The sequence below is a fragment of the Phodopus roborovskii genome, unplaced genomic scaffold (assembly GCF_943737965.1).
Source record: "Phodopus roborovskii unplaced genomic scaffold, PHOROB, whole genome shotgun sequence".
In the NCBI taxonomy this organism is placed as follows: Eukaryota; Metazoa; Chordata; class Mammalia; order Rodentia; family Cricetidae; genus Phodopus; species Phodopus roborovskii.
Window position 1 is genome coordinate 31,500,328 of NW_026126469.1, and position 243,793 is coordinate 31,744,120.

General features: G+C 41.2%; 1 protein-coding gene and 1 pseudogene across 1 annotated transcript; one reads left to right on the forward strand and one right to left on the reverse strand.

Annotated features, from left to right (window-relative positions):
• Nucleotides 1-62,908: 62,908 nt before the first annotated feature.
• On the reverse strand, nt 62,909-63,027 carry LOC127227272 (uncharacterized; annotated as a pseudogene).
• A 22,738-nt stretch (nt 63,028-85,765) lies between these two features.
• On the forward strand, nt 85,766-230,975 carry Morc1 (MORC family CW-type zinc finger 1). The gene is made up of 27 exons (XM_051190942.1): nt 85,766-85,834; nt 91,093-91,146; nt 95,982-96,016; nt 99,807-99,875; nt 102,049-102,139; nt 102,727-102,835; nt 106,989-107,148; nt 111,967-112,072; nt 128,244-128,369; nt 135,936-136,015; nt 137,387-137,457; nt 139,793-139,857; nt 145,693-145,836; nt 149,601-149,755; nt 175,175-175,303; nt 177,159-177,261; nt 179,735-179,873; nt 195,346-195,414; nt 197,925-198,173; nt 201,164-201,265; nt 214,538-214,607; nt 216,838-216,904; nt 220,154-220,303; nt 224,394-224,481; nt 226,233-226,286; nt 228,538-228,732; nt 230,847-230,975. Exons 1-27 carry the CDS (start codon nt 85,773-85,775, stop codon nt 230,973-230,975), a joined length of 2,871 nt encoding a protein of 956 aa, XP_051046899.1. The 5' UTR covers nt 85,766-85,772.
• Nucleotides 230,976-243,793: the final 12,818 nt, after the last annotated feature.

Genomic DNA, 243,793 nt, shown 5'->3' on the forward strand with positions numbered 1-243,793 from the left:
GCCACTCTGTGGTTGCTGAGAATTAAACTCAGGACCTGGGAGAGCAGCCAGTGCGCTTAATCACTGAGCCATCTCTCCAGCCCCTTCAAGTTACTTTTACACTCATGTCATATAATACCCGCCCTCTCGAGATAAAAGCAATTGTTTACCTAGGGCATAACTGAAGAAAGCCCAACCTAGCGTGGTGATAACTTGGAAAAGCTACATCTCTGGAGTACCTTTCACAATGTGCAGGTAGCTTAGCTCTTGGAAATTTCCCCTCCAGAAATGGTTTACACAAGTTTGAAGAGGGGCCCAGTGAACATTTTTTCTTTCTTTCTTTCTTTCTTTGTTTTTTTTTTGTTGTTGTTTTTGTTTTTTGTTTTTTGTTTTTTTTTTCTCAAGACAGGGTTTCTCTGTATTGTTTTGTGCCTGTCCTGGAACTCACTCACCAGGCTGGCCTCGGACTCACAGAGATCTGCCTGCCTCTGCCTCCCGAGTGCTGAGACTGTCCAGCTTCCGGGTGAGCATTTTTACTTCCATTTACTTCCTGAGTCTTTTGGAGCTTCCTTTCAGGAGGGAAGGCTTCAATTTGGATGATTTATCTATACAGTCTATGTGTATTATAAGGCCCTCCATTCTCTTCTTTTTGATGTCTTGTCCATCCACTCTTTCAAAAAATATTTATTGATTATGTGTTAAACAACATTCTTGGAGCTGACATCAAAATAATACCTTGAGAAACATGAGCTCCCTGATTTGTTGTTACATCAAAAGGGAAGGAATAAAATGAGTGCATGGCTCATCCAACCTAGTGTGGGCTGCTGCTGGGAAGCATGGTTCTGGAGCTCAAGAGTGTTCCCTCCATCCCTCCCTCCCTGCCTCCCTCCCTTCCTCCCTGCCTTCCTCCCTCCCTCCCTGCCTCCCTCCTTGCCTCCCTGCCTTCCTCCCTCCCTCTCTGCTTTCCCTCCTTCCCTCTCTCCCTTACTTCTTACCTTTTTTTTTTTTTTTTTTTTTTTTTTTTTGAGCTAGAGCCTTACTATATAGCTCAGGCTGGCTTCAACTTGCCATTATTGCCCCCTGGCCTCCTAAGTTCTGGAATCATGGATCTGTGCTACCATGTCTGGCCTAAACTAACATTTTTGACCTCTAGCCTTTGGCGACTCATACAATGGATGGAGAAATAGATGCTGAAAGTCCCTTGAAAGAAGGTGCTGTTGGGAATGCAATTGGTGGCAGTCTCTCGCTGCCATCTTTTTAGGATTTTGGTGGTGTCACACCTTTGAAGGTGCTTGCTCCCCTGGCTTGCTCCTGCATGATGACTGATAGGAGGAGATAGCTCCAGGAACTGAAAATTGACTCAATATTAATGACTTCACTGACACCATCTATTGGGGAAAAAATTGGAGAAGTCACAGACTCATCCCAGTGAGGTACTGAAAACCTTCAATTATAATACAAACAGGATGTTAGACATGTGATCTGAGTACTAGGTTACTGTCTATGTGAGATCTAGGCTAGATCCCCAGAACTACAAATTAACCAATGAGTAATGTCAGCATTATGTTGAAAGAAAATGTTCTGGGAAAGCCTCATTATTGTCAAGGAAAAACAAGAATGTACACAGACACTATTATTTTTAATTTAACACTTGTATTCTCTGACAGTTTCATATTCTCTATAATACATCTTGATATCTATTACCTCACTCTCTCTCTTCCGTCCCTCTTACCTCTGTCAGCTTCAAGTCCCTGAAATTGCTTTCCTACATTCATGTCTTACTGTTTTGTTTTGTGAACTGCTGATTTTAACCAGGACCAACCACACAGCAGTGGGTGAGGAGCTATCCATTGGAGGCTTGTACACTCTCCAGTGGGCACACAACAGTAGATAATGGCACTCTTCCTTCAGCATCCATCAGTAATTCCCCAGCTGACAGTTGACTTGCTCAGTCTTATGCAGGTAAAGTGAAGACAATCACAGGTCCTGTGAGTTCATGATGTTAATGGCTACATCTTGCCCAGGAAAAAAATAGCATTTTGTAGCCCTTCTTTCTATCATCCACCTCTTACATTCTTTCTGTCTCTCCTTTCACAATGCTCCCTGAGCCTTATAGGAAGTAGAATAAATATCCTGTTTAGGGCTAAGCACCCCGGTAGTCACTTTTTCTCAATACCTTGAGCAGCTGTGAATCTGCACTTAGGGTCATTCACTGCAAAAGGAGTCTTCTCTGATCGAGGCTGAAAGTATCATTTGTTATGAGTTTGAATACAATATCCTGAAGGAAGTTTGATTCCGTGTCAGTTCAGCACAACAACAGTAGTAAGTTCCCCACTAGGGCCTGTGGTGTTCCCAGGCATGGACTTTTGAACAGGTTTATAGAATCGGGTATGAACTCCCTCAAGTGAAGCAAGCCTAAAATCCCATCACAGAGCAGCTGGTTACACCCACACTGGCCATGCCACTATTGCACTAGTAAACATGTCTTGCCTGGCACACTGGCGTTGGAGTTCACAATGTTCATAGATTTATAAGCCCGCTGATGACTTTTCTTTCCTTACAGTCTGCAAGGCATAACTTGGCCCTGTGTATTCTTGATAGCAACAAGGAAGTTGCCAGTTCAGTTTTAGCTTCATTTTTGTTTGTTTGTTTGCATGCTTGCTTGTTTGTTTTTGTTTTGCTTTTTTTTTTCTTCTGGAAACAAGGGTACATAGCTAGGTGATGGAGTTGTGCCCTCTAGTTCTGGTGGGCCACCAAGATCAGTGGCAAGAGTTTTCACCTGCTGAGCCACCAGGCCCTAGTCCATAAATTTGCATTTGAATTTCTGTACTCTGTATCTCCCCCCCACCCCCATTTTGTACCAGGGCTTGTTCTCATACTCACAATCCTCATCTTAGCCTTCTCAGTGTCGGAATTACAGGTGTGTGGCTCCATCCCTGGGTTCCTTTGACCTTATCTTGTGGTTGTATTACATATGTATAACGCTCACTGTCACAGTAAGCACATCATTTAGTTCAGCTTTTCTCTCCCAGAGTTGCCATTTAATAAAGATATTTCAGTATAGAAGCTTACGAAGAAGGTGAGCGATGCCCAAGAGCTCCTTTGAGAGTTACAGGAAGCAAAACATACCCAAGGGGGGGCGCTACAGACTCCTCAAGGGAGAGTCCTTTCAGGGGTTTTCTTGATGCAGGAGATGCCATCTGACAAAGCTCTTTTGTCACAAAATGGTAAGAATTTGCTGATGGCTGTTTTCATTATTGGCAATGAAGCTATTCTGAAGCAAAGAACACATGCCTGAATGTCGTGGGACTCTGGTGACATGAGCTGTGTTATGCTAGGGATGAAAAATTTGAGAGTAACAAAAGTGTGAGGACAGGAAGTGTGCTGCCTGGGTAGACAAAGTGGCAGTCTTTGGGACATGGAGGCCAATGTTTGCAGCATTCACTCTTTTTATAGAAAGACTTATTTTGGACAAGAAGAGGCATTCCAAGTATCTACTTGGTATTCTGCGGAAGTAAAACATCTTGCCAGAGAGTTAAGCAGACCATGAAGCTCTCTCTAGGGAAGCAAAGTGGCTAAGAAAGCACAGAAATAATTTAATGTTTATAAAGACTGGACTGAAATAACTATAGTATATCAAAAGCAAAGAACTGCTGAGGAAATTGGCATATTTTAATTTGGCTTCCACTATATTTTACATGCTCTGGGCATACTGTAATGTATGGGCTTGTATGTACAGCTTAAATGTATAATTAATATATTTGAAGCCAGCCCTATCCACACGATTAAAATTTATCATGCCATTAGTTCTCAAACAGACACTTAAAAAAAAAAACAAGTTAGAGTCCATGCAGCAAATTAGATCACTGATGAGCTCTGAATAAGGAACCATCATTTATCTCCATAGGATTTTATCAGGGACATTTTAATTGCCATGGCAGGTGAAAGTCTCCATTCAGTATGTTGGCCAAATATCTTTGTTAATAAAATGACTTCTCCCCAGCACTGTTGGTTTAAAGGATAACCTGTTCTATTGAAGATGAACTGAAAGTCTTTATTTTACACTTGCTATCTAGCCTCACCATGAATACCAAGCAAATGCACAAGGAAGTCAAGCAACCATCCTTCTATGAAGGGAAGGACAGCCTCTTCCTCGAAAGTAGAAAGCCAAGGGAAGAAATTCCCTGCCAGTGGTCCATAAGTAAAGCTTCATGGCCTGATCTGGGGGAGGGGGAAAAATGGCTCAGTGGGTGAAGTGCCTGACTTCAGTTGAGATTATGGGAATCTGTATGAAAGCCAGATGCAGAGGGCACATCTTTAATCCCAGCACCCCTAAAGTGAGATGGGAGATGGAGATAGATGAATTCCTCCACGCATTTATAGGCTAGCTTGCCTAGGGTATGTAGTATAATGATAAACAAGATAGACCCTCTGCAGCCCCTCCCACCCCCACACACAAAGACTTAAAAAAGAAGACCTAGGTTCAAACTGCTGATGAATAAGTGAATGTGCCATGCTTACTAGATATTTTATTTTTCTGGTCTTATAAGTAATGTCCATGTCTAAATACTCAAAATTACAGAAATGTACAATGTGAAGCCACCATCCAATAACCCTTTGTCTAGCAGACAACTGCTATTAACAGTTCGGCATAGTATATTATTCCAGAATTTCCCGCAGAAAGTCTCATCCCCACCCCCTTCCTTCTTAGAATTGTGAGTTTGATGCCAACCATGTCTGATTTCATCTTCCTCTGCCTGCTGTATTTTAACAAAATTTCCATCCCTGCCGTTCCAATCACTCACTGTGTTGGAATGACATATTATGCAAATGTAGCCAAAAGTCTCAGATCTGGGGCCTGAGGACAGATTTTGTGCCGATGCATCTGTGCCTGAGAACAGATTTTAGATTTATGCTCAAGGAGGGATGGCATGCCAGCTGGTTCAAGGCTTAGCCAGCTCAGCCCACGTGCAGTGAGGATGCTTCTGGTGGCTTGTGCCCGCCAGCCGGTGCAGGGGCACGTGTTGACTGCAGCCCTGAGTGGCAGGCTGAGTAGCTATCTCACATCTTCACATTGGGTTCAGTGGATTAAGCAAGGGCTCTTACTTAAATTTTGCCCCTGTCAAAATGATTACTGAGCTTATTCCATCTTGGGTTGTATGTCTCCAAGCTTCTAATGAATGAGTTTTATGGCTTAGTGTTTGACCACTAATTCAGTGGACATAAGAGAGAGGCTTTAGGACACATCTTAGAAAGAAATCTTTATTCAATGTGATAGGTCACTCGGAGTAAATATCCAACATGTATCACAAGGCTGAAATTAACAGCCTAGATGCTGTGCTCTATTTAGTGGATTTTAAAATGTCAGATTTACTAATGCCTAATAAAAAATTCCGTAGATATTAAAATAGCAATTCTGAGATGTTCTGGGTTAGGGTGCATAAGAAGCTGTTAAATAACTTATTAAACTGGGTCACAAAAGAAAAGGTAAAAAGAGAACAGGGAGATGTAGCTCAGTGATAGATAGCTTGCCTAGTAGGCATGAGACTCAAGATCACACTCACACACACACTCACTCAAACACACACACATTCACTCACTCTCTCTCTCTCTTCCTGAAATAGCCAGGACCAAACAGTGTTTTATAATACTAGATGACACCTAATAATGACAGTATATGACATTGCTGAGCTGTGTGGCAGACATCATTTTTAGTGTTTTTTTTTTCTGAAAAATAAATTATTATCAGAGGTTTTAATCCTTAGAATTATATGAAAGACTTATTTATTTTAGTTTCATTTTATGTTTAATGGATACACATAATTATACATATTTCTGGGATACAGTGTTATGTTTTAGTATACTCCTGCACTGTGTAACAACCAGTACAATTACCATATGTACCACCTCACACTTCCGGTTTGTATGTGGAGAGAGCATTCAAACCCTTTCTTCTGGGGCCACTGAGGTACAGCGCTTGTTTGTTTGTTTGTTTAAGCACAGATGGTCTTTATTGGGCTCACACCAGGAGTCCGTTGGTCTTGAGGACCTCTGTGAACTTGCTTAGTTTTTTTCTCCACATTCTTTTCTGCTTGTTTCTGCAGCCTCAAGAGCTTCTGATAGTGGAGCTTAGCCTTTTCCTTCCGTTTCTCCTCCAGCTTGGCTGTTACTGCTTGGTATTTCCACCCGATCTCATGAGCCAGACACTCCAGGTAGGAAAACTTTCTGGTAGTCTGAACAACCTTGAGGGTGGCAGGGACCACCACCATCGGTTTTTCCTTGTCGTAGGGCGGAGGGATCACATCCAACGAGGCGTTGCAGGGCAACCTGGCCTTACTGAGTCTGGGGCAGCATGCCTCGCACAATGTGCCAAATAATGTGGCTCAGGGCTCAGAAGTGGTAGGGGCCTCGAAGAGGGGTTGTGGTTCATCCCAGAAGATGGCCTCGGCCATCCAGCACTAGAACCTGTCCCTCTGCCACCTTGGCAGCTGCCTGGGAAAGCGAATCACAGCGTTTGTAACACAGCAGGATGAGCTGGAATGATCCCTGGAACCAGCTGCTGAAGGAGTGAACCGACAACACATGAGCATTGTCCGCTGACCTCCGTTTATCAGCCATGACAAGCATATTCTCACACTCACACCCCTGCACATTATATGCATACCAATAAAAAATTTAAAAACCCAAACTAAGGACTAGAGAGATATTCCCGAAGAGCACATTCTGCCCTTACAGAGGACCAGAGTTCAACTCCCAGGACAGCAGCCCCCAGCCTCTTGTAGCTGCAGCTTCAGGAGAATTTGATGCCTCTGGCCTCTGCAGACACTGCGGTCCATGTGCACATACACAGCCTATACTCACACGATAAACACAATTTAAAAACAATAAAAGAAATATGGGGAAAAACAACTCAAAAACCTTCTCTTCTATTTTTAAAAAATAATTATTTATGCATTATTTTAGGCATGATAGTTCTGTTTGCATGTATGCCTACATGCTAGAAGAGGGCATTATATCCCATTGCAGATGATTGCCAGCCACTGTGTGGTTGCTGGGAATTGAACTCAGGGCCTTTGGAAGAGCAGCCAGTGCTTTCAACCACTGAGTCATCTCTGCAGCCCCCTCTCTTCTGCTTTGAGGTACACAGTACATTACTGTCAGCTGTAGTTATTCACTGTGCTGAATGTGTTCCTTGTGTCTAATGATAAAGTTGTTCCTGTAGATGAAGTTTTCTAACTCCTCCATCCCTCTCCCTTCCTCAACCAGTGCTCTGCTTCATAGATGAGGAAATGGGTCATTGTCCAAAAGTCACATGGCTGTAAAATGGGATTGGAGGTTCAGATTCAGAACCCCGTCCTAATCACTTTGGCAATGTCTGGACTGTCAAACAGTAGGCAAAGCCACTGTATAGCAAGCTGGTGTCTGGCAGCTGAGTTAAGGCAGTTTGACCAGATCTTTAGTTCTTTTTATATGGTTTCCTGCCAATATCTATGATTCCTTAAAGCATGAGGAATGTGTTCCAAGTGTCCCAAGAGGCATGAGTGAAAGTAATGACCTAAATATACATGTTCTGGAATTGCCAGAGTGGATTGGCCATCATGTCCTGAGAACCAGCCCATCCATGTTCCAGAGGAGTGTAGCGAACACCGCCCCCCCCCCATCTCCCAATGGATGAATAGCAAAGAAATGTTGACCATTTTATTTTAGTGAGCTTTTACAATGTTCTAAGTTTGACACATTTCTCATTCTAAATAAATACTTTCTTTCACATCTGACTTGGTGTATCATTTCTCCAATAATGAGCCCCCAGATTATATATGGTTAAAGTCCCTAAAACCCCAGACCTGACCTAATATGGAATGTTGACACTATGTTACATTATAGAGGCAGACTCCGTGGCTTAAGCTCAGAAAATTATTTTCATGTTTTTTAAAATTTGAATAGAATTTGCAAGCTAAGAGATACTCAGCAGTGAAAACCTTTACTGCTAAATGCTGGTCCGAGTAAACAGTTAAATATTAGGGGGCTGGAGAGATGGCTCAGAGGTTAAGAGCACTGTTTGCTCTTCCAGAGGTCCTGAGTTTAATTCCCAGCAACCATACTGTGGCTCACAGTCATCTATAGTGGGATCTGATGCCCTCTTCTGGCATAAAGGTATACGTGCAGATAGAGCACTCTTACATAAGTAAATATATATATATTAAAGAGTTAAATGTTAAAAAATAAAGTAAAAAGCATTGGTGGCAACGCCTTTAGTCCCAACACTTGGGAGGCAGAGGCAGGCAGATCTCTGTGAGTTCGAGGCCAGCCTGGTCTACAAGAGCTGGTTCCAGGATAGCTTCCAACGCCACAGAGAAAACTTGTCTCAAAAAAAAAAAAAAAAAAAAAAAAAAAAAAAAAGTAAAATAAACGCAAATCCAGCTATGTTAGCAATAAGCATACCTTGCATGTTTAAAAGTAATTTTTTTTGGAGAAAGAGAAAGGAAGGAAATGATAAAGAAGAGGAAGAAGAGAGGGAATGGGAGAGGATGATACAGAGAAATTGGGTGAATGGATGTAATTTGCTTTTCTAAGTATAGAGCACCCAAGGGATTTACTAAAACAAATTAGAAATATCTGGACAGTCAAGATTTCTTCACTACTTGGTGAGGAGAAATGATGGAGACTAAAATCTTTTTTTTTTTTTTTTTTTGTTTTTTTGTTTTGTTTTGTTTTGTTTTGTTTTTGAAACAGAGTTTCTCTGTGTAGCCCGGGCCCTGGCTGCCCTAACATTTGCTTTGTAGACTTGGCTGGTCTTGAACCCAGAGATCTATGTACCTCTGCTTCCCAAATGCTGGGATTAAAAGTGTATGGCCCCATGCCTTGCTTAGAAAGGAATCTTTTAGGACAGGGGAAATTTTCTCATTCTGTAAATGAGAACTATATTGTATTCAGGTGACAACAGAGAAAGGGAGCTATACTGTCCAGAAGCATTCTAGATGGGTTGTAATATTGAAGTTGAGTACATACAAGAGAATATTAGAAATCACTTTCTAACCGTGTGGTTCATTGTGGTGTCATAAAAGAAATTTGGTCAACTACATCATGAAGTGTCTAATTTTTTTAAAGAATAATTTTATTATGAATTTTATAATTCATATAATATTTTTAAAATTAAAATATTTCTTCTTACTACTTATTTCTCTATGTGCCTATGTGCATGTATGTGGAGGTGACCAGGGAGAGCAGAATTGGAGTTACGGTGGTTGGTAGCCACCTATGTAGGTGCTGCGTCTTCTGTAAGAGTAGAATGGGCTCTTACCATTGAACCCTCTCCCCAGCCCTCTACAATGTTCTTTGAGCTTATTCACTCTCCAATGCCCTTCTTTGCTTCCCTCATCCCCACTGATTCCCTTCTTCTTCCAAGCCCTTCCTCCTTTCATATCTTCTGCTATTTGTTTCTGTTATTAAGTGAAACCATTAGGCTTACTTAGAGGACCATGAGTGATGGATTATCTGCAGGATGATGGGAAACTTACCAGTGGCTATAATACCGAAGAAAATGTACCCCCTCTCACACTAAAGAAAATGTCTCCTTCCCTCTGCATGTATTAACTACCAATAAATTATTTGGGAAACACAGGCTGTCATGAGCCTCTCTCCCATCCAAGACAGAATGTCATAAACTTGAGTAGTCCACTGGACTCCAATCTGTGAAGTTAACACCAATGAGGACTAACTTCAGGTCGCTGATAGACATTTAGGAGTAGGAATGATTAAACATTTTGGCTAAGGAAGATCAAGAGAAGAAAGCTGATGAGCTCTCTGTGTGAAAAGGTGGCAGGGTAGCAATTTGCAAATCAGCCCACAAGTATTTCCAGGGCTTCTGCCAGTTTTCAGTGTTTAATGGAGAAGGTAATTGGGAGATATAAATTACCTACAGGCATTTATCTATTTAGATAGCATGATCACTTCTGGCACAAAAGCCAGAACATACATAGTCTTAGTTAAGAAGGGAAGGCTGGATACCGTCCTTTGTTGAGTCCAAATGACGACAAACGATGAATTATGACAGCCTAGCAAAGACACAGCAGGAATTGAGCACTACTCCCGAGATTTTACATAGTACTCTGAACATCAAATAAAAAACATACTTTGAGCAGAGGAGACTACAAAAGTATTTTCCAGTTGTTAATTCATTAATAAACTAGCATATGACCTTATCAAGAGGAGACCAAGGCAAGGAAAATACAGGATGCCCAGGCACCAAGTGACTCCTTCCATTTTCAGAGATTGCTGATTGATAGTTTGTGGCCAGGAAGTCAGAGAAAGCCAGTGGGGCCTTCATAGCCCCATGCTCTGTCTCACGACATCTGCAGATTTCAAAGTCAAGGCCACGAACTGTTCTGACCAAAGGGGAAACCTAGCCAGTAGTATTCATCCATTATTGTCTGTTGGATTGCACCTTCAAGTATGGCTACTATGTTAGTGTTTTCTGGTCCTAACATAGATCATTTCTGACATACCTCAGGGCTGTATAAATGGATGGCTTGGAGGCACTGACAATAGTAATACACTGTGTTCATCTTTGGGTCTGAGAGGGTATGCCTCCTGGTGGGTTTTCAACCTAGCTACCATTCTAGTATTTATTATAAAATTTGGCTCAGTATCAAGATGTGTGGAGACAGATCCTCTAAGATCCTCTAAGTGGGACTGTAATAATGTTACTCAGAAAAGGTCAAAGCAGGGTGAGAGGACTTCAAGTATCAGAGGCCCCCCCTTGGCATTTAGTGCTGGTGATACAGTTTTATCATCTTGTTTAAAGCTGAAGAGATGAGGGAAAAAATCCAGGGGTTCCTGCCAATGGGATTTCAGCATATTGCGCTAGCATGGATCAAAGTACTCTTGCATGGAGAGCTGTACAAGGCAATATGCCAAGTGGCATAGTATTCCTTTTTTTCCTTAAAAGTTGTTTGCTATTACGAAGTAGTAAACACATGCTGTACAAAATTAACATAGGCAGGCAAAAAGTAAAACATTTTTTTCTTTTACTATGTGATGCCCCATGGCAATCCTTTCATGTCCATTCTTTCAGAATTTTCTCTGTGCAAGAAGACGCAGGTGTCACAGACATGCTACACATGGTGTATGTAACACGTAGCAATTCATATTTTAATTTCCTTTCATTTCTATATAGAACTAATTTTATACTTACAGAAAAGCTACAAAGAGAAAAAGAGCACAAAATGACACTCATGTGCCCTTTTCCAAGATCTGGTTATCACATTTGCCCCCATATCCATGACCATTTATACTATCCCTCTAGTTAGAATTTTCCTCCCTTGAACTATTTGTAGTTTAAGGCAGCAGGTAAGCTGCATGCGTGGTGGTCTTTCCTTAAGTACTTTTTTAAAAAAATATCTTTTAATTTTTTTTATTTCATATTTTACGTATCGATCCAAGTTCCTTCTCCCTCTCTCCCTCTCTCCCTCCCTCCCATGCCCCCCCAACACTCTCCCATCCCCCCCCACTCCATAGGGAGGGTGATGCCTTCCAGGAGCGATCAACAAAATCTGTCAAGTCATTTGGAATAGGGACTGGACCCTCCCTCCTGCCTCTAGATTAAGGGAGTATCCCTCCATGGGGAATGTGCTCCCAAAGTCCTTTTGTGCACTGGGATATATCCTGGTTCCACTGTCAAAGGTCCCTTAGAGTTCCCAGGCCTTCTAACTGAGACCCATGTTCAAGGGTCTGAGTCAGTCCAATGCTGGATTCCCAGCTATCAATCTGTTCAGGTCAGCTGTCTCTGTGGGTTTCTGTAGCCTGGCCTTGTCCTCCTTCTCTGCATCTGGATTCCAGTTCGGCTCAGTATTTAGCTGTGGGTGTCTGCTTCTGTTTCCATCAGCTACTAGATGAGGGCTCCCTTAAGTACTTTTGAGGACAATGCTTTCTTGGTAGGTGGCTTGGAATCCTGGAAGAGGAAAGGTACTTTAAAAGTTAGACCTAGAAGTACAGGTCTACATACCAAACTACTAGGGAGTTCTAAGGCAGAGAATGGGATGTTCAAGGCCTTTCTGGTCTACAGAGTGAGTTCGAGGCTAGCATGGGAAACTTAGTGAAACCTTGCATCACTGTATCCAGCAGGGGAGTCATGCCCAGGCTGGCTGTGTACCTGGTGACCATTCAAAGCAGGAAGCATCTGAATTAAATGTGCACTAGTTTTGGACCTTACTGTCTATAATCTAATTCAGTCACCTGTTCTTTACTTGCTACCTTACCTGGGACTGGATACTATAAACATGGATGTTTAAAGATCAGGATGTGGATTCGGAGACATGGCTCTGTGGTTAAGAACATTTGCTGCTCTTGCAGAGCACCTGGATTCAGTTACCAAAACCCACACTGGGATTGGCTGTCACTTCAGATCCAGGGTGATCTGACCTTTTCTGGACTTCAAGAGCATCGGGCACACACATAGTACGCACACATGCACGCAGGCACTCAAGCACATAAAATGAAAATAAATAAATCTTTAAGAAGAAAAAAAATTTCAATTTCCCTTCTTAAAAATGGAATAACTTGCTAGGCGTTGGTGGCACATGCCTTTAATTAATCCCAGCACTTGGGAGGCAGAGGCAGGTGGATCTCTGAATTCGAGTCCAGCCTGGTTTATAGTGCAAGTTCCAGGACAGGCTCCAAAGCAATACAGTGAAACTCTGTCTCGAAAAAAAAAAAAAAAATTCCCCCTCCCAAAAGGAATAAATTATCTTCCCAGCTCCAGAATGTTTATCTAGAAAAGCTTCCTTAGTAAGAGGAAAGAGGCAGAGGAGATGACTGAGATGACTCAGAGGTTAAGAGCACTTGTTGCTCTTGCAGACGCCTGGGTTCAGCTCCCAGCATTCCCATGGTAGCTCACAACTGTCTGTGATTGTAGTTACAGGGGATCTGACTCCCTCTTCTGGCCTCCAGAAGAACTGCACTCATGTGGTGCCCACATGTAAATGTAGGCAAGATACACTAAAACTAACTTAGAAATAAAAATAAAAGAAAGAAAGAAGAAGGGTATTATCTTTGGCAGTGAAGGAAAGAATAAAGAGAAGGAAACAAAAAACAAAAGAAGTAGGTTAGAAAATGAGAAGAATATACATTTTTAAGTTTTGCCACATCGCCTTTTATAATCTGACCATACATCTGACCATATTCTGACTTACAAGTTGGTTGCACAAAAATAAGCATTTCTGAAACCAGATGGAAATGGCTTTTGACTGCATGTACTTCTGCCAGCAATCAGAAGTCTCAAAGGAAAGCAAGCTCAGGTTCCTCAGTGTCGGAAAAGAAGGCTGAAGTAAGACAGCCTGTCAATGAAAGCCTCTCAGTAAATCAGAACTAAAGCTAGAAATTACTGTTTCATGTTCCAACTTCCAGTGTTAATTTACACCCTTCTGCTTCTAATGAGTGTTGAGTATTTGGGAAAAAAATATATGCATGCATACACACATATATAACGTGTGTATTATATATGTATTATATAATACATCACATATATATTGTACAACATAATTTATATCATATATATATACTCTGCATATATTACACATGCAATATATATTATACATAACACACATATTACATATGGAGAGGCTCTGCTGGCTCACAGTGCTGGGTGTGCATGACTGTCCTGCCTTCCTGATCTTGCTGGTCAGGTGGAAATGAAGAAGCCCCACCAGATCATATTTTCACTCCCCAGGGACAAGGCCATGTCTGTTCAACCTCAGTGACTCGGGAAATGAAAATTTTCTTTGAGCTGAGAAAAGATTGCAGAGCTCATCAGCAGTGGGAATTAGGCTTAACCCGGTGAAGAGCAAGTCAAGTCAATCAGTTAATTATATGATGTTTTGGGGGTGGGGCATCATTATGCAGTCCAGCTTGGTTTTGAGGTCAGGGGGATCCTTCAGACTCAGCCTCCCAATGATGGGACTTCAAGAGAGAGAGACAGAGGGAGAGAAGTAGAAAAGTGCAAAGTAGAAGCAGGCTGGTCTGGAGAAAGTAGCCTTATCACCATGCTGCCAGCAGCATCTTAGAGATTGTACTCCACCTGTCCAGGCTTATGCCTAGAGTCTGTCACTCCTGGAACCCCCAGCACAGCTTGCTTCTCCAGGAAATCTCAGAGCAGCTTGTTATCTGTATTTTGTTTTGTTCTTTTTTCATAGACAGATTCCAAATAAAGATACAGATTCTTCTTCAAAGCTTGATTTATTTTTATTATTGTTCCTGGATGTGCATCATGTGCACAGGTGGGGGGCAGCATGTGCGTGCCATGGTGTGTGCAAAAGGCTAGATTTTCATCTTCCATCATGTGGGCTACTGTGATAGAACTTGTGTAGTCAGGCATGGTGGCAAGCATGTTTACCACTGAGCCATCTCACCCACATGGGGATAGGGACTCTTTAAAAGTTTGGTAGAGTCTGAGGTTTTCTTCAGTGCAGAGGAAGTTTGGCTCATGTTTGAGCTGCCTTGTGTGACCTCAATCTGGTCGAGCCCTCATAAGCTTTGTAACTTAGAAAAGGTGTTTGATTAGTGCCTCTTCCAGTGCATGGACTCCCTTCTGATTCACTCCTGCTTTCAATCCCTTTGGCTTTATCTCCTGTTCTCCCCTCCTTTCCCCTTCTCTGTTCCAGCTACTTGGACCACTATCCGCTTCTCAGACACGGGGGGGGGGCAACGTTCCCCCCTTACACAGTGCGGCCATGCTTCCTTTGTGTGAGTTTTACTTGAGGTTTCATATGTGATGGCTGTGTCTTTGAGGTCTTTTCTCATCTTTTTGGTAAGGCCTATCTAGCACAAGTCATAGGACATTCTAATATTTCTTTATAATACATCCAACACCTCAGAATACATCCAACACCTCAATCTTGGGTTAATTTTTTCTCCTTGTCACTTAGCACTTTCTAGCCCAGAATATGTATTGTTACTTGGTCGTTTTCTCGTGTCATTAAAGTATGACAATGGGATATTTTCTGTTTTTGTTTTCTGCACTTTTTTTTTCTAGAATATGGATAAGTGGATGACATTCATAGAGATTTATTAAGTCTACAAGGAATGAATGGAGCTGGCCTTTGAGGAGAGAATGTGAGACCCTGTAATTTAAAGAATTCAATAATGTCAGCTCAATAAATTCCTCAGCCCTCATCCATTATAACTGAACAGGATCAGAAAACCCTTGCACAAAAACAAAACAAAACAAAACAAAAAACCAATTAAAGGGACAAGTACTGCTTGATCACACTAGGGCCTAACTTGGGAGACGTACATCAGACAAAAGGAAAAGATCATTTCCTGGAATTGGCAAAAGAAAAAGATAATCTGTAAGAGTCTGAGGGAAAAGACCCATAGGAAATAAAGGGGCCAACAGGGCAGTTCATGTTTAAACAACACAGTGCCCATGCTGATGTGTGACATGGGCCTAAATGGCTGATGCTGGACATGGGAGTGGTCTATGACTCAGCAAAAAATTGCAGACATGATGTCCATGGAACCCCAAATTAAGTAGCAATGTAAGCTGTTGTGTAGCAGGCCACCTGTATGAGTTTTGTAAGAGTATAGCCTTGATGCCAGATGTCTTTACCTTCACCAGTTTGCCCTGGAGTGTCAGTCTGTAGGCATGTGTATCTACATGTCTGTTCATTTACATGAGTGTCTTTGCCTGCCTGTGTGCCCATTTGTGTTGGTGTGTCCCTGGGTACCTTCTGGAATTTTCCAGCCAAGTAGACTTCATCCACAGTAAGCAAAGCACATCCTATCTACTCAGGGAGCTGAACAATCTCTTTAAGCTTTCATCTTCCCTCAGCCCTCAACCTTCCCTGATGTTGTAGCTTGGGTCCCATAAGACCCCTGGATTAGATTCCTATTTCTTCCCTTTCCTAATTAACAGAATGATGAACATGGCGTCAGTTTATTACTATCCCCAAGACCTTCTTGTGTAATAGATATTTGGTCCAGCTGTACTGGCTGAACCTCATGTTCTTTCTTACAAACTTCAGTCTCTGGACCACAGACCAAGCGAGCTTGATGTGTTCACTACATGCTCCTTGAATTACACAGGTTCATTAGCTATTTCCTGAAGCAAAAGGGAAAGTTTAAATAAATGGAGTGGACTCACTCTGAGTGTGTGGAGTGGTTCTTCACATGTCTTGTGGGGGGGCTTGCAGTCTGGCATGTGAAGAAGAATCAATAGTTTACCCTCGAGATGCCACTTCAGAATTGAACTGTTCTGGGAGCTGGTGAGACACATTTTAAAAAGAAAGTGGGGTTTCTGAATTCATCTTCCAAACTTACTCCTGTGACAGGAGTGACTTATGCAGGTCTCAAGGGTCTCAAGATAGCTAATAGCACAGCCGAAGTAGAGTCTGCCTTCTGACTCATTTCTCTTATAGACCCTGCTTGAGCTGGGTGCTGTGACCATCCACTGCAGTTGGAGCCCTGAGCTCCACCTTCCCTATCCATTAGGAGGCCAAGTATGTTCAGTATACCTTAAAACCATCCCCTAACCGTTGACGCCGCTTCAGCCGCACGGGCTCTGTCTTCCAACGATACCTCAGGGTTCACCTGCATCCTAGCAACAGTTTTCCAAATCATTTCCTATTATTTCTCTTTTTTTACAAAAAAGGTTTGTTTCCTTTACTTGTTTTTACTCATGTGTCTCTGTATGTCTGTGTGAATGTGTGCCATGTCATACAAGTAGAGAGGACATCCTTGCAGAACCGACTGTGGACCTAGCAGCATGGAGTATTGCTGGAGAAGCTGAAATGGACAGGCAGGCTGGAAGGCATTAACTTCAGTCTGAAGTCCTGACTAGAAGATTCTCAGGCAGCATTTATGGTACTGTGAGTCACAGGGGCTTTGAAATTCTGTGGGTTCCTGACCCTCAAATGCTGTCCCCTCTAGAAATGGTACCTTATGTGCTGTGATGCTCTCCTTTGATTCTCCTGAAATCCTGAAGGCCTTCCTCAGTTTGTCTCTGGGCACTGAACATTGCAAAATGTGAGGATTGGACTTCCTCACAGCACCTTCCTCTCCAGGCGGCGGACCAATTTCCTTTTCTCCAGATGGCCCTTATAGGCTAGCCAAAGAGGGGACTGGGCTGGCCATCTGTTTCCTGTTACCTTTTCAAGTCGCCCAGCCACTCAGCAAGGCCACATAGCCCAGAGCACCGGCTGACAGTCTTTGCTGTCTCAGGTTGGCCTTACACTTTGTCATAGTAGCCGGATAGGACAGGGGCCACGCTCTGAACAGTTTGACACCCATGAGGATAGATCATTTGTTTCCGACCCATTCTAGCCAGTTTGCCTTATGGCAAATGTAACAGATGTTTCCACACACTTAATGTTCAAAAGTGGGGAGGTAAGAGGCAGGGACTGTGTGAGCCGGCAGGGCAGAATGTAACATAATTCAGAATCACCATATCAGTAAATAATGTGATCATAATTTACAATTTACCCTCCTGTTTTTTGTTCTTTTTGTTCTTTTTTTTTTTTTTTTTTGCTTTCTATTCTTTCTAATTATATGCTTATTTATTTACTGTGACAAAATAACTATATATTTGGCAGAAATGTTGTAACATACAGATGGAAATTTAAGAACACCTACTATTCTGCACACCCTAAAGATATCTACTATTTATTCTGTTCAGTGTCTGCTCACTGCTCTGCACAGATAAATGGCTTGATTACACCCTCTATACTGTTTCCTCTGTGTGTTCTATTCCCCAATATCACAAACCATTGAACATCAATAAATAATTATTAATACAAAAGCACTTTTGAGGGGTAAGTACTATCTTGGTGCATCATGATAGCACAATTTGCCTGACTATTCCTTAACTGCTGGATATTAAAAGTTTTCTAGATTGTTCCTATTTTAGAAAGTCCCATAATGAATATCTGTGTATAAACCCTACTTAAAGTATGTCCCCTTCCTGGACATAGGATGATGATACCAGTTCTAAGGACAAGATACTATACTATTCTGTTGACTCATGAAAAGTATCAGTGGCATAAATTTCACATTATCTTCAGTAGGTTGCCTACCTACCATCTTCCTTCCCTCCCTCCTTTCCTCCCTTCCTCCTCCCCTTCCTTCCTCCTTCTCTCCCGCCCTCTCTCCCTGCCTCCCTCCCTCCTTCCTTCTTTCTTTCCTTCCTTCCTCCCTTTGTGATGTGACTTTTTTCCACCACAAGAACCATCAATGAAGGACAGATGTGTAAGAGAGAAGCTAAGTCCGACACAAAGAGCCAGACCTTTATTTCTGCCGGGTTCCCACCATGGCCTGGAGTGTCATTTGAATCTTACTCAAGAGGAGAAATGGATGATGAGGATGATTCATCCTGTGCCTGAAAGAGATCCACAGAGCTCTGCATCCCAGGAGGTGCTCCCCTCTGAACAATCACCATTTCCATCAGCCAACTCTGTGGGGATCATGGCAGGCTCTGGGTTTTTAATGGCTCTTTTCAGAGGCCAGGTGGTGCCACCTACAGGGAGCAGCCTAAGTGCTCTGCAGGGCAGAGAGGTTGTTAGCTTTGGTGGCTGCCTCTCAGAACAGAAGATTCATCAGTGGTACTGGTGTCCTGCTGGGCATCCGGGCTGCTTCACAGGTGAGGGTCACACACACCAGCCCTCTGTGAACTTAAAGTAGTGATTTCCATTGCCCTAGGGTGGTGCTGTATAATCATGCTAAACCACTGTCACACCACCCCTTAGACCACTGTCACACCACCCCTTAGACCACTGTCACACCACCCCTTAGACCACTGTCACACCACCCTCAGGCCACTGTCACACCACCCTCAGACCACTGTCACACCACCCTCAGACCACTGTCACACCACCCTCAGACCACTGTCACACCACTCTCAGACCACTGTCACACCACCCCTCAGACCACTGTCATACCACCCTCAGGCCACTGTCACACCACCCTCAGGCCACTGTCGTCATGCCACCCTCCTTTAGTTCCATGTTTACTGAGCCTTTTAAGTCCCCAGCTATCAGCAGAGCTTGTCCACCTCCTGCCTGGAATAACCACATCCTGTCTCCTCCTGCCTGACAAACCAGTTCTGGCCAGGCTGGCTCCCATCCTGTTCCTTCAAGTCACATACAGTGGCAATCCTGAGCTGAGTTTATTTCTAATATGTATGTATGTATGTATGTATACATACATACATACATACATATATATATATATTAGGTCTATAACAATTCTTAGTGATGCCAAATGTTTTGTCATTTAATTATCCACACTCCTGTATTTTCTCCCTAACTTCTCTAGACAAGCAAGTCCAGTGGCCTCAACAAGATCACAGTCTTCCCTTTTTAATTTGCTATATAACCTGAATTGAATAGAGTAAAAATAACTGTTTACCCCCAAAACCAATATTTGTTATTAAATTATAACTCAACTCAACTGTACCCCACTGCTTCAGAATCAATAAGGGTTTTCTCTGAAGTCACAGTAACACTTCCAAATGATAAAGACACATGTGTTGAAATTTGGTTGGAAAGCTATTTAAACTTCCAAGTTATTCAATAGAATTACACAAAAGGTAAAATTCAACTCCACCAAAATGTAGTGCTGTTTGTTTGTTTTATCAAAGTCTCAATTGTTTGATTTTACCAATAAAGACTCAAGAGCTAGATGCTGGGGTGAAAGTCTGCTAGCTCAGAGAGGCAGAGAAAGCACCCAGCTGACCTTCCTCCTTTGTTGACTTCCCATATTCCCTTTCTTCCAACATCATCTCAAAAACCTCCTCAAACACAGAAATCCCTCTCGTCTTCCTGTACATCTCTCTGTTTTCCTGACTCCCTCTTGCTCTCCAAATTTTTCTTTCCTATGTTCACTTCCTGTCAACTGGTTGCTCGCTCTGCCTCTTGACCTATGATTGACTTTACGTAATCCGGTTTACAATATTCAAGCAGAAAGCTCTTGGATTAAAGATGTGTGGTAGGGTTGAACCACACCACAACTACAGACAGGTTTTTCAAATAAATAATGAAATCTCGGGTTTTTTATAGTGTGCCCAAATATCCTGCAACAATATGTTGTTCTGGAATCACAAGCACTGAGCAGAACGTGTTAGGTTAGCTGGAGCTGAGACTTAACAATCCAGGTGTCCTTCAGTTAATATTCTGTTAGTTCTTCTTCCTAATCAGAGATCTGCACTTAAGTGGGTAAGTCCTACCACCAGGAACAGGAGCCTTGGTGAGAGTCAAGTGACTGTCTATGAATATCTCATGGCAAGGATAATGCCCTTGACCTTTGGATCTTCTGATGTGTTTTCTGCTTCCAGCATGTCTGCATGACACTCCCCAGAATCACTATGCTCCTTCCCAGGGGTCTATGGCTGCTTAACCTGACTTTCAGTTTCCATGAATACAACCCAGGAGGAACTATGAACCAGCACTCCTCTGCAAGGAGAGATATGTTGCTGTTTGGGCTTTTCTAGTGTCCTGTCTGGCCTTCCCACCTGGGATTTCAAGTCCTGCTGAAGCTCACAGACAAGGCAGAAAAAAATACCAGTCTGATGGAGAGGTGAGCCCACCTCTTCCTTCTTCATCCCACTGTAACTCAGACGCCTAAAGAAGCATCTTTCAAGTGCTATTTCAAGACTTTTTGTTTGTTTTTTGTTTTTTGTTATTTTAAGATAGGGTCTCTCTGTGTAGCTTCGGAGCCTATCCTGGTACTTTCTCTGTAGACCAGGCTGGCCTTGATCTCACAGAGATCCACCTGCCTCTGCCTCTGAAGTGCTGGGATTAAAGGCTTGGGCCACCTCGGCCCGGCTATTTCAAGACTTTTTAACACCTGCTTGAATTCTTCCTGCCTAGCCCTGGTTTAGTGCCTCTTGCTAGATGTTGAACCAGTGTGTGTTAAAAAAAAAAAAAAGAAAAAAAAAAAAAAAAAAAAAAAAAGACACAGTGGAAACAATACATCCCCCCCCCATCCCTAGGATATCTCATAAGGGCTCTTGACACGTAGTATATATTCAATAATACTTTTTCACCTAAGCTTACAATTACTCGTGTTCCATTTTGTATTGTAAGAATAGTACACTAGGCAGCCTGGGGTTTCTAGTTGCAGCAGACAAGAGAACTCCAGCAACAGCTTCACCCCGTGCCATACAGCAGGGGTGAGCAGGACTCAACTGAACAAAGCCCCAGTCCTCAAGAGGACTCCAGCAGCAGTTTAGTGATAACCAGGAGCTCTCCAGGTGCTCTTGGTGCTGGGCGGTCAGGTACCATTATGGTGAGTGAGTCAGGGCAGGGAGGTGGGAGAGAGATGGAGTGGTCCATGGGCTGGGGAGAGAGGCAGGTCTGAAGAGGTGAGGGTTCTGAGGAACAGGCTGACTGGAATGGCTTGCTTGCAACCTGAGTCCAGGTTGATGTCTGGGCCAGAACTATAGCCAAGAGCCAAGTCTTGGTTCAAGGCCCTGAAGCAGTTGAAGGGGCCTGGGATGATGTCTGCATCTCCTGTCAACACTGAGGGCAGTGCAGGAGCCTGGAGTCCAGACTACCACCTGGGGCCACATGGATGTCTGAGGGCCATGTTGCCAGAGGGGCCATGCCGATTCGAGCGGCCAGGCTGCTGCCAAGGTCTGTTGTTGATGCCCAGTGGCCCATGTTGGCACCAAGGGCTATGCTGGTGTCCAAGATTTAGGCACAACCTGTGATCATGTTGGTGTCTGTTTGCCAACAGGCCATGGACACCACTGTCACCTGGGGCCATGGTGACATCTGAGCCCAGTCTGCTTCCTAGGACTGGGTCCACAGTCCTATCACAGTCAGGGTTAAAATTGATGTCCATGGCCTATATTACCACCAAAAGCCAGGGCTGCTGCCTGGGGGCCAGGTCTGGTTCTTCGACCTGGTTGTAGCCAGGATCTGTGTTTGTGTCTGTGGCTCCTGTTACCATCAAAGGTCATCAATGCCATGGGTCACCCCCTGGGGCCATGTTGGTGTCCAAGTGACATGGGGGGCCTTGCCAAACTGGGTGGCCTGCATTGTCACCCAGGGTCAGGGCTGCTATTGAGGACCATGCCTGCCTCTGTGGCCCTACAGCAGCCAGGGTCTAGGATGGTGTCTGTGGTTCCTGTTGCCACCAAGAACTCTGCAGATGCCCAGAGTCTGGTCAGCTACTGGAGACCATGTTGGTATGTGAGGGCCATGTGGCTGCCAAGGCCATACTGATCCGGGTGACCTGAGCTACCACCAGGGCCATGGTGACTTCTGGCCCCAAGCTGCTTCTGAGGGCCATTTCTGGGTCCGCGGTCCTGTTGCAGTTGGGGTCTGTGCTGAAGTCCAGGGCCTGTGTTAGTTACTACAAGGGATCATAGGAACCAGGCTGTTGAGGTGCTGAGCTGGCCATGCCCCTCACTTGCCCTGCCCCTCACTGGAAACTATGGGGAGAGACAGCCCCACCCTTCACCACCGGCTTACACATCAGCTGGGCAGCTGACCCCATTGTCAGGGATGCAGATGAGCCGGCCCTGAGGGCATGAGTGCAGCAGAACTAACCTGCCTGCCCCTTGTTGGCCCTGTGGTGGCATGGATGAGAAGACACCCTCACCTCTTCCCCACCTCTTGTGTCCCACCTGTGGCTGGTGGGACAGAGAGCTGGCCCTGGGATCATGAGAGTAGGAGAGCTAGCCCTGCTCCTATCAGCTGGAGCACACAGGAGAGCAGACCCTGCAACCTGCCAGGGCAGCACACTAGAGCTAACCCTCCTGTGGGGCCCAATGAGCCCGTCCTGAGGGCACGAGAACAAGCGAGCTTACCCTGCCCCTCCTCCTTGTATGCCTGCTACGGTAAGTGGGGGAGAGGACTCTGGGCAAGACAGCAGAGCGGGCCTAGGGGGTGTGAGCGTGAGTGAGACCGTCGGAGAGCACAACTGGTCCTGCTCCTTGCTGCAGGCTGACCAAGTCAATGCTGGAGAGCGATGGGGATGGGAAGGGTTGACAATAGAGGAAAGCTGGCAGGCGGACCAGTCCAGCTGACATCCAGGACCTGGGCTATACCCACCACCCCTATTAAGTGTTAGAGCTGGAGAAGGTCGGTACATACTTACAGATCCCAAACCACAGCATCTCCAGGACAGGAGACAACAGCCGTGGTGAGAAGTCTGGAGTCTGGTGGGGGGGATGGGGGTGGGGGGAGGGGGTGGGGGGTGAGGGGGAGTGAAGGGGGAGCGCTGGTGAGAGCCCATTGTAGATGGTATGACAGGGGACAAAGGCCTGATAACTCATGGCAATGAATACTTGCAAGTCTAAGCACAGCTTCCATGATGAAATTCTCTCTCTTTTCTCTCTTTTTCTTTTTTCCTGTTTTGCTTTGGTTTGGTTTGTTGGTCTGGCTTGGCTTTTGATTTTTTCTTTTAAATCATGTTTTGTTTTGTGGGGAGGTTGCAAGGGTTAAGGGCAGATTTAATGGGGTGGGGTGGGGAGATCAGGATACATGATGTGAAACTTGTAAAGAATAAATAAAAGTTAAGTTTTAAAAAGCAGACTAAATAGTACATTAAAACAGAAAAATGAAACTACAAAGATTTTAGAGTTTAAGAGGCATTTATTAATAGTCGAGTATCTTTTCCTTGGCAATGATGGTATTATCAGATCTAAGAAATAGCCTTTGTCAGGTGCCAGAAAGTGCTGTGATTAAAGATATCCATTCCTCAATATGTTAAACACTGAATTACCTGATGACATTTTAATTCCACTCCTCGGTCCATCTCCAAAAGGGATGAAAACATATGTCCATAATTTTAGGAATCTAAAACTGAAATCATACAAGTGCTTTTCAACCAGTACACAGATATATAAAATGTGGTGTACTCAATGGGATGTTATATAAGAAACGGATTACTGATACATGGCTTATTAATAACAAAGGATCATGTATTATATAGTTCTATTTATTCAAAAAGCCTCAAATAGCTAAATATGTTCAGAGGTGGATTAGTGGTTCCTAGGGTTGGGGAGCTAAAGGAATGGAGAGTAAAGGGAATGGACATGGGGTTTCTTCTAAATGTCAGGACATTAATAGTCACACAACCTCAAAATGGGCTCCCAAAAGTCACCTCATGCACCCACTGCCAGGGTTCCCACAAGCCAACCAGGCTTCACAACCTTTGCCCACATGCCAACGGTCTAGTTCAGTCCCATGCAGGTTTCCCAGCTGTCATTCTAGAGTCAGTGAGTTCCCATGAGAGTCAGCTGTCTCTGTGCGTTTCATGCTTTTGACCCGCCTTGTTCTTATTAGCTCATTTTATATTGATGTATAATAATTGTATGTGCTCAAAGGCTGTGGTTGAAAAATTAATACACATATTTAATGAGTAATGATCAGATCAGGTTAATTACTGTTTCCATAGCCTTAAGGTTTTGTTATTTCTTTGTACGGGAAAACTTTGAATTTCTCTTGACTAGTTGTTTATAAAGTGTATATTAGGTTACTGTGAGCTATAGATACCATAGTGCGACATAGGACATTGGTATGTAACTCTTGCCAGGTGTAATGGGACATGCCTGTAATCGCCCCCCCCCCCCTTCCGAGGCTGAGCTAGAAGGCTCGCAAGTTCAAAGGCAGTCTCTGTTATGGTGAAAGCTTCACCCCAGCCCTTGGCATCCACATATACAAAGAGTCTGGAATGTTATGGTGGAAGTTCCACCCAAGCCCCCCCTCTTTTATCTCCCTTCAAATCCTGATGCATCTCAGAAAGCCCACCAAATGACGATCCCTCTCCTAGAGATGCTCAAGACCACTCCCACAGGGTATTTAAACTGCCTCCCAGAAAATAGACTCCAGGTTTTTCCAGTCTCTCCTGTCTCCTCTTTGGGGGGCTGGAAGACCATCTGGGAGTGTTGTGTCCACTAAATGAGGGCTTTTTCTGATTAGGTTTGATTTGGATTGTTGCATCCAGGTGTAGAAACTCTTCAGTCTGTAACTATATAATGAACTTGAAGTCAGGTTGGGATATATAGTGACACTCTGGTTCAAAATGAAACATGAAAACAAATAGTCTTATTCCTCTTCTATAACTGTATCCGGGTGCCTGTTATCCAGCCTCCTCTATCATACTGTTTCTTTAGAGATCACTCTACAGTTTTATGTACTCAACTTGATTTTAGCTTCTGCACATGAGAAAGCACACACTCTTTGTTCTCTGTGCTGGTCTGTTTCACTTAACATAGTGTCTTTCAGTTTTATCCATGCTGTTACAAAAGATAGTATCCATTGAGGGACACCTTGGATGGTTCTATACCATGACTATCATGAATAGAGCCTCAATAAGCATGAATCTTTTTCTTCCTTTCTCCTTCTCCTCCTTCCTCCCTCTGTTTTGTTTATATAGGCTGGACTGGAGCTCTGTTTGTAGCCAAAGCTAACCTCAAATTCATGACCCTCTTGCCTCAGTCTCCCAAGTGTTAGGAACTTAGGTACATATTACCGTCTTAGCTTGCAGGTGGTATGATTTATTTCTTTTAAATATATAACTATTCGTTCTATAATGACAGTCCTAATTTATTTTTGCATCAGTGGAGTATAACCACTCTTTTTCAGGGCTGGGCATGTAGCTCAGCTGGTAAAGCACTACTTAGCATGAACAAGGCCATGGGTTTGCTCCCTCACACTGCATAAACCAAGCATGGTGGCTCACACTCCTAATGCCAGCACTTAGAAGGTAGGAGTAGGAGGATCAGGAATTGTCAGCCTGGGCTGTATAGGGAGTTTAAGCTCAGCGTGGGCTGGTGACTGTGTTAAAAACCTTCTTCTTCTGCATCTTCATCTGAACTTATTTATTTTTTTAACTTGTGGATTTCACAATGCACCTTGATCCCATTCATCTCCTCCCCCCTTCCTGTCTACTCTCTGCCCTTACAATCTCCCCCACAAAATAAAATAAAATAAAACTTAAAAGGAAAAAAACATCCTGTTGTGGAGACACTGAGTCACATAGTAAACCCTTTAGTCCAGACATCTTTACTTACAAGTGTTCATTGCAATGAGTCATTGGTCTAGTTCAAGCCTCTGACTTCTTCTACACTATCAATACTGGACCCTTACTGGTGTTACTCTTGGATATCCTGTTGTCGCCCTGTGTTGTGGAGATCCTGCAGCTTTGGATCTGTAGGACTGGCCCCTTCATGTGCTCCAGTGGTTCATAGATGGGGTGGATGTTAGGACAGGCCAACTCATAGCCCTGGTTTTGGGCCTGGGTGGTAGCTGGGCTGGTCAGCCAGCCAGCTTTCCCTCATCCTCACCAGCAGGGAGGGTTCTCCAGCGTTACCTTGGCTAGCTCACCCAATGAATGCAGCAAGGGATGTAGCCAGTTCCCCTGCTCCCATGCTTTCCTGCTCTCATCTCAGGCCCTGCTCATCTGCACCCAAACTGTCAGGCTCAGTTCTCCCATGCAGCCCAGGCGAGTTGAAGGGCCTGCTCTCTGAAAATCCCTTCTTTTTCTCCAACAGTCATTCAAGTTATCACCCACTCCTTTTGTTTGCATTTTTCCTGTTTTACATTTTGTCTGGTGGCTTCTTCTGGAACTTGGCACTTGTTCGGTGAAGAGAAAACTCCTACTTTATCATCGGCACCTTTTCCAGCCCTTGCCAGTGGGGGCTGCCCTCTGGCACAGGTATTTTACCCATTAGGATGGTAACTGGCTATGAACCAACCCACTGGATCCATCAGGACCCAGCTCAGTTGCATTCTCAGCCTGAGAGAAAGCACTGGGAGGAGATGGAGGCTAGCTGGGGGCACTAGGCTCTGCTTGCCCTGAATCTTGGGAATACAAATTTCAACAGTATTAACTTTGACCAGTGACAGGCAGGCATGTCCATCTTTTTCCTCCCTGTGCTCCATAAGCACCTTTCACAGGTAATTCTGAGACCCAGAGGGCCTGCACAACTTGGTCCAGTGTGAGCAAGAAGCCACTTGGGTTGAATTACTGATGCCCCAGCTTCACTTTCTCCTTCTCCCTTCTTCTTGATGAACTGTATTTACATGGAGCCGTGGTCTAGGTTCTCATCTCTATGGAAATGTCAGTCCTTTGCGTCTCACAGCAACCCAGTCTCTTAACGACCTATTCTGTGACTGCTGGTTCACTTTCACTATGGTTCCTTCAGGAGTCTCATCACTTGGTTCCATGCTTAGAAAACAGTAAAATAACTGCTAGTTAATTAATAACTTAGAAGAAAATGGAGACAGGGAGCTGTACATGGAAGTTCATTCTGTCCTCGACTCAATTCCTTTGTTTCTAAGACATGAGCTTAATGGTTATAGGATGCCCAGGCCTCCGTGGTGAGGTGGTGAATGGCTTCTATCTAAATAACAATAGACTTGGGCCCAGATTGGTTTACTCTCACCCTGAAGTCAAGGTGATACTAGCAACTATGAAGTGCCTGAAGACAAAATTGTACAGGCAGCTACAGGCTTTAGGATCAAGTGAAGTAATTGCTATTTGCCCTTTATACATGATAATAGAAGTCTTCTGCCATTGTTCCCACCTTTGGTTGAATACATAAGATGGTGTATGAATAAACTGGGGCACATTCAGTATGGACTGAGTCTTCCCTCCTGACAGGTACCCTGTGTCTCTGACTCCTAATTCTCTTAGCTAGCCTTTCCCTCATCCACACACCCCTACTCAGGAGCAGACCCAGGGCTGATAGGTTGGTTCCTGATTGCAGCCCCATAAACACCAGTCAGTGACAACAGAGTCTCACTACATAGTCCTGGCCTGGGACCCTCTACCTAGACCAGGCTCACTTTGAACTCATAGAGATCTACCTGCCTCTTGAGCACTGGGATTAAAAACATGCACCACTACACTAAGAATTAGCAGTTTAAATATAGTTAGTATACAACACACTTATCATTTTCTCTTTAATTCAGAAGACAGAGGATGAAGCTGAGGTCAAGGGAGAGCTGAGAGACTCTCCCAAGCTCATGCATCTCTCGGGGAAGCTGGCTAGAATCTGTGTGTTGGTCTCCTGATCACAAAGCATCATTCTCTGCTTTGGAGATGATTTTGATTTATGGGAGAGGAAAAAGTGCTAGGGCCAAAAGAACAAACCTATGGGAGCTATGTTTCTCCAGGCCCTTTTCTGGAGTTGCCCATCATGACAACAGGAAATAGCACTCCTCTGGCTTTGTCCCCACCATCCACTTCCTTTCTACTTTATTCCTGCGTCCAGGTCCTGTTGAGGTGTGCTAGGAAGGCACAAGGGGAAAGAGGCAGACTGCTTTGTGGTGGAAAGAAACAGCCCTCACCCCAAAGGAATAAAAAGCAGTTTATTCTAAAGCAAACAAGAGTGACCATGGCCCAGGATGATAGCTTGTAGTTCTCCCCCAATATAATGTCCCAGTGTAGAAACACTTCCATGGGGTTTTATAGTAAAAGAAATTAGGAGTGTTATAAATCAAGGCATTTTAGAAGTGCATGGGATCGAGGAGAGTTACAGCATGATGGGGGAATTTCTTCTGTAAGCCTCAGGTGTTCTCTTAAAACATCATTAGCTTTTAGATTGGTGGAATCTAGTGGTCTGCTAAGTCAGCAGATCCCAAAGGTTTTTGTCCTGTAGTCACAGGATAACAGCCCTGACACAGACGTGGGCAAGGAATGGTTATTAAGGGTTAAAACTAACCCAAGATAAGGTGTAATTAGGCTGTGGTCTTGCACCATTCCCATCTCTCTATCCTTACAGTTCTAATCAGCTAATCCTTCTTTGCAAACACAGCTTCCTTCCAGGACTGATTTTCACAAGGCTGATGCAACCAGGAGCTGGGTGAAAACAGGATGTTCCAGGGCCACTCAACAGTGAAGCTCATCCTAAAGTTACTGAAACCAGCACAGCCAACCGAGACAAACCAACTGCTCTTCCCTTCATGGTAATGCATCTCCATGTCACCAGCCTTATAAACCTTCCTGCTCCCATCATGCATCTGATGTTATGTCACTAGCAGAAAGGAAAGCAGAGCCTATTCCACAAAAACTGCCCACCCATTCCTGGAATTCCCTGCCTCTTCCCAACTTACAAGTGATTCATCCACTAAAGTTTGTTCATACAATGAGCTGTCAAAAATCACAGGATCTTTCCCCACCCCCATCTCTTCAACCCATCATTTGAGTGTGCATACTATAATACATTTCTTTCCATTTCTTACTGTGTCTCGTCTCTGGATTTTGTCTTCTATGAAGAATCAGGAAATGCTGGGTAGAACTTCACAACTCTGCCCTCCGTTCCTGGAGTCCTTCCCACTTTACCAGTGTCACAGGTGACTGTGAGCACATTCTGGCCTATGATATCTATCATTGCATTTCTTCCATTTCAGTGTCTAGTGTGCTTTTCCACGCCCCAGGGAATAGCGCACCTGTAGAACCTCAGGCTCCTGCAATAATCAAATTCTCAGGCAGCATTGAGCACAAATATCCATGTAGTGTCCTGTGTTTCTCCTTAGCATTTCCATGGGTGCACTGTTCCGGAGCCAAAGTGTCAGACCCATGCACCCACAGTTACCTGACATGGGGAAAATAGCCTTCATTTCCCCAATTCTAGCATCTCATTCTGGACCACAGATCACAGAATACTGGGACCCCTGAAGTGAAACAGACTTCTCCATCTACTCTGTAATCACAGCTCCATGTCTTGGATCTGAATACTTACAACTGATGAAGAAAGGTCATCCCTGAGGCAAAAGAAAGTGGGGAGGGGACATGGACCAAGTCTCTCCATCCAGTCAAAGCATTCTCCCCAAATTGGTACTTGACCAATGTCCTAGAGAATAGGTTGCTGTGGTTCCTTTAATATACTAAAAGAAGTTTCAAGTATTTAAAGAGTGATGGGGTTGGAGATACAGCTTAGCAGTTAAGAGTGCATACTGCATCCTGCTTTCACAGAGGACAGGAGTTCAGTTCCTAGTTCCCATCTCTACTTGGCTTAGAATCACACACACACACACACACACACACACACACACACACACACACACACACACACATACACTTCCTCTTTGATGCAAATAGCTTTTCTTCTCACCCCAATGTCAATGTGAAACATAAGAAAACATTGGAAATGAGAGAACGATTATTTTCAGCGCATGTTTTATTTTCCTCTGAGATATAAATTGTTGTGCCCTTTTCAGCTGGCTGTTGTCTAGTTCATCGTTGCTAGATAAAGGTTACAAATGCCAGAAACTACTCGGAGGTGCCAGAAAAACAGCATGAGCCTCTCAGTGCTGCTGGTCGTTTGCTCCTTTGAGCTGATCACCACACCTGTTTTCCAGGTATCACTTAAAAATAGCAACAAAGTAATGGCTGGGTTGCTTTGTTTGTTTCAGGGGTTTTTTTTGGTTTGTTTGTTTGTTTTGGTTTTTCAAGACAGGGTTTCTCTGTATTGCTTTGGGAGCTGTCCTGGAACTCACTCTGTAGATCTGCCTGCCTCAGCCTCCCAAGTGCGCCACTGACGCCTGGCCTTTTGGTTTCGTTTTTGTATGTGAAATACCTCTTCTCTTCTCTTCTCTTCTCTTCTCTTCTCTTCTCTTCTCTCCTCTTCTCTTCTCCTCTCCTCTCCTCTCCTCTCCTCTCCTCTCCTCTCCTCTCCTCTTCTCTTCTCTTCTCTTCCTCTCTGTCTCTCTCTGTCTCTGTGTGTGTCTGCCTCTGTCTCCCTCTCTCGGTTTTTCAAGACACGATTTCTCTTCATCCCCGGCACTGGAACCCTCTGCCTCAGACCCATTGTACTTTTCCACTGGAGGACGGTCAACCTACCAGGAGGAGCACATCCTTAGAGAAAACGGGCCCTCTTTCCCTCAGATTTTATAAACTGTCTATAGCTCTCCAGCTAAGGGCAGGGCTTAGGAACAGTGTCTCACTGCATGCTAGATTGCTGATTGGCTTACCTTGTGCAGGTCTTCTTCAGGAAGGCCACACCTGCTATGAACTTATGAGTAAAGTGGTCTTTTCATGTCTCTAGACAGCCCAAATCTCTGGCTCTTACGATTATTTGAGCACTTGAGCTTTGGGGAGGAGGTATTATACAGCTGTATCTTTTTTTGTGACTGAGCATCTCGCTGACATTTATTCTCTATACTTTGACCAGTTGTTAACTTTCTGCATTAACCACCATCTGCTGCACAAAGATACTTCTTCAGTGAGGTCTAAAAGCTGCAATAATCTATGGGAAGAAAGACTCAAATTCAGAAGGCAGTCTGATACTATATTCAGTTAGCAAAATAACAGTAGTATGTTCACCCACGAGGGTCTTTGAGCTCCACAAATGTTGGTATTTGATTAGGGTTATAGCATCAGATAAGCCCTTTTCCCCCCTCTGTACAGTAGGCTATAAATCCCATCATAAAGTACCGGGTTATCCCCATAACATTCAAGCCACTATTACACCCATGGGTACATCTTGTCACTCTGGACATCTTTTGTATTTCACAGGGTTCACAGCTAGGTAGGACTGTTGGTGACTTTCTTCCTGCTAGGAGCCTACACAGCATTTTCTCATACCATGAAAGCTGGCCAGCAGGGAAGAAACTTCCTAGCTAGTGGCAATTGGGTTTCTCCATGCCATGTGACCAATGTGTGTGAAGTCTTCAGCAATAGAGTCATGCTGAAGTTCTGGCACCACGCCAACCACTGTTACTGCTTCTGTGTAGTCTTTCATAAGCCCATTTCCTCTTCCAAGCCTTTGTTCCTTTCCTTGTAAAACATAACAGGAAGGGTTGGAGAGATGGAAGTGGACCCAGGTTTAGTCCCTCGAACCAAAATACAATGGCCTGTAATTGGCTATAGCTCCAGTTTCAGAAGGTTTGACACTCTCTTCTGTACTTCTTGGGCACATGCACACATGTGATGTACATACAGACAAGCAGACTCACACATACACACACATTAAAAAAATCTTTTAAAAAATAACATCAATTTGTTAATTTTTATCTTTAAGAAACAATGAGATAATGTCTATGGAGTACTTTATTATTCTTTGGTGGAAAATATGTTTCAGCCAGGTGTGGTAGCACTTGATTGCAATTCCAGCCTTAGGACTTCATGGCCAACTTGGTTTACACAGTGATTTCCAAGACATCCAGGGTTAAATTGGGAGACTCACTCGAAACAACAACAACAACAGAAACAAAAACAAAAAACAACCAACCAACCAGCCTACTAACCAAAGAAACAAACAAAAGGAGACAAGTTGAAGTATTTTATTTAATGTTTTCATTTTTATGTGTGTGTGTGTGTCTTGCCTGCTTGTTGTGTTCCACATGCATGCAATTCCCACAGAGGCCAGAAGAGGGCATCAGATCCCCAAGACTGTAGTTAGGATTGTGAACCACTATGTAGGTTCTGGGAATTGAACCTGGATCCTCTGTAAGAGCAGCCAGTGCTCCTAGTCATTGACCTATCTTTTCAGCCTCTAATGCAGTATTTTAAACACAAATTTTCTGAAAGAGTATGAGGATTTACCTGAGATGTGGTGGGCCTGCCATCAAGTGCACACTGAGTAGAAAAAAACTTCTAAATGGCAGATGATCATAAACAACCCAACATCTTGCATTGGTTGCCTTTTGGTTTTTCAACTATGAGGCTATTCTTTTTTCAAAATATTTTATTAGCATATATTAATTATATATGGGTTTCATTGTGACATTTTCATACACATGCATAATGTATTTCGATCATATTCTCACGCTCAATCCTGTTTTGTTCTTCTCTCTGTCTCACTGAATCCCCTCTCCATTCCCCTCTCCTTCTGCTTCCATGTTTTGTTTACTTTGGGTATGTGACCCAATGAGTTTCATTAAGGTTGTTTACAAGGACATGGAAAGCATACCAGCGGCTACATCACTCAAAAAAAAAAAAAAAAAAAAAAAAAAAAAAAAAAAAACAAAAACAAAAAAACATGTCTTTTTTTTTTTTTTTTTGGTTTTTCAAGTTTTTCAAGACAGGGTTTCTCTGTGGTTTTGGAGCCTGTCCTGGAACTAGCTCTTGTAAACAAGGTTAGTCTCAAACTCACAGAGATCTGTCTGCCCCTACCTCCTGAGTGCTGAGACTAAAGGCGTGCACCATCACTGCTCGGCAAGAAAACGTCTTTTTTTCCCCCTACATCCATTAGCCCTATGTATATCTCCAGGGAGAGTTGGGGGTCCCATGAGCTCTTCCATGGTGAGACAGGATGTTGATGTTCAAATATTGTGAGGCTAATCACTGCTACTGTAAGTTTAAGAGTGGTATAGCCATGCCATGCCTAGAAATAAGCATTCCATGCTGCCTTCCCACTGTCCTCCAGCTCATACATTCTTTTTACCCCTTCTTCTATGACATTCCCACAGCCTTCATGGAGTTGATATAGAGACTGTGTATGGGTCTATGTGCATGATCTGTGTGTATACCAAATGGATGTGAGCATACATATGTATATCTATGTGTGTTTATGTGAACTTATGGGTGTGCATCTATGGATGTGAGCACATGTATGTGTGTGAGCATCTATGTGCACCTATAAATGTGAGCACACACATTTGTGTGTATCTATGTTTACCTACAGATGTCAGCATACACACGTATGTGTGTATGTGTCTTTGTGTGTATACCTAAGAATGTGAGCACATCTATGTGTGTGTGTGTGTGTGTGTGTGTGTGTGTGTGTGTGTGTATCTATGGATGTAAGCATGTGTACCTATAAATGTGAGTATGTGTGTGTGTACCTATGGATGAGCTCACATATATCATGTTCCACTACAAGGCAGTGAAGGCTTGCCATGCTTTTGGCAAAGTCATATGTCAGGCAGATCACATGACTTGGATTTTCTCCTAGAGAAAAAGAATTTACAAAGTAGTTAGAGTCCCCGAAGAGACACTCTTTGCTGATATCAGAACCATGTGACTTTCCAGTCAAAGCTCACTAATTTTGTCATCACAGAACATTTTGATTGATGAATTAAAACCTAGATCTAATGTCTAGAGAGCATTGCTAGCTTAAAGATGGGGTTGGGGTTCAGGCTTGGGAAGGGTATTCTTATGATCATGCCAGTTCCTCCCATCAATTTTCTCTGAATCCATTGTTCCCTACACGTTGTGATCACAGAGAGTATGAGCTGAAGTACTGCCTGTGAGGGCTGAATTATCTGGAGTTGGCTTGGTGGTTTAGAGCATTTGTTCTTGCAGAAGACTTGGGTTTGATTCTGAGCACTCACAAACCACTCATAACTGCAGTTTCAGAAGATTCAATGGCCTCTTTTCAGGTAACTGGCATGCATGCATACATGAACACAGACAAAAACACTCATACTCATAAATTAAAAGAAATAAACTCTAAAAAAAGAATTGTCAGATTTGTAGCAAGTACAAGATAAATATTCTCACCATAGATCAGGAAAAAAAGCACTCCTAAGTTTTTAGGGGAGTGCATTGACCAGGTCCTTTATTTTCTACCTTCTGAAGGTTTGATATCTGATGTTTTGCTAGTCACAGAGGGGACTCCTGTATTGGACTTTTCTACTTTAAGCTGCTACTCACCTACCCTGGAACACATAAATTTAGAAATGGTTACCAAACACCACGGTACATTCTTCATATCCTGGAGAACTGACTAAAGTCATTCAAACAAGCCAATCCCAAGTCTGCTTACTCAGCCTCACTGGCTCCTTCTCCAGAGCAACCTCGTCAAAGGCTACTGCCTATAGGTTCCCCCCACCTCTGACTCTTGTCTGATTCAGTGTGTTCTCACTTTAGGAAATTATGGTCTATAAACTAGCTTTCCAGTGGCAATCTTCCTTTTGTCTGTTGGCCTTATCATACTTAAATTGAAATAAAGCTGTTAATATGGGAAAGGAAAACATTATGATAACTGGTGAACCACATGAGGTAAGGTTTAACAGAAGCAGAAAATAAGGACAAAGTCTTCCACAAAAGCCATCACTCAGCACAGCTAGATTAATTGTGTTGGGGTAGAGCTGCCATGTAGGGAACACTACCAAAGAAGGATGGAAAAATTCAGATCACACTTGGTTACAACCCATGAACTAATGAATCCGGACATTGATTCATTTGAGCAAGAGAAAGCATTAAAGCAATGCTTTCAAATGAATATTAAGCGATGGTTTGGAAGTCAGGTGTGGCGCTTACCCATAATCACAGACCTCACATGGTAGAGCAGGAGGATCAAGAGTTTAACGTCATCCTTGAATACATATAAAGTTCGAGGACAGCTTGAAGTATATGAGACAAATGGAGAGTGATTTGGAAGGTTGGAAGATGGTTCAGCCCAAGGACTGAACCATTGGTTTGTTTCCCCACAAGCAAAGTGATGTGAATGAGAAGTACTCTCTGTCTTAGTCAGTGTCTTGCTTGTTCTCAGTCTCTGGAGGTATCTTTTTTATTTGATAAGTTTTTTATTTAAATTTGAAACAAGCTTGTTTTACTTGTCAATCCCAGTTCCCACACCCTCCCATCCTCCCCTGTTCCCCCCCCCACCAACCCCCATCCTATTCCCTTTCTGCTCCCCAGGGAGGGTGAGGCCTTCCATGGGGAACTTCAAAGTCTGTCATATCATTTGGAGCAGGGCCCATGCCCTCCCTCATGTGTCTAGGTTGACAGAGTATCCTTCTCTGTGGAATGGGCTCCCAAAGTCCATTTGTATACTAGGGATAAATATTGATCCATTATCAGAGGCCACATAGACTGCCCAGTCCTCCTAACACCCACATTCAGAAAGTCCTACGCTGGTTTCTCAGCTATCAGACTGGGGTGCATGAGCTCCCCCTTGTTCAGGTCAGCTGTCTCTATGGGTTTCTCCAGCCTGGTCTTGACCCCTTTATTCATCACTCTCCCTCTCTGAAACTGATTCCAGGAGTTCGGCTCAGTGTTTAGCTGTGGGTGTCTGCTTCTGCTTCCATCAGCTACTGGATGAAGGCTCTAGGATGGCATATAAGGTAGTCATTGATATCATTATTGGGGAAGGACATTTAAGGTAGCTTCTCCACTATTGCTTAGATTCTTAGTTAGGGTCATCCTTGCAGATCTCTGGACATTTCCCTAGTGCCAGATTTCTCTTTAAACCTATAATGGCTCCCTCTATTATGGTATCTCTCTTCTTGCTCTCCTCTTCTTGACATATCTTGGGACTCTACTTTCTTCTTCCCAGCATCCTCTCTGCCTTAAAAATCCTGCCTAGCTATTGGCCATTTGGTCTTTTAATTATGCTAATCTCAGGGACATATCTTCATACAGTGTAAAGAAATACTCTACAACACAAACCACCACATGCCCTATAGGCTCATGTTTTTAAACATTGTTTCTCAGGTGATGGAGCTGTTTGGGGAGCACCACAATTTAGTGAATAGAAAGAACTGTCAGGGCAAGTACATTACTGGGTATGGGCTTTAAAGCCAGGCCCAACCATTCCCTGTTCACATTCTCAGTCTCTTTCTCATTCCCATTCTCTCTCTCTTCCTTGCCTCCTCCTTTCTCTTCCTCCTTCCCCCTTTCACTCCCTCTTTCCCTCCCTTCTCTGTGCTAATGAAATGGTGAGATGTAGTCTCTTTGCTCCCTGACTGCCAGGCCAGCTTCAGGCTCCCATTGCCATGTTTTCCCACCATGATGGACTCTATCCCTTTTGAACCGTAAACTAAAACAAAGCCTTTCTTTCTGAAGTTGCTTTTGGTTAGTGTTTTATCTGCCAAAGAGACGAAAGCATAACACACTGCACAGTGGAACAGTAGTAGATAGCAAGTATCTAATCTTAGTGTTTCCACAGTAAGATGGGAGGAGGAAACAAGAAGATGGACAGTTGCTCTCAGGGCAGTTTGGCCTCTTGTTCATAGCACTGAGCAGAGAACCTGTCTCAAACTAGTAGAAGGCAAGGACTGACACCCAGGGTTGCACATGATGGCACATGGATTCCTGCAGTCACATGTGAATACACACACACACACACACACACATGTGTTCACACATATTTCATATATATACACCAAGACTGAAAATAATAGTGAGTTGGATGTTTAAAAAGAATTAGAGAGCTGCCTTATGAAGTAGTCAACACCTGTGATTGCAGCATCCAGTACAGGTGGCTGTCATTTGGTTTGAAGTGGCATATTGCAAATAAGCATATAACTCAGAGATTTTTGGTACAACACAGAGTCTGATTTAGCAAGTCTAAGACAAGGCTTGAAGTTCTATATTTCAAACAAGCTGATTATGTTGGTCTCCACCTGCACTGTGACTTGGAAGGAAATGGATGACCTCTAATGCTACTTACAACCTGTCCACTTCTTTGATTGCTATGTTGAAAACCAGCAGGGCGAAATTTTGCATCTAATATGAGTTTGAGCTTTTCTGCTTGTCTTACCTGAGAAAATTCTAGAAGACCATGCCAAACTATGCATAAAGGATTGCGCACAGCCTGTTGCCTTTCAGCTATCTTTCTACACAGTGGATTCGTGGAAGCAAGGAGAAAATAAGAACCAAGTTCTAAAAAGGTTAGAACTAGGCGGAGCTGAGCAGGGCAGGGCGACACCTTTGGGATCTCTAGAAAGATATAAAGGGGAGAACTCCAGGCCTTACTAATGAACTAAGAATATAGCTTGATTTGCTGATAGAACATGAAATTGAATTTCACCACATCATATAATTATTTTTAAAAGACTTTATTAATATTATTGTGTATGTACATATATGGAGGTCAGAGGACAACTTCCAGGAGTCTGTTCTCCTATTCTGTTCTCCTATTGAACTCAGGTCATTAGATTTGCAACTAAGCATTTGTAGCCACCGAAACATCTCACTGGCTCTGCATTGTGTAATTCTTATAAGGTTGCATATAAAATTCCTCAAATCATGCTCTTCTTGGTGGTTCCTTTTGGACCTTGAACATATGATCATATCAAAAACACTTCACCAGAAGCAGAAGCATTAAAAACCATAAACTTCCATTTCAAAAGAGTTTTTGTTATGCCTTTTTATATGCTTTTAAGTCTCTGAATCATGACTTGCAAAATTATGCAAAAATCATTGTTTTAATTTTTATTTAACTACTCATCCTAGAATGTACATGTTGCTTTTATCTATTAGCATAACTTAATTTTACAAACCAATAGGTCTCCTTGTGACATTTGTGAGTTCAAATACCAATGTCTAAGAATGAGACTAGTTTCTGTGATTTGTGTTTACAAAAGGTTCATTTCTCATGGGACAATGAAACCTAAGAATGGAAAATAGACTCTGGAGTCACAAATTCATTACTTTCATTTTGCAAATGAACACCTAGGTGATTTGCTGCTGCTTGGGATATCAATGGCCCACTGAGAAATTCAGTTGTCTCTATTCCAGAGGTTCATGTGAGTCATGGCCTCTTTGGGGAATCAAATGACTCTTTTATAGGTGTAACCAAGGACCACCAGAAAAAACACAGACATTTATATTACAATTCACAACTGTACCAAAATTACACTTATGAAGTAGCAAAGAAAATAACTTTATGATTATGGGGGACGGTCATCACAGCATGAGGAACTGTATTAAAGGGTTGCAGCATTAGGGAAGTTGAGAACCACTGAGTATATTTTGGATAATCAATACTGCCATCACTAAGATTGAATGTTTTCCGAGTTTAGAGAAGAGACATGATTGATATTTTTAGATGTTTAAAAACATTTTATGGAGGAGTAAACTTTGGCTTTGTTTGTTAAAAGTTGGATAGCAAATGGAAAGAATGACTAAGAGGATCAGAGAACCTGTTCTTGCAGAAGACCAGAATTTGATTCCCAGCACCCACATGGTGGCTCATAACCACCCACAACTCCAGTTCCAAGTATTCTGGTATCATCTTCTGGCCTGTGTGGGCATTAGGCATGTATGTGAAACACGCTCGCACGTACACACACACACACACACACACCATGCAAACAACGCACACACAAGCACAAAGGTCGAAGTAGCAGGGTCTGATATTGGTAACTGAAGATGTTGACTAGCTGGGGTTATTGGACAATGAAATGGGTGAGATGTTGGGTGAGCTTTGAGAAAGCCAGGTAGAGACTTGAACTTGATACCATCAAAGGAGTTGGCCAGAACCAGCTGTAGGCTGGAAACCAGCTCAAACCAGGGTTCACTTGGATTTTAGAAACATGATATGGGTAGCTTGAAATTGTCCATCATTAGAGTATTTATTCTATGCAGGCAGAAAACTCTAGGAAGAAACTTTTTTTCCTTCCTGGAGAGCCAATTTTCTGGCATACCCAGGTAAAATGAAACTCTATCTTTCTCAAATAGCTAAACTAGTGCATATTGGAAGAAAAGGGAAAATGGAGAGATAATTGGGGGGCATGAAACTGTAGAGGCATCTTCCTGAAAGCTGGGGGTGGAGTCTTGTCTCCACAGCTTTGGTTATGGAAGCAAGATTTGGCTGTAGGTTCTGCCAGTATAGAATTGTACAATCTTGAGAAAATGTCATAGTCTCTCCTTTCCATTTTCTCCTCTCAACACATAAAAGGAGAGAATTGTCATTATTATGATTTTTGTGAGGCTTTTAAAAAGTGAAGTACAGTATATTGTATTCAAATACAGCCATTAAAGCCAGAAGTGGTGGGACATACTCGTAATTCTAGCACTCGGGAGGCTAGGGCGGGCAGGCTGTCTCAAGATCAAGGTTTACCTGAGAGACAAAACGATTTCCAGGCCCCCAGCAGCTATGTAGCAAATTCTAGACCAAACTGGGTGAGGTGGTTTGGAAGAAAATGGCTCCCAAAAGGGAGTGGTGCTATTAGGAGGTGCAGCCTTGTTGGAGTAGGTGTGGTCTTATGAAACTGGAAGCCACTCCAATGAAATGTTTCCTTTATAGAAGTTGCCTCTGGAGCTGGGCAGTGGTGGAGCATGCCTTTAATCCCAGCATTTGGGAGGCAGAGGCAGGCAGATCTCAGTGAGTTCCAGGACAGCCAGGACCCCAGGACTGTTTCACAGAGAAACTCTGTCTTGAAAAACAAAAGCAAAAACAAAGTTGCCACAGTCATGGTGTCACAGCAATAGGAACCTTAACTAAGACACTGGGTTACAGAGGAAGCTCTTGGGATTTCTTAAATTGCAGGGTGACACCATGTCTCAAATTTGTTGAAAAGATGCTAATTGTCTTTTTCATGGGATACTTTTGAGAACAAAAGGAGGATCAATATTAAGTATACCTGAACAATAGACATCAGTTTGGACATCTTGTCCAAACTGGAGGCATTTTCTGAGAAGTAAATGGATACTGGTACTGCTGTAGTTTTACAGCTCAGAGTAGTGCTTTATAAAATGCTTTCATTCAATAATCAGATGCTATTTTAAAATACTTGTTTTTTTTTTAAACTGGCATAGAGAATAGTAAGCCCGACTATGTTATTTTTGTCTGTTTTGTCTCCCCTCCCCCTTTCTCTCCTATCCTATCCACCCCTTTGTAATGCTCCACCCTCAACCGCTCCCTTGCCACATTAATCACACATGCCGTTACTCACTTCATGTGACATCTCTTTTTGTCTCTTTCCTAGTTTCCCAATCAGTATCCCTATATGCTAACAGCCATTTATAACTGGGCACATGACCTTTATGATTTAGAATTCCTCTATGAAGGAGGAATTCTTCCTCCTTCCTGGGTCCAGGTCACTTCACTTAGTGCTTTCCAGATCCATCCATTTTCATGCAAGTTTCATTTTTCTGCTTGTAGCTTAATAAAATTCCATTACATCTATCACATTTTTTATCATCCATTCATTTGTTGATTGAAATTTAGCGATCACTTCTCTATTGTGACTAGAGCAACAATAAACATGGATGTTTAAGTACTCTGTGGAAAGATATAGTGCTTTGCATATGTCTTAGTTAGGGCTTCTATTGCTGTGAAAAGACACCATGACCATAGCAACGCTTAAAAGGAAAACATTTAATTGGGGTGGCTCCTTTACAGTTTTAGAGGTTTGGTCCATTATCATCATAATAGGGAGAACGCTGGCTTGCAAGTAGACATGGTGCTGTAGTAGCTGAAGGACCTACATCTTGCAGGTAACAGGAAGTTGACTGACTATCACACCAAGGGAAGCTTGGGCAAAAGAGACTCAAAGCCCATCCCCACAATGACACACTTCTTCCAAGAAAGCCACACCTCCTAACAGTGCCACTCTTTTTGGGGTCCATTTTCTTTTAAACCACCACAGCATATATGCCTAGGAGTGAACTCTCTGGGTTATATGGTAGTTTTATTTTTAATATTTTGAGTTTCCACCACTCTGATTTCCTAAATGATTAGATTAGTTCATATTCCCAACAGCAATGAATAAATGTTCCTTTCCCCCCACATCTTTGACAGTATTTGTTGTTATCAATTTTCTTGATGATGGCTATTCTGATTGGAATGAGACAGGATGTCAAAGTGTTTTTTTTTTTTTTAATCTGCATTTCTCTGATGGCTATGTGTGAAACACTGTTTTAGATACTGTGATAGCTAATTTTGATTCTCAACTTCATGACATTTAGAATCACCATGGAAAGAAATCTCTGGGCATGGCTGCAAACTGCATTAGCTTAAGATGGGAAGTCCCTTCTTAACTGTGGGTGGCATCATTTTATGGTTTGAGGTTCTGTAATGAATAAATAAAAAGAATAAAACAAGTTCAACACAAATATTCATCACTCTGCCTTCTATGGACACTAACCATTCACTTTCTCTTCTTGCTTCATATCTTCTGTGTCAAGGTGGACAATGTTCTCTCAAAGTGTTGTTAAAACAAACCCATTCTTCCTTAAGTTCCTTTTCACAGATATTTCTGTTGTTGCTACTGTCAAGTTATTGTTAAGTTTCATTTTCTTTTTTCTGTATGCATCTTTTGTGAGTGTTGTGTGTGTGTGTGTGTGTGTGTGTATCTGTCTGTCTGTCTATCTGTGTGTGTGTGTACACGCGAGGTGTATGAGCATGTTTGTGTATGTATGTGGTTATTTACTGAACCTGGAGCCAGGATGACAATGGACAAACTGCCATGGAAACTCCTGTCTCCACACCCCACAGCAATGGTATTACAAACATGTATCTTATGTCTGACTTTTGAAGTTAGTTTTGTGGATTCAGACTCAGTCCTAATGCTTGTACAGCAAGTGCTCTTATTCACTAAAACATCTTCCCAGCACCCTTGTTGGTTACTTTATTGTGGCAGTGAGACAAGTAGCTAATACAAATATTATGCTCATTCTTGTTCTTCATTTGGGAATTATCCATTTCATTAGTTGTTCATTGATTGGCAATAATTTTGTTTTTCATTTTTCTTTTTTTTTTTTTTATTCTAAATATTCATTCCCTGTCTGAGCACAGCTGGCAATGTGTGTCTCCCATTCTGTAGGCTATCTGTTCACTCTACTGATCATTTCCTTTGCTGTGCAAAAGTTTTGAAATTTCATGCAGCCCCATTTGTTCACTCTTGGGGCTACTTCCTGGGCTATTAAAGTCTGTGCAGAAAGGTCTTGTTCATATCTCTATCTTGAAGTCATTTCTTACATTTTCCTTTAGCACCTTCAGGAGCTAAATTAAATTGAGGCATTTGATCCATATTACATTGATTTCTGTGCAGGGTGAGAAATATGGATCTAATTTCATTGTTTTCTCAGATGTTATCAAGCTTGCCAGCATCACTTGTTGAATAGGCTCACTGTGTTCTACTTTAAGTTTTTGATGCTTTTACAGAAAATTAAGTGACCATAGTTGTGTGTATAGGTTTATTTTGGGGTCTCTATTCTCCTCCATTGATTTACACATCTGTTTTTATGCCAGTACCTTCCTGTCTTTATCAGTTGGGCTTTGTAGTAGTATTCAAAGTCAGATGTTATGATACTTCCAATAGTGGTTTTTTGTTGTTGTTGTTTCTTTTGTATTTTGCCTAGGATTGTTTTGGCTATGTGTGGATTTTTGTGTTTCTATCTCAATGTTGAATAGTTTATGGATTTTATTTTTCATAGTCCTGTGAAGAATGTCATTGGAATTTTGATGGAAGTCTGCGAATCTGAGATTACCATCACATTAGAAACCATTATATGAAAGAGTTCCCTTTCTTAATTTCCAACCCTGGTGTCCCACCTGTTCCCTCTCAGTTCCTAACTCTCTGACATCACAGATCTTGTTAATTTTATGCCTTCTAGAATTGTGCCTAATTTTCTAAAGTGTCATATACTTAGAAATATGACACACATGCTTTTCTACTTTTCCACTGGCTTCTCTAACTTAGCAGGGTGCATCTAACGTTCTTCCATGCTTTTCATGGCCTGAGAGCTCATTTCCTTTTGTTGCTAAATAACATTGCAAAGTGTGAATGGACCATGGTTTGGTTTGTTTGTTTGTTTAGTTATTTTACTCATTGAAGGATATCTTGAATGCTTACAATTCTGGGCAAGGATGAAAGACCTCTATAAACACTCAAACACAGGGTTTTTTGTTGTTGTTGTTGTTGACCTAAGTTTTCAGCACAGTTGGATAAAGACTCAGGAGGGTGGTTGATGCATTTTATGGTAAGTCTGTGCATAAGCTTTGTCAAAACCTTGCAAATTGTCCTTCAAAGTAGCTGTACTATCACCAGCAGCCAATAAGCATTTTTGTTGCTCTGCATCCACGTCAGCCTTTGATATTGGCAGGCTTTGTTTCGTTTAATCTTTTGTCTCTGTTTATACTTCATGTAGGCCTCAGGGTGCAAGCAGACACTTCTCATACTTTGAGTCATTCTGTGCTTGTGTTGTGACTGCTATGTCACTACCTCACTGCTAGTTCCCTAAAGTGCAGCCGTCATGATTAATCAACAGACTGCCTCAGTAAGAAAAAGTGTCCTTATGGGTCTGTACCAGGCCCCCTGCATAAGTGTGGTTCTTTAGCTTGGGGTTTTTGTTGGACTCCTAACAATGGGAGTGGAGGTGTCTCTGATTCTTCTTCCTACTGGTCCTTCCTCATCCAGCTTTGATGTGAGGGTTTATGCCTAGTCTTATTGCATCTGCTTTTTCTTCTGAAGGGAAACAGAGGAGTGGATCTGGGGGACAGGAGAGGTGGGGGAGACCGGGAGGAGGAGAGTGAGAGGCATGAGGGAAGCTACAGTCCGGATGGATTGTATGAGAGAAGAAAAAAACTAATAATAAATTATTCATCAAGGGGAAAAAGGAAGAAAATGTTTCCATAAGATCAGGCTGCAGGCAAGCCTGTAGGGCATTTTCTTAATTAGTGATTGATGAGGAGGGTCCAGCCCAGTATGGGGGGTGCCAACACTGAGATGGTAGTTCTGGGCTCTATGAGAAAGCAGGCTGAGCAAGTCATGGGAAGCAAGCCAGTAAGCATCACTCCACCACGGGCTTCTGCATCAGCTCCTGCCTACAGGTCCCTGCCTCCACCTCTTTGATGATGAGAGGTTAGGTGGAACTGTGAGTTAAGTAAACCTTCTCCTTCCCAAGCTGCTTAGGTCATGCTGTTTCATCATAGCAATAGTAACCCCGACTAAGACAGGTACCAACAATGAGTCAGGCCACTGCAATTGTCTTGGTAAGATGTAGGATTGCATAAAACAGTGTTTTGCATAAACTATTATTTTGAGATATATTTTATTTAAAACTGGAAAATCAATAGAATTTCATGTCTCATTAAAATCTTGTAAAAAATTTCAGGATAGAAATGAAAAAAAAAAAAAAAGAACAGGAGAGGCACATTGTAATTTGTGGAATAGTTTGGTTTTGCTTGTTTAATGCTTTATTTGCATTGTTGCTGCTAAAGTAATACCAGCTAACTGCTTTCCATGCCAAAGTCTTTGATTAGAAGCCAAGTATGGGGGGCTGGAGGATGGTGTGGTGATTTGAATACATTTGGTTCCCATAGATTCATATGTTTGAATGCTTGGTCACTAAGGAGTGGCACTATTTAAAGGGTTTAGGAATATGGCCTTGTTGGAGGAAGGTGTCACTGGGGTGGGCTTTGAGGGTTCAAAATGTCAAGCCAGGTCCGAGTACCTCTCTCTCCCTCCTGCCTGCTTATCTGAATGTAGAACCCTAAGCTACTTCTTCAGGGCTAAGTCTGCCTGTGAGCCACCATGCTGCCAGCCATGTTGATAATGAACTAAACCTCTGAGACAGCAAGCAAGCCCCAATTAAATGCTTTCTTTTGTAAGGATCGCCATGCTAATGTCATCTCTTCACAGCAATAGAACACCCACTAAGAGAGAAGTTGGTAGCAGGGAGCAGGGTATTGCTCTGACAGGCCTGACCATGCTGTTTGATGGCAGAATTGTGAACTTTGGGACTCGGGGTTAAGAAACCAATTGAGCATTTTAAGTAGGAGTGTGGAAGACCGTGGTGCTGAGAGCAATGTAGATTTTGATGGCCTGGCTGAAGAGGTTTCAGAGGAGAAGAATACTTACACAAGAGACCATTCTTGTGATATTTTGGTGAAGAATGAGTCTGCTTTCTGCCTTTGTCCAAAAAAATAAAAATCTGCCTGAAGCTAAATTGAAGACTTTTGGATTACTGATCTTGGCAGAAGAGATTTCAAAACAGCCTAGTATCAGCTCTATCATCTGGCTGTTAGTGGCCACTCTTATGAAGTCTATAATGAAAAGGATCAAGCTGAGCAAAGAAAAAAAATGCAAAATGTACAGTTTGAGGATAAAAGGAAGCATAAAGATGCTAAATCAAGTGCTCAAGGAGATAAAAATTTTTAAAGAAATGCCTGTTGCTAAATGAAATAAAGGAAGTAGTGGCCGCATGGCAAGGCCCCACCCAGCTAAGCATCCAACTTATAACAAAGGAATTAAAACCTTAAGTAAAGAAACTAAAGAAAAATAAGGAAGCTATCAAACACAGAAAGCTGATAAAACATATTTGAACAAGGGGGTCATGTCTCAGCTTCAGGAAGCAGCAGATCTTGGCAACTTGGGCTACATGGTTTTTTGCCTTTAGGATCAAGGATAGACGAAAGGGGTTGTGGAATCGCTCTCCATGTCTGAAAAATCCACTGAGGCCAGGCATGTGTCAGGGGTGTGTCCCTGCATGGGGCTGTGGAGCTGTGAAGCTGTGAGGCTGTGAGGCTGTGAAGCTGTGAAGCTGTGAAGCTGTGAAGCTGTGAAGGTGAAGTCCGGTTCTACTGGAGACCTCAGGATGTTGGAGATGCCAGAGTCATGAGATACATGGCAAGGAAAGCTGCAGACTGGGCGTGGAACCAACCCAAGAGAGGGATGGTGTGTTGCAGTCAACAAAGTTGAATGGAGTTAGGGATCCGAAGAACCACTGACATTAGACACGGACATGTAGAGTTCAGAGTTTGTCCTACTGGTGTTTGGTCTTGACTTGGTGCTGTATTTCCTCACTGTGCTCTCTTTCCTCACTTTTCAAATGGTAATATATATTCTCTACCATTGTGTGTTGGAAGTGTGTGATCTGCTTTTTGATTTTGATTTTGCTGTGTATTACAATAGGTAAAAAGTCTCAGAAGAGACTTTGAACTTTGAAACAATGTTCAAACTATGGGGATCTTTGAAGCTGGACTAAATGCATCTTGTTGCTGTTGTTGCAGTTTGATATGACTACAGGCCTATGGGAGGAAGGCAGTGGAATGTAATGGTTTGCATACGAGTGGATCCCAGAGGTTCATATATTGGAATGTTTAGTCATCAGAGAGTGGCATTATTTAAAAGGGTTAGCAAGTGTGGCCTTGTTGGGGATATGTGTCACCAGCAGTGGGCTCTCAGAGTTTAAAAGCCAAAGCCAGGTTCCAGGATCTTTCTCTTCCTGCTGCTGGCAGATCCAGATGTAGAGCTCCAAGTTACTTCTGCAGCAGCGGTCTGCATGTGTGCTGCCATGCTTCCCGATAATGAGTTAAACATCTAAAATGGTAAGCACGCCCCAATTATTCACTTTCTTTTATAAGAGTTGCCGTGGTCATGGTGTCTCTTCATGGCAATAGAAAACTGATCAAGACAGATAGTTTAGCAGTAATGAGAATTGCAAGTTCAATTCTCACACCCACATTGGGCAGCTCACTACTGGGACTCAGTGTTTCCAGCCTCTGCAGGCACCTACATTCATATACCTATACCCACTCACAGACTCATATGCTCACACTGTTAAAAATGAAAGCAGAATATATAGAAAAAAAAGAAGTCCCAACGCCCTCCTCTCCCCCAGTTTGGCACCTGTTTTTAATTAAAATAATTTTTATTTCATGATTGACATGCAATTTGGAGTCTTCTTAGGATGTTAAATTAAAGATCTTCTTGAGTCCACCTCCACTCCTGGCTTCTCCCCTTCATTCTACAGACAACTACCAACAAGTTTGATGTACATCCTTCCAGCTCACTTTTCACTGAAAATAATGGTGTGAGATACACTGGAGCATGTGCATGTGCACGCACGCATGCAAGCACACGCACACACATCCTTGCCTGCTTCAATTGTCTGAGATATTTAGATCAATCTGAGGGAAATAAGTAGAATGACTAAAATCAAAAAGTGAAAGCAAATACCTCCTATTTAATTTATGTCCAGTAGCTGCCACCCATTCGTTATTCTATTTAAATTATAATGAGTTGGCACAGAGAGATGCATATCTCCTGAAATTGGGTCTGCTATGCATATACAACTGAAGACCAGAAATAAAAAAATACCCCCAAGTTCCTATTCGTGCTTCTTATGGATTCACTGGACTGCATGGTAAAAATTATCACATCTTATTTACTCATCCTGTCAGTAAGAAACAGAAGGACAATAGTAGAATCTTGTAAACATTGCTTCTACCTGGACCCCTCTGCATCAGTATCATCAACTTCTCATCAAATACTCACTCCCCATTGGACACTGTTCTAGATGTTGCTGGAGTTACAAATACAGATTTCAATTAAATCCTAACTTAAGAAACATTATACCTGAGTGTAAAAATATGTGCATGTATACTATAGCAGTATAAATTTGCAAGCACATTGTAAGAATTAAATATATGACACAGAAAGCTTTACTACAGCAATTGCATCTATGACTCTTATGTGTCCTTTAAAACCCCAATGAAGCCTCCTAAGTCCCTTATCTGAGAAATTGTTCCTCTGAACCAAAATTAGCAAGTGAAGCTCACTTGATTTTCACTCAAGCAAGTGTCATGGTTGTCTGTTTTACTGAATTCATGTCTCTCTGGAGAAGGGAAGTCCTCTTGAGATCTTCACCATGCCTGTGTCAGACAAAGATGGTGATACTCTTTGCTAAAGAAGTGAATAAATGAATCAAAAGAATTGTATAGTACAAAGACCATCTTACAGGAGTAGATGAAGCAACAGAAAAAGAAACAGAGTCAGGTGTGATGGTGCTGCCTTTAATCATAGCACTTGGGAGGCAGGGGCAGAAGGATCTCTGAGTTCGAGGCCAACTTGGTCTACAGAGTGAGTCAGCCATGGCTACACAGAGAAACTCTGTCTTGAAAAAGCAAAATAAAAAAGGAAAAGAATCAGAGATCAGTGATGAATAGCAGAAGACAGAATTCCACACCATGAACAAGTGAAAAGAATGCAGATTTTCATGTGAGTTGTGGAAAGCTAGCAGTAATAGTTGAATGCTCAGGTAATGCTTTCCTCAACTGCTTTCCTCAGCGACTTACTTGTGGCATGTCATTTATTTCCAATAATGAGTAAATTAAATTATTTCTGTTTGACTTGACTAACCTGAGGTGCAGAGAGGCAACTGTCCTTGTATGAAATTGTACAGATGGCGGTGGTAAAGCTGTGGTTCAAGCCTAGACAGCCTTAATTATTAGACAGCAATGTGGCAGGCCAGAAGACACCAAAAAAAGCTATATCAACATTAATAGATAAAAGAAACAAATTGGTGGAGAAAGACCAGAAGCCCCTTCGTACCCAGATTCCTTGTAATAAACAGAGCACACACAAGAAAATTCCATAATGTGCAAATAAGAGGGGCAGGTTCTATGCAATACTCTAGAAAGCTCACAAGCCTTGTGAGCTAGGACAGTTGGAATCTTTACCCTTAGTTTTCTAGCTCATCCCAAGTTCCAGAAAGCTTTCTCTTTCTTTCCCTTCCCTCTCTTCCAGCTTCTCCCCTTTCCTTTTCTCTTGTGTCTTCTTTCTTTACTTTTTATTTACATATATGAGTGCTCTGTCTTAGTGCATGCCAGCAGAGGGGCATCACTTTCCACTGTAGATGGGTGTGAGCAACCACAGGGTAGCTGTGAATTGAATTCATAACCTCTAGAAGAGCAGTGTATAGTCTTAACCACTAAGTTACTTCTCCAGCCCCCTTCTTGCCTTCTTAAAATTAAAATGCTCATCTCTTCTTCAAGAATTTCATATATGTATACAATGTATTTTGATCATTATCACCCTCTTACCCCTCCAATTTCTCCAAGACTCCCTACCTCCACTTCCCAAATTTATATCCTCTAGTCTTTTTCTTTATAACCCACTGAGTCTAGTTAAAGCTACCCAAATGAGCATGGGTGTTTGGTCATCCATTGGAGCACCAGCAGCCTATCAAGAGGCCACACCTCTGAAGAAAACTGATGCTCCCTCTCCCAGAAGCCACCACCTGCCAATAGCTCAGCTATGGTGAGGCCTCAAGTGCCCCTTGCCATTAACAGTGGGATATCGGTTGGCTTTATTTTGTATAGGTCTTGTACAGGCAACCACAGCTGCTCCAAGTCCCTGAGCACAGTGATCCTGTCCAGAAGTCATTATTGCAGGCTGATCACCTCTCACCTCTGGCCCTCACACTCTTTCCACCCTGGAAATGAGATGGACCCTGAGTCTTTGGGTGTATGCATGTGATATAGATGTCCCATTTATGACTGAATACTCTGTTGACATCAAGGCTCTGTACTTTGACCAGTTATGAGTTTGTTCATTAACTACCATCCACTGTCTTTATTTCTAACTATGTGCCTGTGGTTTAATTCTCTGTGGGATGTAAGAACCTGGATCCTAGTTAATAATTTCAACATGGAAGGGAGAAGGCCTCAGAGATTCCACTTCTAGATGAGGAACTACTGGTAATTGATGGCTTCGGGAAGGGGAGTCATTTTTCTTCTGGAATGTGCACACTAGACATTTTCCATGTTCATGAAAGTAGCCCTAGCTGGATTCAGTGGGTCATTAAAAATCATAAGACCATAAAGGTGAGAGGGTTACATGTTGGGGGTGTGTATGTAGGGATAGTTGGAGGGAAGTTGAGTGTGGCTATGATCAAGAAACGTTGTACATATATATGAAAAAGAGCCCAGATATTTCTGCAAGAGACCTAAGACTCACATCCATGAATATTATAGCCATACATTGGCTATCTAAGCCTTAAGTTTCGTTTACGAAGCTAGATCATATACATTGATTGGTATAATGTCTAGCAAATCTATATCTTCATAAATACCAATTCTTCACTTTTTGTTTTTTGTTTTTGTTTTTGCTTTTGTTTGTTTGTTTTTTTTTCAAGGCAGAGTTTCTCTGTGTAACAGCCCTGGCTGTCCTGGAACCAGCTCTGTAAACCAGGCTGGCCTCCAACTCAGAGATTCATCCGCCTCTGCCTCCTGAGTGCTGGGATTAAAGGCGTGTGCCACCACCATCCAGCCAGTTTGTCACCTTTCATCAGTCAAAGGCCCTTAAAGGGAACAAGTTTTGAACACATTATGTAATAACTAACGTGGGAACCACGCTTCTCATATGATTAATGGAAGATGTGGAATTGTTCTCTTGGACTTGTGTAACACTGGAACATCCAATCAGTGATAGTGTGACTCAGCCATACAGGAATTTTAGAGGGTGGAAAGTCCAGGACACATTAAGGGTCAACCTGATCATCGACCTATTTGTCTACTTGCCCTATGTGGAGAAACATAGGCAAAATGCTGGGCATCTAATAAAAGGAAGTCTAGTGAGCTTTGAATTAGGACAGAAGGCTCTGGGGACTTTGAATTTAGTGGGGGGCTGTCACACTCAGTCACATCTACTGAAATAGCGGGATTCATGTCTGAGTGACACAATATAATACATCACCATCTCCACCACAGAGAGGTCACAATCAGCAAGTAACAACCAGGTTCTTTTTTTCTTTTTCCCTGAGACAGAGTTTCTCTGTGAAACAGACCCGGCTGTCCTGGAACTCATTCTGTAGACCAGGCTGGCTTGATGCACATAGATATGCCTGCCTCTGCCTCCCTCATACTGGCATTAAAGGCATGTGCCACCACCACCTGGCATGACAATTAGGTTCTTAGTTGCTGGCCCTCTCTGCTTGTCCTCATGCAACTTACTCATAGGATTTATACATTCCTGTCAGAAAACAAACCGAAGGCTCAAAAATATCGCTTATGTCATCTCACACTGTCACCTTGAAAATAATCCGTAAAATTCACTCTGCCAGGTAATGATTCTTCGAGGCACTCAATGGCCTGAGCACTGGGTTCTGAGATGTGCCACCCTAAGTTGCCTTTCACATAGGTCTAGGTGTTTCTCACTTCCTGCCTAAAAATCTGGACACACTTCACTTCCTACTGACATAGTTGTCTGTTAGATTGCTAGGAAAATTATTTTTACTTTGCCTAGGTTGCTTTTATTTGTTTTGCTTATATATTTTCTGTTGCCCTCTAAGTTTCCAAAAAATTTTTTCACAAAATTACATTTGGGTAAGAAGTCTTCTCAGCATGCATGTTTGATAGCGATCTAATTACAGAGTTGTTATGTAAGTTCCAGTCAACTTGGAAGCTAACTCACATTTTCATATTCCTTGGTGACTGCAATTCACTCAACTTTCACCAAACAAAAGGAGTAGCTCAGAGTCCTTTTCTCTTCCTCCACCACCACAGCTGTGTAAGCAAATATCTTGTATGCAGGCTCTAAATAATAGGGTGTAATGGTTAATTTTATGTATTAACTCGAGTGAGTGGCAGTTGCCTAGATATGAGCATGAACCATTTTCTGGATATTTTTGTGAGAGGATCTTGGGATGAAATTACCTTTGAAATCACTCATATTTAACGAATGTAGACTATCCTCTATAATACAATGGACTCCATCCGATCAGAGGTTGTGAATAGGAAGGACTGATCCTCTCTGACCTAAAGGGGGTTCTGCCAGCACATAGTCTTACAAATTGCCCTGCATCCTTGGCTCCTCTCTAATCCCATATTTCCAGCACACCCTGTGCTTTTTGGCCTTGCTAGCCTCCATAATTACAGAAACCAATAAATAAACACAACCATACTCACATACATACTATCAGTTTTGTTTTTCAAGAGAATTTTAATACCCTAGCATTTTATAAGTTTCCATTAAACTTGCCAACGAATAGAAAACTATTAAAACATTGATGACATGCTCATGGGCAATTCCAAATGTATTACTTGTAGTAAAACTAACATTTGGGTTCTTTGCTTAGTCTGTTTGTCCAGCTTTTCTTTTTCTATTTATTTTTCTTTGTGGTGCTGGGGAATGGACACACATGGCTGTGCCTTGCTCACCATAGAAAAGGGTTATACCACACAGCTATGCCTTGAGCCCTGTTCTGTTGTGTGCATTGAAAAGGTACAGCAGTTGCCATAGTAACTTACAAAGCTCACAGAGGATGCCTGCACTCAGGCGCTGGGCAGTTAACAGGCAGGTGTGTGCTACAGTGAGCAGCTTCTAGTGTCCTCCACACCTGGGCAAAGTCTTAGCTTGTAGCTTCTTGGCATCTGGATGTTTTTTTTTCCACTCAGCCACTGCTTAGGGTGGTTGTTAGATCAGAAGACCAACTATAGTTTTCAGAGGATCAGTTGACCTGGAAAGTCCAAAAGAAATTGTTCCAGGAAACAACTGACCTAAGAATACAGAGACAAATTGACTTTTGGTGACAACCATCTTACTTATCTATGATTTTGGGAAGCAATCTCAGCAACTGGCTATAGCATCTACTTTAAGTGAGGCATCCCAGAGATACATTTGAGGTCATAAGAGAAAAAACAGTCCACTTTTCTCTTGAGTCAAATTTTCTGCACCATTGAGAAAGATTAATAATGTTCTCAGCAAGCATGTTAAATTGTTATTTCTTACTAAAACAAACATAAATATGTGTGGGAGCAGAGTACAAAACTTTCACCTTTTCCAAGACTTCCATAAATGAGTGGCTTCTAGTAGGTTCCTAACCACTAATGTCAGTCAGTATTATATTTGCTACTGCCCTCAGCAGGATGCCTTTGATGAAAAAAAGGTTCAAATGCATGAGCAGATGAACGAGTAAAGAAAATATGGTACAAATACACAATGGAATTTCACGTATCTGCAAAAAAAAAAAAATCATGACATTTTCAGGAAAATGGATAGAACTGGAAATCATTATGTTAAATTAAACAAACCAGACTGAAAGACAAAGAATTAGGGTTTTCTTCTATATGTAAAAACTGGATTTAAAATTTTACACGTGTGTGTGTGTGTGTGTGTGTGTGTGTGTGTGTGTGTATGTATGTCACAAAGCTGGAAAGAGGATCAGAAGAGTGTAGGAAGAAATCTTGGATGAGAAATGAAGCAGAGACGATGAGAAAGTGGAAAGGGCAACCCATTAGAGGAAGAAAGAGAACCATCTAGAGGGCAGGAGGTAGTACAAGGGATGGGGACAATGGGAACAAAGTATACGGACACATGTATGGAGATGTTGTGGCTGAAACCTGTTACCTTGTATGCTAAGATAAATAAAAATAGATAGGCTTTAGGAAGTGAAATGTATTAGAAAAAGGGGGGTAGATGCCAGCTCTGTATGACAGGACTATGCTTTGAATTAATAAATAAAAATGAATTAATTCCCTCAAAAAGGAGGCAACAAAACCCAGAGCCATGAGTCCAATGTTTTAATGACAATGTTATTTGATTTTACATCCCATCTCTCAGAAAAGGGTAAATACTTGCACTGTAGTCTTTATGTTCATTCACAAGACTGGGTGTTATGGAGAACTTCCAATTCCAGGTGCCTGTAAGGGTTTTCATAATTGTGTCTTTCAACATTTCCATGAGATAGACAAAATAATGTGTCAAAGGCTACATTGACTCTATCCCCATTTCTCCAAGCCTGTGGTTTGGACACGCTGTTGTGCTAAGTCCTAGCATATATGTTCCTTTCCTTTTAGGGTTCAAGCACAGTTAGTTGGCAGCAGATATATCAAAGGCCAAAGTGGTCCTGTCAAAATAGTGATGTACACTTGCTTTCAATGCAGTCCATACTTCCCAGACCTGCAAAGGAAACACACAAGTCAGCATCTCCGAGCAAGTGGGACATGAGCTACACTGGTTATTCTCATTACCTAACACTTGTACTTATGTGTTTATTCGAATGCTCAGATGCGTTACAGAATTTCTGGGTGACACTGTGAATCAATGTGATGGTCTTGTTGCATTACAGAATCTACTTGTTGATTACAGATCCAGTCTGTGGTTCAAGCAAGAGTGCACTTGAACATTTCCACATGGCAAAAAGAAGGCACGGTCTATCAAGCCTATCTAATCATTTCATTTGCCAAATAAACAATGTCTTGTTTTTAATTGTAAAGGATGTCAGTTGGAGAAAAGCGAGCACAGAACTAGATGTGTTATCTGGTTGGTGACTTCCATCAGCAGCTGCTAAGCAGAAGCAAAGTGATACTGGTAGGCCAGTTAAGACCTGAGACGGACCTTGTCGTGCACATCAAAGCTAGGGTTGGGGCTACATGAAAACCAGGACATTCCACTTTTTAATGTTTTTATAATGCTCTCATACCTGGTGACAGTGACAGCCTGGTACAGAAAGGAAGAAAGGAAGGAAGGAAGGAAGGAAGGAAGGAAGGAAGGAAGGAAGGAAGGAAGGAGGGAAGAAAGGCTAATAACTTGCCATAGACTTGTTTTTTTGTAGTTGTGACATTGTAAAAGGGGAATTGTGGCTAACAGGCACCCTCAGGTAATTTAACAGTTTCACTAGGCTCAGAGATTCATTGTATTCTGTCAGGAAAGTAAACATGAGATCCAGCTGCCTAATGCATGCTGATTCTTATTTATCTTGGAGTGAGAACAAATGAATAGAAAAATGAACAAAAGATAAGCAAAAGAAGGGACATCAAAGGCACAATGATGATCACAGAGAACTAGATACTACAACAACTGAGAGTAGACTAAAATCGATCCATCCATCCACCAATCAATGAGTCAATCTGTCAATCAATCCACTTTTCCACCTACCCAAGTCTTCAATAACACATTAAGACTTGACTGTGTAACAGTCATTGTGCAGATTCAAAGACTAATTACCTGGATGGGTAAGACATGGGCCTTGCTTTGGTAACTGAGTGAGGTTGGGCATATGAAACTAATAATCTGTTCACATATAAACAGCATGCAAAGGGGAAGGAGAAGGAAACACAAAGGTCCCCTTGGAATGAAGAGGATATCGGAGAGGAAAACTCAATCTTTAAGCAAAATGTGGCAGTTATCAATGAAAGCCTCTTTATGGGGGAGGGAGAGAGATCACAGCTCAGAGAAGCTTAAAAGGAAAGTGGGAAGCAAGGCTGGTGGCATCAGGGTGCCAGCCGATGCAATGCCAGTTTAAAAAGATGACAGCAAGGGCCACTTGTATCAAATACCAGTACCTCATCAGCCAGTGCAATTCCCCTCGCGTCTGGGTTGTAATCTGTGTTCCAGAAATCTTGCAAGTGAACTACTTGTCTTTTCAGGTGTAAGAACTGGTTTGCTGGGTCCTCCACCAAAAATGGGGCTCCTAATACCTCTGCAATTAGACCAAGGGCACATCACATGTCTGTGTTTCCCCTAAAACAGGCATGGCTTTGGTGTTTGAGTAACCAGGTTTCTGAGGCGGGCACTCTGGGAAAACTATGCCCTTTGTAATCTCTGTAGTGTTACCGTTATAATCCACAGGTGGATTGAAAAGTTGTGGTACATGTATGGGAACCTCAAAGCCTTGATTAAAATTCTAGCCATACTGCTTTCCTGCAGCATTTACTTAATTATTCTAAGCTCTAGTTTTATGGTAGGTATAGGGCTCTAGTAACAACACAATGGATAGAGGCTCACTGTTTTAAACTAGCCAGTCAATGTTTGTATCCTGTTACATAGAGACTTTGAAGCTAACTGGTCCTATATAAGATCCTGTCTCAAAAACTAAATAACACACACACAATCCTCAAGGAGCTAGAGAGACGGACCAGTGGTTAAGATCACTGGCTGTTCTTCCTACCCATACACATTAAAAAAAAAACAAAAACCAGCCTGTTAGAATCTTTTTTTATTATTTTTTATTGCCTTTCTTTTTGAGACTCTCCTACATATGAGTAGTGTTCACATTATTTTCATTTTCATCTCTCCTTCTGCCCACTGCAACTCCTCCTGTGCCTCCAACTTCCTCTCAAATGCATGACCTCTTCTTTTTCAATTATTATTGTTAGATGTGTACATATGCATACACACATAGTCAACCTCCTGAGCTCATCTAGCATTCCTCATATGCATGTGTTTGTTTTTTTAATTTAGAAACAATCTTATTTTACATATCAATCCCTCCATTCCCTCTCCCTCCCATCCTCCCTTGCTTCCTACTGAACCCCCGTCCCCACCCAGGTATATATGTTTATAATTGACAAGGGATTGGTTAACCTATCTGGGTTTCCTCCCTGGAAAAGATTGATTGTCTCTCAGAAGCCATGATTTGCATATGGTTCTTCATCTAGAGGTGAAGTCCTATGAGATCCCCCATTTTGAAATCTTTATGCTGTTTCAAGTATAACAAAGCTACTCAGAAATGCAACACAATGTAGTCAATGTGGAGAAAAGAATGGAACTAGTCCTTACCTCTGTAGCAACAACATAATCTCTGCCTCATTTTTGATAAAGAAATGTTTCTTACAAAATGCAATCCTAAGGAATGCTATATTAGGAGCTATCCAGTCTCATAATTAACAGGGCTAATGACCAATACTCTGGAGCCAAGTTATGGTGAGATACAGCATTCTTTCCCATAGGCTTGCTGGTTAGTTGGTGTCAAAGGTCAATGATACACAGCAGAATGAGACAGCATGTTGTCCACTTACACTGTTCTTGAAAAGCAGGGCAGAGGGCACAAACAGCTATTTCCATGGTCATTTAGGAAGAAAAGCTTAGTTCAGGAGGATGGCAGAAGAGGTTGGTTGAGATTGGAGGTATGATGTGTGGAAAAAAGAGTTTTAATGAGAATGTACAAAGCTTATGTCGGAAAACAGTGATTAGAAGTAAGTAGAAGAGTCATAACCGTTAATACTTAATTTCAGAATACTGTAGTGACAGGTGGAAGAGTAATGCTGTCATAAATGTAGCTAATCCGATTTCATGCAATCCAACTGGAATATCCATGGGAGTCTCTCCCATGACTTCCATACCCCTCTGCCTCCCCATGCTCATACGTCCTGTACTTTCCCTTCTTTCCATTCACAGGGCTGTCCTGTGTAGCTCAGAATACTGTTAAAATGATGGCATTTGATTCTTCTGTGACTAGTGCATGGCTTCTGCTGCGTTCTTTACTAACTCAATTGCTCTAAGAAAGAGTAGATGTTATGATCTCAAGCATCTCCCCAAGGGAGAGGCTGGCATGCATCGCAAGGAAATAAAGCTTCCCAACATCTGTGCACACAGCCACCAGGGAACCGGAAACTCTAGCTAGGCCTTAAGATGATTAGAACAATCACACACCTGTTTAATGTATTACTATGAAAAACAAAACAAACAAACAAAAGATCCTAGCCAGAACCAAGGCCCTAAGCTGCTCAAAAACTCCTGACCCTGAAATGGGAATAGTAAATGCTTATTGCTTTAAGCTGTTACCATTTGAGGCAATTAGCTACATCGTAGTAGATAACTACTGCAATAGGCACTTGCTAAGGTCGAGAATTATTGCTCACAAGCATGGGTCTATAGTCAAGTAAGGGTGGGGCCTAAGCACGTAACACTCAAAGGAAATATTCTCAGGGGTATGCAAATTTTATGCCCTAAGACCATCACTTCCTCCTTGTTAGTGCCTGTCCTAATAATTGCCATTGCTTGATAAGATAATCAGATGATAACTCTGGTCTGTCACCTCTGCGTGCATGCAAAGACAGGGGATAAGCCACCTGTGCCATGAGGGACTTCATAATCAGAGTTAATGGGTAACTTGGAGGAGACACACTGAGATCAGACCATCTATAGTATGTATCACTACTTACTAGGGATATTTTGTTTTATTTTATTTCACTCAATTTTTAGATGAGGTCTTACTATGTAACTATGGCTAGTCTGGAACTGGCTATATACACAAGCCTGGCCTCAAACTCCTATCAGTCCTTCTATGGCAACCTCCTCTGTATTAGAAATATAGGCATGTGTCATCTCGATCAGTTTCAAGGGTATAATTACTGCTATGGAGGCCTCACAGAAAACCTGGCATTGTCAGAAGATGTATTGGTCTCAATAGCTAGGCAAAGACAGTGGAAAACCAAGAAGTTGAAAGAAGGTGACAGGCAAGGGACTGGATACCAACTAAGACTAGGTTCAGCTCCCCATCCCCACTTTGCCAAAGTGGTGGAAAGGAATAGACATACTTAAACAGTAGACCTACTTTAGCTGTGACTCCCAACTCATCCCCTCCCAGGTTCTGGTAACCATGGTTCTCCTTACTATCTTACTTGAGTAAGTGGGCTCATTCAGGATTCATGCTTTATTTCACTTAGCAAATGTATTCATGGTCCACACGTGCTGTGAAGGGCTGGTATGCCATTCCTTCATAAGGCTGAACAACACTGTATAAACATGTCCTATCTATCTTCCCATTCATGGCTCTGCTTTGTCCGTGATGTGGAGGGTCAGAGGGAAAAAGGAGTCTAAAGACACAAGGTTGAGCCTCTTCTAATTGTCAGGTGAGTGGTAATGACAATGGAGATGGGAAGTCACCACATATTTGAGGAAACTCAGAAGGGCCCTCATTCATTCAGAGTTTGGACAAACCAGAGCTGAAGTTTCTGTTTAGTTAAGAGTTGCTCATGGGAGTGGGGTGCTCCTCAAATTTCTCATTTATTCTTCCTGAAGGAAAGGGGTTAAGTCACGATGTTACATACCCTGGGCCTTATAATCCTGTAGAAAGAGATGGTTTTTGGTTTTTTTGTTTTGTTTTGTTTTTTGTTTTTCTAAACAAGGTGAGTTACAATGCAAAGGGGACCAAATATCACCAGCGAGCAATAACATTGTTAAATAACGGTGCTTAGATGATAATTTCCAGGTAGAAGAAGAAAATGTAGTAGTTGCTCCACATAGTGTTCTTCGGATCACAAAGAAGTAAAGCGGGTATCCTAAAGCACAATTACCCTAGTACAACCTCTGAGAACAAAGGAGCTATTACATAGGCCTCAGCAGAGAAGTGTGATTTAGAATATATGTCATTGCTATTTTAAGGTTTAATAACCCTATCTTTGGAACCCTGCTCTCTTTTTCCTCATGGAAAATGTTTTACTGATACAATCCTCTCTTTCTTCTCAGGGCAAGGCACCCACCTCAGCATAACGGGCCCAACAGGCAGCCAATAAATATTAATTGATGGTGATAATACCATCACCCAGGAGCGAGAGGCAGCAAGTGTTATTTATTATCTGGCATTACAAATGGGAAAATTGACACTGGGGGATGAAATGACTCACTCAAGGTCACATCAGAAGTCAGTGGCCAGGCTGGAAATAAAATCTAAGTAATATAGTGGGGCATGCTATTACCCTCTCTGCTTGAGAAATTTCTCCTCCCATTTTCATTTTGCCTGGTCAACCTTGAAAGTTAGTGAAAGCAAGAACAGGGGCTTGAGTTTGTAGGTCTATTTAATACTGCCAGGCTCTGGAAATTAAGCCCTGAGTTTTATTGCTTTGTTGATTTTCACAAGGGTATTTTGTGTTTTTGTTTTCTGAATGTAGTTAATATCAGGCAAATTAACGCCTTCCTTAAAATCTTCATAAGCCATAAAATAATTATAACTCTTTCTAGTTCATTCTTTCCTCATACCTTATTAGTCAGAATTAGTAAGTTCTGTTGATGCTCTGCCTAAATGTTCTCAAATACCCTCCAAAGAAAATGCTAAGGGCAGAGACTTCAGGCTGAACAGTGCTTCAGTTCCCAGGCACAAGGGACCCACACTTTCCTGTTCCTGCTGGTGACAGCCATGCCTCCTTCCAGTTGTCAAGGGAGGCTGAGTTGCATACTCTCTAAGATATACTGGAACAAAGTAGAAATGGTTCCAAAGAAGTATAAAAGAGAATGAGGTGAAAATGATACACAAATGTATCAATAATGCTAAAAAATTTAAATCTCTTTAAATGTAGGAACAAAGATCAGACATTCTGTTAAGTTTATTATTTCTGTCTCTCATATTTTCCCCCTTTGCCCAAGAAGGTCTCAATTCACTGCTATGTCCCTGCTTCAGCTTTTAGTATTGGTGTTATAGCCATAAGCCACCATGTTTAGCTTTAAGTTCTTTTGTTTCTTTCTTTCTTCATCCTTTTCTCCTCCTTCTTTCTCCTCCTCCTCCTCTTCTTCTTGTTTGTTTGTTTAAGACAGGATCTCTGTGTAGCCCTGGCTATTCCAGAACTCACTCTTAGAGCCGGGTGGCCTCAAACTCAGAGATCCTCCTGCCTCTGCCTCTGCTGAGATTAAAAGTGTGACCACCACTGCCCTGCTAAATTCTTTTCTTAAAGCACAATAAGACCACTTATTTCATTCCCTTCTCACCCTTTAACTTTGGCCACCGATTCAAACATTTGCAGTCAGGGGATGGAAGACTTGTATTTAGTACAAAAATGATCTCAGAAGGGATGAAGGAACATGGCAGAAGTGAGGTGACTTGTGTTATGAAAGAAAAAGTCAAGAAGAGACAAGAAATTACAAAGAAAACAGGGGAAGAAAGCATCCTGACATGGTCACATGTGCCTCTAATCCCAGCACCAAGGCTGGAGCAGGAAGACTAATTTTCAGGTCTGCCTGGGCTAAAGAGTGAATATTTGTGAACAAATTAACAGGAGAGCCTGGCAGCCATGGTGTGTGTGTGTGTGTGTGTGTGTGTGTGTGTGTGTGTGTGTGTGTGTAATTCCAGCACTTGGGAAATGAAATCTGTGTTGGGGAAAGTATGAACTTGAGACACATGAGACCCCCATCTCAAAGGGAAAAAAAAGAATTAAAAAGAGAGAGAGAGAGAGAGAGAGAGAGAGAGAGAGAGAGAGAGAGAGAATGAAAGAATCAAAAGGAATCAAAGAGGCAAAACTGAAGAAAAAGGGAGGCAACAGATGACAGGACATAAAAGGTGGCAAGCCATGGGACAAGGGAATAGGGCCAGCGGGGGAGGACATGAAGGGTAGGAAGAAGAGAGCTGGGAAAACAGAAAGGTAGACTAAATTACAGACTGGGTTTCCAATTCTGATGTGTTAAAATACTGGACGGGATTCTTCACATCTGAACCTTTCACTGAGAAACCAGGTTTCTTGACCTGAGAACTGCTGATGTAGCCCACGATGGTCTCCAATTCACCACCATGTCCCTGCCTCGGCTTACTGAGGGTGGTCCTGTAGCCATATGTGGGCGAATTTTGCAAAGTAGTACTACCCGAGTTTGGCTGAAGTCTCTTCAGATCTCAGCACACATAAAGTGACACTCACGAGCAGGCAGACAGTCAAACTATCTAATGAATCTGGTCTTTAGCAATGACACTTTTTCCTCCAACTGAATTATTTCCGGTCACTGTTTCTTATTGTCACTATGCACATCCTTAAGAGTATTGGTCGATCTTACGTCCAAGGCCACACCTGTACTCCCAGTGTTTGGAAGGCTGAGGCAGGCAGATCTCCTGAGCTTTGTAGGGAATTCCATACCGCCCTGAGCCATATAAAGCAACACCATCTCACTCATTCTTAAACACAATTAAGCAGGTAAAATTATAATAGTAAATAGAGTATAATAGTAAATAGTAAAATAAAAGTTGCATCAGGAAATAATCAACTCTTTTCAGAATGAGAGCCTTCCAAGAGGTTTTGTCAAAGAGGAACTCCTATGGCTAGGAGGAAGGTTGGCAGAGAGGGACTAAAGTTCAGACAAGGACCTGAAAGAAAGTGTGAGCCTAAAGCCCCTTGTCAAAAACAACACAACACAAAACAAAAACCGAAGTGAAAACAGAAAATCTTTCAACACTGATTGTCATGGCTTACTAACTGGAGCGTGAGAACTAAGGGCTGTTTGGCCCAGAGACAAACCGGCTAAAGGTGTTTGATTTTCCTCCCTGTCTACAACCGGCAGACATCCTTGTACTTTATGGACAAATATGATTACAGATCAACAACATGGACCTCCAAGTTGTTTAACACGTGGGTCAACTCCAGTTGCTAAATCAAACCAGAAAGGCGTAAATGCCTAAAGGGAAAGAAATCTGGTCTATATATTTAACAAACAGCAGTGAAAACTATCTTTTAAAAGGCAAACTAGAAACAACTAAAATCATCAACCAAATACTCTTGCAGTGATAGCTTTGTTTCAGAAAGGGTTGCACCATGTAGCCCAGGTTAGCCCCTATTCATGCTCTTCCTGCCTCGGCCTTATGAGTGCTGGGATGGTAGAAAGGCACTGTCCTCCCTGTTCTGTTTAATCCTTCAAAGTCTGTCTTGCCAATTTCATACATTTATTTTCCACCCAGTCCTTTGCAGACCAGGCTGGCCACCAGCCCACTCTGTAGCCAAGGATGAACTTTGAACTTCTTTAGATCTTTTTTGTAAGTGCTGGGATTACAGGCATTACAATATCAGGTTTACATAGTGCTGGAGACTGAACCCAGGGCTCCAGGGCATGCTAGACAAACACTCCACCACTGGAGCTATAGCCCTACTCCCCATATTTTTCCTTTCTGCCTGCAGTACCCAGTATTCCCAGGAGGTCTCCCATCCAAGTACTAACCAGGCCTGCCCCTGCTTAGCTTCTGAGATCAGACAAGATTTGGTGCGTTCAGGGAGGTATGGCCATAGAACCCCCCATATTCATTCTTTATGTTTGATTTTAACAAATGCCCAGTTGAGATAGATACACACTGACTTTAGCACACTTATGAATAGTATTAGAATGAGGAACAGCCTGGAAATCAGCCTGCTGGCTGAGCCCTGTCACCTTATCACATATGGTCACACAGGCTGTTCTGTCGCTGAGGACCCAGCGGTCTAGTTCTTCTCCAGGACAAGGTCTCGACTGTGTGTTCTGATGCCCATCCCAAGCCTCACTGCAGTACTACCATGAATGAGGCATATAGCAGGACGAAGGGCTTGTTTCCACACTGTAGCATGAATAATAAAACCCAGAGACAGATATTGGGGTTCAAGTTGAAGATCAGAAAAGCAAAGCAGCTAAGCCACTAGCTCTTAACTCTACTCAGACCAAAATGAGTGATCCTGTCTCTATGAACCCTCAGAGTGCAATTCTTTCTCTGTCTGGAAACTAAATCTCACATGAGACCCTTTGCCTTTTCCTTATATACCTCCCTAGTGCTGGGATTAAAGGTGTGAGCTCTGTTTCTTTTTTGGACCGACTTACTTTTGTGTAGCCCAGGGTGGTCTTGGACTCACAGACTGGCCTCTATGCCTCATTAATATGGCTGCTGGGATTGAAGGTGTGTATCATCACTGCCTGGTTCTATGGCTGTGGCTAGTTTTGCATTATGATCCCCAGTAGCTTTATTAGATCATAAATAATACAACACCACATCACACACAGGGTGAAATGGCTGCAGTATTCCACCTGGGATTAGCTGTGTGGTTTGCTCACACTCTTCTCAAAGTTCCCAGTGTTCTTTTGACAAAATGGGGGCATGGAACTGATTTTCAGAGTGATCAGGGGCCTTGAACTACAATAATATGGAAAGTCCCTGACACATAAAAGGAACTTAGATGGCAGAGTTATTATTTGCTGACTTTAATTTAGGAGAAGGCAGTTCTTGACCTACATGTTCAAAGAAGGTATAATTATTATTATTTTTTTAATCGAATTATGGCACTCACATTTGCAATTCCCTATCCAGGGAGTGTCTATGTTACTCCTTTGAAAACAGGATCACTAAGATACTTAGGGAACTCTCCTCTTGAGTTTAATGACTTCATGAAAGCCTGCCATCAGTTTTGAAAATGGGTAATGAGGCTGTCTCCCTCCCCACCTTAAATTCCACGGAAGAAGTCATTTGTTGCATAGCTAAACTGTTATAAAGAAGACTGTGTTGATGATAAAAATAAGCTTTCACATAATTATTTATTTATTTCATGATAGGAAGGGCTCCTGGGAAGTACAGGTGTGTAGGCAGAATTTTTCCCTCTAGACTGCCAATCAGCTTGTCCTGCCAGCCACTCCCCAAATAATCACAGAGACTTAATATTAATTATAAATGTTTGGCTAATAGCTTAGACTTGTTTTTTTGCTAGTTCTTATAACTTAGATTAATCCATTTCTATTAATCTATGTACTACTCCAAGGCTCGCGGATTTTACCTTTCCCGTACTTCCTGCTTCCTTTCACTCTGGCCTCCTTCTTCCCAGCATTCTCTGCCCCTGCCCGACATGCCTAGCCAGTGGTCAATCAGCATTTTATTAACAATGAAAGCAGTACATGTTTACAGTGTACAACAATTGTTCCACAGCTCAGGTGAAAAGAAAGTGAGGCAGAAGCAAAGAAAGTTGACTCCTCACCTGCTTCCCAATCCAAAGCCGCCTAATTTAGAAGATGTCAGTCAAGCTACTCGTTTTAGAGCCATGAAAGAGTGTAATTCTAATGAATGGCAGAGTCTACAGCTTTAAAGTAGAACAGGCACCTCCCTGAGGTGGGAAGGGAAAGCCAATGATTCTCTAGTCTTGCTTTCCAGCTCTCAGATCGCTTTTCTCTGGAGCTTTAGTTTTGCAACTTCCTTTTCTTTTCTTTCTTTTTTCTTTCTGTCTTTCTTTTCTTCCTTTCTTTTTTTTTTTGTTAAAGCAAGGTCAGCGAAATCAATTGTCGTGTTTGAGTCTCAGAGCTTATGAATTAATGGTTAAGTATACACATAGATACACATAAAGAATTGCTTCTATCCATGGGAGGAGCTTCATGTAAAAAAATAATTTTTTTGCATATGTCTTTAACTTATGAAAGAAACAAATTTAAGGATCTTTATCAGAAATATTTATAAATTACACAGGCTTAATTTTTAAGTATTTTCAGGTTTGGTTACAAGGAAAACAAATGACCACTCAATTCAATTTTGATGTAAGTCACAAACTTCCTGGGTCAGTTTGGTAGCAAATTGCCTGGACTCTGGTGCCTTCCTTGACCTGTCTCTAAAACAGGGAGCTCAGAGAAGGTGGATGAATTCATGCTTCCAAGGACTTCAAGGTCTCTTTACACTGCTATTGTGTGAGAGGTACAATTTTGAAAACATGTTTTAATCTTTCTTTTGTTCAAGGGCACCAGAATACTTCTTTGGAAGAAACAATTAAACCAGCATGTTAATACATTCATGTATAATTGGAAATAAAGCAATAACACACTCACTACATTAACAGTTTCAAACCCATAGCATGACGTATTTCCTTAGCTTCCTGTAGAGGTCTACAGAGGAGATATCTCCTGTTCCTATCTTTACAAAGTTAAAAGGAGTTATCACCCTGATAGTTGTAAAAGATGTGTCAAATAAGAAAAGCCATCGCTTACCTGTTATTAGCAAGGTGGAACATACAGCTGCTTGAAGCAATTTATAGGCCATGATCCTGTTTTAGAAAGAAAAAGGTGTATTTATTTTAGTCTAGCCCAGATAAAACTTTAGGGTACGCTAGATATTTTTTTTCCAGGTGTATAAAGCATTTACTGTGTACCTGGATGCAGGAAAGACATCAGGGAGGGGCCTTTGCTTGACGTAGCATTTTTATATACCTCCTGCCTTTTTACCTTTGGACTTTTTGAACTGACTTTACAGGCTGTACTTACATGAACCATTTTTTTTTTAATTTACTGATTTAATCATCCACACACACTTATGTAATTATCTAAAAAGATAGGAAACTAGGATTGCTCATTCACTCTTAGTGGAAATATTTTAAAAAGTACAATTATGTTAGAAAAAAAATAGTATGGCAATTCCTTAAAAGCCATAGCACATAGTAAACATTCGACCCAACAATTCCACTACTGGATATGTATCTAGGAGATAAACACTCATGCCTACAACTCTTTACTAGTAAGAAGCAAATCCATGAAACAAATCAGATGCTATTCAATATTGAATGTTAAGTTGTAGTACATACATACCATGGATTTCTACCACCAGTAAAAAGTATCATTTGTAGATACAGCAGTTGAGTGAATTGCAGGGAATTCAGTGGCAGTGAAATGGTTATATCCTTTGTGGTTCATTTGTTTGTTTAATCTTCTGGAAAATGACAAAATTATGGATATTCAGAACAGAGTTCTGTGAGAGATTAGGGATAAAGTGGGAAAAGGAGGCCAAGATGGATTACAGATGGGAAATGTGTTCGTAGGTCTCTTCTGTATCTGGACTATAGTAAGGACATAAACATAAAAATGTGATCAAGTTAAAGGGAACTGACTACTCACCACACACATGAATCCATTCAGAACCAGCAAGGTCTGTGAGATCACAGATTAAACCCTTGTTAACTAACACCCATCTTTGTGTTAGACTGTATTCTACTCTTTCAAGATGCTCCTATGGGGGAAAGCTGGGTAAAGGACACATGGGGCCTCTCCAGCTTATTTCTTAAGAGTGTGTGCAAACCCACACATCTCAAAATAATGCTGAATTAAGAACAAAGTGTCTGGCTGCACTGTAATATTCATTTCCAACAAAAGAATGTAGCAGTAAAACCAGCACCCCACCTTTCATGTCTCCAACAATTGTTTTTTTCCCTAGTGTGATGCACAGTTAGCTGAATGAATTCATCATTGTATACAATTTGTTCTGAATGGCAAATAGTACATTGTTATTGTTACCCAGTCTCACCAAGAGTTGCAATCTGGAAATGTATAAAGATGGGATAGTGGTGAAAACAATTCTTTGATGGCCATTTGAATTGGGGAGGGTATTTAAGTACCTGGAACTCTGGATGGGATTGTGTCGCCATGAAGTTGTGGATAAAAAGCTTGGAAGAACTAGATCTGAAAAGAACCATAGTGACCTTGGAAGCTCATCCCAGGTGTGCATCTTCCCCACACTTCCCAGGTGTGCATCTCCACCACACTTCCCAGGTGTGCGTCTCTCTCTCCCCCACACTTCCCAGGTGTGCATCTCTCTCTCCACCACACTTCCCAGGTGTGCATCTCTCTCTCCCCCACACTTCCCAGGTGTGCATCTGTTGGGAGCCGGCCTTGAGTCACATCCTCTTGCAAAATAACATATACCTTAAAACTCTAATTGAGCCTTATCTTGGTAAAGCAGAAAACTGCTGAAAAAGCAGTCTATTCCATTCAACCCAGGGACTGAGATAAACAGACACTTATGGTCTGATATTTATGTTCCATTTAACCCAAGAACTGAGATAGGCAGACATCTAGGGTCTGATATTTTTTGGCCTGGGAAAATACCAGAGCCCCAGAGTCAGCACAGCTACCCCTCCCCATTTCCTCCCTGCTTTGCTTTAAAAACCCCTCTTTGTGCTTAATAAAGTTAGACCTTGATAAAGATTGCTTGGTCTCGTTCCTTCTTTCTCTCCCATTATTTTCAGGTTCTAGCCCACCTCGACCCACAAATAACTAGGCTCCGCTGGTGGGGGCATGCATCTTCCCCACACTTCCCAGGCGTGCCCCTCCCCCACACTCCCCAGGCATGCCCCTCCCCCACACTCCCCAGGTGTGCATCTCCCACACACTTCCCAGGTATTGTCTCTACCTTCACAGCTCTATTGACCTTCTTTGCTTTGACTGAGGAGAGGTAAGATTCTTAGTTGTGTGTTGTATTCTGGAATCTTGGGAAAATACTTAACATTAAAGTTATAGAATGAAAAGAGAAATTATAAGAACCCTCCAGTCACTTTCATAATTTTTCAGTTTATGAATTAAAAAAAAAAAAGCAAGGGTCATGTAGAAGAGAAATAGGATAGGGCAGGGTAGGGTTGCTCTGCCTCTTTTATTATTCTCACATAACAAATAGGTGGAATGTAGAAAATCGTAAGTACATCATCTTGCTTCAGAAGGGTAAGTTTAGGCTCATAAATGTTTCCTAGCTTATCCAAGGAGTGTCCAGGCATTCTGATGAACCTCCGCAGAGCAGCTCATGCACACAGGCAGGGGTTTGGCAATATGTCAAATCAAGGGTTTGCAGTCCCAATTGCAAATGTGGCCTGGGCAACAAACACAGTTTCATAGAAGTAGCATTGATGTAATACAGAATCCTTCATGTGCCCGTGTGGTGATATCTTATTTGTACTCTAATAAAGCTTGCCTGAAGATCAGAGGGAGGAGCTAGTCATTAGTTAACCATAGAGGTCTGGAGGTCTGTACAGACCGAGAGAGGAATATAAGTTGGGAGGAGACAGGAGCTCAGTCTCTTTTCAGCCTGAGGATTTCATAGAGGTAAGAACTCTAGTGACTGACTGCTCTGCTTCAGCTTTAACCCCCTAATATCTGGTTCCCGGTTTTTATTAAGACCAATTCGAACTCATGCTATAGGCCAGAAAATAGTGTCCTCCCTGTAAGCGATGCCTTCCTTGAGATTCAAGTTTGACAGGGTTCCTCTTTCTAATATCTGCCTCCCCACTGTCCTCAGGCCTAGCTTCCCTGCACATTGATATTCCCAAGGAAATGACAAGCCTTCTGAAGGCTGTTGCTGCATATCTTCATACAATAGCCCTTACTACATACAATAGTCCTTACTAAGCATTACCAAGTTAATGGAATCAATTGATTCAAACTTAATTAAATTGCCTTAAATCCAGTCAGGATTTTCCAGGACAGGTCTGTCAGTCTGCAGCCTTATCCGGCTGGCTGCACAAGATAAGTATCACATAGCAAGCACTTCTGTATTTATGTTGAGGTTTGGGTTTTTAAATACTTTTCTCCAGAGCTTGTCTTCTCTTGTGATCTGTGAATGAAAGAGGCTAGAATCCATGAGAATTGGCAACCTTAATTCTAAAGAAACTAAAATGTTCTTTAAAATGAAATTGAAACATCTATCTTTGGAAAAAAAATAGAAAGATCAAGTAGCATGGATTAATGAAGCCCATCTCTGGACTGGTTAAAACTGAAGTTCCCCACTTGGAAATAGCTGCTTTTATATGATAGGACAGGCCCCTCAGCTCCCAGAGTCTCTTGCATACCAACAACATGTAAATGTGAGACGAGAAGAGGGAGGAATCACATCCAATATCATCAAAATGATCCTTTTTGAAAAAGAAGAAAAACAAAGGCGATAAATGTTTCTTCTACTATGGAAGAAGATGAAATTGGTGAATGTGCTGAGTTATACCACCAATGCCACCAGACTCTACAGACTGCAGAGCCACCAATGCCACCAGATTCCACAGACTGGCGAACACAGTACTCCTTTACAAAGTTCTGGTATGGAGTGAAGCACATGGTCTCAGCATTAGAGAAAGGTGAGAGACAGCCTGTGTTCAAGAAGTTGCAAACCTTACTGAACGTTGTACTGACCTTTGAACTATAGTTGACCTCTAGTAAAGGAGCTGCTGATGGTGCCTGCTTCTTTCTGTGAAGTCAGTTGAGTTTCTCAGAGCAGCTATAGGAGAAGAGTGCTTCCTCACAGCACCTGCTAGGGGGTCGTTTGTAAACCAGCTTGACAGCAGGTTTAGGCTTACCACAATTTATATTCACCCAGGGAGGCTGAAGGACTTTAGCAGGCTGGATCATGACAAACTTTGAGATGGCAGGCCTTGCCTTCCCCCTCCCCTCTTCCTTGTAAACCCTAAAACCAAGGTCTATTCCCTTATTTGGACACTTCTTCCCTGAGGCTGACCACCAAGGCCCAACTATCATATATTGAAGGCCAGCAATCAAGAGCCGCACTTTGGCTACCCTAATTAACATGCCCCATCAAAACACATCAACCAACTCAGCCTAGCACATTCTAACACAGACCTTTGCCTTTGTCCTCTTTAAAATCACACCTGCAAGGTCATTTGTTGCCATTTTCTGCCTGAGTCAGAAATCAACCTCTACTTTTTCTTCCTCAGGTAATAATAAAGGATCTCTCTGTGAAAATAGGTGTCTGGTTGTGGTCTGTGCCTAAACTAGTGTTCTGGAAGAAGCTTCAGGCTGTGTGCAGGTACCCCCACAGGGCATTTCCCTTCACATCTGGAATTACTGGCTGACATTTAGGCAGAGAACAACACAGCAACAAATGAATAGGGGTTTCTGTAAAGCCTTGTTCCAGGCGGAAGGGCTCTTTGATGTTGCTCATCGTCAGATTCAGTCCCACCTGCTTAATGCAAAAACTAGTATTGAATTATCATATAGACTATGCTTTTGTCTTGGAAGGCAGGTGTCTTATCTTATTCACCATCTGAGTTGTGACAAATGGCAGACACTGCTTCTCTTCAGTCTTTCCCACCACGGTTCTCATCACCACACATCCAGCATGATTTCATTGCCGCTCTTACAACACTGGGGCACACCCAACCACATGTTAAAAGTGGAAACAGGATTAATTGGAAGAAAATTAGCTATAATCTTGGAGAGATGCATTTGGACCTTGTATTCATTTTTGATGTGCTTGATACAGACTTAAAAATTTGTTACAGCCTGAGAGGCCTAAGGTTTAATCCACTTGGAAATGACTTTAAAAACTTGCATAATGAACTATCCTTAACAGGTGCAAGTCACTGATTGTCATTGGAATACTGCACTGATCGAGACTGTAGTGGGGATGAGAGAGGAGTGTGTTGTCCAGAATCTTTTTCTTCCTTTCCCCCATCTATGCAGTAACTTTTTTTAAAATTTAATTTTTGGTTTTTTCAGGATATGGTTCCTCTGTGTAGCCCTGATTGTCTTAAAACTTGCTCAAACTCACAGAAATCTCCCTGCCTCTGTCTCCCCAGTCAACAGCACACCCAGTTTTGTGTGCTAACTTGTATGCTCCAAACTGAGTATGAAAAGCACAAAAAGTTTTATGTATGTCAGGCATGATGGCACACTCCTTTAATCACAGGACTCTGAGTTAGAGGGAGGCAGATCTGTATGACTTCAAGGCCAGCTACTTCCAGGAGAGAGAAAAAAAAAAAAAAAAAAAAAAAAAAAGAAAAGAAAAGAAAAAGAAAAAAACCAGGCATTAGTGGCTCATACCTTTAATCCTAGCATTCTGGAGGCAGAGGCAGATGGATCTCTGTGAGTTCAAGGCCAACAAGGTCTACAGAGCTAGTTCCAGGACAGGCTCCAAAGCAATACAGAGAAACCCTGTCTCAAAAACCCCAAAAGAAAAAAGTACAAAAAGTAGGAATCTAATAGTCTGATCATACATTTGTAATTTATTCATTCAACAACTATTTCATATGTATTTCCCATGTTTTATGTAATTTTCAAAATCTATCTATTCTAGAAGTATTTCACATGCATTTGTTTCAAATACTAGAGCTACAAAAGGACAATAAAATTGTCCTCAGGGAAGAAGAAAACACTTTAATGGAAATTTGAGGGACATGTGGTTGGCTGAATTTTCCCTGAGGACAAATTGAGTTGGGTGGATGGCTGGGAGAGGATTTCAGGAAGGAATCCACTACAATGATATTGGATCAGAGGGACTTACATGTGTACCCTACATATTAGCAGTGCATCCTGGGGTATTTATAATAGTATTAGTGATTGATCCGATGGTGTAATTAAAAAAAAAAAACACTCTTGTTACACACATACAAATGAAACAACAACAAAATTCTTGTTAGGTAAGCATGGTTGCCCATGAGTGCCATTCCAGCTTATGGGAGGCTGAGGCAGGAGAATGATAAATTTGAAGCTAGCCAAAACTACCCAGCAAATATGAGGACAGCCTGGGCTACAAAATAAGACATGGTCTAATAACATTTTTGATTAATTAATATTATTATCTGTGAATAAAATTTGTATGTGGAGGCTATGGGTTTTTATGAACCTGTGGAGGTAGAGTACAAACTCAGGAGTTGGTTCTCTTACTATGGATTCTGGGTACAAACTCAGGCTTGTGGCAAGCACTTTAACCCACTGAGCAGCTTGCTAACCTATGGCACTGTCTTGAAGCAATAAAAACAACATAAAAAGTGGGGGAAAGATTTCCCTATTACTGATGTTTAATCACTTGATGACTTCTGTCAATTGTCACTATAAACAAATTAGAGTAATTTAAAGATGCATCATTAATACAAATGCAGTTGAAGGCAAAGTGGCAATCTGTTCTGTGATATGGTGTTGGAATTCTACAGCTTCTCGGTTAAGTTTTGAGGTAATGCTTGTTAAGGCATTTTCCTCATTACACACTGAATAATTGATAGTTGGCAAATGTGACATTTATTGAGCATCAGCAATGTGCTATATAGTTCACAGAGCACAGAACTATCAGGGGTTGCTGTCCATTTGGCTCACTACCAAGAAGCAGCCTATCATTTGCTAAGTCATTCATGCTTCACTAAGCCAAAAGCAAAGAAAACATTGCTGGAGATTCAGAGTAGAAGTGAATAGGACCGGATTTTCTCTGTAGGATCTCCTTGGCCATTAGTATTAGTTCTGTGGGGAGGCAATTTGCTCCTAGGGCTCAGGCAATCTTACAAGATAAACTTGATAATGGTGAATAGAGTTGAAATAAGGGCTACTCGGACACTTTATGATAGTCCTTTTCCTCCTGCAACCTGTTGTTGAGCCTTCAACAGCAATAGCATGACTTAGACTAAAGTAACTACAGAGCATATCTTTTGGCTTCATAAATGTAAGGACAAGGTTTGGATTCTCCAGGGAAAGGCACAGCTTTAAATGATTTAAAGTATTGCTTGAGGGGAGCTCATGGATCCCAATTTGATAGCTGAGACACCAGCATAGGACTGACCCAGATCCCCTAGATGTCGGTGTTAGTTGGGAAGACTGGACAGTCTATGGGGCCTCTGGTAGGTGATAAGTATTTATCCCTAGTATATGAATCGACTTTGGGAGCCCATCCCACATAGAAGGTTACTCTCTCAGCCTAGACACATGGGGGAGGGCCTGGGCCCTGCTCCAAATGATGCAACAGAATTTGAAGATCCCCCATGGAAGGCCTCACTCTCCCTGGGGAGCAGAAAGGGGATGGGATGGGGGTTGGTGGGGAGCAGGACCAGGGGAGGATGGGAGGGTGTGGGGACTGGGATTGATATGTAAACAAGCTTGTTTCATATATATATATATATATATTATTGCTTGAATCTCCCCTTGGAATAGATGGGAGACATAAGGCACAACAGGGGATATGAGAGAGCTGTATCAGAATCAGATGCTGTAGCTGGGGAGAAGGGTTGGAGAAAGCAAACAGATTCCCAACTGGTGGAAAGCTACAGAAAGCTAACCGCATAGAATGAAGAAGTCTTGCTTGGTGACCCATGCTGTAATTCCTGTACTTCTGAGGTTGAGGTAGGAGGACCACTAGTTAGAAGTCCACCTGGGATATGCAGAGAGGCACTATTTCAAAAGGTGTGTGTGGGGGATATAATAAAGGGCAGAATATTAATTTGCCAGGGCTGCCCTAGTGAAATGTGTGGTTTAAAAAACAAGAAATGTATTTCTCACAGTGCCAGGAGATCTAGGAGCATTGTGTCAGCAGGCTTTGTCTTCTCAGATGTTTTATTGGCCACTCTCCTGCTGTTTCTTCATGTGGTGGTTTTCTCTTTGCACAGATGTATGCATCCCAATGTCTGCCTGTGTACTAAGGACCTCTTTCTAAAGGGAATGGGTCCTATTGGAGCAGAGCCCATTCTAACAATCTCATAAAAGAATTGCCTCATTGGAAGCTCTCTCATCAAGTAGAGCTACATTCCAGGTGTTGGAGTTATGATTTAAGATTCAACCCATGACATTTTTTTTTTCTTTTTGAGGTATATCTCACTATGGAACTCTGGCTAGCCTGGACTTATGTTGATCAGGGTATCCTCAAACTTTTATGGGCCTCCTGCCTTGGCTTCTGGGTCCTGGGGTAAAAGTCATGTGCCCCAATGCCCTACTTGAAGAGACACTGCCAATGGGTCAAAGTCAATGTACAATTTTAGTTAGTGTTCCTATGTGGGTTGGCCAATCAGTGGGGATATTCCTTCTGGTAGAATGAAGATAAAATAGGGCAGGTGTAAATGGGCACTGGTGAGCTGGGGATGTAGGCTGACATGCTTTAACCCTTAGGAGTTTGCTCAGGAGCCTCAACTGTGTGTGTGTGTGTGTGACAAATTATTTGGTTCATTCCTGGCCATAGAATAAGGATTAAATGCATCATTATAGTAATTTTTCTTTGTTATCAGTTATAACACACTTCTCAAGCCAATCAAAAACTTATCCTTTGGAGCCAGAAAATAAAATTTAGTCCATGTTACATGTCTCTTTAAATTATGATAATCTCCCGAGAACACCTGCAAGGGACATTTAGCACTGTAACTTTTAATGGATTACTAATGGCTCCAGGCCCTTTTGGTGCCTCAATATCCTTTATGGAAGAGGGGTGCCTTCTGCTACAATGAAAGAGTCTACCAAGAAGCAACAATCATTTGATTATTATAGAGGAGAATTATGATATTATAAATAAAATTTTCAGTGGAGACAGGCATGGAAAGTTAGTTTTGTAAAGGAGAACGAGAAAAATAAATGTCAAACCCAGAGATAAACAACATAAAGCTACTGAGTGGTCTAGTTAGATACAGGCACATAGGCAAGAGTATGATAAAGTTGTGTTTGTTTCATGTACCTAGAAAAGGTAAAAAACAGAAGATGGGTCAGTTATAAGATCAACCTCATGCTATTTGATCATGTACTTAGCACTCTCTCTCTTGCTCTCTCTGTTTTATTTCTATACTGTCTAGATTTGTAGCCTAGGCTAGCCTTCAACTCATAACAACCATCTTCTTGCCTTGGCCTTGTTTCTTTCCTTTTTTCTTTCTTTCTTTCTTTCTTTTTTTTTTTTTTTCTTTTTTCTTTTTTTTTTTTTTTTTTTTTTTTTTTTTTTTTTTTTTTGGTTTTTTAAGACAGGGTTTCTCTGTATTGTTTTGTGTTTTGGAGTCTGTCTTGAAACTCACTCTGTAGACCAGGCTGGTCTTGAACTCACAGAGATGCACCTGCCTCTGCCTCCTGAGTGGCAGATCAAAGGCTTGTGCCACCAAAGGCCGGCTGCCTTGGCCTCTTTTAAGTGTTAAAATTATAGGCAGATATCATATCTAGTTTATCTAGCCAAAAACTTTCTTGCAGAAAGTTTTGAACTAAATGGATAAAGTTTAATAAACAGACATGCTTAATGAGTCCTGTGCAGTAGACTACTTGGTACATATATCATGGCAGACTACTTTCTGGGTCAGGAGGATAAGTACCAGCAGGACTTGAAAATAATCGATATTTATAACCTGTGGTACTTAAGGAGAGTTTTATTTGTATGGATTAAGTATTAGCAATGATGAATGGGGCCTGGGGGGGGATAGCTCAGTAGACAAGGTACTGCTCAGTAGATAAGGTACTGTTCAGTAGACAAGGTACTGCTCAATAGATAAGGTATTGCTTAGTAGACAAGGTACTTGCTGTGCAAGTGTGATGGCGTTTGGGTTCCCAGAACCTACATAGAAAGCTTAGCATCTAGGGGAGGTCACCTGTAACCCCAGCACATATTTGACAGATACAGGGTATCCTTGGAGCAATGTGGTAACTAGAGGGGCTGGAATTCAGATTCTGCCAGAGATCCTGACTCAATTAACAAAGATCAATCAAGAAAGACACCGGATGTCACCTTCAGGCCTCTACGTGCAAGCATACACATGTATATACTTGTATAAACATATGCAAAATGAAAAAGTAAGTAACAAACAAGAAAGGAAATGCTACCTTAAGCATGGTGACACCTACACCCATTATCATTGCTGTGGTGATGAGCTTTGGGAAAGAGTTTTGGTCTGAACAGCAGCTTACCTATTTAGTGCTAACTGATAGAGGGTAAAGGCACTTCTAGGAATGGGGAAGACAAGCAAGGCCTTAAAGAGATAGCCATGAACTCAAGAAAAGAGAGATGAAGCCAGTCTTTGTAAAGACTGGTACACGGGGTGAGCAGACTCACTTCCCAGCCTTAGCCTGCCCTCTCTGCACTAGAGCTGATGATCTGGAGTCTGAAAATTTGGCTCAATGTTTGAAAGTGCTTGCCGCTCCTGCAGAGAACCAGAGTTCACTCTCCAGCACCGACACTGGATGATGCATCATCCAATATTTGCCTGTAGGCCCCAGGGGAGACCCAGCATCTTCTTCTGATCTCTGTGGGCTCCCACTAGCACATGTGTGTAGTGAGAAATTCACTTTGTCCGAATCTGTGACACTGACCATACGAATTGGGGTCGAAGACAGGGGCGGAAGTGACCTGGGGGAACTAGGTCTGAGGAGGAGCGCAGAAGCACTCTCTTGCTGGTGGTACATGGACAGGAGAGTATCCAGAGGCATCTTTGGGACCAGGAACCTGCTGGTGTTCATCTGTCTATGTTGTAAGTTATTTCTCCCTGAATAAACATCTATTCAGCCTATTTGTTTCTCCTGATCCTTAGTAAGCCATGATATTTCTTTTCCTTCTACAGTTGGTTGTTTGTATCATTCTGGTGCATTAAAAGTGCTCACCCAAAGCTGGGGGGGGGTGTGCATGCCTTTAATCCTAGCAGAAGCAGGCAGACCTCTGTGAGTTCAAAGCCAGCTGGATTTACATAGGGAATTCCAGGCTGGTTTGGGTTATACTTGAGTGATGTTGACAGAAGTTTCTGTCCTGCCTGGTCCCATAGCCTTTTAGTTCCTGTTTGGCTGATGACTTGGGCTTCTTATTGGCTAGCTCTTTCTTATTAACCTATTTCTATTAATCTAAGTTCCCACATGGTCTGGGCTTATTGGAGAGAGGGCCCAGAGTTCTACTCTCTCTGTCCTCCATGTTGAATCTCCCCTTCTTCTCCTTCTTCTTCCCTCCTAGTCTCTAGTCCCACCTATCTTGCTTTCCAATTGGCTAACAGTGCTTTATTCATTAACCAATAAGAGAAACATATTTACAGAATGACATCTCCCATCACATGTGTACACACACACACACACACACACACACACACACACACACACACAAATAAATACATCTTAAAAAAAACCTGTCTGGTTTGGAAAAAAGAAGTTGGAAGGCCAAGTGATGTTGTAGACTTTCAGTCCTTACACATGCTCTCTACCTGTTAGTTCATGTCCTGTTAGTTTAGTTTAATTTTTTTAACATATCTTTTTTTTGTTTTTGTAAATTTTATGTGCATTGGTGTTTTGTCATGGGTGCTGGGTCCCCTGGAACTGGAGTTACTGACAGTTGTGAGCTGCCATATGGGTGCTGTGAATCAAACCCAGGTCCTCAGGAAGAGCAGTCAGTGCTCTTAATCACAGAGCCATCTCTCTAACCCCTATGTCCTGTTAGTTGTGTTTTGCATTTTTTTTTTTTTTGACTCAGTGTTTTCCAATAGTCTTTCACATTTTTCAGTTGGAGAGTTAGAAAGACATTCTGCTATTGATCATAACATTGAGATATGATCGCAGAGAAAGGCTTTCTGGACAGGCCTTCAGACCCAGTATAAGCTGGGGCTTTCTGGCCAGCCCCTCTGAGCAAGGAGGGCAGAATCAGGTCCGGTCCGTGTTCCAACTTGGAACCTTGAAACTAAGTGCGGCCACATTCAGTCCCCATGGTGCCTCTCCTCTGCCACATCCTCCTGTTCCTCCCAACAGTAAAATGAAAGGTTTTAAGGCTTGCTGAAGAAATTGTAGCCTCCAAATCAAAAGATGCTGGCACATAAGGCTGAAGGTATAGGACCTCTGACACCACCAAACAGGCTTCTTTTATTTCTGCATGTTTTATGTTCCTTTTCATTACTTTATTTACCATGTGATGATTATGGTGGATCAAAGATAATTATAGCTCGACAATATAACACATCCAACAAAACTATTCTCAAATTGTTGTCAGCCTAGGCTCTCTATAAACACTCTGTATGCCCTGCAATTCTTTTATGGCAACCTCCTTTGATCTTATCTTAAGTTGTAGAGACCTAGTAATTTGATATTAGACAGATATGAAAACAGTAAAAAAAAATATCCAGATAGTAAGCAAGTTAATATTATAAAAGTAGTTTTTTGAATGTCTTACATTAAAAAACTGTAAGCTATTTTCCGAAAAAAAAAAAAAAAATAGGCAGCTTCTGGATATTGTTGTGCCATATGACAGGAAGATAGTCCAATTATGGGTAAGTAAGGTCCCTAGACTGAAAATGATCCCTTGGAGAGCATACAGGACAATTTGGTTCATTTCAGAGCTCTGCAATTTGAGTTAGGGAAGACATCAGAAGAGATGGTACTTTTTGTCACAGCAGGGAAAAAATGTGCTTACCTCTCCTTTGCAATTGCCAGTGACTCATCACATGCTGGTAAGTGCTGAGTCCAAAGGCCAAGGGACCAGTCTCGCTTACATGTGTGAGGCTCTTTCCCACCTTTGAACTTTTAATAAGATTTTCGTTACAGAATGCTCCAAAGTTCAGTCCTCTTTTTTTTTTTTTTTTTTTTTATCACTTTGCATGCTAATAGTGGTCCGAAGCTGGCTGCTTGCACTGGTTTTTAAAACAAATTGCTGAAATTCCTGTGAGTTCGAATAAGATTTGAAACCCCTTCCCCATTATCTCCAAGGCAAACAATACCAGGAAATGGACTTACAGAAATCCCTGTATTGTCTTTTTAGATCCAGGCTTGTGCCTGATTGTTAGAGACTGGCGAAGTTGACACATTGTTTCAATTCAGAGTTAGACACTATATTTAAAGGAAGGTTCTGCACAGAAATTTTTTCTTTTTTGGAACAACACACTTTTTCTCTTTTTATTATCATTAATTTTTATTAGCATAGTGCTTAATTGACTCTTTGGGAATTTCACATCATGCACCCCAACCCCACTCATTTCCCAGTCCTTCTACCCTTGTAGCCTACCCTCCAAAAAGAAAAATAATAGAAAAAGACAAAGAAAAAACCAATTTGCTCCTCCATTTTTCCCACCTTGCCTTCACATATCCATTTGTCACAGTGGCCTTGGGAGCTGTGGAATGCCATATAGTCCTTTCCTTTCCCCTTTTTCATTTCCATATGTTTAGAAGTTTAAGACCCTTTTGCCCAAACGGCTTTACTTGCAAATATTCTTTGCAATGAGTTATTGGTCTGGTTCAGGACTTCTGCTCCATCATCAATCTTTGACCCTAACTGAAATTTCTCTCAGATGTCCTGCAGTTCCTCAAGTCATGGATTCCCTGAGGCTCAGCAGGGTCTGGCCCTTCACAGGCTACAACAGGGCATCACAGATGGGGTAGATGTTGGGGTAGGCCAACTCAAAACCCTGGATGTGGGCCTGAGTAGTAGTTGAGTTTGTCAGTCTAGGCCTGCAGTGGGACCGCCACCTTCAGACAGGCTCAATGTCAGCTTTCCTCAGCAATGCCTTAGGGGCCAGCTCTCCCACTGTGGTGTTCATCAAGAGGCAGGTCAGTTTTCTCAAGGGCATCCAGGCTCTTAGCTACAACTCTCACAGGAGTGGGGGAGCTCTCTGGCTGAGGTAATGGCAAGGGCCAGACCAGCGATCTGGCATTCAGGCCCCCAGTGGTAACACAGACATCATCGCAGACCCTAGCTGTGGTAGGACCACAGACCCAGACTTGGCCCTCAGCAGCAGCACAGGCTGGGACTTCACATGGCCCCAAGTGACAGAGTGAGCCACTCATATCAGCCTGTTCCTCACCACCAGCCATGGCATCTTCAGTTTGTCTTCCCTCCTCTCCTCAGCACACAAAACTGCTCAGCGTCTCCTTCTCTCCCATGTCCCCTCCATGCAGTGGTCTCCACTGCATCCCTGTTCATTGTAGTGGTTTCCACCGCATCCCTGTTCATTGTCGCAGTGCCCACCCTTGGCAGCTGGCTACTCTCTACCACTCCTTTCCTCTTCTTTTGTGTCTGTGTGGGGCGTGGGTGGACAGATGGGACTCAGTGTCTCACATATACTAATTACCACTGAGCTATACCTCCAATGCTGAAAATATTCTTTATACCATTTTTTTGACAAATCATGAAATAGTAAATTATATCTACAGGATTTGCGTTTCCTTGTCTATCTCCTCCTCTCCTCTTGTATCCCCCCCCTCTCTATATATATTAGTTTTAGTTAGCAAAATAATCAGTTTCCTTCCCTACTATCATTAACTGACTTCTTCAATTTCCTCTGGCTTCCTAGCTTTTGATTTCAGAGGGACTTGGGCTCAACAACTTCACTAATATTTTCCATAAAACAGAATTATATTTTATTGAAAAAGAATGACAACCTGTAATCTGCTTCCATTACAGACAGAAGGGGCATATATTTATTTTAGATGCATTGACAATCTAACTCTATTTGGATGTACTGCTTAATGACAAATTTTACCATGGGCCAAATGAACTCATTCTTTCCTAATCTCTGAACCTGATAATTGTGTGTGTGTGTGTGTGTGTGTGTGTGTGTGTGTGTGTGTGTGTGTGTGGGTGTGTGTTTGACTTGCCCACTGCTGCAAACAACAAGATTTCTATGGGAGAGAAACCCTAAAATATGAATGACATTAGTTCCTGTTTTCTTTTCTGCTTCTGTCATACCTGAGAAAAACTAAGTCACCCCATGCACATGTGCTTCCCTCATTTATTTACTCTGGCTTGTTCAATGTAAAATCTTAGCTGTCAGCTGGGCATCCCAACGTGCCAGGACCTGATAGCTGCTCCCTTCCCAAGACCTCTTGACTGTCACACCACTCTCTGCCTGCCTCACTGCACCAATCACACTCTGGATATAAACTTCTTACTGAATGGCCAGAAATTTCACTTTCCCTTTTGTCTGCCCCCAATGACTCCTCTGCCTAAAATGCTTATCCCTATTTTGTTTAACTCATAAGTGTATCCATCCGCCCCCAGTTTTTAGAGAAAGGGCTTCTCTGTGTAGCCTCGGCTGTTCTGGAACTCACTCTGTGGATGAGGTTGGCCTAGAACTCACAGAGATCCACCTGTCTCTGTGTGTCTCTGTCTCTGCCTCCTGAGTGTTGAGAGTGAGTCAGGTATGTGCCACCACCTGACTTTTTTTTTTTTTTTTTAAGTAAAAGCTTATTGTTATTTTTGAAGTATAAACTTATTTTTCAAGGTGCTGTTCCAATTTAAAATTTTCAAAGCTTCCTTCATCTTTCCTAATTTGTTTCATGTTAGACACTTCACTTCCTCCCCAGAGGACCCACTCACTACACGTTTGGTCCCTAACTAATTCTTAAGAGCTATCCTTATCTGGGCTAGTTCCTTCCAATCTTGTTGGAGGGATAGGAAAATGAGAAGGAATGCTTAGATTCAGTGTCAGTGACTCATCTCCCTCTGTGATAAAACAGCACTGCCCAAAGCCGAGTAGGACCAGAGGGACCACAGCTACTGGAAGTGGGGGGAGACTATAAATCCTCAGGACCTGCCCCCCCCCCAGTGACATACTTTCTCCAGCAATGCTGTACTTCTTAATAGTTCCAAAATCTTTCCAAATAATTTCACCATTTGGGAATCAAGTACTTAAATACCTGTGAGTCTGTGGGGGATATTTCTATCCAGACCATCACAGATGCCTTTGTAGCTAAGCTCAAGATGTGAATGTGGTGTGTGTGTGTGTGTGTGTGTGTGTGTGTGTGTGTGTGTGTGTGTGTGTGTTTGCAGGGGAGGTAGGGAAGGAACATGTTGACTATCTTTGGAAAGCAGAGCCAACTTCTGTGTCCTGCAAGCTGAAGCTCATGCTCATGGGTTCCTGGAGACAACTGTTACAATGCTTTCCACTCAGAAGCTTTGTAGTCAGGAGATGGAATTCGCTTGTCCAGTGTGTGTGTGGGGGGGCTTTGCTTAGACTCCTCTATCCTTCTTAGCATTTTATGAACTGCCATTTCCCTGCACTATATTTTTCATACTGTGAGTAAATGGAATGGTTTCCAATGCCTACAATGATACAGCTTGCCTCTTTGTACCCCTTTGAAAGTACAAACAAAGTGACTTGATTTTTATATTGTTATAATGAAAAGACTCTCCTGAAATAAGTGCCTGATTTGCATAATGAGCCTGCAGCATCTCCAAATTAAGTACCACACTACACAGGCCCATTACCCCATGCATACTCTGGACTCCTCATGCTCTGTTCTTCCCAGGCAGCCTGATCTGTTTGTACTTCACTCTGATGACTAGAGTTGCTAAGTTCTGGCTTCTCACATCTTGTCTCTGCTATCCTTTGGTGTTGATGGACCATCACTTCTATAATACCCACTGACCCATCACACACATTGAGCACAGGTAGAAAGGAAAGTCTGAAGTAACCCTCTTGGTAGTAGATACTCTGCTGCTATTGTCTAGTGATATAAGAAAGTGTGATTCCCGTACCTTCTGAAAGTCTCTTAGGAGTAGTCTTGGATATATGTTCAGGAAAATTCAATTACTGGGGCCGGAGAAATGGTTAAGAGTGTGTACCGGGTGGCTCACAACCACTGTAACTCTAGCTTCAGAGGATCTGATGCCCTCTTCTCGTCTCCATAGGCACCTTCACACACACACACACACACACACACACACACACACACACACACACACACATAAATTAAAAATCCAATTAACCGAGTAAGAATGGACAGCAGGTTTAGTTTCATAACAGAACCCTTGAGGTGAGTGACTGCTGGCTCGTATCCAATGTTTAGGGCAGTTTAATGTCTGTCTCCTGACTTTAGTCATGGATGTAGATATCCAAAGACCCAGGAGCCATGCTTGGATTCTTCAAAGAGGGGAGTTGGAGCCAGTTTTTATTAGGAGGGCAAAGGAGATCTCAGAAATCATTTAGTGGTCTTTCTGCTTCTGTGTTATTCATGCCTGGCCCAGGTGAGCATCTCTAGTGGCAAGGTAGCCCAAGGAAGCAAGCTTTCAGCTTTGGGATGGAGAGAGAGTTGAGAATGGCTATTGGGCTGTCTGACTCACAGCAAGCAGTGTGGTTTCAACCCTAACAGCCATTCTTGGGAAAAGCTCCGGGCCTCTTATTTTCCCACACTGCCCAGAGGGGCTTGTCACTATGCCTTGGTTGTGATTGCTGGTAACACAGGTCCCTCAGAACTGATGTGATGACATCATTGTTGATCGACACGAGGTAAACCGGGAGAGATGAGGGCACAGGAGACTCGGACTTGAATGAATGTAAGAAGCATGGCGAGAATGCTATACACTGCTTTCAGAGTCACTGAACTTGTCTCAGCTGAGGGTCATTGGCCCTTTCAAATGTTGTCAGTTTTACAGCAGTCGCCTCCTAAGTTTATTAGAATAGGCTGATACCACTATGTGTAGAAAAGGCTGATACCACTATGTGTAGTTCTTATGAGGTGGCAGTTCGGTCTGGATGCCAATTCAAACTTCTAGGTTGTCAACCAGATGCCAATTCAAACTTTCAAGTTTTTCAACTTAATTCTGAGTTTAAGCATGTTCCTCAAAGGCAATGAAGTGCTGGGTCATCTGTACTTATTTAAAAGAGAAAGCCTTTTGTGTAGCATGTGTCTTTATGAACCCAACATGTTTAATTATGGAGAGCTGAAGCAATTTTCCTTAAAATCAGGATCAAACACAAGAGGGCCACAGGATAATCTTGAAGCAGGGTTGAGGGAAATAAGCAAAATAAGGAATACCTCGTGTAAATCTGGAAGAATAGAATGCTTAGCTTATAACATGCAATGGTGGTGGACAGAGCTGAAATGAGGGAGGAGGAAGGCTTTTGGGGCTGTGACTCTAGATTTCTTATTTAGCATAACCTAACAGATCCATGTGCCCACCCTACCCCAACCATCACCACACCAACTGTTATTGCCTAGTGTTTGGGGTGGGCACTGAGCACAGAGGATTATCAGAAGGACTCTCTCTGTGATAATTGTAGATATTACAGCCTTTAGTAATTACAGGCTGGTAGCTCTGTCCCACTCCCCCCCACCCCCTGCCAAGAAAGTTGCTCTGGGATAGCAGTTGAAAAATCAGAATTCTAAAACAAATCCGGAAGAGGCTTGGCAAGCTTCTCTTCCCCATAAAAACAAAAGTAAAATATCATCTGTGAAGTTCTACTGAAGAAAAGTTTGGGAAGATAATTTAGGTTGCTTAGTAAAGAGAACGTGGCTATTGAAACAGCACAAACCATGCCAGCCACTGTTAAAACAAACAAATAAACAAAAGAATGCAATCAGGAGAAATTACTCGAAATGTTTACGTTCACTTCCAGTCGTCAAATTAAAGTGGAGCATCGTGTTCCTCTGGGTTGCAATTCAAATCCCCCCCCCCATTCCTATGAATGTAGCAGCTCAAAAAGAATCCCTTTCTTCTAAGCAGAATGACTGCTCCACATTTAACATTCTTGTTTGTATTTTCTGAGGGCTTTATTGCCCACATGACACTTTAAAATCACAAAACATCTACTTCAGACTCTCCACTCAGTAGACTTGTCTTCCTGACTTTGAGAACAGTATGTAAAATACTTGCTGAGTAGAATGGAACCATATTAGTCTCCATGCCAAACAGCCTTGGCCTTTGAATCAGTCTGAATACTATCACAGAGGTCAGAGATCAAGTCACTTCCTAGCCTCTCAATCCTGTCCCTCCAGAGTCCTTGACCGATGCCGCTTCCTCATAGGTTTTGGTGACTCGGAATTCAGTGCTCTGTTGAGTATACTCACAGAATTTGGACACTGGCCTGCACATCGAATAGTTGCTTGTAGGTGTGACTAACAGAAAATGGTTGTGATTCTTCCAGGTGGCAACAGCTGGTAACACGGCAGGCAGGACCGCCTGCACATTGCCGCCAGTCGTTTTTCCCTTTGCTTGCCCTTTTCTCCCTTCAAATGCAGACAGCATAATTACACCCACGATACTCAAGAGTGCAAGTGGATCACTCAAGCAAGAATACAGGACTTTACCTCCCAAGGTCTCATACCATGTATTCAATCAGACTTGGGGGAGGGGTAGAGAGGAAGGGAGAGGGGGCAGGGCTAAGAGCTCCCAGTTCTGATCCAGTTCCAATCTCCCATTTTTCAGATGGATAGTGATGGAAACTGCCAGGAAGTGGAAAAAAGAAATAGGTTATGAAAACCTCATTGCTGAAAAGATCAAGAACCTCCCAGAAGGGCCCAGAATGGTAGTTTAGGTCTTTCATTCCCTCACTCGGAAGACAGACACAAGTGGATCTCAGAGAGTCTGAGGCCAGCCTGGTCTACATAGTGAGTTCCAGCATACTCAGGGCTATGAAGTGGGACTGTCTGAAACATAACCAGACCAGATCAAACCAAACCGGAACAAGAACCTCCCAGACAGGAGCCACAGCGCAAAGAGAGCCTCTCACTGAGGAACTCCAGAGGGCGCATGCGTGGGCCGAGCTCGTGCTCTGCGAGCGTGGCAGCGCGTGGGCGTGGGCATGGACGTGGGCGTGGGTGTACAGTTTCGGACCAGGGGTCGGTGTCTTCTGGTATCTTCAGGTCGTGTTTGAGAACATGGACAAATATGCCTTGCTGCAGAGGGCTAAACTGCATCTGGATTTCATCCACGCAAACTCGTGAGTTACCAGGAGGGGTCGGAGTGGGGGAGTTTCTAGGAGGGGTCGGAGTGGGGGAGTTTTCCCACGTGCTACCACCTTATTTAGCTGTAGAACAAAAGCCTAATGAACTTGGTAAGATGGATTTGAGAATGTACCTGGTGTCTGAATCATTTTGATGCTCCTTGGTTAAAACCAAGAGCACTGGCTGTTCTTCCGAAGGACCAGGGTTAAATTTGAGGCATCTACAGGGTGGCTCGCTACCCTCTGTGACTTCTAACACTAGGATTCTCGCTACCCTCTGTGACTCCTAACACCGCTAACACCGTCTTCTACCTTTTTGAGCACCAAGCCTGCACTGTGGTACTCAGACGTACGTGCACCAGAATACGTTCACACACAAAATCAAAAGTAGAAAAGAAATAGTACAGTCCATTCTTAACCATGACTATTGCAAAGGCGCCCCAAGTGCATGCTTAAAAAATTTGGGGCGATATGGAATTACAGATGAAGATTAGAAATCTTCATGTGTGGCTGTATCCTTAGTTCTTCCTATGCATGCATGCCGGTTATAAAGTTGATGACGGAGACAGAGATGAACAAAAACAATAATATAGACCAGTTACAACCATACTCCATGCTTAAGTGGAGTAGAACAAGGTCACTATGTGTCTTAGATTGGTATACCACTTTAATTATGGTCATCTTATTTCTGGGACTTTACAATTAATATTTTTTTGGAGTGATTCTAAGGGTAATACAAACCCACGGAAAGTGGTCAGATTGCAGAGGCAAGTGACTGCATTCTTTTTGTGTAAATTTGTCTCTTCCATTTGGGCATAGTATATCGGTGAGTGATATGCAATTCGTATGGTGTGCTGGTGTTTAGAAGTTACTTAGTAATTTGTATTTACTGAAAGTGCCAGCTGATATGATGGGTGGAACATGTTTGAACCACAGGAACGGAGGTATAAAGAAAGCTTGGGAAGAGTAGCCATGTTGTATAGGGCAATCTGCTTGATTCTAAGGTAGCAGAGGCAATGCCAAGCAGGTGTTTACCTGCCGAGCAGAATGGTTTTAAGTTGGAAGGATGGATCCAGTAGCTTAAAGACAAGTGAAATAGTTTTGAGTGAGTTCAAGAAAAAGTGTGAGCCAATGCTGGGAGGACTGTGGATTTTATGGTGGAGAAGCACTCCACCGACATCACGTGCAGTTTCTTTTGTTGTTTTGTTGTAAAGTTCCACTTTCCCACACCCTGCCCTGTGATACCAGCATCTGCAGCTCGGTTTTCAGCTGGTGGTATAACAACAAAGAGGATAACAGTAGGGTGTACAAACTCTAAAAAAGACCGAGCCTCTCAACCCATTGGTAGACCTTTACTCACTAATATAGGAGTAAAACCTTTTGTTTATAGCTTTTTGAAGTAGGCTTTTTTTTTGTTGTTGTTTGTTTGTTTTGTTTTTGTTTTTGAAGTAGGGTTTTGCTGTGTAACCCAGAGTGGTGTTAAACTTGAGATTGTCTTGACTCAGCCTCTCAAGTTTTGGGATGACTATACCCAGTATCCAGTCTACACACCCAAGAAGGAACGATACCCTATAATCAAGCAGATGCTTTCTCTTCCTTTTGTCCTTGCTGCTGTTGACTTTGGCCCAAACCATGTTGCCTCATGTCTGAACCCCCCCCCCATAGCTTCATAACTGGGTGCTATGCTTCAGATCCCAGCTCCTCCTAGGTCCTAGTTTCTTAAAGGTGCCAGGATGAGCTTTTGAAAAGTGAACTAGACAAAAATGCCACTCACTAGAAAATACTTCAGTGTTTTCCATCTGTGTAGAAACCCTTCTGCACTGGGGCTGGAATCCCTATATGAGCCAGACATCCCCTCTCTTTAGCCTGGTTTCTGTATCCATCAAAGGTTTTGTGTGGTCTCCATCACTGTTTTGGGATCTTTGCCTGTTTGGAGAGTTTCCATCCTGGAGCTTCAAAAGATAGAGTTCTCATCTTCAGGGGTCAGTGAGGTAACACCTATCAGGAGTGTCTTCGGTTACCCCCATCCCTCCTTTGCAGTCACTCTGTCCTGTCACTGCTGTCAAGGTCTGGAAGGCTGTCCTCATCTTCACGTGCTTACTTGTGTATATCTATGTACCCCGTGGTCTCCTTCTAGATTGTGACTTGGATTCCAAGAAGTGAAGATCCCATGGGTGAACATGGCAAATGCTTATAAAATTCTCTTGAATGAGCCAGCACAGAAAATCACATGACAGTTTGGGCCAGAAGTTTTACGCTTTGAAGAGTCAGGGACATACCTTAGTCTTATAATGTTTGCCTAAAATTACTGTCATTTCCTGATAGTACAAATAGCCAGGTGGTGATTGTGCATACCTTTAATCCCAATACTCAGGAGACGGAGGCAGGCAGATCTCTTGAATTCAAGGCCAGCCTGGTCTGCAGAGTGAGTTCTCGGACATCCAGGACTACACAGAAAAACTCTCTCTCTCTCTCTCTCTCTCTCTCTCTCTCTCTCTCTATATATATATATATATATATATATATGTATGTATATACATATATATATATATTTGCGTGTGTTTGTGTGTCTGCGCACATGTGTGTGCCTTTTGTGTGTTTGTGTGTGTGTGTATCCATGGAGGTCAGAAGAGGGTGGTAGACCCCTTAAAACTAAAATTACTGGCAGTTACAGTACCTAGTGTGGGTGCTGGGAGCCAAGGTTTACACATAAAGAGAAACTTGCAAGCTGGATTTCTCCTGATGGTGTGGGAAGGTTGATGTCTGAAATGTCCACATCAGGAAATGGAAAGTGAGCACCTGACCCTGAAGGGAGCCTGATTTCACCCACAGATCACCCTTCAGCCCTGCAAGTGTTAGAAGTAGAGAACATGGTGGAAATCCATCATGTTGTGGAGAGAACTTGGCATGGGGGCTCAGGACAGAGATCATAGGTATATGGGAAGCTTATTTTAAGATCACTTCCCCAATGCTGACAAAATTTCACACAAAATTATAGACAGTGGAGTGAAGATGGCACCTGCTAACTTCTGTATCCACAGGTTTTAATAAATATCCTCCCCAAACAATTTGTTCATGCTTTAATGAAAATTTTAATAAAAAAGAAACCATTGAATAAATATTTATGATGCAAATTTAAAAGGTCAAAGTATTCTGTAGCAATAATACATTCCTTGGAGCCTCCCTTTTTAGGATATTTTGGTAAAACATGTTTATAGAACAAAATATAAAGATATGAGTGTATGAAATGTTGCAATGAAGCCTGTTTGTATGCTAACAAAATGTTATCAAGAAAACAAACTAAGAAGCTGAAGAGATGGCTCTGTAGTTAAAAACACTGATCTTCCAGAGGATCAGGGTTGAATTCCCAGCTGGCTCACAGCCATTTGTAACTCCATTCTAGGGGATCCCACACATTCTTCTGGTCTTCACAGGCAGCAGACATTCTCATGGTGCATACACTTACATGTAAACAAAACATTCATACACATGAAAATATAACAAATACGTTTTTAAAAACAAAAAAATATATTCTTCCCTTAGTCATGGAACATGCACTTTCTCCTTCAGTCTTGACTGTGCTTAACAGGTTGTTTTACAAGTTTTTTTTTTGACCAAATTTAATTAAAATATAATTAATCATACATGTAATGCACACTCATATGTATTATATGTATTTTTTTGACTGTTCCGTCTGCTTTAATTTTAAATACGAATGTCACATTGGGAAAGTGAAATAAACACAGTAAAATAAACTGTACAAAGGCAAAGTAGAATAACAAAGAATATTTTACTAAAACATAAAATTCACAGAAGTTTCCAGACAAGCCATACAAAATGGTCACAAGCTTTGTTTCTTCTTCTTTTGGGGGTAGGGCAGATAATCTACACTTGACAGCAAAGTCACAATGTTATCAGTGAGGGCTGTGATGTTTATTTAATGTTCCTCCCATTTTGGTTCAGACAATCAAGCTTGTCCATCTATAGTGTCTAAAGTTAGACTTGGCTAGAAAGCATATTCTAAAAAAAGTGGTTAGCTGCATTTAACCACTGCAGTTAGATCCCATAAGAGAGGGAGGGGGAAAGGAGATCATAAAATTAAAATAAAACTATTTTCCCCCTAAAAAATAAAATAAAAACACCCATACCCCTGGCAGCTAACCCTGACAACTACCTTCATTCACAGTGCTTTGTACTGATGGGGAAACAATCCAAGCAGAGTCACTGCTTTTAAACATTTCACAACAACCCGGATGATACTTCTAGCCTCTGTTCATGCTTAACAGCAGTGAATCAGAACAAGACATAGATTTGCTAATGTGCTTGTAATCACTGAAGATGAAGATGCCTGGGCTTTTGTTCTGTAATGTTTCTAAGACTGTGTCCATTAAATGCAAACAAAAAAAGGAAGAGTCTTGGCAGAACAGGAGAAGTGATGTACACTTGATGATCTATCAACTTAAATATTATTCATGGCATATAGCCTAGTCCATGCTCTTGCTTTCAAAATACCTAAACATATTCTTCTCAACTTGTCTACATTATGATAATAAATTTTGGCCATGAAACGTACTTTAGGTGCTGCCATTGGGTATTCTTCTGGAAGAAATAGTTCAAGTTTAAAAGTCCCTCCCTCAAAGGGGGAATCCTGGGGGCCAGCAATGACCACATGAAAATAGTGGGCGTTGCTCTCATGTGGTTCTGCTTTAATGCCAGGAACTGGGTCTGCCAGAAAATGCTGGGTTTCCTTGATGATCCTGCAAGGCAGCCTGGCCATCTTGTCAGATCCCGAGTTCTGCCTCACACACGAGTGGAAGTCCTGAACTCCACTTCCGGGGGCTATTATATGTATTTTTAAGTAAATGTAATTATCCCCTTTGGTTTTTTATTTTATTTATTTATTTATTTATTTTTGGTTTTTCGAGACAGGGTTTCTCTGTATTTCTTTGGAGCCTGTCCTAGAACTAGCTGTATAGACCAGGCTGGCTTGAACTCACAGAGATCTGCCTGCCTCTGCCTCCTGAGTGCTGGGATTAAAGGCCCACTATGCCTTTTTAAAGCATCCTTAGTGTTATTTATCCCTCCTATCTGCCTCTCCTGTATTGTTCTCCCTCCCTTCCCTGTCCAAAATTCAATCCCCTATCCCTTCTTAATTGGTGAGCTGTCTAGAGTTGGAGAACTTTTTCCTGTATCTTAAACCCTACTGATTACATACCCAATTAACCTTTTTAATTCTCCTGTTATTTTCTCATCAGCACAACTCACAGTTTCCTCTTTGGAGCTCTGGCTGAGTTGTTGGACAACGCAAGGTAAGACATGTCTGTGAACAAAGATCATGGAGGAAATTTCAAGAACCAAATATAATCTATTTATGTTTGAAATAAAACCGGAGTGCTGTTGAATGAAAACAAGAAATAAAGGAGTACGTGACTGCTCCTAAGGGGTTGAAGTATTATTTTTGTAACTATAGATATAAGGGAGAGCACAGGCAGAGGCAGAGACTTCTGGGAAATTCCAGAGTGAATGTAACTGGCAGATTGCACCCAGAGTGTGAGGAGATAGGAGAGTGGTGAGGGGGGAGAGCCAGGAGCCAGAAGGCCAGCAGACAAAGTATATGGGGAAGCGCAGCTACAGGAAGAACATCCCAGATGAGGATAGGGTCTGGAGCATGCTAGTCAGGAGGACCCTGTAACAACAGGTAGGGACTAAGGGAGGCTGGCAGCCAGAGTCCACTTTGCTGTGTTAATAGGCATTTCAGTGAGCCATTTGTCTTGGGTTTGAGACCTGAGAGCTATTATCTCCCATTTGTAATGTACTGTAATTTGCTTTCCTATACAATCCAAGTTCTATAAGAAAAGAGCAAATGAGAATTGCTCACCTTTAATTTGTGGTGTCGTATTTGAAGCTCTGGGAATGTGGATGTCTGCTTTTCTATTAAAAGTTGTATAAAGCAGATAGTCATGTGGCTGTTTTTGAGTTACATATCTGTTTATGCCATGTCTTAATTTTGTTTTCTCTCTTCATGTATGTCATGTGTTTATATACGCTTTATGTATGTATCTCAACTTGTATGCTAGTTGGCTTTCTGTTGCTGTGACAAAACACTGACCAAAAAGCAACTTGAGAGGAAAGGGTGTTTACTTGGCTTCCACTTCCAAGTCTATCACTTCGGGAAGCTGAGGCAGGAATCCGGAGGCAGCAAGTGAATCAGAGACCATGGAGAGATGCTGCCTACTGGCTTGTTCTGCCTGCTGTTTTTGTGTGGAGGCCCATCTGCCTAGGGATGGGCTCTGCTATGCTAATTAATCAAGAAATATCTGCCAAAGACATGGCTACAGGCCCATGTGATAGAAGCAGCTCCTCAACTGAGATTCCCTCTTGCCAGGTGTGTCAAGTTGACAACCAAGATTTGCCATTACATAACTCATGCATCTCTTAAGTGTCCCTTTGAGCTGGGGATCATTATACCAGTTCTACATACAGAGGCACATACATACAGAGGTATGATGCGCAGAGAGACTAGGCAGTTTATTTATACTACTGCTATTTGGCACAATTGCTAAAAATTATTCAATTGCTGTTAGAATTCTAGTGTAGAGCATGTAGCTGTAGAACCCAGTACCACATTTTACTAAGTTTGACAACTGTATTGAGGCTTAAGTAACCTCTTTAACAAGTTAAGATCTGTCCAGTAATGTGTTTGGGGAGACCTGGGAAAGATTCAGCTTTTGTTTTGTTTTCCCTTGAGACATGGTCTCATTATGCAGTGCAGCCTGCCCCAAGCTTCCTGTAGAGTCCAGATTGGCTTCAAACTCATGATTTTCTTGTATCAGTGTTGGAATTGTGGGGACACCACCACACCTAGCTCAAACCTCCTTTTTCTCAGCTCTGTTGAATACTGGCTTGTTTATATCACTATTTCTTTGTTAAAGAAAAATTGTTTTTACTTTCCGTGCAGCGAAGTTCACCCAAGAAACAGCCTGCAGTTGTCAGATGGAGGCTCTTAATGGGGGAGCTAAATTCCCTGTCACTAGTTGATAACATATCAGCTTCTTGAGTTTGCCTCTCATTTCGAACCTTAAAAATAAGATGGTCTTTTTGAGAGCACACACGGGGTGTAGTAATTAGCTAAGAATCCCTCCTAGCACCGAGGGGGGAAAATTGCTAGCACTTCTTTTTTTCTCTTTTTGTTTTTTAAATACTCTCTCTGTAAGGTAGATAGCAAAATAGGAAAATAATAAACTGTTCAAGCCAGGAGCTAAGAGATGGGGCCAGGACCAAGGATCACCATGGTTGGTGTCTGTGTAGTTTGTGGTGGCTGATGCTCCTACAAGAATACCCCTCATCTCTCGATTCAGGGGCTTCATTTGTCTGCTTCCCCAGGGTTCTCTTCTCCTGTGTTCACCTGTTCCTCTCACTGGGAGGGTAACTAAAAGCAGAATGTAGCAGGAAGGGAAGAGTGAGAACATGTGACACAGCAGAGGACCCTTGCTGTGATTGGGGGTGGGGGAGAAGACTGGCTGGGTTCTGAAATGAGGGAGGTGATGGAGAAATAGTTCTCAGAGTTGTATTTGTGAACCTCCAGCGCCTTGGCCCCCTCCAGCCAACGTCTTGTTTACCTCGAGTGAAACTTTGCACAAGAGTTTAGGAAGAAAAGGAAGATAAGGTTTGAGTGGCAGGCTGGGGGTGCAGGACTTGTCTGTGAGCATGAGGATTCCAGAGTCCACATAAAAATGCCAGGCTCTATGGTGCGGTTGAAATACCAATGCTGAGGAGGTGGAAACAGAGGAATTCTCGTGCTCACTGGCCAGCCAGTCTAGGCTAACTGGTGTTGAGTTTCTTTCTCGAAAGAGATGAATGTTGTTCCTGAAGATGACATGTGAGATTGCCTCCAAACTTTACATGCCTGTACACACATGAACATGCACTTGTATACCTATATGCATACATGTAAACATTCCCAATCTCTCTCTCTCTCTCTCTCTCTGTCCTCTGTCAGGAAAATCCAGGTCTCCTACTCTCCTTGAAGTAATGGGAGAGGTGGCACTCTTTAGACTCTGTTCCTCTGTGGATCAGGGACTGGCAGGCAACAGTAGGTGACAGGCATCTTCTTAGGGCTGGGCTGAGCTTCGCCCTTGCTCTATTCCCTGCTGCCCCAGACACTCCACACTGGTCTTTTTGTGGCTTTGGTGGACACTGATGTTTTCTACCCTTGCTTAGAAGCTGATATTTTTCATCAAAAGAAAATGTACATTTAATGTTTTATTTACGATGCCCAGTTAGCCTCCTAATGGTTTTTGTATGCTTCCCTGTTACTCTAATAAATTATTTTTTATTATATTTAAGACTCTGGTGATTTCCTGTAGGTGTAAAGATTAGAATTGACGTACCATGAAAGAATATTGTATAAGAGGAAGGAAGAGTAGTAACATAGGAAGGGATGTCTGGAGGTGTCCTTCTGCAATGATGATTTAAAGAGAATCTTTCCTATGCTGAGGCAGCAAAGCTATATAAACCATCTAGCAGGCATCCTGTATAAACAAACCACATCTTTCAGGTCCCGAGTTTCTGCTGGCAGTGTGGCTCAGTGGTAGAGTGTTTGTTCTCATGTGTCTGGCCCTTTAGTACATATCTAACAGACAAAAAGGCAACAAACACAACAGACTTAGCACACGTTTGACTTCAATATACTGACATTTCCTGAACACCTGATATGTCCATGGTTCTTAGTAAAAGACACAACAGTATACCAGATTGTAGTTAAGGATTGTCAGAGAATTTTCAAAACTCAATATCCCACTCAGTGCTTGTTCTACTGGCAGGAATTACTTAAGAAATAGCAGGGATTCTTGCAGAATTTCTATGTAATGAGAACTTTAAGGTAACTTTGGCTCCAGGATAAAGCAAAAGTGGCTCACTTCCAGGCTAGCTGACTGAATGCAGTATGCCACCTCTGTTTTACTGGTGTGGTTTATGGTTTGAGCCTGATGGATATTTCTAGAGAGAACTGAGTTTCCCTGCCACTGGTTGTACGAGCTTCAGTACTCAGTTTCCTCCTCTCTGACTTGGATGTAGACAAGATCATCTGCATCAGCTGACTGGCCTGTCCTTCCTCACAGACTCTCCCTCCCCCTAGCTCGAATTCTCCCACAGCAGGCCAGACCTCATTCCTCCTTGTCACTGTCTTTTCTCTCACACCTGATGTGCAAGCCAGGGTCTTGGGGGCCCTTCCTCCTTTGCTTTATCATTTTTTACTTTTATAAATCTTGAAAAACAAGAAAGACCCATGTATTAACAAAACATTGAAAACAAGGGGAGAAAGAGCAGAACATCACTGGTAATCGGGTCTCATAGAGCAACAATCAGAATACTTTTCTGGTTGTTTCAGAAAAGTATTGTTTTCTGAAAGATCAGAAAATAAATTTATCTGTCTCTGAAAGCTGTTCAGCCTCCGCCAAAGGGATTCTGTTCTGCTGATGTAGGGCTAAGAAAACCATAGCTAGTACTTATGTGAACAAGTATGAGTGTGTTCTAATAAAGCTTTATTTATTAGACAGTTGGTGAGCCAGACTTGGTCTATGGCCCATAATTTGCCTACTTCCAACCTTTATTAACGTTTTCAGGGCTGGGTAAAGTATTTCTTTCCAGCACCTGTGAGGCCTGGGGCTCCACCACCAACATCACAAAGAAACATATTTTATTTGTACATTTATAAAAAAAATATGGTCACATGGTACAAATAACATAGTAATTTCCCTTTTCTTTTCAGTTTTTGAATTGGGATATATCATGAAAATCTTCCTATGGCTTTGTATTATTCTCCAGGAAGTCTTTAAAATATAAACACTATATTTATAATCATTTTGAACCTTTTAAAAAGTAACTGCCACTAAATTCCTTCTCTAGTCTTTTAAGTTACTAAGCCTTAGCTTTTGTAATATTCCCAAATTATGGGTGATGACATTTCTTTCTATATAAATGTACAGTGAACCATCTTAGAAATTGATCTTAAGTGATTTATGACTTTTGTATTGTTTGATATCTGATAATAGGTTACACCTCACCTAAGCTATTGTGATTAATGTTATTTTTAAGGCACATTTTTTTTTTCTGTGAAGTAATGGTATTTTTGTATTGTTTCCAGAGATGCCGGGGCTATGAGACTTGATGTGTTTTCAGGTGAGCACACATTTCCTTTCTTGTTTTTTTCTTCAAAGGAAAAGCCTGCTTTGCTTTTACTTTATTTCATCAACTCATAGAACATTCTATAGATTGTTAATGTAATCTAAGTGCTTTGTGAACACTGTCCCTGTGGGGAGCCAGATTGAGAAATGTATACTCTGAGGGTCAAATTGCTCACTTACCTGAAAGCCCGTTTACAAAATGATGTCTTCTAGAGTTTTGTGAAAACATCTGAGTGATTTGGGGCCATGAATTTGTTTGCCGTGAAAAGCAGTTTTATTTTAAAAATTACATTAGCATAATAGTTGTTCATAATTAAGCATACATCATTTCTTTCTTACCACAGTTTAAAATGCATAAGTATGTATGTGGTACAGATAATTATCTAACTGCTACAAAAAAAAAAAAAAACCAACCTACTTTCTTTATTGACTTCATTTGTTGTCCCTTAGTGTTTTGTGCATTTATTAGTTAGTCTTGGTAGATTACGATGCTAATGACATTAATTTCTGTGATGCAGTTAATGCTACCTTCCTACGCCAACCCAGGCATCCTGTTAGTTTTGATCACACGGGAGAGGATATTGTCCATAGGGTGATTTCATATTATTTCTTTTTCTGAACATATTAAGATGAGTGCTTAGGGTTCATGTGATATGTGGACATTGAAGCCCCAAGACATAGTAAATGATACTCTCTTCAGTCTCCCTGTTCAAATTATGAAAGGTTTGAGAAATAAATGAAAATATGAGTCTCTGTCGCTGAGACATGATATTAGGATGGAGTGTGTAGTCTTTTGGGAGAATAAGTGCACTCACAGGTCCAACACCAGAGTTAGATGATCACAGTGGGAAATAACCATAGAAAGGGAACATTCAGGGACCTAATGACATGGAGGTATGAAGAAAACTCCTAGGAAAAAAACCTCTGTTGAAAGGGGAGTAGGCAGCAGCTGGTGGACCAGGCATGGGGAGGGGTGTGGTATACATTGACTCAGGAGATATTCAAGATTAGTTCAGGGAACATGTTTGTGTGGCATTGTGGTCTAGTGAGGTGTGAAGAAGGTTGGAGTTGGAGAGCTTGGGTGTGACAGAGAAGCATGATTCGTTCATGGGAGGTCAGGGCAGGATTTTAAAAGGAGTGATGGCAGCTGGTTAAAATTGAGCTGCATGTTGTAATTAAGGGAGGAAGAAGTTAGGGATCCTTTTGCTGTCGCCCAGAAAAGAGATGGTGATTGTCTGAGCGAAATCAGTACATCAGAATAGAGTCATCTAATCCCAGTGAGGAGAGGACCAGGGCTCTGAGGATGCAGGTCCAGGTGGGGGAAGGGTGGAGGACTGGATGGTCCTGAATTTTTGACTTGGCCAAAGCCCAGTACAAACAGGAAACAGTAGAGGAAGGAATAAGGTGTTTACTTTGGGAAATACATGATGAACGGGTGATAGGGATCTGAGCCCCATAGATTTTAAAGAAAGACTTGTTTCCTTTCACCTTGTTTTTATAGAGCTATACATTCCCCCCTCCCCATCCTTCCTCCCCTCTCACCTTTCACTCTTCCTCCGTCCTCCCCATGCTCACAATTTACTCAGGAGATTTTATCTTTTCCCCCTTCCTAGGCAGATCCACGTATGTCTCTCTTGGGGTCCTCTTTGTTACCTAGGTTCTCTGGGGTTGTGGACTTTTTGCTGGTTACCTTTGCTGTATGTCTAATATCCACTTATGAGTGAGTACATATTATATTTGTCTTTCTGGGTCTGGGCTACCTCACTCAGAAAGGTTTGTTTTTTTATTATTTCTTAATTAATGTTTGTATGCATGTCTCTTCATGTGTGGGTTTGTGTGTAATATGAAGGTACCTGTGAATCCAGAAGTGAGTGTTGGAGTCCTCTAGAGCTGGAGTTAACAGACAATTATGGGCTTCCTGATGGTAGATACTGGGAACCAGACACAGGTCCTCTGCAAGAGCAGCATATGCTCTTAACCACTGAGACATCTCTCTAGGCCCAGACTGACTGCTTTAAGGGAGTGAGCTAAGGCTGTCTCTGTGTGGATAGTAGGGATGCCTACATTTGAGGTCATACCTATTCACCCCAGAGTTCCTGGTGTACATATGAATATATGTCTGTAGTGTGTCTATCTTGAGAATCTTGGTCTTTCTAAGCTGTTTGTATTTTGTCTTCTGGGTTCTTCCATAAGTTATATTTTAAAATCTTCAGTTGCTACTGAGAGCTGCTGAGGCTAAGCTGTGTCCTGGGCCATGCACTTCTTAGTCCTGGATAAACAATAACTAGGAACAGCTTTTAGCATTGGTAGGAGATCAAATTACTGCAAATCTCCCCAAATTGGTTTTATGGTTTGAATGTGTTTTGTCCTTTGAGTGTTCCTGTCTTAGTCACCTAATCCTCAGTGGATGACATTGAGAGATAATGGGACTCCAAAGGGCGAGCCTAGTGGGGGGTGATTAGAGCTTTGAGATCTCATCCTCAGGAGAGATTGATGTTGTTGTAAGTAGGTTGTCATTAGTTTGACTCTGTGCTCCTGGCTGTCTGCCTTGCTGTTTGGTCACTCTGTCACATGATCTTGCATACAGTCTTCCCACTGGTATTTGGTATACCATGAAGCCCTTACAGAGCTGAGCAGAAAGTGGCACCATGCTTTTAGACCTATAGAATCATCAGATAAATATTTTCCCCCTCACAAATTATTCAGCCTCAAGTATTTTGTTATAGTAACCGAAGTGGGTTAATACAACTAGATGCATCTTTTAGATAGTTTTTTTTTTTTTTTATTGGCTACCTTTAGCATCACCTCAATTTTAAATGTGAGTTCTAATTGAACTTTGAACACACAGGCCAGAAAACATAATTCATGGTAACAGAACACATACCAATGATTGAGGACTAAGTCAGGATGATCAGGTATAGAAGGGGGAGGAATGACAGAAGATCAGGAGGAAATATTTGGGGTGCTGGATTGTATGTCTTCTCAAATACCTCAAAATTAATCAAATTATATACTTTATGCTACTTGTTGTGCATATGATGCTCATCAGTAGCATTATTATTTAAAAAGGAAATGTGTTATACTCATACCCAGCTGTTGAAATTAGTTTCAGAGCTGGTTGGTTTCCAGCCTGCGTGCTAAAATTAGTTTCATTATTTTAGTTACAACTTTAATATTTTCAGCCATAGCTTAGATTATGTAATTTGAAGGCATCTCCCCTTCATCAAAATTGACTTCAGATGACTCAACCTTTTCCAGAAATCAAAAGCATCATCAAGAAGCAAATATGTATGGCTACAAAGAAACACTACAAAGGCTCTCAGGGGGAATTAACTACTTAGAAGGGAGCCTGATGAATTTAGTAAGAATGGTCCAGATTTGTTTTAGAATTGTTGCATTGGTGGAAGGGAATAAGGGATGACCAGATTTATAGAGAGATCCTGGGGTCACCTCTCGTGGTTATCATTCTTCTCTCTCCCAGGGGAAAATTTACCTGAATTTTAAAGGGCCAGTCGAGGTCCTAGGCAGGTCCTGTCCTGCTGTATGCATAATTTACTCACCTGCAGATGTTGTGTGTTAATTTAAATCCTTTTTGCTATGTGATTGTTTTCTCCTGCAGTTTCTTAGGAAGCCATAGCCAAGACTCCATTCCGAGCCCATCTCTATTCCATACCTGGGGCTTCATGTCTGCTATGGAGGAGGACAAATAATTATGGGAGCAGCATGATTTTCTGATGAACAAATTAAGCCCAATATTTATTAGGAATAACTGCTTTCTCTTACAGTGGCTAATGAAACACTGCAGGGAGGATTCATGTTGTGTTTCCTGGATGATGGATGTGGCATGAGCCCTGGTAAGTTAATTATCTAGATACCTAACTGACTGCAGAAGGCAGCGGTCTGCAAACCCACAAAATAAACAAAAATAAATTGAACTATCTATTCCAAACAGAGATATGGAGCAATTAAGGCAAATAAATATATCTCGGACAACTTGTTTTGGATTTTTTTAGGTTTAAATATTCCAGCAGGCAAAATAAATTCTTTTTAACCATCTAAACCAAGACAGAAAATGACTATCCTATATAGTCAAAGCACATGAAAGACAGAGCATACTGATTGTAAGACAAAAGCACCTGGGAATGAACAGACCACAAACAGTAACTGAATAGACTCTGGCATCTTTATGTTGCTTCTCTTTTACCTATTAGTTGCAGGAGCCCTGAGGCAATTTCTAATGCCTTTAGGCTATTATTAATTTTTCTGCATAACCTTGAGAGAGAGGTTGTTTCTCCTTGATTTTTTTTTTAACAGTTTGTGGGTATTTTTCCTCCTCTTGTTCAAAGGGTTAGTTGCTTTGACTGAAAGTTCCCATCAGAGCAAATACACCCATAATGTATCTTAGGATTTATCTGTGTATATTTAAGGGTAGCCCCAGTCAATACATTGTGAGTGCACAGACTCCAGGCAATTGAACTGATGCTCCCTCTGATCCTGGCTGTGTGTTGCTTTGGCTCTAAACTGGACTTTTTATAATGCTTTAGGTGTCTTAAGCTAGGGTTCTGATCACTCTGCTTAGAAAATAGTGAAGTCGTTAAGGCAGACTGGTCAGTCACACACGTGAGGAAAGGGTGGCTATGGTCAGGAGACTGCAAACGTAAGTAAAGCAGTTAACTTCCCTTTAGTTTTGATGTCATCTCTTGCTCCCATTAGCCAATGGGCAAGCTTAGAAAATGCCCCACTGTTCCACTCAGCTCCCTGCTCTTGTTTTTCCTGGTCTCTTTTAATTAAAGTAGTGATTTTTCAGTATGAAGTGGTAAAGAGGCTGTAGGAAACCACAGTGAAGGTCTCTATGCATGTCTAACAAGAGTTGCAAGTTCATTTTCCTGCATTTGTAAGCAGCAGAATGCATGTTGTATGGTCTGAGCTCAAAGAAGAGAAAAGTCCCTCTTTCCCAATGGGTCATTTATAGGATGGATAAACCATAAAGAATCAAGTCTTCAAAAGGAAACCTCACAGTTGACACAGATGCTGTCCGTCTCTGAGGGATTCTCGACTTTTACATTGTGGTTCAGCAGTGTATATTCAGAAGGAGTTTTGAGTTGTGATCTTTGCTGGGGTTGGCAGTGTGTTCCAGGTTATCTCCTAGGGCCCTGGGCATTGCCAGCAGGCCCTAGCTCCTGGTATACCACTGATCACAGTGTCAATGAAGCATGCACTAGTGTATTCTTTGTGGCTAAGCTATGTTTATCAGCAAACAGGCATACTAAACACACATTGTTCTTTCTATATTTTTGACTTATCCTGGGTTTTTTGGTATATGTGTAACTCTCTAGTGGGAATCAGGGAACATCTGTACATAAGAGAAAAAAACACAGTATTGAAAGAATAATTCTTTTAAAATGGTTGTTTTATTAATTTATTTTTTACTGACTTACTTAGTAAACATATAAGATAGTGTGTACCTTAGTGATATTTCCATGCGTGGACATCATTGTGTATTTGTACTTTGCCTCCCCATCATCTTCAGTTATCCTCCTTCCTCTCTCCAGTTGGTCCTTTTCCTTCTGCTGTACTGTAATACACATGTGTATTTGCATGTGTTTAAATCTGGGTTCTACATATGAGAGAGAACAGAGACCAGGTGTACACCGTTAGTGTTGTGGTTGGTTTTTGTTAGCTTGACACGAACCTAGACATTAATTGCGAGAATGCCTCCATAACCTTGCTTGTAGATATTTCTGTAGGGTGTTTACTTGATTAAAGACTGAGTTTCCAGACCATTGGGAGTGGTGCCATCCATAGGCAGGTGGTCCTGGATGATAGAAGAAAGCAGGATGTGCTAGTCAGTAGCAAGCATTCCCTCAAGGCCTCTGCTACAGCTCCTTTCTCCAGGTTCCTGCCTTGAGTTCCAAAAGCTATGGACCTGTCCTAATGTCCTGTGGCATAGGTGAACCTCTGACAGCTGGACCCAATGCTAACATCAGATTATTCCTAACCATCTTAAGAACTCTTTATGGGTTACAGACGAAGCTCCAGACATCATTTACTTTGGGACATCCAAGAAACGGTCATCAACCTTGAAGTTCATTGGGCAGTATGGCAACGGGCTTAAGAGGTGAGAATTGTACCCCCTTAAGATGTAAATCATTTACTGATACTGTAGACAATATTGAAGCAATCTTACAAGTACACACAGCCAGCTGAAGTTTTATTTTTACCAAGCATCTAAACATGCTTTGGAATCTTTATATCCATAGCTGATCAGATCTTTACAACATTAAAAAGCTGCTTCTCATGTATAGTAAGTCGGGTCTCTCACGGGCACCCCAAAGCAGTTAAGTGTCAATGCATCTTTACATATGTTCTATTGGATGTTTGAGTCTTGGTGTAGTAGCTCTCTTTAGTTTGTCTCCATGTAAGTAAGACATGTGTAGTTCCTTCCAGGGCCCAGGAGTTGTTCTTTTAAGCCTTAGCTGGAACTTCTCGGGCAGTTCTAGCTCTAGCAAAAGGGTCAGGCTTTATCTGCTCAAATTCATCTGCATTACTTTGAGAAGTAACACAATACTTGTGCACTCCTGGGGATGAGTCAAGCAGATGGGTTATGGAAAAGAACAACCTGTTACCATAAACAAAATCATGGCCCTTGTTTCTTCTTTACTGGTGTGTGTATGTAAATCACTGTGTTTTTGTCTTTTAATATAGCGGATCCATGAGGATTGGCAAGGACTTTATTCTTTTCACAAAGAAGGAAGAGACCATGACCTGTCTGTTCTTTTCTCAGACTTTCTGTGAAAAAGAAGGTCTCACTGAGGTAAGAGATGGGGCTTTCTTTTCATTTCCATGGCAACAGTGCAGTTTTCATTTACCTTCTCATAAGGCGAATGCTGCTATAACTCCCTCGCAGATTATGACTTAGAAATCTGGGCATATGTTTGAGGAATGGACAGAAGGTGTCTGTGCACTCCGGGGTCACTGGAGGGCTTTTTGGAGAACTTAATTTTGTTCTCCTTGTACCCAAATTTCTCAGAATAAGAAGCTGTTTTTTGGCACAGTAATGTTTCTTGGAGAAACCTCCTGAGACCTTGCTGCCGTTTCTGTCACACACAGTTTATCACTTTTTAAATAAATAGACTGTTTTAGTCAAAGGCTTAGACCACATTCTGTAAAGGAACTAAATGCAAGATAGACTCAAGTTGCTAATTCTAGTGACCGCATTCTTCAACTCCCTTAGCTGAACCTCAGACACTTTATTTGAGTTCTGTTTTGAATGTCAATTGTAAGTCAATGCACCATATGCATATTAACAAATAGCTATGTAACCTAGGGAAGGAAAAAAAATAGTGCAACAGCTGAAGACCCTGTCACTATTTAGACAGTTTCAGCCTCATCATAAGAAACGTCAGACACATAAATTGGTTAAACAAAACTGGAGCGTTGTAGAAGAATCCTGCTCAGTGAGTATGTATGGCTGCTAGTAGCAAAATGTCAAAAAGCAGCGGTGTGGATGGAGGGAGAGAGTAGAGTCTCGAGTGGCCAGTGAAGATTTTATGGTGCATCTGAGTAGTCTGGTCTGGAGATGGGTGTGGGGTCTGAACAGTGTGTGGCATTGTAAATGTGCAGCTTGGGTTGGGTGTGGACCACAGCAACAGCCTTTAGGCAAAGAGGACTTTACACACACCCACCCACACCCATTCCTTTAGCATTTGCACATTCACAAAGGCTCTCTCTTGCAGGTGCATGTGTTGTTTTGATATTTACCTACAGATACTCTAAGGTGCCTCATTGTTTCGCCACCACGTGGGTATTTAGGCATTCTCTATGACCCTCCTACTGTACAAGAGGATTTAAATAATTTCTTTTCTGTATTTTTGCACACAGACACAGTTCCAAAGTGCTCTGTCAAAAATCAGGCTCTGCCTGTGTTCAGGCTTTACATTCCAAGGTCACATCATGTCACCTTTTTCTTTGATGTCACACCACAAATGCTTTTCTCTGATGCACTTTTTGTCTTATTTAGAATGAACAATTACTCAGGGTTGCATTTGCTTACTGCTGTCACTAATAATGTGCTCAGTTTTCCATGTTTGTATCACTTGGCTAACCCTAGCTTCAGACTGGAGCCATAGCTCCATGTTCCCCAGTAAACCCTGCTCTGGAGGCCTCCCCTTGCTGTGTCTTGTACCTGTGCCTGCCGCAGTTGGCATTCAGTTACAGTGCTGGGATCTGCCATGCCTTCATCCCATGTGTCAGTCCTCTGACCCTCTCCTGTGTCAGCTCTTAGATCCTAAATCTCTCTCTCTCCCTGTCTCTCTGTCTCTGTCTCTCTCTGTCTCTATCTCTGCCTCTCTCTCTCTCTTTCTCTCTCTCTCTCTCTCTCTCTCTCTCTCTCTCTCTCTCTGTGTGTGTGTGTGATGCTGTCTCTTGGTGTAACACTCTATACTTGGGTACTGAACCAGAGAGCAATGGAGACTCTCTATTCGCTAACATCTTCCCACACTACTTTCATGCTTGGTAATAGTTTGGCTTGGTGTCATTTCTGAGCTAGACCCCAGCCTTCAAGGTTAGGAAGGCACTGCTCTGTTGCCAGGTTTCTAGTATAGTGACTGAAAAATCTGAAGCCACTTACCTTTGTGGTCTTAAATGGGATTATTCTTTTTTCTTTTTCTTCTTCCCACGGAGAGAACCTTCTTTATCTCTACTTCAGATTTCGGTGTTTTCTGTGGATGGTTTATTTGCAGCCATTGAGCTGGGCACAGTAGCATGTGTCCATTCTGGAACCTCACATGCTTCATTCAGTTCTGAGCTGTTCCCTTCAAACTGGAGATTTTTTTTTTCCAATTCAGATTCCCTTTTGTCTCCTCCTACAGCTCCTGTTTTCAATATAGACTTGTGAATTAAAATCTTTTTTCTACTTTGCTCCTACGTTTTCTGTCTTCATATTTTTGCTTTGTTTTCTGGGAGGTTCTCAGTATTCTTATCTTCTAATTCTTTTATGTCATTTTTCTCTATAATTATATTCTTAATTTCCAAGAAGTGCTTCTTATTTGTTCATTGTTTCCTTCTAAAAAATGATCCAGTTTTTCTTTCCAGGGCACAATACTTTCTCTTATAACTGTAAAAATTTTTACTTAGGTCATTTGAATTATTTTCAAGATCTTTTGTTTTTATACACATTGGAGAATGAATCCAGGGCCTCAGACATTTTAGGCAAATGCTCTTATCACTGAGATACACCCTCAGCTTAATTTAAAAAATTAATTAATTTATTTGACATTCTGACCACATTTTCCCTTGCTCCTCTCCTTCTATGATCCTCCTCCCCAATATACTCCTTCTTTCTGTTAAAAAAGGAGCAGGTCTCCCATGGGTATCAACAAAGCAGTAAGTTGCAGTAAGTGTAAGCACCTCCCCTAATATTTAGGCTGGGCAAGGCAATCCGGGGTGAGGAGTAGGTTTCCAAGAGCCAGCCAAAACATTAGGGGCATCCCATACTCTGTTAGGAGTCCCACAAGTAGGTCAAGCTACACAGCTGTCACATATATGCAGGGAACCTCAGTTGGGACAGTCCCTGTGATCCCATGTGAGCCACATTAGTTGTTTCTGTTGGTTGGTTTTCTTGTGATGTCCTTGACCCCTCTGGCCCCTGCAATCCTTCCTTTCTCTCTTCAGCAGGATTCCTCAGCTCAGCCTAATGTTTGGCTGGGAGTCTCTGCCTCTGTTTCCATCAGTTACTGGATGAAGGTTTTCTGATGACAGTTAGGATAGTCACTGATCTGGTCACAGGACATGTAGCCACTGTTGCTAGGAGTCTTGGCTGGTGTTATCCTTGTAGATTTGTGGGAGTTTCCCTTGCATCAGGGTTCTACCTGACCCTGAAATGCCCCCGTTTGCAGTCATCTCTTTCAGTACTCTCCTCTTCCATCCGCCCTCAACCTAATCCCTCATGTTTTCATTCCCACACACTCCTAGTTCACCCAGGAGATTTCTTCTATTTCCCCTTCCCAGGGAAGTCATGTCTTCCCACATTGGGACTTCCTTGTTACCTAGCCTCTCTAGGTCTGTGGATTGTAGCCTGGTTACCCTCTACAGCTAAAATTCATTTATGAATGAGTACATGCCATGTTTATCTTTCTGGATTCATCTTCAGCTTAATTTAAAAAAATATTTTGACATAGGATCTCATTAAGCTGCCAAGATAAGCTTTGAACCTTCCTGCTTCTTCCCGAGTAGAGGGTTTATAGGTATTTACCACCAAGCTCACCTAACTCTGAAGAGTTTAACAATGTTTTTTCTCCTTGACGTTTTTTATCTTCCTCAGATGGCTTCTGTTTCCACAGAATTTTTTAAACCTGGTTTCTATTGATTACATCAGAAGCTTTAAAAGAAGCTTTTATTTACTCTTTGAGAGTTTGATTATATTTATTCCCCTCATCTAAGCTCCTCCCAGATCCTCCCCCTACCTCCTTGCCCACCCAACTTTATTTTCCCTGTCATATCAAGGGATTTTTATGCTTATTAATCTTGAATACTTGGTGAGTGCTGTAATCTTACTGGCTGTTTTATTGGGGAACTCTGCTTATTTTCATGTGTGCGTGTGAGTCTGTCTGTCTTTGTTTTGACCTTTTGTCAAAACCTTTTGGCATGTGTGTGGATGTCAAGGACAACTTGTAGTAATTGGATCTTCCTTCCACCATGTGTATCATTCCAGGGATTGAACTCAACACTTGGTGGCAAATGCTTTTACACACTGAACCATTGCATCAGCCCTGACAAAGGAAACTTTAAAGGAGCCCGAGTCTACATATTCACTGTCTGTGTCTTCCTTATACATTTAAGCTTCAGAACAAAAACTTTTAACTGTGTTTGTAATTTGGAAGAATAGAATAATTTGGGATAAAACAAAGAATTTTTTTTTTGTGTGTGTTTCACAATAAATTGATTTTTTTTAAAACAAAACAAAACAGGTTGTAGTTCCAATACCTTCATGGACAACAAGATCAAGAAAGAGTATCACAGATGACCCCCAGAAGTTCTTCACAGAATTGTCCATCATTTATAAATACTCACCTTTTAAAACTGAAGCGGAATTGATGCAACAATTTGATATGATCTATGGGAGATGCGGTAAGGTCATCAAAAGTAAACATTTTATGGAGGCATTTTTTTTTATAATGTTTTGCATCAGTGATCTCAAGTGCAGTTTCGCATGGGGTTCACCATTCATGTGAGTTACTGTAAATCCTTGGCACAAGGAGAAAGATTCAGGCTTGAGCTTCTGAATGAGCAGCAGGTGCCAAAGATTTGCCTGCAGGGATCCTCGGCCCTGGACTTCATAGCAGAGTTAGTCCTCAATTGCAGGTTCTCAGTCTGTGTGATGCTGCTACTTTGTTAAGAGAGTTACCAAGGGATGCAGTAATGCCCCCGTGTCTGGGGAGTAAGCAGTGCTCCATCAACATCCTTCTCCCAGATGGACAGATCTCCACATGGACAGATCTTCCCTCTTTTCCTGCAGCTTCCATTGCCATCTTAGTGTCTATACCACACTAGCTATGGGAATTGCCTTCTCTAGACATCCCCCATTTATGTCTCTTGAAACACAGACTACTTTGCTCTAGAGGAAGCTAAGCATGTCCTGCTCTTAGCAACCTTTTGATTATTATATTTGCAGCAATATTTTGGTAATTTCATTTTGAGCTTGGCCTGCTTTATCCCTGAGATACCTTCTATAATAACCTGTGGGTTTGTATTTTGAAAATATTGATTCTTTTCCTCTGTCATTGAGAAAAAATAGTGGCATAGATTAGTACTTATATGTTAATATAAATATCATAATCTTAATTTTTAGGGTAGACTCTGAAGTAAGAGTTTCATGGTATCTTAAGATGTGTCCTTACACTTTCTTCTCATCTCTACTCCAGCTGGTCCCTTGCCTTTTCCGAGTTAGCTCCCACTTCTGATTTCCTATTAGACTCCTCTACACTCTCTGCTTTCTCCCCTCCCTTGAGATTCTTCCTCCCTTGTCATGATTTTCTTTTTAAGCTTGTGATCCCTCCATATCCATAAATACTTGTACACACATACAGATGTATAATGTTAAATCTAGGTTCTACAAATGAGGGAAAATGAGCAAAATTTATGTATCTTAATGACTATTACCTTCTAATTGTGTAGTACTCATACAAATAATAATAAAGTGGTTTTTATTTTTGCTTATTTTATTATGCTTATGAGTTCCATTTGGAAGATAACAAAAATGTTAATTTTGTTAGTTTCATATGTTTGTACATGGTATTGTGATCATCTTCATTCCCACATTGCCATCTTTTGTCCCCCTCTTACTCTGATGGGCTCCCTTCCTTCTTCTGGCTAGTCCCCTCCCATTTGTATGCCTTTGTGTGTGAGTACAGGTCTTAGACGGATATATAAACACACACACACACACACACACACAGAGAGACAGAGGGGGGGTACCTGAGGTTACCACACTGTTCAGTTGTCGATCCAATATTTAGGTCAGTGTTCTCATTTTGACTACAGAGTTCTTGTTATTAGCCCCTATGCTGTTCTCTCTACCAAAAGAAGTATAATTAGTTTCCCTTTTTAATTTCTCTGAAAAATCACATTTGTCTTCATATCATAATTAATTTTGTCAATAGTTTGGACATTTGTAGTTAACCATGCCTTGGAGCAAGAGTCAGCGAGTCATAGCCACAGTCCAACTCTGATGTTCTGCGTTTATTTGTTTATTTATTTGTTTTGAAACAAAAACAGAAATCATCCATATCAAAGTTGGACAAGACAAACCAAAAGAAAAATAAAAGGGCCCCAAGAGAAGGCTCAAGAATCAGCAATCCACTCACTTAAACATTCAGGAGTTCCATAAAAGTGTGACCCTGAAAGCGATAGTATATGTGTGGATGGCCTGATGCAGACCCATGTGAGCCCTGTGCATGGCGCCTCAGTCCTGTGAGTTCCTGTGTGCTTTGCTCAGTTGTTTTAGAGGGCCCTGTTCTCCTGATGTTGTTGATACCTAGCTTTAATCTATGATGGTCAGATAGGATGCAAGGAGACATTTTAGTTTTCTTGTTATTTGTTGAGACTTGATTTGTGTCCAAGTATGTGGTCAATTTTGGAGAAAGTTCCATGAGGTATTGAGAAGAAGGTATATATATATTTTCATGTTTGAAGGTAATGTTCTATAAATATCTGTTAAGTCTGTTTGGTTTATAATGTTTGTATCTCTATTATTTCTCTAGTTAGCTTTTGTCCAGATGACCTGCCTATTGTTGAGCATGGGGTATCGAAATCTCCCACTATAAATAAGGTCAATGTGTGATTTATGCTATAAAAGTGCATCTTTTACAAATGTGGTTTCCCTTGTGTTTGGGGCATAGATGTTAAGAATTGAAATGACCTGGTGGATTCCCCCCCCCTTTGATGAATATGTAGTGTCCTTCCCTATCTCTTCTGATTAATTTTGGTTTGAAGTTTATTTTGTGAAATATTAAAACAGCTACATCACTTTGTTTCTTAGGTAAATTTGTTTGGAATATATTTTTTTCCAGCCATTTACCCTGAGGTAATGTTTATTTTTGATGTTGAAGTATGTTTATTGAATGCAGCAAAAGCAATGGGTGTCTTTTTATTGGTGAAATGAGACCATTAATGATTATCGATTCCTGTTGTTTTATTGTTGTTGTTGTTATTGGTGGTGGTGTGTGCTTCTCTTCCTTTGATTTTGATGATATGGGATTTTTTATTCCCTGTGTTTTCATGGTTGTTGTTAGTCTACTTAGGTTAGAGTTTCCCCCCAGCACTTTCTATAGGGCTAAATTTATAGATAAATATTGCTTAAATTTGATTTTATCATGGAATATTTTGTTGAGAGTTTTATAGGGTGTAGTAATCTGGTCTGGAATCTGTTATCTCTTAGGGTCTGCAGCACATCTCATCTGTCCAGGCTTTTGGAATCGTTGTTGAGAAGTCAGATGAAATTCTAATAGGTGCCTTTATATGTTACTTGGTCTTTTTACTTTGCAGCTTTAAATATTCTTCCTTTGCTGTATGCATTCAGTGTTTTGATCATTATGTGGCAAGGAGAATTTCATTTCTGGCCCAATCTACTAGGTATTCTGTATGTTTCTTGTGCCTTTATGAGCATATAAGTTAGGAGATTTTTTTTTCTCCCTCTTATTTTTAGATTTGGTTTTTTCTGGATATTTTGTCTGAGGAAATTTTTAGATTTAACATTTTCTTTGATCAGTGGGACCGTTTTTTCTATCGTATCTTCCAACACCTGAGATTCTTTCTTCCACCTCTTGTAATCTGTTGGTGAAGCTTGCCTCTGTAGTTTTGTTCAAATTCCCAAATCTTTCATTTTCAGCCTTCTCTCAGTTTGCATTTTCTTCATTGATTCATGGTACTTATATCTTCAGGTCATGAACAATTTTATTCATTTCTTTCCACTGTTTATGTTTTCCTCAAGGGATTTATTCATTTCCTCACACCATATGTGGTTTCCAGGATTTCTTGAGGGATTTATTACATTCCTCTTTACAGGCCTCCGTCATATTCATGTAGGCTGCTTTTAGGTTTTTTTTCTTGGACTTCAGCTGTGTGAGAATAATCAGTGTCTACTGTGGTAGGATGGCTGGACTCCGGGGAGACTTACTATCCTGTTACTGATTGTATGATTTATGCTGTCATCTAGGCTTCTGGAATTGGGATGGTAGTAGATCTGGTGGTTGGTACCTGGTTTTGTCTCTGTTGGGTATATTTTGTTCCTTGGTTTCTGCTTCCTTCTTGGACTTTAGGAGAGTATGGTACTATCTGGAAGGAAATTTCCTATGGATCTATTTCTCTGTTCAGGTGGCACATTCCCAAGGTTTTCCTGCCAGTGTTGGAGGCTGGGATACTGGGATAATTTGGAGGAGGGAAAGTTTAGAGAGAAGGTCTTTGTGGTCCCTTAGGGATGGGGTCAGAGAGGAACGGGAGACGCAGCAGGTTTTCTACTACAGAGCTGGGGGATTGCATTTAGAGGAGCAGAAGTAGAGGTTTGGATCTCTTCTCAACCTACTTGTTGCCTGGCAGGACTGGCTCTTGGGTGAGCAGGGGCTGCCTGCTGAGGTTGGATGCTGGGACAGAGCAGTGACTGGGTGGAGGAGGTTAGAAGGGGAAGGTCTGTGGGTTTCACAGGAGATGGGAGTGAGGAAAGCGGGCAGGGAAGGCCACAGGTGCTCTGCTGCAGAGCTGGGCGTGAGACTGGGGTGGGGTTGGATCTGGGGGAACAGAGGGAGAAGAGAAGACCTGCAGGTAACCTACCTGTTTTTTTCTATGCTCTGTTCTTACAAATACATTTTATTGGAACATAACTGCATACATTCCTTTATGGCTTCTCTCTAGCTGTTTTCATGGTAAAGTGACCAAGTTTAGTTGTGAGTAGCTATGACAGCAGAAGTATGAACTGCAAAACCTAAAATATTTACTGATTGCTTTTTTTTTTTTAAACAGAATAGTTTGTCAGTGGCAGCTCTAGAATCCAAAGCAATATTTAGTACTATGTTTTAAACTAATTTTTCTTATATGCATTGGATTCAGTTTCACCAATGAGAGCTTCACCTATGTTAGAATCTTGGCTCAGGATCTTAGCAACTGTCATGATGCAAATTATGAAAGGTCTGCCAAAGTTTGAGAGACTGATAGTGGATTGAATAGTATTAAGAGTAGCATATTGTGGAAATGCAGCCATCTCGGACAGAGAATGTAATTTTCCATAAGGCATAGCTTGCATTTTACCCAAATCAAAAACAGGGAAATTTGCTCTAGAGTGGACTGAGTTCTACAGATGAAGTGATTAGAAATGCCTAGAATTTAGTGCACTTGAAGTACTGACAAGTCAATATTTCCTTTTTTTTTTTTTTTTTTTTTTTTTTAATCTTCCAGGAACTTTGCTGGTTATTTATAACTTGAAGCTTCTGCTTAGTGGAGAACCAGAGTTGGATGTTAAAACTGACAAAGAAGATATACTGGTGGCCGAGGCTGTGGATGAGTGAGTAATATATGCGTGTCTGAAGAGTGTCATTCCAGTGGTTTGGGCTGGAGCTGGCAGCACTGCATCTAACTGCAGGCCTCAGGCCCTAGCATGACCACAGTGGCAATTCATTTTATATCAAGTACAAAAGGAAAATAGTCAAGACTGGTGGTTCCCAAACCATACTTGAACCTCCCAATGACCTGGGCAGCTTCTTAAGTTCATGACCTTAGGCTGCATAAAGACTGTCATATTCAGACTCTGGATAGCAGGGCTGGAAAATAACACATTCCAGATGTTCCTCAGGTAACATGGAATGCTAGAACATTTGGGGATCATCAGATAAGACTTACGAAGCTCCTTAATACTATACCCCTGTTTCACATATATCAAAGTAAATATCAGAGTTCATTGTCGCCACAAATCAGCAAGGATGGGTAGATATTAGGGGGACTGCAAATAGAGTAGGGAGCAAAAAAAGAATATAACCCAAAATGAAAAGAATATGATGAGAAGGCAATTGAGAATTTGTCTGCCCAAGATGGCCTTTGCACAAACAAAATCAATTAGTGTAATCATTCTTGCCCACTAAGGAACCAATGTAAACAGAATGAGAGGGTATCGAGAGAAGGTATGTGTGGAAAAGAAGGTACGTGTGGAAAGGAAAAGTTCTAAGAGAGCAACGTTGCTCTGAAGTAACTTACCAAGGCTTGCTAACTGGGTTGTGAAACTTCTCAGTGTCAGACTTAAGACTAGGAAGGACTTGGAAAGCAACTCAAGGGACTGGAGAGTTGGCTCTGTGGTTAAGAGGTCTTGCTGCTCTTCCAGAGGACTTGAGTTTATTTCCCTGAATCTGATTTGGGAAGCTCACAACTGTGGATAACTCTGGCTTCAGGAAATCCAATGCTTTCTTCTGACTTCTCCAGGCACGACACAAACACAGACACACACAGACACACACAGACACACACACACACACAGACTCTCACACAGAGAGACTCTCACACACCACACACACACACACACACACACACACACACACACATACACTTACACACACACACACACAGATACACAGACACACACACATAGACACACACACACAGACACACAGACTCACAAGCATAGCACATAAATGAAAATAAATCTTTTAAGAAACAAAATAATTTACTACAATTCAATTTGTGTATTATTGTTGCCTAATCTAAACTTAAATCTCTTATTAACTAGGTTAAGTCCAAGGAAATACACAAAAGCACATTTAGTAGTTCAATTTAATTCACTTTGTCCCAAATAATAGTTTTAGTCTCAATATATGGGGTGTTTTCTATTCTTCCCTTTCACACAAAGACTTTTGTTCCAGAGTGTGTATTCCATACACAGCACACAGGAATTTGGAGTGGTGTCCTGTAGCGTTAGTAGCCAGTAGTTACTGTACTCAATAGAGTGGTTTTAGACTGAGGCCTTTTGACTCATGCAAATACATCAGCTTAGCAGAGAGCATCTTTTCCTTTTCCTTTGAAGTGAAACCTAGAAAGTCTCTCTCTTTTAGCTTAATGTCTGTTTTAGTAATTCTTTCATTGTATATTTTTTTTCTCAGTTTCCAACACGTGGAATTCTGAATAAACAAAAATAGGGAGGATTGTGTTCACTTAGGGACAAAATGCATCCAGCCTAATTGCTGTTGTGCTGGGAACTCTATTGGTAGCCTTAATATGCCAATATCAGGACGGAGGCCAGAGTTGTTACAGGCCCTTCCATTACACAATCTCTACCTCCCTACACCCGTGCCCTTCTGTTTAACAGTTGGTTCCAAAACTGATATTTCATGCTATTTAATACAAGCGTTGAATACAAATATTCAAATAGTTATCTGTCAGAGTGCCTTGGCATTTCAACATTAATGTCAGAAGACAATGCGTTATTAGAGGAATAATTTGTCAGCCTATGTTTAGGGAGAGAGTTCTTGCTGTTTCCAGATTGTCTAGGGATGCCTGAAGTTTCTCAAGGCATTTGTGCAGTTAATTACAAGACAAAGAAAATGAATCAACCTTGGACACCATATGCTTTAAATGTAGAGAAACTGACAGTTAAAAATTTTTATGTTTTTTTTTTTGAGCATTTTTTTTCTTAATTCAATCACAAGGAACGCTCCTAAGATAAGAATGAGAAGAAAGGCTACTGCAAAGAGGAGATATGATTTCGGTACCCAGGCTGTACCATAGCCTTGGTAGTGGACCCTAGTGGTGTCTCTGAGAAGGGACCAGAGCACTGGCTGTAATGCTGCTCTTCCCTCCTCTAAGACATAGTTAATTGGGCTTCATGTTGACTTTGCCCTACTATCTCTATCACCCTCAAAATCCTTTTAAATTTAAATAATACATGTGTTTAATTTGTTAAAAGTGTTTGCCACAAAGCTGAAGAGATAGTGGGTGCTCCGTGGGTTCTCACAGTTAATATCAAATGCCACTCAACAGGCTAGGAAACAGTTAGCAGGGCCAGAAGGACAGTCATGAAGGCCTCCTCCTGAGCCATCACTTACGGCTTCTGAAAAGCATCCTACTAAGTGGAGTTTCCATCCTGCTTTGAGAACAAGCTGTCTGCATATGGCTATTCATTTACACTTCTTTCTCTGTGCTTATTAATTATTACATCCCATTTTAGCTGACAGTTTTATACACCTGTCCAAATTAACTGTCAAATCTCAGAACTATGTAATTTTCAGTTTTAGAAATCTGTCTGATTTTGAAAATATTTTAATTTTTTTTTGGTAGAATTTGAAAGTTTAAACTTTTAAGCTTCTATCAGACTCAGAGAACAGGCTTTTCCCCATTATTTACTTTCATTCATTTTTTGGGTCTTTGTTTGTTTGGTTGACTCTCATGTAGCTCAGGCCCATCTTTATCTCACTATGTAGTTGATAATGACCTTGAACTTGAAGTCCTCCCTCCTCCACCCCCAACTGCTAGGATTACAAGCATGTCCCACTGGGCCTGGGTTTCCATTTTTATTCATTATAAAATCTGTCGTGAAACAACGTTCCTAAAATTTTTAAGAAAACATACACATTTACTTATGCTGATTGAGCACTAATTTTTAGTATTGAATTCCATTGTTTTCTGGAGTTAAGTTTTCATTATTAAATTGACACCCTGTTAATAAACTGCACTGTTAAGCCATTATGTGGTATTGGTAAGATAGATTTAATAATGATTTCTCCACTCACAAAGTATGTAAGAGTCTATATTGATTGAGTTGCCAGACTGTACAGCTGAACCTATGGATAATGGCATTGGTACCAATATGGCATGTTATTTACAGATAATGCCAAAATAAACACATTCATGCTGATAGCTTTTAACTTTTTGACATATATATATATATATATATATATATATATATATATATATCATGTGTTTAGCTTGCCTTGGCCTCCCTTTCTTTTGAATTACTTTCTTAAATTGTCTACTCAGGTAGACAATTACTTGGTCAAGAGTCTGAATGTGTGTGTTGTTGTGACTATTTCATGTTGATTTTCAGTGCAGGAATCAGAGTCTTTATCATTTTGCTGTGGGCTGAGTCTGCAACATCAACAGTGAGGCAGCAGTAGGCATTTGTTCCATGATGACAGTAATCTCACAAGATGTTCGTTAGCAATGGGGTTGACATGTCACCAGTGATTTGGTGATATCACTCTGTGGATGATCAATTTTCACTTAACCTTTTTAATTCTAACTTTTTTTTGACATTATTATGATGCAAGCACATCATTTCACCTTCCCTTTTTACCATCTAGTCCCTCCCATGTATCTCCTCTTGCTGTCTCTCAAATTTATGGCCTTGCTTTGTGTGTGTGCTTGCATGCATGTGTGTATCTCTAAACTTATAGATACAACCTGCTCAGTACATATAATGTTACAATATATATTTTTAATCTTTAAAAATAATTTTATTTGTTGGGTGTTTTGGCTGCATGTATGTATGTGTAACATGTGCATGGCTTGTTCAGAGTCCAAAAGAGTGTGTCAGATCTCAATAAACTGAAGTTACAGACAGTTATGAGGTATCATGTGAGTGCTGGGAATCCAACTCACGTCCTCTGGAAGAGTAGCCTGGGATTTAACCCCTTAATCATTGCTCTAGCCCTATTTTGTTTTGTTTTGAGACAAGATCCCACTGCATGGCCCTGATTGACCTTAAAGATCTGCTAGCCTCTGCCTCCTGGGTACTGGGATTAAAAGCATCCATCACCACACCCCAATCACTTAAATTTTTGTTGTTATTGTTTGTTTGTTTTTTGAGATAGGTATTCTCTACAAAGCTCTGGCTGTTCTAGAACCCTCTATGTAGACCAGGTTGGCCTGGAACTCAGAGAGATCCACCTGCCTCTGCTTTCTGAGTGTTGGGATTAAAATTTAAAAGAAATATACACACAACACAATACACACACACACACACACACACACACACACACACACACACACACATATATATATATATATCAGAGTTTCAGAATATAGGTGATATGGAAGTATGTGTTTTATCTATAACACATTAACTTAGACTTCAAGAACTGTTAGTATACTTTATTAAGAGAGGAAAGGAATTAGATTTAAGTCCCAAGCAATGAGCAGAAAATGGGCAGTAACAGTTGTGTTAGTGTAATCATGATAAATTTAGGCGATGTTCTCTGAAAGAAGGAGGCATGAAAAAAACTTCGTAGGAATTAGGGAAATGGTTCACTTGGCAAAGTGCCTGCTGTACACACCTGAAACTGTGGTTCAGAGCCTTACACAGAACCTGTGTAAGCTAGTGGTGGCAGGACATATCTGTAACCCTAACACTTGGGGGACAGGAACAAGTGGATCCCAGAGTTGGCTGACCAGTCTGTCTTGCTAATTGGCAGTTGCCAGGTTCAGTGAGACTCTCTCTCAAAAACAAACAAACATAATCAAACAAACAATAAATAAGGTGGAGAAGTATATAGAGGAGGTACCTGACTTCTACTTCTGTTCTCTACATACATATACCCACAAATACATGTGTGCGCATATACAAACACACTACACATACCACATATATACCACATGTGTGTACACACACACACACAATTCTCTCTCACACACACATCTATAAAAATTCAAAAGAAAGACATGAAGAGTTAGATAAAAGAAAAGATTGTGCCAAAACTGTTAAAGCTTAAAAAATTAAGGTATTTCTACTGGGTTGGACTGTATTCATTAATTAGCAGTTGGGGTCACTTTTGTAAACACCCCCTCCCATATCAAGTAGTATGCATGTGATTTTTCTTCTTCTGAAACACTCCATTTGTGCAAAGCAAGTCTTTAGTAAAGTCTCGTCTCCTTCTCCTTGGTAACTGTTAGTAGCCTTTGGTCTCAGTTACAGAGACAATCAAAACTTAATGTCATTCCCAGAGATGCTGCACTGACTGGGTACAGTCAGACAGAGTAAATGGAAGATGACTAGCTAGTGGAGGTGTTTGCCTACATCTGGTCCCCTGGTTCCCAAGTGTGTGGCTAGTGTGGATTGTCACCTGCTGGATCTACAGCGTTGTGTGTTTCTCTTTGAATATCCTTCATGCAAATTCCGTGTAGCTACCAGATGTGGGATCATAGACTCACAGTTCAGATGTTTTTCCTTAAAGGATGTAGAATCCTTTCTGTGAGGTTGAGTGTGGAATTACAGTTTTGTCATGTGCATTTGAAGTAGATGGTAGGACGTGTCACCGAACACTGGATCTAAGCATTAGGTTTCTTCATTGGCTGTTATACCATCTTCTCTTTCTCACCTGGTTGTCTGTCTGTCTTCACCTGGTTGTCTGTCACTTGTTCCAGAGCCTTTAGCCTTGGGGCAGAAGGTGGGATGGGAATAGAAGGAGTTGTTTCAGTTAGTGTACAGATATGATTTATTCAAAAATATTTGAATATTTGTAAATATATAAAGTAAAAAAAATTGTTTCTTCTCAAATCAGCTCTCTCTCTCAGCCTCCCTTCTACTGTAGAAATTATTCAGCAACTTGAGGTTTTCTTTTTTCTTTCTTTTTGTTTTTCCTGAGACACTCTATAGCCTAGGCTGGCTTTGAACGCAAGATCACCCTGTCTCAGTCTCCATAGTTGTCTTAGGATTTTCATTGCTGTGGTAAAATCATGACCAAAAGCAATTTGGAGAAAAGGGTGTATTTCAGTGTACAGTTCCACATCATAGTCTATTCAAAGGCAGTAGGGCAGAAATTCAAGACAGGGCAGGAGCCTGGAGGAAGGAGCTGAAGCAGAGGTCATGAATAGTGCTGCTTCCCGGCTTGCTTCTCATGGTCTGCTCATCTGCCTTCTTATATATTTCAGAAAGACCTATTTAGGGCTAACACTACCCACAATGGCCTGTGCCCTATCACATGGACCATTAATCAAGGAACTGCCCCCACCCCCTGCTTGCCTCTACTCTAGGCCAGTTGCATGGCAGCATTCTCTGAGCTGAGGTTCCTTCCTCTCAGATGACTTTAGTTTGTGTCAAGTCAGGAAAGCACTAACCAGCACACAGTGAGTTCTGGGTGATAGGCATAAGCTACCATGCTCACCTTTGCGACTCGAATCTTGGAGTGCATTTCTTGTTTTTCAGTATATGTCAATTAAGAGTAGATCTAATTTATCATTGTTTACTTTCTAATTTTTTATTTTAAGCCATCTTTTGGTTACACAAAATCTGTCTCATCTCTAGTAAAGCAATTTGAGAGCAGTTAGAACCCTCCACGACGTGTATGGCCAAGTCTAGGTTTTGTAACTTCCGTAAATGTGTGCTGTGTTTCTGAGTAATAAGTGATAAAAGTTTCAGACTTACACAACCTAAGTGAACCTTATATTAAAATTTAATATCACCACTTACTAGCAGGTGCTTCTACTCTGCTTCAGTTTGTTAGATACCAGCCAGCCCTTCAGTATCCCTGCCTTCTGACTATCCCCTCTTCCTATGTTTTGTTCGACAGTGTTTTCCCATCAGGACTTTTGTTTGTTTGTTTGACTTAATACTTAGAAGGAGCTAGTAACTTCACTTTTTTGTACTGTTTCTGATGGTGCCAGCATCCTGTGTAATTCACATTTACTGTGCCTTGGCGATGCTTGGGCTTATGTTTCACATGTACTGTGCCTCTGTTGTTATCTTCGTTTAATTAGTTTTGTTCTGCCTTACTTTCCTGCCTTCCCCTTTGTAAAAACAGTCATGTTTTTTGTTTCTCCAAAGGAGAATGCTCTCTTATCTTGTTGCAAAGGTTTGCAAATGAGCTGCTCTGTTTATTATTGCAGTGGTTTGCCTTTGCATTTAATAAACATACCCAAACTTGACATTCTATTATCTGACTGTAGACTTCATTTATTTATTTATTTTTTATTGATGTCATTTCAAAGGTATAGAATGCTCTCACATCCCAGGCTTTTGGAATTGTTTAGGATTGTAGTTGCACATTTTTTACAGGGTTTATCAAATCGTGTATAAACAATTATTTAGGCATAATTACACGACTTATTACTTCTTTCTGCATCCCTCTCCATCTTCCACATCATTGTCTCCATTCTTGTGTTTATTGTTCATTTGCTGGGCTAGGCCCTCAAACAATTGTTTCATTGTTTGTTAGAAGTAAACATTTGGATTTCTATTTTTTCTAAAAGTATCCTTTTCTACTTGCAACAAAATTCAATGAAAATGTAGCTTCAAAAAAGCATACCCTTAAAAGTTAGCTTTCTTTTAATTTTGTGGGACTAAGTTATTGAGGAATTTCTGGCAGATGTAATTATTGAGATCTCTCTCTCTGTGTCTCTCTGTTTCTCCCTCTCTCTGTTTATCTCTCTCTTTCTCTGTCTGTCTGTCTGTCTCTTTCTCTCTTAAGACAAGGTCTTACTGTGTAGCCCCAGCTGGCCTAGATCTTGTTATGTAGACTAGGCTGGCCTTCAACTAAGAGACCCACCTGCCTCTGCCTCCTGAGTGCTGGGATTAAAGAAATATACTACTATCACCAGTAATTGTTAAGCTTTTTATAATCACTATTTCCTCCTCTATCTCAGGTAGCTATTAACCTTTTTTATCTGGATCTTTTATAATGTCTGCTGTTTATAATCTGTGGGTGATATGTGTCTTATTCTTAATATTCAGTTACTTTATATTGGTTCCATTTTCAGGGAAGATTCACATGAACCCATTCAGTCATGTCCTGGGGCACAACCTCTCATCATGTCTGGCTTGCATCATTGTAGCAAACCTCCCGTTGTCCCCTACGCATCTCAACATCTACCCTTGGTCCTCTAAATCTGTCCCATGCTGCCGAAATAGCCATCAGTCCAATCTTTTTCAACCTTTAAAACAAAACAAAGTATCTTCTATGGCTTCCCATCATACTCTGAAAGCCAGATTGTTGTGTAGCTGGCTGCAGAATTTGGATGCTCTGATCTGCCAGGCCAGCCCTAACCCCTAGGCTCCCAGGCCTCACTGATGTCTTCTGTGGGTTTCACCAGGAATTGAATATGTGTGCTCATTCTGACAACCTGATTTTATGTCTTTATTTTTCAAAAAACTATTTCTCGACCTAATGGTCTTGCCTGCCAGTAGAGACATTAGGGTTAATTGGATGTCTAGGAGCTGTTGGTTGCCTAATGCTGTATAATTTGTTCTATGTATAGTGATAGACAGGATCAGAAGATGGGGCCACCAGGTCATTAAATCCCAGTCTGTATGCCCAAGTTGAGACTCGAGTTTCTGTGCCAATGGGTAGTTTGGGAGATCTATTGATCTGGTGACAAGTTGCTTATAGTTCTAATCTTCAGTGTTCTTCTGTCTAAAACAAAGCTGCACAGCATCTGGTTTATATGAATGTTGTGGAAATGAAATAGTTACAGCAACTGATGTGTGGAAGATCTCAGTGCCTTTCACTTCCCTCTTACATTGCACCCTGCCCCACCCTGAACTTCTTTCTGACATTTGCTATGATGAGATTAGTTTTTTTTTTTTTTTTTTTTTTTTTTTTTTTTTTTTTGCATATAGAGTATTTTTTATTTAATTTTATATAACAAAGTCCAATTAAATGAAAACAAACATTTATACACAATATTTGGGAATTTGGGCGTCGTTCTTTCCAAACTACTTCCTGCTGGTAAGGGGCGCTGTCTTGGGGGATTCGAAGAAGATTCAGATATCCTAGCTGTAGTCTGTAGGGCTGTTTTGTCCAGCTGTTTGGAATGTAGGATCAGCTTGTACTCTGTTTCAGGCGGTCTGGTGTGATCAAACCACCTTAGTCTGGAAGGAATCCACATCTTTTCATTTTCTGTGGAAACAAAAATAGAAATACTTTTCCCCAGTAACTTGTTCTTCAACTTAAATTTTGGAGTCAAAGCGTTTTTTTTTTTTTTTTTTTTTTTTTTTTATTATTATTATTATTTTACATGTCGATCCCAGTTCCCTCTCCCTCCCTCCCTCCCTCCCCCCAAGCCCTCCCTCCCTCCTTCCCTCCCTTTTACCCTCTCTACCCTCTCCCATGCACTCTAAACACCCTCCCCTCCCAACCCCCCACCACAATACAATATGTAGGGGAATGCCATCCAGTTGGGGTCATGTAGATCTGACAGGTCCTGTGAAGTAGGGACTAGGGCTTCTCTCCTATCTCTAGAATAAGGCAGTTATCCCTCCATGGGGGATATGTTTGCAAAGTCCTTTTGTGCACCAGGGATACATCCTGGCTCCACTGTCTGAGGTCTCTTAGACTGGATGAGATTAGTTTTTACACTAGGAAATTAAGCCAGTGTCTGGTACATGGCAGGCAACAAATGAATTATTTAAGTGACTAATGGAAATTGCATGGCTTGGGTAGTTCTCTAAGGATAGGGTACATACTATGGAAGGAAGGCAGAAGCCTTCGTGGTAGCTGCCACTATCCTTGAAGATCATTGGGGATCTTTATCAGAATGTAAGAGGGACTTTGCTACCATTGCAGTCTCTTCCATCTGATCTCTTCCATCTGATCACCTCTAAGGCATCTTTTCCTAATGCATGTTTGGATCACACAATGCATTGCAGCCATTCTGGTTTACATGTGGGTTTCTTGTGCAGATATTACCTTCAATGACTTAGTATCTTGTAGACATCATAAGTCAAATGTTCCAAATAGGTAGGACAATGGCTGAAAGAACTGAATCTAAGAGAAGGAAAAACAAAACAAAACAATAACAAAAAACAAAACAAAAACAAAAACTGCTTGTGAAATTGACTGTCCTTGATAAAGGCCCATCTCATCCTTAGAACCCACCACGGCTGAGGCTCTCAAGCAATAGAAGGACATACAAACACCAGCTTCCAGACTGATGACATAACACAGAGAAATAGAGTTTCCTCTGCCATGTTTTGAAATTAGGTGCCAAAAAAATTGCCAGCCCTTTTTAAAATTGACAGTCATTGGGCAGCATTCCATAATGATGTTAGTTTGTGTCTTCCACCAGGCTGGCTGGAACAGATCAGAGCTCCACTTCCAAATTGTTGTAATATTCTGCCCACCACCCAGTGGTGATCTCAAGAGAAGTGCTTTCATTACCTGGTGGAGCTTAGGACTTTTCCTTGAAACTGTCTCTCACAGTAGACATTTCTCTTAGGTATAATCTACTCTGACATTACATTTGGTAACTGGTCAAAGTTCAGAATTTGCTCTAGTTAAAAATATTCCTGGAGCTTTTTGTGTTCATGATAATAAAGACTTTGTTAATGTCAAGTATAACAACTTGTCATAGTTTTGGTTGTGATATACAACTATTTTTTACATAACAGGTGGCAGCTCTGAGGTAATATAAAAGGACTTAGCTTAGTTTTGTGCCTGGAATTCAGAGTCCATGCCCCAGTCTATTTTCTGTTTCACTATAGCAGAATACATAATGCTTCCTTATTTATTTGGAATAGGTTTACTTAACTCATGGTTTTGGAAGTTGGAATACCTGGTAAAAGCCTTCTTTCTGTTGGGATCTTTGTACTGTGTCCCTAAGCATCAGATGATACCACATAGTCTAAAGAGACAGAGCCAAAAGTGTTTTTATAACAGACCCACTCTAGAGATAACCATTACCCTGTTAAGCCATTCATATATGATTATATGAATGGATTTATGATGACCTAGCTGTTTCTAATAGATCCTATGGTGTCACACTTCCTAATGCCACCCAATGAACTTTAAATTTTAATGTGAGTTTTTATGGGGGCCATTTGTACTCTAGCACAGGCGTAGCTCAGTTGATAGCCTGAAAAGGGAGCCTGTTGTCTGGTTTCCTTTGTGGCTGTATATAGGGATTAGTTTTCTCAGCTAATGTTCTCTTTCTAACCACTTGTGAGTTTGTTCTCCCTCTCTCATGTTCCTCTGCTTTACATATTTCCTGCCAGCTAGGTCTACTAGGTAGTGACTTCCAAACTTCATAGAGGGAAGGAATCTGGGAGCTGCCTCAAAGAGCCCATGTTCTCCAGTCCACAGCACCTCAACCTCACATCCACGCCTATCTCCTGCTCGTATTAGTGTTGGGCAACTATACTATGCCAGCAGAAGCCAAGTCACAGACAGACTCAAGTCTAAAAGAGAAATTATTTTCAAGAGAAAAGAACATTGATTCTTATCTACCCTCCCCCCCACTGTATTCTCCTGACCCTGGGGCAGGTTCAGCCTTAACACAGCCTTTTCTTTACTCCTGTTTGTCACATGACTCTGATTGGGGAGGGCCAGAGATGGAGAGAGTGACTCTCTTCAGTTTCTTATCAGAGTCAGTTAAATAGAAAATGAAGAGAGGAACACGCACAGAGATAGAGATACCGACTCCCCCAGCAAAGCCTGAGGAGACAGAAAGCAAGAGCATTTTTGCAGAAATGAGACAAAAGCCCTTGAAGGTATGTGCAGAGCAGGTCCTTACAGAGAGTAACAAAGCAGTCCTTTGTCTTCTGAAGGTATCCCGACTACTGGGTGTTTGCATGCCACCACCTCAAGTGCATGACTTTATTTACAATCTGATAGCATCACCACTGATGGTGATCTTCCATGCAAAGACCTCATGGTGCAGGGAGTGCTCTCTGTTGCCCATTCTGAATCAAACAGGAGAAACCTTGAGAGATCGTTCATTCATACGGCCAACATTTATTTAATGGACGAGGTCATCAACCTCCTGAAATTACAGCCTGATGGAGAGGCAAATATGCAGGTAGTGACAATTCAAGCGCAAAGGAGAGGTTCTTACGACTCTGGAGGTGAGGAAGGACTTCAAAGGAGGTGAGATTTCAAGGATGCATCTGGAGAGGTCTAAAGGAGCTAGCTAAGAGTCAGAAAGAACTGCATATGCCATGGGCTGGACATGAGATGGTATGAGCCATGTTTGAGAACTGTGAGTAGTTCTAAAGGGGTACGCAAGCTGGGAAGAGATGAGGCTGCAGGGTTAACTGGCCCAGAACATGAAAATCTTTGCAACCTATATTTATCCCTGTTTTTTTTTTTTTTTCTGTAGACTGCAAACATTATATGTATTACTGTTCTGCTTGTCACAGACTGGAACTGAGGAGAATATGAAAGTAGAAAAGAGATAACCTTGCACTGACTCTCAGACGAACTGGCTAGTAGGGTTGGCCCATGGCTGGCTTCTGTTCAAGTTGCTTTGTTTGGCTAGACTGTGCAAACAAATGGACTTTGCTGGTCATTTAACTTTGTCACAAACTAGAATCACCCAGGAAGAGTCTTAATTCCGAGTTCTCTATGTCTGGTTGGCCTGTGTATATGTCTGGGGAGAATTGTCTTGATTGATAGTTGATGTAGGAAGACCCAGCTCATGGCAGGCAGCATCCTTTCCTAGGCAGAGAGTCCTGAAGCATACTAGAGAGGAAAGAGCTAGCTGAGAGGAAGCAGGCAGGCAAAGATTCATGCATGGCATTTCTCACTTTTATCTTGACAGTGGATGCAAAGTTTTAAGTCCCTGCCATAACTTCCCTGAAATAATAAAGTGACCTGAAATTATAAGCCTCAAAATTTCTGTCTTCCCTAAGTTGCTTTTTTCTTACAGCAACAGAAATGAAGCCGGGATATTGACTTATACCAAACACCTACTTTGCTCTGGCACTCCAGAACTTGGACATGCCATAGGTTGCAGGTGCTCATAATACCAGATCCCTTCAAATCCAGACCTTGGGTGCTGAGTCGTTGAGAAATTTCCCTCAGATGGGATGCAGTGCATATGTGCTGCATTCCCACAGCTGGGGACGATAGATCTGGGTGGACCTTCATGAAGGAGAGATGTTAGGCTTCGGACACTGTGTTCCCAGAAGGCTCATGAATTGAATGATTGGTTTCCAACATGAAGCAGTATTTTGGGAGGTTGTGGAAGCTCTAGCAAATGAAGCCTCATGGGAGGAAGTAGGTCATTAGGAAGGGGCTCTTGGAGGTGTGTTACCTAAGCCTTGTCTTGTTGAGCTCTCTGCTACCTGATCAGCCATGATGTGAAAAGCCGCACGCTCCTGTCACCATGTTGCTCTTTCTAATTGTTTGGGGCCAAGTGATCATGGACTGATGTCTCTGGAATCAGAAGCCCAAATAAATCCTTCCTCCTTTAAGTTATTTCTGTCAGATATCTGGTCATAGAAATGAAGAACTGATGTAAGTGAAAAAAATGTAAGAAACTGGCCAGTGGATCGCTCCAGACTCCCCAACGTTCCTCTACTGATGTGTCCCCCTCATCACAGATCTGTGATAAATCGTAGTCATGAGTCCCTCCAGTGGGTTGTCTCACAGATGGGAGGTCTCGATGACTCCGACAGGTGTGGATATTTAGGTATAAGTATTTATTGAATTAATAAATGCAGCATCAACAGGTAGAAGTTTTTATCTAGGCATAGTGATACATCTGTAATCCCAGTCCTAAGGAGGAGGAGGCAAAGAAAATTATCGAACCAAAGTCATCCTGAGAACTGGAGTGGTGTTGTACACATTTAATTTTAGCTCCTGGGAGGTAGAGGCAGGAAGATTTCTGTGGGTTTGAGGACAGCCCGGTCTACAGAGCACATGCCAAGACCACACAGATTCTGTCTAAAAAAGCAAAAGTCATCCTGGGCCTTAAACAGAAGTATTAAAGTTCACATATGTTGTTCATATATAAATGAATAGTGTGTGTGTGTGTGTGTGTGTGTGTGTGTGTGTGTGTGTAGAAAGTGAGAAGTATCTGTGTATACCAGAACTTGTTTAATCACCATACTTCTCCAATTCACAAACTCTGTTTTAAATGATGCTGTTGTTTTTGCTATACTGGGAATTGAACCAAGGACTTTGTGCATGCTTGGCAAGCTTTCTACCACTGATCAACATCCACAATCCCTCTGAATCACTCTTGAGTTTAACCTTCTAGTGACAACCATGTGTCCATTTTGAGAAGTGTAGAAATAAGGAGTTCCCAGCTTCTAGGCAATTTCAAATCACACAGAAAGGATTTAAACAATGGTAGGATAACTTGGAATGTTTATAGCATAACAAGAACTACCACTTTCCTGTTCTTGATGAAGTGAAGAGATACTTAATTATCTAACCCCCGGGAAACTACATGAAACTGCATTATCATAGTGCAATACTGTAATGCAGATAGCTTCTCTTGCTACATTAAAAATGCATTAGTGATGACATACATGCATGAAAATGCTGTAATAAAGAAAGCCATTACTTCATATGCTAACTTAAAATAAATTAAAAAGTGCATTGGTATTTATGGCCTAGCAGCCACATATTAGGTACTTTCACATATTTTTTTTGTCAGAAAATTTTAACAATTGAAAGAAATTCCCTATCTTTTATTGAGCTCCAGGTGGCTTCTAAAGGAAATTGTAGCTTACCAGAAAAACCTTGGGTTACATAGGGCTTCACCTTCAGTTTCCAGAGTCCCTTGGAGTTCTGCTCTTGGACTGAGAGCCTGCTGAGCAGATGCTTCAGATAGACTCACAGCTCCATCTCGTCATCTCTGCCTCCATCTGGCCCAGGGAGAATGGCTCCTGACTCTCTCGTTAACCTTGGAGCCTTTTCTCTGCTTTAGAAGCACAGAACAGCACCCCTTAACCCTGGTTCAGTTTGCTTTTGTGTTGTGTATCTTGTCTAGTTGGAGAATATTTACAGCTCACAAGTAGACTCTAATATTTAAGGTCTGCTAACAGGCACAGTGGCTTCCCAGCAGCACGCCATTTACCACAGGGGTTTTCCTCAGGCTGCTGACAACTGTTTTTGCTCTTGCTTTGTTATCTCTCTCTCTTTTATTTTTCTGTTTCCCTTCTTTTGCCTATCATGTTAGAGCCTCCTGTTAGCTGACCATAAGTACTTACTGTAATATTCGTACACAGGGAGTTTAGTTTTCTATGCTCGTTTCATAATTCTGAAAGCAAATGAGATAATTTTTCATTGTATTTCTCTATTCACAACTGCTTAGCAGAAATTCCTTTTGTTCGTGTGAGCCTGCAATCTCTTACGTTTAGGCAGGAAAGCTACATTGTTTATTTGCTTGATTTTGTTCTTCTGGGTTACTTGCTAGGTCAGTTAAAGTATATTTTCTGTGTCTGATACGTCTTAGAATTGGTTAACTTCCAACAAATTTTAGTTTTAAGTGAAGCATGTTATTTATGTGTGCCTTCTGTTCAGAGACTTAATGCAGTGAGTGTTGTAAGATTTGCTGGAGTTGGCAACATCATTAGTTCGAGGACAAAGCTTCTAAGATCATACAGCTTATATGAATAAGAATGAGCCCCATAGGCTCCTAGTTTGAATGTGTGGTGCCCACTTGGTAGAGCTGTTTGAAAGGAGAAGGAGGAGTGGCCTTGTTGGAGGAGCTGTGTCACTGGGGCTGTGGACTTTTAAGTTTCAAAGTCCAGGCTATTCCCAGTTAGCTTCCTCTGCTTTCTGTTTGTGGTTTGAGATGTAAGCTCTTAGCTGTTACTCTAGCCACCATGCCTGGTGCTAGGTGCCATACTGCCCAGCTATGACGGACCCTTATTGCTCTGCACTCTGTTCCTTACATAAGTTGCCTTGGTCATAGTGTTTTATCACAACAGAGAAATAACGAAGACAGAGCTTAGCAATAGAGCATTTGATTATTTTTCCTTCCAGAGATAAGTGTACCCTCTACCTCATGACCTTTGGCATTCTCTATTTCAGACTTCCAGAGAGACGGTCTTTCAGAGCCTACACAGCTATTCTGTATTTTGATCCTCGGATGAGAATATTTATTCAAGCCAAAAGAGTTCAGACAAAGCACCTATGTTACTCTCTTTACAAACCCAGGTAACACGCTTCCTTTTGAATATTTTCTTGGAGGTTTTTACATACAAAATTGACAAAATGCCTCAGAGTCTCGAGATGGAGGCATTGATGGATGGTAAGCATTTCATATTGCTCTCAGGGAAGACTGAACACTGTAGGGAACATGCTAAGCTCGGTAAGTAAGGACCCTTGACAGGGATTGCTTGTTCACTGAAGCCCATTAGTTGTGATTGCTTCCATGCAGAGAACACAGTTGGGTGTGTTTTCTGTTTACATAGTATATTTGAACTATTAAGCTTCATACAGTGTTGTTACATACAATAATTTTCTCAGGATGGGCTTATATGACAGTGATACCATAGGATTTTAATGTTGTAAGGACACTCTATGGCTGATGATGACACAGTTCCCAGACTAGCATACAGTATCCCAGTCATCAAGCAATACATGACTTACATTTATGTATGGTATACATATAGAATGAGCAGACAAAAAAAATACCTGATCCATTTATTATATATATGTGTGTGTATTAAATGTCTTCTTTTTAGTTATTTTTATTTTGTTATTTTATGTGTATGGGTAGTTTGCCTGCATGCTTATCATGTACCACTTGCCTGCAGGACCCAATAAGGTCAGAAGAGGACATTGGATCCCCAGAACTGGAGTTAGAGATAGTTGTGAGCTGCCATATGGTTGCTGGGAATTGAACCAGAGACCTCTGGAAGAGCTTAGCCATTTCTCCAGTCCCTTACTTGATATATTTTAATTTAAAAATTAAGCTTGAATTGGTCTTTTCTTACTTTTGCTGTGTTTTCTGGGTGGTCATTAATTTGTACAAGAGATTAACATAATCTGGGAGTCAGACAGGAGTGGTGCAAAGAAGAGTAATTCTCACTTAAGGGATCTACCATCCCCTGGGGAAACAGTGCTCCCGTGCTGACTAAATATGTACTTTTTACCTATAGTATTTTCCACTATGATTCTTTGGGGTTTTGTTTTGTTTTAAATCATCATCAATGTTAGAGATAACACACAAAGCACAATCTTCTGGTTATTCTTTTTTCTAATCCAAATTATCACATTAACTTTCTATAAAAGACCTTCACCGTTTATTATGTTGTCAGAGTGTCACAAAAAATCAGCCTTTAGCCTGGGGCCTTAAAATTCCTCACAGAATGTGATATTAAAAATACAGATCACTTTGATGATTCTGTGCCCTCATTAAATACCAGTGGATTTCTCACAGGCTTTAATTTTGATTTCTGTTTATACTGAAAATCATCTTTTGAAAGTAAAGTGTGCACAGGCTAAGACCTCGTCAGGCTGTTCATTCCCTGGTAAATATCAGACAGTTGTTTCCTATGTATCGGTCCCATTCTTGTGGGAGGTCCAAGGGTATCCTGGATCAGTCAGCTAGTCTTTTCAAAGTATTCCTCTTAGTGAGTTTGGTTAAGAAAAATGTTCAAACCCTTGGAAAATGGATTTGTTTCCACTTTCCGAGGAAAACATAGTAAGCAAAGTTTTACAGCTTGAATTACTTTCTTAGAACAATTGCCCTTCCCATCCTAGTACATTTGCATTTACCTTCTGAAGTGACAGTCTTAGCTCTCTACCGTCAGGATGCAGGATCGTGCATATGTGTGTGTCCGTGTCACTAACTTCTTTCCCTCCTCATACTCTTAAATATTTTCATTAGTAACTTGATTCAAAAGGCAAGAGTGAATGCTGCTTCAATTCATAGTTGACTCTGGCCTAGTGGAGGTAGATGAGAAAAGCAATACCAGAAATAAGGTATGAAGGGTTGAAGTTCAGTAAGCAAACATGAGGCAAACTATTGGCAGATGACCTTTTAGATTTTTGAAACTCTACTATGCAAACATAGACCTGGTAGTGACTTACATGAAAAAGTGGATAGATCCTGTAATTAACCCATAATGCTGGTTTTATTTCATAGTGTGACATACTTGCTAAATATGGTTGTGGAGCTTTGTTGGAGAACAAGATAGTCAGAGAGCCAGTTATTCCTGCCTACAGAGAGACGTCCAGAGTTAGATCCTTTTGGAGGGATACATGCCAGAGAGACATATCTCTTTCATGGCTAATAGCTATCTGGAAGAGACCATTGTTAGGCCTGAGGATGGACGGGAGAACACTGCTGGCTGCAAATGTGAAAGGCTGCCATGCCTTTGATAGAATCCTGGGACGCAGACCGGGGACGCCTGAATAGAAGACAGGGTTAGTCCAGCCTGACACTGTTAGGCTGTTTTCACACTGAAGGGACACAATTTGACCTTTCCCCATCACTGCTTGTACAAGAATATTCTGAGAATCAGGTTGCAGGAGCCCTTATAGATTGGTGCCTTGCTTTCACCTAACCCTTGAGTGTGGGAGGTGGTGGGTGTTTGTTAGCCACGGGCTAAGAGGCCTGACCCAGGGCCTGCTCACATCCAGTGGCCTCAGATGAGCAAGTAGGACCCTAAGAGCTAGGGGGAGCACTCCCTGTCCTGCAGTGTATGTGTTACTATAGCTCCTCCCCCCCCCCCCCCCCCCCCGACTTCATTAGCAGGGAGGGGAAGTGCTTGCATGCTGGAAGGTTCCATCTCTGAAATGGAGATTGGAACAACTCATTCATCTATGACAATGTGACAACGGACAGATTTGACACCTTAAAACTTTAACACACACACAGAGTGTGTTTAAGTTGTCACAAAGAGTTCTAAAGCTGAAGTTGTAGACTAGTATGCAGACCGTCTGGGAATCAGGTCATTTCACTCAATTTTCGGTCTGTTATTGTAAATTAAGTACTAATGCAGGGTTGGTACCTCTAGTGCCTTTACTTTGTACAAAAAAAAAAAAAAAAAAAAAAAAAAATCCTTGACTAGTTCCATTCACATTCTTTGAAAAATTGCTTCATTGTTTAAACAATATCCCCTTAATTTCATTTTGATTCTAAAATATAATCTGACCTAAAATGAATGATTCAAACCAGATAAAGTATATGATTAGAATCTGATTTTTTAAAAAAGCAAATGATAATTTCAGGATACGGTCACCAGTAATTGTATGCCTTCAGACTTAGGTTTGCTGTTCTCTGAGTACAGTAGAGACTGATTTGAACTACACCAAGGTTATTATTTGAATGAGCAATATTCAGTATAAAAGAAACACGGGGGGGGGGACAGAATGATTATGACCTCACCTTAGATTTTAGGGGTGTTTCTTCTCAGTGGCCAATCTTAGCTTCTCTCAAAATGGATGTGGACGTTAGTAATGAGAGCTACAAGTTAGATCTTAGGATAAATGCCCACTGAAGCGCTGCAGGATGCCATTTGGTTTCACTGTTGCTGTGTATTTCGTTTCTATTGTGCTAGAGTGAGAGCCCAGTCCTCAGGGTAGTCTGAGTAAGGTTTCTCTCCTTGAGCCACATAGCTGTGTGTTAGGGTTTTTGTTGCCGTGAAAACAAGCAAACAAATAAACAAACAAACAAAAAATACCTTGACCAAAATCGAATTGGGCAGGAAAGGGATTATTTCATTTATAAATCCAAGTAGCCATCCGTCACTGGGGAAGTCAGGACAGGGACAGGAACTCAAACAGGGCACGGACCTGGGAGCAGGAGCTGATGTAGAAGCCATGGAGGATGCTGTTTCTGCCTAGCACTTCATGGCTTGCTCAGCCTGATTTCTTACAGCACCCAGGATTGCCAACCCAAGGGTGGCAACACCCACGTGGGCTGAGCCCTCCCACATCAACCACTAATTAAGCGAATTCTTGTAGGCTAGCTTGCCCAGACTTCAGGAGGCATTTTCTCCCTGAAGTTTCCCCTCTCAGATGACTACCTTGTGTCAAGGTGACAAAATACTAGCAAACACACAGTCCAAGCATTTAGTTACTTTTAAAGTACTTGCTTTTTCATGTTATTCCCTCATCAAGTTTCACAAAGTTTTCACATTATGAGAAGAAAAGCAGTTCATCTTATACTCCCCAGTATATTTCTTCTCCAAAGCATACACTAGCAGGATTAGACAATAAAAATTTGTACTGTGAACCAGCTTTGCTTTATGTTCTTTAATGTGTTAGAATTTTACTTCTTGCCACTGGGATTGGTACCATTACTATCATTCAACTATAAATGAAATGGGATTGCTACAGATGTGATGGGCTCAACTTTTCACGCCTATAAGGGGGACATATTGGCCTGAACCCAAGTAGAAAGACTCCAGGAAGACCAGTTTAGCATTTGATCATGAAGGTGTTTTGTCTTGTGTATGTGTGTACTGTATTTGCTTAGATAATAGAAGATAATCATCAATAAACCATAAACAGTCTCTAGCTACCAACCACTTAATTGATGTATGACCTGTTTGTATTAGCAATCAGTGAAGAATTTGCATGAGTGCTTACATTATTTGAAGTTATTGTGTAGTGCTGGAGAGATGTCTCAGTGGCTGGAGAGATGGCATAGTGGTAATAGCAATTGCTGCTGTACCAGGGGACCTGAGTTTAGCTCCAGACACTCATGGTGTGTGTGTGGAGGGGCTCACAACAGCTTGTTAACTAACTTCAGGAACTCTGACACCCTTTCTGGGCCTCTGCGTTCACCTGCACACATGTGACATATACATTGGCACGTACAAGGAAATAAAAACAAATCATTAAAAAAACTTTTTAAAAGTCAGAACATAAAAAAGCTTTTCTAGATGAGACCCTAATTTAAAGTCTGTTGCCAATGGGTGGCTGGGCTGTTTTTGTAGGAAGCATGTTAGTGAGTACATATACACGTTTGTATATTTTTTCCCTTTAATTCAAAACCCCTCAAAAATGGTGTAGTAGATGTAAGGCTGTCTTTCAAGAAGCCATTGGGCTGTAGTTTGAACACCCTGGTGCCCACTTAGTGCAATGCCCACTTAGTGCAGAGGTGGACAATGATTGCCCTTGCAGGTTTACCCCTTCCAATGGTCATCTCCTCCAGGAACAGATTCACAGATGTGCTCAGAAGAAACATTTTACCAGCTCTCTGGGCAGCTTGTAGCCCAGTCTTGTTGACACTGGGAATTGCTGTCCCATGCTTTTGTCAATGTTGAGTGACTGATGAACTCCTGAGTCAATAGAGTGTGAAGTCAAAGCATGGAGTGAGGCTTACAGTGCTTTGGGCTTTCTCAAGCCTACTGTTTTAGAATGTTTCTTCCTATGACAGTTTAAACCAAAATCTAAGAGCCAGGTTTCATGGCTCCTCTATAAATGTCTGTAGCTTTAACGACATCAGGGCAAGCACACCAGGGTGACCTAGTCCACAAAGCTTTTCCTCTTTGAGGTTTTGTTTTGTTTTTTGGTTTATTTATTTTTTTCGAGACAGGGTTTCTTTGTGTAGCTTTGTAGACCAGGCTAGCCTTGAACTCACAGACTTCTGCCTGCCTCTGCCTCCTGAGTGCTGAAATTAAAGGCAGGCGCCACCACCAACCCAGATCCTCTTTGAGTTTTTTTTAAATTAGCATATATTATTTGTAATGATAATGGATTTCATTAGGACATCTTCATACATGAACATGATGTATTTGAGTCTTATTACTTTCTCTTGTTCTCTGTTAATCCTCGTTCTCTTCCCAAGCAGCCCTTCCTACCTTTGTGTGTGTGTGTGTGTGTGTGTGTGCGCGCGTGTGTGCGTGCATATGTGTGTGCGTGCTTGTGTATGTGAGTGAATTTCATTAGGGTTATTTACAGGACCATGGGTAAGAACTTGTTTATACCACTGATTAAAATCTGTTTCCTGTCCTAGTTTTCTCTGTTGTTGCTGTGATAAAGCAACATCACCATGGGGAAGAAAGGGTTTATTTCATTCATACTTCTAGTGCACCCTGAAGGGAAGTCAGTGCAGGAACTGAAGACAGGAACCTGGAGGCAGGAACTGAAGCAGGGGCCAGGGAGGAAGGCTGCTTACTGGCTTGCTCAGCCTGCTTTTGTATACTAGCCAGGACCACTGCCCAGGGGTGGCACTAGCCACAGTGTTCTGGGCCCTCTGACATCAATCACTAGTCTAGAATATATACCACAGACATGATCACTCCTCCGTCAGCTGTTACCTGTGTATAGATCCCCAGGAAGGGGTGTGTCCCCACTTCCATGACAGGATGCCGCCGATGCATCTGATCTTGTGCAGGTCTTAGCATTTAACCACAGCTGCTTGCATTCAAGAGTGCAGCAGCTGTGCCATGCTCAGAAGTTAAGTTTTTACCCTTTTCCTCCACTCTGTTTCTTTTGTGCTTACACTCTTTCTGATTCTTCTGCACTGTTCCTTGAGTTTTGGAGATAGGGTTTTAGATGGGCTATTTGTGTCTTGTCATTCAAAGTTATTTATTCTCTGTGCTTTGACAAGTTATGAGTTTCTGTGGTCTCTGCTGACTACTGCAGAAAAGCTTCTTTGGCCAAAGCAGACAGTAACGCTATTCTGTGAGCATAAACATAGCTATTTAGAAGACAGTTTGACAGGCGCTTTGTGTCCATTTAGTAAAATAACAACAGCAGCTCCCCCATTAGGGCTTATGACTGCTCCGAGCTGTAGGCTTTTGGCCAGGGTTATGCTGCTGGATGTGAATTCTCTAACATGGAGCTGTCATCAAGTCCAGTAAGAAAGGAGTTAGTTACTCCCATAACAGAGTCGCCACTGTGGCACTCATCCTGCTTGGCTGGAGTCCACAGCTGTGTGACTATCAGTGATCATTTTTCCCAGAAGCCTGCATAACACCTGCCAGCATATTGAAGGCTAGCCAGCAGGGAGGAAGTTTCCAGACCAGTTCCAGCTTTCTTGAGGCCCTGTAACTGTAGCATGGATCATCTTTAGCAGTAGGGTCTAAGCAACTTGTTTTTGCAGGAAACCAACAGCAGGAACAATTGCCTATATTCTTTTGAGGGTCTCTGGACCCTCCTTGATTAACAGCTGTTGGGAAGGCGCCCCTCAACTTCAGTTTTACCCGTTTTGTTTTCCTTGAGTTCATAGACATATTGGTATATGGTATTTCTTTTTCTTTGATTATTCTAGAATCTACTTGCCATTCTGAAATAATTGACCTTAAAAATAGGATTCTCTACCCAGACAGCAGAAAGTGGGGCTGTTAGTAGGTCAAATGAATTTTTATGTGTTTTTCTGAGCATGCCAGGCATAGGTAATTGCTTGGGGACTGGAAGAAGTCATTTATCCAGTGCCAATGATGAATCAAGTGAGAGGGCTATGTATATTAGCCAGAAACTTTGACAATGGAACAGCTGGATGATCTTGTCTTCCCATTTTGAGAATTCTGTTTTATATGTGTAAGTGAACACATGTGTGGGAAGAGATTTTATCTCATTCTTGACTCTTAGTTTTGTGACTATGAATTTTCCTGAAGTAAAATTACCACACATTAAAAGGCAAGTGATTTTTAATAAACTATAAAGTCTGCTAATGCACAAGCTGGATGGAACTTAATCAATGAATATTTCTTAACAATTGCATATCTCTGGAGTATATAGTCTTACTGAAGAATATTCTTTTATTAATGTACTTTAAAATGATAATCTGATTTGATTATATTCTGTTCTTCTTTCCAGAAAGTACCAGTATGCTACCTCTTCTTTCAAAGGGAAGTTTAAAACTGAAGTTAAGGAGGCAGAAGAAGCAGTAAAAATAGGTATATTGGTTTTCTATATCCAATTATGGTTCACCCACTTGGAAAATGTTAACTGAGCACTTATTCTCAGGAAAACACTGCTCTAGGCATTGTGGGTACTGTCACTGTCAGTCAAATGTAGCTCTCATCTCTAGAACTTAAAGTGAACTCTGTATCTCTGATTTTATTATAATACAATTTAGTATCCTTTTTACATTTACCCACCACCCTGTGTGTACGTGCGTGCATGCGTGCGTGCGTGCGTGCGTGCGTGCGTGCGTGTGTGTGTGTGTGTGTGTCTGCGCGCATGCGAGTGTGTGCATGCATGTGTGTGTGTGCATGCACAGATCGGAGAACAAGTTTCAGGAGTCAGTTTTTTCCTTCCATGATATAGGTTCAGGGATCCAACTCCAGAGTGTCTAGCTTGGTGGCAGGCATGTTTACCTGCTAAGCCATCTCACTGAACTGTAATTTAGCATTTTTTTTGTACAAATCCTAGCCTTTATTTTTTTTTTGCCATTTTTAACTGAGCTATGCATAATTTAGCATCTTAAGTATGATTACTGTACTATATAGGGTTCCTATTCCTATGATGAAACACTGAAAGCAACTCTGGGAGGGTTTATTTCATCTACTTTTCCATGTAACAGTTCATCTTCAAAATCAGTGAGGGCAGGAACTCAACCAGGGAAGAAACCCGAGGAAGAAGCTGATGTAGAGGCTAAGGAGGATGTAGCTTACTGGCTTGCTACCATGGCTTCCTTAACCTGCTTTGTTATAGAACTTAGGACCACTAGAGTGGCTCTGTTCACAGTGGACTAGGTCCCCCACATCAACTACTAATTTAGGAAATGCCTTCCAGGCTTTCCTGAAGCCAGATCTTCTGGAGGCCTTTTCTTAGTTGAGCTTCCTACATCTCAGATAACTATAGCTTGTGCCTTGTTGACATAAAGCTAACCAGCACAGTCCCCAGCATATGATGAATTATTTGATATGTTAGAAACTCTGGCTGCCATGATGCTGTGTTAGTTCATGTTAAAGATGAACATTGTCTCTATTTGGGGAAGTCGATGTGCCCTTCCATTTGAATTTGCCTGGCTGGTCAGTGAGTGAGCTTTCTGGATTTGCTTGACTCTACCCCACAATGTTGGGCTTTCATAAACATGCAGTTTCCCCTGTTTTTTATGTTGGTGGTTGGGATTCAAACTCAGCTCCTCGTGCTACCAAAGAGAAGAGTTAAAATGGGTAAGATCTCTGAGAGGAACAGTTGATTTTTAGAATGTGGTCTCTGTGCCATCTACGATGGTCATGTCTACAAGTATAGAAAACACATGCTTAGAAATGGTTTGGAAGAATCTCTCTGTATGTTAATTGTTATGTTTCTGCTTCCAGCTGAATTCAGGTTTAAAGAACTGCAAGTCAAAGCAAACCAGCCCAACACAAATTCTTTGTCTCCTACCAAGGTATGACATGCCAAAAGTCATCCTCAATGGCAAGAAATGCCACTTTTTTTTCTTGGCACCAATGTCTCTGAGCATGTACTTTTTAAACTCAAATACAGACAAGCTCCAAAGATGGAGGCAATTTTAGCATAGGTAAGCAGATGAGGTGAGTGCAGAGAAGGGGAGGAAACCCAGAGAGACAGGAAAAGGCTGGGGTGAGTAAAGATGAACAGAATGTAGTGTGAATTTGGAGCAGGGAGAAAGAGATTTTGCACCAGTTTGTTTAAAATGAAAAGGAAAGCAATACACAAAAAAGAGGAAATAATGAAAAGATAGCAGAAAAATATCTAGCCTATGAAGCATCCTCAGAAATATCTATTCAAATTACAGCCCTCCATGGACCCAGATAAATGGGGAAAGCAAAAAGAGGGCTAATAAGCAATCCTTCTTCCCAGTTCTAGGAATCATAGACCATAATTATGAATATTAATCACAGTGTTTCCAGCTTACAAAGCTCTTTTCTTGTGAGTCTGTTTGCAGAGTTCATAAACAATCTCGATAATCCATGTAATGTGCCCATGAGTAAGGCACGTTATAAAGAACTATAATTATTAATTATAGCATACTGCAGTGAACAGAAAAAAGAATATCACTGCAAAATATGCACTGCAAGTCTGCTTTTCCCAAAACCGTGGCATAATGCTTCTACCATGGTGATTCATGAGACACTGTTTCTGTTTGCTTTCATGCAAGAGATGAGCAGGAGTGGGGAGGGCCATCACTGCCTTTCATTTTCTCTAACATTTTCTATAGATTAAATTAATAAATCTGTTCAATGGTTTGGCCTTAACTCTACGAGTCAGGGATGGGTCTAATAAAGTCTCTAGCCTGTCTGTCATGCAGAAGGGATGAAGACAGAGATGGATGTGTGTTAGTGCCTCAAGCAAAACAAAACCATAGCTTTCTCAACAGTCTTACATTCTTGCTTTCATTTTTAAGGAAAAAGTAAACCTCTATTATTATTATTATTATTATTATTATTATTTGTAATTTAAGCTTTTTTATTTTGTTTCTAAGAGCATCAGTGCCCTTTGCCTATGTGAGAGACACGGACTCTCGTGGGCCAGGGTCTTGCTTCTATCCCTGTGCCGAGTGCTCTGTGTGGAAGTGTGATCTTTCTTTGACCAACTTGCTTTATAGCTCTGAAGTGTCCTGGTTACTTTAGTGTAGAGAAGACAGCAAAGCAGAGTGACCTGAACTGTTGAAGTCTCCACATGCTTCCAAGCAGCTTAATATGAATTCTTGCACTCTATCACCCCCCCCCCCCCGTTTTTAACCTGAAAGGCAGTGGAAGTGGTGCTTTATGGGTGATGCAGCCATTAAAAGAGTGTGGCCATCAAGAGCTACCTTCAGTCATATGTAAAACGTGAAGCTCTTTCAATCTCGACATTTTTTTTTTTTTTTGTGTGTGTGTGTGTGTTTTCAAGACAGGGTTTCTTTGTGTAGCCTTTGCTGTCCTAGAACTATCTCTGTAGACCAGGCTGCCTTCAAACTCATGGAGATCTGCTTAACTCTACTTTCTAAGTGCTGAGATTAAAGGCAACAATGTCTATTGATTTTCAAAAATATTTATTAGCATATGTTATACATGATGAGTCTCATTATAACATTTGCACACATGCATATAATGCCTTTTGATCACATTCACCTCCTTACCCTCTTTTGTCCCCCTATGTCTCCTGCTGATCTCTTTCTCTTCCCGAATAGTCTCCTTAAAAGCCTATTCTTAGCTACGAGAACAGTAATAAGGGACTCTTCTTTTCAGCCTAATTAGAGGTAATGGAAATATATTAGAGATAAGGGGGTTTAAGCCAGTGCATTAGAATAAAAGAAAGACAGGCTGTTAATGGCTTTAGAGCACCCTAAAAGAAAAAAAACCCTGGGGAACTTTTGGGAAGTTATCAGTCTAGAATTAGATAAGGAGACATATTAGGAGGGATAATAACAAAAGTTATTACTACCCCCCACCCGAAATACGGCACATTGACTGCAAAATCTAGGATTCCTATTCTCTCAGACTAAAGTCAGATCCTATATGCTCTAAACCCTTTGACTAAATAAGGAGTAAAATGAGGGAATCTTAGAGTGTGTACAAAGAAAATGATAGATTTGGGCTTAGTGTGGAAACACTGGATTGTAACCTATTTCTGTGTCCGTTGAGTTCCTGCCATGTGAACTGCGTTAGGCAAGATGAGCTGTTACTGGTGGCCTGGCACCTTCAAAGAATGGGTATCAGCTCAGTTTGCGTCAATTCAGTGTCCTTACGTTTCTTCTCAACTGAAATGTCCTTCTCCAGGATGAATTACAGAAAGCTCGGGAAAATGTGGAGACAAAGCATAAATGTCTTCGAGAGAAACAGAGGTAAGGGTTAAGGCTATGTGTTTATAAGGACCTCCTGTGCTACGTCAAGTTCTTTCTAAGTGGGCAGATGATTTGATGGTTATAACAATTTCACTCTATTAGCATGTGATGTAGTATGATAATAAATCTTAATGTGATGAAACTTTCCAACCAAGACACACATTGCAAAACAGATAAAGTTTTTATTGACTGTTACATATATATACATCTATATAATGTTGAAGACAAGCCAGAAATCCTCTCAGAATTTGGCAGTTTAGATTTTGTGATGGTGTCTGTATGTAGAGACACAAGCAGGCAATCATAGGACAGCCTCACTGTCCCTCTGTCATCTGTCCTTTATGCTACACCAGTGGTTCTAACCCTTCCTATGCTGTGACACTTTAATACAGCTCCCCATGTTGTGGTGACACACAACGATAAAACTATTTCTGTTGCTACTTCATAACTTTAATATTGCTACTGTTATGAATGGCAATGTGAATATTTGTGTTTTCTGATGGTCTTAGGCAACCCATGTGAGAGTCATTGGACCCCAAAAGGAGTTGTGCCCCACCCATGGCTTTAGAGAGCTTAAAATTAAAAATGAGAAATGACACTTGAAGGAATGTGTCACTTATGTGTTTTTAAAATGATGTGGTGATACATATTGTTTATGGTCTAATAAAACTTGCATGGAGATCAGAATGCAAAGGTAGCTACAGCCATAGAAGCCAGACAATAGTGGCACACACCTTGAATCCCAGGATTCAGGAGACAGAGGCAGATGGATCTCTGCGAGTTCAAGGCCAACCAGGGCTACATGAAAGTGAACAGTCTAAAAGAGAAACAGAGCTCATGCCTTCATTATTTTTCAAAAAAGATTTGTTTATTTAATTTAATTATGTGTACATGTATTCCTATAGACCAGAAGAGAGCATCAGATCCCACTATGGATGGTGGTGAGCCACCATGGGGGGGGGGCTGGGAATTGAAGTCAGGACCTCTGGAAGAGCAGACAGTGCTTTTAACCTCTGAGCCATCTCTCCAGCCCCAAGTTCATACCTTTAATCCCAGCACTAGAGAGGTATATAAGATGGGAGCAGGGTGTCAGGGAAGGCATTCAGTCTTGAGCAGTTAGTCTCCAGCCATGTTGAGGACAGGATTGCCCCAGCCTCAGTAGAGTTAAGAACTCTCTGGTTACGTAGCTGCTTTGCTTTCCTGGCTTTCAGCTTGAATCTCAGTATCTGTCTCTGGATTTATATTACTTGTACTACAAAATAAAAAATGGCAGGGCTATCAAAAAACCAACTACTTATTTTTGTAAGTTTGACTGTTAGCAAGTTAAACAAAAAGAATCACTGCTATACAAACCAAGTCAGACTTTGAAGAGTGACAGCTTTGAGAAACTTCTTTTTTAGGGAATGATGGTTGGTTTTCAGCATGATTTTCGTCATATATTTATAACTTTAAATATAAGCTTGAAATGTTAATTATGCATATATCAAAACTAAATTTAAGATGTTATGCATTTACCAAAATTAACTAAATTTCACAGAAATTTCTGTTGAAAACTAAGATTTCTAGTCTTCAGAAAGAAAAATTTTGATAACTTGTTTTTAGCCATAGTGAAATGTATTAAAATTAACCAGTACTGACGATAATGGCAGTTGCCTTGAATGGTTTCATTGGAGAGTGCTAATTTTTAAATTAAAGTTAGCATACAAAGTAGTGGCATTATGCCTTGAAAATGCAGTGATTTCTCATTTTGTTTTAGAAAGAGTCTCACTATGTAGCCATGGCTGGAACTCACTTCGTGGACGAGGCTGGCCTTGGACCCATAGGGACCCATCAGCCTCTGATCCTCAAATGCTAGCATTAAAGATGTGCACTACCCCACCTGTGCTTTTTAGCTATGTAGACAATCAGACTGTCCCTCACCATAGAATGATGATGTCGGATCTTTTAGTGTTCTGTTTGGGGACCCCTTGCCCTGTCAGTATTCTAGTTTGTTGCAGAATTGGGATCTCCTAGTTAAGGATTTTGAGGAGAGCTTTGGTCTGTATATTAGTTATATACAGGCATTTAGCATGACATTGTGCATTAACCCATGTCAGCAGGTCGACCTGTGAGAACAGAGAAAAGATCCTATTTGTTGCCATTTGGGGGTGAGAAAGGAAGATTTGTTATACCTCTAATCATTCAATCATTCCCAGATTTATTTCTAAAATCATGTTGCAGTCTTCCCCATATCCCGTGTCTCTGCAGACATTTTTCCCAGCTGGCAGGTGTGACAGTGTTCGGGTAGCTCTGGTTACCTGGTTACTGTGAATGGAGCCAAGTCTGCTTCTCACATCCGGGTAGTTCCCACAGCTCCAGCAGCCTTCTTGCACCATGGCTGTCTTCATCACATTCTGACATTTCTCAGTTTTTGTTTTAACACTTAATAGAAAAGTCACAAAAATATAATGTAGAGGCATAGGGTAAAAAAAAAAAAAATCAAGAAATCAAACAAGCAAAAACCAGTAGTGCCTAGGCTATCTGCTGCCATGTAAATTCACTCTGTTAGCTTACCTTTATCTTTTGATAGTTGGCAAGTGTTAGAGAGAAAGCTAGAGAATACATTTTTTGGCACAGTGTAATCTACATAGGTTCTTTGGGAATTTGAGAACACATTGTAAGTAGGAAACACTTGCAGTGTCAAGAATTTTTAAAGAGCCAAGTTATTTTTAAGTAACAGTGTTGTGATGGGTTTTCTATATTGTCAACTAAGACTACATCTGGAATTATCTAAAACATAATCTGTAAGGTAACTTTTCTTAATTAATTTATTAGAGGTGGAAAGATCCACTTTTAATCCAGGTCTTTTGATGTGGAAAGCCATAACCTTCTGCGGATAGCCTCCATAAAGGACACGGAAGAAGGCAGCTTGCCCTCTTTGCTTGCTTGCTCTTGCCTTTACTGGCAAGACAATTCTTTCACTAGCATTAGAGCCTGCTTACTTGGGATTTCGACGCGCACTGAAGACCAGCTGAGACATCCAGTCTTGTGGACTGAACATCCACTGGACTCTTATCAGAAGTGTTCTAGAAGGACAGTAAGGATGACCTTTTAAGAGTATCTGGAACAGACTTTCTAATTTGCTAACATCTACAGTTACTGAAACCCCTCCTAGGAGCCCAGGGACTAGTGATAGCCCACGGGGGTGAACTGTTTTACGGAGTTAAGGAATCAAGTGCATTTGATTATCCTGATTCACCAGTTGTGACAGGCAAGGATTTGGTGACTGTATATAAAACAATTTGTGGAAAAACAAGGAAAATCATGATGCTGCTCGATTGCCTTTAGCATCTCTGGATAAATTGACAAAGGAGAAGCATGAGTCCTGTGCTAAAATCAAGCAACTTATTTCTTCTCAGAAAATGGTGAAGAACAATGAACTCAGTGGTAACAGTGACCAGGTCCAGATGTATGTGAACAGACTAAAGGTTTTTAAGGGAGCCCTACAAGAGAATCTTCTCGCCAGCAGCCACAGAGCTCAAGTTGTGGGAAATCAACGAGAAGCTATCATTATAAGACTCGCTGAATTACAATGAAAATTCAAGCCTCAGCCTCAGAGGGTGTCAGTGGTTAAAGTAAGGGCATTAATTGGTAAAAAATGGGATCCTGTAACTTGGGATAGAGAAGTATGGGAGGACCTACTGAGGCTGAGATCTTCGAATCCTCACGTTTTTAAGGATTCACTCACCCAAGTGAATAGTCTCTCCACCCTTAACAGAATATGTAACCTCCACCCCTGAAATACTCCCTTTTATATCTTTGACAAAGGAAATTCATCTCTGAAGGAGATGCCTGAGGAAGACAAGACCAGGGCCTGGTTTATTGCTGGTTGTACAGTTTCTGCAGGCACCACCCAGAAGTGGACAGCTGCAGGCAGCATTGCAGCCCCTTTCTGAGACAAGCCTGAAAGACTCTACCATATATTGGATGTTGATTCAGAGCATATTCTGCCTCCTGGGAACCCTCCCCCCAGCCCTCCAGGCTGTTACCACCTAATTGGTGCTGTAACTGTGTCTTCAAACATCCATTCCATCTTTCTGTCAGGACAGCTGTTTAAGGATGATGGGGAATACAGTCACACCAGCTGGATTCCATGACTGTGGGCCCACTGTTGCACTTCTCTGAGTATGAATGAGTTCCTTGTTCAGAAGCAATACTGTGTGGAGTATCATGATGTTGAATTAGGCTTTCTGTAAGTTTATGGATGGTTGTTTCAGCAGAAGCGTTATGTGCAGGAAAGACAAATCCATAACCAGAATAAGTGTCTACTCCAGTATGGGCAAAGCATGGTCCTTTCCATGGAGGGAGTGCCACCAGGTTGATGTGGTCACTGTGAAGAATGGTGCTACGTCTGGTGCTCAGTGCTTATCTCTGCTGTTGGCAGATCTGGCACTCAGCAGCAGCTGTAGCCAGGTCAGCCTTGGTAAGTGAAAGGCCATGTTGTTGAACCCATACATCTGTGTTACCATGGCCACTTTGTTCAGGGTCCATTGGGTAATGATAAGGGTGACTAGGGAAAGGGGTTGACTGCCCACAGAACAGGTCATTGTATCTACTTGATTGTTGAACTCTTCCTCAGCTGTCATCACCTTTGGATGAACATTTACATGGGGCACAAATATCTCCACCTCCTCCACTCTTTTGCACAGATCTATCCACATACATCTTCCCTAGATATCTCTCACCAGTTTTCCAATCATGTCTGTTCAAGTTCCTGTCTATCCAGACAATCCATTGACCACAGCATGTGACTCAGAGAACAATTGTACACCTGACCTTTTTTATTTTTCCAAACAGAATGTATGACCACGTGCACTGTCCACAGTTCTGCCCACTGTCGTATATCATGTTGGGCAGAATTATGACCTAGTTAAATACATATTTGTGATTTTGTTGGTGGGATAGTTGTATCACAATAGGTATGATTATTCTGGTTATTATTTTCATTTGAAAATTAATCATGACACAATGAGATATGATTGTGTGTCATGTTGACAAGGGGTGGACTTGTGATGGCTATTCTAGGTTGTCAACTTGATTATATCTTGAATTAACTAAAATCATAGCAGTAGTACACCTATGAGAGAATTTTTCTTACTAAATCATTTTAATTTGAAGACCCAGTTTCAAGCCTGATATTTCGAAGTGGGAAAGTAGACTTTAGTCCAGATCTTTTGGCATGGGGAGAGCCATCATTTATCTGGGCCACACTTTTCACTGGCAGCCTTCATAAAGAACTAGGAAGAAGGAAAGTTGGCCAGTTTTCTCTCACTCTTGCTGGAAAATCCATTCCTTCACTGGCATTAAAGCCTATTTCTTTGGGATTGTGATGAATACTGTAGACTAGATGAGACATCCAGCATCATAGACTGAACAACTGCCAGATTCTTGTACCTTCATTGGTAGATATCCATTTCTGGGCTAGCTGGACCACAGCCTGTAATCTATTCTAATCATTCTATAAGTTATGTTCCTTCAAAGAACCCTGACTACTACAACTGTCACACATGTGTCAGACCAGAGAACATAGAGATCTTTCTGGTTCTTTTAGATTTAATGAGAAGATTTGTATTTGAATGAATGCTTGTCCTTGACCTGTAAAGTAATTTACATATACAGAATATTTGGCTATATGTAAATATTAGCTACATCCATTAGGTTTTATAAAATATCTGGCATGTTATAAGTCATTCTTTTGGTGCCTATGTTATGCATTTAATTATTACATGCTTTTATAAATTTTATATTTTGCCTTAATAGAGCACTTTTGAACTGCCTTTCTAAATTCAATTCTAGGGCATTAAGGAAAGCAAGAACACTCTCTCTGTTCTTTGGAGTGCACATAGAAGACCAAAACCAAGCTGGAATGTTCATTTACAGCAATAACCGGTTGATCAAAATGCATGAGAAGGTTGGCCCCCAGCTGAAAATGAAGTCCTTGTAAGTAAGCTTGTTTCTCGGTTCAGAGGCAGCACAGAGAAGCCACAGTCCATTCCTGTCTGTGCCACTAGATGAGTGATTCACCATAACACAAGCAGATGTCCCGTGTGCCACTCAATGCAAGAATTAATCAGCCCAGTTTATAATATCATGACCCTGTGTTCTGGCTCTCAGAAGAAAAGCATTTTGGGAAAAATACTGTTTCCAATGTATTTCCTTTTGCCTTTCAATCCCTTATGCCATATTTTCAGGTTTCTAACATTTTAACAACTAAAAAATTAATACAAATTAAAGGAATGTTAACAGAGGGGGAAAAGTCCAAACTCCAATTTTTTTTTAGGGACCCCTATTACAGATTTTGCAGTGCTTGTCAGTTACCTGCATGGATATGTATTAGTAAACATCTCCAGTGTGTTTAGATTCTGGTGCTAAACTACCATCAGTTGCTTTGACAGTTATGTGGAATTTTACAAAGACATCATAGAGGAATGGAGAGATGGTCCAGCTATTAAAGGCCAGTCTCACAACAAAAAAGACAGAAGACAGAGACACAGTAGAAAAGGATGGTCAAGATGTTCAGGAGTGGTGGGATGAGTCAGGGGGTTTGGTCTTCCTGCTGCATTGTGCTCAGGGAACTAGCTCTTCATATGTTGCTCGGGCAGAAGTAGATATGTTGCTGTGTCATGTGCCTGGCTTGTGCTAAGCTCTGCAGACAGCGGGGTCAAGGGTACCATGAATGCACTTTAAAACTGTACCAGCAGTGGGAACAATATTTCTTTATTGTCAATTTTAAGGTTAACATGTAAAGTGGACCAGTTTCATCATGGCATCTCCATACATGTGTGCCATTATATTTTGTTTTCTTCCATCCTGTCCCCTCTCCCGTCCCCCCCCCCCAGTACCCTTTGCCATGCTTCCTTCCCCTTCCAGCTCACTCCCCACCACCACCTAGTGAGTCTGCCATTCTCCTTTCTTTCCTTTCTTTTTTTTTTCTTTTTGGTTTTTCGAGATAGGGTTTCTCTGTGGCTTTGGAGTCTGTCCTGGAACTAGCTCATATAGACCAGGCTGGTTTCAAACTCACAGAGATCCAACTGCCTCTGCCTCCTGAGTGCTGGGATTAAAGGTGTGTGCTACCACTGCCCAGTGGCCTTTCTTCTTTCTTATCATCTGTATTCTAGTACCCCTTCTGTTTCATGCTTTTCTTAAGATATCTTCCTTGCCTCTCATGACCCTTTTTCTCTCATCCTAGTACTAACCATGCCCAACCCTGCTTAGCTTCCGAGATCAGATGATATCGGACCCATTCAGGGTGATATGGCCGTAGACTCATGATCCCTTTTCTAGTTCTGTGACCTATAAATACATTCACATGTATACAACCATATATATGAATTTAAATTTTTAAAAATAGAGAATGTAGGAACTATTTGTTGTTCTTAGCCTGACTTCTCTTAGCATAATAGTTTCTGGTTGCATGGATTTTTTTCCTGTCTCTCTTTATGGCTGACATTTTCTTTATCCATTCATCTATTGATGGACAGCTAAGCTGACTCCATTTCCTGTTAGGTTGACTAGTATAGTAGTAAACATGGATGTATAAGCATCTCTGGGATATGTTGACAGCGACTTTTAGCTAGCTGCCCAAGAATGAAAGAGCTGGCTCTGCTTTTGATTTTGTAAGGAACCTCTGCATTGAATTCCATTATGGCTGCACAAGGTTGCATTTCTGCCAGCAGTGACTAAGGCGTCTTCTCTGTCCACATCCTTGTCAGCATTCATTGTCTTTTCCTTTTCTTGATGATGGGCCATTCTGACTGGAGTGAGATAAAATCTCAATGCAGGTTTAATTTCTATTTTCATGGTGACTAATGATGTTGGATGCCTTTTCAAATATGCCTTTGTTATTTGACTTTATTCTTTTCAGTTTCATTCATTCAGTTATTGACAGTGTGACTTGGTTTTATGGTGTTTAATTTTTGCACTTAATGTGTCCTGGATATCAATCCCCTGTCTGATATGTAACTGGCAAATATTTCTTTTGCCGTGTGATCTCTTTATACTCTTGTGATTGCTGCCTTTCCTGTGCAGAAGCTTTTTAATTTTATAATTCCACTTATAATCTTGGGGTTATTTCCCACGCTATTGGAACCCAATCAGAAAAATCCACTCCTGTGCTTATATTTTTGAGGATTTTTTTTCTCTGTTTCCCTCTAGCAGTTGTAAAGTCTCAGGCCTTAGAGTATGATCTTTGACCCATTTTTAATTAATTTTGAGGTCAAGGTGGGAGATATGGATAGAGTTTCAATCTTCTATCTGTGAAAATTCTAATTTCTGGCCATTATTTTTTTCTGCAACGTACATTTTTGACAGCTTTGCCATGACTTAGATGGCTGTGATTGTGTGAGCTTGTTTCTGGACCTCCATTCTATTCTTTTGGTCCACAGGTCTGTTTTCTATATTAGCACTATGGTGTTTCTGTGTTATCTGCAAGTAGGGATAGTTGAGTTCTTTTTTTTTTTTTTAATTTGTAGAATTATTTTTTTAAAACTTAGTTGGCTTTTTTTTTTTTTTTTTTTTTTTGCTTAAAATCTCAAGGTAGTTACCTTAGCAGTTGGTATTATTAAACCTCCTGTCTTTCAATCTTCTGACTGTTGGCCTTGGCATGCTGTTCAGGCATAAGTGCTAAAGCCCCTTCCTTGAGTACCTAAGTAAAATTGGCCCCTACTGTTACACCCTTCCATCACTTTTCATATAATTTGGCACCCATTTTATTTTCCTAAAACCACTTATCACCATGTGAAATGGTCTTGCACATATATCTATTTATTAATGCCATGCTGACCACCTGTCAGTGACTGAGAACCAGGAACCTTGTCTTTCTTGCTCTTGTCAAAGTTCCTAGTTTCTGGAACAGGTCCAGGTGCTAACTTTGAATAACTGTGTGAATGAATACATGGATAAACAAATAAAGAAGTGTTGTGTGAAAAGGGCAGAAAACTAAACAAGGAAGTCACGTTGGGCCTTCTGTGTGAGTCATATTTAGATTTACAGAATGAGGAATGAAGGGAGACAGGGTAGATGAAGAAAGTTGTGAAGCACAAAGCTGGCAGGGACCTCAACTTGGGAAAGTGTGACATGTTCTATAGCAAGAGCAGTGTTCTGTAACATGGGAGGCTTTACCCAAAATCTGGTGCTGTCAAGAATCAAAATATTTCAGGAGAATGTATATCCTGTGGCCCTAGAAAAGCATAAGAAAAGAACCAAGAAACCTTTGCATGTCAGGTTAACAATCAGATTCCTGCCATCGCCCTCTGAGCCTGCTATGTTCCCTTAGTAGAACTCAGTGGACATCCCAAGAACCACTGTAATAATAAGACATGTAACCTGTCAGATGAAATGGGGACAAAGAAAGTGGCTCTCTCTGTCCAATATAAGGCATAAGAGACCAGGCCATATCACTGCAAGAAGACACTGGTGGTGTTGGTGTTTTGCTAAAATTTGTTCCTTTCTATCGACCTGGACTCTCCATGTAAGTAAGAGTTTTGGAAAGAGTGTTGTCAGTGGATCAATGACCCACTGAGGTCATCAGAAATCACCATGGTTAATGAAAAATCTTTGAGATAGCTTAGTAACTTTGATATGGTCCATACCAAGGCAATGGATTTATTTGTGGAAGATTTGATTGCAAGTGATCAGTAAATGTTTGCCTTTCCTTTTTCTTTAGCCAGATTTTATAAATTTCATAAATATATTTGCTCCCTCAGACTTGGTGCAGGTGTGATTGGAATTGTGAACATCCCCTTGGAGATCATGGAGCCATCCCACAATAAACAAGAATTCCTCAATGTCCAGGCATATAACCATCTACTAAAAGGAATGGGACAGTACTTAGTGCAGTACTGTAAGGACACCGGGATCAGTGAGTATTCCATGGTCATTGTAAGAGATACTTTAAGAGGGCTCAACATGTGATTCTTTTCAGCTGTAAAGATTACATTGATTCAAATAACCAGTAACCCAAAGCTATGGCAAAAGGGCTTCTGCATCAAAAACATAAGAGAAAGACTGACTGGGGGTGTGGCTCAGTGATAAACCCTTATTTAGCTATGAATTCCATCCTCAGCAGTCCAAAATCCAAGTAAGTAGAAGTGAAAAGGCAGCCAGTTTCATTATCTTCCCCCGGGTATCATATGAAAAACAAAGCATTGGGTGGTCATTGTGGCTCACACCTTTAGCACTTGGGCTGTAGAGGCAAGTGGATCTCTCTGAGATCCAGTCCAGCCTAGTCTACACAGGGAGTTGCTGGCCACCCATGGCTACATAGTGAGACCCTGCCTCACATACACACACGGACACATGCAGACTCTCCCACACATAGAGACACACATGCACATGAAATCAGACTAGAAATTGCAAGAGGATGGCCATCAGTGTGCTGTGGTAGCAAATCATGGCAAAGGAAGGCAGAAGACAGCTCCAAAGAAACTGAGAAACCCTCCAAGGGTACCTGGAGGCTCCATTGTCTGGGAGCACATAATCCCACAATAGACCTGAGAATCCTTTGCCATCTCATACCATGGAATAATATGTATCAACCTGTGTGACTGTAGATATGTCAAATGGCATTATGTAACTTTAATACTTGCTGAGAATACTAATACTGCAAACATTTCAATTGAAAATAAATGTTTGGAAACTTAAAAGGTACACACAATCATCTGGAAAATTTCATGTGTTATCACCTCACTTCCCAGGGATATTTGAACAGTGACCTGTTGTCCTATGTGTTAATTACACAAACACTTTCTAAGTTAGGCAGACATAGCACTTTATTTATGAAAAGGAAACATGTTAGCTACTATGAATCTGTTCAGTGATGGGTTTGAAGTATATATAATACGAGGGTATCAAAATCATCTTCTACTCTTGGGACAACTTAAGAAGTCATTATCTCTCTACTTGAAGTAAAGTGTTTTCTACTTTTTAGAGTGTTTTCTTGTGTACTCACTATGATTGCACTGAAAATTCCTCACCAGTGACATAGGGAAGGATGTAGGAATTCATAGGGCAGCAGAGGTCAATGGTACCCTACCAAGGGTGTGCTTAGTGTCATAGTCTATCTGTGTTGTGATCTATGGACAAGCAGCATCCATATCATATGTATCCCTTTCTCAAAGACATATTTGAAGTTCTGTTAGGTACAGGGATTACTACACTGTTGACAGGTTCTACTGAATGCTGTAGAAAACATAGAAAGATATAAATACAAATGTAATCACCAGCATAAATGGAGTGAAATAGAAGTCAAGCATGTGCTCCATGGATTTCAAGTGTTAACACCATGCAGAATGAAAGCAGTGAGTATTTGAAATTGTGGGGCTCTTGTTCTCTTCATATCCTCTCAGTAGTACAGCCCCCAGCCTCCTAGCTGTGCAGTAAGGAGTGAAGGTCTCAGAAAGAGCTAGCATGTATTGAAAGGTTATAGAGCTATCTCCGCCAGCATATGTGGGGTGTTCTGGTTCTGTGTGTGTGGCGTTCCCTCCACTCTGTGGCCTGGTGTGTGCTCTGAGAAGTCCTGTTCTTCTGTCTTGCTGTCATTTGCCACCTCTCCTTATCACCTCAGTTATTCCCTGTCCCTATTCTATCTGCCTCCCTCCCACTTTCCTTCAAAATCCTTTCAAGTGTTATAATATGGCTCAAAATAATGTTTCTGTTTCTATTGATTAGTTAATGGCATTATTTTTCTAATTTTATAATAGTCCGAATTAATTTAGGGATAGAGAATGCTTTTATAAGAAAGAAAGAAAGGAAGGAAGGAAGAAAGAAAGAAAGAAAGAAAGAAAGAAAGAAAGAAAGAAAGAAAAAGAAAAAAAGCTTCCTCCTGGAAAGAAGATGGAACAGGAGATAGCCAAAATAGGCAGTAGTTTTTGTATTACGTAGTCCTCTAAATTCCATTGTAAATTTGGAAGTCAGTCACCAAGGTCTGACCTGATAGTTTCAGTAACTTATGAGCACACTGACCTTCACTAGATTAGCAAAAGTCACATAATGCTTGACTAATACTCTTAGTCAGTGCAACATGGCACACGATTTTAATGAAAAGTATTTGAGAGGGGGTTTTTCCCCTGATAAATAAAAGATGAAATATTTGTATTTGCTATAAATATGTTCCTATGGAAAACTGGGCCCTTGTGAAAGATTCAAATCAACAGAAAGAGAAATGCAGAGGGAATGACTTTGTGTCATTTACCAAATCTGCATTTACTTTTGGCACAGTGGATTCTACGGATATAAAAGGAAATAGTTTTCTCCAAGGCTGACCTCACCTCTCTGTTGGCTACTGTTTCTTGAAGTCTTCTATATCCTAACAGTGCTATTGTTACTCGTCAGCTTTGAGGATTAGGGAGAGAGGAAGATAGGATTCATGGGGTGAAACATCAAGTGAAATGTGAGGTTGGATAGAATCTGTTACATAGAAATGTGTTATTACCTCTCTAAAGTAGATCAGAATGGGCTGATTGCTAACAATCTATGATGTGATAAACAGTCTTTGCAAACAAAATTCAATACATTCTAAGTTAACAGAGAACCCGAAAATTGCGTTGTCTAGTCACATTCATCTCCTCAGTCTCACTGTTACTTAACCCGAGATATGACCTCGACAGAAGCCAGCATGCTACTTCTTCAGGCTGCCTGTGAATCTCAGTGTCAAAGTATTTGAAATGTCTTCATAGTTTTTCATCTTTTTTGTGTTTATTCTCATTCAATCTTCCATGGTAGGGTTGACCATTCTAGAGCTGAGCAAACAAACATTGTTTACTCTTGTCTCGTAACTTCTAATCTAATAGGTCACTGTGGTCTGAATATTGTGTCCACTCCACATTAATAAGTTGAAACCCTGACTCCCCAAGAGGATGGGGTTGGGAAGAAGGCACTTTGGGAAGCTTTAGTGTCATGAGAGCAGAGACCCCAGGATTAGGATTATTATAAAAAAGGAGCAAGTGACAGGAGAATGAGAAGGCACCATTCCTGGACCAGGAGGTGAGCCCGCAGTTACAAATCTGTCAGTGTGTTGTTCTTGGACTTGGCAGCCTTCAACACTGAGAGGAACAAATTTCCAATATGTAGAAGTCACCCAGTCTATGCAACTGCTCTGTCAAACAATTAGAAACAGAATTGTTGCCTAGTACAGAAGAATAAAAAGGGAAGCCAGAGCCAATGTCTGGCAAGTTTCAGTCTTTGGGCTAGGAATTGCTTCCCTCGAGAAGTGATATTTCTCAAGGACAAATAAGAGTGAACAGGCTAAATTGACTCTTCCCACATGAGCCGTGGGGGATAGGCTTAAAGTCTTGTCACTTGTCAGCCATTAAGATCCTTGAAGGCAAGTCACATCTCTCTTTTCAGCCTTGTTTTGCCTTGACTTTGTTATTCTTCATGTGGACCAAACTCAATAGTTGTATCATTCTGGCACTTACACTGTGAAGTACCACCAGGAAGAAAATGTTCTAGAAAAGACATGCACAGCCTTGACTGAAGTATGGTCATCCCATTCTTTGAAGTGGTTAATGTAGTCTCAGTGCATCTTGATAATACACCAACTACTGGTAAGCCCATTCATTTATCGCTAACTAAAAAATTTTAATGTGAGTTCGTATATAAACCCAGAGTTATCTATACTTTTACCTTTCTGAAAGTAAGCATTTTTTAGTGCCTAGTGTACAGTTGTACATGTACTACAGGTAAATTTTATCACCTTCCTTGGCCCCATTCACTCGAGTTGTCAGGGTTTTATCTATTGCTGACTTATAGCTGGAGCATCATCTTAACAATATTTGTGTAAAGTAAATGTTCTCTGTGATTTCATGTAAATCTTCTTGCATATGATGGAGAAAGACAAGCATTAAGGCCTTTACTGATGGTCTCCATTGAGGTGGAAATGGATATGTGGGGCACTGGCTTCAATTACAAATTTTCATAATTAGGTTGTGATATAAATCATATCAATTTCCAAACTTCTGCATAATTTTGAAAGTGAAGTTTAATATTCTTAGGGTGAACATTTTCTTAAAACATAGATAATACTCTCTTACCTGGGTATAGCTGTCACTATTGATGCAATTTAGTTTCTGAGATGTTGGAACCTCACTACAAGGAAAATGAACTGCTTTACCCTTCTGGGACATGTGGAGTGAGGAGGCCTGTGTAAACAGAAAGGTGAAAACATGAGACAAGTTTAAGATCCAAGCCAAGAAATGATTCATATCTTTGGAATTTTACTTTATGAATTTATGAGATTTATATATTTATTTTGACTTTATTATACATATTTTATTTGATGAATATCTTTAATTTTTATTATACCACTGTGGTTTAAATTGTGTCCTTCTGAAATTCATATTTTGAAGCCTTCCTCCTAGTACTTGAGGTTGTGACTGTTTTTGAAGATAGAGCCTTTAAAGAAATACTTAGGTTAAGATGGAATTGTTAGCATGGACTCTATTCCAACAGGCACAGAGTCTTTGTAAGAAGTTTAGCCACACAAAGAGACTCCAGGGACAGACACAGTAAAAGAAAAGACTGGGAGAAAACACCAGAAGGTGATCATCTGCAAAAAGGCAGAGACCACAGGGACAGAGGCCGTGGAACAATGCATCAAGAAAGTGGCCTTCTGCAAGTAAGGCAGGGTACCTCAGAAGGGAGTGAGAACACATTGTTTAGCGGCCAGTCTGTGAGTCCCAGCAGCTATGGGAGGGCAAAGAAAATCAGGAGAATTTCAAAATCAGAATAAGGATAATTATATGGAAATGCATAAACCTCTCATTTAGCTTGACAATGGTCAACTGGTAGGGAAATTAATTTCTACTTTCCTCTCTTCCACCATTTGGATTGTGAAAGGCATAATTGGAGAAATTCTGTAATTATATCTGTGAGTATTTTAGCATGTGTTTTTACTAGTAAGTGTACTTTAAAACCACATTGCATATACCACCAAAACTTTTCAATACTTCTGCAGTATGATAAGCTGTCTAACATATTATTCATATTTATAAATTACTTCCTATCTTAGTATGATCCTTAGGACTCTTCCCCTTTTCACACCTGTTTCTACCCTTTTATTTACCCTTGAAGTTGTGTCCAGGTAGAACTTGTTTGTTCTCTTGTGGTTTTCACACTGTGTGGAATTTGCTCACTGTGCTCCTATTTGATATTCTTTTCTGTTTTTGTAAAGTGGCAGTCTGTGGACTATAAGTGCAGTCAGATATGATTTAGATGTGTTTTACTTTGTTAAGAGGGCTCTTCCTGGGGTCCTGTGGCTCAGTAGTAGAATACCTTAGAGCATAGCCCTGGTTTCAGTCCCTTGCATTGCATTCTAGCACTTGGGAAGTAAAGGCAAGAAAATCAGGAAGTTCAAGGTCATTTTCAGCCAACCTGGCATACATTAGACCCTTTTTCTATTGAATGTATACTTGTTTCTCTTTTAAAGATACTGGTAGTGTATGATTACTCTCAAATCACATAGAATTCCAAACAAAACACATTCTAATTATACCATATTTTATAAATGATAATAATTCTACCAAAAAACCCTTACTGATTTAAACAGCATGATGAAGACAGTCCCCAGCCTTATGCTTTCCTCAGTTCCAGGAATGGGTTATGTCTTGTTGAGTTGCTGACCAAAGGGGTCCCGTAGATACCCTCCTACATCACAGGCCATGTTGTCAATATGAAAGGCCCCACAACCTGACAGATAGAATCTATGCTGAAGATACCTATTTACTTATATCATGGAACAGTAAGAAATAGGGATGGTGCCCCATTTGAAGCTTCACCCATACTGGTTAGCATTCATGGTGCTGAGAGTAATTTGCATGCTACTAGAGAAGAAAAATAATCATCAATATTAATCAGCTACAAACCCTGTGACCTGTACTAGCAATTGTCTGCAAGATATACTTGTACAATAGTGGCATAAATATTATGGTCATAACCAACCACTTTTTTGAAAAAAAAATATATTTAAGGCCCACTCCATGAGTTGGAACCCATGCCTGACACTGCTAAACTGGGACCTAAGACTAAATAGGTCATTACCCTAAGGGAAAATGTATTCCTAATATTCTGCTAAATGAACATAGCAACAAAATGACTTCTTTTTTTTAAAAAAATATTTCTTTTTTTTATTATACATGTCGATTCCAGTTCCCTCTCCCTCCCTCTCCCCCCTTACCTTCTCTGCCCCCTCACATGCACCCTGACCACTCTGCCCTCCCATCCTCCCACCCCAATTCCACATGTAGTGCAATGCCATCCAGGTGGGGTCATGTAAATCTGAGCCTCCAGACTGATGGCTGGGAATACAGCATGGAGCCGACTCAGGCCCCCCTGAATATGGGTCTCAGCCAGAAGGACTGAGCAGTCTAAAGGACCTCAGACAGTAGAACTAGGATGTATTCCTGTTGCACAAAAGGACCTTGCAGGAAGGATACTGCCTTAACCTAGAGACAGGAGAGAAGTCCTAGTCTCTGCTTCAAATGACTTGACAAAATGACTTCTAATGACATACTGTTATATTCACAGATCAGTGTCTTGCTTAATCCTCCATAGATGGTGGTTAACACAGAAGCCCACAAGCAGACAATAACAATATGCAGGTAGTGAGAGACCTTGGAACACTAAGCTCCAAAATAGATGTCTTCATCAAATCCTTTGCCTTGTAGTTTAGGGCTCTTTGCAGAAGAGGAGGCAAAAAGATTGTAAGAGCCAGAGTGATGGATGACTCCAAGGAAATAGCATCATCTAGACTTAACAGGCCTGATGATATGTGGACTCACAGAGACTGTGACAGCATACACAGAACTGAGTAGGCAGGCTCAAAGCAGACAAAACCCTAGCAAGAAGGGGAAGTAGACATACGGTTCTACTATAGTAAGAATCTACTTAAAATTGACACCACGGGGAAAGGGAAAAACCACTTTTCTTCAAGTCAGTCACACTCCAGATAAGGCACTGTGCTCAGGAGTAGTTGGCCAGCATGAACAAGACTCCATGTCTTTTGTGGGCTTTTTTTGTTTGGATTGACTTGTTTTGCTATTATTATTATTATTGTTTTGTTTGTTTTGAGAGAGACATGAAGAATAAGAGCAGGGAATCTGGGAGGATTTGGGCAAGGGCAAGGAATATGAACAAAGTATACTTCATACTAATTTTTAAAGTCAATAAAAAGGAAATAATTTCCTGTCTGATACACATTAGTTTGTAATTTTACTATTTTACAGAGAAGCAACAGAACTTTCTCCTGCTAAAAACTTCTGTGAATGTGAGAGCAGTTGGGATAATTAAAATACCTAGATAGAGGACATTCTGGTTGATTGGCTAAACAGAATGCATACACTGTCTGGAATTGTTAACTTCACTTCTGCTCCCAGTGAATAACACAGCATCTCCAGAGTTCACTAGAGTGGCTTTTGCTGGAAGCAAAAACAAAAAGTCCCATCTAGCCAACTGAACAAACAAACACACACAAAACAAACACTTCACAGTTTAAGCTGTCACTGCTGCACAGCTTTTTTGGGTGACTAGAATTGACATTGCCAACTGAACTTGCATTATGATAAGTAAGATTTTTTTTTAAAATTTCTTCAACGAAATAAACTACTTCTCACAAACTACACTTGAGGATCTCACTTTAAAAACAAAGCACTAAGACTATGGTTCCTTGTTTTGCCTAGAATTTAATGGTTTGACTGTTAAGTCTAAATTTTTACTGCCATGTCCAGATCAAGACCTCAAAATTATTAACTAATGGTGTCCTTAATGAAGAAGATCAAATTGTAGTTAAGGACTTTGGACTTAGCACAGTTTCAGGTCTAATGTTCATCATAGGGAACTGTAGGCACCAAAATTAAGTGGTTCATGCTCTTTTGGTTGTGTTATAAGAATAGATTTCAGCTGCCTTTGCTATGAAATAAAGCTTAAAAGACACCAGGAATGCCAGGGTGTCTATGTGAGATACTGGTTGTTTTCATTTGTTTCACCAAAGGAACCTTTATTCTATTTATATATAGCACACTACATCATATTCTATTATACCTTAAATACACAACACAGTCCCTTTTTTGATAATTTTTTAAAATTTAAATTTGAAACAAGCTTGTTTTACATGCCAATCCCATCCCAGTTCCTTTACCCTCCTTTCCTCCCCTGGACCCCACACCAACCCCAATCCCATCCCCTTTATGCTCCCCAGGGATGGTGTGATCTTCCATGGGGAGTCTTCAAAGTCTGTCATATCATTTGGATCAGGGCCAAGCCTTACCCAATGTGTCTAGACTGAGAGAGAGGATCCCTCTATCTGGAATGGGTTCCCCAAATCCATTTGTATACTAGAGATAAATACTGATCTACTACCAGAGGACCCATAGACAGCCTGGTCCTCCTCTAACTAACACCCACATTTAGGGGGTCTGGGTCAGTCCTATGCTGGTTTCCCAGCTATCAGTCTGGGGTTCATGAGCTCCCCCTTGTTCAGGTCAGCAGTTTCTGTGGGTTTCTCCAGCATAGTCTTGACCCTTTTGCTCATCACTCCTCCCTCTTTGCAACTGAATTCCAAGAATTCAGCTCAGTGTTTAGCTGTGGGTGTCTGATTCTGCTTCCATCAGCTACTAGATGAAAGCTCTACGATGTCATATAAGGTAGTTATCAGCCTCATTATCGGGGAAGGGCATTTAATGTAGCCTCTCCACTATTGCTTAGATTGTAGGTTGGGGTCATCCTTATAGATTTCTGGACATTTTCCTAGTGTCATATTTCTCTTAAACCCTATAATGGCTCCCTCTATTATGGTATCTCTTTTCTTGTTCTCCTCTGTTCTTTCCCTGACTCAGTCTTCCTGCTCCATCATGCCCACCCCTGCCTTCCTTTTCTCTCTAACTCCCCCACCCCCATGCTCCCAATTTGCTTGGGAGATCTTGTTCCTTTTACCTTCTCCAGAGTACCCTGTATGTTTCTCTGAGGGTTCTCCTTGTGTTTAGAGTAGTTTTTCCTGCCTGTCTGGTCCCACCACCTTGCCAGCCCCAAATAATACACAGTAATGCTGTTGGCCAGTTACTAGTTTCTTATTGGCTAGCTCTGTCTTAAATATTAACCCATTTCTATTAATCTAGGTATTTCCATGTGATCTCATCTTACCGGAAAGTGGGCCTGGACCTCTGTTCTCTTAAGTCTCTACATGCTGACTCCTCCCTACTACTTCCTCGAATCTTCCTTGTCTCCTAGTCCCACCTATCATGCTTTCCTATTGGCCAGCAGTGCTTTATTCATTAACCAATACAAGAAACATATTTATAGAATGACATCTCCCATCATCCTTTTTTCCTAGTTTTTCTGGCACTGTGGTTTGCAGGCTGGTAATCCTTTGCTCTATGTCTAAAAGCCATATATGAGTGAACACATACTGTGTTTGCCTTTTTGTGACTGGGTTACCTCACTCAGGATGGTTTCTTCCAGTCCATCCATTTGCCAGCAAATTTCAAGATTCCATTGTCGCTCGCCCCCCCCCCCCCGCCCGAGTAGTACTCCATTGTGTAAATGTACCACATTTTCTTCATCCCTTCTTCAGTTGAGGGGCATTTAGGTTGCTTCCAGGTTCTGGCTGTTACAAATAATGATGCTATGAACATAGTTGAACAGATGTCCTTGTGGTATGAATGTACATTTTGCCTAAGAGTGGAATTGCTGGATTGTCAGGTTGACTGATTCCCATTTTTCCCGAGGAACTGCCATACTGATTTCCAAAGTGGCTGTACCAGATTGCACTCCCACCAGCAGTGGAGGAGTGTACCCCTTTCTCCACACCCTCTCCTGCATAAACTGTCTTTGGTGTTTTTGATTTTAGCCATTCTGACAGGAGTAAGATGGTATCTCAGAGTTGTTTTGATTTGCATTTCCCTGATGGCTAAGGATGTTGAGTACTTTCTTAAGTGTCTTTCAGCCATTTTAGATTCCTCCATTGAGAATTCTCTATTTAGTTCTGTATCTCACTTTTTAATAGGGATATTTGGTGTTTTGGTCACTAGTTTCTTGAGTTCTTTGTGTATTTTGGAGATCAGCCCTCTGTCAGATGTGGGGCTGATGAAGATCTTTTCCCAGTCTGTGGGCTGCCATTTTGTCTGATTGACTGTGTCCTTTGCCTTACAGAAGCTTTTCAGTTTCAGGAGGTCCCATTTATTAATTGTTGATGTCAGTGTCTGTGCTACTGGTGTTTTGTTCAGGTACCAGTTTGTTCAGGGGTACCTCCCACTTTCTCTTCTAAGATGTTCAGTGTGGCTGGATTTATGTTGAAGTCTTTGATCCATTTGGACTTAAATTTTGTGCATGGATCTGGATCTGTCTCGGGTCTTCTACAGGTCAGCATCCAGTTATGCCAGTAGGTGGTGCAGATTTTCAAACACCTATATGCAGTTCGAGAAATTAAATGTAAAACCACTCCAGAGTTTTATTAAAACTGAGGCTGAGACAACTGGATAGCTGTGTGTATCAAACAGGACCTTGAACTCTCATTATGAACATAGATCAACACAAAACGAATCAAAGACTTGACCTCCAGACCCAAACCCATGAAACTATAGGAGGGAACCTTGAAGGCATTGGTATAGACAATGATTTTCTGTTACCAGCTTCAAAGCACAGTAAATCAATATTATAAGATTGAAATTATATCCAATTTGCACATCTATGGAAACAATGTGGGGACACCTATAGAATGAAAGAAAACATTTTTAAGCTACTCCACAAACAAAGGATTAATGTTCAATGTATTAAAAACAACAATAACAAAAATCTTTCAACTTAGGAATAGCAGCCAAAAGATCCAAATGAAATGGACCATTGAGTTGAATAGACAGAATAGACAGATATCAAAAGGAGAAATAAAGTGACCAACAAATACTTTTAAAAATAGCTTAGCACAATTCTGTCAGTCATGAGGGCAATGCAACTAAAAGGTCATCACAGCCATTAGAACGACTATTACCAAAGCAATAGATAGAGCAGATGAGAATGTGGAGAGGAAAGGGACCCTCATTGTCCAAGGTAATGAAAATTAGTTCAACCATTATGAAGAGCATTGTGTTGGGCATTCAGAAACTTAAAACTGTTCTACCATTTGGCCCTGCTGTCCCGTTTCTGTCCCTTCACCCCAAGGAAATGAAACCGACATAAAAAGAGACACCTCCTTGCTGTTTATAGCACTATTCACTGTAGCGAAGATGAGCAACTGAGGAACTGAGATGCTCTTTGGTGGATTAATGGATTGCACAATGCAGTAAATAAGCACACCTGAATGATTTTCAGCCATGAAGAAGAATGTAATTCTGTAGGTTTCAGAAAATTGATGGAATTGAAGGAGAGTTTAAGTTAAATAAGTTGTGTTCTCTCTCATACAGAGATGGTGGATGAGGAGAGTTGACTGGAATGGCGTTAACTAATAGAATAGTCATTTTAGCTGTTGGTAAGGGGAAGGGTAAAGGAAGGCTGGTTTTGATTGATTTTTTTTCCCTCTTGGATCAGCTAATGCCCTGGATGCTACTGTGCTCTCTATGAAGCTGATGTCCTGGAGGCTACTGTATTTTTCCTATTGTTTGCACGTGCATACTGTGATCCAATCACATTCATCGCAGTTTTCTTGTCTTCCTCCCTCAGTTTATTTTTGTAGGCAAATTCTAACTGCATGAATTGGTCTTTTAGTTACTAAATTGTGACAACTTTTTTTTTCATAGTTATTGAAAAGCATAAGAGTTTTGGCATTTGGAATAGTTCTGTATAATATCTTAACAGTAAATTTACTCTTCACAGATCTCTATTATAGAAAGTGAGACTTTAATTCCGTGCGCATTAATTCTAGATTATCCTATTAGTATAACGAACTTGTTGAGTCTTCAAACAGAAATCCCCAGTTACATATTCTGTCATAATTCTGAGTGTTAGTTGTGAGTTATTGGCCTTTTACTCTTTACAGAAGTAAATGGAAGTTTTATATCAGTCCAGTTTAGCCATGCTAAAACAATAATAATTTTGTAGTCAATCAATTGTGGTTCATCAGCATGACATATTTCATTGGTGACTGGAAATACCTTTTTAAAAAATTTATTTTGTGTGTGTGTATGTATGTATGTATGTATGTATGTATGTATGTTGGAGGGTGTTCATGCACAAGTGTGTGCATACATGTGGAGGCCAGAGGACCGCACACACACACACACACACACACACACACACACACACACACACACTATAGCATTCTGCCTGCATGCATGCCTGCAGGTCAGAAGAGGGCACCAGATCTCATAATAGATGGTTGTGGGCCACCATGTGTTTGCTGGGAATTGAACTCAGGACCTCTGGAAGAGCAGCCAGTGTTCTTAACCTCTCAGCCATCTCTACAGCCCTGGAAATACCTTAAATATGTTTTGAAAAATGATGAAATTTTACTTTTAGTCTCCATGTTAGATGCAATGGGAAAATTTAACACTTTTTGTTAAGATATAAAACATAAATATCAGTTAGTAAGCCATATATTTAAACATCCAATATTGTATGCCACTCCATTTGTGAAGGCCAGCCTAAAACTTTGAAGTATGGTTGTTACTGATCTTGTTTCTTGCCAGACTAGGTTAGACGAGAACTTCTGTAAGTGCAGACACTGAGCCTGCTACCTGCAGATACAGTTGGGAAATGTCAGTACATGTACACCTTTCAGCATCACCCATCACCATCTCTTTGGAATACATGGAGTTTGAAGAGAAAAAAACATCAGAATAGCTGTATAAATCCCTGGAGACTGTGTGAGACATTAAAGAAAACAGACGCTGAGGTGTGTTTCCTATCCCTGTTATTTTTTAGGCCTTCTTTCTTACGAGCGCATTTTCCTCATGTCCAGAATCCGGTCCATCCATAGCAAATTTATTCTGATGGGCACAGATGCAAATTGTTCAGCTGGAGTGGCTTTTGTGTAGTGAAAATTGTTGAGACTGCACCAGGAGTTAGTGGGAACTTTTCTTAACCCCTCAGAAACTCCCTTGATTTCTTCGCCTTGATCTCTTGCTTGTGTTTGTATAGGCCAGGCCAGGCCAGAGATGAAGGTCAGGGACAAATTTCTGGCATCTGTTCTCTCCCTCCACAATGTGGGTCACAGGGATCAATCTCCAGCTTTTTCACTGCTGAGCCATCTCACTGACCCGATCCCAGCCTTGTGTATTCCCTTGCCTTTTGTTTGGGCCGGTCTTCACATGTCTGGTTACTGAAATTCCCATTTCAGCTTTTAAGAAGTAATTATGTAGTTTGTTATTATGTAATAAAAAATCCAGCATAATGTAATTCCTAAGAAAACATTTTAAGGAAGGTGCACTTCAGTTGTATAATTATATATTCAATAATGTGAATACATCAGATTTTTTTTTTTAAAAAAAGAAACCATTCAGGCAATGTATTCTATGATTTCACCATCCAACAGGGAACAGAGGCAGAAAGTGAAAGAGACATGAGGTGTTAAATGCTGAAGTGTGCCGTGATCACAGAGCAGGGAGGAGAATATCACCCAGCCTGGAGCATGTGTGCTGTGCCCTTAACCTCCTGGTTTTCCCACTCTTGCAGGGTTTATGGTGGAGATCACCATGGGCACGCATCTTTCAAGGTAGCTGTGATGTGTCAACTGTCTTAGTTAACGTTCTCTGGAAGAGACTTTATTTCACCTTTATTTTATCTCAAACAGATTAATAAGGTATTTTGTTAGGAACAGCAGCCGTAGCATTGCGGCAGGATGCTAAGCTGCATGCTAAAGCTGATGGGAGATGTCATTCTGTATATGTTTCTCATACTGGTTAATAATAAAGCACTGTTGGCCAATAGAAAAGGAAGATAGGAGGGACTAGAAGACAAGAAGGAAATAGAAAGTAGTAAGGAGGAGTCAGGATGGAGAGTCTAAAGAGAGCAGTATGCCGCCGGCTCCCTGGTAAGAGAAATACATAGATCAGCAGAAATGGATTAATAATTAAGGCAGAGCTAGCCGATAAGAAACAAGTAACCGGGCCAACAGTATTGTACCAAATACAGAGTCTCTGTGTATTATTTGGGGCTGGTGGTGCGGCGGCAGGACAATACCAGGTGGTGGGAGGAAAAACCGAACTCCTTACATAAAGCCATACTGAGTTAAAAAGCATAGCTTTCTTGTGAGAATGGTAGTTACGGGAAAGTGACATTTAGAGAGATGGTAGATGAATTACAATTGCAACACGTGTGTCTGTAAGCCTCATTTGTAACCCCTCTTAATTATGGTAAAATACATATAACAACATGTACTGTCTTTACTATTTTTAGTACAAGCCAGTGTCAGTAAATGAATAATACTGTGTAGCTGTCATTGCCATTCTTTTCCACTTCCAAAACACTCCTGATACTTTAAAACTGAAAGTCAATTGTCATGAAACAATAACTCATTTCTACCCTCTCACCTATCTACTACTCTTTTCTGTGAGTTTGGCTCAGTATCCAACATGAAGGCAACTCTATAGTGTTTTTCCTTTGTGACTTTTTTCTTCTACTTAACTGCATCTTCAAGACTCATGTATGTTGAAGCATGCGTTAGAATGTCCTTTCTTTTTTATGACTGACTGCATTCTTATATTTTTGTTATTCCTTTGTAGACACTAGGGTTTCTCTACGTGATCTCTTGTGAATGGTGCTGCTATAGACATTTGTACAAGTTACAAGTTATCTTAGCAGTTCTGAAGTCTTTTATTAATAGTCAACATGATGTGCACTAGACCTCTTGAATATATGTCTCTTGAACTGATGTTTTGTGTCCTTAGACCAACATCTTCTCAACTTCGTCCCAAACCTCTTTATTTTATTTTATTATTTATTTATTTAAATTTGAAACAATGCTATTTTATATATCAATCCCAGTACCCTCTCCCTCCCATTCTCCCATGCCCACCACCAACCCCTATCCCATCCCTCTTCTGCTCCACAGAAAGGGTGAGGCCTTTATGGGGGATCATCAAGGTCTGTCACATCATTGGGGCAGTGCCTATCCCGTACTCTGAGTGTCTAGGCTGAGAGAATATCCCTCTATGGGGAGTGGGCTCCCAATGTCCATTCCTATACTAGGTATAAATGCTGTTCCATTACCAGGGGCCCCATAGACTGCTCAGGCCTCCTAACTGTCACCCATATGGTTCCGTCCTATGTTGGTTTCCAAGCTGTCAGTCTGGGGTCCATAAGCTCCCCCTTGTTCAGGTCAGCTGTTTTTGTGTATTAAGAATGGTCTTAACCCCTTTGTTCATCACTTCTCCCTCTCTACAACTGGACTCCAGGAATTTGGCTCAGTGCTTAGCTGTGGTTCTCTGCTTCTGTTTCCATCAGCTACTGGATGAAGGCTCTAGGATGGCATATAAGGTAGCCATTAATCTCATTATAGGGAAAGGGCATTTAAGATAGCCTTTCTCTTATTGCTTAGATTGTTAATTAGGGTCATCCTAGTAAATCTCTGGACATTTCCCTAGTGCCAGATTTCTCTCTAAACCTATAATGGCTCCCTCTATTAAGGTATCTCTTTTCTTGCTCTCAATTCTTCCCCTGACTCAGTCTTCCTGGTCCCTCCTCATCTCCCTTTCTCTTTCTCCTAACTCTCTCTCCCCATCTCCCAATTCTGAAATCTTGTCCCTGTCCACTTCTCTGAGGGACCATGTATATCTCTCTTAGGGTCCTCTTTGTTTCCTAGCTTTTCTGGTGGTGTGGATTGTAGGCTGGTAATCCTTTGCTCTATGTCTAAAAGCCATATATGAGTGAGTTCATGCCATGTTTGTCTTTTTGTGTCAGGATGTTTTCTTCTAGTTTCAATCATTTGCCAGTGAATTTCAAGATTCCATGTTTTTTTTTTTTTGCTTGCTGAGTAGTACTCCATTGTGTAAATGTACCACATTTTTTCCATGTATTCTTCAGTTGAGGGGTATTTAGGTTGCTTCCAGGTTATGACTATTACAAGTAATGCTGCTATGAACATAGTCGAACAGATGTCATTGTTGTATGAATGTGCATCTTTTGGATATATGCCTAAGAGTGGAATTGCTGGATCTTGACATTGACTGATTCCCGTTTTCCCAAGGAACCACCTTACCCATTTCCAAAGTGTCTGTACAAGTTTGCACTCTCACCAGCAATGGAGGAGTGTGCCCCTTTCTCCACATCCTCTGTGTTTTTGATTTTGGACATTCTGATAGGTGCAATATGGTATCTCAGAGCTGTTTTGATTTGCATTTCCCTGATGGCTAAGGATGTTGAGCACTTTTTAAAGTTCTGTTGACTGCCTTTTTAATCTCATTGATAGTGTGAGAAACTTTTCATAAAGTCCATTTTGTTTATTTTTTATTTTGTTATCAACACTTTAGTGTTAGAGCTAAGATGTAGCCAAGTCCAATGTTGTGAAGGTTTATCTTGTAGCTTCATCTTACAGTGTCCTCATTTTACACCTTACATTTGTGCAATAAGCCCATCTTGAGTTCATTTTTCTGTGTGATGTTCAGAGTGCAGCATCATTCTGTTACATGTAGATTTTAGTTTACTTAACAAAATTTATTCAAAACATTGTCTTCTCCCTGTTGGATGAGCTTACACTTTTGCCAGAAATGATTTACCATGTATGTGAGTTGTTGGACACTGTTGTCTTACATGTCTACCTCATGTCCGTGCTATATTTGTTTAGAGTTTAGATTACTCAGTTGTAAGGCTTGGTGTTAGAAGTATGAGTTCTCTTTTTTTATTCTTTTTCTGGATGATTTTGACTGGATAGATTTTTCTGTCCAGGAAAAGAAGACATTGGCATTTCTGTAGGACTGGGTTAAATAATATATAAATCTTTGGGAGAATATTGGAATCAACCTAAATGTCATAGTATGTAAATATTATGTCTCTCTACTTACATCTTACTCAGATTCTTTATAAATATTTTATAGCTTTCATTTAAAAGGTTTTCATATTTCAATGTTAGTTCCTAAATATTTTACTCTTTTTGATACTATTTATTATAAATTAATTTATTAACTTTCATTTTGGATTGTACTTTGGCCATAAAATTTTAATCAATTTGTGGACAATGATCTTTTTCTTCTATTATGTTTGTTTACTTGCTCTAGTAGGTTTTCAGCATGTTTAGTGTATTCGGGATACTAAGTTTATACCAGATATAGAGACCAATTTACTTTGCCCATTCCATTTGAATGACTTTATTCTTTTTCTTGCCTCATTGTTATACCTAGGATATCCAGTGCTAGTTTTAATATAGAAATGTAAAAGCCAGTACCTTTGCTATGTTCCTGATCCTGAAGAAAACTTGTAGGTTTTTTGACGTTATTGATGTTTGTGGTGGGTTTTTCATATGAGACTATTACACTGAGGTAATGCACACCTAGTTATTTGAGTGGTTTTTTTCTGTTGTTTTGTTTTAAAATCATGAATGAATGCTGGATCTTTCATAGATTGCAACATTGTTTGAAATTATTGTGCAATTCATTTCTCCCTCATTATTTTACTGTGATACATTCACATTGCACAATGAATTAGGAATAAATACTACTTGATTGTGACATACATTCTTTTTAATATGCTGCTCAATTCAGTTTGCTGGTATTTTATTGCAAAACTTTGCATCTATGACAGGGGAATGTTGATGTGTAATTTTCTTTTCTGTAGGACATTGTTTCAGAATTGGCATCAAGGTAATGCCTCCTTCATAGAATGAAATATAAAAGAGTGTTTCTTCCTCTTCAGGGTGAAGGTTGTTTTTTTTTAAAGATAAGTTTGAGAAGGCTTCATGTTAGTTTTTCTTTGAATAAGTCTAATATTAATGTCTATTTTCAACTTGAGAGAATCTAGAAATGCCTGGGAGATGCACCTCTGGTCATGCCTATGGGTTGTTATCTTGATTACTGTAATTGATGTGGAAGACCTCTATTAAGTGTGCATGGGGCCATTCTCTGGGCACAGGAACCTAGACTCCATGGGGGTGGGGGGATAGAATGCTGCATCAAGGCATGTATTCATTCATTGCTCTAGAATTTTCCTTGTGCATGTGATGTGACCAGCTGTTTCAAACCCCTGCTGCCTTGATGTCTCTGCCATGATTGATCTTAAACTATGGGCTAAAACAATACCTTCTCCCTAAAGTTGCTTTTGTTCAAATATGTTATCACAGCAACAGAAAAGGAAACCTAGAAGCAGGCATTGGTTACAGGGCCTGTTCTTGGTTACAGATTCAAATTCCTTACTCATCATAGTCTCTTTAGATGTTCTGCTTCCTCCCAGTTTCATCTTGGTAGGATTTGCCTTCTGGGGGATTTGGCCATTACATGTCCATTTCCAACTCACTTCTGTGTCATTGCTTATATTAGTATCCTTTTTTTCCCTTTAGAATTGAAAGTCATGTCCCTTTCTTCATTCTTTATTTTAATGACTTGAATCTCTTCTCATTTTTCTTAGTCCATCTAGCAAATGTTTGTCAGTCATTTAAATTTTGGGGGAACAAAAATTTTATGGATGCCCTTTCTTATTATTTATTTAGTTCACCTTTTATCTGACCTTTATTTACTTCATTCTGCCATCTTTAGATTTAGTTGACTCTATTTTTATCTAGTTTTTTAAATTATAACATTTGATCTTTGACTTGAAATCATTTTTTGTTTATTTATTTTTATTTATTTATTTTTTTTCGGAGGCAGGATTTTTCTGTGTAGCTCTGGCTACCCTGGAACTTGCTTGTTTTACATGTCAATTCCTGTTCACTTTCCCTGCCCTCCTCCCTTGTTACCCCAACCCCCATCCCATCCCCTTTTTTCTCCCCAGGGAGGGTGAGGCCTTCCATGGGGAGTCTTCAAATCTGTCATATCATTTGGAGCAGGGCCTAGGTCTATGCTGAGGAAGTATTCCTCTATGTGGAATGGGCTGAAAAAAGTCCATTCGTATACTAGGGATAAATACTGACCCACTGCCAGAGGCCCCATAGACTGCACACAGGGGCCATTTTCTTTCAAATCGCCACAATCAATGTTTCATTATAGCAACCGAAACCAAAACAGGGCAGTGCTTAGTAGTACATTGTTTAATTTCCACAAATGTGTGGGTTCTCCAACTTTTTTCTGTTTCTTCTTATTTTTCTTTTCCTTCACTTTCATTTACCCTTGTTTTTCAAAATGAAATCACACACCCACACTTTTTTTTAATGTTAGTTTTGAGATGATGCTACAATTATAGTGTTATTCCTTTGCCTTTCATCCCTTTGACCCTCCCACACTTCCCTCCCACTATCCTTCCAATTAAATGAAAAAAAAAACCAAAACATTTATACACAATATTTGGGAATTTGGGCGTCGTTCTTTCCAAGCTACTTCCTGCTGGTAAGGGGCGCTGTCTTGGGGGGATTCGAAGAAGATTCAGATATCCTGGCTGTAGTCTGTAGGGCTGTTTTGTCCAGCTGTTTTGAATGTAGGATTAGCTTGTACTTTGTTTCAGGCGGTCTGGCGTGATCAAACCTCATTAGTCTGGAAGGAATCCACATCTTTTCATTTTCTGTGGAAACAAAAATAGAAATCCTTTTCCCCAGTAACTTGTCCTTCAACTTCCTTGGGTTGGAGTTTTCCTTCCAATACTTTCTGTAGGGCTGGATTTGTAGATACATATTGGGAAAATCTGGTTTTGTCATTAAATATCTTGTTCTCTCCATCTATATTGATTGAGAGTTTTGCTGGATATAGTAGCCTAGGCTGGCATCCGTGTTCTCTTAATACTTTTACAACATCTATCCAGGACCTTCTGGCCTTGAGGGTTTCCATGGAGAAGTCAGGTGTAATTTTGATAGGTCTGCCTTTATATGTTACCTGTCCTTTTTCCTTCACTGCTCTTAATATTCTTTCTTTATTCTGTATGCTAGGTGTTTAGATTATTATATGTCGAGGGGTCTTTTTTCTTTGGTCCAGCCTATTTGGGGTTCGGTATGCTTCTTGTACTTTCATGGGCATGTCCTTCTTCAGATTTGGGAAGTTTTCCTCGATGATTTTGTTGAATATGTTTTCAGCACCTTTGAGCTGGACTTCCTCACCTTCGTCTATGCCTATTATTCTTAGGTTTGGCCTTTTTACGGTGTCCCACATTTCCTGGATGTTTTGTGTTAAGGATTTGTTGGATTTATGATTATCTTTGGTCGATGAATCTATTTCTTCTAGTTTATCTTCTGCGCCTGAGATTCTCTCTTCCATCTCTTGAATTCTATTGGTTATGCTTGTGTCCGTAGTTGCCGATTTTTTGCCCAGCTTTTCAATTTCCAGCATTCCTTCCGTTTGTTTTGCCTTTATTTTCTCAATTTCAGTTTTCAAGTCTTGAACCGTTTCCTTCACCTGGTTAATTGTTTTTTCTTGGCTTTCTGTACTTTCCTTAAGGAATTTGTTCATTTCTTCTACTTTTTTGTTTGTTTTTTCCTCCATTTCTTTAAGGTATTTTCTCACATCTTCTTTGAGGGCCTCTATCATTTTTTATGATGGTAATTTTTAAGTCGTACCCTTCTGCTTCCTCTGCTTTGTTGTTGTGTTCCATTCTAGTTGGTGTAGATTTCCTAGATTCTGGTGGTGTTTGTCTTTCTGTTGTTAGGTGTTCTCTTGTATTGCCTTCTTCCCATAGCTTCTTCCAGTAGGTGTTGGTGGTGTATCCCCCCTCTCCCTATGGTACTTCCCCGATGGGCTTATGTGGGTCTGAGATTCAATATCTGTAGCTCTGTGTGGTCCAAGCTCTCTAGGAGGTTTCTCCGCAGACAGAGATCCAGGGATGGGGTCAAGGATGAGGATCCAGAAGATGTAAGCAGGTACTCACAGTGGTCTTCTGGCCAATAGCTCTGGCCAATAGGTGGCGGAAGACGGCAGGGGCTGAGCTGGGACTTGAGAAGGTTTTGCAGGATAGTGGGATCTCAGTGGAAACTGGCGCTCTCCAGCTGAGACCTGGTTCTTTGGGAAAGGCCAGGATTTGGGGGTCAAGGATCTTGCCAGCAGGAACTCCGAGTGGGCCCGGGCCTGGGATTCCAGCAGAGGACTGGAGGCGGGGTCAGAGACCAAGCTGGTGGTGAGTGGTCCCGCAAGGATAGTTAGGTCTCCTTTGTTCAGAGTTGCTCTGAGAAGTCTCACCCTCTGTCCCAGTGCTCAACCAAAGCCGCAGGACCGTGGGTGGGGTAGGGCACAGGGTGGGGGGGGGTAGGCTGGCAGTGGGGATGGGTGGGGGTGTATCAGAGCTCCAAGGGTGCTCTCGATGGGGACCGGGACCGGAGACAGGAGCAGCAGGATCAGGGGCCAACCCAGGGAGTTCGGGCGGGGGAGGGGGAAAAAGAGGTTGTAGGGGACAGGCAGCCCTGATTGCGCCCAGGCTCACCTCTGGCCAATAGCTGGTGGAAGAGGACGAGGGCTTAGCTGGAACTTGAGAAGGTTTTGCAGGAAAGTGGGATCTCACTGGAAACTGGCACTCTCCAGCTGAGACCTCATTCTTTGTTGTTGTTTGTTTCAGTTTGCTTTTTTTCCAGACAGGGTTTCTTGTATAGTTCTGGCTGTCCTGGAACTCACTTTGTAGACCAGTCTAGCCTTGAACTTAGGGATCTGCCTGCCTCTGCTTCCTGAGTGCTGGGATTAAAGGCATGCACCACCACCACCACCACTTGGCCACCCTGAAAGTTCTGACTAGGTAGTTTTCATTTTATTCTCAGTACTGAGTGAAGTCATTAGAAAGGTTGCAGAAAAGGAGTTTGTTGGAGCAGCAGCAGGTACTGGGGTTTGGATGTAGGGCCTTTTTCATGCTAGTGTTTTTCCACTGAACTTTATCTTTCCTCCATTTTTATTTATTTAATATTACTTATGGACTAGATTATTTATTTATTTATTTATTTTGGGGCAAGGTCTCCCACTTTAATCTAGGCTCACCTGAAATTCACTATGTGGTCTATGCTATCTTTAAACAAATAGCAATTCTCCTGCGTCAGCAGGCGGAGTGCTAGTATTATAGACCTCACATCCAACTCTTAGCCATATCATTTGAACCATATTCCTGTGGTGCATGTGAGACAAGTGATTGTAGAGGCAAAGGGGAAGCGGAGAATACACTGTGCTGCCACAGATTCTTTGCAGGTGAGGGAGCCAAGGGCAGCTGCATGTCTGGAGTTAGTGAGATGACATAGCCATTGGCTGTGGCTGCTGTAAAAGCATGCTGTAGGTGGTGACAGCAGAAAGTCATTTTCCAGCGGTGTTAGAGGCTGCAAAGTCCCCCTGAGGCCTCTTCAGGCTTCTAGGTGCTGCCCTCTATGATGTGCGACCTCGGCTCTTAGCTCACGCATGTGGACAGGAGGACAAGCTCACTGCTGTCTCTTCTTGAGGGTTTTCACTGAGGGTGTTTTCACTCCCTCCCTTTCGATTTCTCTGGCTGTCACTCCTATTTAAATTTGTTGCGCTAGCACGGACAAAGTGATCATGGCAACTGGTTCTTACTGCTGGTACACAACAGTGGCACCAACATGGCTGCCTACTGCTCTGTCTTCTTAAAGCTTTCCAGACTTAATTTTAAGGTTAGTTCATGCAATGTATATTTCTGTTTTTTTTTTTATTCATTTTCTACCTGCCCTTTAAAAGTGAGTTTTGATAAACGCTATACAGGCAAGTGGTTTGTTGGAGTAAGAAAAAAGGGAGAAAGCCCCAAGAAAAGAGTGAATGAATGAAACTAGAACCAGTACTAGAAAACACACAGAACATCATTAGATTATTGTGAACAACTATACACCAACAAATTGGAAAACCTAGGTGAAATGAATAAGTTTCTCTATGCTTATCTCTTTCTAAAATTGAATCATATAAATAGCACTAAAATAACTGTTAAAAGTGAAATATTCATCTCTTTTGTAAAACTGTTCTCATTAGAACTTTGCCAGTTTTCTTCTTGTTTTGCTTCAGTTTATTGTGAGGTGCATCTGTCTGTAATTGTTTGATCTTCTTGCTCTTTTGAACCTATTATTACTGTATAAGGTTCTTCATTGTCTCTTGTGTCCAGTTTGGCTTTTAAATCTGTTTTGTTTAACATTTGCAGAGCCATGCTTGTTCTGTTTTGGTTGCTATTTGCAAGAAATACCCCTCTCCCCATTTTTTGGTACGTTTATTTGTAACTGGTTTCCATCTCTGTATCAAAGGAAGTATCTTTCCTCATTGTCTCATTTGCACCTAATTTGCATCTAGATAGCACTTATGGAAATCATATTTTGAGTTCCTTCTAATATGTGTCTTTTGAATGGAGACTACATTGTATTTACACTGAAGTAATTGCTAATAAAGAGGGGCCTGAAGTCATTGTGCTGTCTTCTGGATGCCTTATAACTTTTTATCTGTTCCTCTTCTCTTGTCTTACTTTCTTCCATTGTGTCTTCCTGATTATTGTATTGAAGCATTTAAATTCCTTCCTTGTTTGTTCGTTTTCAGACAGGGTCTCTTTATGCATCTCTGGCTGGCCTCAGGAATGTAATGCTGCGTCCACCTTCAGAATCCTGGGATCATAGGCATGCACCATCATTCCTGATTTCATCTCCTATTTCCATGACATAGATTCTTTAGCCTCTCTCTCTCCCCCCTGTGTGTGTGTGTGTGTGTGTGTGTGTGTGTGTGTGTGTGTACATGTGTCTTGTGCTTTTTCTTTTTTTAAATTCTAGTTTGTTTGTTTTGTTTTTTATCATAAGAGACAAAGGATGTGGGGTTAGGTGGGCAGGGAGGTGGGGAGGATCTGGGAGGAGTTGGGGAAGGTAAAACTGTGATCAGACTATTGTATGAAAATCTTCTTTCAGTAAATATAAATACATATATATATACGTGTGTGTGTGTGTGTGTGTGTGTGTGTGTGTGTACACTCACAGACATGCATGTACACACACCACAATCAGCAGCCTCTATCATTCAGCTGTTGACTCTATTCTTATCTTTGTCTTTAAATGCCTGGTTATAGTTGCTATGTTTGAGTGTGTCCTATGGAGAGGTTCTTGGATATGATATTTTTATTAATGCTTTTAACCAAATATGGGGAAAAATCAGTCAAGTCATTATTTATTTATATGATCTTCATTTATGCTTCTCTTCTCTCTGGAACATACACACACACACACACACACACACACACACACACACGTAGAAACACATACTCTCTATATTTGTGAGTAGTATGAATGGATATGTGTCATGTTTTTGAGCATGCAACCAGAGGCCTGAAGTTGACACAGTGTCTCTTCCTTGGTCTACAGAGGGAGTTCCAGGATAGACTCTAAAGCTACACAGAGAAACTCTGTCTTGAAAAACCAATGAATAAATAAATAAACAAATCTTTAATTTTTAAAAAATAAAACTTTCTTCTCCATATTTTGAGAAAACTATGTCCATCCTGATGTTACATATGTACACATTTAAATACATTAAAAAACTTTAAATTATTATCTGGTGTTGCCTTATATCATTTTCAAAATAAAAGCAGTGTCATGTAGAGCCTGGTAAGACACTACATTTAGCTCGTCCTCCCTCTTCAAGGTGCTTCTGGACTTCTCCCCCTGTTTGATACTGGAGTTTATCAGTTCTCTGTAGGTTTTTATATGATTTTTAATTTTTTACTAGTCTAATAATGCTGTAATGTTTTCACAGCTGTGCAATTTCTAGATCAAAGGATAAGAACACAGTTTCTTAACAAAACCCTGATGGTCTGCTGAGATGAGAACTATTTCCAAGCAAGGAGGAGTGTAGGACTTGGGGTTAGGTGACACATAAAACACAGCCCAGGAAGAAACCAGAACCAGAGAGGATACAAGGGTTCAAGAAAACTTCAGCTGTGTGATAGGAGTGATAAATATTCCTGGCAATAATTTTAAAAGTGGCCTTTACAGTTTAATTAGCACAGCTCTTCCTGGGAATATTTAAGAATAATGCTTTAAATGTCACTGTGCTTTATTGTGACAATAAAAGTGTAACTTTTTATACTGTCATTGTCTTTATTTTCATTGCAAAGATGGTGCCCATTTACTGCACGTGATTTGAAAATGCAAGAGCATATAAATCAGTAAACAAATTTTAATCCATAAAGACCAGACTTAGAGATAACCAACACATCAATCTCTTATTTATGTATAAGCTCCTACACAGTTGAAACCATATTGTGTATGTGCTTATATCTACACTTTCTTTTAATAATCACCTTGGTTGTGTTAACTTACTCCTTTTGTGTTATACATTGTCTGCCTCAGGTAACAGAAATCTAGCATTGTTTTGGGATGAATTCAGATACCAACATAGCAAAGACCTGGACAGATCTTCAGAGTCTCCTCAGTGGCGAAGAAGAAAAGCCATGGCTATCCCATTCATCCTCCAATGTGGTGAGTGCTGGAAGCCAAACTACCAGATATTCATGATTTCCTAAATGTTCAAGTCATGGTGATAAGAAGACAAAATGGGGTAAAACATTGCGTTTTCTCCAAAGAGGTTGTTGTCTAGGCAACAGCTTAAAGTAAGTACAATAGAAGGCAAGTTAGGTAAGGGAAAGATTAGATGCAGAGTTCTTTGAACATGCAGTAAAACGTAGGGTGGAGAAATGGAGACAAGATTTCACGACAGAGACACGGGATAGTCGCTAGGACAGGGTTCAGTAGAGGTAAGGCACAGGGAGAGGTGGCTGACCTCGGATATGCACCTTATTTGAATATTTGTGATGGAGGGCTAGGAATAGCCGCCTTCCTACTTTTATGTATAGCACTGTGTCTAAGACTAATGGGGACTCTGTAATCTAATAACAGAAGAAGTGGAGGATGACCAAATGATGAAAGATACAAGTATTTTCTTGGGTAAATGCCTCTATGAGGTCTTGAATTCCAGGGCTAGCTTTTACTTTGATAAACAGTAGGAGGTAATGGAAAATTCTCAGCAGAAGAACAGCAACAAAGAGGCACCAAGCACTTGATAGGCCTTCAAGTCACTTTATGAAGGGCTTGGAATTAAGGACAATGTACTTTCTGTCACCCACAGTCCAGCAGATAAGACAGATAAGTGCCAGGAAATTACCTCCCAGCCTTTCTTCTGGGAGTGGTCCAGGGGAAATTGAGTCAGGTGTAACTTGAAGTAAGGCAACTCCATGAAGGATGATTTGGTGCAGGACCAGAATAGAGGAAAGGCCAACTTATGATGGTAGAGTCTCTTGTAATAAAAGATCTCAGGGAGAGATGTAAACGACTGAACTAATGTGTGGCAGTGAGGTTTAATAAAAGGAGCATATATGACATCTTTAGAAACTATGACTGAGGTAATTGATGATAATATGTGACAGCTTGCCAGGTGACAAATATAAGGGTCAATAATGAGTGTATCTTTGATGCTTGCTAGATAGTTAAAATGCAGTCTCTGGTGCTAAAGGGCTATATGGGATTGGGACAGTCATTGTATATCTCTGAAAATTAATCTCCTATTTAGAAAATGAGACTAATGCTTATAGTTATGTCACAAAGTTGTGAACATATGATCTAATAAGTGTCAAGTTTGCTAAGTGATCTAGAAAGTGTTTCGAGGTGTGGATTTTCATTGTCATTAACACTGTGAAGCCATTTTATCCTCAGCTCCTCTTTATATAAATACTAGTAGAAAGCTCATTTTTTTACAGTTGTTTGTTCTGAAACAGAAATTAAGTCATTTTCACAAGATCCACAGGAGGTGGTTCAGGTGCTTGTCAGCTCTGCAAACTGCTTGTGATTCAAATGTGCACAAAAATTTACCTCTGTGTCAAGAGGGGACTCTGGATTAAATTTGGGCTTAGCCTGAAGATAGCTGTGTGCCTTGGGCCTAAAAGCAAGGAGGAATTTTAAGGCGAGACGGGCAAAGGAATCAGAGTGGTAGGGGGTAATGGACGGAGGAGGGAGGTATGTGAATGACTCACAGATCTGCAGAGAGTAGAGCAGACCGGAAGGGGCTGGGAACAGTGAGATCTGGTCACTGGAACTCTTGGGAAAGGGGAAAATGAGACCTGTCACGTTTCCTTTGCTCAGAAGGAACAGATAGCATCCAGCTTGGAGAGAGGTGGAGCAATGATGGTGACTGCACATAGCTCACAGGAGCCTGGACTAGCTGTGTCAGGAGGCATGGGGTGTGTGGTGAAGGGGCTGCTGTTTAGATATGTCGGAACCGACATCTTTTTTTTTTAATGTGACGTATTCATATCTTTCATGTTTTTCTCTTGATGGTCAGATCTTTGTCTCAAATGGAGAGTCCTGCCTTTCCTTTCTAATTACGAGGAAGAATTCCCCGACATGTGGATTTGTGCTAATAACCCCAACAACATGGGAAACAGGTAGTGTTGATCAGTTTTGGAGCAATTCATTATCCTAATTCCTAATATCTGTCTTATAAACCTTGAACATGTTAGTTGTAGAGAGATTTTAGCTTAGAAGTGGTTTCTCTTTAAACCCTTCTTTAGCTCCTTGCTACCTCTGAGAATATTATTTTGTTGGTATATTTTTCCATTTTAAAAAAGAGACCTGCTGTAACAAAGCACAGGTCCTAGGGTGTGTGCAGCTCCACCCTTCCCTGGCAGGAAGCCTTGGCCTCCTGAGCCACACCTTCCGATGCTTGTTCACAGGGCATACAAGTTGATCTTACTGGAGTGTTTTTGAGAGGGTATATCCACGGGCACTAAACTCTGAGACATGGTTTTTTTTTTTTTTCTATTTTAGTCATGTATATTGATTCATCACTTTCTATGCTGGAGGAAGAAATTCAGACTAAACCGGAAAAAAGGGCTGATTAAATATTGATGGCTGTCAATGTTCTTACAAACCCTTTTAGACTAATAGTCTGTCCCTAGGGAAAGGCGTTAGTATTCCTTTTTAACAGAGGCACCCTTACCCCTGCATTTCTGTACCGTCTCCTCTAAGACCTTAGGGCCGGTGGGTAAGTGGTCCACTATCGCTAATGACACAAGGGTCATAATTATTGAAACATTTTTATTCAACTCTGAAAACAAAAGGGGCTTGGGAAGCTATCCTTCACAGCTTTCTTTTCTTCCAATTTCCCAGCGACCCTGAACTGTCATTCATGCTCTTGTCCCCTTCCCTTAGCAACTAGTGATGCCTCACAGAGCATTTTGGAATCATCTTCAAGACTACATTAATTTTGTCCCTTTTACCCATCCAAATAATAACACTTGCAAGGGGAGGCAAGACAAATTTAGTTGTGTTGACAGAAAACTGATGGACCTTGAAATCCAAACTCCAGAAAGTGCTTCTATGTATAGTTTCCTGAAGCCCCTAAACCTTTAAACACATTGACACAATATTGACCATGTGTATTTCATTGCCACTGAAAAGATTTTAGTAAAAGTATGCATAAAACAGCAGCAGGAGGCTTAGCAAGATGTAAAAGCATCTGAGAGCAGGCACTTCCTGCACGAAGAAGTCAGGGTCAGTGGTGTAGAGAGGATGATTCCTGGCAGAGACGGGAGATCTGCCCTGTGGTTTCACTGAGTCCTCAGATTTAGCATTGTAGCCTGGACCTGCCTTCCTGAAGGATGGGCCTTGAAATATGCCCTGGTCTATATGCACTAAGTTTAGAGAGAAGCATATAAATAAATTCATATAAACAAAAATGATGTGATTGCATGTTATGGCATGTTCTGTGAGCACATGAACAGAGTCATGAGATGAGACATGTCAGGGATTTCAAGTTCAAGCTGAGCCTGAAGCCAAGAGTCGGACACAGAAGTGTCCTATACATCCCAGGGAACCCAGTCCACCTCTATGCATTTCATAATTAAAACCATCTTATACATGGTAGTATTCAAGATTAGCAGCCCGGGCAAGGTAAAATGGAGCCAGTCTTGTTGAGACTGCTGAAGTATTGCTTGTTTTCCAGTTTGAGCACAGAGGGAAACTACCTTTTTGTCACAATCCTTGAGAAATAGCTAGTAGCACACTCCCATTATATTCATGATATGCATTCATCTGTATTGAATGCAGGAATCAATGAACACCAGCAGGGTAAAAATGATGCCTGTTATTTGACTGAACCAGAAACCCCTGAATTTTGGGAAGGATGCAAAATACACAGAGGTTGTATTGTGCGTTAAAATTTATGACCAAAAAAAAAAAATCTCTGAAAAGAGACAGTTGAATGCACTTCATTTTAACAAAATACTTAGGTTTCTTTGTTCTGAATAAAAACTTAACATGGCCGTAGGTTCTTTTCTTAATGCAGTAGAGCACTGTGTTGGTTCTGCCCCACAGATGTCTTCAGATTCATATTGTCAGTAGCTATATATACAGGAGTCATCTTTGGGATTTGTTTATGCAGCACCTTTCTTTGAAAATAACAATAATAGCAAACACCACATGAAGGTAGAATTAAGTGTTTTTTTTTTTCACAGCAGTGCTTGAATTTGATGGTAGTTCTTCACACTCTCTCTGTTGGTAGAGGGCAAGAAAAATACATGCTCACAGCCTGGAAAAACAGAGCTGGTGGTTTCCATCTGCTTTGTATTTTCTTCCCGGTTTCCAGTGGCAGGAGGCCCTCCCTGTTGCCAGCCTCTTCTCTCTCCTCTTTTAGCGACGGGATGCAGCCCTCCTCTACTTCTTCCTATTGGTAACAGAAAATTCCTTAACCTAGAAGAGGCCCTAATAATTGACATCTGTATTTCATACTACTGATTTGAATTTTCTGTGTGTAAGAGGAAATGTAACATTTTAGAGAAGTAAACCATCTTTTATAGTCAGCATATACCTTCTTCACACTTCCTTCTGATACTGATCTGTGGCTTGTTGATTATGTAGCTGTAACCAGCCAGAACACCTGCCTTCTATCCCACTGGGCACCATGAACCGAAGACCACCATCAAAAGATGAGAAAGAGAAGCAGCTTGAAGAGTCAGTGCAAAGGTACCAGAACAGGCTGGCGGAAGCACAGCCACAGGTGAGCTCTTACTTGGCCTTCCAAATTTAGCAATTGCTCTTGAGCTGCTGCTACCCTACATGCAAATGGACTAATACAGTTTTCTCAAGTAAAATGTACACAGCCTTTTTACATTTCTCTTTTGCTACATTTGCATCTGAAAATTCTTTTAAAGGTAATTGGGGAGGAAGGGAAGTTCCAGAAAAGTATCTACCTGTGTACTAAGGCCATCTATCTACACAGGATGTATGGGGAACCGGGCATTTGTTTCTCCTCTACAGTTGTATGCTTCGGTAAGGTCAGGTGTTCAAGACAGGGAACCAGGTGCACAACTTCAAAGATTGGGCTACACTCCTTCCCCATCCCCTGTACCACCAGGCTTCTTTTCTGGAAGTGGACATTTTTGGCAAAGAATGTTTTTAGACAATCCCTGGCCAATTAATCTAGAATGTCAAAGGCATTTTTTTGATTGTTAAGAGAACTCAGTAAGAATAAACGTGATTATGGATGAATGGGTAATGATGGGAATTTTAGTGAAAGAAATGTGATATACAAAAAATTCCTATGCTCTTTATAAGCATATATCATCTGTCCAAAGTAAGGGGATTTTCATGACATATCTGTAATACACATGATGTTCTTTGATCATTTCCTTCCTCCTACTTTTTCTCCTTCTCCTTTCTTCTTTTACACTTTTACACTTCAATTTTCCACTTTGATTTGTTTGCTTGTGTGCGTGCACGTGTGTGTGTGTGTGTGTGTGTGTGTGTGTGTGTACAGGCTCATGGGAGGTCAGAGGACAACCTTGAGTGCCAGTGTTCACCTTCTATATTGTTTGAGGCAGGGTCTCTCTGTCATTCAAAGCTGCATTTGCCAAGCTAGCTGCCTGAGCACCTCTGGAGGTCTCCCATTCTTACTTCCCATATCATATAGGAACATTAGGATTGGAGATGTATACCACTGTGCCTTGAGTGTTCGCACTCACCCACTGAGCCATCCCCCAACCCTTATTTTCTTAACATAGAGTTACATCTCTGATTATAGATCCAGTTTAGCATTTTAAACAGTATGCAGCTCATTTGCTGAAGTAGCATTTGAGAAAGTCAACAGTAAATGTTCGAAATTATTGATTCATCTGTGGATGCCAGCAAACAAACAAACAAACAAACAAACAAAAAAAGGAAAAGACTCATTAGAATGGAAAATACAGTGATGGGCTAGGATATAATCCAACATTCCATTAGTTTTGTTTTCTTAAAGTGTGCATTTTTCTCTGCTTAGCTGCCCGCTTTGCTAGGGATGTGCAGTGCAGATCAGACACCACTGAGGTGGCCACACACCCGGCCCTTCCACCCATAGCTTGGCATTTTGGTCAGTTTGGGAACGATATTGAGGATTACTTGGAAAACACACCCTGAAGCATTCCCCAGTGCTAAAACACAACTCACTGTTGTGTTTAATTTATAAAGCCTCTATCTTGGGTGTGATAAAAGAAACCAGAAATGAAGGCATCAGAGCCTGTGGTTATTTTAACTAACAGGAAATAGATAAATACACATGTTTCTGTTCTAAAATACCTCTTAAAAATCATCTCTGTTTCACTTCTTGAAGCTTTGGAAAGACATTCAACACATTGGAGTTGATTTTACATTTTGGCCATCTTGGATTTACTGTTTTCCTTTCCTCTTGGTCACTATTGACAATTGGATATCAATAGTGCCATTCACAAAGCCTTATTTGGCTTATTGTTTGTTTAAAGTTGGGTTGTGTTATTTATCATTGAGGTGGAGATTTTTATGGAAGCTGATGAAGTCAACAGGTGGGAACTATCCACTCTGCTTATTCTCTCTTGATAGATTTTTCCCCACATGCAAATTTAAGTCAGGATTATAGATCCAGCTCATTGAGATTCTAACAGCAATTTAGCACCACGTAGGAGGAAATCTTGTTCAAAGAATCTAAGAATCTTCACTGTCTTTTTCCTTTACCGAAAGGAAAGTTTCCATAAAAGTCTGTGTGGGGAAACAGCCCTAGAATCATAATGTACTTTCAAGTATTAAGTGCCCATCAATGACCCAATTCCAGGCAGCAGGTTAATTTTGAGTGGTCATTGAGTTTTGGCTGCTTGCTTTTGGGGATGTCTCAGGCTAGACCATGTAGGAAGTTCAGAGTAACTGGACTATTAGAATGTAAGGGTCCTGGAGGCAGGGAATGTTTCAGCTGTGCCTATTATGACTCAGTATTACATAAATCAGTGCCTGGTGGGCACTGAGCACTCAACAGGTCATTGTTGCAACAGAAAATAAATCACATCTTCAGTTACCAAACTGTCTCTTTGTGGGCCAAATCTAATGAGGACATATCAATTACCAACTATAGCAAGACAGAGTTAGTTCAACAGTGCCTGATCACATCTGGAATGGTGTGGCAGCTACTCTAAAGAGACCCCGAGAAACCAGAAAGAGCATGTGAGGCAAGAATGGTATAAATGAGGATTTGGCCAATAGCCTTGCTCTGATCCTTCTGGGGAAACTTACATATTTAAAAAGCAAACTTGGTTTTTGTGTGGTGTAGTTATTTTTTCAAAATAGCAAAAATCTCTGTAAAACATGGAAATTACTGAATAGAAGAATTTTGAAAGATCATCTCACTTCTTCATCTATAAAAATAATCCATGAAAGTAATACGGATATTCAGTAACTCATTTGGTGTTATCTACCTAGGGCCAGAAGCAAGGCTGAAAGTCATGCTGCAGATGGTGTGAAGTTGACTTCTTGATTGATCTTAGAACAATGGTTCTCAACCTGTGGGTTGCTGGCCACTTGGGGCATTAGATACCAGATATCATGCATATCAGATATTTGCATTACGATTCCTAACAGTAGCAAAATTATAATTATAAAGTAACAATGAAAATAATTTTATCGTTGGGGTCCCCGCACCATGAGGGACTATATTAAAGAGTTTCGGTGTTAGGAAGGTTGAGAACCACAGCCTTAGAGTAACTGCCTTTCGCATAGAATGTTTCAAAGATGTGCAGATAGGGAGGTCAGAGAAGCAGCATTGGCTCTACTCAGTATCAAAATAAACTGCATTCTGGTGCGGGCTAAGTGCTACTAGAGAATCAAGCATAGGCTAATTTGCTACCATGATTCAGCGAGTTTTGTGGCTAGCACTCATTTATTTGTCTGTTCTCTCGGAGTCAGGCTGTCATAAAGAAGAAACTGTGTAATTATGCTTGCCCACCTCATTGCTCTTCCCACTGGCCTCTCACTAGCACTGATCACCTGTCCACTGAGCAGACCTGAGGAGCAAGTGTAGCCACTGCTTGCTCCTGCTCACTTAGCTCTTAACCTCTGCATTTTGGCATCAATGGTAGCTGGCAGTGTGATGTGGAAAACGAAGACGGTAACTAAGTATCTTGGTTAATTATCTGTTGCGGTGATAAAATACCATGACCAAAAGTAATTTAAGGAAGAAAGGTATATTTTGGTTCAGGGTTCAAGGATATAGTCCATCATATCAGGGGAGTCCAGGCCCTCCATGATCCATTCATCTTTGCATTGTGTCCTGTTGTGGTTTCCTGTGGTAGTCTCCCTTTGCTGGAAGGAGAGGCTTCTGATGAGGGCTGGTAGCTACACTTCTAGATAGATATATCAGGATACAACTTAGGAAGTGGTAAGGACTTAGGTTGGTCTAGCAAGATTCTTTTCTAAGGTTCATGACCTCACTAGCCATGGTAAGATGGCTGGGTTTCCAGGATCAGGGATGATTCCTTTCTTCAGAATGGGTCTTAAATACACTTAGACAGCTGATGGCCACCACCAACATGTACACACCTCACTTACTGCACATTTAGGGAATCCTTGCCATGCTGTCATTCTTGTGGCTCATGATTGTTGCAACAGGGTAAGACTAGTCAGTGCTTTCCTTCCGTGGCAGCTGGTAAAGTATCTTCAAGTAGGAAGCCAGATGACAAGAAGGAGGTTTTCAGGATTGATTTAGATTCATCTGGAATCATCCAAGCCAGAGGCTCACTTTATCTTTGCAAATCCATCACCAGAAGCTTGTCTCATAGGGGTAATTGCCGATCCTGTCAAGTTGACAGTCAACACTAAGCACCATACTAGATCCAAGATCATTCTGGATCTCAAGTTCTGTGTTTCTAGGTTTTATATACCCTACAATCAGGAGAGTAGAATGTTACTACTGCCCCTCTTCAACCCCCACTGCTTTGGTTCCTCTCCCACCCTATACACACCCTACCCAGGTGCGGGTGACAGCTCCCGCACAGGCCACCCACACTTATGAGAGTACCCAAAGTCAATCAGAGGCATCCTAATGGCTCTCCTTGTCCTCTAGTGTGAAAGGCATAGTAGCTCATAGCAAAGCTGCATCCCCACATGGTTATGCATACTTCCCATAACATTGCAGCTACTGAGATGCATCATAACAAAGGAAGAGTGTGAAGTTCAAGGCAAATAATTAAGTCATGTATCTTCAAATGGTGACATCAGGATTTTTCTGCCTAGTTTTTGCACCAGGTTTGCTCACGGGGAAAAAAAACTATGGAAGAAAAGGATGCCTAAACATTTACAGAACAACAGAGTGATATGTTACAAATCATATTTGGTGAAAGAAACTCTGAAGTTCAGTAAAGCTGAAAAGAAAGGCCAACTCAAGATCTGTCATCCTTGATGGTACATTTTTATGGAATAAATAAATCATGTAATTGATAATCAGTGTCGACCAGCCAAAACCCTGGTTATAAATTGTGTGGCTGGAGCAATCATTTGCAATCTTTCTTCTGAAGAGATGAATGAGGAATTTGTACTCAACTCCTGCTTAGGCTTCAGTCTCCCTTTACCCACTTTCTACACTGAGTGACAAGCGCCACCTGCTGGCCAGCAGAAGCATTTTACTAGTTTTATGTCACTTGATTGCTTGGCTGACAAACTAACTGGATAATTGTTTTTCCATTTTTTTTTTTTTTAAATATACTCAGGCAATACTTTTAATACCATTGACCTATGAATCAAATTCTATGAAATTTAGGAGTTTCTAAGCTTCCAGTTATTGCCTCCCTTAGTTTTAACGTACAGCTTAAATTTCTGTATTCCACGGTATAACAAGAATGACTCTGCATGCACATAGATTTAGTTTTAGTTACATTTGATTTAGGCTTTTTGGGGATCACATTAAAATACCCTTGATTCTTAAAAGACGAATCACAGTTTCATGATTTAAACTAACCCACTGTTTAATTTGTCTTTCACTTAGGAAACTTATCACTTAATTTTATTTTATGTTTGTGTGGGGGGTTTGCCTACATGTATATCTGCATAACGTGCATTGGGTCCTCCTGGAGGCCTGAAGAGGTCATTGGATCCTCTGGAGCTGGAGTTACAGATGTTTGCGAGCTGCCATGGTAATGCAGTGATGTGGTATTGCCCACGTATCCTCAAGGCTTTGTGACCGATGACAGTAATTTTAAGTCCACAGTCCAGGCTCTCTGTTGTCCAACACAACTTCCTTCCTGATATCTGTTTCTCCTACTTTGTCTGATTCTGCATTTTTCACATGCTCCTCATGTCCACACTGCACTGAGAGCTTTGTGCCTATCACTCTCCTTTGTATTGGCCTCTACCTTTTCTCTAGCCTCTTGTGATCTCAGACTGATGCCAAATCCTGTGTGAAATCTTTGTCCACTCCTGCCCTGTAAAAGCACCCATTTTTACTTCTGTCTCCTTATCCTTGGCATGTCTTTCTTACAGCACACTTTCACCTTCTTCCTGCCATTACAGATGCTTACCTATCAGTTATGTCTCCTTCATTGTGTTACAAGCTTAGTAAAAGAAAGGCCTCATCTCATGTACTCTTGTCCACATTCTCAGCAACACCTAGGACCGGATCTTTTGAGTGATTGGTAGTTACCAAATGATGTGGAGGACAGAATGAATAATTTGATATGTTCATTTGATAAGACCGAGTGCTCCTACACAGGTGAAACTTTGCAGCTTCTGCATCACCTACTACCAGAGACCCACGTTTTCTTACCCTTGGCCAAAGTAGAGTGATGTATACTGAAGTAAAGTGTTCACATCTGGATTCCATTTGTCTTTTTTATAGTCTTCCCACCAAATGGACAGTACTGCTGGAATTTCATGCCTCCTGAAAAGGAAAGGCAGTAATATCTTCCTGTCATTTCAAAGAGCTCATATGAACATATACAAAAAAAATTGAACTTAAATAACCTGGCAGTTCCTGTGTTGGTTGTTGTCGCTGTAAATGTTGAGCAAAGGCTGCTTGCAGGATTTTTAGGTGTGTTTTTGAAGTTAGAATAAAATATCTGAGTAGAACTTTGTAATGGAGAATAGGAACACATTTTCCCATCTGGAATTTAATCTTTTTTAATGTGCCATTATTGTGTAGGATGCTGATTTCAGATCTGTGTTGCTGCGGTGACAGATGCCTTAGAAAGTGTGCTGATTTATCACGAGTACTTTCGAACCTCCTTCCATAAACATCCCTGTTGTAAAATTTATGGCACCTAAAGACCCTTGTCTTGCAAGAGGCTATTCTACTTATTGTAGTCGAAATATTACTCAGGTTACAAAGATCCCATTTCTCTTTGGTGTTGCATTACTTTTCCAGGGTGGAAAATAAATGAAACTTTCACATTTGTAGGCCCCGAGTTGATGCATAATAATGAGAAGTTAGAAGAATTGCTTCGTCTAGAAGCCCTCTGAAGAAAGGCACAGTGGGCTACCTTTGTGTTGGCAGTTTTTACTCCCTTGCCTATGGTGCACAATAGATTGGCATCGGAAAATGATCCTCTCTCCTCAACTGGAGTTGACCTGGTCAAATTATCTTTTTTTTTTTTTTTTTTTTTTTTTTTAAGATTTTTCATTCAGATAATTTTTTATGATAATTTTTATTTAAATTTGAAACAATCATCTCTAATGACATCTGGTGCCCTCTTCTGGCATGGAGGCATACATGCAGGCAGAACCCTGTATACATAATAAATAAATCTTTTTAAAAAAAATATCTGATGATATGACAGACTTTGAAGATTCCCCATGGAAGGCCTCACCCTTCCTGGGGAGCAGAAAGGGGATGGGATGGGGAGGTGGGGGGACAGGGGATGAGGGGAGGGTGAGGGAACTGGGATTGACATGTAAAACAAGCTTGTTTCAAATTTAACTGCTCTTCCAGAGGTGATGTGCTTGCTGGGAATTGAACTCAGGACCTCTGGAAGAGCAGTCAGTGCTCTTAACCACTGAGCTATATCTCCAGCCCCTCAAAAAAAAATTTTTTTTTTAAAGAAGCAGTTGTTAAATCTTCTGTCAGAACAGCAGTTTGTGTTTGCTTAACATGCCTAAAGAGGATCAGTAGCTAGAGAAAAATTAGCAGTCTAGAGTGACGGCATGTGGTTCACGCCCAACTTCTGGATTCGTAAATTACCCAACTTTTTTCCAGGAGGTTGGGATTAAGGCCCACAACCTATTGTCTGCTACCAGAAGAGACCGAATAATGATTTGAAGGCCAAGATGACTTTAAACCCAGAGGGGAATATGTCCCTTTTTGGAGGGCGGAAATAGTTATAACAGCGGCATGTAGGCATGCATCATTACATCCCTCTCTCTGCATACCATTCATTCCTATCCAACTCAATAAGGATGAGGGACAGGTTCAGGTGTGTGTCCTGAATGGTTCAAAGGGGACAATACTAATTTAGATTCTGATGAATACTTACCTGTTTGTTCTCTGCCTACAAACCCCTCCTTAAGCATCTGAACCCTGTGTACCACCGGTTCTCAATTAGTGTACAGGCTAATCAAGGACTGTCAGCTGCTCCCTGGCATCCTGGATGGGAGTCTGCTCCCTGGCTCAGCTAGGTAAGATGCTGGTATTTGGCCTTCTTTTGAAGCAGGCTTATTCTCGCTTCCCTCTAAGGGAAGCCTGCAGCTCTGGGCGCAGCATCCCTGTACCCTTCTTGGGGAGCTGGGATGCTGTTTCTCATCTTGTTTAGAATTAATCTATCTTTTATGCAGGACCTGAATTTACATTTTGAATTCAGTTCAAGGATCTGGATTTTCTTGCTCAGATGACTTTGAACTTGTTTTTACATGTAGTACTTAATAATCCTTGTTGGATTATTAATCCTTGTTGAACCTTCGACTCCTGTGTTTTCTTGATCTGTGGTCTGTTCCAACTCTATAGCCTCAGGAAAACTCAGACCGGATCCCCCTCTGGTTCTCTTTCTATCCCATGGCTTTACCAGCAGGTGCTTTTTTTTTCTTTTAACCCATTAGCCCATCATCTCTAACCAGTCCCAGCCTCCTACACAGGATGTGCAGAGGGTCAGGAGAGGGGCTACTGGCACCCCACTATAAGGATAGAGCCACCTCATGTGGAAATATAGAGCTAATGGTGACTTCTGCTTGAAGACTCTGTGGGTTCTAGGCAGATTTGGAAGGTGAAGTGATCACTTGGGCCTTTTTTAGTTATTAAAAGATTTATTTTACAAATATTTTCTCTTTCCTCCAACTCCTCCCATCTCCCTGCCTACCCATTCATGTTCTTTCTCTCTAAAAAGAAAAACAAAACAAAATACAAGAAACAAAATGAAACCAGAAGACAACAATAAGAAACAAAACAAAAAATGCACCAAAACAAACAAACATGGGGTCTGGTTTGTGTTTGCTAACTACCCCTGGAGCACGGGACCTGTCCTGGAGTCCATAGTTAATGTACCTAGTGACACTCCATTGGAGAAAGTTGTCTCCCAATGACACACTGCTACACCCAAGGGTCAGTGCCTTCTTCATCTCTCATCAAAGAAGCTTCCACTTCTGCAGAGTTAGAGACTTTGGGGCCCTCACTCATAAATGTGATGTCTTCATCAAACCCCTCCCTCAAGGCTGGGGATGTGGAAGAGGAGGCAGAGGTGATAGGTGAGTGATTCTGAGGAAGCAATGTCATCTAAACACAACAGGGCTGATCCACACAAGAGGCTGTGGCAACACATACACAAGACCCCCTCAGTCGCTTTGTAATAGGGAAAGGAAGCAGCAAGTGAGAATTTTGGCCTGTTTGGAATACAAGTAAATCTCTCTGATGGGAAGCTAAGACCTTAGGAGAGGAGAAAGAAATTAGAAATATATATGAGAAAAACATTCAATTATATTTTGCTACAAAGGCATCCTGCCAAATTCAAGCACACTCTCCAGAGATACCAGAGCTTCGAGAGGGAAATTTCTTCAAATGCTCACTAAGGATCAGTCACAAATGAAATTCTGTGATGTACTGTTTTCTTCTATATCTCAAATTCAGTAAATTTAGTCAGAAAGTCATTGCAGAAACACAAAAATCTTTTCTTTATAGTCTCCCCCACACACCATACCACACACACCATCAACAACATCATCAAAACGTACACCATCAACATATCACACACACACACACACACACCACCATCAACACACCATATACACACATACACCATCAACACATACATCACACATACACACCATCACACACACACACACACACAATCAACACATACATCACACACCACATAAATATATCACACACACCACACTCTGCCCCACACACCATCAACACACACCCAAACACACCCAAACACACACACACACACACACACACACACACACACACACACACACACACAAGGTGGTCTACACTGGGTCCCTATGTTTTCTGCTTCCACAGATAATCCACCCACCTGAGACAGCTTTTGCTGATTGCATTGTGTTTTGCCTGACCCTGAACTTGTAAGAGAAAGGCAATCGTCTTGCTGGTAGAGGTTATGATTACCATTTAAAAACAAGTACCCATATTTGTGAGTTTTCTATCACTCTCTTTTTGAAAACTAAAAAGATGATGAGCATGAAGAGATGCTGTCATTAGGAAACAGCTATTCATTAGGAAACAGAGACAGAATTGGAAATGGATTAACTATGCCAACAGAGTTCAGTTTTACAAAAGTGCAATCAAAGATGGGAAAATGTGTTCTTCAAATTAAAAATGAATATACATAATTTTTAAAGATATTTAAAAATAATAGGGCAACCTGCAAACTGATGCTGAAAGCTGTTGCTGGTTAGTATAAAATGCTCTTTCTAATTAGGATCAAAGGACAAACTTCACTTAGTGCATTTAGCACATGCAGAAGTTTCTAGTGGATCAGTTACATGTCTGTATCTGTTTCTATAGAAGATGCTTCAGAAAGAATGCTGATGTACCCAACTCTATCTTAACTCTTTAGCACATTCCCTCCTCTTTTATCATTTGGCTTTGTTCCTTTCATTCTGTCACATTAGGTTTTACAAGAAATATTCTAGATGGGGATCAGGTAGGTTGAGGAGAAATGGTCAGTGAAATGTACAGAAATCATAAATGTATATAAAATTGATAAAGCTTATACCCACACAATCACACAATGGTTATGCCGGTGTATATGTGGTAAATTCATGGCTGGGAGTGATTTGACAGTGTTTCTGAACTATTTTTAAAATCAGTGAAATTGAAGATGCTTAGCACACAAGAGAGGTGTAGGGTCTGGCAGATGGAGGGAGAAGCCAGGGGACAGAAGGAAGAAAGTGAGGACTAGGATGAGGCTGTAAGTCAGAGTATGAGGAGCTGTGTGTTTTCCCAAGTCAGGGAAGAGCAGTTATGGGCCTTCATATACCCTAATGACCTTAATTTCATCTGCTCTAAACAGGATTTGGGGACATCTGATGACAGTGATGGGCAGACACTTGTTCAAATAGGGACATGTGGTGAGATATTGTTTATGATGTAATAAAGCCACAGCCATAGAGCCAGACAGTGGTGGTGGCCACACCTTTAATCCCAGGACTCAGGAGACAGAGTGGATGGATTTCTGGTAGTTCACTGCCACGCAGAGCTAGAACATTGATCCAGTCTAAAAGAGAAATAGCTCACACAAAGGAGACCTCCGTTCTTGGGATCATATGTCTTTAATCCCAGCACTAGGGAGGTGGAGCAGGAGTGATATGGCTGGGCAGAGAGAGGAATATAAGGAGGAGGAGACAGGAACTCAGGGGGTTCCTGCCTGAGGCTTGGTGGGGAGCATGCAGTCTGCCTTGCACTCTGAGGATTCATGGAGACAGGATCGCCCATTTTAGTATCAGTTAGAGGTGAGAGTTAGTGGCCGGCTGCTTGAACCCCGTATCTGTCTCTGAGTTTTTATTATTGGTGTTACAGGGACAAATGAGAGGACTAACTCTAGGCTGAGAGTCATGTATGCTCTTGTGGTATAAAGTCGATACTCTTAGGGGTCTGAAATTTCTGAGCTGTTGAAATGTTCTGCTTCCCTGTTTTCAGCTGAGAGAATAAACCCTCATTTGGAAAGGGAAATTTAGGAATTCAGAGTTAGTAGTGACCCTTAGGAGAATCATGAATGACCTGAGGGCCCAGGGCTAAGGACCATCAGATGGGGTGGGGCAGAGCACAGCCCAGAGGACAGACTTCCTTGGCAGAATTTGGGAAGGAAGGAGAGTCGATGAGTATGAGAGAGGCGGAGAGAGGAGGTGAAAGTAGTTTTAACTGATAGCCCCAGCATCAGAGATGCCTCTGACACCGTTAGAGCTATGAACTGTAAGGCAGAGTAAAGAATTTCACAGCTCCATATTTTGTAAGGAATGAATTGACTTAGGGCAAAATGCTCAAGTTAAGCCATCCCTGGAATTAGAAAGTAAAACTCGGTGACGAAGATTCAAGGATGAAGTGAGTAGAAGGCCGGTGAGTGGCAACTCCAGATTCCCAAGGCTGTGTCAGCCAGCATCTCTACTGAAAGACCTGATGTAACAGGCAACTTTGTTCAAGCCTGCTGGGTGCAGAAGGGTGGGAGGGAGCATTCACTCCAGCCACTCCTCTCCTCTGTGCTCCCAGTCTTTTGCCTTCTTCGTTCTGTCCCTTGAAGCCAGTACCGTATCTTCTGTTGGCTTCCTGATGGCTTGGAAATGTTCTGTTTGACCATAATTATTAATACTTTTTAAATTCAAAATGCAATGAGAAGTTCTGCTGTGCTTTTCTTGCTTTTCTGTGTCTCTTGTCCCTTTGTAGAAATGGCTCTGAAGGCAAAACGAAAGAGCAGAATTTATAGGACTCAAAGTGTCCATTGACTCACAATTCTTGTTTAGCGATATGGTTAGTAATTCAGGTCCAGTCCCATTACAGTAAAACTGTATAGCAAAGAATAATTATCCTTAAGTTATTCTTTAAAATGTTGTAAACTCAAGTAACGTAATTGAGTCGTATATTATAGCCAGGCTAGACTTGGTCCATTTCGCCTTATCAGGAATCAGTTTCATTATAAAGGGTTGCAAACACTTGCTGGAAATGAACGTACATGGCACCATGGAAAACACCTGCATGGTGAAACGATATCCAGCATGGATGACAGAATCTGTCAAGCTGTGAATTCAGAGTAGACAACCATGGAAAGATATGCAGTGCACTTTAGGGCCATCGGTTTAACCTACAATGGGTAACCGTTTACTGAACATCTGTAACACCTGAAGCATAGTGCTCTGTGCCGCATATAACATAAACAAGTGTGAAGTCCAGTCTTCTGCACTGCATCATTGATGTGTAACTGTAAGACAGTGTGGTACACCATGTAGATAGATGGTGTGGTGGGGGACTTTGGGTATGAATGTGGCTTTAAATACACACCGTTTCCCCCGTTTTTCTGGAGGTCCTATAAGAACAAGGTGCACAGAGGACAAAGATGTAGGCTTCATTTCAGCTAGGAGACATCTTCCAGATATTTCTCAGGGTTGCTTTGAGGAGTCAAGATGAAACAGGAGCTTCAAGGGAAGAAAGAGAAAGCAGTTGGAGACTCCAGCAAGACCAGGACAGAAGGATCAGCATAGATGCAGTTGCAGAGAAGGGCGAAGGTGGGGATGGAAAGGCAGTGGTAGCCATTGTTTCCAGTGGTGAAAAGGCATGTGAGACCCTGCTGGACAAATGCCAGTTCATGAAAGTAAGATACCTGGGATGCTTGCGGAAGAACTTAAGAAGTTACGATTAACTACAAGAAAAGAGGCTTTGCCTGTGAAGAACTTGCTGGAGTCTCACCTTCTACTCTACTTTTCCTATGGAGGCACCCTGGCCAAGAGCAACCTTGGAAAACCTAACTCATGACTATGTATTTTTATAAAATTAACCAATGCAGCACTTTTTATTTTGTAGCTTTAAAACAAGACATACTAAAAAGTAAGAATCCATTATCTGCAGCGTTGTGTGAAGCGAAAAGCAGCGATTGGTTGTTCCTTAGAGACCTGGATTTAGCAGTTGGGATGGGTGCTTTCTGAACTGAGACTTGAAGGATGAGAGGGATTTAGTGGAAAGACAAGACTGACCAGGACCATCCAGGCCAAAGACATAGCTTATGTCATGGTACAGTAATACAAAATGGGGGCCATGTAAGCAGGAGGCACGCTGAGTGCACAAAGGCAAGAGGGTGTCAGAGGAATGGGAAGTGGTCAAGGTAGACATTAGGAGACATCATAAGCCACGTGACTGTGGTGAGTTTGCACTTACTCAATCTGATTTGAAAGTCCATATGCTGGGTCAGACACCAGAGGCTCAGCAATGCCTCCACCTTCAAGGGTAGTGGCTCTCCATCCTGACTGCATATCAGAACCACTTGAAGGCACTAAAATGACACTGCCAGTCCCCACCCCTGAGAGTTAAGTTAGAATTCCATGTGCAAGGATGTGACGCTATTTCCAGGATTCTAACATCAAGTATGCACGTTTTATTAATATGCTTTTCCTCATTCTCCCTTCTCATCTTTACTTGTATTTTAGTTTAATTTTATTTAACGTGTGTATGTATGTGAATGCCATGGCATGTTTTGGCAGTAGAGGACAACTTTGTTTCTCCTTACCTATACATGGGTCCTGGGATCTAACACTGCTCATCAGACTTTCTTGGCAAGCAGTTTTATACACCAAGCCATTTCACCAGTATTATATATTTTATTCCTTATTACACCTATTTGTTTATTTTTGTTGGAAGAAGAATGCCTTAGTGTGGTTGGCTCTCTTCTACTACATGAGTACAGGAGAACTCGGGTCACAGGTCTAGATGACACACCATCACCCATTGAGCCATCTCACCTCTTCTGCATTTTAGTGCCTCTAAAGCAGGTGGTGACTTTGATCTAATGTATTTTGAATTTACTGAAGATTCAAGTGGGGGAACTCACATAGTTTGATCACTAATGGGGAGTAGGGAGGGCTCATGAGCCAGGAATGCTCAGAAACAGCCTCTAACCTGGGTGTCTGTGCCAATCAAGAGAGATCCCAGGAGGAGGTGCTGTGAACATAACAGATTCGGATTTGGAAGGGTGGTCTCGAAAGTACCCGCCCAGGTCTATCTGAATCCCAGGACAGTGAGTCGCAGGCCAGGCAGTCAGACCTACATGGTGGGACCCAGTCTCAGAACAAAGCAACAGCAACAACAAAAACAGTAGCTAAAAGCAACAACCAAAGTATTACTCTCAAAGGAGCTCCCTTTTCATAGAGCACCCCCCTTTTCCATAGCTTTCCTGGGGATGTAGGGTCAGAGGAAACACTGAAGGAAGACCCCAGACTCAAATAGTATGTAAGAACAAGAGCGTTTATCATACCACATGCATGTGGGGTTGTTCTGATGAACCCCGAGAGGTTCATCACAGCTAAGGAGAGTTTCAGGAGCAATTGGGTCATCTCAAATTTAATTGGACTAGCAAGCATCACTTACATTAGTGTATTCCTAATTGGCTGAGGTTTAGTCTTATCATTTTTGGACGCGTCTATATAAGCTTGGGCATGACCCAGAAGGGAGTTACTGAGTTTATCCTTGAGACACTGTGAGACTGACTTAGGCCCTCTGTTTTCTCCCTCAACCCTGAATGTAAGGGCCTTGTAAGTACATGGCCCTGTGTTGGAAAAGACACCTGTGTGTCCTCCTCAGAGAACTGGAACTTAAAACCGGGTATAAAAAGTGGGAAGGTTTAATCCCTTCAGGGATACAGGAAACTTTTGGTTGCTGGGCATAAGGCCATCTCAGGGATGAGAGGCATAGTAAAAGGCACTCTACCCTTTCCAGTTCACTGAATCTCAGCCTAGTGCTCCAGCAAGACAGAAGGATGCCCTGGGACAGGATGCCCCTGAGCTCTGCAGGCAGAGAGCGGGGATCTCCAGAGAGGAAGAGGCAGGAGATGATGGGATTCAGAGGCTGGACATGGACAGGGTTTGATTAAGTGGCACACTTTATCAAGTATCAGATGTCTTTACACTACCTGGATACCATTGTAAGAACACCCTTGCTGCAGGACTGAAGGTTTATGGGTAAGAAATGTGATCTAGACACTTCTTTAGGAATAGAAGAATGCTGAAATTCTGTAATATGCCTACTGAAATTGCTAATTGATATTTTCTTCCCACAGAAGCCTCAGCTTATAACATTGAGTAGAATCCCAGAGTTCAAGTCCTCTGGCCTTTCTTCAGCAGCCAAGGTGAGTAATTAAAATAGGAGCCAGGATCCAGAGAAATGGCTTAGCTGTTGAGAGCACTGGCCGCTCTTCCAGAGGATCCAGGTTCAATTCCCAGCACTCACTTAGCGGTTCATAGTCTTCTGTAACCCCAGTCTTCGGGGATCTGGTACCCTCTTCTGGCCTCTGTTGGAATTGCATGCATGTGATGTACAACAAGCAGGCAAAACATACATGCACATAAAATAAAAACAAAAATTTAAAAAATCAAAAGTTTTTAAATAAATACATAAAGTAGTATCCAGCCACCTGTGTCACAGTTCTCATATAAGCTTCCTGAGTCACAGAATGAAGCACTATGTTTTTTACCTGGCACTATTTTCTCACTAGACTGATACATTACCAAAAACTTAGGAAATAAAACATAAATAATATATAAATCACCCATTATCTTAATGGTTGGATACGATGACAATTCCAATTTTTTAAAAATATTTTTTCATGGGTTCTATGAGAAAGACAAGATATAGTTACCTAGGAATAGGCTGTATACATAATTCTTGAGTATGTATTTGTGTGCACATGTATAGGTGTACATGTGTGTTTGTACATGTGTGTTCAGGCATGCTTGCATGAGTGTGTATCATTGTATCCAACATTTATTTACTTTTCTTATTTTATATATCGATCCCAGTTCCTTTTCCCTTCCTATCTCCCTCTCTCCCATGCCCCCCAACCACCCTCCCATCCCCACCCCACCCCCTACTCCACAGGGAGGGTACACCCAAGTTTTTAAAGTATTTGTCTTTGCACAGCAAGAACGTTCTTGTTTGGTAAGTTTGCTACATGGCATATAATGTTTTATTTCTCAATTTTCCACTATCTAAGATTTAACATTTATGGTCCCACATGGTAACTCACACCTGTAATATCAATATTAAGAGGCCAGAGGCAGGAGAATTGCCATAGTTCAGGAGGATTGCCATAAGTTCAGAAGACTAGCCTAGTCCACCAACTTGCAGCCTGCCAGTGCATGTCTCTCTCTTTACATACACACTACAATAACATAAAATTAAATGTAGAGGACATTTGAATCATTCCAGCATCTTTAAAAAGGAATAGTTGTGCTCCTCAGCTACAGTCGACACACACGTAGGAAACTACGTTTCAATTATTTCTGTTTCATGTATGTGTGCATGTATATATATGTGTGTGTGTATGTGTAGTTGTGCATGCATGTACATGGGTTCAGAAGTCTACATCATGCTTCTTGATAAACCACTCCTACCTTATTATGTGAGACATGGCATCTCACTAAACTTGGAGTTTACTAATTTGGCTAAGTATCTGGTCAGCAAGCCTAAGTATCTTCCTGTTCCCGCCTCTCCAGCACTGCGTCTGACTGTAGCAGATGCAAACTCAGGCCTTCCTGCTTGCCTTCTCCCCCCTCCCCCAACTGCTGATAAGGCTTAGTAGACATAGATGTGTAGTGACATTAAAGCTTGCCTGAGGATTCAGAAAGCAAAGGCAGCCTCAAGCTAAAAAGATCAGGCAGCAGTGGTACACACCTTTAATTCCAGGAGTCAGGATTAAGAGGTAGATGGATCTCTCTTAGTTCAAGGCTACTTTGGCCTACACAAGAGTGAAGACTAACAGCTCATGCCTTTGATCCAAGCACCTGGGATCACATGCCTTTAATCCTAGCATTAGGCAGGTATATAAAACAGGAGCAAGGTCTCAGAGCTGGTTCAGTCTTAGGGTTCTCCAGCCACATTAAGGAGAGCATAGTAGTCTTGGATTGCAGTGCGAGGTTTGGTGGAGCCAGGATCGCCTTTCAATGTGAGGTAGAGGTAAGAGCTAGTGGCCTGCTGCTTTGCTTTTCTGATCTTCAGTTTGAAGCCTGAACCCACTATCAGTCTCTGGGTCTAGTAGCAGCAGATGGCTATTAGGGGAAGGAGAGTAATTTTCTTCAGAGATGTGGATGTGTTCGGTGGATAGTGCCACCCCCAGTGCATATAGGCAGCATTAGTGGGACTCAGTGGATTTAGGGACAAACAGAGCATGAAATTGGAAAAGGGGGTGTGCCTTAGTTACAGTTCTTCTGCTTTTCCAACTTGGAAAAGAAAGAGCTTAATTTATGGGTTCACAGCTGCAGAGGATTCATGGCTCTCATCACAGGGAGCATTGTAACAGGCAGGGAGGCATGGCTGAGACAGTAACTGAGGACTTATCTCTCATTCTCAAGGAGAGGGGGAGAAAGAGATGAGAGCGTAAAAATCATGCTAACTAGAATGCTGTGTGCTTTTGAAACCTATGTGGACAATTCTCATTCAGACAACTGTAGCTTGTACTGGCGAATAGCATGTACTGGCAAATCTGGGAGAAATTGGAGGGCATAAATAGGGGGGGTGAATATAATCAAACTACATTATATTATATAGAATTATAATTCACTGTTATGAGAGAAAATGGTAACCCATCATAAATAATACAACTCCGTCTCATGAAACCATATCTTCTTGTTTTTAATTAAGGAAAAATCCAAACCTGGGAGAATGGGCCCTTCGGTGGTAGAACTTTTTCAAGGCACTCCTCCTTCATCTGGCGAGCTTTCGTCCAGCCAAAGAGGCCAGAAGAGAAGCACAGAGGATGGCGACTCTGATGTGGAGTTTGTGTGTATGACTAAGGTTCTGAAGAGGACCGTGAAGAAGAAAATGCAGCACCAGCCGCGGAGCCATGCGCCAGCTCTGTTGGAAAACCTCAAGTCCGGGGAGGCATCCCAGGCAGGCGTTTCTTTCTCTTTCTTTTCCCCCTTTCTTTTCTCTTACTCAGAAAATGTTTAATAATTTCCTTGTTCTGGAAATAGCATCTGATAAAGGTTTTTTTTTCTTCATTTCCACATTTTTAGCTCACTCTAATTATGGGATGTACATTGCAACCTGTGTTTGCTGGAGAGAGTCCAAATTTTTTTTTCCCCCTGGATTCTCTATTTTGGAAGAAAAGTTAGGTTGCTAATGTCAGCACACTGTGTAGAGTTGAGTTCAGCCAAGTGATGGTGCCCCAACGAATGCCTGGATGGTATATAAGAGAGCTTACATTTGTGGTATTAAATCCACATATTTTATATCTTAAATAAAAGAGATTAATGTAAATGTCCATGTGTGTAAAGCTAATATGAAGTGAATGTATTTACGTACTGCTTGTGTGTTTGCAGACACTTCTGTAGCTTTATATAGTGCACATATATATGCATATGTGTTTATTCTGTGTAATCTCATTGTGGACCTTCCAACAAAGTGCACATGTGGCTCCTCCTTCATCCAGCTTCCTATAGAGCAGTGTAATGCTTTGACAGACAAATGTGACTGTGGCGGCTGCTTATGTTTTTTGCCCCTGTTGTTTTGGGACAGTTTTACTGTGTTTCCCAGGTTTCCCTCTTCAGCCTCCAGAGTAGCTGGAACTAGGTTCAGACACTACTCTGCCTAGCATGTTGTTTGTAGAATTTTAAAGAGTTTATTTGTACTTCTACTCACCTGTATGAGTATTTGTCTGTGTAGATGTATACCATGTGTGGGTGGGTACCTACAGAAGCTACAAGGGGATGTCAGATACCCTGGAAGTGGTGTTATGGACAACTGTGAGCCACTGGATATGTGTTCTGGGAACCAAACTCTGGTGCTGGGCATGAGCTGCAAGGATTCCTAACTGCCCAGCCTTCTCTGCAACCTCTGTTATGGCAGCTGTTTGTGACCCAAGAGCACCAGTTCTTACAGTGAGGAATTTAACTAAGTATAACAAAGATGTCATTCTGGTGGGGGGGCTGTCTTTGTTTTTAGGATTACATTCAATTAAATTGATAACAAGAGAGGCAGAACATTTGACCCACAGATGAATATAAAGAATTTTAAGGGGACAAGCAATGGAAGGGAGCAGGAGTGTGACTTCTATAAGACTCATAACCATGTTAAGCCCTGCAGCCTTTAGTAAAGGTCACACTGTCCTAAAAGCAGCAAAGACCCACTAGAGTTTTTTTTTTTTTTTTTACATGGAAGAGTTGTATGTCCAGACTTTCTTTTAGAAAGGGATAGTCTGGCCTAGTATAGATAAGCAATTAGTATAGAGTTGGATAGAGAAGTCTTGGATTGTATTATTGTTTTGGCCACACACAAAAAAATAAAATAAAATTGATCCGTGGGCCGGGGACACTTCCTTCTCAAGAGATGGGAAGCCCATAGAGCCAGACAGGTGCAGGGTTCATCTCCCAAGTGGGAGAAGCACTGCTTTGTTTTGCTTATAATGCATGCCTCATGTCACATAGCATCTGATTAACTCCACTGCTCAGTCTGACCTCTGGGAAGACGTGTGACTCTTCTGCCAAATGAAATGAAAGCCTTGCACTTAGTTTCCCTGCATTGGCTCTTGGAGACACACACTGCCTTGGGGGAGGCATGCACAGCACTGAGGCTAGGTCTCTTCTTTGTGTAGGTGAAGCAGTGCTCTACCCAGTGGTTTGCCTACATTCTGTACCAATATCAATACCAGGGTGGATTGGGCAGAAATCCTTGTCTGGGACTGATAAATGGTGCATGGATTCTGTTCCATGATTATGCTTCATGGAGTTGGTGCAAGCCAAGCGGTTCACAGGCTGCTCCAGAGGAGAAAGCATTGGAGTGTGGCCTGGAATGATGGTAGTAGAGGTGGTCACATCCTGATGATACATTGGGGGTACTGAATGAGTAGAGAGATGACAAGAATGGCAGCTGAGTTTTGAGCTACGTAAGTGGTGACATCCACTGAAATAGGAAGCGTCAGAGAGCAAATGGCCTGTGGAGAGGAACATGGGTTCAGCTTAAAATGTGAGGTTTCCAAGAGCAGGAGTCGCATATGTAACTAAGATGTAAACAGGACACATGGGCTTGTGAAGTGCTGATACATTTGGGTGTGAGCTGCAGTGAAGGGTACATGAGAAGCAGGCGGACAGTTAGGGCTGGGAAGGTGACTTCACAGACTGTGAAGGACTTGCTAGTCTATGAAGAGAAACTAGGAAGGTGTTTCATCACCAAGCAGGAAATAAGGAGATTCAAAAAGAGCCAGGCAAGAAAGCTAAATTCCATAGGTCTGAAAAATGTTCTTTGACTTAAGCAGACTTAGAGGCAGTAGGGATGATATGAGGAAGACTTGCTGCTGCTGCTGCTGCTGCTGCTGCTGCTGCTGCTGCTGCTGGAGGTGAAGATGGCGGGAGCCAGGTTGGGACCCATTGGCAGATGGAGAATCATCAAATGGAGGCAGGATGACTGTCAGCTCTTGAAAACTTAAGTTAGTTTTGATTTGGAAGATATATTTATGTAAATCAAACATGGGGTAGACAAATCAGGAGATCATTAATTCTTTATGAGTATTTAAAACAAAGATACTTTTTTTTTTTTTTTTTTTTTTTTTTTTTAGTAAAATTGCTGTGCTGTTAGTTGAACTTTACATGTATTTACTTGAACTTTACATGTACTTTCTTTCCATTTCTGGTTGCCCTTTTTGCATGGTCTATTTGTATGGATTGTCCTTGGTTAGTGATCCTCTTGCCTCTGCCTTCTAGGTGCTGGGTTTGTAGGTGTGTGTTTCCATTCCTACCTGGCCAATCATATATTTCTGGAGGACAAGGATCAGTTGACTTTTCCCTGAATTACTCTGCAGTTGATATATTCTCTATAAAATAAAGTAGCTTAATGTATACCACTGATTGCTTCTAATCCTTGCATAATTTTTGTTGCCATTTTAGGTCTCTTCGTGGGAAACAAAAGGGAGGCAGAGTGAAAACCTTGTACAGGAATGCAAGGCATCCACGGAAGTTGAAACTAGTGGAGATCCAGCTGTAATTCTGGTAAGACTAACTTCATTGGTGGATGGCACCTTACAATGCTTTCGCAGTCATAAAAATCGAAAGGTCTGTTAGATGTGGGTAGGTGAAACATACAGTTCAGTCACTTGAAGATGAAGGAGCATGTCCCAGAGACATTAGCTGTTATGTGTGGCTGCATGGACCAGTAAATATATAACTAAACTCTAGCCCATGACCTCTTTCTTCTTAGTTACCAGAATTACAGCTGGATCTCCACTAGTTTCATCTGTCTGTCTGTCTGTCTGTCTGTCTGTCTGTCTGTCTGTCTGTCTGTCTGTCTGTCTATTTTGTTGTGCTCAGGACCACTAAGTTGCAACATCAGTCCTTGAAGTATAATTTTGAATTGACTTAAATTCGTGGCTACCAAAACCCTTTGGTGAAATCTGTTTGAGAACCACAGGCATACGTTCCTGTCACTCCACTAGATAATGAACGAATCTTCATTCTGACTGATGGCTGGCGCAAACAGCTATATATCTCGGCAACTGTGGCAATCCTTTGTTGTTCAGTATTGATTCAAGAACTGGACAAGCCATTGACTCCTCACCTGTGAGGCCCTCTTGAAGACACTGTCCATATGTTATACAGCATCCTTTTATGTTCATGAATTGTTTAAACTGTAATTGGCCCGGGGAAAAATTTCTTCTTAATTTTGTCCCTTCATGAGAGCATTATGGAAGCAAGGCACACAACAGGACTATAGGGAGGTTTTATTTAGGAAAAACATTTGGAAAATTTCAAATGGAGCTCCCACCAATTGCCATGTGCCCAATTTCCATCCTCAGCCGGGATCACCTTGGCCAGTCACCTTTCTCCTGCTTGTATCTAGTTCCTACCCCTTCCAGGTATCACATCAAGCACGTTGCAGTTGTCTTAAGAAGCCATTAGGAAAAGAAAGGAACACATCGAAAAGGAGTGATTTATGTATGAGAGCAGGAAAACAAAACAAGCAAACAAAGACCTCTTTGTATCAATGATAAGGAATACCCAAATCCAGGACATCTAGCAAGTAAACATTAAAGTCTTTTCAAAGTTAGAAAAGAGGTCAGAATTTAACCGGAAGCTGAGAAGGAAGAACTATGAGCAGCGTTCTAACCGCAGAGCCCTGTGGTGCACACTTTGACACAGCTGCACCTGTGACTGTTAGGACTCGCCACTTGTTTAGCAGAGACATTGGTGTCTTTGTCTGCTTTTCATGGAGTTGTCACATCGTCACCTTTCTATAGCAGGCATAAGCTGTTAGTAAGTGCTCATTTACAAATTAGCTATGCCATTTTTGTGTGGTCTGTTTGTCAGGTTCTGCTGTTATGTGGGTGTAAATGTGGTAGGTGATTTATTTGTGATGATGTGATCTTAGCAGGATATTCGTTTTTAGACTCATATAACTAATTTACATAAGTGTGCATTATCAAGATGAACATTAATTTCTGTTTGGCTATAGTTGGAATAATTCAACTAGGAAATAATTACCTGTGAATGCTTCGCTGTCCATACTTTCTTAAAGTAAAACAAAACAAAACAAACAAACAAAACAAAAACCCAACAAGGTTTCTTAACCCCTAAGATCCTTCACAGTTACCTTTTTAAATTGCTGTGTATGTGTGTGAATGCGGTATAGTGGATGTATGTGTGTGTGCGAACATGTGTGTTTATGTGTATTTCATTTGGATGCTCTGCTTGTTGAAGATAAAGGAGGAAAACAGTCAGTGCTAACAGTGGTGCAAGAACTTGTTGCTTAAGGAAGAAAAACCAGCTACAACATCAGACACCCATCCTTCACCTGCCATGCTACTATGTATTATTTTGGTGTGTTTAATTGAGTGTGGAACCTAGGGCCTTATTCCCAATACTCTCAGATATGTGGTGTGTTCTGTTCACACAGAGTCCTCACCTCATGGCCGACTATGCTCTACTGTACTGGTTTCATGTTGTCTGGGAACAGTTATATTCTGATTAGCGTATTTTTGCTTGGTTCTATTAATAATGGCCACCCACCTGCCTCTAGAAAAGATGGCATGTTCACATTAGGACACTTAATTTTCCTCCTTTCTGACTTTGGGTACCTCACTGGTTCTTGTATTGACAGTTGTCCAAGCTCCAGTGAAACAATAATAGCATTGCTTGCCCCTCCCATTCCCACTTAATTTCACCAATGCTTATTATCTTACACTACTTATTACTTCATTTTATTCCCTCTCAAATCACCTTGCTGCTGTGGCTCAGTATCCTAACAGCTTCATCTGTTATCCTAAGTTCTTCCTCTTTCCTGCCCTGAAATCTTCCTTTTCCTTTCATTCATATACATATACGTATACGTATATGTATATTTATTTATTTATTTATTTAATATAACCAAGTCCATTTCAATGAAAACAAACATTTATAGAAAATATTTGGGAATTTGGGCGTCGTTCTTTCCAAACTACTTCCTGCTGGTAAGGGGCACTGTCATGGGGGATTCTAAGAAGATGCAGAAATCCTGGCTGAGGTCCGTAAGGCTGCTTTGTCCAGCTGTTTTGAATGTAGAATCACCTAGTACTCTGTTTCAGGCGGTCTGGCGTGATCAAACCACATTAGTCTGGAAGGAATCCACACCCTTTTCATTTTCTGTGGAAACAAAAATAGAAATCCTTTCCCCAGTAACTTGTCCTTCAACTTAAATTTTGGAGTCCAAGCATTTTTTATTTAATTTATTATTTTACATGTCGATCCCAGTTCCCTTTCCCTCCCTCCCTCCCTCCTTTTCTCTTTCCCTCCCTCCCTCCCTCCCTCCCTCCCTCCTTCACTCCCTTTTACCCTATCTGCCCTCTCACATGCACTCTAACCACCCTCCCCTCACATCCCCCCACCCCAATTCCATATGTAGGGGAATGCCATCAAGTTGGGGTCATGTAGATCTGACAGGTCCTATGAAGTAGGGACTAGGGCTTCTCTCCTTTCTCTAGATTAATGAGGAGGAGGAAAGGAAAACACGTGCAACCAGGAAATTGAGCTCAGTTAGGAATAGAAGACAGGAGAGAGAGAGAGAGAGAGAGAGAGAGAGAGAGAGAGAGAGAGAGAGAGAGAGAGAGAGAGAGCATAAAAGAGGGAAGATAAAATTGAACACAAAGAAAGGTCTAGAGAACTACAAATAACAATTTGAGCAACAGTGGAAAGGCTACCATAAATGCCCTTCCTGGAGAGTGAGATCAACAACTAATTTATCCATGGAGCCCTCAACTAATATCTGTTGGAAACAGGAGCAAACACCCATACATAAACACTGAGTGGAAGTAGAACCCAGATGCAGATGGACAGGACAAGACCATGCGGCAGAAGCACGTAGAGACAGCTTACCTGAACAAGGAGGAACTAACGGCCACCAGACTTGATAGCTGGGAAGCCAGCATGGGACTAACTCAGGTCCCCCTGAATATGGGTCTCAGCCAGACGGACTGAGCAGTCTAAGGGACCTCAGACAGTGGAGCCAGGATGTATCCCTGGAGCACAAAAGGACCTTGCAAACACATCCCCCATGGAGGAATAACTTCCTTTCCTTTTTAAAATTAAAAATGGATTTTTCTACCACACAATCTATTCTGATTATGGTTTTCCCTCCCCAAACTTCTCCTAGTTCCTCCCCACCTCCCCTTGCATCTAGATCCACAACCTTTCCATCTCTAGTTAGGATACAAACAGACATGTAAGGAATAATAAGACAAAAATACGATAAAACAAAACCCAATTGGAGTAGAGCAAGATAAACTAACAGAAGAAAAAAAAAAAAAACAAAGAAAAAGCATGAGAACACAAACGTAGAGACACACACATTTGCACACACAGGAATCCCTTAAAAACATAAAACCAGAAGCCATGTCGTATACCCGGAGGATCTGTAAGGTTAAAAAACAAAAAAACAAAAAGCTCAGACACAACATGTGAGACTAAGAACTTATAGAGATGCTGTTGAGTTTGTTTTGTGTTGGCCATTTACTGTTGGGCATGGGCCCTGCCCTGAAGAGTGATTTCCAGTGTCCTCCTTTTCTTATGCTACATGTCACACATATGTAATACACTCCCAAGGTCTCGGGATCATTTGCCTTGTCTGCAGTTGCTTCAGGCTATATAGACTGTTGTCACTGCCACAGCAATTTTTTAGTTTTGATACTAACTTATGCTTGGCCTTCAGCCATTGTGAGCCATTCATTTTCTGAAACCATGCAATGAAAGTGTTCTTGGTTAGACCTTGAGCATTATTCAGAGCTGTGGAAGTTTCCAACTGGGACTCACTAAGCTTAAGGCGCTTTTGAGACATTAAAAAACTGCCCTGAAAATAATGAGGGGTTTTTCAAAAGACATCTTAATCCTGTTCCATACATATGTGCTAGTTAGTCTCCTGGTCAGATTGGAGTGGGACCTTCAAATTTCAGCAAACCTTTTTCCTTGTTCTCCACAATTCTGTTAGTCCAGGAATCATCCTCCAGCAACTTAGGGAAACTAATGTATCATCTCTGTCCCGGGTGTGTGTGTGTGTGTGTGTGTGTGTGTGTGTGTGTGTGTGTGTGTGTGTGGCAAGCTGTGTGGGCTGTAGGTCTGAGTGTATGTGCATCTGAGTGTGTTACCTAAACTGGTTCCTTTTTCTGTGTGACCAGGATGAAACAAGGGTTGCTCTTCCCTGTGTACTTCATCTAATTTTCTTTATGGCCTGAGGAGGAGTATTTTCATTCACACTTCACAGATGAGAAAATAAAAGGTCTCCCTCCCATGGTCACACTGCTGGAGGTGGTCACACTGAGCCCTGCTGCCCAGCCACAGATCCCTCATCTTTAAGGACCCATTGGGACATTTTCTTTTATCTGTCATCACTGTGACTGTGGTAACTGGCCAGTTGTCAAAGGAGCCTTTTCTACTTGAATCAGCTGAGACATGCCAACACTCTTCACTGAAACATGAGGATTACAAAAATACCTATGCAGATTAACACCTGAGAATTTTGGGCCAGATTGCTTCCAAAGCTCTATAGATGAACAACTATAGGTCAGAGTCTTGAATAGATTTTAAAGAGCCAAAAGCATCTAAAACTGGTGTGTCACACATGTGCACACGTGCATGCGCGCGCGCGCACGCACGCACACACACACACACACACACACACACAAGATGAATGCCATTGGCAGCAACATGCATAGAACTGGAGGACATTAAATTATATGGAATGCCAGTCTTCAAAGACAAACTATACATGTCTTCACCCATTTTTGGAAGCTGAAAAGTTGACCTTATAGATGTCAGTACAGGGTAGGAAGGGTAGAAGGGTAGAAAAGGTGTGGATGCTGGTGACTAAGACACATTTCCAAAAGGAGAAATGGCCGTAGGTTATGTAACACAGAAAGGAATAATAGTCCTCAACAATTACTCATGCTGTAATATAAAATAACTTCAAAAGAGTACAGAGGTTACCAACCCAGAATATTTGAGAGATGGAAATGCTAATAGCTATTCCACATTGCATACATGTATTGAACTTCAGGACTGTACCAGTAAGTAAGTACAAGTACATAACATGCCAATTAGAAGCTTGTAATGACCAACCCATGGGACTGGAGAGATGGCTCAGCATCTGCTGCCCCTGCAAAGGATGAAACTTTAGTTCCCAGCACCCTTGTCCACTGTGAGTTTCCCACAACTCCAGCTCCCGGGGATCTGACACCCTCTTCTGACCTTCATGGACACACATACATGCATACAGCATACTCACACACATAAATAAAAATAAATCTTTAAACAAAGTTTAATTCAGCATTGACTTCTTACTCAGATTAATATATATCTCCTTAAGCCTGTCTTTCTCCTTGTCTCCCTACTTAGGACTTGGACAGTGTACTTCGTTTTTCTCAGTATTCACTTCTTTTTCTAGTCAACCTGGAGTTGTAGTAAGCATCTTACAGATGCCTATGAGAGAATTGCTTTCTGGAAGCTCCTCATCTCAGCTCTCGGGGAAGAATGGAGTCTAGTTTTTTTTTTGTCTTATTTTTTGTCTTTTGTTTTTTAATGTGATTGTGGCCATAAACTTACCACTAATGTTCCCCATGACCTAGTGTTGTCTTACTCTTTGCCTCCAGAAAATCCATTATTTTGTCACAGCCTTGGATGAACACTTGGTATTCTGACCTGTTTTCTGTCTCAAGTATTTCCAGACTTACATGGAATGCTCTAATGTGCTCTGCCTCATCCCAGTTTGAGAAAGAAGTAGGTCTTTCGTTGCATCTCTTATGACAGTTTTTGCCACTAGAATCAGTGACTGAGTAAACACTACTGTATTTCCTGTTACTGCTCAGCATCTTATTTCTCTGCCAAGGACTTGGCTGAAATTAAGTAAAAGCTCCTGATCATTGCTGTGTGATAAACTGGCAATTCGACCCCAGACTCCAGCCAAAAATTTGGGACTTGGGGTTCCATATCCAAGAACTGGAACTGGACCTGGTTTTGTTAGTATGCCCACTCAACAGTGACGTGGCCTGGGTAGCTGTTGCTACATTGTGCATGAAAGAAGCAATGGAAATGAAAGGAATCATTGGGAAGAGAATAGCAAGCAGCCTATCAAAGCATTAAGTGCTCTTTCAAGTCATGTCACGAGATGAAATATACGCAGCAGCTACAGACTTGCCTTCCGAAAGACCCTTTGCCAGTATCAGTGGCAGAACCAGGTTGTCAGACCCCAGCAGATGCTCACAAAAGCAAATGACAAATTTGAAGACTGCTCAAATGGAAAAAAAAGTCCAAATTTGAGAAATTGAGTGAGAATAGTGTTTTGAAACTCAAGTAAGAGAGACAGAAGTACAAACTTTGAATATGCCATGTATGCCTCAGTTCACTTTTCTGGGCTGCATCGTCCAAATTCTGATTCTAGTAGGAATCAATGTTAGTTCTTTTCTTGTATCTGTTTCCATCTGTATTAATCTTCAATTACTCGTCTGAATGTATGATGTCAATGCTAAATCATGAGCATATATCTCTATGCCATGGTTATACATGGGCAGTTTTAAAATGATGAGATATCATACAGCCTTTAAAAAGATATTTTCCCTAGCTCATCACTCTTCACAGCTACTGTGAATTGTAGTGAGATTCTTTTTTTAGATTGTTTGATTTTGTGTGTGTGTGTGTGCGCGCGCGCACGCACGCCTGTCTGTCTTTGTGTTATATATGTGTACCATATGTATGCAGGAGTCAGTGGATGTCAGAACGGGCATCAGGTGCCCTGGAACTATAGTCATAGGGAGTGGTAAGAAGCTATGTGGCTGCCATAAAGACAGTAAATTCCCTTGATTCTGGGTTCTGTCTTACAGCCCCTCACGCAGACCTTTTGATCAGACTGACTATAACTCTCTTGTCTTCTAGGATACTTCTCCCTCTATAGATCAGGTCGTGTGGGCAGACTGACATATGGGTTTATCATCTGTGTTCAAAGTGCATGCTCTGCCCTCTTTTTTGATGAATATTTGATATTCTGACCTATTTTCTGTTTCAAGCATTTCTAAACTTAGGAGTTCTGTCAACAGAATTCTGTCCTCCATATCTTCAAAAGCTTGATGGCCCAGCTCATTCTGCCAGAACTACTTTAAGAGTCCATGGAGCCATAGGTGTTTGGGGACATGTAACCACTAGTGTTCAGAACAGAGTTAACACAGTTTGGGGCCCAAGAAGGATCTGTGAATAAAGGAACAAGTGGATGGAGGCCTCTCTCTGTGTCAGAGCCAAGCCAAGCCTCACAATGACACCTGGCTTGCTCTTTACATTTAGTCACTTCCAGCCCTTTGAAAACACCAGGGCAGTCTGAATTCCTAGGATTAGTGACAGAGCTTCCCAGTGAAAACAGAAGAACATTAGGTGAGCCAACAAGTTGTCAGTCTAGCCTTTGTTTATGGTGGTTAAAATCCAGTCCAGAGGACAACCCAAGACAACCTCAGTTAAATTTGGGGCATCGGTGTTAAATGGTGAGGAGCTTAAAAAGTGAGTACTTCAAAACCAGATAAAGAAAAAAGAGTAGCAAAGAGCCTGCCATTAATGGGTACCTAACTCTACTCTATTCACTCTGGTTCTTGTCCTGAATCCTCACAAGTTTTTGTAAGAAACTGCATCAGTATTGTGGTCATATACTCAAGGTGCTATGAAAAGATCTTAGAATATTGAAGTTGCCTTCATGTCAAGAGAAGAGCATTTATTTCTTAATCAACCTCTGAGTCACCTTTGTGTATAGCTGGAAAGGACTTGGGTTGTTTCTAATAGCATCAAACCATGAGATATGGTCCAGAGATGCCTGAGGGCTTTGAGGAAAACTATCTCCACTCAGCCTCCCCTGAGTTATCCGTCAGCACACAGCAGACAGGGCAGACAGCCACAAGATGAAGGGGAAACATGCAAAGAAGCATCTCGTGGATGACTTGGACCACAGCTAAGCAGTAGGGACTTGTGAGTGAACTGTCAGCAACCACGATTCATATCATCAGGTTGAGTTTACTAAGCAACAGAAAAGTACATAACTGTAGCCCTAAAGGAACTTGAAAATCAAAAGACACTCTTACCCATATCCCATGAGGAACATTGTATTAAAAAAGATGACAGCCTATAGCTTAAGAGAAGATGCAGTTTCAAATTCAAACCTCCATACTACATGCTACTTGCTAGTTTTATCAGATCTTGACCTGCTATGACTTGTATTTTGTATATAATATGAAAATGATACAATCTGCCATCATGGTTGCTACAGGAACAGATGGGATAAATTGGTTGTGATGAAATGAAAATATTTCTGTGTCAAATGAAAGGTGTCTCTTAAAGCCGCCCTCTTTAATTTGGGAGGAGCCAGATTCAGTCTTCCTTGGGTAATCTTAGAAGGAAGCAGAGAAAGAACAATTCTGTAGGGAGAATATAGGATAAAGCTAAGGGAGGGCGTGACCCCAGAGGTTGTAAATCCTGGAACTGCAAACCAGGAGGCTGAATGGGGAAAATATCAGACAGGGATGAGATGACACAGCACTTCTGCTGCAACAGCCATATACCTATGAAGATGGTTAATGGCAATTTAAAAAATTGACTTACAGTTCTAAGTGGAAATATTTCTTAATACAATTCTCAGTACTTTTTCGCTGGACTTAGATTTGGGGGTGGGGACGGTCAACCAAATTGTGAGTTCTGCTTTGAAATGTCATGGCAAGAATTGGAAGTATATGACTGATAGTAAATAATAATAACAAATCAAGGCTGCTGCGTGGCCCAGTGTTTTCCACGCCACAGTTGCTTGGCTATGAATGGCAGTAGCGGTAGTATATGTTCGCAGTAGCCGTTGAGAAGAAGGAAGAAGGACTGTTGCTGGAGAAATGGAAAAGACATTTTGAAGGAGCAAGACCTGTGTTTGTGTTTTAAGATGGATACACATTTTAAGAAAGGAAAAGAGCGAGGACATTGGCGGTAGAACCTCTGTATAGGCAAAGTTATCAAAGCAGGACTTCCTGTGATTCTTCCAGGGAATTCCTGGCAGAGCCTTAGGTTATAGCAGGCGTGTTTTCTACAGAAGAGAGAGATATGACATGTTAGCTCAGAATCACATTGAGGGGGGGTTGGGAAGTTAGAGACTTCCTGCCTTTTGGGGTTTGGGGAGTAGAGTTTCCTTTGGACCTGACAAGTTGGAAATTTCTAGAGAAAACATGGTGATGATGCCGATTAAGCCACAGTTCACGTAAGACACGGTAGTGTATCCCTCTGCACTTTGAGTTGGTACATTGAGATGCTGAGGGTAGAATAAAAGAACAACTTACCCAGGGAGAGTAGAGCCATAGAACCTTTAGGAATGAAAAGAGGAGTGGATTTCAGGAGAGTGTCCATGTTTCTTTAACTCCATACGTGATACTGCCATGCAGTGACAGGTGGAAGATGCCTGCACTCTTCCTCAGCATCTCAACTTTCAGAACCTGCATCTCTGCACACTGCCAGTCCTGTTGAGTCAGATTTTTGTGTAGTTGTTATTTTCCTGCCTCCACTGGGACCACTCTGGCCAACTCCATCTCTTCTAGAGCAACCACAGAAGCCTCATTAACAATCTCAGTATTCCTCTTGGCACCCACAGTCTGAAACTCTGAGTGTCCCATTTGAAGTGTAAGTCATGTTAAGCTGTCCCCCTGTCCTGACGTAGATTCTGATAGGTCCTCATTCTTAGGCAAAATTCAGTATCCTTGCTGGGGCCCCAGAGCCCTGAGCCAGCATCTTTGGAGTTCTCAAGATCTCTACTCAGTCCTTTCCATGTCTTCTAACACTACAATAAATACTAATGAAACAAAAATATAAGAATGGAAGGTGCTGTCATATAGTATAGGCTCTGTGGGGGAAAAAAAAAAAAGGTAAAAAGAAAATAGTGTAAACCCAAGCTCTCCTTTTCTGATTCTCATTCCTGGACTTATTTCACACACCTTTAGCTGTCACAGTACACATGTCTTTCCAGTGTTTTATATGTTGTTAATTATTGACCTAGATGTTGGGGATCCAACAGAGGACACTTTTTTTTGTGACAATGTTCACTCCTTGTCCTTGTGAAGGTGAAATTTTGTGATGTTTGGGACAGCTCAATAAAGAAATGGTTGAATTGACTACTCTGTGGGTGGAAAATGAGAAGTTTATTCCAAACCCCAAGGTGGTGGGGAGGCAGGATCAAGAAAAATCATAAAGAGAATAGAGTTTCTGGGGGGGGGGAAGAGAGAAGCCCGTGAACTGAAACAGCCTGAGAGTTTAAGGTGTATCAGGAGATGAGAAGGACCAGAATGCTAGCATGGACTTTGACATACAAAGTCCATGCAAATGTGAATAGGGACTCTGAAGGCAAGGGAATGTAAGGGAGGGGCTCCCTTTGGCAGACAGAGAGCTCACTTCCCAGGTTCCTGAGTAATTCTGTGGGAGAGATTCTTCCATAGTCCAGTTTGAGCTGAGTTTGGATTGTCATTTTGGAATTACTCATTGCTTTGGGGCAATTGGGGTTCCCTTTGGACCTGATATGTGTGAAAGGTTAAAACCAAAGATTCAAAGAGAAAGATCGATGATTCAAATCATCACGGTCAAAAAATTAAATCAAGCGTTTTTATTCATGTACACTGGCTTCCTCTCCTTAAGCTAGGTTTTGAGAAGTCAGCAGTGGACATAGAAAAATAAGCCAAGCAGGTGCCATATGTCTTTAGTTGTCACTTATGAGTTCAAGGACAGCCTGAACTATGCAGAGCAAGGTCCACAGAGAAATTCTGTCTCAAGAAACCAAAATAAGCAAGCAAACAAATAAATAAAATGGGTGTCTGAGGCATATGGTTTTCTAATGGAAACAGCCCTAACAATGCTGTGCTCCTAGCAGAATGAAGAAGAGAATGAAAACAATAACCGCTTTACAAGCCTGTGTAGGGAGCACTAACAGGAAGTGTCCCTTGCTGGGAATAGTGCCAGTTTAGTTCAGATTGGATGCTTCTATTGGACGACAAAGTCTTGTCAATCAATACACATAAACAGGATCATTGCACATCAGAATAACACTGGTAACTAAAGGCATAGGGAATTCTCCTAAGCTTGTCTTACAGTCACTGTTAACTCTTGTGAACATATCTATGCTACTTGTAACCTGCTCAAAAGTTATCGAGTCCAAACATAGAGACGCTTTACTATCACACAGCTTTTCTTTATCCAATATTTTTATTTTAACCAATATTTTTATGTGATGTCAAAAAACACAGAAAGGCATACATCTGGAAGTCACTTTTAAGATTTTTACAAAATGGACTTCAGAAATGTGCATTTTCTTTCTTTCTTTCTTTCTTTCTTTCTTTCTTTCTTTCTTTCTTCTTGGAGAATTGAGATAGTTACAGTATAAGCACAAATGTATTTTAAATGGACCACAGTAGCGGAAAAGCAGCGGTTTGCCCCTACCTGGGAGACTCTTCTTTCTGTTTGACTGAAATAGAAAAGGGCATTGATGGACAACTAGTGTTATGCAGTTGGTAGACTACAGGTGTGCCTGTTTAACCTGCTTCCAGACAGTGTGGTTTCCAAAGTGTTGTGTGCGAATCCACATTTGTTTTCTGGAAGCAGGAGAAGGCAGCTTGACATTCTGTCCTCACAGTGTTTGGTTAGCAGATGTGTATGGGTAAGGAGCAAAAAGGAAGCTCTCATTATGTCAGGCGGTGGTGGTGCATGCTTTTAGTCCCAGCACTCAAGAGGCAGAGACAGGTGGGTCTCTGAGTTTGAGGCCAACCTGGCCTATAGAGTTAGATTCAGGACAGCCAGAGAGTTGTTACACAGGAAAAACTCTGTCTCAAAAACAAACAGACAAACAAGTAACAGCAACAGCAACAAAAGAGAGGCTTTCACTATGAAGAAGCTTCAGAGAACAAGCTGTTCCCATGCCTCCCAGCAAGTGTCTTGGTGTGCATCTCAACAGGGGATGGAGAGGAGGAACTCTGCCTTATTTCTGCTTTCTCTCTCTCTCTCTCTCTCTCTCTCTCTCTCTCTCTCTCTCTCTCTCTCTCTCTCTCTCTTTAAGTCATTGAATTTTTAACTGCTTACTTTTCTACCTTGATAAGGCTTACAGCTCTTAGGTTTTCTTTCCTTGAAGGCCACACTCATATTCATTTCTCCCTCCCCATGCCACTAATCTCATCTATGGAACTGTCTTCTGGAAATGAAATCTAAACTTGACTCCACCAAGCCCTGTAAAAGGGATCCTGGAGAATACCCAGTGTGATGATGGGTGTGGTTTACAAATTTAAGGAATGTTACCCCCCACCTCACACATGTCCTGCATAGTTGTCTGCCTCTAGAATTAAAGGTGGCCCTATTCATGCACTGTTCTTTGAGCTTCTTCCTACTCTGTCTCAGTTATATGTGCTGACCCTCGTCCAAACTACACAGGTTTCCCATTTATTCCTGGTAAATCAAGTTCTTGACTTATTTGTTGGAGACACGGTTACTGCCATGTACAAGATCAATTTTGGAAATAAATAGGACTTTTAGAAAACACCCCATACAAATAATAAGAGTAAACATACCATTATAAAGGCAGTCATTCTGGAAGGGCATACCAGCGTAGCTGTCTCCAGTGATCATTCGCTACCTCAGAAACTCGTGCATAGCTTGGTGCTGGTATCATCATGGTCTCCCTTCTCTGACATGGGCACTGCCTGTCAAGCCTTTGCTTGTCCAATGTATTTTCAGTTTTAAATGAAGAACTTTATTTTTCTTTTTCAGGTTTGGGATAAAACCAGCACCAAGGTCTCATTGAAACAAGAAAGAGCAGAAGTACCTCTTGCAAACACAGGTAAGAGGAAGTAGATGGCTGGAGGGGTGATGCTGTTCCAGTGTGACCATCTTTGACTGCTCAGACAGAGACCAGATGGTTTTCAGGAGTTTGGACTTGAATAAACTTGTTGTTCTAGAAGGAGAAGGGATGGAAAGATAATTTGTATTTGACAGAGCTGAGAGACACCTTCTGGCTGGGAATAGTGTACCCTACAATGCCACACTGTCTTCATCTCCCACAGGCCTGAGCCAGGCCACACTAAGTTCTCTTTGGAATTTTGCCAAGGATTGACATAAAGTCTATAATTTTCAAAATCTGCTTTAAAATTATAATGGTTCCCCAGTTTCAGTCTTCTAGTCCCCTTCCTGTGTTCATGATTTCTCTGTGTCCGTCGTCCGTCCCCCCCCCCCCAATATCTCAATTAGACCATTCATATTCATTGTTTTTGTGTGTGGAGGGATGTAGTGCATTTCAGGTAAGATTTGAACTTCTAGCAGAAATTTCTCACCTAACAGTGTTCAAGGCAGCAGTAGTCTCCAGTGACAGTTTCCTTAGGGAAAACCTCATACTTTTTAGGAGCCAGTCATCACCATTACAATGCTTTTGTCAGTTTATATAAAGACTATTTTAATAGTCTGTCATTGGGACTAAAGCACCCCCCCACACACACACACACCCCATCCCTTTTGCTGTCATGGTCATTGTTCTTATTTTTTTGTTGTTTCATTTGTTTTTGTTTTGTTTGAGACAGAGCCTCCTGGAATGAGCTGTGAAACCAGGCTAGCCTCAGATTTACAGACATCTATTTGCTTCTGAGGGATGGGATTAAAGATGTGCACCACCATACTCACCAATTGTCCTTATTTTTAAAGTTTTTCTTAGTCTCCTTGGTGACCATCAGTTTATGTACTTGACTTTGTCATTATTTGTGGATTTTTTTTTTTTGTCTATCCACACTATCATTTTGTGGCCAGTTTCCTCAGTAATTTCCTGTCCCCCTGCTCCCAATTCTCTGTTGCCTAGGTAATCTTATCACCTGTTTATTCACGATGTCACCTTTGGACTCATCAGTGAGGCCCTAAGAAATCATAGCTTTTCTTTTTCATCTTAATTAGGATGATTTTTTTAATTCTACAATCAGGACTTTTTTGGGTAATAATCTCTTGATTTTAATACCAGTTTTTCATAGATGTTTCCAACTACTACTTTGTTATTAAGTATGGTTCTGGTTTGTGATGGAAAAAGTACTAATGTAATTTTGATCTTAAGATTCATATTTAACTTCGAATATTCATTCTAGATTTGGCAAGAATGAACTGTGAAATATTTCCAATGATTATAATTATGGACCAGTCGACTGTTGTTAAATTGTTTTACTTTGAAAACAAGTCAGCAAGCAATGCTGGTGCTACCAACCATGCTCTTAGAGAACCTGTCAATCCATTATTTCTCTTGTTTTCCTTGAGGGAACTTGGTGCATCCTCAGCATTTCCCCACCAAGTAAACCTTCCCTTGTTGCTCTCTTTTTCTGTGTGGCCTCTGGTAGCAATAAAACATGACAGTCGTTGTTAATTCTGTGAAACTAAAGTATCAAAATTGTCATAACAAAGAATTATAGAGCTAGATGTTAGATGCCCACTCATCTAGCCCATGGGCTTTAATTTCATACAGAAATTGTGTACTCCAAACAAACCACCGACCTCTCTCGAATGGTAATTCTGAGGTTTCCTGAGAGAGAAGATCTAGAAACTGCAGGCTTCTTCCTGTCTTGAAGTTCAGCCCTCTCCCTGAGGTTCAGTTTTCATCCAGAGCCATCAGATCTCTTTGAACCTAAATCACTGGGACAGAGTGGATTGTGAGAGGGAAGACAGCAGGTCATCTTAGAGGAAAGTGGGGTGAGCATACAGTTTGAGCAGACTGTATCAGGTATCCAGACACTTGTAGTAAGCATAGTACAAATAATTACAGAAAAGAGGCTTCAGACGCTCTTAGATTATTATATACACTAATATATACTTCATTAAAATGATGATAAATTACCTTAAGAATGTGTTATGAATAAAATTAAAAAAAAGAATGTGTTATGAATTGCCTTAAAGTTGGCATACTTTACAAATAATATGTATCCAAAATTTACATAGGTAGTTAATGAGCTAGCTTTTTCTTTTTCTGTTTTTTTTTTTTTTTTGGGGGGGGGTACAGTTTATTGTGTGCTCATCAGAATGATTTTGTCTATGTTCTTTTGAAGGAAAACAAGAGCTGTGTGATGAAACTCTGGTAATGAAAGGAAACCCTTCAGCGCTTAACTGGGAAAGGTGTGTATACCATTATCATTCGGATTCCAAGCGAGTGTAATTACACAGCTGAAAAAGTAATTATCAGTGTGTAACTAGAAGAAGAAAGAAAATAATAGCAGCGAAGGCAATTAAGAATGACACCAAATTTTACAATAAAGAGCTGAAAGGATAAAAAAAACTCTCTTTTTCTGCAAAGCTTTTCTTTTGTGAGGCTTTGGGAGTAATGAAAGGGAGCAGGCTTCACTTCCTGTTCACAATAGATAACCAAATTACTGTACTGTCACCAACGAAGTGAGAGTCACACACATGCAAGGTGTGGTATCATAGGACTAATGTTCCCCTGGGTAGCTCATTAACTTATTGTCAAACATACTGTTAATTATTATAATCCATGCATTCTGGAATTTACTTGACAAGAGAATTCTGTCATTGGGAACATCAACTAGATATTGTTAATATACGTAGTGGGGTTAAAGGCTGTTTTCAAGAAAACACTTACTCTTCCTGCACTCACCTCAGCTTCCCTGAATTATTCAGGGTGTTTTGCTGATTCCACATCCTGCACTCTTTGTACTGCAACCCTTTGAATTAAAGGCAAGACAATAGAGTTTTCTTATGTCTGTCACTCCCTGTCACTCCAGTGTGCATGTCCATCTCTGCCAGCTACTTAGAAGCCTTCCTTAACCCTGTCACTTTGAAGGTGGCTTTGAAATGTCTCCATGGCACAAATGCCTTTAGCCTCCACTTTGTTCCCCAGAAGTTCTGAATGACTTATAATTTAGACACCTGTCCTCTCTGTCCACACAACTTCTTGTACTTGGATGCATGTATGCCCTCTGCCCATTACAGTTGGGTCTCAGATCAACACCGTTCTCTTCCTTGGTTCTCCTCGGAAGATGTCCCTGGTCCCTGCTGCAGTGACCAGGTGATATGACAGCTCCTTCAGCATCCAAGGCTATTTGCTAAACACTTTGCCATTTCTGTTGCAGCTTGTTTGTTTCCTCTTTTCCATGGAAATAAATCCAACTCCATAAAATTAGATTCTCTTTTCATCCCTGGGTGTCCAGTAGCCGCAAAGATGCCTAACTGTAGTGGGCACTCTGTTTATTTGGATAAATGGTATAGTTTTCCACTAGTGCTGTTTCCTGGCCTTATCATGACTTTAATATAGAATTATTTGTTAAAATGTGAGTTAAAATTTAAGGTAGACCCAGATACTAGTATGCTCATAGGTATTTGTGTGTGTGTCTGTGTGTAGGTATGACTTTTAGTTCTTGAAGTTCATCTTTGAACACTGTAGACCCAGGCTGGGTGGTGGTAGTACATACCTTTAATCCCAGCACTCAGGAGGAAAAGACAGGCAGCAGGCAGATCTCTTGAATTCAAGGCCAGCCTGGTCTACAGAGCAAGTTCCAGGACTGCCAGAAACCTTATCTCAAAACGGACAAAAAAAAAAAAAAAAAACTGCAAAAAACAAAAACCCAACCAACCAAACTAAAAAACAATGTTGACTTAGTATAAAATGAATGTTAGAACTATAATCCAACTAAAACAACCTTAATGGAAAAAAATGATCAAATCTAGTACTGACGATACCGATGATAAAGATGATCACAATAACAATAATTATTAGGTACTGTTTGCTAATCACTTAATTCTCAGTATTGAACTAAGCTAGTTATACATTTCATATAATCCTCAGTATACTAATGTGAGATGGGCCCAGTTATTAGTTCTTTCCCATAGTGCTTATGAATGCTAGGCAGGTGCTGTACCACTGAGCCTTGTAACACTTGACAGAAGGAAAACTCCTGGGCTGTGGCCTCAATCCATCCATCCACTCACTCACCCACACACCCATCCATGTATCTGTTTTTTTGAGATAGGGTTTTTCTCTGTGCAGCTTTGGTTATCCTGGAACTCACTCCGTAAACCAGGCTAGACCCAAACTCACACAGAGATCCGCCTGCCTCTGCCTCCCAAGTACAGGGATTAAAGGCATGTGCCACCATTGACAGACTGGCCTAAAATATTTTACCCTTACTCCAGACACCAGAGATAATTTCCAGTGATCTTAAAATGATTTTTTTTAAAAATCCTTAATAAAATATCCATATAAAGGAGATTATACTTAATGAGCATTCAGGCATTGTGTACATATTTTTTAACAGATGATTAAGTAGTAGTTTATATAACATCTTTATCTTAAAATGGTCAGCTGAAGTAAGATAGCATAATGAATTCCAAAGAACAGCTGACTGTAGAGGTGCATTCCTTGTTGTATAAACTATTACCAGTTTTTAAAGGCCTTCCAAGTATAATCACATAAAACTCTCCAAAGCTGAGGTTTGAATTTAAACATATCTTTTTGAAAGGATTAAAATGTGTTTATTACTACTTGAAAATACAGCTGTCTCATCTGCCCTCTGTACCCATTTCATCTCTGTCCATCTTAACCTTCCTCATTCTAACACCTTTGGTGTTTTGTACTGTTCTGTTCCAACCATACCCAAAGCTTTTGGTCTTCTGTAATACTGCATTCTTTGTGCAGGCTCACACTGACTGATAGATACACCAGGATAGTTCCCTAGAACATTCTTTCCCTAGAACATTTCCCCCCATCCCGATTTTCACTAGGTATTTCTCTTACCACCTTTGATACTCTAAGTTTTGCTATTGTGCATCTTTGTAAGTGTAAAATAGAACTTTATATCTCTTCCTGAAAAGAAAAAAGAAATGAGTGATACATATCTGTCTTTAAGAATAAACTATTACTGACCAAGGTGATATAGGTGTGGTAGTATACTCCTGTAATCCCAAGTACTTGGGAAGGGACAAGAAGATCAGGAGTTTGAGGCTATCTTGGCTACATTTGTGAGTTCAAGGCCACCTGGGCTACATAAGACACTGCCTCAAAACAGTCCTAAATAATGAATTATTACCAATTTTGTTAATAGATGCTACCCAGAAACCTTGAAGCAATGAATGAAAATAAATGATTATCACTCTAAGACTTTTCTTCCCTTTGTCTTTCTTTTTTTCCTTCTTTTAAAATTTTTTATTTTTATTTTACATATTGCTTCTCTGCCCTTTGGCTAAGATCAGATGCACTGTAAGACTTTATGTAATTACACATGTGGAGACTCTGAGTGTGGCACTGATGCCTGTGCTATTGTTTTTTGTGTATTGACATTTCGTGTGCTGCTGGTGACTGTTTCTGAAATGGGTGTAATCTAATGTTGTTATTCTTGACCTCATTAACACCAGCTTGCCCAGAATGCAAATGGAAGATTTAAGTCTACTCTCTGGACATGAAGTCAGTTCCAAGAATGGTGATCATCAGCTGCCTTCTTCTCTGATGCCTTCCCAAAGTACATCTGCCCAGGAAACAGCAAGAAAACTAATGTCTAATTTAAAGTAAGAGTAATTGCTAATTTTTCCACAGGCTTTGTTGAATGTTTGAAGTAAGCAGTGACAAACCCTGTTTTGCTTTATTTTGACTTTCTATCAATTGGAGATGTTATGAATACATTCAGTGGAATCATTTTATGACCTTTCCCACTATTATCAGCTAGCTATTCCACAGGTTAATAGTCCCTTGAAAGAGGCTTGTGCTCACTAACTGCCCATTTTTATGTGGCCCAGCAGTATGATGGATGTACATATGTATGGTATTCTTCCTTTGAATGTAATAAAGAAGTTTTTATTGAATTTCATAATTCTTTTGTATTCACAAAGACAAGCATGGCATTCCCATGGCCTTTAAACATCTATTCTTGTGGTTTTTGATAAAGAACTTACAGAAGAAAACTCACTTTTTGGTCAGTTGAATGTTAACATTTGTAGATAAGGTCACTTGAGGAATGTAGGTCTTAAGTTTAGCTCCTAAAAGAGAGACTGGGAAGGACGGAAGATTCTGGGTCTTTCTGAATAGGGACTGATAGAAGAGAGGGCTTTACTGTCAATACAATGGAACTGTGTTCAGATTTGTGCTTTCAGAGAGGTGACATAGGGGAGGGCAGGGTAGGAGCAGGTGTCCCATTCACTATTGATTTTTCTGGGTTCAAAGAGGTGTGGGGCTTTGAGCCAGGAAGAAAACCAAACCTGTCCTTGAGGGGGCTGTCCTTCTGTATATATGTTTCTCTTACTGGTTGATGAATAAAACACTGTTTTATAGACAATAGAGTCAGGAAGATAGGCAGGACTAGAGGATGAGGAGAATTCTGGGAAAGGTAGGCAGAGGGAGATGCCATGGAGGGACTGGGAAGATAGGATGCCCCAGGTGTTCTCTGGTAAGATAAGGCCATGTAGAAATACATAGATTAGTAGTTATGGGTTAATAATAAAGACAGAACTAGCCAGTAAGAAGCCCTAGTCATCAGCCAACAGTTTAATAAATATATTGACTCAGTGTTTATTTGGTGCTAAAGTGGCAGTGGGACCTGGTGGGACAAAGGAAAAATCCAGCAACATATCCTGCCAGGAGTGATATTCCCCTTAAGGCCTAAATTTTCTTAAGAGAGTAAATGAATCCCCTTGAAGAGGAGAGTTTTCAAAGAGTAGACAGTAGAAGGAAAAGATGAAGGAAAGGAGAAGAAAGAAAAGCCAGCCATAGCCGCCACTAAGGCCCAGGTTCTGTCCTATGTGGGAAAGGAGACAGAGCCACTGTGGACACAGACTCAATTATGTGGCTGTATGGAGTCCCTGTGGCAGCACTGGGGGAGGAAGTGCTTTATCTTCTTGGGTGTGGAGGCTATACAAGCTGTCATTCAGGAGTCAGGCCTAACATCAGTCCTGCCCCAGGGGATTGAAGGGTACTTAGTTCTGTGTAATAAGTCAAATAGTTGTCAGGGCAGTAAAGCCCTAGTACTACCTTCCTCCTAGCTCACACTGTACCTGAGTTGGAAAACCTATAGTCATAGAGAAAGGAGACAGAAATAGGACACACTCCACTCAACTATGTACATAGGTTATAAGATAGTAAAGGCCACTAGTGGAGTGACGTGGATGGATGGATGGATGCCATTATCATACTGCCGTGCCTGTCAGCAGAATGTCTAAAGAATGGGTTTCTCTAATAGTTCTTCATCCTTTCCAGCACTTTCCAGAGGATCATTTTATTTTTTATCCTTAACCTTGCAGTTAGATGGCCATAGATTTAGCCTGGTTTATTTATGAATATTAAGATTCAGGCATAACTACTGGCTACTTTTACTCTGGTACTATGCAATCAACTATACATATATATTTGATATATATCTGTATACTTGTACTTATCTGAATAAATATATGAAGATCACTTAAAGTTTGTGGGTAGGATTACATAATTAGTGATTGGGCCATTGCTGAAAGTGAACCAGACTTTGTTGATAATAGTAACTATCATTTTTGTGCCTTTATAATATTTTAGATATCCACCCAAGAATTATTATGAATTAAAACCATGGATAGGTGGGTATCTTTATCGGCATACCACACTGTAACTTGGAGAGACCTTCCTGAGTGTATTGTACCAGAGTTCAGATGCATTGTTATTTAACTTCATTTTCTAGCTGCATAAACATTCTTTTTAAATTCAGCATGTTTCTTATTTTTCCCTTGGCTAGTCTTTTTTCTCCCTGGAAGTGTAACACTGGTACGATTGATTTTAATGAGTTACATGTGATCAGAGGGGGACACTTTGATTGAGTGCACCAAGACTTTAAAGCACATCCACTTCTGTTGTTAGGCAGCAATGGAATATTAAGTATTCCCAGGGACCATCTGCCTAGAGAACATGGAGACTCTTCAGTGCTCACAGTCATCCTAATGAGCACCGATCCCTAGGAAGTTTCCAGACTCTGCCTCCCTTAGGGGTGGCTGGTTGTGTCTGCAGTAAAGAAAACCCAAAAGTGGAGAGGCCGATTGGAGAGGTTAAATGTGATAGACCTTTGGAACAAAAAAATCAAGAGTATGTAGGAGAAAGAGACCCATGCCAATAACTGCAGGAAGTTTTAGGAACCGGTAAATAGTTATAAGTAGACCTTACATGTATGAATTCTTGTTACATCCCCCCTTTTAGTGTCTGACTTTTGGGGTTGAATTAATTTTGGAGACTGGAGATTTAAGCATCATCAGTCTTTCTCATAAGTTTGCTTTGAGGGACAGAATTCTCAACAGAGGAGCTATTTAGCAGGCAACTAGCTTCAGAAGGGCACACAAGGTTGAACATAGGAAGCACATCAGAAAGAAAACCCTTGAGATTCTGGAAGACATGTCTAGATTCCACGTTCTCCTAGGAGTGCCATCAGAAAAGCCTGATGCCTTTCAGGGAAATGAAGTACCTTCAAATGAGGGGACCCCAGTGTCTGAGAAGAGCATCCATATGTGATTTTTGTTGTTGTTGTTGTTCTTGGAAACATGGTCTCATTATGGAACTCAAGATGTTCTTGAACTCTATTTCCCTGCCTCAGTTTCCCAAATGTTAGGATTAAAGGCTATGCCACCACATTGGGCCCATCTGTGAATTTTAAGACTAGCCCTGCAGGCTCTAATGAAGGGAATTGCTTTTGGGTAGTTAAGCACCTTTGTTCTTGGTGGGAGGTGAATAGAATCAGTAGCCCTGTGGTGGTTATTTTCCTCCAGGAAGGTTTCAGTGCTGAATTGTCTATAGAAAAAGAACATTCACACAGGTGCAGGGCTTTCCTGGAATGGTTAGTTGCAGATTTCTAGGTATTTTGAATCTTTTTATCTTTTAAAGTGTTTCTCCTGTTTCTGTCTCTGTCTCTCCCCCTCCTTACTCCACCCCATCAGCAGGAATGTATCTGTGGTATGTGTGCTTTTGTGTATGTGTTTGCTTGCTTGTGTGTGTGTGTGTGTGTGTGTGTGTGTGTGTGTGTGTGTGTGTGGTTCTGGAGCATTGGGATTAAGGGGGGGCCCACCTTGTCCACCTGGCAGTTACGTGGGTGCAGGGTGTCAAAACACCAGTTCCCATACTTCTCTTTTACCCACTCAAACCTCTACCCAGTCCCTTTTTTTTTCTCTTTTATCCCCTTCTTTTCTGCTGCTTCTCCTCTCTTCCTATTCTCTTTTTCTCTCCTTTGGTTTTCCTTTGTCTTTATTCTTTTAACGAACTTTTAATTTTGAAATAAGCAATAACATAAAATGTATGGTTCAAAGAAATGATATGAACATAAAAGTGTGTTCTTTACTTGATGTAACTTAATGACAATATCTTTAAAAAACTGCAGAACAGAACCACAATCAAGGAGATAGTGTTGACCCAGCCAAGACTCAGAGCATGTCCATCACTGGAAGCTCTCTGCTGTTGCCTCTTGTATGACCACGCCTGAGTCCCTAACCCCAGTCAGTTTTCTAAAGAGCACTTTGATGTCAATGGTGAAAACAAAATATTTGTTAGGAACTAACTAACATCTGTCTTTGCTAAGAGACAGAACATGTTCTAATGGGCAGGTGCTACCTCTCTGTTCTGGGTACACTTCTGTTTCTGTTATGATCATCTTCCTAGAGAGATTCTTCTTTATTTCATTCCCGAGTTTCAACTGTCATCAGAATTCGAGTGTACATCTCTGGAAGAACTCGTAACAAGTCCCAAGGTAAGCTGCCTATTTTGGAACTGAGTGAATGACAGAATAGCCTGAATCCAGTCTTCAGTGGAGAAAAGCCTAGAGCCCCATGCAGAAGAGGACTTAGGAAAGCTTTCAGTGGATAGAGACAGAGGTCACACACCAGGCATGTGAGAAGTCATTGTGATTACAGGCCAGGTAAGGCAGAGAAGATCTTACAGACTGAGACCGTTGCTTGAAAAAAACTTGCCTTTTCCCTTAGTTACCTTTCTATTTCTGTGAGAAGACATCATGGTCAGGCATCTCACAGAAGAAAGTTTATTTGTGGTTACAGTTCAGAGGGTGAGTCCACAAGCATCATGGTGGAGAGCATGGCAGCAGGCAGGTGAGTATGATGTCAGAGCAGTAGCTGACAGCATCCATTCTGTTTCATAAGCACAAGGTATAGAGAGCTAACTGAGACTAGCCCCAGAGTCCACCCCCAGTGACACATTTCCACCAACAAGGACACACCTCTTAATGCTTCCCAAATAGTTCCACCAAGGACCAACAAAATGGAGGCCATTCTCATTCAAGCCACCCCATCCTTCTCCCACCAAACATAGTTTCTGATCTCATCCTGCTATACTGAGATGCTGAGCTTAGCATTGCTTAGATCAGCCCTGTTAGGTACTAAGAGTTCTACACTTTCTAAACATCATGGAGAACAATGAAGTCAGTGCATTCACCGAAGTTCCCCTTGGTGACAGTGTGACAGTGCCTTGTAAAATGAGAAAGCAAACATGGGTCAGACATCTCAGATACAGAGGTGAGCCTCGCACAGACCCTGGTCTAAATCCAGTGGAACTTATCCTACCTGTGAAGGTGATGGTGAGTGAGGAGTCCATGTTTCTGGCTGGAGGATGAGTCTGAGAGGCCCTTCTCTATGACCATGGTTGGTATTGATTGTGGAAATGACATATGCACAAGGGAAGGCTTCCAGTGAAAAGAGCACATCACTAATAGGGTAGAGGTGTCCTGTACCCAGTTGATCCTGAGTGACATCTTTAATGTCCTAATCTGCAATCATCGCTCTTGTTTCTTCACCTTCTCCTCTCACCTCAGCCTCTTTCATGGACCTCCACTGAATTATTTAATTGAGTTCCTTCCTGTCAGGGTCCCCAGTGGTCTCTGGGGTGATGAACACCATAGTCATTTTCTTGCCTGACTTCCCAGAGGCCTTCAGCTCAGTTTCCTTTATATAGCCTCCATGGCCATACTTCTCCCACTTCCTTGCTTTCTTCTCCCCCCACCCCAGCCCGTCATTGTTGCAGTAACTATTTTCTGTTTGAATTCTGGATGTTACCATGCTTGAGAGCTTCCTCTTGCTCCCTATTTCTTTCTCTGCAAATGCCATTTCGAGGTGACATCATCTAATCTCTTGTCACCCTGCCCAGTATGCCAGTAGCTCTCAGTCTGTTTCCATCCAGAACACACCTTCTTCACATAGCCTGTTTTCATTTTATTTTTCTTAACCTTGATTTATCTGTAGATTGCTAAACAATCCTGTGTTTATTATTTATGTAGGCTACCTTAGTTCTTAAAGAAAATGGTAAAGTCAATTAGGTTTAGTTCAGTGACTCAACTTAATTAGTCCAGGCTCAAAACATCCCTAGGACCAACATTGGCTGGTTCTAAGCTGGGATGCTTTTCTGTACTAGAAACGTGGATGTTTTAACCATATTCCAAACAGATCACCATGTGAAGTTAATGTCCTTTTCTGTTATTGCTTATGAAAACAGCTGGAGCGATGCCCAGAGACTACAAACAAAAAGCTCAAAACATGTCTCAGCAAGGTAAGCTTCCTTTCCATGCAGCCATTTATATCCTGAAATCTAAATGACCCTGTGCTCCAAGAAGGAAATAATACATGTTTTCAAATGTTAGGTTTGGAAGGAAATCAAATTTGCCTGTCCTTATCGAGACTTAGATTAATGTGCAGTGTACGAGATGTCACAAAGTGACATCCTTTTGAATTTGAAAAGGCAAATGTTCCCACAACTAGAGCTCATGAGGCACCAGAGTAGGACTTCAGTTTGAACACGAAATAAAATTCTCGGTTTTTAGTAAATACATTCTCCGAGTCTTTGAAACACTAGACTCTAACAGAAATTGTTGTGGAATCACAACAAAACAAACAAGCTCCCAGGCAGTTTAAGCTTCTGGAAAAAAAAAAGTCTAAGATTTTTCAACATGCTACATGCATACACACACGGCTGCTACTTGCCAGTGCGGAGCATTCTGGGAGACTCCTCTCAGCTGAGTTGATGAAAAATGCAGCTAATCAGAGGGAACGTTACTAACATCAGCTGAGCCACAGTGCCATAGGTTGAGGCTTCAATTTATCAGTTGATTAAAGTAGCTTATGGTGTATATACCAAGTTTCCTGTGGACTTCCCATACATTTTGTTGATTCTCCCCATGGTCTGCCCTACCTCGTCTCTGCAAATACACCCTTTCACCCCAGTATTCTCCACTTCTACTTCATTCCGTTGCCTCCTCCATCTCCTCCTCTACTCTACCCCCTCTTTTTTCCATCCCCGTAGCCCTTTTCCTGTTCGCTGTCCTTACCTAATTTGCTCCCACCTGGATATTCATATGAGAAAGAACATGTGTTTGTCTTTCTGAGCCCAAGTCACCTCCTTGTAATGCTCCCTAGTTCCCATCCATTTTTCTGTAAATTTCATTTTTCTTTCCAGCTATGTAAATTCTGTTGTGTATCAGCATATAATTTTATTACCTACTCACCCGTTATTGGACACCTAGGCTGATTCTATTTTTCTGCTATGGCAAAACATAAAGCTGTTTAATTTAATAGAATCACACACCCTCTCCACCTGCCCCAGCGGGTGGCGCAGAGCTGGACCTTACAGAAGATAGAATTATTGCATAATTGCACTGCCCTATGCTGCCAACTGAAACCTGCTTGAGGGCAAAGTCTGCCTTATACACCTTTGCGTCCTAATAATTAAGTACAGTGCATTGGCTTTAGGCAGGTGAGGTTTTAAACGTGGTTTTATAGAGGAGGAAGTCATGAGATCAGTGTGGCTAGCAGATGTTGCAGATGATGTGGGGGGACTCTGCTCACATTAATCCATGTGAGTGAGAGTGCTGAAGTGTGAGAATGTAGGCTTAGGGCTGGAGAGATGGCTCAGAGGTTGAGCGCTGGCTGATACTCCTGAGGACCTGAGTTCAATTCCCAGCAACCACATGATGGCTCACAGCCATCCGTAATGAAATGTGGTGCCCTTTTCTGACCTGCAGGGATACATGCAGACAGAACATCGTATACATAAGAATCTTATGTATGTATGTATGTATGTAAATCTTAAAAAAGAAAAAGAAAAAAAAAAAAAAAAGAATGTAGACCTAGACAAAGAGGAAGACTGCCTTACAGTTCCTGGTCACCTAGCCAATACTAGAACACAGAAATCCTAAAGTAGAAATATTTAAATGTTCATCAAAACGGGTTTTTCCCTGTATCCGTTTTCTCAGAATCTCCCCTGTCCTCTTGAAATGTTGATACAAGTAAGTAATGCCGTTCTGAAATGGAGGAGGGGCCTGCAGGAGCAGCCTTAGAAAACAACCCAGACCCTAAATCCTTGAGGGGCTTTGGAGCCCTCCCAATGCTCTTTACATCAGCATTTTTTTAAAGAGCAGGAGAGTAGAATTCCTTGTCTCTGTGCTCTGGACACTGCAGACTTGAGTCACAGCACTATATCGTCATTGAGACACTCCATGCAACTGGCCGTCTGTCACTGCCTGTGAGGTAATGGTGTCTGAGATGACTTTGTATGGCTGATAGAGAGCACAAGTTCAACCACCATGGGGTTTCTCCATGATTCCAAAGCCAAGGTCCTTAAACTTACTGCATTGGGCCTCTTTGCTCTTCTTAGGATAGTTTTGTCCATATGCTGTTGTCCCCTCCATCTTGAGAGTTCAAGTATCAGAGTTGATTCATAGCCAGTGTGTGTGGGGTTGGAACGTGAAATTGCCTTATGGGTATTATGGGAAAATATCCTGTGCGTTCTTTAAAAACATTCTCAGATCCAGAATATCTACATGGTCCAATATGAGAAAAGACTCAAGAGAAAAATGCAGTCCCTTATCTATGAGACCAGCAGGAGAGGGCTACTTAATGAAGTTTTTCTGGGGCAGTGTGAACTGAAAAGGAAAAAGACTGAGGAAAAACTCCACAACCTTCGTGCAAAGCTGGCGTTGCTGCTGCAGAAGCTTCACCTGGTGAGTGAGAGTGTGAGGAGTGGGAATAGGCTCACCTGTGCCTGGATTTCTCTGCCAACAGTGGGCTTTGCTCGCCCACCTCAGGTAAACTGCTTAGCACAGTCCCTGCTACTAATTATGGCACTGAAACCTGGAAGGGCTCTCATTGGGCTCAACAGGGTTACCGTGATAGATTGTTGGGGACAGACAGACAGACGGCAGACAACACAACGGGAGGAGAGTTCAGACCCTAACACTGCTACAGAGAGGCAGTATGGTGAGTTCTCTGAAGAGAGCAGTCAGGCTCACATAGCCATGTTGGGATCTTGTCTATCTCTCTGAACAAGTGGGGTGGAGGGTGGTGCTTCAAAGTGTAAGTCTTCAGCCAGGCAGGGGACAGGGCATGTGACCACCAGATATGCCCTTTGATAAAAAACTCATTTCTCCAGGCATGAAATCTAGGAACCTGGAAGTCTGGCAGTTAGGTACAAACAGTGCTTTCCGTAGAATGCCTGACCATTCGGTGAGGGGAAGAGCTGCTGCTCTGCTGAGCTCTGAGAAACAGCTGATCTGGCTAACCATGTACATCAGAGGTAAATTAGCTTCAAGGCATAGATTAGAATGTTTGAGTTCTTCTGGTTCTTCTGTACTTATTTCTCCAAATAAACCCCAGAGTCTTTGCTAGTGCTATTAGTTGCTGGCTCTCTTAGTGTCTTTTTTTTTTTTTTTTTTTTTTTTTTTTTGCTGTAGTAAAATACCTGGAGGAAATGAATATATGAGAGAAGAGTGTACTTAGGTCTACACTGCAAGGATGTAGTGCATCATGAAAGTTAAGGAGCTTCAGGATGCTTACATCGCATCCACAGTCAAGAGCAGAAAGCAATGAGTACATGGTGCTGCTTAGGTCCTGTTATCCACTTTCATTCCCAGACTCACAGTGGGAGGGTCTGCTCACCTCACTTAACACAGTCAAGGTAATCCTCTACAGGCATGCCCCATTTCTGTTTCCTAGGTAATCCTCCAGTCTGTCAAACAGCTTCTCAATACCATGTGCCCAGTAGGTAAAAATTTCCAACTTTTTGGAAAGTGAGATATTTTGATGCTGTTTTATCTTCACATATAAATAAAGATCAATCCTCTTAATCTCAGAGGGGAAAGTTAAAATAAAACCTGAGAGACATCATAAATGTGAATGGTTGTCAGTTTTGTTTGTATGCTTCCATGATGGATTGACATAGTAAGGATTGGTCCATCTCCTTCTGTTAGCATATATTCATTGTTCATAGTGATTGCTTTCATAAAAACATTGTTTTTCCAGTATATCATGCCCCTTTCCCACATCCCTCCAGCTTCTATGTAGCACATAGAAATCTTGGCAATAGAAGGTTGTGGAAGCTTTCTGTGGGTTCTAGAAATAAATGGGGAAATCTGAACCAGCATTGAGTTTAAGGACCTGTGCACTTAGATATGGGTCATGAGTTAAGTCTTCCTGATTTAACAGTGAGAAGGCAGGAACTTAGACCCCATAGGGAACCCGAGGACCGGGAATTACTTTGTCCTTGAAGGGACTGTGGAAATTCACTGCACTTTACTACAGAGTAGGGTGAACATGGATTTTAATCCAGACTACATGGGTCTCTGCCCAAGTTAAATTCTGAAGTAGCAATTCACATTTTCAGTTTTTATCAGAAATTCCTTCTATAACAAGTACAAAATGAGACACTGAAGATACTTCTTTAATTTTTTAGCATACTTCCAGAAGAGAAATCCCCCTTAGTTTTGGTAATTGGGCAAGTGATTTAAAAAGCCGCAACATTAAAGAGCAAAAAGATAATTAATGCTGAATAGTTTCCCATTATAGTAATTGTATTTGTGCTTCTGTCAACACCACTCGAGCCAATTCTTGAAAGAGGAAAATACTAACTTCCACTGAAGAAGAAAACATTATTCAAGCCCTTAACCACTTGTAGGCAGAAAATGAGATTAAATGAGAAAACATTTACAAAGGTTAAGAGCATCAATCAGATGTGATGTGGGGCTGTTGCTATCTCCAAGACAATTGTGGCGACTGCTGAAATGACAGGAAAAACAGCTGAGCTTCTCCTCCTGTAGTGATTGTGGCTTCTCTCTTCCAGGGTGGTCCAGCAGGAGACCTCCAGCAGATTGATGCTTACTTAGAAGCTTTGCTTAAAGAAGATCATCTTCCGGCCACTTTAAATGGAAGGACTCTAGAGTCAGGGCTAGCGAAAGATTCAGAACAGTGAACGGTTGTCTCAAAAGTCAGAAAAGGTGTTTCTTTTTGAAACTGCTAATAAGAAAATTGGAGATTTATTTTTATTATTTTAGAAAACATTTCTTTCTTTTGCTATTGTAAAATTTAGCCTAACTCTTGAAAGTTTTGTGTGTTTTGAGACAGGAACTGATTTGTCATTCATGATTTCCTTCTTGTTATTTCCTAACTCTTCATGCTATCAGAAGTCATTTCTAGAGTTCTCTTGTTTCCCTCTGAGCTCTAGAGAAAAAGAAATTTGTCACTTAAGTTTAAATCTTGCTTTAGTTGGATTTTGATATGCTGTTTATGCTAATTTCATTATTTAGGTAGAGTAAAAGGGTAATCCTTGTAAGCATAATATGTACATGTGTAAGAATTGTTTTTTTATATGTGTATCAGAATTATTTTACACTTTATTCACTGCTTGCTTTGTTTGATTAGAAGTGTCTACAACTTTGGAAAGCAGAAGAAAGCATTAAACACTCATTTGTAGAATTGTGCCTTGATTTGTGTGGTGTACATCCTACAACATTTGGAGCCTGTGAAGGGAAAATAGTAAGAAGCCTTCATCTGATTTGTGTCTTAAGCTACTTTTTTAATCATCCCAAGAGTTATGCTTCTGCCAATTTTCCTACTAAAATTCTACATTGGTATGTTTCTATCAATTACTGATGAGTCTATTACCATTCATTGTACAGAAAATATACCAATCATTAAACAGCTTAAAACATGGATATTATAGTATCTAAAAGATGTTACATTTCCCATTCAAAATATTTTCTTGTCTTTTTATCTTCATGTCAGACTCACAGTGCCATCGTAAACTAATTAATAGTTTTATTATACATAATTTTTGTATATACCTTTATCTATTCAGTCCTCATTCTAAGGCTTTTGAGTTACCACCCACTCATAAAATTATTTGTGTTTTCTTGGGTTTGTAGTGATACTGTAGAAAAATACACAGTTTTTGAAATTAAGTTTTTCTAAAGACAAAATCAAGATTGATCTTTCTATGCATTCTAGTATTAGTATGCTGTAGTGTCATTTAAATTTTTCCTTTTAGTATTTTGTGCATTTCTACTTATATTTATTGTTGTCAGTCTTATTATTTAGTGAATTATAAATGGTGATTTTTTTTCATTTTCGCATGACTAGAAAATGTCTAAGACAGAAAGAGTCCTGGTTTTTAGATTTCGATGTTGTATCTAATATAATAATTCTCAGAAAGGAGACAGTTAAATTTGTTCTGCATCAGGAAGTCATCATTAAGCAAATTTTAATATGCATAATTTATAAATAATAAAATATGCATAATTTATATGAAGAAACACAACTTTAGTATTTCACATTCTTGTATTTTTTAATCTATCCAAAGCTTTCCTCCACATGAAAAGTATTTGCCTTCCTCTATCATCATCAGTACACATTTTTCCTTTAATGTTAAAATTGGTGATTAATAAAAATGAAGGGTAATAAGTCAGTCTTCTGAGCCCAGTCTTGGCAGACATTTAGAGTCTGAAGAGGGTCGTCACCAGTGCACACTGTCTACTAACCTACATCATTGTCAGTACTAAGTCCTCAGGACCTCATCATCCTTTTCACTCTACCTGAGAGGTCTCATCCATGCTAATGGTTTCAATAAAACTTCCAAAAGAATGAATTTCATACACTGAGACCCTGTTGTGTACCTGTTATTTAAATTTAATTATGAAATGGGAATGTTTTTGTGAAAAGCCTACACTTGGCATAATAGAAGCAAAATAAATAGTACTTATTTTAACTATCTTCTTTTCTATATGGCAGTTCTTAAAGCTTCAGTGGAGCCAGGTCTTAGGGAACTTTAGATTTTAAATAGGCAATCAGTCAGGACTAATGTAGAGCTCCAGCTATAAACTAATCTTCAGACTAGATTTAGCTACTACATCTGTAACTCTACTTAGTACTAATCTGTTTACCTCTAGCTGTTTTCCTTCTTCATACCTAGGCTTTCAATTTAACAATATTCTGTGTACAATCTACCATGAATTGAAAACCCATTAGTCATATAAATACATATTTGCAATATTCAGGTATGAACAGGCAGACACTTCATACTGTGCAGATAGGAAATGAGATTTGAGACTTTGAAGCACTTGTTCTGTGGAGTTAGTAGGGGGTAGAAAAGTTTAGGACTCATGAAACCACAGTTGTAATCATGAAGAGTTTATCCTGACACTAACTTCATTAAAGCATGACTTAGATTCTCATCTCCATTTCCCCATCTGTGAAATACAAATAACAATATCTTCCTTTTCTCAGTAGTTTTCTCTACAAGGTCCATTCATGTCACTCAAAAATGTAGACAGACAATAACACTGGAAGGAATACACTCAGTAAAAGACTGCGTCTGGCTTTCACAGCAAACTACCTCTACATAGCCGAAAGCACAGTGTCTTCTGTTAGTGTGAAGTGACCTTTTTTTTTTCTTTTTTGGTTTTTTGAGACGGGTTTCTCTGTATTGCTTTGGAGCCTGTCTTGGAACTAGCTCTGTAGATCAGGCTGGCCTCTAACTCATAGAGATCCACCTGCCTCTGCCTCCTGAGTGCTGGGATCAAAGGTGTGCGTCACCCACACCCAGCTGGAAGTGATTTTATTCTTAAAACTCTATAGTTATCTCACTGGCTTTTGCATCTTATTTAGCCTATAGCTGTAAGAGGGTTAGAGTCACTTTCTGAGAATACAAGAGTCTACATTACTTTTCTACTATTAAGACAAAGCGCCATGACCAAGGCAATTTACAAAAGAAAGTTGTTTAATTAGGATTACAGTTTCAGAGGATTAGAGTCCATACTGGTAGAGCAACATCAGTTCCACAGGAACAGCCTGAGAGTTTACATCATAAGCAGGAGACAGGGAGAACACACTAGGAGCGGGGACAGTCTTTTGAAACCTCAAAGCATGCTTCCAGTAGCACACATCCCTTGAGAGCACACTTCCTAATCCTTCTCAGATAGTTCTAGCAAATCAAATACATCATTCTATAGGGGCCATTCTTATCCAAACCACCATAATGTGTTAGCCTCAGTTTGGCGTGAAGAGTGAGGGACTAAATCAAGAAATAATTTATGCAAAGACCAACCTGAACAAAAGTTTGTGTTCTCAGACTCATGTTGGGCGGGGGTCAGCAAATTTGCAGCTGATAATCAGACATCAACTCTTGTAAAGAGACCGGTGAGTGGCCCTGAACATTTAAGATGGAATACCTGTTCAGCCTGTGAACACTGCATGAATTCAAAGTATTTTGGGTCTGTTAGGTCTGAAGCAAAGGCCAATCAACAAGGTCAAGTTTGTAACGCCTTCACCAAAACCCTTTGCTTTTCATTTGGCTTTAACTCCTCACTTTCCCTTGTTGGTTCCTTATTAATTGACTTCAGGTAAAACATGTGCTCTGCTAACCAAACAAGCCTTCACACAGCCCACAGCTTGCAGATGGGTCAGTTATTGAAACACATTTAACACTGGTGACATGAAAATAATTGAGAAATCTTTCCACGATGGGAAATGTTCTGCATGTAGAGAGTTATTTTAAATCAAATTAAATCACGGCATGGAATTCTAAAGCTATCATTTAAATAAATCTGGTAATTATAAATTGATTTTGCAAAGGCTGTTTTCAAAGTATGTAATGCATTCGCGACATTTTACCAAAAGGCAAATTGTAGGAATTTGCTTCTGAGTTTGATTACATCTAGATTGGCAGATAAAAAAATCAATACAAATTAGCCAATGTGTTGTCCAATCTCAAAAAAGCCAGAAATCTTTGCATTGGCTTTTTTTGTTTTTTAGCAAAAATAAAACAATTTAGTTTTTTAATTGACATACATTTTAGCTTATAAAGATTTCTACTTCGCTAGTGTGAGTCACTCATTCTTGAGAACTGACAAAACACTTAACATGGATTTCTTGAAAAAAAAAAAAAAGAAGCTAATCTAAGAAAAATAATGACACAAACCAAGAAAAATAAGATCAAAAAAGTAATAACATGCAGTCTTAGATTCAAGTTCTATCTGTTTTTTTCTTGTATGTTATTTTATCTACAGAGAAGAATATAATTAAAATATACAGATTCCAACTGGAATCAAAGACGGGTGGGGTTGATGATACCAGTGATTAAAAAAAAAAAAAAAAAAAAAAAAAAAAAAAGACCAGTAACAGTAAAATTGGAAGCCATAGGCTGGCATTAGGATGTCTGGAATTCAGCACACACCTCTGCTCATTTTCCAAAGCCAAGAATCAGGTGACCTAAATCCAGCTAAGAAAGTCAGGAATTGAGGAAAGTTAAACCCATGCTACATCAGCGTTTATTTCTTGGAGGACATTCCTGTCTTCTGGGTTTCATTATCAAGCATGAGTTAAGTGCTGTCCACATGCATTGCAGGGACTTCCTCATCAACTTGACTTCGGGTAGATGCAAGCCTGAGTCAGTGGGAAAGGAGGCATACTCTGCTTTTATCCTTAACCCCAAAGCACTTTCCAGATACAATCAACCCATTGACATGTCTCTTGTTTCCTCAGTCTAGTTCTGTATCTCTCATTTCTCCCTTCCCCCAGCTGCTGCTATTCCGCTTTCCCTGCTGTGAGACAATTGCAGTGTGTAAGGTTCTTGCTATAGACAGCCGCTTCTGGGCTCTTGCAGAGCCCCTGAGATTAGATGATGAGAGATCATCAAGCTCTATAGCGTCTCAGAGGTGTGGCTGTCGCATCCTGTGCCAACAATGTTGTTATCGGCTTAATGAGTGTGAAAGCACTGTGCATGCCAGTGGCTTCTACCTACGCAGGAACAACGTGTGACGAAGCAGTCTGGGCAGGAGCAAGGGTCTGCTGTCAAAATGAAGCCTGTTTTCAGGAATAGATGTTGTCTGGGCATGCGTGCCACTGATGAGAGTGCTCGCTCAGTGCCCATCACAGGAATGGCTGGTCTCAGTTCAAGAGGCTTATAAATTTGGTTGCTATTCGTGACTTGACCATAGGGATTTTAGGTTTGCTTATGAAAAAGTGCTTCTACAGAGTCAGGACATGCCATGAATACCCTGGGCTATGTCAGTGTAAAAAGAGTTGTGAAATGAGAAGTGTCAGGGTTGCCCATTATCAAGTGACCCTCACAAGTGATTGTGATTTGGCTCAGAGAAATCAAAAGGCATGTCAGTGTGAGATCAGCTCCTTTATTCCAGGGGACGTAGGATGTCTGTGGAGCTACTCTGTGGTATTCTCCAGTGTCTGGAGAGGTAGGTAGCATTCAAAATGCATTTCATGAATTCCTACCTCTTCAAAGTGCTGGCAAAACTTATTTTTGGTTTGTCAGAGTTATTTTAATGTGAGCATAAACTGTTACATCTTATGTAATATCACAATCCACACGTGTCTTAAGTTTCTGGGGCAGGGTTTGTAAGTTTTAACCTCCCCCCCCAAAAAAAACAAGTGCTTTCCACACTGCTTTTTATTTTTTCTGTGTTTTCGGTGTCAAACTTTTCATAGCTTTCTGGTTGTTTCAATATTATTTTTTGTTTTGTTTTTATCTTCTTTTAACTTTTTATTCCAAACCTGGCTTTGGCTTGTACTCAATCTAGGCAAGTCTATCAGAGGTTTATTTGGTTTTGTTGTTAGTTTATGTGTACATGCATGTATGCACAGGTAAGTATGTTTGAGACAAGGTCTCACTCTAGCTCTATGCTGGCCTAGAACTTATGCCATAGCCTGGAATGGCTTTGAACTCATGGTAGTATTCTGGCTTCAGTTCCTGAATGCTTGGATTACCGACGTGCACCACCATGACTAGTTTAACTGTCAGAAGTCCTTTTGAGATGGATCAATGGCTTTCCTGAATGTGTGGGTCTGAGATTGAAATGACAAGCAGAGCTACAGTTTAAACCAGGTTAGTTGCACTAGGGATCATCCATAGGATAGATAAGCAGACTCTCAGGTTGTTTTGCATTAGCAGCCATGGACAAACCTAGTGAATTCTGAGTGAGGTAATGAGTGAACACTTAGAAATGTTGGAATGTAACTTAACACAGAAAGAAAACATGAAAGTGACAAAGTGGCAAGTAATGGCACTTGGATATGTGGCATGAAGTCTCAACAATCCTTTTGCCTCAGTCTCTAGGGACCTGAGATTACTAGCTTGCATCCCACACCTAACTCCTTTCTATTTTAGAATAAATCCTGTGATTAATTGCATCATAATATAAATCACAGCACAAGAAGGGGATGATGGAAACAGAACCTTGAGATCAATCAGGGTTTCTGGACTCCTGTCCCAGCTCTGACCTTTACTGACTGTGTGTAATCTTGGACAATGCCATCAACTTCTCTGCATCTCAATTTTTTTTATTTCCAAAGCTGGGACAGCATGACCTACACTGACTACATTATCATTGAGCTCGTGTGACATCATGTAGGTGCACGATCTTTGAATAAAAAGTGTATATAGCATGGTCAATAAAGGGATGGCTTGCTGGTCTGCAGAATGTGGATGACCAACCTCAGCACATCAGGTCTGTCTGAAGTATGGGCGCTGTCCTGCCAGGCTTGCACTGTGTGGCCCCAGGCAATGCTGATCCTCTAGGTTCAGGGCTTGCTTTCCTACCTTTCTCAGCTTCCGCCTATCCCTGTGCTCACTGGCGTTATTTTAGATGACATTTTCAGTTTGGGATGGTTGCCAGCCACAGAGTGAAACTAATGAAATGAGAATCAGCTTAGAGCTTTAACTGTCGCCTTAGCCCAGGTGCATGTGTGGGAGTCTCAGCTGTACTTGAAATTCAGAAGTGACCTTTGATTATCTGCTTCCTTAGTGTCCAACGTGTTGGAGCCCCGGAAAGATGAGAGCAGGTAACTTGCTCTCATCCCATGTCATGGTTGCTATTATTCATCAACCCCTGGGTATCTTGCCACCAATAGCACTGTGTGGGGTTGTTTGGTTTATATGGTGACTACAATCACTATTACTATCCCTAAGATGCAATCCCTGGAAACAACCGCTATGGATCAGACTGTTTAGCCATGATCTCTCTAGGGCATAGACCAAGGCTCCTTACTTCAGAAACCTGGCATGGGAACTCTCAGCTGTCTGTAGGTGTTGATAAAACACCACATTTGCTTAGAATCTTACAATTTATAATGAACTTTCACATATAACATCAATTGTTAACATTCTGGTTGAGGCTTTCACAGAATTCTACCTACAGAAGATGTCAGCTTTCCTAGACAACACACACTAAAATGTAAGCCATTGTAACACACATACTGTAGCAAAATTTATTGAAGCCATGCTACTTAATTTTGACTATGCTTTCTACTTCAGAAGAACTGACTTAAGAAAAAGATTTTGATTTTTTTCCTCCAATCTGAGTGACTTGGCAGGTATGGGTACCACCATTACCTTAAAAATACCAGGGTAAGTGGTAAAAGACTGGTTTTTAGGCCTATTTCTTACCATCAAAGAGCTGAGAGACATGTAAAAAGGGATTCTGGAGATGGGTGGGTGGATAGATGGGTAGGTGGATGGGTGGGGGGGTGGGTAGATGGTAGATAAATGATGGATAAATAATTAATATAATGCAATATGTTGTTTTACATTTAGACTGTCTCAGGTACTTGTTACCATGACAAAACACCTGACAAAATCAAGTTAAGGAAAGAAAGGTTATTTTGGCTCTTATTTTGTGAGTCCCGGAGGCAGAAGCTTGAGGTAGCTAGTTGGTCGCCTTACATCTGCAGTCAAAAAGTACAGAGTGACAAGTCCTTCTGCTCACTCAGCTCTCATTATCCTTTTCACTCAGTTCAGGACCCCGGACCCTGGCAGGATGTCACTCATATTTAAGGTAAGTGTTCCCACCTCAGTTAACCCAATTTAGATAATCTCTCACAAGCATGCCCAAAGGCTTGTCTCTATGGCGACCCTAGGTCATGTCAAGCTGAGAGTATTAACCATCGCACAGACCTAGTGGAAATGGAGTCTTAAAGCTAGAAGGATCACCATAGCCATCCCATCATTCATATTGCATTTCCTATGTTCTTTGTTCACCCTTTTACTCAATAATGGATAAGGACCCAGGATCATTATGTGGGAAGTAAAACACTTTGAAGAAACAGACTGACTGAATTAAGGCACAGCTGGGTTTTATCTTATCTGTTACGGATTTCAGGAGACAGATGTTTGGAATAGTAAACAGGTTTGATAGAGAGGTAGTTCTGTGTCATTGCGGTCCCCAATCCTTTGTATTTGGCTTATGGAGAAGTGATCAAACTTGGACTCTTGTTTCTCCTTCCCCAAGATCACAAGAGACTGACAGTAGACATCTGAGCAGGCTGCATTCTGGTCAGGGCTTCCTGATATCAAGAAACCTATTAATCATTGAGCGCTTGTCTGGGAAATAAGGGAAGCCCTTTGTCTCAGAACCCTGAACTGTGTGCAGTCATGGTCAAGTCAAGAGCAGCCGTGTCTGATCTGCATAAAGATCACATTATATAATCAATTTCCCAAGTCAGCAGTGCATTCTTGTCTTACTGGGGTGACACTACTCAGGCATGGCAGCAATCCTTCCTGTTAATGCTGGCATCCTTGGGGGAAACTAGGCTATGTCATGTCTGTCTAACAGGACTTTTTAATTGCACAAAGGGGATTAGTGTGTATTTGACATGATTAGGGTGGCTCCCCCCCTTTCTTTGTCATTCCTAAATGTAAATTCTGTGTCACTAACAATTGTCTATTAGTCATAGGATGTGCATAAACAAGTCATCTGGGTATTTTTATTTTTTCAAAAATTTTAAAATAATTTTTAGTTAGTATACAAAATTGTGGGCTTCGTTGTGACATCTGCATGCATGTGGATTATTCAGCTTTGCTCATAGTCACTCCCTTGGAGTTTCTTCTGGTCATTGGCATAGCGACTCTCAGGCAGATGTTTCAGTCTATCTGGTTTGTACGGACCCATCACAGCTGGCAAAATGTCACTAAGATGTGTCGTATATAAAAGGAAGAAAATGTTTAAATATCTTCAGGTTAGAGTGAAATTTCAGGCCCTTTGCACAGACTCTTAGAAATCAGTACAGTGCTTTGGGCAGAAATGGCTTTTAGTGGATTGACGGTATGGTTAGTTTGTGTTAGAAGTAGACTGTTCAGGAATATTTTAAGGTGTGTTACATTTGTTTATGCTCTGGAACATTTAATGATGTAATGATGTGTTGCTTTTGTTTATGCTGCATTTGTTTAACTCAGTGAAGCTGTGATTCTTTGCCTGCCTAAAACACCTGGTGGTTTAATTAAGAGCTCAACAGCCAATAGTAAGGCAGGAGCAAGGATAGGCAGGGCTGGCAGGCAGAAAGAATAAAAATAGAAGGAGAAACGAAGAGTAAGAGCAGCAAGAGAAGATGAGGTGGAAGATGTCAGGGGCCAGTTCCCCAACCCCCCAGTCCCCCAACCCTTTAGACCCCCAGACTCCCAGTCACCCACTCCCCAACCCCCCAGCTACCCAGCCAGCCAAAGCAAGAAAAGGAAAAAGCCCAGAGTCATAGGGTAGTTGAGATAAATTAAGAAAAGCTGGCAAGAAACAAGCCAAGCTAAGGCTGAGCACTTATAACTCAGAATAAGCCTCCATGTGTGATTTATTTGGGATCTGGTGGTGCCCCCCCAAAGCCAAAAATTAAAACATTACACAACAGTGTACAGTGTAGCTTCCTGAACTAGAGAGTAAATAGACTAAATAGGATTTGTCATTAGTTGCTGTAACAAAGAAAAATGTCAATGTTTGTTTTGTCATTGTCTTGTGTGGGGATTGGAGAATGGACCCAAAGTTTTGTGCATATTAAGCTGTAGTTCTACTGTGGAGCTTTGCTCCCAGCCTGCATGAACTTAATTTTACTAGAATACAAGGTAGGTGTGTGTGTGTGTGTGTGTGTGTGTGTGTGTGTGTGTGTGTGTGTGTACACTCACGTGCTATGGTGAGTATGTAGACATGGGACTGACTCAGGCCCTCCTGAATATGGGTCTCAGCCAGAAGGACTGAGCAGTCTAAGAGACCTCAGACAGTGGAGCCAGGATGTATCCCTGGTGCACAAAAGGACTTTGCGAACACATCCCCCATGGAGGGATAACTGCCTTAATCTAGAGACAGGAGAGAAGCCCTAGTCTCTACTTCACAGGACCTGTCAGATCTACATGACCCCAACTGGATGGCATTCCCCTACATATGGAATTGGGGTGGGGGGATGGGAGGGGAGGGTGGTTAGAGTGCATGGAGAGGTTAGAGAGGGTAAAAGGGAGGGAAGGAGGGAGGGAGGAAGGGAGGGAGGGAGCGAGAGGGAACTGGGATCAACATGTAAAATAATAAATTTAAAAAAAATGCTTTGACTCCAAAATTTAAGTTGAAGGACAAGTTACTGGGGAAAAGGATTTCTATTTTTGTTTCCACAGAAAATGAAAAGATGTGGATTCCTTCCAGACTAATGTGGTTTGATCAAGCCAGACTGCCTGAAACAGAGTACGAGGTGATCCTACATTCAAAACAGCTGGACAAAGCAGCCTTACAGACTACAGCCAGGATTTCTGAATCTTCTTCGAATCCCCGATGACAGTGCCCCTTACCAGCAGGAAGTAGTTTGGAAAGAACATCGCCCAAATTCCCAAATATTGTCTATAAATGTTTGTTTTCATTTAAATGGACTTTGTTATATAAAATAAATTAAAAAAAAGAAATTAAAAAAAAAAACCAGAGGTCAGAGGTCAGTCTGTAAGTATTGGCTCTCTTCTACTATGTGGGTTCTTGGGACTGAACTTAGATCCTCTGACTTGGTGGTAAGTGCCATTAACCACTGGGCCATCTCACTGGTCCCACAACCTGCCTCTCTTTATACAGCCCCATCTTCTCACAAATGGCTCTTACCAGAAACTTAGCAGAGCACACTGCATCAAACATGTCCCATCAAGTTATAATTGTACCCGCTTCTAAAAAAAAGATTCGAACAGTTGCCAGTTCAGAGGGCAATGCTGGATGCTACAAAGAACAAAGACCTCCAAACAAGACAGACTGGGCTTAAATGATCTAGTCACCTGCATTCTAGTTTTGTTACTTAGCTCCTTTATTTAACTGCCCTGAAAGAGAATTCAATAGTCTAAAATAAGAATAATAAGGTGATTGGTCATAATAAAAGAATTAGAGATAATAAATCCTGCAGACATAGGCTTTTTCTTTTAAAAAAAATATATATAGTGTTGTTTAACTACAGAGATAGATGAAATACTCATTTTCATGTGCATGCAAGCTTTATTACCTTCTGCTTACACTTTCAATTGTTCATATTCTGGAAATGGTTGTGATTATGGCAGGTAGCAGACATCACCCAGAGACCCTACAACACACTTTTCATTTTCTATTGGGCAGACGATCTCTTGGACCTTGTTCTCAGTTTTAAAAATTATACTTATAAAGTCTTAGATTCTTTATGGCAGAAGGGAAAGTGTAAACATACACTCTTATTCTTTCCTTATAGACATAAAACAACATGTGCTAATAGTTTCCATATTTTAGAGATGATTAAAACACAATTCCATACACATGTATTTTTCTAACACTTCTACAAAATGAAGCCTAACTCCCCCGGGAAGCTGTCATGTTTCTACATACTGATCTCTTGTTTAACTCCTCCTAGAACACACAACATCCTACAACCATGATAAATAAATCTGTAGACATGTTGCGCTTTAAATTATTTTTAATGGGCATGCTCTGAAGCATTCCTTTCCAGGGGCTTCCTAGAATGAGTTCTGGGATAAAAGAATGAAGCACTCTCATGTGAGATCTGGGGTGATGGACCTGTGGAAATTGCTGAACACTCAGTGGTATGGTGTATGGGGAGAAGCAGATGGAAGGAGAAGGGGATGGTTGTAAAGAAATCCGTGGATGCTTTTACTCTTGTAGAGCTAAAGACTAAGCCTGGCTCCCATGTATTGTACCCCAGAGCTACATCCCCAGCCCTATGAAAACATGGCAGGTCCAAATCAGGACAAATGGCTAACTGTGGTGCCCATTGGCATACCAGAGTGTCTGCTGGCCTTCTGGCTCACTCAGTACCTACAGGCTTGCTCAGTGGTTGCTCCCAGCTCTTGTCACCCTGCCCCTTCCCCTAAATTTCTCCAGCTCATAGGCTTCCCTTCCTCCAGCTTCTCATTTGTATGTAACCCTGCCTTTTTGGCCATGCTCTCTTGGTCCGCTCTCTTGGCTCTCTCCTCTTCAGTCTCTCTTTCTCCCCCCCCCCGCCCCTCTCCTCTTAGTCCCCCCACCCCACCCCACCTCTTCTCATGGCTCAGTTCAGTATGCTGTCCATCCATGTTCAGTCTACTAATTTTTCTCTCTGCTCTGGACTCTTCCTGATGTCTCTGGCTGTACTCTCCCTCATATCTTCAGTAAAAACCTTCCCCCCAACCATACTTTGGAGTGGTCATATCTTCACTTTATACAAAGTATAGATTCCTCAAAACTCACATTTGCTCCAGAAATGCAAGATAGACTGTTCATTGTTTTTTAAAATAATTTTTGTTAGACTATCTTCTTATGACTATGACTATATCACTATTCATAGATGCAAATGCGAGTTATAACTTTAAATTAGGCTTGGCAAAGTCATGCAAATTCTCATCTGAATACATTACAATTAAAAAAACACTTAAAAATGTAGCAAGATAAAAAATTGTCTGCAAAGAAAGATACAAGTAAAAAATATCTTGGGTCTGTAGTTTCCAAATCTTAGGATATCCATGGCTCAGCATGGCGA

Excerpts from the sequence above, each read along its gene's own strand:
- Morc1 (XM_051190942.1), top strand. The coding sequence starts at position 85,773 with ATGGACAAATATGCCTTGCTGCAGAGGGCTAAACTGCATCTGGATTTC. Across the intron at positions 139,858-145,692 it reads TGTCTTCGAGAGAAACAGAG|GGCATTAAGGAAAGCAAGAA; the intron begins GTAAGGGTTAAG and ends ATTCAATTCTAG. Across the intron at positions 224,482-226,232 it reads AACTCGTAACAAGTCCCAAG|CTGGAGCGATGCCCAGAGAC; the intron begins GTAAGCTGCCTA and ends TTATGAAAACAG.